The sequence below is a fragment of the Rana temporaria genome, chromosome 12 (genome assembly GCF_905171775.1).
Source record: "Rana temporaria chromosome 12, aRanTem1.1, whole genome shotgun sequence".
Classification (NCBI taxonomy): Eukaryota; Metazoa; Chordata; class Amphibia; order Anura; family Ranidae; genus Rana; species Rana temporaria.
Window position 1 is genome coordinate 123775737 of NC_053500.1, and position 288358 is coordinate 124064094.

At 44.9% G+C, this 288358-nt stretch overlaps 2 protein-coding genes across 10 annotated transcripts; both read left to right on the forward strand.

Moving 5' to 3' along the window:
- Positions 1-45784: 45784 nt before the first annotated feature.
- EPB41L1 (erythrocyte membrane protein band 4.1 like 1) lies at positions 45785-211103 on the forward strand. 9 transcript variants are annotated; one of them, XM_040330500.1, is made up of 27 exons: positions 45785-46154; positions 46251-46355; positions 120932-120964; positions 148400-148585; positions 154188-154328; positions 156832-156936; positions 157254-157296; positions 160094-160169; positions 160956-161174; positions 165776-165863; positions 169086-169238; positions 170495-170592; positions 171980-172155; positions 174729-174889; positions 177103-177135; positions 179854-180012; positions 187707-187808; positions 190451-191662; positions 194602-194712; positions 196146-196466; positions 197000-197104; positions 201571-201636; positions 204454-204558; positions 204692-204751; positions 208312-208392; positions 209983-210099; positions 210187-211103. In XM_040330500.1, exons 4-27 carry the CDS (start codon positions 148424-148426, stop codon positions 210193-210195), a joined length of 3903 nt encoding a protein of 1300 aa, XP_040186434.1. In that variant the 5' UTR covers positions 45785-46154; positions 46251-46355; positions 120932-120964; positions 148400-148423; the 3' UTR covers positions 210196-211103. The 9 variants fall into 9 exon arrangements, with proteins under 9 accessions (XP_040186434.1, XP_040186435.1, XP_040186433.1 ...); XM_040330501.1 differs by lacking the exon at positions 46251-46355; XM_040330499.1 differs by lacking the exons at positions 45785-46154; positions 46251-46355 and adding an exon at positions 120695-120845.
- A 14478-nt stretch (positions 211104-225581) lies between these two features.
- AAR2 (AAR2 splicing factor) lies at positions 225582-239103 on the forward strand. Its single transcript, XM_040330509.1, has 5 exons — positions 225582-225731; positions 229370-229913; positions 231299-231516; positions 236275-236504; positions 238247-239103. The coding sequence occupies exons 1-5, from the start codon at positions 225692-225694 to the stop codon at positions 238466-238468; spliced, it is 1254 nt and encodes a 417-aa protein (XP_040186443.1). The 5' UTR covers positions 225582-225691; the 3' UTR covers positions 238469-239103.
- The last annotated feature ends 49255 nt before the right edge of the window (positions 239104-288358 follow it).

The following is a 288358-nucleotide window of genomic DNA, read 5'->3' on the forward strand; positions in this document are numbered from 1 at the left end:
ATTTTTGGGTGAAGGTTCGCTTTAGACAACATCAGCACAGTCAGAAGACATCACCTTAGCACATCACCTACATTTTCCAGCAATCTAATAAAGGCTTCTCGCCACCTTGTGTTTATTGCAGAGAATGTTGGTAGTTGTAATTGTGTACATGACTCAAATTTCAGGAGCCCGCACTCCTACACACTCCGCAACATAGAAAACCCAGCATGAAACCAGAGCAAAAACTGAGACGCATTCATATACACTGTGACTCTTTATTGATTATATGTTGTTTGTACAGCAATCAGGCTTACTTTGAAATCCAGTATTCTGCATTGCAAGTTCTGCTACCTTTTACATATATAAGCACCTCCATCCTAAGCTTGTATAACAGTGTAAATTTGTTGTCCCCTCAAAATAACTCAACACACAGCCATTAATGTCTAAACTGCTGGCAACAAAAGTGAGTACACCCCTAAATGAAAATGTCCAAATTGGGCCCAAAGTGTCAATATTTTGGTCCATTCTCGGTAAACCAGAGAGATGGTTGTGTGTGAAAATCTTAGTAGATCGGCAGTTTTTGAAATACTCAGACCAGCCCTTCTGGCACCAACAACTATGCCACGTTCAAAGTCACTTAAATCTCCTTTCTTCCCTATTCTAATGATCAGTTTGAACTTAAAATCATCTTCACCACATCTAGATGCCTAAATTAATGGAGTTGCTGCCATGTGATTGGCTGATTAGCAATTTGGGTTATCAAGCAATTAAACAGGTGTACCTAATAAAGTGGGCAGGGATTGGTGATTGTTTACTGTTTACTTGCTTTTTTTTTCATTCAAGTTTAAGTTTATTTTTAAGATAAGAAGAAAATACAATAAAATACAAATATCGGGTGATATATCGAAGACATATATAATGGATTTGTAATTCTATACAATCAGTCCTATAATTTGCAAAAATCACTACACAAACTTGACACGCTTAGGGGTGTATTTAAAAATGAAAATTTAGGAGGTTTTCATCCTGTGAAACATATACATTTATATGTTCTGTGACAATGGGAGGAAAAACAAATATTATTATGCCATTTTCTCTTCGATGTCGATGTCCATGATGTTAGTCTTCATACAAAATAGAGTGAATCAGTTAAATACTGCATTATGGCCACTAGATGGAGCCGATGATAAAAACTTTTTTTTTTACAATTATCAGCGCCATCTACTGGCCATAATGTAGTATTTTTTAAATTCAATACATTCTGTATAAAGAATAACATTCCACCAGGAGAGAAAAACACCTAATAACATTGGTTTTTGCTCCCATTCCTACAAAACAAATGTACACAAAGTTTCATAGGATGACTAGTTCTGCAAATGTTTTATAATAAATATTTTATTAAATCTGCAGTTTTCCTTAAAATAATATCTGGTGATCCTGCTTTGAAGATCCTTGTCTATAGAATCTGGGGCAGATCCACAAAGGAAGTACGCCGGCGTATCTAGTGATACGCTGGCGTATTTTCAAATTTCCCGCGTCGTATCTTTGTTTTGAATCCTCAAAACAAGATACGACGGCATCTGGGTTCGATCTTCATACGCCTTCGGATCTTAGATGCAATTCTTCGGCGTCCGCTGGGTGGCGTTCTCGTCGTAATCTGCATCGAGTATGCAAATTAGCTATTTCCGACGATCCACGAACGTACTTGCGGCCGTCGCATTCTTTTACGTCATTTCCGTTCGGCTTTTTACGGCGTAAAGTTAAAGCTGCTATTTGGTGGCGTACGCAATGTTAAGTATGGCCGTCGTTCCCGCGTCGAATTTGATTTTTTTTTATTTCGTTTGCGTAAGCCGTCCGTGAATCGGGCTGGACGTAATTTACGTCCACGTCAAAACAGTGACGTCCTTGCGACGTCATTTAGCGCAATGCACGGCGGGAAATTTAGGGACGGCGCATGCGCCGATTTGAATTACGCGCCGTTACGCCGCGAGAGATACACTATGCCACCGTAACTTACGGCGCAAATTCTTTCTGGATTCAAAGCTTTTAAAAGTAAAATACAGCGGCGTAGCGTATCTCACATACGCTGCGCCCATGCAAATGTACGTGAATCTGCCCCTCTATCTATGTATCTATATCTATTCTATGTATAGAACGAGCACATAACAAGAAGTGGCTGCAGAGAAGATGCAGGAGATCAGCAGCGCTTAGATGCAACAAAAGGATAAGTGTTTTTTTTTTTTTTCTAAAAGAATAAAATGGCAGAATTATAATATACAGCAGCTTTAGAAAATAAATGTCACCATATTAAGGTTTAGATCGCCTTTAATTTGTGATCCAGCATTTTGGTTTCTTATACAATTTCTCTATCTCTGGCTTGCTAACCGCACAGTAATTCTGTATCACCACCTCAGTCCAATTAGCAGGGAGAGGATTCAGAACGCAGTAAAGCTGAACCAGGAAAAATAGGGAGTGATCTTCCTGGTTGTGTAAATCATAGGACTGGATGCACGGAATATTTTTTTTATTTTTGCATTTTCCTGCCTGGAGTCCCAGTATGATAGAATATGTTTACCTTAGGTGTGCACAGCGCCTATTGCATACCTCCCAACTGTCCCTTATTTCGAGGGACTGTCCCTGATTTGGAGCAATGTCCCTCTGTCCCTCATCCTCCTCATTTGTTCCTCATTTTGGTCTGATCTATATAGTTGTATATAAAATGCACTTGTTATCTATCAAAAAGTGTTTTCCAGTGCTAAACTTTTCATCTGATTTCTAAATTGCTGGATTTGTAAATTTTAAAAGCCAACATAGAGGAATAGTAGTGGTAAAAAGGTACTTGTGGGTTTAACCAAGCTTGTTTTTTTTGTACAATTCTCCTTTAAGGGGGCGTGGCAAGAGGAGTGTCCTATGCCTGCATACTTTTGCTGATAGGTGTCCCTCATTACCATCTCAAAACGTTGGGAGGTATGCTATTGTATTAGGGTGTGCACCCCAAAGCTCAAACACTACCTATGGATTGCTCACTATCTATCATTCAGAAAGGTAAGGGGCCAATAAATAACATATTTACCGGCCCCTTCCCCCATTCAACCTAAAACATCCCTGCAACAACAGCCAGCAGGAAAGGAGAGAAACCGGCAGTGGTGCAGGGGGTAGAGGGAGGAGCTATGGCAGTAGGGAGAATCTATGCTGCACAGGGTGATTAGGGTGTGCCTGGGCACACCTGGCACTCCATGTGCGCATGCCTATGATGTTTACTAAAGTATTTACTCTGTAGAGAGATTTAAATACTGATGGAGCCAAGCAGCAGTCAAAAAGTCAGTTTTTCTGAAGGCTCCTTTTACACTTGCCACGGTGGAGAGGTGCGATGCGATTGAGCCATGTTTTTACAGCGCCGCAACCGATCTCCCTTAAGTTGCAAAGGTAGTGGATCGAATGTATACAGGGTGCTGTGCATTGCAGCATGCCAAAAGTGACCCCCTGACCCTCCTGGTACTGCCAAATGCGACCCATTCAACGGAGTGGGCCCCAACCCCCCCCCCCCCCCCCCCCACACACACAACCACCTTGCAACGGCCCACACTGCATATAGTGGCAGAGCGGTGTTGCAGGTTTTGGAGTCAAAATAGACAGGGAGGAGGCAACATAACGCCTCCGCACCACCTGTCAAATGCCTTCCTTAAAGCGTTCTGCTCCAGATCGCTCTTCAGAGGGAAAACTTTGGGTAAATGAGCATAAAGGGAACAGATCACATTTTCTTATGCTGGCTTCCCATCTATGGATCCAAACAGAAAAAGGGAGTGAGGGAAGATAAATACTTGGTACCAGCCTCTTGAGAGCTACTGCATAACACAGAGCTCTCAATTGGAGAGTGTGAAACAACACACAGAGATAAACAGTTTTACTGCAATGCTGAAAAACAACATGCCGAGTCAGAATGACAGAGAGATGAGCTCATCAGTCTTCTGCTTCTCCTTTTATTGTCCAGTCACAGGCTGGGGAAGGGGCAAGACCTATAATGCTGGTTATACATAGATTGAAATTTGGCTGGGACAGCAGGACCCGGCCGAGAGTAGATGTATGGGCAGGCTAATTGTACCCAAGTCAGTCCATCGATTGACTTGTGTACAACCAGGCCGCTGGACTTTTCTACATGGGATTACTGCCAGCGGCTATAGACACTAGAAGTAATCATTGTATTCTGCCAGCCGTAAAGGATCCTGGCACCCACCAAGAGAACTCAATGGCACCACGGATGGCCTTCCCTTATCAATGCTAATTGTGTTGATGGGGGTATCTAACAATTTTTTTCCTTCCACCCATGACGGAAAGAAAATCAAATCATCTATGGGTTGCTTAAAGTAAAATGAAAGGATTAATTTCAGATAACATACCTGTCATACTTACCTGCTCGGTACAGTGGTTTTGCACAGAATATCCCTAATCCTACTCTTCTCGGGTCCCCTGCTTCTGGCTCCTCCCTCCCGCTGAGTGCCCCTAGAGCAAGCAGCTTGCAATGGGGGCACCCAATCAGGCTCGTTTCCTACTATTCACACACAAAGCTGTGGCTCGGCCCCGCCCCGTTTCTCCTCATTGGCTCACTGGCTGTGATTGACAGCAGCGGGAACAATAGGCTCTTCGGCAATGGGGAGGGGGAGACGGGGTTCTCGTGTACATCGCTGGCTTGAGATGGGACTCAGGTAATTATCGGAGGGAAGGCTGCATGAGAAGGTTTTTAAACGTCGTGCATTGGAAAAAAACACAGGTCTCCTGCCCTGCCAGAAAGGGCTTTTCTGTGTGGCAGAGTTGTGTAAAACTCAGGACCGGATGGACAAACATACAAATCCTTTGGCTGGTAAAACAGCTCCCATATATGTATTTCAGATATTATTAGCTGTTTGCAGGAGTTTAGCTTTAAGTAAACTTGCTGCTTTACCCTCATGGGTACAGGTTCACTTTAGGACATGGAAAAATAGGAGATATTTATGGACTTGTATTTTTTTTTTTTTTAGAGGGACATTTTTAGCATTTAGCTAAGGAAAGCAGGAGAGCATTTTTAACATCTGGGTATATGCGCTCAGTGTCTTTTTTTTATAAGTTTTAGAGACCGATAGAAAATAAAACACCACCAAATAAGGCTCCATTCACACCTTTGCATGTTGCTTTTGAGCATTTTTGCAGTGCTTTTTTTTTTTTTACTGTGATTTGCATTTTGGGTTTTGTTATGCTTTTTTTTTTTAGGCATTTGTTATTGGGCGGATTTAAAAATGGCAACATCGCAAATCTTTGTAAAATTGTAGGAAAAAAAGCACTACATGCTTTTCTGCAGCTTCTCCATTAAAGTCTATTGAACCAAAATGGCAAAAAAAGAGTGTTTTGCATTTTAAAAAGTCCCAGACCCTTTCCAAAAAAGCAGAGGCACAAAAGAGAGCAAAGGCACAACCAGTAATGCCCCGTACACACAGTCGGAATTTCAGTCGGGATAAACTCCGACGGATTTTTCTGACGGAAATCCAATCAAGCTTTCTTGCATACACACTGTCACACCAAATTCCGACCGTCTAAAACGTACAACACTACGATAAACCGAGAAAAATGAAGTTCAATGCTTCCGAGCATGCGTCGACTTGATTCTAAGCATGCATGTTTTTTTCTCCGTCGGAGTTCCATAACATTCTGAATTTCCGGTATAAATTTTTTTCATTTGGAAAAAAAGAGAACATATTCTCTTTCTAAGTCCGTCGGAATTTCTGATGGGGCATACACACGGTCGGAATATCCAATGAAAAAATTCCATCTGACTTTTTCCATCAGAAATTCCGATCGTGTCTACGAGGCACAAGGCTTGGTTCACACCTATGCAGTTTACTTTTGATCCGTTTCAGCAGTGCTTTTTGTGGTGCCTTTTGTGTTTTTGCACACGCATTTTTCACAAATTTTTGTATATATATATATAGGTTTTACATTTTTTATGCTTTTTTTATTTATTTTTTGGGCCAATTTGATGTTGGTTGGATTAACCACTTGCTGACTGGGCCGTCTTTTGAGGGTGCAAAAATGGTGTTCCTGTGCGAATCGCCGTAGCTGTACGGAGGGCACTTTAAGGAGTATAGGGGGCCGCATGCACCAGCCGTGTGACATAGGAGCCAATGAACCTGGCCGGTGGCATGGGGGGCGGCACTCGCTTGTTTTTTCTTTTTACATTCCGCTGTCAGCTGACAGCTGTTGACTCATTAGTTGCTAAGGAAGCGATGGCTGACCCACTGCTTAGCAACCAACTATATACAGTGAATGTAAAAGAAAATATTGCGGGAAAAATCACGGTAAAAACAGGGCCAGATTCACAGAACAGATACACCGTCGTATCTGTTGTTCTATCTATGCGGCTGATTCATAGAATCAGTTCCGCATAGATAGCCCTTAGATCCGACAGGTGTAATTGACTTACACTGTCGGATCTTAGGATGCAGTACCTCGGCCGCCGCTGGGTGGAGTTTGCGTCGTATTCCAGCGTCGGGTATGCAAATTAGCAGTTACGCCGATCCACAAAGGTTTTTCCCGTCGTTACGTCAGCGCAAGTCTTAGTTTCCCGTCGCAAAGTTAGGGGTACTTTAACATGGTGAAAAATTACTCCACCATGTTAAAGTATGCCCGTCGTTCCCGCGTCGCTTTTGAATTTTTTTTCCCTGGCCTAAGTACGTTACGCACGTCGCGATTCACAAACACGTCGCGCCGCCGTAATTTCGCGCAAAGCACGTCGGGAAAAATGCGAACGGAGCATGCGCAGTGTGTCCGGCGCGGGAGCGCGCCTAATTTAAATGGTGCCTGCCCCATTTGAATTGGGCGGGCTTGCGCCGGACGTGTTTACGATACACCGCCGCAAGTTTACAGGTAAGTGCTTTGTGGATCGGGCATTAACTCTGAAAACCTGCGGCGGTGTAACGTAAACTGGTTACGTTACACGGCCGCAATTATATGTGAATCTGGCCCACAGTACTTGCTTTTGGATGCGGGTCCATTGAAATCTATTACATGCAAAACGCTGCATTTGAAGGGGGGGGGGGGGTTCCAGACCCTTTCCAAAAATGCAGAGGCACAAAAATGCCTTGATGTGAACGAGTTCCATAGGAACCCATGTTACAAGAATTCCCATAATTTCTGTGAATCAAGCTTAAAATTTCCAAAAGTACTATTATATTACATTAATAATATTAACATGTTAAATTTTGGTGGTTGGATTTACATTACTTTAATGTGAAATTTAGAGTCTCTGAAGACTCCTCTGTGACAGTGACCTTGACCTGTAAAACACATTTTATGAACATATCCTGTATGGCACAACGCGGAGCATTATATGATGTAATTCCCAAAGCTATTTAGCCTTTCTGCACTTTGACTTACTGCCTATTGATCAGAGGGCAGACCATCCCATCTCTATTATATAGTGCTAATGCTTTTCCTTCAGCGAATGAATTCCCGTGTGTAGAGTACATGTGATATACTCCAGACTCCATACACAGTAATCCTAAAAACGAGTCGTATTATAAACAAAATATCTTCATTTCAGAGTTCAGCTCAGGCCAGTCCTTGTAAGGTTGTTTCACTTTTGAAATGCGAATAGGTTCACATCTATGCGGCTGCGCTTGATGCATTTTTCAGGCACATTTTTCAGTGCATTTTGCATTTTTAAACCAGCGTTTTTGCATGCAGTTTTCATGCATTTTGCGTTTTACGTTTTTTTTTTCTCTCTTTTTTTCTCTTGTGTTTTTAATACATTTCACTGCTTTTTTCGTGACTGGGTAGGGGTAAGTTGTACCCAATACCTATTTACATAGGGGGTGGGGGCCAGGATCTGGGGGCTCTCTTCTTAAAGGGGGACTTCCAGATTCCGATAAGCCCCCTGCCCGCAAACCCCGACAACCACCGGCTAGGGTTGTCGGGAAGAGGCCCTCTTCCTCATCCACATAGGGGCAAGGTGCTTTGGGGTGGGGGGCGCAGAGCACCCCCCCATGTTGAGGGCATACAGCCTGGTATGGTTCAGGAGGAGGGGGTGCTCCCTTTCCTGACCTGCCGGGCGGCATGCATTTTAAAACATTTTTGTGTGGAGGGGGGTTTTCTCCAAATCCATACTAGACCTAATGGGCCTGGTAGAGATCTGAGGGGGAACCCTACGTCGTTTTTATTTATTTTTTGTCAGCAATTTTTTTTTTTTTTTTACATTCAGTTTTCAGAGAGAAACCCAGCTGACAGCTGATGACTTTACGGTTGTTAAGGATGCAGTGGTCGGCTTCCTGGCCCCCTGCTTAGCAGTCAGCTATATACAATGGTAAAATAAGAACCGCAAAAATCGCATCAAAATGCACCACTTGGCTTCTGGTGCAGCTCCTTTGAAGTCTATTACGTGCAAAACGCAAACTGCAGTGGGGAAATAAGTCCCCCGACCCTTTCCAAAAAACGCAATGCCGCAAAACGTACAGATGGGAACTAGTACAATAGAAAACTATGTAAAATGGACTGTAGTGCAAAAATGCACTAAAAAACGCATAGGTGTGAGCGTAGGGTTAGACCTATGTGCGGGAATGATTATTAAGTATTTAGATTGCGCAGCATTATTAAAGCCCAATTTAACCTTCAGTTTAAATCCGCTAAATACATTCCAGGAGCATCAAAACAAAGGATGTGCAGTTTGTTTTAGGCCACAATCTGAATAAAAAATCCTATCCCTTGCCATCATGAAAAGAAGTAATGATCTCTCTGAAGAGGTCCAACGTGCCTCCTTCTCAGTCAGAACTATAGTGGATTTTGGGCCGAAGGGGCGTTGGGCGTGAACTTGTTCTGCACACACACGGCAGGACATTTTCAGACAACGTTCACCAAATCACATAATTTTCAGCTCTTTACCGCAACCCTGTGGGCAACTTCTGCTATTGTTGTCTGATCTTTAGGCTTGGTTCTGAGCATGCGTGTTTGTACTTTGGACTTTAGTCCGATGGACTTGTGTACACACAATCAGATTAGCCGACGTAGGACATTTGTTGCCAAAAAGTTTGAGAGCATTCACAGCGAACATTTGTCTGATGAAAAAGCGAAAACATTTGTCCGATGGAGTGTACACACGGTCGGATTGTCCGATCAAAGTCCGTCGGACCGTTGTTGTCAAAAAGTCTATGGGCCTTGACGGTACACAATTGTCAGGCACTACCCGGAAGCCGGCTAAGAAAAAAGCTATACGAGGTACCGTATTTATCGGCGTATACCGCGCACTTTTTTGCCCTGAAAATCAGGGCAAAATCGTGGGTGCGCGGTATACGCCGATACCCGCGCCGAGTTTGAATACTGCGCCGACATATACCGAGCACAGTACACTCGTGTATTGTCGGGCAGTCTCGGCTCCTCCCGCGCTGACGTCCTGGACGTACAGGACGTCAGCGCAGGTAGCCGAGCATTGCCGACAATACACGAGTGTACTGCGCTCTGTATATGTCGGCGCCGCAGAAGGACGCCGGACCCGACGAAGAGGACACCCGAAGCCGCAGACGGACGCCGGACCCGACGAAGAGGACACCCGAAGCCGCAGAAGGACGCCAGACCCGACGAAGAGGACACCCGAAGCCGCAGAAGGACGCCGGACCCGACGAAGAGGACACCCGAAGCCGCAGACGGACGCCGGACCCGACGAGGCCGCCGATGGACGCCGCACAAGACACCAAAACTGTAAGTACAAAAAAAACTTTTTTTCCACAGGATTCGGGGCAACTTTAGGGGTGCGCGGTATACGCGGGAGCGCGTTATACCGCGATAAATACGGTATGTACAGCAAAAAAAAAACATCGGCATACTGTCAATGTCGAGACTGTTAGAAAATTGTTTTTATGGTGAACCCCCGCTTTAAGTGGGTTAAAGTGCCCAGTGGTCAAGTGGTTAAATAGCAATAATTCCACTATTCTGTACCTTTTTTTGCAAATGTATTCCCCCCACGACATGCTGAAATAGTGTGTGTGCCCCAGCTATACGCCGTATTAATAACTAACGCAATGTCATTTCTCTCTATCAGACAGCATGATAAAGCCACTTTATCTTTTGCTCAATAACTACCTTTCATTCTACTTTTTCATTCCAGCGCCATTTATCATTAGAACAGATCACCTTATTTCAGCAAATCTTATTTCAATCTGCCTTTATTTTATTTTGTTTCACTTCGCTCTCAGCTACTTCAATGTTATCTTTCTTGTTTAAATGTCTCTTTGTGTCAGAATGTTTCTTTCTCTGACTCTCAAATCATAGCTGTCCTGACTTGATCATACAATATACAATTTTCTTATTCAATTTCCTTTGGATTTACCTTCAACTGCGCAGTGCAAGGGCCTGCCTGATTGCATACAAATTGAAAGTGTTTAGGTTTGGCCTCATATTATATGGTTTTGGTAAATCTGAAGGAAAATTTTAAAAGAAAATTGTATACTGCATTGCCAAGCCAAGGTTCACACTACTTGGATCAGATTTTGATTCAATTTTCAGTGCGCTTATGTATTGCGACTTGGTTGGGTTTTGGACTTGGTTTGCATATTCTATGGGGCCAAAATCACACTGGAATCACATCAAAGTAGTACTGGACAAATATTCTTATCTCCAGTACAAATGATTGTTACACCCAGGGCTCAAGTCCTGCGGGAACGCGTGGGAACGGAGTTCCTGCACTTTTTTCACAGCAGGAACTCAGTTCCCTTTGCAGGACTAGAGCAGCCGAGCCGCCCGAGCCAACCCTTCACTAAGTGGCGATGCCCGGCTCGAGTCACTGTCAGGGGCAGGCGAACCTTAGTAATCCTTTATGTTACTGGCCGCTTCCTGTATATGGATTCATCAGGTAGTGTGCGGGTATTCCGTCACTTCCTCGATCGAGGCCGCATATGCAGGAAGCGGCCAGTAACATAAAGGATTACTAAGGTATAATGGATCGAAAAAACAAACAAAAAACATGCGGTTTAGTAATTATGCATATGAGCGTATAATTTTTTTTTTTTTGGTGGGGGAGTGGATCTTGGGTGGGAATTCCCACACTTTTTTCCCCAGGACTTGACCCCTGGTTACACCCCCCCTTCCCCCATTATGCCCCTAGTACAGGCATGTCATCCTTCCTTCCAGGCTTCTCCTCATCCTCATCCTGACACATCAAAGTTGAGAAGGAGTCTAAGGCCCCTTTCACACGGGGCGGATCAGTAATGATCCGCCTCCGTATGCTCAGCGGGGATCGCTCCGTTGATCACGGCTGAGCCGGCGGATGACAGGGCGGTCCCCGCACACTGTGCAGGGACCGCCCTGTCTTTTCTCCGCTCTCCCCTATGGGGGGATCGGACGAATACGGACTGTATGTCCGTGTTCATCCGATCCGCAGACGGAAGGAAAAATTGTGTTTTTCTCCGTCTGCAGAATCTGATCATTGCGGAGGCGGACGAGATCAGGTGTCAGCGGATGTTCATCCGCTGACACCCGCAATCTCATAGGGACCAATGTATGTCCCTTTTTTATCCACAAACGGATGGATGAAAAAGCGGACATACGGTTCGCACGTGTGAAAGGGGTATAAGGTAAGCTTCTCTTGGCTCTGACTTTTACTACTTTTGACAGACAGCATGCAGGGAGAGATGCTGGATGCTGTAGTGGTGGGGGATCATGGCGTAGGGGACCTGGTGCATAGCATACTAGCTCATTATGTAATACTCACCTCAGATAGAAGCCCCCGCCGTCCTTATACACCACTTGGGCAGCCGACAGGGGTTACTTCCGGGTATCGCGGCTTCGGTGCTGTGATTGGCTGATGATGACAGCCTCCTTTAGGACCAGCACGATTGCCGTTTCTAAAGTGCGCCTGCGCCGTTGGTTACAGCGCATGCGCCGTAGACATCGGCACCCGTCAGTTTTGTAAATATCTTTAATTTGAGTAGTTAGGTTATGTGTTAGCTGGTTAGCTTGAAAGCATAATGTAATAAATATATACATTGCATATTATATATACAGTATCTCACAAAAGTGAGTACACCCCTCACATTTTTGAAAATATTTTATTATATCTTCTCATGTGACAACACTGAAGAAATTACACTTTGCTACAATGTAAAGTAGTGAGTGTACAGCTTGTATAACAGTGTAAATTTGCTGTCCCCTCAAAAGTGAGTACACCCCAGTGGCAATGCATGAATCTATCTATTGGTGATAGAGCAGTGCAGGAGAGAGGGGGTGGCGCTCCTGCACCCTCTATGGGCGCACCGCCACTGGGGTGTATTCACTTTTGTTGCCAGTGGTTTAGACATTAATGGCTGTGTGTTGAGTTTTTTTTGAGGGGACAGCAAATTTACACTGTTATACAAGCTGTATACTCACTACTTTACATTTCTTCAGTGTTGTCACATGAAAAGATATAATAAAATATTTACAAATATGTGAGGGGAGATACTGTATATTCACTGAGAGAAGTAGAGAACGTTTACAGTGGAAAGTCAATGTTCACTTACAAAACAAGGTGAAGCTGTGTTTAACCGGAACACCATTACACATAAGTTAAATAAATTAAAAAACAACAGGAAATGATTGCACTGTGCCTCAAGCACACCCAGTTGTGTGACAATATAAAATTAATATTTGCTATTGTCTTACTGCTTCTCCTCCCTGGCAATCGGGAAGCGGGAGAAGCGCGATTAGCCAAGAGGAGAAGCGATCTTATTGGCCGGGTAGCAGGAAGGATGTACAGGAAGACCCGGGACTCTGAGATGGCTGCCCAGAGCGATCTCTCAGTGCTCTGCATCAGCGACGATTCAGAGCCTGACTGCCTGAGTACCACCCGCAGGGTTTGTTTGCCGCCCCCCACCCCCGGCTGGAGCACCAGCCGCCACAGGTTCCTAAACATTACGATTCACGGCAGAACAGGCGAACTGTCAAAAAATTGTTGCGAACACCGTTAAAGTCTATGGGACCCGAACGTGAAAAATCAAAAAGGGGGCATGTATCAATGCAAAAAAAAAGTTTTAAAAACGTTAGTTTTTTTCTGGAGCAGTGATTTTAATGATGATTAAAGTGAAACAATAAAAGTTAAATATTCCTTTAAATATCATGCCTGGGTGGGGGCTATAGTCTCCAATTTACAAGCCGACCTCAATGCTCTGTCTAATTGGGTGACTAAGTGGCAGATGAGGTTTAATGTAGATAAATGTAAAGTTATGCACTTGGGGGCTAAGAATATGCATGCATCATACATACATACTAGGGGGAGTACAACTGGGGGGATCTGTAGTGGAGAAGGATCTGGGGGTTTTGGTAGATCATAAGCTCAATAATGGCATACAATTCCAAGCTGCGGTTTCCAAAGCGAGCAAAGTCCTTTCTTGTATTGAGAGGTATGGACTCCAGAGACAGAGATATAATTTTGCCCCCCTGTACAAATCATTAGTAAGACCTCATCTGGAATATGCAGTTCAGTTTTGGGCACCAGTTCTCAAAAAGGATATCGGGGAACTGGAGAAAGTGCAGAGAAGGGCAACCAAACTGATAAGAGGCATGGAGGAGCTCAGCTATGAGGAAAGATTAGAAGAACTAAATTTATTCACTCTTGAGAAGAGGAGAATAAGGGGGGATATGATCAACATGTACAAATATATAAGAGGTCCATACAGTGAACTTGGTGTTGAGTTATTCACTTTACGGTCAACACTGAGGACAAGTGGGCACTCTTTACGTCTAGAGGAAAAGAGATTTCACCTCCAAATACGGAAAGGTTTTTTCACAGTAAGAGCTGTGAAAATGTGGAACAGACTCCCTCCAGAGGTGGTTCTGGCCAGCTCAGATTGCTTTAAGAAAGGCCTGGATACTTTCCTAAATGTACATAATATAACTGAGTACTAAGATTTGTAGGTAAAGTTGATCCAGGGTAAATGCGATTGCCTCTCGGGGGATCAGGAAGGAATTTTTTCCCCTACTGTAGCAAATTGGATCATGCTCTGCTGGGGTTTTTTGCCTTCCTCTGGATCAATTGTGGGTATGGAGTTGGGTGTATGGGATTGTACTGTGTTTTTTTTTTTTTTTTTGTGGTTGAACTGGATGGACTTGTGTCTTTTTTCAACCTGACTAACTATGTAACTAACTATGTAACTATGTATAGTAGGCCTGTAAAATGGTGCATTTTCCCATGTTTAGAACAGTCCCTGCAACAAAATTACATTTCTAAAGGAATACAAGTCATTTAAAACTGCTTGCGGTCAAGCAATCCCAGGCAAATCATCATACAGCAATGCACTGCGATCTCACAGTGCATTATGGGGCATTACGCGGCGCTCGAATTTGCCACGAACGCCCCATAATGTTTGTTTTTTAACGAACCGGCGAACACCTCATGTTCGACCCGAACATAAAGCTCATCCCTACTAAACAGTGAATCTGCATCCCTGGTATAAGATTTTATGCTAGGATTTTCAGAGGGTTGCAGGGCACCCTTATTTTTTCCATGTACCCAAGCAATCAACATTTTTTTATCAGTTTTATGTACTGTATAATTGTTTGTTAGATCAACCATTTTCAACTATAGCTCTAAAGATATGTTGTACTATAAAACTGGCGTAAGGAGGCGTATAATTAAAATCCAGCCATAGTGTTTGGTCTGCACAGCCGGAGAGGTTAAAGGGATGTTCTACTTTACTCAGTGACTAATCAAATCCTCCTTTAGCTTTATAACAGGTAAGAAATAAAAGTAGAACATTTTGCTGAATTTAATTTATATTTTCATGTTATCACTCACACTGACTGAGGGCCTCTCCATTTATTTAAAGTAGAGATGGGCTTGGACGTGTTTGGGTTCTTAGTCCCAACCCACCTGCCTGATCCCGCCAGGAAGCTGACACTGCACACCGCTAATCACAGGCAGTAAGGCATTTCCCGATCTGTGCAGCTGCAGACTGGCATTTTAATGTGAATACGGTTATTTTATTTATGATCACCTTACTGCCCCCGCTCACACTGTTGCACTGTGTTACTTTTTGTGAAGCAGCACACTACAACGCATAGTAGTATGTAACCATGGGTTGTGGTGCGCTGCAATGCAACTGTTCACATGTGCTTTCAGGGCTGGGGCTCCCACTAGGTGAACTAGGCAGCCGCCTAGGGCGCACTGCTGCCTAGCAGGCGCAGCCATAGCCTGGCCGGGAAACAAGAGACGGAGTAGGGGAGGTGAAGGAGGCGGGTATGAGGTTAGCAGAGGAGGCGGGCACAGCTGAGGAGGCGGGCATGAGGTCAGCGGAGGAGGCAGGCATGAGGCCAGCGGAGGAGGCGGGCATGAGGCCAGCGGAGGAGTAGGGCATGAGGTCGGAGGAGGCGGGTATGGCTGGGGAGGTGGAGGAGGCAGGTATGAGGTCAGCAGAGGAGGCAGGCACAGCTGGGAAAGGCGGAGGAGGCGTGCATCAGGTCAACTGGGGAGGCGGGCATGAGATCAGCAGAGAAGGCGGGCACAGCTGAGGAGGTGGGCATGAGATCAGCAGAGGAGGTGGGCATGAGGTCGGCGGAGGAGGTGGGCATGAAGTCGGCGGAGGAGGTGGGCATAAAGTTGGCGGAGGAGGCAGTCACATCTGGGGAGGTGAAGGAGGCAGGCATAAGGTCAGCTGAGGAGGCGGGCATCAAGTCGGCGGAAAAGGCGGGCATGAGGTTCCTAGAGGAGGCGAGCACAGCTGGGGAGGTGGAAGAGATGGGCATGAGGTCAGCTGAGGAGGTGGACATGAGATCGGCCGAGGAGGCATGCACAGCTGAGGAGATGGAAGAAGTGGGCATGAGGTTGGACTCTGAAAGTAGCTGCTGAGTCTGCTCTCTGATCCTGTCACCTGGGCGGCCCAAGTCAAGACTAACGACACCCCCGTTATTATTATTTTTTTTCCCTTTTAAGAATTATTGATTAATGATTTTATTTTATGCATTTCAGTTGGTGCTTGCTTATTTTGTTAAAAATATTAACTGTGATTTGAGTTCATCCATGTACACCTTCCTGTTTTATTTTATAGTTAAACAGCCACAAATAGCGGTACACATCATATCTGTCTATACGGGTGAATTGGGGGTCATCATGCGGTGCTGATCATGTGACCACGCTTCTGGCTAGAGACTGACATCTCTGAAAGCCCATCCTCAGATGACGATGTCACATTGGCTGTGACTAGCTGCCACATCTACTTCATGCCTTTCAGTCGTGGTGTACAATGGCGTCATCTTAAATAAGCCTCACCCATCAATTCTACGTCGCCAGCTTTGCTGTACATTCCATCTGTCTGTAGTTCTTTATTCATTTTCTTCTACCATGCAGACTACTTCACCTCGAATCCTGTCTTCTTTTGTAGCCGATTATCACTTCACAATTCTGTACACATCCGGGAATTCCTGTGGCTTCTGGGGGGGGGGGGGGGGGGTCACCAGCCCCTATGACAATGCAGTTACAATAAAACCACTTCATCATTTGGATTCAATTATCCATGAAAAAGCAACCCCAGGCAATAAATAAGATCAGTCAGTGACACTGGCTATCCAGGAACTAACTATGCAGAAAGTCCACTCGGCTCCGAGCATCTTCCAAGTGAGACTGCACTTAAAAACATTTTATTTACTGTCATTGTTATTGCTGCCTCAAACCTCACGGCGAAGATTGTGGCTTTCTTGCATTTTGTTACACAAAAATATAGGTGGAATAATTTTCAGCATGGAGCCTTTAGCGTGTTAAAGCTGAACCAAAGGAAAACAGATCATAATAAACCTATTGGGGAACGGTTTTACTTGCCAAAACAGCTGTACTTTTGTCCATCCAGACTTGGGATTTACCGTATATACTCGAGTATAAGCCGACCCGAGTATAAGCCGAGGCACTAGTTTTACCACAAAAAAAAAAATGGGAAAACGTATTGACTCGAGTATAAGCCTAGGGTGAGAATGCAGCAGCTACTGTAAGCGGAAAAGAGGGTCAAAAATGCTCATTTGCAGCTTCATTGTGCCCATTTGCAACCTTACTGTGCCCATTCTGACTGTGCCCATTGTAGCCTTACTGTGCCCATTGCAGCCTTACTGTGCTCATTCTTACTGTGCCCATTTCAGCCTTACTGTGTCCACTGCAGCCTTACTGTGCATATTCTCACTGTGCCCATTGCAGCCTTACTGTGCCCATTCTCACTGTGCCCATTGCAGCCTTACTGTGCCCATTGCAGCATTACTGTGCCTATTCTCACTGTGCCCATTGCAGCCTTACTGTGCCCATTGCAGCCTTACTGTGCTCATTCTGACTGTGCCCATTGCAGCCTTACTGTGCCCATTGCAGCCTTACTGTGCCCATTGCAGCCTTACTGTGCCCATTCTCACTGTGCCCATTGCAGCCTTACTGTGCCCATTGCAGCCTTACTGTGCTCATTCTCACTGTGCCCATTGCAGCCTTACTGTGCCCATTCTCACTGTGCCCATTGCAGCCTTACTGTGCCCATTCTCACTGTGCCCATTGCAGCCTTACTGTGCCCATTCTCACTGTGCCCATTGCAGCCTTACTGTGCCCATTGCAGCCTTACTGTGCCCATTGCAGCCTTAGGCCCCATACACACGACCGAGTTTCTCGGCAGAATTCAGCCAGAAACTCGGTCGGAGCTGTATTCTGCCGAGAAACTCGGTCGTGTGTACACTTTTCAGCGAGGAAGCCGACGAGGAACTCGTCGGGCCGAAAAGAGAACATGTTCTCTATTTCCTCGTTGTTCAATGAGGAAAGTCGGCCCGCCGAGCTCCTCGGCGGCTTCCACACTGAACTCGACGAGGAACTCGATGTGTTTGGCACGTCGAGTTCCTCGGACGTGTGTACGGGGCCTCACTGTGCCTATTCTCACTTTGCCCATTGTAGCCTTACTGTGCCCATTGCAGCCTTACTGTGCCCATTCTCACTGAAAAAAAGCATGACACGACCTCCTAAATATGAGATCTGGGGTCAAAAGGACCTCAGATCTCATATTTACACTAAAATGCAATAGAATAAAAAAAATGAAATGTCATTAGAATATTTTTTTAAAAATGTCTCTTTAAGAGCTATGGGCGGAAGTGACATTTTTACGTCACTTCTGCCCTGCAATGGTATGGAGACCGGTTGGGGCCAATACTAAAAACACAGAAGAGGACCCGATCACCTCCGCCGCTACCAACGGCTCCGGTAATAGGCCTATACCATCATGCTAATATACGTATATTTGTTATGTACCTATGGATCTTTTTAACCACTTCAGCCCCGGACCATTTCGCTGCCCAAAGACCAGAGCACGTTTTGCTATTCGGCACTGCGTCGCTTTAACTGACAATCGTGCGACGTGGCTCCCAAACAAAATCGATGTCTTTTTTTCCCCACAAATAGAGCTTTTTAGTGGTATTTGATCACCTCTGCGTTTTTTTTTTTTGCGCTATAAACAAAAATAGAGCGACAATTTTGAAAAAGCAATATATTTTACCTTTTGCTATAATAAAACCCCCCCAAAAAATCTATAAAAAAATGTTTTTGTTCAGTTTAGGCCGATACGTATTCTTCTACATATTTTTGGTAAAAAAAAAATTGCAATAAGCGTATATTGGTTTGCGCAAAAGTTATAGCGTCTACAAAATAGGGGATAGTTTAGTGGCATTTTTATTCATATCTTTTTTTTATTACTAGTAATAGCGGCGATCTGCGATTTTTATCGTGACTTTATGTCGGACACAATGCCGATTCTTAAAGGGGACGTATATATACGTCCTTCTGCCTACCCGTGCCATTCTGCCAACGTATATCGGCGTGCGATAGTCGGGAAGCAGTTAATTGCACGCCAGTCTTTTCTTGTTGTATGTCAGTTATTTTTTTTAATGTAATAATACTCTGGGAGGTTGGAAACACTGCTCTGTTTTTTCTTGGGGATCTGGCCAGTAACATACCTCCTATATTATACCCTCTGGGTGAATGAGCACAGGGGCACCTTTAAGCCTCGGACACACGACCAAGTTTCTCTGCAAAAACCAGCAAGAAACTTGCTGTTTTTTTTTTTTTTTGCCGAGGAAACTGGTCGTGTGTACATTTTTCGACGAGGAAACTGTCGAGAAACTCGACGAGCCAAAAAGAGAGCAAGTTCTCTATTTCCTCGACGGGAATGGAGAAAATTGGCTTGTCGAGTTCCTCGACAGCCTAACAAGGAACTCTATGAGGAAAACGATGTGTTTCGCCCGTCGAGTTCCTCGGTCGTGTGTACGAGGCCTTAGACACCAGCATTGTCAGTCTGGGGGGAGGTATGTGTTAGATGTACAAACAGATTTAAATACACTAGCAAATTGAAGCCAAAGTTCAGCGAATTCTTTATAAACAGTTACAGCAAACAGTTTTTTCCTTTTGGAATAAAGGGTTTACATACTGGCCCAGATTCAAGAAGCAATTGCGTCTGCGTAACCATAGTTATGCAGCGCAATTGCTTACTTGCGCCGGCGTTTCGAATCCTCCTGATTCAGGAACCTCGTTACGCCGACGGCAGCCTAAGATATGACTAGCATAAGGCTCTTATGCCAGTCATATCGTAGGCTACATTCTTACGTTGGCCGCTAGGGGGCGTTCCCGTAGTGGTCAGCGTATATTATGCAAATTGCATACTAACGCCGATTCACAACGTTACGTGAGCCCTGCGTACGCAATTTACGTTGTTTCCGTCCATCGGGTTTCGCGTAAGGCTGCTCCTGCTAATAGCAGGGGCAGCCAATGTTACGTATACCCGTCGTTCCCGCGTCGCAAAGTTTAAATTTTACGTCGTTTGCGTAAGTGAATCGTAAATGGCGCTGGACGCCATTCACTTTGAAGCAAATGACGTCCTTACGACGTCATTTACCACAATGCACGTCGGGAAAGTTTCCCGACGGAGCATGCGCCCTATGCTCGGCGCGGGAACGCGCCTAATTTAAATGATTCCCGCCCCCTACGGGATCATTTACATTAGGCGCCCTTACGCCGGGCATTTTTGAGGAGCGCCCACGCAAATTACGTGGCTACTGCTTCATGAATGAAGCGTAGCGCAGTAAATTTGCGGGGGCGCAGGGCAAAAACGGGACGCTGCGCCTCTGTAAGGAGTGCGCAGCGGTACCTGTATCTACCCCACTGTCAATAAAAACTGATCATTGTAGGTTACTCTGCTAGTGTAAACAGTTTGTCTCATCTCTAACTGATGCTGGAAAGTTTGGTCTTTTTCAAAACAACAGGCTTATTGGCCAGATCACCAGATGAAAAGAGAAGAAAGCCTAAAGAAGAAAACAAATGCAGCCGTCACGTCTAAAGAAATGGTAAGCTGCAAAATAATAAATGTTTGCGTTTGGGTATGATATTACTTTATAGCAGGATAAATTGACAATGCAAACAAAATAGTAAAGAGGTATGCATTAAGCATAGAACACATAAAAAATAGCAATGCAACTGTTGTAGTAACAGTGGCAGCCTAGGAGTGTTTCCTACTAAAGGTGCTAGGAGGCAGCACAGTACAGAATTTGTATTATGGGAGAATCACTGTGGCTTAAATAGTACAGTAAAGGTCACTCACTCCAGTACAAATGCAGTTACTTGTGATTCCCTGGAAGTACCAAACCTCCCAACATTTTGAGATGGGAATGAGGGACACCTACTAGCAAATGTATGTAGGCATAGGACACGCCCCCTGCCACACCCCCTTAAAGAAGAATTAACCAAAAAAATTTTTTCTGAATACGGAACTTGCGCCCTAAATTACGTTACGCCCGCAGATAGATAGACAATTCTATCTGAATCCGGGCCTGTGTTTTCCACGTCCCTGCTCTGTCACTGCCAATCGCAGGTACCTGGCGGACATCGCGGCCACCAGGCACGAGCGCACCCCCCAGTGGCCGGAGGACCCAGAGGCCGTAAAAAGACGGCCTTCCGGCATTTTAGAGCCACCTTGTGGCCGTCTTTTTACTATGGCTCTGGTCTGAAGAGGTTAACCTTTCCTTTTGCAAATTATAATTGAATTGAATTGAAAAAAAAAAAAAAAAAAAAGAACAGGCGTGCTGCATTTTTGGATGCCTTAGTCAAGGGATTCTATTTATATCAAATAGGATCCTTTCAAAATGTAGCATTGTACAGCTGAAAAATGATAGAAATGCACATTAACGCAACAAACAACGCTGCACGTGTTATGGTGCGGACAAGCCCTCGGACTCTGCTACGTCCTCAAGCACTCAACTGTCAGCTTTGTTTTTAAGTGTACTTACAAAAAACAACAATGGTTTAAAACGAAATTAAAAACTCATTTCACACGCCCAAATTCTACAGTTTGTCACATAACAAAAGAATTGTCATAACAACCCATGAAACAAAATTAGTCATAGATCCGTCTCTTATCCCACACAAATTTTTTGCTATTTTAAAAAAATAAAAGAAAAATAAATGCATTCTCAACACCCATGTGACTGATTCTTTGAAATGACCCCCTATTGTGCCTTGCAAGTCACCACAGCAACACAATGTTTGTCATAAGAGGGAGATAAGTGGAACATAATGATGAAGTTTCAGTTTTTCATATCATGACTACCAATGAGGTTGATTGTTTTGCAGCCCAGCTACATAAAATTCAGGGCATGTGTACACAAGATTGCGAGCAACTTCTGCTATGGGGGGGCAGTTGTGTCATCCACCCTCCTTGGGCCTATTCAATAAAACAAAGCAAAGAGCGATAAGTATGTGAAAAATGTAGTAACCATAGATCAATGAAAAATAAATTCTAATAGAGTGATTTACAGATTAGTTTGCTGCACTAAATTTGTTCCACAGCAGAAAAACAGTAGTATTCAGTCTTTAACCACTTGCTTACTGGGCACATAAACCCCCTTCGTTCCCAGGCGAAATTTCAGCTTCCGGCACTGCGTCGCTTTAACTGACATTTGCACGGTCGTGCAACGTGGCTCCCGAACAAAATTGACGTCCTTTTTTCCCCACAAATAGAGCTTTATTTTGGTGGTATTTGATCACCTCGGCGGTTTTTATTTTTTGCGCTATAAACAAAAAAAGAGCGACAATTTAAAAAAAATATATATATTTTTTACTTGTTGCTATAATAAATATCCAATTTTGTTTTAAAAAAAAAAATATTTGTTCAGTTAATCACTTAAGCCCCGGACCAAAATGCTGCCTAAAGACCCAAGGGCCCAGATTCAGGTACGACTTGCGCGGGAGCAAGTGTGATTTGCACGGCGCAAGTACGGATTTGCTCCCAGGCAAATTTGCGGGTGACCCAGAAAGCAAGCTAAGCCTGAAATGTGCCATTTTTGCACGGAGGCAGATTCTCTGCCCCGGCGCAATTAAGGGGCAATTTTGCTCAGGGAGCAACTTGCGCTCTCATGGTTTTCCCTCAGCAAATATGCAAATGAGGAACTGCCACTGATTCATAAACTTGCGCGTGTGAGGAGCATTTTGCTCCCAAAGCGCGCAAGCTGTTTGGCCGGGGCAAATTTGCACTTTATAAAAGCAGGGGCAAGTTAGCAACAGATGGCCACAGGTCAGCTGGAGAGCAACTACAGCACTCCTCACCGTGTGTAGGGACTACAAACAAAAAATATCCCCCCCCCAAAAAAATATAAGCATAATCAAAATAAATAGAAAAAGCTCATTTTATGAGCAGCAAGGGATAGGTAAAAAATACAAAAAATAAAAGGAAAATATATATTTTTTTTGACATCCTTGTGCCAATTTTCCCCCGGCTCTGGCTCCTCAGTCTGCGTGGTTGAGCCTGTGGTGGGGATGGAGCCTGTGGTGGGGATGGAGCATGGGGTGGGGATGGAGGGGGGGAGGAGCATCAACCCCTACTTCCTCACTCCTGGCAGGTGGTGCCTGCATGCCCTCCATGGCGTTGGCCAGGCGGGTGAGCACGCTGTTGGTTTATGCCAACATCCGCATCTGCCGGGTGGTATTGGTCCTCTGCTGCCGCCGGGTTAATCTCCCCTCCTCCCGCACAGCAGCAGTGTTGGCCTCCACCGCACCTGCCAACCTGCTCACCTCCGCTGTTAGCAAATCGATGGCGCCCTGCTGCTCGACCATGCAGGTGACCATGGCTCCACAGTTGGCACTGACTTCCTCCAAGCTCTCAGTATCTCGTATCCCCCGGTCAGCATGCAGGGTGAGGGCCTGCTGCAGAGAGGAGGAGGAGGATGCCAGGCTGTCCGCCACCCGCCTCAAGTCTCCCACCATGTCCCCTATATGGCGGGTCTGCCGGGCCTGCTCCTCCTGCAGACCTTCACAGAGGCTGGAGGGTACACCCCTCGTTTTACATAGAGCCTTCCTTGGAGGAGAGGCTGGGGCACGAACTGAGGGAGAAGAAGGGGAGTGGGCCACACTGGAGGGAGGGACACTGGAGGGGGGGACACTGGAGGGGCTTGCCCTGGAGGGGGATGACGTTATGGTCGGGGGGGGTGGTGGGGAGGTCAGGGATAATGGGATCCTCCTGGAGGTACACAGATTCATCCAGGTTGAGGATAACGGCCTCCTCCACCACTTCCTCCTCCCTAGATGGACTCTGGCCGATATCCTCCTCCACCAACATGCCCAGTATCTGCAGGGGGCCTGACTGGACCCCATGATGTTCTGGGGATGGCGTGGGTCGCCCTACAGCCGACGATGGCCCAGCCTCATCATCAACATCTGTGGATGACACAAAAAAAATATGTTGCTGGAGCAACACACTTATCACATGTTCCCTTCTACCCCCTCCCATGATACACAGCAAATATGAGAAATAAAATCTTTTTACATCTTCCCTTCTACCCCCTCATATGTTCCCTTCTACCCCCTCCCATGATACACAGCAGATATGAAAAATAAAAACTTTTTACATCTTCCCTTCTACCCCCTCATATGTTCCCTTCTACCCCCTCCCATGATACACAGCAAATATGAAAAACAAAAAACTTGTTACATGTTCCCTTCTACCCCCTCATATGTTCACTTCTACCCCCTCCCATGATACACAGCAAATATGAAAACAAAAAACTTACCAGTCCCCAAGTCCCCAACAGTGGAGTCGTAGCCTGGGACTCCCTCCACCTGCTCCAGCGCTAGACTTTGCGCGATCACCTCCTCATCAGGATTTAGACGGATCTTGCAGGGTGGTCCTCCTCCCGTGCCACTCGTATGCTTACGGAAAAGCACAAGCTTATCCCGGACCCTACGCCGCATGTCATTCAACTTTTTTTGAATGTCCTCCCACGTCCTTTCTTCATTACCCAGGGCATTTATGTCCAGGGTAATGCCATCATAGATAGCCCTCCTTTGGGCTACAGTGGAGTGCTGCCGCTGGGCACCATACAGCACATCACTATGGCGAGTGAGTGCCACAAGAAGTATCTCCATCTCTGAAGCTATAAAATTAGCTTTTCTTTTTTTTTTTTTTCATGAGGAGGTGCCATATCAGCAAAAAGGGCAAAATTACCTTGCTCAGGGGGGGGGGGGGGTGGCAAAAGCAGGATGTAATTTTGCACAGGACCTGCGCAGGTCTGCCCCTATTTATTTGCTCAGTGCAAGCAGGTGGGCAAAATTTGCCCTGAAAATAGGAGCAAACCACTGCTGAGTGGAAAAAAGATCATTTGCATGGGGCACACCCACTTTCACTTGCGCTGCCTTACGCCCTGATTTTTGCCTTACAAAGGAGCAAGTTAGCAGACAAAAGGAATCCTGAATCAGGTGGCAATCTTTCCAATTTGCCCCAGCGCAGAGCAAATCAGCTGCTCTTCACATGTGCAACTAATGGGCAAATCTACCTGAATCTGGGCCAAGGTGTTTTTACAGTTCGGGACTGCGTCGCTTTAACAGACAATTGCGCGGTCATGCGACGTGGCCCCCAAACAAAATTGGCGTCCTTTTTTTCCCCACAAATAGAGCTTTCTTTTGGTGGTATTTGATCACCTCTGCGGTTTTTATTTTTTGCGCTATAAACAAAAATAAAGCGACAATTTTGAAAAAAATGCAATATTTTTTACTTTTTGCTATAATAGATATCCCCCAAAAATATATAAAAAAACGTTTTTTTCCCTCAGTTTAGGCCGATACGTATTCTCCACATATTTTTGGTAAAAGCGTTTATCGGTTGGTTTGCGCAAAATTTATAGCGTTTACAAAATAGGGGATAGTTTTATTGCATTTTTATTAATTTAATTTTTTTACTACTAATGGCGGCGATCAGCGATTTTTTTTGTGACTGCGACATTATGGCGGACACTTCGGACAATTTTTACACATTTTTGGGACCATTGTCATTTTCACAGCAAAAAATGCATTTAAATTGCATTGTTTATTGTGAAAATGACAGTTGCAGTTTGGGAGTTAACAACAGGGGGCGCTGAAAGAGTTATGTTTCAGAAACGAATAGCCGCCCCCTCATCCTGGATCGCTCCCCTACTATTTCAGACCGCCGCATGTACCGGGGGGGGGGGGTTCCCCGACCCACGTCTGCCATTTTGCCGACGTATATGTACATGCGGCGGCCGTTAAGCGGTTAAAGAATTCAGCCAAGTCATCACTGTTTGCATCTGTAGCACCCTGATGTTTAGGCAGGGTTGCTAGTAAATTTACCTGCCAGGTATAGTTGCCTTGGCCAATTAATAGGAGATCAATTGATTCCACCCCAATTCTGGAATTGCTGCACTTCTCTCTTCTGTCACTAGATGGTTGGGTATCTGGTGACATTAGATAGGACAAGGACACTTTAAGGACAGATTAGGAATAGATGGGGTGTCTCAGCCAATGTGCAGGGCTCTTCTTGGGTCCCTTGGCCTGCTGGGAGAGCCTATTTATTTGGGTGATATCGGGTGATCGGGGTTCTGTGCCACCTGGACGGCTGTCTGGGTGGACGTGTGTTGTATTGCCCCGGACTGCTAGGCCAGAGCCTGAGGCCTATCCCAGAGACATCTGTCTGCTAGGCTGTCTGAGGGCCTATCCAGAAGCAGGACAGCAGCGTAGGGTTGGGACTGCGGCTTGCAGTTCAACCAAAAGTGTCGATTCTGCCAGCCGGAGAACCTGTCATGGTCGGAGGTAGAGGGGAAGCTGTTTCCACCAAGGGACCATCCACCTTGTTACCAGGGACCATTGTGAATAGCTGAAGCAAGTACCAGAGCAGTATTCTCATCCAACTGGGGGATGGTGAAGAATTGGGAAACTTTAGCCGGTGTCAAGCCAGGGACCCAGCCAGCGGTGGTGATGCTTGCAGAGCAGCTTGTGTGTCAAGCCAGGGACCGAGCAGGCCAGTGGGGTGATGCTTGAGAAGCATCTTCGATGCCAAGCTAGGGACCCAGCAGGGAAGCGGGGGGTGACGCTTGAGGAAGATACTGAGCAAGAAGGTTGGAAGAGCTTAGGAGATCCAGTGGCAGTGAATCAGCAAGTCGAGAGACTGGGAGCTCAACTGAATGAAGATCTACAAGAGGAGATTGTAGAGGACGTGAAAGAGTTCATTGTAACCTTTGTTAGAAACTGTTCAAGATTGTTGCCATGGGAGACATCATGTCTACACATGCAGATGTGGTGTCCGGCTGGGTGCCATTCCCTGCATGGCTGTTTACTAGGGTGACCACGTGTCCCGGATTGCCCGGGACAGTCCCGAATTTTGCAGGTCTGTCCCGGGTACCTTTATGCCAGGACAATACAGTGTCCCGGAATGAAACTGACACAGCCACCCCCAGGGCCAATCTGATGCCCTCAAAAAACGCAGCCACGTCACCGCTTTACACACTGACAGTACTTGCCCTGGCCGGGAATGCCTGGAGGAGCGCAATCCCGCCCCCTGCTTGTGATTGGAGAAATCATAAATCCCACCTCTTGTGTCCAATCACTGTGCTGTGATTTGTTACATCACAAGCTCATTTTTGGGAAGGGGGGGGGGTGTCCCTGAATGGTAGTTTGCAAATGTGGTCACCCTACTGTTTACCTATAGAAGTCTCTGAGTCTGCCAATTAACATTGCAACCACTTAAGGGTGTCCTGGCCCCAGACCCTCTCTCCCATAGTTCTGTTTAAGAGACAATAAATCTCTTTGCAGTCAAGAAGCGTCTGGCGCCCATGCCCATTGCATTACACCCCCCATGCCTAGTAACCCACTCTACATAGAATGATGTAAGCTATCCCTAACTCTGGAGGTTCTCATTAGACCAAAGGGACCCAGGACTTGGCTACACATCCAAACAAACTATTTATCATAAGCCTAAATTAAAAGAAAATAAATATTTTTTAAAGTATATATAAGCCAAAACATTTATTTTTAGTCGTGGATAAAAAAAAATGAAATTCCTCTTTTTTTTTTTTACGTATATTTTAGAGCACTCCGGGAATATAATCCAACTCTACGAAAGCTGCTGCAAATTGATAACATATCCCCCTCTGGCATTCTATTTTCAGTTATATAAAATATCAGCAGCACCCAACGGTTCAAACTAAATTACAAAAACACATTTGATTTGTAATTTGGAGAAATAAAACAAATAATGATAGCAAACTTTCATGTCTGGTGGCAATCCTCCAATGTAGGTAGTAAAAGCCGTATATTCAGGAATAGGATGCTGTATTCAATGGCTGGATATATATGCTAAACCCAGGACCCTGCATTTACTATATCTGGTCTCCCACAGTACACAGAACATGGACATGCAATAGTTTTATAGCCAGATTCAGGTAGAGTTACGACGGCGTATCAGTAGATACGCCTTCGTAACTCTGAATCTGCGCTGTCGTATATTTAAGTGTATTCTCAAATTGAGATACACTTAAATCTAGCTTTGATACGACCGCCGGCGCCGGCGTATCTTAGCTGTCTATTTAGGCTGGCCGCTAGGGGCGTGTACGCTGATTTACGCCTAGAATGCGTAAATCAGCGAGATACGCCTATTCACGAACCTACGCTTGCCCGTCGCAGTAAAGATACGCCATTTACGTAAGGCGTTTTCAGGCCTAAAGATATTCCACCAAAAAGATGGCGCAGCCAATGTTAAGTATGGACGTCGGAACCACGTTGAATTTTAAAATTTTTACGTTGTTTGCGTAAGTCGTCCGTGAATGGGGCTGGGCGTAATTTACGTTCACGTCGAAACCAATAAGTCTTTGCGGCGTAATTTGGAGCATGCGCACTGGGATATGTCCACGGACGGCGCATGCGCCGTTCGTTAAAAACGTCAATCACGTCGGGTCACGATTCATTAGCATAAAACACGCCCACCTCTTCACAATTTGAATTAGCCTCGCTTAGGCCGGCACATTTACGCTACGACGCCGTAACTTAGGATGCAAGTGCTTTGTGAATACAGCACTTGCCTCTCTAACTTACGGCGGCGTAGCGTATATGAGATTCGCTACGCCTGCCTAACGTTAGGCACGGATACCTGAATCCAGCTATCAGTGAATATAAACACTAATGCCACACGATCGGACATTCCGACAACAAAACCGTGGATTTTTTTCCGACGGAATGTTGGCTCAAACTTGTGTTGCATACACACGGTCACACAAATGTTGTCGGAAATTCCGATCGGCAAGAACGCGGTCACGTACAACACTACGACGAGCCGAGAAAAATGAAGTTTAATGATTCCGAGCATGCGTCAAATTGATTCCGAGCATGTGTAGGATTTCTGTGCGTTGGAATTGCATACAGACGATCGGAATTTCCGACAAGAACTTTTGTTGTCGGAAAAATTGAGAACCAGCTCTCAAACATTTGTTGTCGGAAATTCCAACAGCAAATGTCCGATGGAGCCTACACACAGTCATATTTTTCGACAACAAGCTCACATCGAACATTTGTTGTCGGAAATTCTAAAGCCTCGTACACACGACCGAGTTTCTCGGCAAAAACCAGCAAGAAACTTGCTGGGATTTTTTTTTTGCCGAGGAAACCGGTCGTGTGTACATTTTTCGACGAGGAAACTGTCGAGGATTCCGTCGAGCCAAAAAGAGAGCATGTCTTCTTTTTCCTCGACGGGAATGGAGAAACTTGCCTTGTCGAGTTCCTCGACAGCCTAACAAGGAACTCGACGAGGAAAACGACGTGTTTCGCCTGTCGAGTTCCTCGGTCGTGTGTACGAGGCTTGACTGTGTGTACGCGGCATAAATACCTTTTTTCATCAGCAGTATATAGCAGTCTTGTGACTTCTATCAGTGTTTGCTTAAGCTTATAGGAGGAGTTTTCATTCTCCCCTGACCCTCTATCTGAACAGTGCTGATTGGCCCTGTGCTCACCACATGCACTCTCCCAAGAAAAAAAAAATCTCTCTAGCAATCTGCACCAAACTGAGCATGTGCAGCTTGACTCCTAAGGCTCTGTTCTATCAAGAGATGCGTTGTAGTCAGTTAAAGAAAAAGAGGATCATAGAAGACAGGATCAACCACCTTTTTACACAATAAAGAAGGTTAAAGGGGTTGTAAAGGTTTGTTTTTTATTTTCTAAATAGGTTTATTTAGGCTAGTGCATTGTTGGTTCACTTACCTTTTCCTTCCATTTCCCTTCTAAATGTCAGTAAACTTTCCACCATCATCTGAGCCGTTCTGGCTGGGGGTTAGTCAGCGTGCTCGCCCCCTCCCTTGGGACTACATCCCTGCGGGGAGACGCTGTGAAAGTTTTGGTCTGATCTATATAGATGTATATAAAATGTACTTTTTATCTATCAAAAAGTGTTTTCCAGCCCTAAACCTTTCATCTGATTTGTAAATTGCTGCATTTATAAATTCCAAAAGCCAATATAAAGGAAAAGAGGTGGCAAAAAATCACGTCTGGGTTTAACCAATCTTGTTTTTTTGTACAATTCTCCTTTAAGGGGGCATGGCTGGGGGTGTGTCCTATACTTGCATACTTTTGCTGATAGGTGTCCCTCAGTCCCATCTCAAAAAGTTGGGAGGTATGAAATAGCATGACATTAAACCTTAATTTTTCTCTAAATAAAAATAACATAACATATTCTTACCTGTTCTGTGCAATGGTTTTGAACAGAGCAGTCCCGTTCCTCCTTTTCTCGGGTCCTCCGCCGACGCTCCAGGCCCCATCTCTTCAATGAGTGCCCCATTAAAAGCCACTTTTTATTGGGGCACCCGTGTGGGCTTACTCCTGAGCCATCCAGTCTGCATCTATTGACATAGACTGTGTGACTTTGCCCCACCCCCTGCTCCCTTATCTTAGCATTTGATTGACAGCAGCGGGAGCCAATGGCTGCTTCTGCTATCAATCTACCCAATAAGGAGGGAGACAGCGGCGAGAGCCGCTGCTCTTGTGCATGTTGCTGAATCAGATTGGGCTCAGGTAAGAATAAGGGGGAGGGCTCCTGCAGCACAAAAGTTTTTTAACCTTAATGCATAGACATACCTGCCAGGTATAGATGCCATGGCCAATTGTTAGGGATCAATTGATTGCACCCTAAGTCTGGAATTGCTGCACTTCTCTCTTTTGTTGCTGGGTGGATGGGTACCTGGTGGCATTAGACAAGACAAGGGCGATGCAAGGACAGATTAGGAGTATATAAGGTGTCTCAGCCAATGGGCAGAGGCTAGGCTGGAGTTTGGGCCTATCCCGGGTACATCTGGCTGCTAGGCTGTATGAAGGCCTATCCAGAAGCAGGAGAGTAACGTAGGGTTGGGAGGTAGAGGGGAAGCTGTTGCCATGAAGGGATCAACCACCTTATTACCAGGGACCACAGTGAGTAGCTGAAGGAAGTACAGGAGCAATATTCTTATCCAACCGGGGGCGCTGAAGAAACTTATTTGGTCGACCATGGCAGCTTTATGGTCTTGGCCACTATGCTACAGCTCAGTTTCAGGGTCTTGGAAATCTTCCTATAGCCTAGGCCAGTGATGGCGAAACTTGGCACCCCAGATGTTTTGGAACTACATTTCCCATGATGCTCCAGTACACAGCAGAGTGCACAGACATCATGGGAAATGTAGTTCCAAAACACCTGGGGTGCCAAGGTTCGCCATCACTGGCCTAGGCCATCTTTATGTAGAGCAACAATTCTTTTTTTTCAGATCCTCTGAGTTTTTTGCCATGAGGTGCCATGTTGAACTTCCAGGAGAGCAATAACACCAAATTTAACACACCTGCATCCCATTCACATCTGAGACCTTGTAACACTAGCGAGTCACATGACACTGGGGAGGGAAAATGGCTAATTGGGCTCAATTTGGACATTTTTCACTTATGGGTGTACTCACTTTTGTTGCCAGCGGTTTAGACATTAATGGCTGTGTTGAGTTATTTTGAGGGGACAGCAAATTTACACTGTTATACAAGCTGTACACTCACTACTTACATTGTAGCAAAGTGTCATTTCTTCAGTGTTGTCCCATGAAAAGATATAATAAAATATTCACAAAAATGTGAGGGGTGTACTCACTTTTGTGAGATATTATATATATATATATATATATATATATATATATATATATATATATATATATATATATATATACGGTTTCTACCAGTTTTGTCACATGAGAAGTTGTCTTTCTTCTTTATTGACCAACAGGTGATATCCAAGTGCACGACTAGTAGAGAATAATATAGAGGGGATGTACTTTAATGAAGAGAATACCCTGGAGAAATAAAAAGACTGTCGATAAGAGATGGTAAATAGAGTGCAGGGCAGCAAATTCTTCAACAGGAGTATCTGATATAACTCCAAACCACACAAAGTTATAATAAACTCAGATAGATACTCATTTCTAAAGTCACATACAAATAAAGGAGAAATGTACCCTGTCTGTCCCAGATGGAAAAAGAGAATGGGCTAGATTCAGAGAGAGTATACGCCGTCGTTACTCTGAGTCTACGCCGTCGTAAATTTAAGCGTATTCTGGAAACCAGATACGCTTAAATTAGGCTAATATACGAGTGGCGTAAGTCTCTTACGCCGTCGTATCTTAGTTGCATATTTACACTGGCCGCTAGGTGGCGCTTCCGTCGTTTTCAGCGTAGAATATGTAAATGACCTAGATACGCCGATTCACAAATGTACGTACGCCCGGCGCTATTTTTTTACGTCGTTTACGTTAGGCTTTTTCGGCGTAAGGTTGCTCCTGCTCTTATGAGGCATACGCAATGTTAAGTATGGACGTCGTTCCCGCTTCGAATTTTTTACGTCGTTTGCGTAAGTCGTTTGCGAATAGGGCTGGACGTAATTTACGTTCACGTCGAAAGCAATGATGTCCTTGCGACGTACTTTGGAGCAATGCACACTGTGAAATTCCACGGACGGCGCATGCGCCGTTCGTGAAAAACGTCAATCACGTCGGGTCACCAATAATTAACATAAAACATGCCCCCCTCATCCTCATTTGAATTACGTGCGCTTACGCCGGCCCCATTTACGCTACGCCGCCGTAACTTAGGAGGCAAGTGCTTTGTGAATACAGCACTTGCCTCACTGACTTACGGCGGCGTAGCGTAAATACGATACGCTGCGCCGCCGTAAAAATGCGCGGATGTACCTGAATCCAGCCCAAACAGTATAGTGGTCTTTGATACAAAAAGCACAGGTTTCTGTCCCATCTACACAGAAGTGTAATGTAAAGAAGTAATGTTCTCCTTATGAGCAACCCCCAGATGTTATTCTGACAGCCGGGAATTGCCAACGAGGGGGAGAGGCTGAAGGGTCAAAAGACTGGACTTACTGCACGTGCCCTGTTCACTTTAATGACGTTTTCCATCTGGCTCCTGCACTTCGGTGACTGCCTCCTGGTTAGGAAGAGGAGCCTTGGAGAGAGGTTGTTTTAAAGCGTAGACTACACAGGAAATAGAGCAATTTACTCTCTACAGCTGCAGTCATTTTTTCTGTTCCACTTGGATATCTCCAGCAGAGAGGAAGGAAGCACAGATTGCCGCTAAGGATTATCTGGATGTGTGACTAGACCCTTTGGGGTCTATCTTGGAGGTGAGAGGCTAGAACACACGGGGTGTGGATTGTAAGAGTGATCTACAAGCTTTCATCACATTATATTCTTTCTACACACTTGTAGCCAGATTCACAAAAGAGATACGCCATCGTATCTCTGTTTTAGGGTCTTCCTAACTATGCGACTGATTCATAGAATCAGTTACGCATAGTTAGCCCTAAGATCCGACAGGTGTAATTGAATTACACTGTCGGATCTTAGGATGCAATACCTCGGCCGCCGCTGGGGGGAGTTTGCGTCGTAAACCAGTGTCGGGTATGCAAATTAGTAGTTACGGCAATCCACGACGGTTTTTCGCGTTCGCTACGTCGCTGCTAGTCTAGTTTCCCGTCGCAAAGTTAGTTGTCGTTTTTGCTGCCCTAACTTTACACAGCCCACGTATGTGCTGTATAAAGTATGGCCGTCGTTCCCGCGTCGAAATTTGAAATTTTTTTGTTCTTGCATAAGGCGTCCGGGAATACGAAAGTACGCTACGCACGTCGCCGTTCGAAAAAATGACGTCACTTCGCGCAAAGCACGGCGGGAATTTCAAAACGGAGCATGCGCAGTAGGTCTGGCGCGGGAGCGCGCCTAATTTAAATGGCACATGCCCCTTTGAATTACGCGGGCTTACGCCGGAGGCCGCCAGCGTAAGTTTTCATGCAAGTGCTTTGAGAATCAGGCACTTGCGATGAAAACTTGCGGCGGTGTAACGTATCTACGATACGTTACGCTGCCGCGATTCTACGTGAATCTGGGCCTTGGACACATTCCCCCCCCATTTTGCACTAATTTGCACAGTTGAAGAGACTAATAATTATTTGTAAACATTTTCACAAATGTTTAAACATTTTTGACTATAAGACTGCATTCACACCTGAACGCGGCGTATTTTACCGCGATTTGCCGCGACAAATTGCGGCGTTTTGTCCCGCGACAAAACGCGGTAAAATACGCCACGGTAACATACACAGGAGGGGTGATCAACATTGTCGGCTATGGGCGAACGCCGAAAGCCGCCTGAAAAAAAGGTCCGGGACTTGTTTTGAGCTTCAGACGTTTCGGCGTGGAGATGTGAACCATCTCCATAGCCGACAATGTAAAATCACCCCTCCAGCGTATTGCAGGCTGTAATAGCGTCGCGCTACAGGCGTACTAGGCGTACTAGGTGTGAATGCAGCCTTAGGCCTCGTACACGCGACCAAGTAACTCGACAGAATCCATCAAGAAACTTGGTGGGAGAGCTTTTTTGCCGAGGAAACCGGTCGTGTGTACGCTTTTCATCGAGGAAACTGTCGTGGAACTCGACGAGCAAAAAAGAGAACAAGTTTTCTATTTCCTCAATGGGAGTCTCAATTTCCTCGTCGGGCTGGTTTTCGACGAGAAACTCAAGCGTGTGTATGCTAAGAAAACCACGCTTTCTCAGAATAAAGTATGAGGCGGGAGTAAAAGTAGGGGGAAACCAGATATCAGGCTGGTAAAAAGCAATGATAATAGATAATATGAATAAAAGCAACTTCAGTCCAATAAAAAGTTTGTAGCAGCACCACCATGTGTCAGCAAAACTTCAGTGTGAACACACCACCACCAAACTGAAAGCCGCTTACCAGAACCACCCAAACATTAGGCATGTAGACAGATTCTATTCAATGGGCTCCACATCAGATTAGCATCAGACTGGGGAGGGATCCAGGGAGCAGATCTCAAACTGCACCACATCGATGATTGAACATATCCTCGGTATATAAATAAAAACGGACCATAGCGTGATACCGTACAAAATATTTAATAAAAATGCATAAGACATGTACTTACAAACATCTCATGATTAAAAGCGTGTATGTATGCCGGCAATAGGAGCCCTTCCTCCTTCAGATGGAACGTGGTGACGTCAGTGTGCGCCCTCCCAGACGACGTTTCGTCATTAACAGACGTTCTCAATGGGGAGTAAAAAACGACGTTTTTGAAACTTCAATTTTCAAAAACGACGTTGCCTACACACCATTGTTTTTTCACAATGCTCTAGCAAAGCGAGGTTACGTTCACCACTTTTTTCCATTGAAGCTAGCTTCATAACTAGCTTCTGGGCATGCGCAGGTTTAAAAACGTTGTTTTTTGCTACACACGGTCAATTTCTGTGAAGTAAAAAACGACGTTTTGAAAAACGACACATAGAATTGAAGCATGCTTCAATTTTTTTTTGTCGTTTTTCACAAAGACGTAAAACAACGTTTTCCCCCACACACAGTCATAAAATTGACGTTTTTAAAAACAATGTTTTTTTTCATCACATAATGGTGTGTATGCGGCATTAGGAATAACTCACTTAAATCTGTCCAAACAAGAGTCTAATAGGCATCCCGGGTATGATAAAGTTTGAAACACAAAATCATAAATTATAATATAATAAATAACTATAAATAATTATAACAAATATTAATATAATAACAAAAATTATTCAATAATGTAATCAAATAAAAAAAAAAACTGAAATTTGCTCAGTTGCAGAATTGTCGCTGTCATTACTTGTTTGATGACGAATTTCCCCACAAATCGCTATCGCACAATTCTGCAAGTGATTCTAATTTATTATCGCTGTTTTCTAGCTGCTCTAAAACCATTTTTGACATAAATGGACACTTTTTGGTTGCTATGGACAATCTACAGTTTCCAGGCAGAAAAAACTGTGGGCCAGATTCAAGAAGCAATTGCGCCTGTGTAACCATAGGTTACACAGCGCAATTGCTTACTTGCTCCGGCGTAGCGAATGCTCCTGATTCAGGAACATCGCTACGCCGACTGCAGCCTAAAATCTGCGTGGCATAAGGCTCTTATGCCACGCAGATTTTAGGCTGCATTCTTGCGTTGGCCGCTAGGGGGCGCTCCCATTGTGATCTGTGTATAGTATGCAAATTGCATACTAACACCGATTCACAACGTTGCGCGAGCCCTGCGTACGCAAATTACGTAGTTTGCGTACATCGGGTTTCGCGTAAGGTTACACATCCTAATAGCAGGCGCAGCCAATGCTATAGGATACCCACGTTCCCGCGTCGCGATATTTAAAATCTATGTCGTTTGCGTAAGTGAATCGTGAATGGCGCTGGACGCCATTCACGTTCACTTTGAAGCAAATGACGTCCTTGCGACGTCATTTGCCGCAATGCACGTCGGGAAAGTTTTCCGACGGAGCATGCGCTCTACGCTCGGCGCGGGAGCGCGCCTAATTTAAATGATTCCCGCCCCCGGCGGGATCATTTTAGATTGCGCGCGCTTACGCCGGGCAATTTTGCCGGCGCGCCCTCGCAATTTACGGAGCTACTGCTCCGTGAATCGAGGGCAGCGCAAAATATTTGCGGGGGCGCAGGGCAAAATCGTTGCCCTGTGCCTCCGCAAATAAAGCGCAAATGTACCTGAATCTGGGCCAGTATGTATAATATAAAAATGCATGCAGGTCACTGGACAGACCACTAGGGACAAATGGGATGTGTAATTATTTTATACAGTACTGTAATCTGTAATACTGTATGTGTACTGTGTTTTTAAGTTTTTGAATTTGGCGCCGATCTCCGCCCCCGTACGTCGCAACGCTGCAGGGAACGGAGCTTGGCGGCACTGTGTGAATCGAGCGAGGAGGACACAGCGGGGAGACATCGCAGGATCCAGGGGACAAGGTAAGTAACTCTGCCTGGACACTGCGATGCGATCCCGAGCCTGGCTTGGGGTTACCGCTATTAGTACTGAAATTTCACCCCAAGGCAGACTCGGGAATACCGCCAGGGAGGTTAATAAACTAAAAATTGGGTGGAATTCCACTTTTTTTCTGTTTATTATTGCGCTTGCACTTTGATCGAACAATTTTTTATTTTTTTTTGCACATTGTAGTGTGAAATTTTTTGAAGATCGCACTTTATTGAATAGTCACAAGAGTACATATATAGCGCTGCTTCACTTGATCGCTATTATAAGACACCGATTGTTAGGCGTGGTACTTGGTATAGGTGACAGGTCCTTCGGTACAAGGGGGTCGATGTCTGGTTCCCTCCCTAGCCAATGCTTTATCCTGGCCTAGGCCAACAAGGCCCAGGCCTAGGGCAGCACTTTGCAGGGGGGCAGCACGGAAAGAGTCCCCGCCGGCTTCAAGCTAATAGGGTGTGCAGTACCGCATTTGGCCAAAGGTGCGGGGGCACCGATGACACTCGGAACGGTTCATAAATATTCTGAATCGCTCGGAAATACTCTGTTCCCGAGTGTTTCCGAACCTTTGCGAGATCAGCCGAGCTGTTCCCAAGGCTCTCTGGTGCCACCCACCTCTGGCCACATGCGGTATTGCATGCAATAGAAGTCAATGCGGAACAAATTATCTTTGTTTCCATTGACTTCTATGGGGAAACTCGCTTTGATATGCGAGTACTTTGAATTACAAGCATTCTCCTGGAATGGATTATGCTCGTAATCCAAGGTTCCACTGTATAGGTAACACTTTTTTTTTTAATTTTGGATAGAGTAAGGGAGGGTTATAGCCCCAGTCAGTTTATTGATTACCATCCCTGACCCATTGCAGAGATTTCCCTTCACTTCCTGCCCCATAACCAAACAGGAAGTGAGAGGAAATCTATGCAAATTAAGGGAATCTATTGCTCCCCCAGGCCTAGTGTCCCCACTTGAAAATTTCAGGGTGGGACTTAAACAGAAAGGGGTGGGTCATATTTAAATTAGGGGTGCACGAGTTTAGTCAGGCCTAGGGCAGCACAAAACCCAAATACACCACTGTCCCTAGCGATCCGTTTCCAGTAGCAACCGGATACTGAATCTGTGTTACGGAGACCCATGTGGCCTGATCACGAGGTATGGGAAGTAAGGAGTTAACAAGTGCATGCATGTGCTTGGTGGGACCCTATTCTGTTGCTGGGAGTGAAGTAACAGATGTAGTCTAGACTGGTGGAGTGGGCACGGGCATTGATGAGCACGCTCAAAAGGTTCCCACGTGTTCAGGGCCCACATGCTTTAGGCTAAGGGAAGCGGGAACTCAGAGAAGGCAGGAGACAGATATGAGTTAGCCGTCTGTCATGTCAAAAAAGGCCCAGAGTGGAGTTTCTGTACCTGCATGTAGCAGTGCTAGAGCTGTAATTTGAGTTGCCTGATAGTACTTCATGAAACATGGGACTGTCTGTGAGGACGCCAATTTTCTTCTCTGCTCTATAAATGTCCAGTCAGCAGGCTGGGGCGTTGCAGACAGTAAGGCCGCCATACATTGTGCAATTTTCTTTCCTTCAACCACGGGTGAAAATTGCTCATTTCCCCCCCATCAACATAGTCAGTGTGGATGGGGCAATCCCTCCTGCTGTGCTATTGTATTCTGACAGTGGGAGGTTTCCCAGCCATCAGAATACAATAATCACTGCTGGCAGATATAGCTGAGGGCAGTGACTGAATAAAAAAAAAACCTGACAGCCCGGTTGTACAGAAGTCGACCAATAGATTGACTTCAGTGCAACCAGCTTGCCCATAGATGGACTGAAATTCATCTGGTTCCTGTTGAACCGTCTGAATTTTGATCCATCTATGGCCGGTGTTCTGTCGGATAGTGCCCGCTATCGAGAAGTACCCACGAGTGCCGCCCAACAGTGCCCACGAGTGCCGCCCAACAGTGCTCACCAGTGCTGCCTATCAGTGCTCATCAGTGCCACATATCGGTGCCCATCAGTGTGGCATATTAGTGCCGCCTCATCAGTGCCACCTAATCAGTGCCCTTCAGTGCCGCCTCATCAGAAAAACTTTAGTAAAGAAAAACTCCAGCAGTGATTAAATACCACAAAAGAAAGCTCTATTTGTGTGAAATAAACGATAAAAATGTAATAGGTCAATGGTAATGGTTTGGTGTGGCATGACCGCGCAGAATTGTCATTCAAAGTGTGTGAGCGCTGAACGCTGAAAACTGGCCAGGGCAGGAACGGGGTGAAAGTGCCCAGTAGGCAAGTGGTTAAAATCACTGCGTCTGTAAAAATTATCTTTTTTATAAAAAAAAAAATTACATTGATACATGTCCGCCAGGGCACTACCCGGGCCCCCATACACTTTTCATGACCAATTACTGCATATAAGCCTTCAAAATTAGGACTTTTGATTTTTCTAATTCAGGTCCCATAGAATAGACTTTAATAGGGTTTGCCGTTCGTGTCGGAACTTTTTTTCTGTTTGGGAAATCTGGTGCGAATCGTACGGGGGGGGGGGGGGGGGGGGCGGCTTCGCCCCATCTCTACTGGTGACTTGTCATTTGTCCTCATTCAAAGTTCATTTACTGCCTGATAATAAAATGTAAATATCTATCTAAATGTCCATTTTCTAGCCACAGTCTAAGCAAATAGAAAGCAAATGAGTTTAGGAAGGAAACTGGACAAAAAGGACAGATAGCAGAGTCAATATTATCAATAGGTAGGATTTCCTCCAAAGATGGCGGCAGCAATGCTTACTCTCTGGTCACCCTTTACCCCATACCCCCCTTAATATCGTAGTTCTATGATTCCCTTAGTTGGATTCTGGGGCCCGGATTCACGTAGATGCACGTAACTTTGTGCGGGCGTAACGTATCCTATTTACGCTATGCCTCCGCAACTTTTACAGGCAAGTGCCGTATTCTCAAAAGAAAGTTGCGGCGGCGTAGCGTAACAAGGCCGGCCTAAGCCCGCCTAATTCAAATTGTGAAGAGGTGGGCGTGTGTTATATAAATTAACCATGACCCGACGTGATTGTCGTTTTTAACGAACGGCGCAATATGCTGCTAAATGACCCAAGGGGTTTTTACAATTCGGCACTGCGTCGCTTTAACAGACAATTGCGCGGTCGTACGACGTGGCTCCCAAACAAAATTGGCGTCCTTTTTTCCCCACAAATAGAGCTTTCTTTTGGTGATATTTGATCACCTCTGCGTTTTTTATTTTTTGCGCTATAAACAAAAATAGAGCGACAATTTTGAAAAAAATGCAATATTTTTTACTTTTTGCTATAATAAATATCCCCAAAAACATATATAACATTTTTTTTTTCCTCAGTTTAGGCCGATACGTATTCTTCTACCTATTTTTGGTAAAAAAAATCGCAATAAGCGTTTATCGATTGGTTTGCGCAAAATTTATAGAGTTTACAAAATAGGGGATAGTTTTATTTTTTTTAATTTTTTTTACTACTAATGGCGGCGATCAGCGATTTTTTTCGTGACTGCGGCATTATGGCGGACACTTCGGACAATTTTGACACATTTTTGGGACCATTGTCATTTTCACAGCAAAAAATGCATTTAAATTGCATTGTTTATTGTGAAAATGACAGTTGCAGTTTGGGAGTTAACCACAGGGGGTGCTGTAGGAGTTAGGGTTCACCTAGTGTGTGTTTACAACTGTAGGGGGTGTGGCTGTAGGACTGACATCATCGATCTAGTCTCCCTATAAAAGGGATCACTCGATCGATGCAGCCGCCACAGTGAAGCACGGGGAAGCCGTGTTTACATACGGCTCTCCCTGTTCTTCAGCTCCGGGGAGCGATCGCGATGGAGTGGCTATAAACGAATAGCCGCGCCGTCGTCCCGGATCGCTCCCCGCGGGAATCCGACCGCCGCATGTAGCGGAGGGGGTCCCGATCGGACCCCCGACCCAAGTCTAGGCAGGGACGTACAGGTACGCCAATGTGCCTGTACGTGCCATTCTGCCGACGTATATGTACATGAAGCGGTCGGGAAGTGGTTAAAATTCGACGCGGGAACGACGTCCATACTTAACATTGGTACGCCGCATGTACGCCTCATATAGCAGGGGTAACTTTACGCCTGGGAAAAGCCTAACGTAAACGGCGTATCTGTACTGCGCCGGCCAGGCGTACGTTCGTGAATTTGCGTATCTAGCTGATTTACATATTTCTAGGCGTAAATCAGCGTACACGCCCCTAGCGGCCAGCGTAAATATGCAGTTAAGATACGACGGCGTAACAGACTTACGCCGGTCGGATCTAATAGAAATCTATGCGTAACTGATTCTAAGAATCAGGCGCATAGATACGACGGCTCAGACTCAGAGATACGACGGCGTATCTGGAGATACGCCGTCGTATCTCCTTTGATAATCTGGGCCTGGGTCTTTTTTCCCCATTTGTTTATTATATGCTAAATACTGGTAGTAGAGTTGTAGTAAGTGTCGTCTGTCCGCATTTTTCACATTGCTTACTTGAAAAAAATGTTGGGAAGCCACCGCTGTGCCCAGCTGACACACATACTTTTCAGTGCGCACAACACTAACACACAGGCTGCTGATAGAGTCACAAGGCAGGAAATGAATATATGCAGTTCAGAGCCATCCCTGTTTGTAGAAGGAAATGTGTGATTCACTCAGTGAGAGTTCTGTGTATACAGATTAGTGCAGGGCATGCCACGGGCTACTTGAATACACAATGTTTTTTTTTTTTTAAACAAATATTTAGACATTTAAAGTTGTTCTAAAGGCAAATTTTGTTTTTATTTGTATTTATTTTTACCTTTAAAAGCGCTAGTAAACTCAGACCAATTTTCAGCTTTCAGCGTTGACGCATTTTGAATGACAATTGCGCGGTCATACAACACTGTACCCAAATTATGGTCCAGATTCACAAAAGAGATACGACGGCGTATCTCCTGATACGCCGTCGTATCTCTGAGATACGATTGTCGTATCTATGCGCCTGATTCATAGAATCAGTTACGCATAGATAGCCCTAAGATCCGACAGGTGTAATTGTGTTACACCGTCGGATCTTAGGCTGCAATTCTAGGCCGGCCGCTAGGTGGCGATTCCATTGCGGTCGGCGTAGAATATGCAAATGACTAGTTACGCCGATTCACGAACGTACGCTTTGCCCGTCGATCTAAATTTACGTCGTTTCCGTAGAGATGCGTCGCCTAAAACTAAGCATGCCCTCTAGGTGGTGTAACCAATGTTAAGTATGGCCGTCGTTCCCGCGTCGAAACTTTTAATTTCACGTAGTTTGCGTAAGTCGTCCGTAAATGGCGCTGGACGCCATTTACGTTAACGTCGAAACCAATGACTTCATTGCGACGTCATTTAGCGCATTGCACGTCGGGTAATTTTACAGAAGGAGCATGCGCAGTACGTTTGGCGCGGGAACGCGCCTAATTTAAATGGTGCCCGCCCCATTTGAATTAGGCGGGCTTGCGCCGAGCGGATTTACGCTACGCCGCCGCAAGTTTACAGGTAAGTGCTTTGTGAATAAGGCACTTACGCTGTAAACTTGCCACCACCCTTTGGGCAACTTCTGCTATTGTCTGATTTCATACTGAAAGTCAAGATCAAGCGAGCCTTGTGGCTTCACTTCCTGGTTCCCTACTGCACATGCACGAGTCGCGCCGCGCGATCCCACTGGTCCCTGCTGTCTTCTGGGACCTGTGTCTCTCCCAGAAGATGGTGGGCGGGACGGAGTAGGAGCCGGACGTGGTGTAGGTTGCCGTGGCGATTCTTACCCGGAAGTGGGAGCAAACACCTGGATTACACAGGTATGCTCCCTCCTCCACCCTGAAACGTGCCAAATGTGACACCGGGGGGGGGGGGGGAATCCGAAAAGTGGAAGTGCCATTTTTGGGCGGAACTCCATTTTAAGTGGAAGTGGGAGTGGAAGCACTGGCTGTTGTATGGAACTTGAAATGTTACCAGTTCATAAAAAAATTTTCTTACAAAATCTGCAGGGGGTCAAATAATTATGTTCCCCACTGTAATAATCGATCTCCCGATCTTCGATTAAAATCCAGAATAAGTGGGTAACCTAAAATGGGGACGAAAATAACAGAATTTAGTAAATGTCATTAAAGTGGTGGTAAAGGTACACTTTATTTTCCTAAATAGCTTCCTTTACTTTAGTGCAGTCCTCCTCCTTGGGCCCCCCCCTGGCCTGACCACCAACATTCCCAAGGGCCCTTCCACTGGCCATTCCACCAAATCTGCCCACTAGCCATCCCACTTTTATTTTAATACTCTATCAACTTTAAAGGGGTTGTAAAGGTAAAAAAATGTTTTCCTAAATAGCTTCCTTTACCTCAGTGCAGTCCTCCTTCACTTACCTCATCCTTCCATTTTGCTTTTAAATGTCCTTATTTCTTCTGAGAAATCCTCACTTCCTGTTCTTCTGTCTGTAACTCCACACAGTAATGCGAAGCTTTCTCCCTGGTGTGGAGTGTCGTGCTCGCCCCCTCCCTTGGACTACAGGCAGGGGAGGGCTGGCAGCCTTAGGCCTGGGGGGCAAGTCCAGTCAAGTGGCCCATAGAGCGTGGAAAAGTGATGGATAGAGGAAAACAGTCTAATGCCGCTTACACACGAGTCTGATGAAAACGATCTGATGGACCGTTTTCATCAGGCGAACCGATTGTGTGTGGGCCCTATCGGTTTTTTTTCCCCATCGGTGAAAAAACGTAGAACCTGTTTTAAAATTATCTGATGGTTAAAAAAAACGATAGAAAAAAACGATCGTCTGTGGGGAAATCCATCAGTTAAAAATCAACGCATGCTCAGAATCAAGTCGACGCATGCTCAGAAGCATTGAACTTCATTTTTCTCAGCATGTTGTGTTTTACATCACCGCGTTCTGACACAATCGTTTTTTTAATTGATGGTGTGTAGGCACGACTGATGAAAGTCAGCTTCATCGGATATCTGATGAAAAAATCCATCAGACCGTTTTCACAAGAGTCCGAACAGAGGCTCCCCTTACATCAGAGTCCTCACAGAGGCCCCCCTTACATCAGAGTCCTCACAGAGGCCCCCCTTACATCAGAGTCCGCACAGAGGCCCCCCCTTACATCAGAGTCCGCACAGAGGCCCCCCCTTACATCAGAGTCCACACAGAGGCCCCCCTTACATCAGAGTCAGCACAGAGGCCCCCCTTACATCAGAGTCCGCACAGAGGCCCCCCCTTACATAAGAGTCCTCACAGAGGCCCCCCTTACATCAGAGTCCGCACAGAGACCCCCCTTACATCAGAGTCCTCACAGAGGCCCCCCTTACATCAGAGTCCGCACAGAGGCCCCCCTTACATTAGAGTCCACACAAAGGCCCCCCTTACATCAGAGTCCACACAGAGGACCCCCTTACATCAGAGTCCGCACAGAGCCTCCCCTTACATCAGAGTCCACACAGAGCCTCCCCTTACATCAGAGTCCACACAGAGCCTCCCCTTACATCAGAGAGAAACTTGATTTAAGGGTGCATGCTGTAGACTATTGTGTAAAGAGGGTCTCTGCTCACCAAAGCCTGCCCCCCCCTCCTCTTTAACAAAGTCCACGGAGCACCCCTTTTTATACACTGGGAGGCAGGAGAGACTAGAGAGGGTGAGCTTACCAGGATGGAGGCTGAGGCGCAGGCCGGCTGTCTGATGCTTTTTTGGGTTCAAACTTCCTGTCCAGTGCCCACACATGCCCGGGGAGTGTGGGCAGGGCAGACTCAGAAGGAGGACGCTCTCTACGTTGCAGATAGAGAAAGGAGCTGTGTGTTAGTGGGCGTCCTGACTCTCCTGTAATCCAAGGGAGGGGGCGAGAACGACACTCCACACCAGGAAGAAAGCCTTGCATTACTGTGTGGAGTTACAGACAAAAGAACAGGAAGTGAGGATTTCTCAGAAGAAATAAGGACATTTAAAAGCAAAATGGAAGGATGAGGTAAGTGAAGGAGGACTGCACTAAGGTAAAGGAAGCTATTTAGGAAGAAAAAAAATTACCTTTACAACCCCTTTAAAGCGGGAGTTCACACAATTATGTTTTTTTTTCTCTTTTCCCCTTAGATGGATGCTCGTGTTGTCTAGGGGAATTGGCTATTTGTTTTAAAATATGAGCAGTACTTACCCGTTTTCGAGATGCATCTCCTCCGTCGCTTCCGGGTATGGGTCTTCGGGACTGGGCGTTTCTTCTTGATTGACAGTCTTCCGAGAGGCTTCCGACGGTCGCATCCATCGCGTCACTAGTAGCCGAAAGAAGCCGAACGTCGGTGCGGCTCTATACTGCGCCTGCGCACCGACGTTCGGCTTCTTTCGGAAAATTGTGACGCGATGGATGCGACCGTCGGAAGCCCCTCGGAAGACTGTCAATCAAAATAGGAACGCCCAGTCCCGCAGCCCATACCCAGAAGCGGCGGAGAAGATGCATCTCGTAAACGGTAAGTACGGATCATATTTTAAAACAACTAGCCGATTCCCCTAGACAAAACGAGCATCCATCTAAGGGGAAAAAGTGTTATGTACGGGTGAACCCCCGCTTTAAGTGGAAGTGGGGGTGGAAGCGGTGGCTAATGTATGGAACCTGAAATGTTTTACCAGGCCCAATAACAGTTCTTTAATTCTAAGTACAAACCCTACATACGGCATGCTGATCAGCGATCAATGACTCAATAGAGGACTCTAGCGTGCCTTTTGCGGAGAGCGTACCACAAGAATGTAAGATCGCATACAGAGGCGGGTGCCTCACACATGTCAGATCTTTGCAGCATTGCTGCACGCCGAGTGATCGGAGGCTTAGCATGCCAGCAGATCAGCTGCAGAGCCCATTAGCTTGATTGCAGTCATTGTGAGTCCCTGCAATCCAGATGAGGCTATTAACCCATTCCAGGCCTGCTGGTGTTAAGCAGCTGGATGCAATAGCAGGGGACAGGCAATCTCTGGAATAAACACTAATCCCATACACACACTAGGTGGGGCATCCTCTGTTTCTATTGCACTGGAACACACATCACACACACAGAGCATAAAAAAAAAAAAGAAAAAAATATTTTTCCATCTCAGGAGGCTGGATCTCTCTCTCCTGTGCCCAGCCTCCTGTCTCCCTCCCTCTCTCTCTCTCTCTCTCACCCTCCCTCTCTCCTTTCTCTTTCTCTCTCTCTCCCTCTCCCTCTCTCTCTCTGCTCCAGCCTCCTTGTTTTCCTGCACAGCCCAGCCTCTTCTGCAAGCATTACCTTTGCAGTGTCTCCCTGTGCTGCATTACAGCCTCATCTGTATTCACTTATAACTAAGAAAGGTCTAAGGGAACCCTTGGAGGCATTTTCTGCAATCCCCTCGCCTGATCCCTACGCTTTCTCCCATTTCTCCACTCTGCGGTTGCTGCTCTTTCTGCAATGGGGAGTATGCATCTGAAGATCTCTATGGCTCGCTGAAGAGTAGCCCACCCATAGCCCCCTCTCTCTCTCTCGCTCTCTCTCGCTCTACGCTGACAGGTAAGTGGCTGTTTAATCTGTTACCGGCGAATTAATCATTAAGCGTTGCCATCGATTATTGCCATTTTCATCAGCTTTTAACCCTTTCGCTTGCAGGGGCCTCCTCGGTTAAGGGGAGCGGTGTCTGGGTTCCACCGGTAGATCCCCCTTTAAATCCCACCCTCCTTCGCCACCCTATTCTGCACATTGCAAGCTGTCAAGGTAATCCAGCACACATCTGCCTGTGGCTGCAGTACACACTCTCTGTCATCTTTGCTATTTCACCTTATTACAGCAGACTCCTTGCTGGGCTCTTACTGTATTCTTAGCAGCTGTGCTGTCTCATTTCGAATTTGCTCCTGCCATTTTATCGTGTCCCCAGGCGTTCCGCCTTGTCACATTGTACCGTGCTCATCTGAGTACACACACACCTTACATGCATGTACACATACGTGCGTGTACACACCCACTTAAAATTACACCCACACAAAAGGTAGATCCTCTTGATCGCGCCACTTCAAAATTGGCTAAGACGTCTATACTGTCGTTTTGCGAAAGCCGGGGAAGTCGTGGCGTCTGTGTCAACGAGCGATTTATTTTATTTTTTTGACGATTTGCGATTGCAAAATTTGATACTTTTTCTGTACATCTAATAAAAAAACTGTAAATGTGTATTGAATAAATACTGCATGTATTTGAGAATTCCTCTAATGACAGCTTCAGATTTAAATTTAGGTCCCCCCGCGATTAGCGATCAATCATCAATACAAATCTGCAGTTTTTGTTTTTAAATTGAATCCTTAGAAAAATCAAAATGCCAAACACCACCTATATTAGATAATTCCTCTAATGACAGCTTCAGATTTAAATTTAGGTCCCTCTGCGATTAGCAAACCATCATAAATGCATATCTGAATATTTTTTTTTTTTTTAATTAAATCCTTAAAAAAAAATCAAATGCCAAACACCACCTATATTTGAAAATTCCTCTAATGACAGCTTCAGATTTAAATTTAGGTCCCTCCGCGATTAGCGATCAATCATAAATGCATATCTGAATATTCTTTATATTAAATCCTTAAAAAAAATCTACCGCCAAACGCCACCTATAAAGAAATAAATACAGCTTAGGTAGCCATGATCAATTTTTTTTTTTATATTAAATCCTTAAAAAATCAAATACCACCTATAAAGAAATAAATACAGCTTAGGTAGCCATTATCAATTTTATTTATATTAAATCCTTAAAAAATCAAATACCACCTATAAAGAAATAAATACAGCCTAGGTAGCCATAATCAATCTATTTATTTTTCCTATTAAATCCTTAAAAAATCAAAAGCCACCTATAAAGAAATAAATACAGCTTAGGTAGCCATGATCAATTTTTTTTCTATTAAATCCTTAAAAAATCAAACGCCACCTATAAAGAAATAAATACAGCTTAGGCTGCCATGATCAATTTATTTATTTTTTCTATTAAATCGTTAAAAAATCAAATGCCACCTATAAAGAAATAAATACAGCTTAGGTAGCCATGATCAATTTATTTATTTTTTCTATTAAATCATTAAAAAATCAAACGCCACCTATAAAGAAATAAATACAGCCTAGGTAGCCATGATCATTTTTTTATATTAAATCCGTAAAAAAATCAAATACCACCTATAAATAAATAAATAAATACAGTCTAGGTAGCCATGATCAATTTATTTATTTTTTCTATTACATGCTTAAAAAATCAAATGCCACCTATAAAGAAATAAATACAGCTTAGGTAGCCATGATCGATATGCACACCTTTATCCAGTCACTGGATTACACACGCGTGTGTGCGGACCTTCACACCCAAACACGCATGCCTCCCTAATGCAATCCCGATACACACCTGTACACAGAGACTCAAGCGTGTCTTACTGTACAAGCAGCAAACACATAGACACACATTTTTTAATCTCGCCACCACTCCCTGTGCAATCTAGAGAGACTTCTTTTGTATACACTGGGTGTGACACATTGAAAATTATTTTCTTGCATAACACAACACTGTCTTTTTTTTTTTTTTTCTGTAATATGCCTTTCCTCATAATAATTAATCATTCTGTCCTGTCATCCCCCGTGTCATTAGCGCTCGTCTAAAAAAAAAGTATATAATTTTAATGATGGTCATCCACCATTCAGTGCTCAGCAATAATCCTAAAGCTTGTCATGTAAAATAGAATCATCAATATCGGCACTGTTAAATGAATAATAATAATGAGATCAATAATACTCTTTAATATTACAGCATTTGAAAATCGAATTGTCCTTTTATATTCATCATGCTGGCAAAACGAACGTCTATGATCGATATTCTGTATTTAGAATCTTGATGTCATTCCAATGTGAATGGCTGGCTCGGAACCTGATTGCACTGTCATTTTAATAGCATTAGCAATCATTCACTGTCTGATGCAAGGTCCCTTTTTCCATTATAGGACGTGGGATTTCAGTCAAAGTATGTGGGGAAATGTATGTTTCACATAGCAACCAATCGGAGCCCCGGCTTTCTACCGCCGGCTCCAGGTTACGGAATGACAAGAATGGGGAATCTGGTTGCTATGGGCAAGAAAGACTGTTCTTACAGATCCTTTTATAAATCTGCGCGGATTCGTTTTTTTTTGTATTTTTGATATTGTTTTTTTTTTTCATTCAGTCGTTTTTTATTGCAATAAAGGTACCATAGAGGAAAGAGTAAGATGTCACATTTTCCATATGATTGGATACAGTGCAATACAACGGGATGGGCATATATTCATATATTTATATTTTTTTATGTATTTTGTCTATTATGTACATATTTACATTTTTGTTCCATTTTTTTTTTTTTTATAAAGTCTCAAGACAGGTCCGATTTTAATAGTAATCCAGTAGTTGTTTTATAGTCTAAGGCCGCGTACACACGGTCGGTCAAAACCGATGGAAACAGACTGAAGGACCGTTTCATTGGTCCAAACCGATGGTGTGTGGGCCCCATCGGTCAGTTATCCTTCGGTCAAAAATGTTAGAACTTGCTTTAAAATTTAACCAATGGACGCCTAACCAATAGGTCAAAACCGACGGTTAGTATGCAAAAGCATCGTTTAAAAACCTGCGCATGCTCAGAATCAAGTTGGCGCATGCTTGGAAGCATTGAACTTCATTTTCCTCAGCACGTCGTTGTGTTTTACGTCACCGCGTTGGATTCGATCGTTTTTTTAACTGATGGTGTGTAGGCACGTCAGACCATCAGTCAGCTTCATGGGTTAACCGATGAAGCTGGTCCTTCGGACCATTCTCATCGGATGGACTGATCGTGTGTACATGGCCTAAGGGCTCTTTCACACGGGCTGACCGTATATCCGCTTTTTCATCCATCAGTGTACAGATAAAAAAGGGACATACATTGGTCCCTATGAGATCGCGGGTGTCAGCGGATGAACATCTGCTGACACCCCATCTCACCCGGCTCCGCAATCCTCCGATTCTGCAGACGGAGGAAAACCCTATTTTTCCATCAGTCTGCGGATCGGATGAACACGGACAGACGGTCCATGTTCATCGGATCCCCCCCAAAGAGGAGAGCGGAGAAAAGACAGGGCGGTCTCTGCACAGTGTGCGGGGACCGCCCTGTCATCCCCTGGCTCAGCGGGGATCAGCGGAGCGATCTCCGCTGAGCAAGCGGAGGTTCACAGGCGGATCATCACTGAGGCCTTAGGGCTTATTCACACGTGTGCAGAGGGCCGTACACCATAGAAAACAAGCATATTTGTAAAGCACTGCGTAAACTGACAGCGCTACAATATATAAGTACCTGAAATTAATTAAATATTTCTGCGCCTGCGAGTCACAAGTGTTTGCATACAGCCGGCTGGACACAACAATGAAAGGCTTTGGCTGTAAGCTGCTAACCGCACATCCAAGTTTTTAGACTACATACATAGGGGTATAGATTAGGGATATTGTTTTTTCGGTGCTGATAAGATACCGATATTTCGGCGACCGCTCAGGCCGATAGCCGATATTCTGTACATTAAGTAGTGACAGGTACTCCTCTATGGAGGAATCGAGGGTCAAGATCTGCCTTTTTAATACCGTATATACCCGAGTATAAGCCGAGTTTTTCAGCCCTTTTTTTGGGCTGAAAGTGACCCACTCGGCTTATACTCAAGTCAGTGTACCATGACATGCAGACGACGGCCGGGCAGTGTTAAAAAGTCGCGCTCCTCCATGTCCTGTTCCGGGATAGGCGGAACACTCAGTTTCCCAGCAGACACTGTGTTCAGTGTTCCGCCTATCATGGACGCCGTGATACACGAGAGGGCATCCGTGATAGGCGGAACACTGAACACAGTGTCTGCTGGGAAACTGAGTGTTCCGCCTATCACGGAACAGGACATGGAGGAACGCGACTTTTTAACACTGCCTGGCCGCCGTCTGAATCTGCATGTCACGGACTCAGGTACACGGCAAAGTGATTCTGCAATAGGCACAGCGAAGTCTGGCTGCAATGGGCACGGTGAGGTCTGGCTGCAATGGGCACGGTGAGGTCTGGCTGCAATGGGCACGGTGAGGTCTGGCTGCAATGGGCACGGTGAGGTCTGGCTGCAATGGGCACGGTGAGGTCTGGCTGCAATGGGCACGGTGAGGTCTGGCTGCAATGGGCACAGTGAGGTCTGGCTGCAATGGGCACAGTAAGGTCTGGCTGCAATGGGCACAGTGAGGTCTGGCTGCAATGGGCACAGTGAGGAGTGCAAATGGGCATTGTTGACCCTCTTTTACACTTACAGTAGTTGCTGCATTCTCACCCTAGGCTTATACTCGAGTCAGTAAGTTTTTCCATTTTTTTGTGGTAAAAGTAGGTGCCTCGGCTTATAGTCAGGTTGGCTTATACTCGAGTATATACGGTACTTTCTATTTTTAAAAACTGGCACCTTTAAGATGCCAGTAATCCAGGAAGTGATGTCATGACATCGCTCCCGGGTTACTAGATCTGAGACCCGAATGAAGCATCCGCTTTGTTCGGGTCTTCTGCCAGCCGGCGGACGTGCCAACTGGTTGCTCGGGCCTCAGGTGGGATGGGAGAGCCCGGGCGAGTGGCGGAAGTTGGCGGGAGGGAGGATGTCCCCTCCCGCTGTTTGTAATAACAGTCGAGCGGCTGCTGAGCTGCATCGGTTGTTATTGCAATAAAGCCGACCATTTGCTCCAAAGAACGGTACCGGGGTGATGCCTGCAGCTGCAGACATCACCCCGGTAAAACCCCCTGACGCCATATCGGTAATATCGGTCAAGTTTGCGACCAATACCGATATCGGCCTGCAATAATCGGCCTTACTGATAATCGGTCGATCCCTAGTATGGATGAATGATCCTGGGTGCAGTTTACATCCACATCCGCACATCTGTTCTTGTATGTGTGTAACAGATTTACCAGCGTATGGGCACAGCCTGTCATTGATCTGTACAGGCGGCTGTGTGAAAACACCTGTGACTCCTGGGTACAGAATTAGTCTTGTTTTTTTTTTTTTACAGTGAATTAGTCATAAAGATTGTGATTACCTAGGTGGATGTAGCATATATCCCCTGTCGGCTCTAACACTGAGAACTGAGTGATCAAAGACCGCCAATTGCTCGGTTATGAGGGCTCTCATGCTCACTGGAGCGCTGGAATGTGGAGAGGGCGGGAGCAGCTGGCTCAGGCTCTCAGCGGCTCGCTGACAGGCTAGGCCTGGTGCTGGTCCAGGGATCTGGGCGGATCTTGACCCCATGGTTGTGATGACGCAGAGCCTGGACCGACTTCTGTGACGTCAGCAGAGAGCGGGCTTAAGCCAGCTGTCTGCTGAAAAGGTCACAGGAGTGCAGAACGAACTGGATTCCTGGAAGCCACAGAAGAAGTACAGTCAAATGAGCTTTAGCTGTACTTCTCCTTTAAAGCAGAACTCCAGGAATTATTTGTATTGCATAGTTACATTGGTCCAGCTTGGCACCATGTAGGTATGCATTACTCATATCTAAAGTACCACTAGGGACACTGGAAATCACTGTAATAGTTGGCGCTACTACAGTTTTCTAAGACCCGGTTCACACTGGGGCGACACGACAGGCGGCTCAGCCGCCTGACGTGTCGCGTCCCATTCAATGCTATGGAACCGTTGTAATAGGAGCGACGCAAGTCGCTCCGACTTAGAAAAAAGGTTCCTGTACTACTTCGGGGGCGGCTCGGGGCGACCTGCATTGACTTCTATGCAGAAGTCGTTATGCAAATCGTCTCTGAAGTTGTCCAAAGGAAGACTTGCAGAGTCGCCCCCGAAGTCGTGCCGCTGCTATGTGAACCGACTCTAAGGGAGATCTTTTGGGTCTTGCTCAGGTTCTATGTGAGCGGCTGCCCCACTGCACAGTGACCACAAGAGGGTTGCCTGTGTGGCACCAACACCGTTCATAGAACACCCTATATTTTTTTCAATGTTTGATTGGATGAGGTAGAGAGGAGGGATGGTGAGGTCACCATCATTGACAAAAACACAGCGTAGCGGTGGTGACCCCCTGTGCTCAGTGTGCAGTGGGGCAACTGCTCACATAGAACCTGAGCATAACCCAGCAGTTTGTGGCTATAACTGTTGGCTACATTCAGGCGGCCAGAGAAGGCCAGTAGATTTTTGCCAGCAGTTGTAAACACTGCCTGAACACACCGTGTGCGAACAGCGGTAGCTGTCAAGTTTGTACTGTAACCGCTCATCTGAGTGGTTGCATGTGAATTGAGCCTCCGACCAACCCTAGATGCATCTAGTGTAAGCCCCCAAGGTTGGCTTATCTGCTAAATTTTGGCTGCACTCAAACTGGCCGCAGCTAAATCAGTGACGGTTGCTTTGTCCAGAGGAGGGGTTTAGCCATATCCAACTATCTGCTGATATTCTTACCCCATTTCCTCATCCAGCCATTTAAGGTGGATGGAGAAATCCTCCTTGCTGATCTATTGTATTCTGACAGCAGGGAGACCTCCCCACCATCAGAATACACTGATCAGGGTTGCAGGCTATAGACAGCAGCCGATTTAGACCTTGGGGGGGCCTGGGACTTTAGTTTCTTGGGGGCTTCTTCGATTCCTTTAACACCAGCAGACTGATCGGGTCCACCTGTCCGTTTTTCAGGTGGGCCTGATTGGACCACTCATTGTTCTCTATGGGAAGGCAGATGTAAACGGACATGTGTCTGTTTTAGCCTAGGTTCACACTGCTGCGAATTCAAAATCGCGGTAAAATGCACGATTTTACCGCGATTTCGCGGCTGCGATTTTGCCGCGATTTTGCCGCGATTTCGGCCGCAATTTAATGTAAATCGCGGCCCGAAATCGCAAAAAGTAGTACAGGAACTACTTTTTGAAATCGCAGATGCGGCGTCGCACTGATTAGGACAGTGCCATTGCCGACAATTGCCGCCGATTTGAGATGCGATTTGACATGTCAAATCACATCTCAAATCGTTCCAAATCGTACCCAGTGTGAACCAGGGCTAAACCGTCTGCATCCGATCCAGGCCATCAAAAACAAACAGATGGGGATCCAATGTTCCCCTATTGTCCAGCGGATTGGATGACAGTCGGATGGAAACAGACAGGTGGTCCATTTCCATCTGACCGCCCCATAGAGAATAGCGTCTGTGTCCGTGTCCATTGTGCATAGTGAAGTGGACACGGACCTGTCATCTGCCTCCTCAGCAGGGGGCTTTAGCCCTGGTTCACACTGGTGCGTTTTGACATGCAATTTGACATGTCAAATCGGCGGCATTTGCCGGCAATGGCACCGTCCTAATCGGTGTGACGCCGCTTCTGCGGCGCTGCACCGATTTCAAAAGGTAGTTTCTGCACTACTTTTTGCGCTTTTGGCCCACGATTTACATTGACATCTGTGCAGAAACCTGCACAGATGTCTCTGTATCGCGGCCGAAATCGGGACTGATAAGCCGGAGTGAAGCCGTGCGAGTTCAGCTGAACTCGCACGGCTTCATTCCCGCAGCCCAGTGTGAACCTGGCATTATACTTAGAGTTGGTTTATAATCTCAATGACAGTCACTTATTTTTCAAATGCATGACACAACGTCATTCCGTCAAACCCGACATGGTCGTTGTCGATCAGTAGATTGACTTTTGAACAACCAGCCTGCCCATACCTAAAGCTAAATATGAACGATTTTCTGTTGAACCGGACGATTTTCGATCCATGGCCAGCTTAAAACTGAGTTCCACTGATTTTTTTATTTATTTTTATTTATTTTTTAAAAGTCAGCAGCTACAAATACTGCAGCTGCTAACTTTTAAAATAAGGACACTTACCTGTCTAAGGCGTCTGCGATGTCGACACCTGAAGCTGATCTATCCCTTGGCTCTCAGGTGCTGCCGCTGCCATCTTCGGTAAGGGGGTCAGGCCTTGCGGCTTCACTTCCTGGTTCCCTACTGCGCATGCACGAGCCGCGCTGAGTGATTCCGTTGGTCCCTGCTGTCTTCTGTGGGGGGACGGAGGAGGCGCCGGACGTGGCGTAGATAGCCGCGGGTGGCTCGGCTATCTATGCCCAGAAGTGGGAGCAAATACCTGGATTATACAGGACTCTGAAAAGCTTTTTTTGGGTGGAACTCCGCTTTAATCCATACTTACATTGTGCCAAGCTGGCCCAACATGAGCCTGCAATGCAGACCATTCATTGAGTTCAGCTTTAAAGGGGTTGTAAAGGTAAAACAATGTTTCCCTAAATATCTTCCTTTACCTTAGCGCAGTCCTCCTTCACTTACCTCATCCTTCCATTTTGCTTTTAAATGTCCTTATTTCTTCTGAGAAATCCTCACTTCCTGTTCTACTGTCTGTAACTCCACACAGCAATGCAAGGCTTTCTCCCTGGTGTGGAGTGTCGTGCTCGCCCCCTCCCTTGGACGACAGGAGAGTCAGGACGCTCTCTACATTGCAGATAGAGAAAGGATCTGTGTGTTAGTGGGCGTCCTGACTCTCCTGTAGTCCAAGGGAGGGGGCGAGCACGACACTCCACACCAGGGAGAAAGCCTCGCATTACTGTGTGGAGTTACAGACAGAAGAACAGGAAGTGAGGATTTCTCAGAAGAATTAAGGACATTTAAAAGCAAAATGGAAGGATGAGGTAAGTGAAGGAGGACTGCACTGAGGTAAAGGAAGCTATTTAGGAAAAAAATGTTTTACCTTTACAGCCCCTTTAAAGGAGAAGTCCAGCCTGAGCTTTTTAGGTCGGGCTTCTCCTCTGGGTCACAGGAGTGCAATTCGTTTTGCACTCCTGTGACCTGGTTTCCGCTCTCCGCTGACGTCACCAGGATCAGTCGAGGCAGCCCGTCATCCTGACTTAGGAAGTCTGGATCTGCCAGCTGGCAGTCTCTGCGAGCCACTGAGACGGACGCTCCCTGCCCCTCCACAGCTCAGTGCTCCAATGAGTGTGGAGGATTAGAGCAGGAGAGATGCTGACTGGTAGGCAGCAGCTCTCTGCTCGGGGAGAGAACTGAGCCATCGGCAATGTTCGGTGGCTGGGTCCTCAGTGCAGAGACGTCGGGGGACAGATGCAGCATCGGTCTGATGCTGCATCCACCTAGGTAAGTATGATTATGCGGAAAAAAAACATTTTTGCAAAACAATCTACAAATTGTAACAGTGTATAGTTTGCAAGAAGAATTGGTACACTCTGTACTGTATATCATTATCCATTTTGTGATTTTGTTTCCCTGTCTGTGAAGCTACCAGTCAGAAACATGTCAGAGGTTAGCCTAACATCTGCTGTTTGATCTTATTCTGCTATGCAGGCCCAGTAGCCCGCAGCTGAGGTCACAAAGACGGAGCACAATGAGAGCCATATTTAAATATCTCCTCCAGCATAAAAAAAAAAAAAGCAATCCACTGTTAATATGACGCTGTCATCCTGACAGCAAAAGGCGACATGACAGTTCAAAGTCGCATGACACCCCATTTGCGGCAATGAAACCATTCAAGTCACAGCGACTTTGGAAAAGGTTCCTGCGCTATTTCTGTGAAATTATAGTGCGACTTGCATTGACGTGGATCGGGGGCCACTCTGTGCAAAACGAACTGCACAGTGGAGGTAAGTATAACATGTTTTTTTTTTAACTACTTGCCGACCTGCCGCCTTCATTCTACGGCGGCAGGTTGGCTCTCCTGCGCGAGAGCCCGTAGCTCTACGTCGACTCTCTCGCAGGCCACTAGGGGCGCGCGCCCCCCGCTCGCCCCCGACTCCCGTGCCCGGCGGGCACGATCGCCGCCGGGCACACGCAATCGCTCGTTACAGAGCGGGGACCTGGAGCTGTGTGTGTAAACACACAGCTCCCGGTCCTGTCAGGGGGGAAATGCTAATCCTCTGTTCATATAATGCAGGGATATGCAATTAGCGGACCTCCAGCTGTTGCAAAACTACAATTCCCATCATGCCTCTGACTCTGGTGTCATGCTTGTGGCTGTCAGAGTCTTGCTATGCCTCATGGGAATTGTAGTTCTGCAACAGCTGGAGGTCCGCTAATTGAATATCTCCGATATAATGTATGAACAGAAGATCAGTGATTTCCCCTAGTGAGGCCACTCCCCCCACAGTAAGAACACACCCAGGGAACATACTTAACCCCTTCCCCGCCCCCTAGTGTTAACCCCTTCCCTGCCAGTGGCATTTTTATAGTAATCCAATGCATTTTTATAGCACTGATCGCTATAAAAATGCCAATGGTCCCAAAAATGTGTCCGAAGTGTCCGCCATAATGTCGCAGTACCGAAAAAAATCGCTGATTGCCGCCATTACTAGTAAAAAAAAAAATATTAATAAAAATGCCATAAAAATACTCCCTATTTTGTAAACGCTATAACTTTTGCGCAAACCAATCAATAAACGCTTATTGTGATTTTTTTTTTTTACGAAAAATATGTAGAAGAATACGTATCGGCCTAAACTGAGGGAAAAAAAATGTTTTTTATATATTTTTTTTATATATTTATTAAAAAAAGTAAAAAATATAATTTTTTTTCAAAATTGTCGCTTTATTTTTGTTTATAGCGCAAAAACTAAAAACCGCAGAGGTGATCAAATACCACCAAAAGAAAGCTCTATTTGTGGGAAAAAAAGGACGCCAATTTTGTTTGGGAGCCACGTCGCACGACCGCGCAATTGTCAGTTAAAGCGACGCAGTGCCGAATCGCAAAAAGTGCTCTGGTCTTTGGGCAGCAATATGGTCCGGGGGTTAAGTGGTTAAATCCAATTGAGAATCTGTAGCAAGATTTTAAAATTGCTGTTCACAGACGCTCTCAATCCAATCTGACAGAGCTTGAGATATTTTGTAAAGAAACTTTTCAGGCTGTAGATGTGCAAAGCTGGTAGAGACCTTCCCAAAAGACTTTCAGCTGTAATTGCAGTGAAAGGAGGTTCTACAAAGTATTGACTCAGGGGGGCACTATACAAATGTACCCCACACTTTTCACATATTTATTTGTAAAATATTTGGAAAACTGTTTATCATTTTACTTACACTTCACAATTATGTGGTACTTTGTGTTGGTCTAACACATAAATCCCCCCCCCCCCAAAAAAAAATATGCAATTTTGCTTGTAACAGGACAACATTTGGAAACTTTCAAGGAGTATGAATACTTTTTCAAGGAACTGTATCTCTAGTGTTTCTAGCCCTAAGTCCTGTGTCTTTCTGCTATTTCGTTTCTCTGTTATTAGCATTATAACTTCTGACAAGTTCTCCGATAACTGAGATAAAACCAGCCTGAAATTTGTGTGGGGGTGGGTGCTATAAATAGATAAACAGAGAGCTTGTCTTGTCACAGCACAGCTCTGCACATTCCTTTCTTCCTCTACCAATGTGGAGTGGGAGTGTGTGCTTTTCCTCCAATCAGCTGTCACACAGTGTATTCCAAGAATCCACTCCTACTGCTGAATGAGGAAGTCAAAATTCCAACACGATGTTAGAATTTTAAAGAATATAGCAAGCTGAACACCGCAGATATGCATGTAAAACTTATGTAGGGAGATTTGTTTAATTTCTGTGTATCATCTGAGACAGTTCACTTCACCGGGTATAGAAGAGGGTTTACATCCACTTTATATCCCCTTTCTTTCCCATTCTGATGCACGGTATGAACTTCAGCAGTCATCTTCGCCGGGTCTAGATGCCTAAATGCATTGAGTTGCTGCCATGCGATTGGCTGATTAGCAATTTGCATTACCAGGCAATTGAACAGGTGTACCTAATAAAGTGGTCGGTGAGTGTATGTTGCAGGTCTACACTGGTGTTCAAAGGATGGAATGAGTTCCCCTCCACACTTCCATTTACAGGTTAAGGGCTCTTTCACAAGGGCCCGTTCAGGTCCTCCAGCCAGTTTTTTAGGCGCTCCGTGCTCCTCTATGAAGCCATGGATGTCAGCGGTGACATGCCCGCCGACATCCGACCCGCTCCCATCCGATCCGCCAAAGTGTGACGGAGGAAAAACCTACTTTTTCATCCGTCTGGCGGATCGGATCGGGTGAACACGGACAGACGGTCCGTGTTCATCCGATCCCCCCATAGAGGAGAGCGGAGAAAAGACAGGGCGGTCCCTGCACAGTGTGCGGGGACCGCCCTGTCATCCGCCGGCTCAGCGGGGATCCACAGAGCGATCCCCGCTGAGCAAGCAGAGGTTCACGGGGTGGATCATTACTGATCCGCTCCGTGTGAAAGGAGCCTCAAAGAGAACCTGTAACCAAGTTGCAGGTAAAGGCAGAGAAAAATCAAGTGTTATCAATGCCATTTTCAATGTTCTCCTTTCCATTAATTATTTTTTTAAATTCAATTACGATGTGCCTTTGAACCTACTAGAAAATAAGACTACTTCAGGAAAAGTCAATTTCCTAGCGCAGTCCCCACGTATTTCATGTCATAACCCTCTCCTCTTTAAACCAGATGACATTTGGTCAGTACAGCAGCCGGTCCATCAAACAGGCATGCTGAATAGATCAACATCCAATCAGCGCTGTGAGCGACAGTCAGTGTGTTCAGGCGGGGGTGTCCTCCTGTCAGAACACAATAGCTCAGCGGGGGAGATCGCTGCACTAACATCTCTAACCTAGCATAATGGGGTCTAATTTCTGTCTGTGCTGGACCTGCTCCTCTGCCCCTTCCTGAAAGGGAATACTATGGAGTGTTACCTGAGTGACAGCTTTGAGCCTCCTGGGGTTGCTGACATCACATCCAAGATGGTGGTGCCCAGCAGCAGTCGCAGGATTTTTGGATGCACATATAATCTTATGGGAATTGTTTTTTTAAATGAAGGCGACAGGTGCTCTCTAACCTCTTCCCGCGCCATATAACAGAATGACGTGCGCAAAGTTATCCTGACTGGACGTCGTATGACGTCGAGCAGGATAAGCCGGGGGCGCTCAGCGCGGCAATCACTGGTGTGGTGTGTACCTCTAACACAACGCAACTCCGATCGTGATAAAAAGTCTATGGCGTAGACTCTTTACCACGTGATCAGCTATGACTGATTACAGCGTGTAACCAGGAAGTGCCGGTAATCGGTTTTCCTTGGTTTGCGCTGACAGGAGAGCCGATCGGCGGCTCTCCTGTCAGAGGAGGGTCTGGGCTGATAATCAGCGCATTGATTATGAGCTTAGCCCCCCTCAGACGTGCCCACCACATCTGCCAATCACTGCCCATCAGTTACCAGTTAGTGCCCACCAAGGTGCTAATTAGTGCCCATCAGTAACGCCTGTCAGTGCCCTTCCAGATGCCAATCAGTGCCCATCAGTAATGACTATCAGTATCTCATCATCAGTGCCACCTGACAGTGCTTATCAGTGCCGCCGGTCAGTGCTCATCAGTACCGCCTATTAGTGCCCATCAATTCTATATATCAGTGCCTCCTCATCAGTACCACCTTATAAGTGCCAACTCATCAGTGCCCATCAGTGCAGCCTAATCAGTGCCCGTCAGTGAAGGAGAAAAACAACATTTTATAACAGAAATTAAGGAAAACTTTTACTTTTTTTCAATATTTATTTAAAAAAAAAAATTCAGTTTGTTTAGCAAAAAATAAAAACCCCAGTGGTGATCAAATTACACCAAAAGAAATCTCTATTTGTGGGAAGAAAATGATAAAATTGTAGTTTGGATACAGTGTTGCATGACCGCGCAATTGTCATTCAAATTGTGACAGCGCTGAAAGCCGAAAACTGTCCTGGGCAGGAAGAGGGGAAAGTGCCCGGTATTGAAGTGGTTAAGGGAATCTATGGTGAATTTCCTATTAAAGAGTATTTCCTGGACTCGAATTAGAGCCAAAGTTTGTAACAGTGTTGAGGGACAATATCCTTTAGAGTGATAGACGCACCACTGCCTTGGCTGGTGCACAAAGCAGACGTGGCCTGGAGCAGAAAGCTGCAGCTGTACTGCTGGCCGATATAGAATTATATTAGTGACTAATAAATTCATCATTTTAATGTACAGGTGCAAAGAAAGGTTTAAAAAGGGACATAGGACCCTATTCTGCCGATATAAAGTTATATGAGAAACAAAATAGTTTCCTTTGCAAAAGAGTTTCCCCCTTAATGACCAGGCCATCATTTTTTGCGATACGACACTGCGTCGCTTTAACTGACAATTGCGCGGTGTTGCGACGATGAACCCAAACAAAATTTACGTCCCTTTTTCCCACAAATGGAGCTTTCTTTTGATGGTATTTGATCACCTCTGCGGTTTTTAGCCCTGGTTCACACTGGGCTGCAGGAATGAAGCCATGCGAGTTCAGCCTGTCAGTCCCGATTTAGGCCACGATTACGGAGACATCTGTGGAGGTTTCTGCACAGATGTCAATGTAAATCGCAGGCCCAAAAATATATATAAAAAAAATATTTTTTTCCTCAGTTTAGGCCGATACGTATTCTTCTACATATTTTTCATTAAAAAAAAGTAGTACAGTAACGAGTAGGGTTGTCCAGATACCGATACCAGTATCGGTATCGGTACCGATACCGAGTATTTGCGGGAGTACTCGTACTCGCGCAAATACCCCCGATACCTAAATAGAATACTTCCCCCCCCCCGCCGCATCGAAAGCCGCCGCATCGCACCGCCACATCGAAAGCCGTCGCATGGGTTAAACGCTGTGCGGGAACATCACAGCTTTCATTTGAATAGCTGTAGTGTTCCCGCGCGTATAGACACTCCCCCTTGCTCGGGATTGGATGGGTGATCGTGATCTGTCCAATCCCGAGCAAGGGGGAGTGTCTATACACGCGGGCAAAACAGCTATTCAAATGAATGCTGTGATTTTCTCCATGCGGCGGCTTTCGGCGGCAAAGGTATGGAGGGACATGGCTGGAGGGACATGGCTGCATATGTGAGGGACATGGCTGCATTTGGGGACACATTTAAAAAAAGTATCGGTACTTGTACTCGGTCCTAAAAAAGTGGTATCGGGACAACCCTAGTAACGACTTTTTGAAATCGGTGCAGCGCCGCCGATGCGGCGTCGCACAGATTAGGACGTGCCATTGCCAGCAAATGCCACCAATTTGACATGCGATTTGACATGTCAAATCACATATCAAAATGCACCAGTGTGAACCAGGGCTTCTTTTTTGTGTTATAAAAAAAAAAAGACGACAATTTAGAAAAAAATGTATATATTTTTGCTATAATAAATTTTTCCCAAAAATGTAAAAATAATAATTTATTCATTAGTTTAGTTTAAGATGATATATGTATTCTATTTCTTCTACAATAGAACAGCAGGGGGGAGATCACTGTACTAACATCGGATGCTTAGTACAGCGGATCTGACTTGAGCTGTCAGTTTTTTTTTGTTTTTCGTTCAACCCAAAAAAAAAAGTAGTGAAGATTGCTGCTTGTTAGGATTTGAACTGAGCAGTTCAGGTGTGATTGACATTGGTCAACTTACAACCAGCGATGACTGGGAGGGGGGCCTGCATGGCACAGCTGCCGTCTTTGCCTAGTCTTAGATCATGTCGCCGATGTCTCAATACAGAACATATGGTGCACTTAGCAAAGTCAAGCTTGCTCTTTGACACCATCACCTTTCATCACAGTTGTCACTATTACTGTGCTAATGTAAAAACAACAAAATCATAGACTATTATTTAAAGACGCAATCGCCTTTTATCAAAATTGTCACTATGGGTTATTTATTGTGCCAATGTTTATCAAATAAAAAAAAAACATTAAAATTGATTTTTAAAGCAGGAACACCACTGGCAGCCAATCAGGCTTTACTACGCCGCACACAGGGAGAGAATACAGGGTTACCCATCCTCAGATTGTCATGAAATACAGTTGGATCCCCACAATAAATGATAAAACAGATTGTCATGAAATACAGTTGGATCCCCACAATAAATGCTAAAACAGCACGTGCCATTTATATAATACAAATCACAACTAGGAAATTTGAGTTGTCAGTATTGTTATATATATATTGCAATATCCAGTAATTTATCTAAAACCATATATATTGGCCCAGATTCAAGTAGAATCGCGCAATATTTGCGTGGGCAAAGAGCAAATTTTTTTTCTCTGCGCCCACGCAAATATTGCGCTTTGCCCGCGATTCACGGAGCAGTTGCTCCGTAAATTGTGCGGGCAATATGCTAAGCAGCCGGGCGCAAGGCTGCCTAATGTAAATGATCCCGCCGGGGGCGGGAATCATTTAAATTAGGCGCGCTCCCGCGCCGAGCGAACAGCGCATGCTCCGTCGGGAAACTTTCCCGACGTGCATTGCGGCAAATGACGTCGCAAGGACGTCATTTGCTTGTAAGTGAACGTGAATGGCGTCCAGCGCCATTCACGGTTCACTTACGTAAACGACGTGAAATTTGAACGTCGCGAGCGGGAGGCGCAGCTATACTTTAGCATTGGTTGCGCCTGCTATTAGCAGGAGCAACCTTATGCTAAAGGCGCCGTACGGAAACTCCGTACCTTGCGTACGCAGGGCCCGCGCAACTTTTGTGAATCGGTGGTAGTATGCAATTTGCATACTACACGCCGATCACAAAGGCCGCGCCCCCTAGCGGCCAACGCAAGAATGCAGCCTAGGATGTGAAGGCATAAGGAGGCTTATGTTTGTCACATCCTAGGCTGCATTTGGTGTAACAAGGTTCCTGAATCAGGAGCACTCGTTACACCGGAGCAAGTAAGCACTTGCGCCGCGCAACTATGGTTGCGCGGGCGCAAGTGCTTCTTGAATCTGGGCCATTTTATTTATAATGTTCCCACAAAATCCATTCATAAAATTACTTTTAAAGGATAAGTGTGTGTGTGAATAAAAAAACACCAAGGGCCAGATTCAGAAAGATTCAGAAAGATCAGCAGATCTTTCTGCTGGCGTAACGTAACTCATGTACGTTACGCCGCCGCAAGTTTTTCAGGCAAGTGCTGTATTCACAAAGCACTTGCCTGCAAAGTTGCGGCGGCGTAGCGTAAATTACCCGGCAGAATTCAAATTCGGCGGGTAGGGGGTGTGTATCATTTAAATGATGCGCGTGCCCGCGCCGAACGAACTGCGCATGCGCCGGCCGTGACTGAATCCCAGTGCGCATGCTCCAAATGACGTCGGCAATTTGTCATGCTTTCGACGTTTACGCAAATTACGTCCATCCGTATTCGCGAACGACTTCCGCAAACTACGTAAAAAAATTAAAATTTCGTCGCGGAAACGACGGCCATACTTAACATTGGCTGCGCCTCATAGACCCAGGGGTAACTATACGCCGGAAAAAGCCGAACGCAAAGAACGTTAAAAAAAAATGCGCCGGGCGGTCGTTCGTTTCTGAATTCGGCGTAACTCCTCTTAGGGATATCTATGCGTAACTGATTCTATGAATCAGTCGCATAGATGCGACCGTCGGAACTCAGAGATACGACGGCGTATCAGGAGATACGCCATCGTATCTCTTTCTGAATCTGGCCCCAAACATCTATACTCGCCCCCACCCCCCCCCCCCGCGGCGCAAGCATCATCAAGAACTGAGTGATCACATGCCTGCCAATTGCTCAGTTCTTGGTTTGCTCTGAGCAGAGAGGTGTCAGTCAGTCACTGCTCTCTGCTATGCCCCTCCAGTGCTCACTGGCTGCACAGGTCTGGTAAGGGGTTGGATGGGAGTGGCTGATCCAGCTGCCAATCGGGCATCTGGGTGCATCCCGACATTATTGTCAGGATCCTTCCAAAGCCTGAAACGGCTCGGTGCCATCAACCGAAAAGTGGATTGTCAGCTGACTCTGTGTAGGTTTAGGAGATATTTGTTGCACCTACAGGTAAGCCTTAGGCCTCGTACACACGACCGAACATGTCCGCTGAAACTGGTCTGGCGGACCAGTTTCCGCGGACATGTTCGGTTGTCTGTACGGCTGCCAGCGTTTTCATCGGACATGTCCCGTCGTGTGTACGAGGCCTTAATCTAGACTTGCCTGTAGGTTAAAGTGGTCTGTGAGGCCCCGTACACACGGCCGAGGAACTCGACGTGCCAAACACATCGGCGGGCCGAGTTCTCCCATAGAACAACGAGGAAATAGAGAACATGTATGTAAAGATCTGTGTTTTTTTTACATCTGTCCCTGAAATGTCCCTTACCGACATCCTTTTGGTCTAAAAATCCCAAGATTATAGCTGCCCTGCCTCTCCAGTACCTTCTCAGTGTGTGTGTGTGTGTGTATGTATATGGTGTGTGTATACGGTGTATGTATACTGTATGTGTGTGTGTATACAGTACTGTGTGGCCCTATAATCTATTGCCTGGGGGCCCCATAATCTCCTATTGCCTAAGAGCCCCGTTATCTACTATTGCCGGGGGGCCCAATCATTTCCTATTGCCCGGGGGCCCCATAATCTCCTATTGGCCGAGGGCCCCATGAGTTGTCAGTCCGCCCCTGAGTAAGAAATAGACTTCCAGTAATCTTCTCCTGTTTTGTCTTTCATTTGAGTTTTCTTGCGTTATTTAGTGCCTTTTTCAGTGTGTATTTTGCACATGGGTAGATGCATGTTTTTTAAATAAATTTGGTCAATAAAAAATGATTTAGGTTGGTTTCAAGGTGCTGAAAATGTGTGCAAAACACATCATACAAGTGTTTTCATGTGTTACTATTGACTTTGATGGGTCCATAAAATGCATGAAAGTGAACAAAAAAATTGACCTGAGATATTTTTGAAAACGTGAACAAGCTCAGTCTAGAACACAGGTGTCAAACACAAGGCCCGCGGGCCGAATTCGGCCCTCCAGGCCATTTCATGTGGCCCTCGCACCTCTTCTGCAGCTTCCGGAGTACTCCAGCCCTCCTCTGGTCCTACTCCAGACCCTTACGTTCTACTTTCAAGCAATGCATCCAGCTTCTTCTCAGCAGCAGCATAAGGAAAGGGGGTGCACTGTGATGTAAGGGAGAGTGGGGGACTAAACTTCTAATGGTGCAGTGGCTCTTGACTTCTAATGTAAAGGGGAGGGGATGCGCTGGACATCTAATCTTCCAGATACAACCGGCCCTTTTGAGGGCAATCATAATGCTGATGAGGCCCACGATGAAATTGAGTTTGACACCTTTGGACTAGATACAGGGATCTCCAAACTACGGCCCTCCAGGTGTTCAGAAACTACAATTCCCATCATGCTGAGTCATGTCTGTGAATGTCAGAGTATTACAATGCATCATGGGAAGTGTAGTTCCCAGCTGGGGGGCCGTAGTTTGGAGATCCCTGGTCTAGAACAGGGGTCTCCAAACTGCGGCCCGAGGGCCAGATGTGGCCCTTTGCTAGCCTTTATGCGGCCCTTTGGGGCACTATTCTTCCAACTGATATGAGGCACTATTCCTTCCACTGACACCAACAAGGGGGCACTATTTCTTTCTCTGATACCAATGATGGGATACTATTCCTCCTACTAATAGGGGCTCTACTCCTCCTCCTACTGACCACCAACCCTGAGGCCACATTTATTCTTACTATTCTTACTTTGAAAGTCAACAACTCCACGGACGGACGGACGGGGGGGGGGGGGGGTTTGGTTTGATCGGCATTGGTATTTATTTGTGTGGTGGTTGCACAGACCGGAGGGTGGGGTGGGGTGAGGTAGGGGTTGGGGTTTAGTGGTTCATTGTGTGATAGTTTAATGGGGGTTGGTGGCGCCTTTCACTTGGGGTGGGGGGGTGGGGGTGTATTGCAGTTTATCACCTTGGGGGTGCAGCTTGGGTCTCACCAGTGCTGTGAGATCCTGTCCTCCCTCCTCCTTCTCTTTCTTCGTAACTACAGAGAGGGAAGGGAGTAGCGGTGCTAGGAGAAGGGGAGTGGGTGCCCTCTGGTGGTCGGAGGGTGCCAGTGCAGGTTATTTGGCGGCTTGCTCTGCCCGCTGTAAACCCGTGCCACTCGGCCTGGCTTCCAGCTGCCTCAGATGACACGTGTTTTAGCCCATTTCAACTCGCAAATGTGTGAATGGGGCTATTTACACAGTCATTATGTGTTGGTACACTGTATAATTTTTATTGTATATGTTTTCCTCTGTTGTCGCAACTACTTTGCATTGCCCATAGCAAACAATTATCTGTACCTTTCATTTTAAAGTCACATTTAGTGTTGCAACCAATTAAATATGCCTTTTCCTCTCCCGAAACATTACTATCCTCTAACTGCTATACACAACACAGACAATTCTGCTTTCAGCCACATTTGATCATGAGTCTCATTATTTTTCGAGCAGGTTTAAAATAAAAGTCACGGCTGAAGGCCAGTACATGACAACCCACGTACTTCCAGGAATAGCAGGCTTCAGTCCTGATTATAGAGCTCCGGGAAGAGATTTTAGTCTGCTTCCGTACAGTTGCTTTTTTCAAGTTATAATTCAGTTACCTTTTTCGAGTCTATTCATTATGATAGTCGGATCGTAGTAGCTGAAAACATTCTCTTGCCTCCAGGCACCAGCGTTCCTAGTCCTGCACTCTCCGGTCATTGGAAAATGTATACACAAATCTCCAGCTGTCTCCTTTTGCAGGATTGGTCCCAACTACAATAGTCAAAACAAGTTTATAGCACTCTGGGCTTGGAATAAATATTTAATCGTTAACCCAGCCAAAACTGGCATTAAAGGAAAAATTTGCTCCTGGCTCCGTCCAATATGAGGTGGCTTCATTTTCACAGCAGTTATTGTCCATTTTTTTGCATTATAAAATCTGCAGCAGATAAGGTGGGACTTCATTGTTTGGGTTCATAATGAGTAAAGTGGGGAGCAGCCAGGGCCTCCCCTGGAATTTCACATAGTGCAGTCAACAGGAAGTGGTGGCTAGAATATCAGGCAGTATCGACTAGGGGTGCAACTTAGCCGCAATGCGTACTTAGCCGCAATGCGCCCTGGGAAATGTAGGCGCCCGGCGCATGCGCAGTAAGAGAAAACGTCAAAAAACGTGAGGTCAAGCCTCATTAGCATAAAACACGCCCCCCCAACCCATTTGAATTAGGCGCCCTTACGCCCGCCGTGTTTACACTACGCCTCCCTAAGTAAGGAGGTAAGTGCTTACTGAATCATGTATTTTCCTCTCTTACTTAAGGCGGCGTAGTGTAAACACGCTAGGCTACGCCGACCTAATTTTAGGCGCCCCTACCTGAATCTACCTAAAAAAAAATTCTTTATTTTCATGACTCTGAAAATTGTAGATTCACACTGAAGGCATCAAAACTATGAATTAACACATGTGGAAATATACATAACAAAAAAGTGTGAAACTACTGAAAATATATTTCATATTCTAGGTTCTTCCACCTTTTGCAGCAGACACATCTCTAGAACTGGTAAGAGGAGACTGTGTGAATCAGGCCTTCATGGTAGAATATCTGCTAGGAAACCACTGCTAAAGAAAGGCAACAAGCAGAAGAGACTTGTTTGGGCTAAATAACACAAGGAATGGACATTAGACCAGTGGAAATTTGTGCTTTGGTCTGATGAGTCCAAACTTGAGATCTTTGGTTCCAACCCCCGTGTCTTTGTGCGACGCAGAAAAGGTGAACGGATGGACTCTACATGCCTGGTTCCCACCGTGAAGCATGGAGGAGGAGGTGTGATGGTGTGGGGGTGCTTTGCTGGTGACACTGTTGGGGATTTAATCAAAATTGAAGGCATACTGAACCAGCATGGCTACCACAGCATCTTGCAGCAGCATGCTATTCCATCCGGTTTGCGTTTAGTTGGACCATCATTTATTTTTCAGGACAATGACCCCAAACACACCTCCAGGCTGTGTAAGGGCTATTTGACCAAGAAGGAGAGTGATGGGGTGCTGCGCCAGGTGACTACCTCTTGAAGCTCATCAAGAGAATGCCAAGAGTGTGCCAAGCAGTAATCAAAGCAAAAGGTGGCTACTTTGAAGAACCTAGAATATGAAATATATTTTATTTATTTTTATATTTAGTTTTGATGCCTTCAGTGTGAATCTACAATTTTCATAGTCATGAAAATAAAGAAAACTCTTTGAATGAGAAGGTGTGTCCAAACATTTGATCTGTACTGTGTATATATATCTCGGGATAGCTATTTAAATTGAGTAAGATCTGTTTATTTCGCTATTATTCTTTATTTTTAGCATGAGCCACACCTGTAAAGTTTTAATGGGTTTGGATTTTGCACTGTCAACATACCTTGGGTGAAGTATTAAGGCACATACACACGATCAGATATTCCGACAACAATTGTCCGATGGACGTGATTTGTCGGATAATCCGACTGTCTGACGGAATTTCCGATAACAAATGTTGAATAGCCATGCTCTCAAACTGTCCGACAACAAATGTGTTCCGTCGGATTATCCGATCGTCTGTACACAAATCCAAATTGCAAACACGCATGCTCCAAAACAATGCTAACCATAAGACAACATTAACAGAAGTTGCCCAAAGTGTGGCGCTAAAGAGCAGAAAAACAACGTTGCTTTGTGTATGTTGGCTGAAAAAGTTCTGCCGTCTGTATGCAGAATAAGTTCATGGCCAAAGCCCTTTGGACAAAATTCCACGGATTTGTCCGATCCTGTGTACGAGGCTTTACTCTTGACCCCTGCGCAGGCTAGTCTGTCTGTCTGTTTTTGTGGCGTTTTGTACTTTTGTAAAACACTAATAAACAGAATAAAAAGAGGCTAAAGATCAGCAGCATTGAGATGCAAAGGATGAAAAAAAGCAAAAACAGTATTTTATAGTCAAATAACAAAAAACTATTGTTTATGATATACAGTGCCTTAGCAAAATAAATATCAATCTAGTTAAGGTTGAGTATTTTATCTTCAGATTGTGCAAACTGAAATGTCAGTATAGTTAGGGTTTGCGTCTACCTAAATTTGCTTCTACCTACATTTTCCCCTCTTTTGCTTCCTCCACTTGCTGTTCCAAAATTACGTGTAACTTTTTTCTAGTAAAACTCTCACTTCCTGTTTCCTCACCAAGGTGAGGATTACATAGGATTACAGTGTCCGTGGCCTCCTAGGAGATCAGGTGACACATCCCAGGAGACCTCAGGACAATCTTCCTGCAGGCTGCTGATCTTGTACTCACACCGTGGTAATTTAGCTGGGAACAGCTGTGAATGATCAGGACTGGTGACAGTAGGCTCCCAAATCCAAGATGGTGGCACAAAAGAAAGGCAACATTGCAAAGACTTGCTGTCAGTTTCTAAGGTGGACCTGATCGGAAGGTCCATTAACTTCATGAGTCAGCGGATGTAAACAGTCTTGTGTCCGTTTACACCCACCCACTATACCTCTGATTTGATCCACTAAAAACAAGTGGAAGGGGATCCATCCTTCGTGTAGGTCAGGGGTGCCCAACACTTTGAAGGCCGAGGGTCACTTATGTGACTTGGTAACCAGTCGTGGGCCACAATGAGCGGAGTGGGCAGATGACAGGTCTGTGTCCAGTCTGCATATGTAAAGCAGACACAGCCCAATCTACTCTACGGGCCCTCCGATCCAATCAGATTGAAGGGGGCAGATCCACTTCTGCAAATCGCTGGACCGCAGGACAGGTGAGTGTCTGTTTATTAAAAGTCAGCAGCTACACTTTTAATAAACGAAAAAACAAATGGAACTCCGCTTTAATAAAACGTACCTTTCCTTTTCAATCTGCAGCACTGTAATTTTCTGTAAAATGCAATGCAAAATGGCTACCTGGAGGAGTTCTGTACACAGAATGCCCCCAGAAACATAATTTCCTGCTTGTGTGATTGGCTCACTGATTTTGCCAGAAGTCTGCACTAAGATACAAGTCAGATTTCAGGCATCCCCTGCAACAAAAATGTCATTCTTGGTGAGATACTTCAAATCTCTAGGACAGTGGACATCAACCCTGTCCTCAGGACCCACTAACAGGCCAGGTTCTATGTATTACCTTGGGGAAATGCAGACTAGAATACTGCAATCACTGAGCAGCAAATGATATCACCTGTGATGTATTTCAGTTATCTTGAAAACCTGGCCTGTTAGTGGGCCCTGAGGGTTGATAACCACTGCTCTAGGATACTAGGAAATTACGTGTAAAGGGACGTGAACCCTGCAATTTCCTCATTAGAGCCCTGCAGGTGCAGCAGCTGATTTATAATTATGAAACCACTCCCATACAGATTCGGTCAGCGCATGCACACAGACAAACACACATGGATTTCTTCAGAATAACAAAAGATGGGAATCTGCAACAAGGTTTGTTAAAATCCTTGTAATGTACATAGATCATCCAGAGGGGAATGTTTTTTTTTTTTCTCAACAAAAGTGGAGTTATTCTTTTAGGATAAAATGTACACGTATATGCTTGCTTGGACTGTACCTTTCATTTCTACATGTAATCATCTGGCATTTGCTCCAGTGGACATGTCACAGCGTTATGACTTGGAAGCCAATGACCTGCAGACACACAGGTCCTTTCATGCAGACAAACCTTACATTAATATTCTGTGATCATGGTATGAAGTAGGACTGTGACTGTGGATTCTCAGTATCAGCCCAGGTGTAGCCCCAGGCTGCTCCTGCCTGTAGATGTGCTAATGAATAGTCATTTGTACGCTCTATTAAATAGAGTTGATGGCGGCAACTTGCTGCTATGGAGTCATTTATGGAGGTGGCTGCCTCCCACCTCTCATATTGTCTCACTTCTTCATTCCTCTAGGCAGGTGTTCATCATGATGTAGTTAGGAACCCCATCTGTTGCTTTGTAGACTGCATTGGTATGGGTAATCAATGGAACACTTTTCTCGTTGCATAATTAAAGTCATAGTAAACGGCAGTTAAAGAACAAAAAATTTGCCTGCAAGGCAATGTCATAATGTGCTAGTATGCATCGCATACTGGCACATTATGAGAGACTTGCCTTAAAATGAAGCCCTCTAGCAGCCCGCTGTCACTGCTTAGGGCAGGGGTGCCCAACCAGTGGCCCGCGGTGCCCTCTGATGTGGCCCACGACCTCCTGCTCTGGAAGTGCACCACACCTGCAGGATATATAATAGAAGTCTATGGCAAAGTGCAGCTAAACCGCAGGAAAGCCACAGGTGCACTGCGTTACATCCTCGGTGTAGGTATACTGCAGCGCATCAGTGTGAAAGCAGCCTTAGGCCCCCTTGACACGATCAGTCTGACCCAATTGGACCCTTCATTCACCTCTATTGAGCCACAGATGTAAACCAACTTGTGGCCGTTTTATACGCACCGACCTCTAATTCGAGCCACAAAAAAAAACAGAAGGGGGGGAGATTTGTCCCCCTCCATCTGGGAAGATCGGATTGGAGGGCCAAAAGAGTAGAGTGGGCTGTGCCCCTGTCTGCTCTGCATATGCGGAGTGGACATGGGCCTGTCATCTACCCGCTCCGCTCATTGTGGCCCGCGACCGGTTGACAAGTCGCTTACGTGGCCTTCGCTCTTCAACAGGTTGGGCACCCCTGGCTTAGGGTTTCCATCTTCATCCAGTCTTCCTTTGGGGGTAGCGGCCTCTGTCTACATGAGTGGCAGGGGGGGGGGCACAATGACATCACTCTTGTGCATGCGCGTGGGAGCCGCCTTTTACAGCACAGGCTCTGAAGGTGCGGCATAACGGTATGCCCTTCAGAGCGCATGTGCCGATGACGTCACTGGCTGCATGCACTCTGAATATCTCCTCAACAGTGCAAGTTTAGGAGATATTCACATTACCTACAGGAAAGCCCTATCATAGGCTGAGGCCACGTACACACGGCCGAGTTTCTCGGCAAAAACCAGCAAGAAGCTTGCTGGGTTTTTTTTTTGCCGAGGAAACCGGTCGTGTGTACACTTTTCAACAAGGAAACCGCCGAGGATCTCGTCGGGCCAAAAAGAGAACATGTTCTCTATTTCCTTGACGGCAATGGGAAAATTTGGCTCGCCGAGATCCTCGGCGGCTTCACAAGGAACCCGACGAGCAAAACGATGTGTTTTGCCCGTCGAGTTTCTCGGCCGTGTGTACGAGGCCTTACTTGTAGGTACAAGTGGTAAAACTGAGTTTACTAGCACTTTAATCTGGTTGAAAAAAGACACAAGTCCATCTAGTTCAACCAATAGAAAAAAAACACACACACAAATAGAAAACCTCCATCTATACTACCCTATACCCATACGTAGTTGATGCCAAAGGAAGGCAAAAAACAATATTCCAAAAAAAGATGATCCAATTTTCCCCAGCAAGGGGTAAAAGGTCCTTCCCAAATCTCCAGAAAGCAATATATTCCCTGGATCAACTACTATCAATTAAAACCCATACTTGTCTTTTAATTATTTTTTTATGAATACATTCTTAGACTAAATGATGTTTTTCAGATATTTGCCTGGGGTGGTCCCACTATATGTGTTGGATTTTTTATGAAGGTCTCAGCACGAAGTTCGAATACCCCAGGGTGAACTGGAATGCCAAAAAACTCCAAGGTTGGCAGAACAGAGCCAGGAGCTATGGCAGAAAGATGCTGCCCCTAGAGTACCCAAGATGTATAAAAAGACAGCAAGAAGTTTGAGGCCAGCAGACCACCTATAAATAAAATATCACTGTTATTTAAGCAGAACAGAAACAACCAATGGACCACAATGAAAACATAGCACAGAGAAATGTATTTACTATACGGCACGTGTGTGTCAGAGAGCAGCATAAAACACAGTCTTTATGGCCAATCATACCAGGTGCATTGGGTTGTTATGGGCAGCCTTTACTGGTGCAGCGCTAATGCATATGTAGCGGGCAGCTGTTTTTCTCTGCTGACCCTACTTTAAATTCAGAAGGTAGTCAGAGGATTAGTTATCTCTGACTGATTTGTTTTCAAATTCGGACATCTGTTCCAGCCATGGCTGTTCTGCAGATGACCACTATTGTTGTCTGGGGTGTCTGGGGTGTCGGTTCCACCCTAGGCCAAGGGTGGCAGCGTATTGGGTGTTTTTCCTCAGCAGCCAATCAGTGGGGGTTGGTCGCCCCACTGTGCATGCTGGGGGAGAGTACTTAAGGGACAGACGTCATTAGTTCTGGGTCGTCGTCGTCCGCCCTGGGCAGTCGTCCCACCACCCCTGTGTGTGGCCCTCATGGCCGGGGTTGTGTGTCCAAGAGTTCCTGGCTCCGGGGCCGTGTTGGTCTGGAATCGTGATTTATCAGATAGGCCCAGTCGTCAGACTGGGTCTACATCAACAGAGTGGTCCTGCGCTGTCCGTCCTGAGGGAGGAAGCCGCGGAATGAAGTACCTGTTCTGGAGAGCACAGAGCACGAGGCTGCTATCTCAGGGGAGGCTTGAATTTCATTGAAGGACACACTAATACTGAAAGGCTGAGCAGTGGTCGCCTCACCGTTCCTGAATTCACAAGTAGTTACCTCGAAAGGGGACCCGGGTGCTTAATCCTAAAGTGAAAGGATTCTGGACCGAATGTATCTCCACCTTTGGGATGGTCGGTGGCAGAGACTTTACCAAAGTTCCATGTGACGCCCTGGCTGCTAAGACTAGTGAGGGGCCTATCCAGGGGCACACTACCCACTCTGGCTAGAGTGGCGACGAAAGTTTATGACTGGAAGCATGAGTGTTTCTGACTACGTTTTACACCTGAACCCACTACTATTACCCTTTTCCACCAACAGCCTAAAGCCTCATACACACAATCGGACTTCCATCAGACTTTTCCGTGGATTTTGGTCCAAATGGTCATTGGCTGTGAATCTTTTCAGCCAACTTTCACCAAACCATGTGGTTTTTCAGCTCTTTACTGCCACCATTTGGGCAACTTCAGCTACTGTTGTCTGATCTTTAGCATTGGTTCTGAGCATGCTCATTTGAACTTTGTATTTTAGTCCGATGTACACACAATCGGATTATCCTCCATGGGACATTTGTTGCCAGAAAGTTTGAGAGCACTCACAGCGAACATTTGTCCGTTGAAAAAACGAAAACATTTGTCCGATTGAGCATACACACGGTCGGATTGACAGATAAAACACGTCTGTCGGACTTTTGTTGTCAAAAAGTCCTATCGTGCGTATGGGCCTTTAGTATGCATAGCCCCCAATACAGCCTTGTTGAGCCTACAGAGTTTTTTACATCATTCCTCAGAAATATTCTAAGGAATAGAGGCCCAGATCCACAAAGAACTTACGCCGGCGTATCTATTGATACGCCGCGTAAGTTCTAAGATGCCCCGTCGTACCTTTGTTTTGTATCCACAAAACAAGATACGACTGAATGTGGGCTCGATCCGACTGACGTACGCCTTAGTACGCCGTCAAAACTTAGGTGCATATTTTCGCTGGCGCTTCCGTTGATTTCCGCGTAGAGTATGCAAATTAGCTAGATACGCCGATCCTCAAACGTACGTCCGCCCGGTGAATTTTTTTACGTCGTTTACGTAAGGCTTTTTTTGGCGTAACGTTACCCCTGGGTCTATGAGGCATACGCAATGTTAAGTATGGACGACGGGACAGCGTCAAATTTTTCGTCGTTTGCGTAAAACGTTCGCAAATAGGGCTTTGCGTAAATTACGTTCACATCAAAAGCATTGACTAGTTGCGACGTGATTGCGAGCATGCGCACTGGGATACGCCTACAAACGGCGCATGCGCCGTTAAAAAAAAAACGTATTTTACGTGGGGTCAAGTTGAATTAACATAAAACACGCCCACATGTTAGTCATTTGAATTGCGCGGCCTTACGCCGACACATTTACACTACGCCGCCGTAACTTACGACGCAAATTCTTTCTGGATACGGAAAGTACGCTGTAAGTTACTGCGGCGTAGTGTATCTGAGATACGCTACTCCTGCCTAAAGATAGGCAGATCTTTGTAAATCTGGGCCAGAATGTGCATTTTATTATATCGGAAACCATAGCTCAAAAACAAAAGCTTTTCTCTGAGTACTAATATGCTTTTTTTATAGCTTTATAGACTCCTTGTCCTTCCGAAAAACTGCTTAGCCTAGAAGACGGCAATAAAGTGATGACAGCATAACTATCCTTACAGGCCTAATAAAACGGTGAAGAAATGTGTTATGTCAGATATGACAGTTTAGCTATTTTATGGAAGTGGCTATGATTTCTTTTATTTCATAGCCGGCGTGACAACAGTGACAGCTTGAAGTTCATTGGTTGATATACACAACACTTTCACTCTCCTTCCCCATACACAGCAGTCTTATTATGTATTTTTGATGATGAAAAAATGGCTAAAAATGGTAAAAAAAAAAAAAAAGTATCTCCAAAATTCATTGTTGCTCTCGATTCTTGCTGCAGGTTATCACACGATCAAACAAAGGCTTAGGAAAAACCATTTGGGTGACCAAAGGCTGGAAAATGGTCAACTGATTTTTTGCCTTGTTAGCTAGCCTGATAACCACAGTAAGCCAACGACAAGCTTATACCGCAGTCCCTTCCTAGTGTCTGCTCACAAAATTTGTGTATTTCCAGTATGGCCTTTGTGTTCCATAAATAATGCAAATTTTTAATGCAAGCAGCAACTAGACTTTTGCCGTTGCCATGCAGCATGCCCCTTTCTGCTTCCCTCACTCTATATTGGTTGGGGGCACCCGTGTCAAACACAAGGTCCATGGGCTGAATCTAGTGCCCCAGGCCATTTTATGTGGCCCTCACACCCAGGCCTTTTTTGCAGCTGTAACTTGGTTCTGCCAGCTCCGCCTGTCCCCCTCCACTCCTTTGTAAACACAGGAGCCTTCTGTGGATCAAGGCAGATGTGGGTGCAGTGTAGAATGAGGCATCACGTGGTAAGCTGCACTGTGATCCTCACATGCACAGAGGTTGACCAATGATCTGCCAAAAAACAGAGACACCTACACTGCTGGGAGGTACTAGAGCCGGGCCAGGTAGGTGATGTAACGGTATAGCCCGTGGGACCCAGAAGGTTGTGGAGTACTCCTGTTTCAGCTTTACCAATGACTCTTGTGTCTAGGGTCATCCTATGTCCACTAGGGGCATAGGATGACTAAGAAATTATATCTTGAATTACATGAGATGGGACAGTAAAGATAATTCACAATGTATTGCAGGATATCTTGAAATATTACAGGTGGTTAATTCTGAACCCCAGGTCAATAGGACAGTGATTCATTCAATGTGGGGACACATATTGTTAAGGTGTTAATTAAGTTTGGCTCCTAAGATATTTAATTGTGCTATGCTAATTGACACTGTATTGTGTGAAAGTCTATTGATGATATTATGTGTTGTGAGTTAGCACACTCTAAAGGTCAGACGTCTGACTTATGTTTACTAAAGGAATGTGGATTGAATAGCAGGTGAGATAAGCTGAAGTCATAACGTCTGCCTTGTCAGCTATAGTAATTAACTCATGTAGATTCGGAGCCAGAAAGTCTACCCAAGAAATGTTTATTGGAGGCTTGTTAGCACCCATTGTATGATGTTGTGGGTGGAGTGTGTCATTGTCCCTTTGATTACTGCAGCATGCTTTCAACTGTATAAAAAGAGCCTAAGTTTACCATTAAAGTGTCATTCTATTTGGAACCAGAGAACAGAGCTTTGTGTGTCTCGTTCTTTTGGGCGAAATCCAATGGGTCCTGTCTGCTGGATTGTGGAGTGTCAGAAGCTGTCTTGGGTTGGTGGAATGGAATATCGTAACGGCGTTAGGAAAAAGTGGGGTTGGGACTTTATATGAGGCATGTGGTTTGCACCACCACAGGCCTCCATCCCTGAAAGGGTTTAAAAAAATGGAAGGTTGGGACTTTAAATGAGGTGCGATTAGCAAAATGCGATTAAATATACATATGGAAAATACAAAAATTCTTACCATAATAGCCAGGCTCAAAAATACCAAACCAAAGAAGCACAAAACCAAATTAATCTGTCTAACTGTATGTAATTAAAACAGAGGTTTAGTTGCAGTCATTTGCAAATGTCTGGGAAGCTGCAGGCCATGTCACGGCACTCTATGTAACTGCAGTCCTAACTGTGAATTTAAAGGCCTCCAAAGGAGGAACCCAGGTGTGCTAATTAATAGACAGGGAGCAGAAGGCAACCTAGAACCGCCCCCATCTATGGTTGGTCTGGCAAATGAGAGCACTGAAAAGACAAAAAACAGGGGTGAAACCAAAAACTTGCCTACCAAACTAAAATACCACCAAACTGGATGCGGACCACATCAAACTGGGTCAGCTAGTCAAAAAATGACAATGCATGAATTAACTTGTTGGTGGCAGATCTGTGAAGGCAATTATGTAACACTCCTGAAATCGCATCTCCATCCCTATATTATAGGAAAAAGTGGGGTTGGGACTTTATATGAGGCATGTGGTTTGCACCACCACAGGCCTCCATCCCTGAACCCCTGACCGTTACAGGTGATATGAAGCTTTTTTGGGGGGGGGGGGGGTGCAGAGGTGGGCAGAGTGGTACAGAGGTCAGAGCCAAGGAGGAGTGGAAGTGAGATGTGGACTGCCTGTGAAAGAGAGCAGAACCCTGCACACTGTACATAGCACACCCCTAATCCCTGCAATCTATATGTAGAATAGTCATCAACTATGCAATCTGTACACAGTGCACCCCTGAACTCTGCACTCTGTGCATAGGGCACCCCTGAAACTGCACTGTGTACAAAGCACACCCCTCAACCCTGCACTCAGTACATAGCACACCTCTGAACTATGTACGTAGCACACCCCTGAGCTATATAAGAATATCCATATGATCAAGTTTCTAAAGGTTCATGGAATTATTTTGGTTTGGAGTTGAATCATCTGTTGGGCCAAACACTGAGAACGAGACCTATCAGATCTTTTGTAGCACTTGGCAAACATTTGGATGATTATGGCCATTATTAGTATTTGAGAGCCTTTCCCTTTTCCTAAATCAATTATGATACAATTCAGTGGGCAGGAAAGTTATTACCGTAGTGCGGGGAGCCACCCCTGGAGTGGTGGAAGGGTGTGTATTAGGTTTACGGAGTGCAGATTTAGGTGTATCCCATGACTGGTACCAGGTGTGCTCTTCATGTTTCAACCTGAGTAATGAGGGCGTCAAGGGGGCATTTCAGGGTGTGTGAAAAGTTCAGTCCTGTGAATTCTTTTTTATTATTATTATTATATAAAGAGCAATATACCTTCAGGCTTGTGAATTCTTTGTTATTATATAAAGTTCAATATAACTGCATTAGGCAAAAAGCATCAAATTAAATTGTACTCCGAGGAGCTCGTGCTACAGACCCTGTCAGTATGAGGCTGCATTAAGTATAATGAAATGTTATGGGGCTTATTTGATACCTTTTTTATAAAGAGCAACAGTATGTAGTAACCATGGCAACCATCTAAAATTGGGCTTTTGCAGGTTTTAGCAGGCAGATTAGGAAAGCCGATTTCCGACGTGTGGCAATGGGTTACTGCACTTTGCTGCAATCGTTTCATTGTAGATAAGCCAAAATTTGTAACTGCAGGGGTGGAAACAAATTAAAGGATTAATCCAGCCAATGATGCTGACCTAGGACCAGGCTTCCCAAGGCATTGAGAACAAACTTTTCATTCTGCGTGGAGACAGGGGTATTCTCCACATGTGCACTCGGAAAGGTTGCATTGACCATATTATTTGGTAAATTACAACACATTTTCTATGTTAACTACTTGGGACCTGAGCCATAGACGAATTACGTCCACAAGGTGGCTCTACAGATCCGGGAGGCCGTCAATAAACGTCCTCGGGCCTCCGGCCGCTGGGGGTCGCACGCGCGCCGCGTCACTGAGGTGCCGATGCGCGTGCCTGGAGGCTGCTTTGTCCGCTAGGTACCCCCGATCGGCAGTCACAGAGCCAGGGATTTTTTTTTTCTTAGCCAGATTCAGAGATGTTTACACCGGCGTATCGGTAGATACGCCGTCGTAACTCTAAATCTGCGCCATCGTACATTTAAGTGTATTCTCAAATTGAGATACACTTAAATGTAGCTAAGATACGACTGCGGGCGCCGTCGTATCTTAGCTGACTATTCACGAACGTACGCTTGCCCATTGCAGTGAAGATACGCCATTTACGTAAGGCGTTTTCAGGCGTAAAGTTAGTCCAACAAAAAGCTGGCCTAGCCAATGTTAAGTATGAACGTCGGTCCCGTGTCGAATTTTGAAATGATTACGTCGTTTGCGTAAGTCGTCCGTGAATGGGGCTGGGCGTAATTTACGTTCACGTCGAAACCAATAAGTCTTTGCGGCGTAATTTGGAGCATGCGCACTGGGATATGTCCACAGACGGCGCATGCGCCGTTCGTAAAAAACGTCAATCACGTCGGGTCACGATTCATTTGCATAAAACACGCCCACCTCTTCACAATTTGAATTAGGCGCGCTTAGGCCGGCACATTTACGCTACGCCGCCGTAACTTAGGACGCAAGTGCTTTGTGAATACAGCACTTGCCTCTCTAACTTACGGCGGCGTAGTGTAAATACGATAAGCTACGCCGGCTCAAATATACGCCGCCCTACGTGAATCTAGCTATCTGTGTGTAAACACAGAGATCCACGTCCTGTCAGGGAGAGGAGACCGATGGTGTGTCCCTTGTACATAGGGACACCCATCGGTCACCTCCCCCAGTCACTCCCCTCCCCCCACAGTAAGAATCACCTAGTAGGGAACACATTAACCCCTTGATCGCCCCCTAGTGTTAACCCCTTCCCTGCCAGTCACATTTATACAGTAATCAGTGCAGTTTTATAGCACTGTTCGCTGTATAAATGTGAAAGGTCCCAAAAATGTGTCAAAAGCGTCCGATGTGTCCTCCGTAATATCGCAGTCCTGACAAAAATCGCAGATAACCGACATTACTAGTAAAAAAAAAAAAAAAAAAAAAAAAAATCATAATTCTTTCCCCTATTTTGTAGGTGCTAGAACTTTTGCGCAAACCAATCACTATACGCTTATTGCGATTTTTTTTTTTTTTACCAAAAATATGTAGAAGAATACGTATTGGCCTAAACTGCTCTTTCCTCATTGGCTCACTGGCTGTGATTGACAGTACCGGGAGCCAATGAGGAGGCCACTGCTCTCATGCACATTGCTGGATAGAGATGGGGCTCAGGTAAGTATTGGTGGGGCTGCTGCACACACAAGGCTTTTTACCTTCCTGCATAAAATGCAGGAAGGTAAAAAACCCTGAGCCTTTACAACCACTTTCAACAATACCGTCTACCTACTACACCGTTTGGGTGCTCCTGCCTCACCTTTTGTGTTTCCTTTATTCGGTGGATACATTGGAGCCTTTTTTTTTTTCACCCGCACAGCTTTCAGGAATACCACCCCAAGAAAATGTGGGGTTGTCACCAGAAAAGGAATAGAGGGGAAATCTACATGGGGGACATTTTAGTTCTGGTGACCTTGGTGACTACCAAGGTTTCCCTCACTTTGGAGGGATTTCCTCTCATTTCCATCTTTGGCTATGGGACAGGAAGTGAAGGGAAATCTCCCCAATGGCACACAGATGGTAAAAATAAAATTAACAGGGGTTATAACCCTCTGTTAAGCCTAGAACACATAGGCAGAATGTCGGGCGACATCGGCCGGTTCAATAAAAAACAGTGGCCCAGATTCAGGTACATTTGCGCGATATTTGCGGGGGAGCAGGGCAACGATTTTGCCCTGCGCCCCCGCAAATATTTTGCGCTGCCCTCAAATCACGGAGCAGTAGCTCCGTAAATTGCGAGGGCGCGCCGGCAAAATTGCCCGGCGTAAGCGCGCGCAATGTAAATAATCCCGCCGGGGGCGGGAATCATTTAAATTAGGCGCGCCCCAGCGCCGAGCTAACAGTGCATGCTCCGTCGGGAAAGTTTCCCGACGTGCATTGCGGCAAATGACATCACAAGGACGTCATTTGCTTCAAAGTGAACGTGAATGGCGTCCAGCGCCATTCACGAATCACTTACGCAAACGACGTGAAATTCAAATTTCACGTCGCGGGAGCGGCGGCTATACTTTAGCATTGGCTGACCCTACTATTAGAAGGGGCAGCCTTGCGCTAAAGTTGCCGTACGGAAACTCCGTACCTGGCTTGCGCAGGGCCCGCACAAGTTTGTGAATCAGTGGTAGTATGCAATTTGCATACTACACGCTGATCACAATGGGAGCGCCCCCTAGCGGCCCCCGCAAGAATGCAGCCTAAAATCTGCGTGGCATAAGAGCCTTATGCCGCGCAGATTTTAGGCTGCAGTCGGTGTAACGAGGTTCCTGAATCAGGAGCACTCGTTACACCGGAGCAAGTAAGCAATTGCGCCGTGTAACCTATGGTTACACGGGCGCAATTGCTTCTTGAATCTGGGCCAGTGTGTATATATAATGTGCCATAAAGAGCCCTGCTAACGCTCTTGTATCAAATTGTATTGTAACTGTCCTGGCTCCCTTCATAATGTAAAGCGCTGTGCAAACTGTTGGCACAATATAAATCCTGTATTATAATAATAAAAAAGGGTTGTGCGTGTACTACCAATGAATATACTATACACACCAGATTTCAGATATTCACCCTCCATGTTCTCAAGGCCAGTGACCTCTTGTTGGAGATAGAAGCTCTGTGCCTGTTTTTTTTAGTGTTTGCTGTGTCATTCATACAGTGATTGTAATCAGTTTATGGCTTTCTGAAACTGATATATTTTGTACTTTATAATTGGTTACATGTTCCTGCTTCTGCTTTCACTACAACATACAGTAGATGACTTCTGGCATTAAAAAAATAAAATGTAAAATCTATATACTCTGTATAGCAATGGTTCTCAACTCCTGTCCTCAAGACCCACTAACATGCCAGATTTTAAGTATTATGGCCCGTACACACGATCCGAATATCGTACGACGAATCGTACGACTTTTTTCGCTTAATAGTCGCAAGTAAAATTAAATAGGTTATTAAAGTCCCGAAAATTCTCGTACGACCGAAAAAAATAATCGGAAGTGATGTCATGTGTTGTAATGAATTTGTATTGTATTGTCGGACGACAACTGTACTGACTAAACGAAAATCGTACGATCTTACATCGTACGAGAAAAATTTTCGTGCATGTCCGATCGAAAAATATCGGATGAACGGTCGTGATCGGCTCTCGAAAGTAGTGTACACACGATCCGAAAATCGTACGATTCTTCATCGGACGATCGTTTTCGTCCGATATTCGGATCGTGTGTACAGGCCATTACCTTGGGGAGATGCAGACTAAAATACTTCAATCACTGATCAGCAAATGATATCACCTGTGATGTATTTCAGTTATCTTGCAAACCTGGCCTGTTATACCCCTTTCACACTGAGGAGTTTTTCAGGCGGTATAGCACCAAAAATAGCGCCTAAATACCGCCTGAAAAACTCCTGCCCAGCATTCTCAATGTGAAAGCCGGAGTACGTCACCACGTTCTTGACGTTCGGAATTTTCGACATTTGTGTGACCGTGTGTATGCAAGACAAGTTTGAGCCAACATTCCTACGGAAAAAAATCCACGGTTTTGTTGTCAGAATGTCCGATCGTCTGTACGCGGCATATGTGTTGCGGTGGTGTGTTTGCCAGTGTGCAATGAAAAAAAAAGTAATGCGTGCAGGGCTTTTGGCTTAGCACAGGGCAGTGCCGTGCAAAACAATCCACTGGCTTGCACCACTTGGCAGCGGATCCCACTATTGCGGATCCCACAGCTCTCAGAATATGTAAACAGTGGGGTAGATTCAGGTAGCTTTGCGCTTTTCTTACGGAGGCGCAGCGTACCGTTTTGCCGCTGCGCCTCCGTAAATTACCTGCGCTACGCTTGATTCACGGAGCAGTAGCTCCGGAATTTGCGTGAGCGCCCCGGAAAACTGCCCGGCGTAAGCGTGCGTAATTTAAATGATCCCATAGGGGGCGTGGATCATTTAAATTAGGCGCGTTTCCGCGCTGAGCGTAGTGCGCATGCTCCGTCAGGAAACTTTCCCGACGTGCATTGCGGCAAATGACGTCGCAAGGACGTCATTTGCTTCAAAGTGAACGTAAATGGCGTCCAGCGCCATTCACAATTCACTAACGCAAACAACGTTAAATCTTTAATTCGCGACGCGGGAATGACGGGTATACGTAGCATTGGCTGCCCCTGCTAATAGCATGGGCAGCCTTACGCGGAACCCGACGAACGGAAACGACGTAAACTGCGTACGCAGGGCTCGCGTAGGGTGGTGAATCGGCGTTAGTATGCAATTTGCATACTATACGCTGACCACTACGGGAACGCCACCTAGCGGCCAGCGTAAGAATGCAGCCTACGATACGATGGCATAAGAGCCTTATGCCAGTCATATTTTAGGCTGCAGTCGGCGTATCGAGGTTCCTGAATCAGGAGCATTCGAGACGCCGGCGCAAGTAAGCAATTGCGCTGCGTAACTATGGTTACGCAGACGCAATTGCTACCTGAATCTACCCCAGTGACTGCATTTGATTGGCTGTGGTCACTGGAGGAGAATCTCCCACCCAGATCCTTCCATTTCAGACCCGAATTTCGTGGGGCCGGATGGTGTTGATGTGCCGAATTTTAGTCGATTCAGCAGAAATCGGCCAAAATTCATGCTGTGTATGGCCAGCAAAGGCTAGCCTGTTGATTGGGTTAGGAGCTGGGGAGAAGAAGCTGGTTGGCTTATGGATCAGGAAGCGTACAGCTGACCTCGAATAAGTGTTTTTGTTGCATCTCCATTACAAAATGTATTTGACTTTATGAGAAGACTACGGGAGGTAGTCAGAGCATTACTAGAGATCAGGAATGCTTACATTTTTCCTAACATTCTATTAATATCTGCGTATAAAGCAGGGATAAATAGAGATAATCTGGTGTTCTAAATGACTACTACATATGCTGTAATGGAGAGATCACTCGGCATTTACGGAACGGTGAACATGCCAACTTCCCCTCCCCCCATGGATCAGGTGACCGGCGGCACTCTTCTGGACAGAACCAAACTGCTCATTGAATGAGCTGCACAATGATGATAATTACTATAATTTGTGTTACGGTTACCATTGATACTGAAAGGCACATATCATTGTAGCTTGTCCTGGCTATGTCGGCTTTGCAAACCAGCCAAGTCCATCTCTACCACTAGAAAATAAGAGAAGGCTGGCATCTACTAAAGAGTCAATGGAGCCGTGCTGTTTGGCATGAAAATAGAAGGGTTTGATAACAAAGAAATACCATAGGAGGGGGACGAGGAATTAGGTGCTTTGAATGAGATAGGAATTTTTAATGGTATGGTGGATAAGCTATGAGGTAGAGTTAAAGGTATTGAGCCATAGAAATCAGAGCATTAATGTGTAAAGACTATGGGCCAGATTCATCTAGGGAGCGCGTATTTGTGTGCGGGCGTAGCGTATCATATTTACGCTACGCCTCCGCAACTTTGACAGGCAAGTGCAGTATTTACAAAGCACTTGCTCCGTAAGTTGCGGCGGCGTAGCGTAAATAGGCCGGCGTAAGCCCGCCTAATTCAAATGTGGAAGATGTGGGCGTGTTTTATGTAAATTTATTGTGACCCCACGTAAATGACGCTTTTTCTGAACAGCGCATGCGCCGTCCGTGAAAGTATCCCAGTGCGCATGCTCCAAATGACGACGCAATGACTCATTGATTTCGACGTGAATGTAACTTACGCCCAGCCCCATTCACGGACGACTTGCGCAAACAACGTAAAACGTGAAAAATTTTACGCGGTCCCGACGTCCATACTTAACATTGGCTGCGCCTCCTATAGCAGGGGTAACTATAGGCCGGAAAAAGCCTAACGTAAACGACGTAAAAAAATGCGGCGGGCAAACGTACGTTTCTGAATTGGTGTATCTATCTAATTTGCATATTCAACACGTAAATATACGGAAGCGCCACCTAGCGGGCAGCGTAAAATTGCAACTAAGATACGACAGCGTAAGAGACTTACGCCAGTCGGATCTTGGTCAAATCTATGCGTAACTGATTCTAAGAATCAGGCGCATAGATACAACGTCGCACACTCAGAGATACGATGGCGTATCTGGAGATACGCCGTCGTATCTCCTACCTGAATCTGGCCCTATGGAGATACATGTGTTAAATGAAAAAAAAAAGGAAAATGGTAAAATCCAATCAATGGAATGAATACACATACTGCAGCTGCTGGCTTTTAAAGTGGTTTTAAACCCTTATGCCGCGTACACACCATCACTTTATGTAATGAAAAAAAAATACGTTTTTAAAAACGTCAATTAAAATGACCGTGTGTGGGGAAAACGTTGTTTTATGTCTTGTGAAAAACAACAAAAAAAATATTGAAACAACGTTTTTAAACCCGCGCATGCTCAGAAGCAAGTTAGGACGCGAGTTTGAATGGAACAGAGTGCCGCCGTACGTGCTGAACGTAACTGCGCTTTGCTAGAGCTTTTGGAAAAAACAATGGTGTGTATGCTACATCGTTTTTGAAAATGAAGTTTGAAAAACGTTGTTTTTTTTCATCACATAAAACGTAGTTTTTTTCTATCACAAAAAACGACTGTCTGTACGCGGCATTACAGACCATTTTTTCCTACAGCTAAGCCTAGATTAATACCTGTAGGTGCAAGAAATATCTCCTAAACCTACACGGTTTAGGAGTCTTGCGCAGGCGCACCTTAGAAACGGCATTGTGCAGTTTCTAAAAGAGGATGTGTCCTGACTGGCGGCTCCCGCACGCATGCGCGGGAGTGACGTCATCATGGCTCTGGCAAATCACAGCGCCGGAGCCGCGATACGGAATCCGTACATGTGAAAGGACTCTTAAGAGGTGATTCATTTCAAACACTTTGTTGGCTGGGTAGTTTAATGTGTTGTCTATGTTATATGTAGGTTCAGGGCGCTACTGAGGTTTTGTCCAGGTAAGCTGCATTTTATGTTTTCCATTTTAATTTTAGCTATCCTTTAAAGCAGTTATCTCCAAACTATGGTATGTGGGCAGGATGTGGCCCTTTGCTTGCTTGTATCTGGCACTTGGGGCGCCATTTCTCTCACTGATACCAGGCGCTATTCTTTCCACTGGTGCTGACAATGGGGAATAATTCCTCCTATTGACACCAACAACGGGGCACTATTCCTCCTATGGATACCAATGATGAGGCACTATTCCTCCTAATGAAGCCAATGATGTGGCACTATTGCTCCTATGGATACCACTGATGTGGCACTATTCCTCCTACTGATACCACTGATGGGGCACTATTCCTCCTACTGAAACCTATGATTGGGCACTATTCCTCCTACTGATGCCAATGACGGAGCACTATTCCTCCTACTGAAAACAATGATGGGACACTATTCCTCCTGCTAATACCAATGATAGGGCACTGTTCCTCCCACTGATAACATTATGGGGTACTATTCCTCCTACTGAAACCAATGATGGGGCACTGATGGGGCACTGTCCACCTACTAAAACCAATGATGAGGCACTATTCCTCCTCCTACTGACCATAGGCGCTATATACTTTTACTCCCAACACCACCAAGCCTCCCACTGGCAACAATCCAATTATGTTAAAATTTGAGGACGACTGCTTTAAAGCAAACCTTTCCCTCCCCCATTCCACAATGCATTGGAAAGTAACGCGCTGCCCCATACCCAGAAGTAATGAGCTTGCCACTGTACCCGCTATCCTCGAAATCTGTTACTTTGCTGCAAATATGCAAAGCACGTGGTCATTTTCCGATCATGGCTAAATCGAGAAAAGTATCTACAACCCTTTACACAATCTGCTTATGGTCTCTTGGAATGTTTTTGTGCCATCAGTGGCCTCAGTATATAAATATAATAATAAACTGGTCAAGTTAATATCCAGACAAGGACCTCTGGCTATAAAACATATTAAATTATGATTATGGTCTGGGTTTGCTCAGATGAGAAGGCCACAAGCTCTGGGGAAAGTTGTTGGTGATAGAACACGGGTATCTCTAACGGAGGTTCTAACCCTTTTCTGTTCTGTCTGAAATATTTTGGCCAGAGTTCCACTCTAAGCACCAAGCAGAGAGAAGACTTATGTCTTCTTGGCTGTGCCTTTAGGGACACTGACCTAATTCATTACATTTTCTTCAGCGTTTAAGGTTCATGTACAAGTCACATTCCAAGTAAAGACATATGTAAATATGAAGTCTCATCAAGGGATGTTCCTTTATACAACATTTTCTTAAAGGGAACCAAAAAAATATGGGCCAGATTCTTGTAGAATCTGCGGCGGCGTAGCGTAAGCCATTTACACTACGCCGCCGCAACTTACTGGAGTAAGTGCCGTATTCTCCAAGCACTTGCTCCGTAATTTGCGTCGGCGTAGTGTAATTGGCCCGGCGTAAGGCCGCGTAATTCAAAGGGGGCGGCTTGTATTTAAATTAAGCGCGCCCCCGCGTCGATCGAACTGCGCATGCGCCGGGCTTAAAATAGCCCAGTGCGCATGCTCCAGTCGGAAAACGTCAATGACGCCGACGTGGGCGTCATTGACGTAAAGTCGTATTCGCGGACGACTTAGGAAAACGACGTAACCGACGGAACAAGCAGACGCTGACCCGACGCCATACTGAACATGGCATACGACGGACCTGCGTAAACTTGCCCCTCATATTAGCAGGGGCAAGTTTACGCTTACATAAACGTCGTAAATTCTCTGCGTCGTTCGCGCGTACGTTCTGGAATCGGCGTAAATTGCTAATTTACATAAGCGACGGGGAAAACGACGTCGGCGACACCTAGCGGCGGGGAAAAAAAAATGCATTTAAGATCTGACAGCGTAAGAGCCTTATGCTTGTCAGATCTAAGGGATATCTATGCGTAACTGATTCTAAGAATCAGTCGCATAGATAGGCCGGGCCAGATTAGGACTTACGACAGGGCGCAAATGGCTTTGCGCCGTCGTAACGCCTTTGAGAATCTGGCCCTATATGCGTGTGTATATACTGTATATATTTAGCTTATTAAACAGTATTCAAGTTTTAAAAACCTTTTGTCTACAGTATATTTAGGAGGACTCCTATCACTTGTATATCAGCTTCCAAAAACCACCACCAACCAATTCAGCTCTCCTAGTATACCTGTATACTAGGGTGACCAGACGGTCCCCGGATTGTCAGTGTTGATTTGGGGAACCTTCCCACTGAGCTAGTGTATTCTGAAAGTGGAAGGTATCCCGCCGCCAGAGTTATCGCACAAAAAAAAACCCCGACAGGCTGGTTGTTCTGAAGTCCATCATGTGAATGACCTCCGTAAAAACAGCTTGCACACAGATGGATTGAAATTCTTCCGGCTCTGCTGAATTTGGATCTGTCTATGGCCAACTTTATTCAAGCAGCGGGCTGGCTCTTGAGAAAAGTTACCCAAATATTAAAACGCGTTGATGTGCAGGTTCCAGTCTGGAGGAGTGGATGTTCTGTAGGCAGCCGTATTTGCATGGTAAAGACCACATGTAACGCTAAGCTTCCATTGTTGCAAAAACTAAAATCCAATCTGAGAAAAGGGGCAGGTCAAGAACCGTAAGGCTGGAGAGGAAAGCATTCGATCAGTGATTCTCAACCAGGGTTTAGTTTAACCCTAGGGTTCCTCTAGAGCTGGGGTCTCCAAACTGCGGCCCAAGGGCCGGATGTGGCCCTTTGCTAGCCTTCATCCGGCCCTTGGGGCAGTATTGCTCCCAATGATATGAGGCACTATTCCTCCCAATGGCACCAACAATGGGGCATTATTTCTTAGACTAATAGCAATGATGGAGCACTATTCCTCTTCCTAATGCCCACCAACACTGGGGCCATGTTTATTCTTACTGATGCTCGGCCCTGGGGCATTTTCTACCCCAACTGGTCAGAATCCGGCCCCCCTGAAGTCGGAAAGACCGTAAACTGGCCCTTTGCTTTAAAAGTATGGAGACCCCTGCTCTAGAGGTTGCTAGGGGTTCCTTCAGCATTGGGCAATTTCGGCCTCTCAGATAAGTTTCCACTAACACCATTGATCTATTTAGCTATCTGTAAGGAGATAATTCTTCACCCAATGACAACAAGTGTAAGTGTGATGGAGGTGAACCTCAAAGGGGTTCAGATGGATTTCTGCTGCTGTTCCGAATTGTAAAGTGTAGAGAAGCGTGCACGCTGGGACTAACACACTGACACATCTGTTCAGTCCAACTACTTCCTTATCTCTGATTTATTACAGGCAGTGCCAAGCTCTTTTACACACAGCACGATAAAGCATACGTCATTATTATGTAAATGTTATCAGTCTAAAAGGTACAAGTACTCCCGCAAATACTCGTAATCGGTCCCGATACCGATACTAGTATCGGTATCGGGACAACCCTAGTTATGTACATACAAAAACAATATAGACTTTATAGTATAGAGAAGATGCATAGAAACATGTATACACATAGGAAAATAGGCATTTTCTAGTTATCATTATGCTCATCACATTCCTTCACATAAGGACCATTCTTCCCACTGGCCATCACACTGATGAGTTGTAGATTTCAAATTTTTAGCAGGGGTTCCCAGAGACCGTTGAACTATTTCAAGGGTTCCTCTGTGTTGAAAAGTTTGAGAAAAGCTGCATTAGATGATGCTGGTCGTCCTCCAGCCAGGAAACGAGGCGGGCTCTATTCGACTTTCTGCAGCTTTTATTGCATACTGTCAGAATTTTACAGTGTGCAATAGGCATGTGCAAAAGGGAAAAATTTGTTTCGTTTCGTTTTAATTCGTTATTTAATTAATTTCGTTAAGTTAGATTCGTTACATGTGTTAAATGCGCTTTCGGAATTCGTTCGTTTTCGATCGAATTTCGAAAAATCCGGTCGGATTCGAAAATATTTCGACCGGATTCGAAAACAAATTCTATTCGAATCGAATTCGAAAACAATTCGAATGAAAATTGAAAGCAAATTTGAATCAAAATCTAAAAAATATAAATCGATTTCTAAAAAAGAATACAATAAAATAGAATATAAAATAATAAAACAATAGAATGAAAATCAAAGAATAGTAAAGAACAGAATAGAATTTAATAGAATGTAATCAAATACAATAGAATATGACCTGGCTTCTTCGATCTATCTTCTATCTATCTTCCATTTTCTGAAATTCGAAATTCATATAGAATGAACTCAAATTCGAATAGAAAAATATTAAAAGAGTAGAATAATAAAATATATATACATATTTTTTTTTCTGCTCTATTCTAATATTTTTCTATTCGAATTTGAGTTCATTCTATATGAATTTCGAATTTCAGAAAATGGAAGATAGATAGAAGATAGATCGAAGAAGCCAGGTCATATTCTATTGTATTTGATTACATTCTATTAAATTCCATTCTGTTCTTTACTATTCTTTGATTTTCATTCTATTGTTTTATTATTTTATATTCTATTTTATTGCATTCTTTTTTAGAAACCGATTTATATTTTTTAGATTTTGATTTAAATTTGCTTTCAATTTTCATTCGAATTTGTTTTTGAATCGAATTGTTTTCGAATTCGAGTCGAATAGAATTTGTTTTCAAATTTGATCGAATTTCGTCCGCGGGTTTTCGATTCGAAAACGTTCGTTACGATTCGGTTAAATTCGTTATATTACAATTCGGGAATTCGTATGCATCCGAATGTCCGAATAATGAAAAATGTGTCCGAATTTTGATTCGGAACGAAACGGAATGCACATGCCTAGTGTGCAACAGAAATCAAAGCAAGCATATTCAGTACAGCCTGTACAATACTGAAGGTAAGGCTGGAGTTCAGCAATAATCTAGGTACAGTATGTATGTGAAATGTTTAGTGAGGTGGACTCTGCCCTACTGACATGCAGCCCTGACAGAATGGAAAATAATAGCTAAATATATATTACTATAAGGATTTATGGATCTGTGAAGGAAATGAGAACAACGTCTGTGAATGAATATTTTCCATCCATTTATTTTACATTGGTCACTCAGCAAGCAGATAAGCTTGGATAGCATGTGACATGGATGGTTTGCCCTCATGATTAGTTATTAGCAGTTATAAACATCCGGTTGTAGGAAAATGCTGCACATGTGATTTTTCACGCTGTAGATTCCTGCGTGCTCTGAGCTCTTTTATCCTGTTTTAGCTTTAGAAATATGTTTATTTTAAAAGCATGAAAAAGGCTGTAACGTGCTTGACTAATGCAATGTAAAGTCACACGCAATGGCTAAATTGTTCAGCTGGGCCTAATGTGGCCATGCACACTCTAATTTTGGTCATTTCAACCAACGTTCAACTGTGAAGACCATCACATGGAACGTGCAACCTACCACTATCTCTTCCGTATTAATTCTCACATATCTATTTGTTAGTGGAAGGCTTCATTCATCCACTTGGTCACTTCTGCCTTTGAAAAAAAGTTGAATTTGTGAGAAAGTTTCCATGTGCAGGGCCAGCAAGAGCGTCATTGTAGGACTATAGGCAAAACATTTTTTTTCTCCGTAGAGTAAGGGAGGGTTATAACCCCTGTAATGTTTATTTCCTGCCGCCAACATGGCAGCATACATATGATATAGCTCCGCCCCTATATCTACCCACAGGACTTGTTTAGCTCTATAAAGGTCTGACTGAGATCTACCTCCCATACTCCTTTTTATCCTCAAAGATCAACATCTACAGGCAAACAGATCATCCACGAGTGGGGGTGTCCGCAACTGGATCTTTTTTCCTCATCAACCAACTGCAAGGTGAGCCGGTTCCTCTCGTGCCACCTACATTCATTAGCGAAGGGAACGGACGCCTTGACCCATTCCTTGGGTTGCGCGACTGGCCTATGCCTTCCCTCCACTCTCTTTAATCCTGAAATTCCTGAGGAGATTGTTGACAGTCATGACAGTATTACCTTATTGGCCTTGCACACCATGGTTCTCTCTGGCAATGGATCTCGGCGTGTGCCAAGCGATCACTCTGCCGGTGACTCCTCATCTCCTGTCGCAAGGAGATATCCTACATCTGCAACCATCACGACTAGCCTTAGCGGCCTGGAGATTGAAAGGCTGGGGTTACAAGAGTTATGCCGCGTACCCACGACCGTTTTTCATGACGTGAAAAATGCAATTTTTTTAATTGGTCATTAAAAACGAACGTGTGTGGGCTCCAGAGCATTTTTCTTGACATGAAAAATGGCCATTATAAATTTAGAATTTGCTCTAATTTTTCTTGTCGTTTTTCACAACGTCGTTTTTCACGGGTCGTGTGTAGGCTTTAATGATGGGGGGAAAAAAACGTGCATGCTCAGAAGCAAGTTATGAGACGGGAGCACTCGTTCTGGTAAAACTAGCATTTGTAATGGAGATATCACATCCGTCACGCTGTAACAGACTGAAAAGCACGAAGACTGAAAAGCACGAATCGTCTCTCACCAAACTTTTACTAACACGAAATCAGCAAAAGCAGCCCCAAGGGTGGCACCATCCGAATGGAACTTCCCGTTTATACTGCCGTCGTACGTGTTGTACGTCACCGCGCTTTGCTCGAGCATTTTTTTTTTCACGATCGTGTGTATGCAAGGCAGGCTTGACAAGAATCACGTCGAGAAACACTTTGTTTTTCCCATGACATGAAAAATAGTCGTCTGTACGCGGCTTTAGGATGTTCTCCAGAGGTTATTAGAACTTTACAGAGTTCCAGAAAGGGGTCAACCAACGCCATCTACTCCAGAATATGGAATAGGTTCACAAGTTTTGCAACAAATGTTTATTGGGATTTTTTTTTTTTACCAAAAACATGTACCAGAATACATATTGGCCTAAATTGATAAAGAAATTCGATTTTAACTTTTTTTTATTGGATGGAAGTTTTCTAGCAGAAATTCAAAAAAATATATATATATTTTTTTAATTTTCAGTCTTTTTTTGGTTATAGCGCAAAGAGAAAAAAAAACGCAGAGGTGATCCTGTATTGATTTGTATTGTTGTATTGTAAAACTGCGGCGGATGGTCGGCAAGTGGTTAAAAAGCAAGTACTTACCAGTGCCTGGGGTCCAGAGTGGTCTTCCTGCAGCTGGTCCTTTTTACTGCTGCGGGTGGCCGGAACCACCATCTTGATTAAGGGAGCAGATGTTCTGTCAGAAAGCCACTACCCATCAGAATATGTAACGGAAGTGACGTTCTGGCATGGCTATCTTGGTACACCCGCACCAGTCAGAAGGTGGCAAGCGAACATCTTTTTACACCCACTGAAGTCTTGCATTTCACACTTAGTTTTACCGGTAAACTGCGCTTTAGTCAAATATGGTATTTAGAAGTCCGTATGACTGTTTTGATGTTGAATTTTAAAAGCATCGGCAAGCCTGCTGATCTCACAGGTTTACTAATCTGACAGAACAGGGCTGCTTTTAAAATTCAAAATCAAAACAGTCTGACAGATTTCAAAATACTGTATTTTATTATATAAGCTCAGTTTACTGGTAAAAATAAGTGTGAAATGCAAGACTCCGGTGGGTGTAAAAAGATGTCTGCTTGGCGACTTCAGACTATTGGCTTACTGCGGGTGTACCAAGACGGCCATGATTGAACGTCACTAAGGTTGCATTTTCTGATGGGTAGCGGCTTTCTAATAGAACACCGTCTGTGGCTTTCTTGAGGACCCACAGCTGGCTTCCCACTGCACATGCGCGACCTCATGCAGCCTAAAATTGCTGCTGTTACCTTCTGAAATGCCTTCAATTTCAACCTGTGAAAAGGCAAGCTAGTCTATTTTTAGCAGAGGCTTTTATTGCCATCTCTGTCCATACTGGGAAGATTTTTTCCTCACTTCCTATCTTGGAGAGAGCAGGGAAATTCCACTTTTGACAGTTACCTCCTGTCAGGTCACCCGTGGCCAGGTGACAAGTGCACCCCGTTGGGGTCAGGGATGCACCACAGGGTAGTGAACCCTATAGCCGACTGCTGCTACAGAGAGGAAGCGTGAACCCAAGATCACCCAGGGCGCGGAGTCTAAGACCCAGTTTTGTGTTAACCAGAGCCTCTAGTGGTGAGGATGGCCTTGGCCGCAACTGGATCCAGGTCGCCAACCCCGAGATCCCTTAGGTCACACTCCGCAGGGATAGAGGGGAAGCAGCCAGCAGGACAAATGGTGGTGATGGGTAGGCCGAGGTCAGGGAAACAGGCAGACAAGGGTAACCAAGGGCAGGCAAATGGTCAGGGGCACAGGCAAACAGAAGAAGTCAGGGACAAGCCAAAAACGGTACACAGGAAGATGATCGTAGAACACTTGCAGACAGGAACTTAGCAAATTACACTGTTGAACAGCACTGCAGACCTGTAGTGCAACAGTTAATATAGACTTCCTGGGATGGCCTGGGTGGGGCCATACAGGAAGAGGAAGTGATAAAAAGGGAACCAGAACAGAGTCAGGCCTCTAATGAACAGATGGAAAACACAGGTAAGCTGCCAGGCAATTGCATATCCATGACGCCTCCATTGGGAGATTTCCCCTCTAATCTCATCCCAGTGATGAATTTTAGATATGTTGAAATGTGATTGGCTGCTGTGTATCACTGCATTCATCACATCATTGTTCTGCACCGCTTTCAGTGATTAATCCCTGTTAATGTCCATTTCTTCAGCGGAGTATTTCGCCTTTTGATCATATCGTGGCCATTAGGCAGAATATTTCCAATCACTGAATATCATCTCTTTAATTCCCCCCAGACAAAAAGCAGCGAGGTTGCTGGAGTGACCTTTCCTTCACAAAACGCACAGTAGCTTTCTTAATTAATGTGGAACTCTTTAATGTGTTACTGTACCTTGTAAGTAGAAAGCCATTTGTTGAAGTACAGTGTTCCATTGCTGGAAGTTGGTTTAAATAAAGAAGACCATTTAATGACCTGTCACTCTTACAAACCTGTAAAGCCAACCTGGGTTCAAATCAGGCAGCCAGAAGTATCTGCTTAAAACTTTTCTGCTAAAAGCCACAAAAATGAAACTTTTAGCTCCAAATAGGATGTTCTGTCATTGTGCACCCCTCAATGCCATATGGGTGCCATATTTCCCTATGGAGAGTTTTATGTAAATTGCATTCACCTATATTTGCATACATATGGTCCAAAGTTTGGGCCTTTCTTTACCTGCCTCTTTTCACAGTGCAAGCGGCGACTGCGGTTTGTGTTAACCCTGTCCAGACCACGTTTGCGGCTTACCTCCCACTGTGTGGCCCGGTCATCAACAGGCCAAGGATTGGTATTGGTCTACGGCCCGGGGGGTTGAGGACCACTGCATTAGCCAGCTCTGTGGCCCCTGGCCAGGGTTGCCAACCAACTACAGCATTTTTTTTACTGACAAAACGTGGAAAATTTACTGGCGGAGCACATTTTTTGCTGGCAACCTGAGAAATTACAGAGCTATTGAAAACTAACATAGTGAATATTTGAACAGTATAAACATGATATGGAAACACTGACAATGCCTATAACAAAGTAATTTGCTTGATTTAAACTTAAAAAGTCAACACAGCATGAAATTATCAGCTACTGATATTTACTGGCAGCTGTAAAAAAATCACAGATTTTCACAAACTGTCAGTAAATTTACTGGCAGTTGGCAACCCTGCCCACCAGGTAAATGCTTGGTGTGCCCGATGGCCAGTCCGGGCCTGTTTACAACCACTTTAACTTATTTACTAAGCTATCCCTTAGATTAAATGATTTAAAAAAAAGTTTTTTTTTTAATAAGGCTGATATCTTATTTCAACAGTTGCTAAGCAAAGAAGCCAGTGACTGATCGCGGCCACTCGCTTATAATAGTTTAACGGTAACATGCAAGTGATTGGCCCTGGACGCAGCAATAACGTGCGAGTTGCGAGATAATAAATCTGCAGGAGCCAGCAGTCTTCCATTGCTGTCAATGGGGCTAACTAATTGCTGGGGTTCTCACATGTAGTCAGAGTTGGGTTCCTTCGCAGGTGTGAATGGCACCCGATTTTATGGCAATTGGCATAAAAATATATAAAAAACAAAACATAAATGTAAAGTCTTATAGCGTGCTAAAGATGGACGATGCTGAATGTCCCAAATTTGCGTGAAGTGGAGCGATCAGATTGCCACTAACAAAGAAAAAACACATTGTGCACCGGCATAGTGCAGAGTTTCCTTTAACAAAAGCAAAGTTTAAAGAAAAAATATTACACTCCACAGATAAAATGCTAAACGATAAAAAGCATTCTAGTGTTCGGAATGCAATGACCACCCTACTGTCCTGGCTACCTGCTAGTGTAAGACCATAAGCCCCGCCAACCACTGGATACATGACTTGGAACCACTGGATACATGACTTGGAACCACTGGATACATGACTTGGAACCATTGTTAGGGGCACGTTTTGGGGACCTTCCCCATCACCAGCCTACGCTTGATGCAAAGACCATCATTATCCGTGTGAGTGCAATATTTTACGTTTTAATTTCTTACTTTAAAGAAAACTCTGTACTATGCCTGGGCATCTTGTGGGGGGAGTTTACTGGAGCAGCCAGAATCTGTAGTATGCATGGAAACCAACCAACAGACACCTAGTGCATTACCTTTTTCATGAGGGAATCACAAGCATATAAAATCACAACTCCAACATGGTAGATCCCAGGACGCTGTGTTAGGAAAGCTGACGTGTTTCGGGAGTCAATCTCCCTTCCTCAGGGCTTGTGCTTTGAAGTTTCCCCAGTCGAGGAGAGCAGCATCGCCTGAGATACCCGTTTTGTACAGTTGGATGTGAGATGGGATGAGCGCTGACTCTTGACTGATTTGCAGATTGAGGGGGGTATACACAGTACATGCTGCAGCAAAAATTATCCCGATGTCCCCAACTAAATGGGGCAGTACCTCAACTGCTCTGCAACTATGTGCGGTGTGTTGGTGCAGGCTTTGATGGGTCAAAAAACAAGTGATGAGGAGGAGACCTATCATCTTCTCACCACCTGTCAAATGTCTTCTGAAAAGGGATCCATCGCACATCACTCTTCAGAGGGCTACCACAAGTGAAAACGATCCCTAACGGAACAAACTGGAGTTAAGCCCCATACACACTATGATGCCTCGTACACACGACCAGTTTCCTATGTGAAAACTGCCATGAGAGCTTTTGGCCGGGAAAACTGGCTGTGTGTATGCTCCATCGCAGTTTTCCCGACAGGAAAACTGGGAAAAATAACAGAACTAGCTCTCTTTTTTCCCACCAGGATTCCTAGGGGGTCTTTTTCCCGGCAGTTTTCCTATGTGAAAAACTGTGATGGACATACACATTCCTGTTGGGAAAACCTCTGTAGGGGGAGAAACTTACCGAGCAGGTTTTCGGTTTTCCCCTCGAGATTCCCGGCAAACTTTTTCCCGCCGGGAATCCTGTACGTGAGTACTAGGCATTAGATTTTCTGCAGATTTTTGTGTTCAGATTTACCGAAACCATATAATATGTGGTCAAACCTTAAAGTTGATGTAAACCCTCCATACACCCAGTGAAGTGAACAGCCTCAGATGATACACAGAGATTAATCAAATCTCCCTACATAGGTTTTATATGTATATCTGCTGTGTTCACATTTATATACTGTTTAGAAAGTTGAGCTCGTGTTAGGAGATTTTCTCTTCCTGGGCATACAGCCAAGATAAAAAACCAAAGGGTGCAATGAGCGCAAAAAATATTAATAATAAACCTCCCCCCTCACAATTGCAAGCTGAACACTGACAGGACAATCACAAAATCCAAAAAGTGCAAAATATATGAGAAAATAGTGCAGCGCAATAAAATTAAATTAAAGTGCAATAAACACAGTAGTTATAACGATAACAAATTAGTGATAATAATAATGCATAAATAATGCAAAAATATTGCAAAAATATATAAAGTCCAGAAAGTGAAAAAATTCCAAAGGAACAGTGTGACAACCACTCCAAATATTCACCGGTGACTTTAACTTCAAATACAGTGATCCCTCCACCAATAAGAATGGCTACTCTCACCTTAGGGTATGGACCCCTGTAGTACCAGGCAGTCATACCAGCAGAAATCAATATACAGATTGGTGCGATGTGTGAATGGCAAACTTCTTAAGCTCAGCAGCATTGGGATCATAGATAAGAGAAAAAACAGATCTAAGTGCTCTGTGTTTTAAAAGCGGCTTAAATTTATTAAAAAGGCATAACAGGCTACTCACATTAGCCCAAATGGCAGAAAGGAAATACACACAGCGTGTGTTTTCACAGAGATGGCAGCGAGCGACTTCAGGCCAAGATAGTTAATATTGCTGATTGGAGGAAAGGCACACACCCCCTCTCATCATAGGCAGAAACTCTCAGAGCTGTTTTGTAATAGGAGCTGCTCTCTGCTACTCTATTTTAGCAACCTCCTTTGACAAAAGATTCTGGCTGTTTTTGTCTAAAAAGTCAAAAAATATGTCAGGAGTTCTCAGGCTGATAACAGAGGAACCGTTCAGAAGAGAGCTATTAGACTTAACAAAACATTGCAGATATATGTGCCCAGCTCAAATGTCATGAAATGGGTTTACATCCACTTTACGAGTTTCAATTAGTATGCAATCAGACAGGCCCTTGCTCTACATGGTTTTGGTAAATCTGAAGACAGAAATCTAATAGCGTGTATGGGGGTCTTAGAAGCTAATTGGTTACTGTGAACAGCTGCTCCAGTTTTAGTAAATGCCTCCCCTTTGTTATAAAATAAAATATTGAATTGCAGAACTTCTAAAGAATATTCAGATAGCATATTATCTATTATGCTATACAATTATATTATCATACAATTATACTTTCTATTGCATGCACTTCTATTAGAAATGTATAATGCCACCTCCAGCATAGCAACAACTACCAACAAAATGATGGCTGTGCAATAGCCTGGTCATACTAAAGCAAACATAAGGCCATATTCACATTTTGCTGCTTTTGTTTGCTATGAAGCAACATCAATACTTGCATAGGAATAACACATCAAAGCAAAGCCTAATTGCACATTCTGACCTCCTCCCAATTACATGAACTTTGAAGAATTATGTCAATATAGTGATTATTCCAAACATACAATGCACCCTTTTTATAGAAGGAGAATCAAGGCTCCATTACATTTACTCCTTATTAATAACTGTTTACTATAAAGCTATTGCATAAATGAAACTCGGAAATATGGAAACGTCTTCTAGTTGAAAGACGACTATAGGGCATGAAGGACAGTTCATACACTTTCACTGCTGTGTTTAAAAGTAATTAAAGGATCACTAAAGCCATTTTTTTTTTTTAATAACAAACATGTTATACTTACCTCCACTGTGCAGCTCGTTTTGCACAGAGTGGCCCCAATCCTGGTCTTTTGGGGTCCCTCGGCGGCTGTCTCAGCCCCCCCCCGCAAGAAGTCAACACCTTTATGCGAAGGAGCTTGCATGGTGTTGAGTTCTTGCGGGCATGCTCCCATGATAGAGCCGGCGGTCCCGCCCCCCCCCCCAGCACGCCGCATCATTGGATGTGATTGACAGCAGCGCAAGCCAATGGCTTCGCTGCTTTAAATCAACCAATGAATGAGCCGGAAAGATGGCCGAGAAGCCTCCGCGTTTATGGCGCAGGACTTTCGAGGGGTCAGGTAAGTAAATGGTGGGGGCTGGGGGGCCGCTAATGCATTAAGGTGATGTTTTTTCACCTTAATGCATAGAATGTCTCCATCCATGAGAATAAATATGGCCTCAGGGTTGGTGGTCAATTGGTATCGGAAGAAATAGTGCCCTATTGTTGATTTCAGTGGGAGGAATAGTGACCCAAGGGCCAGGTAAAGGCTAGCAAAGGGCCACATCTTGCCCTGGGGTCGCAGTTTGGAGACCCCTGCCCTAGACAAAAACGAGCAGTTGACCCATGCAGTGCGGACACAGGCATGGGGAAATACAAATTTTGCCCAGAATTCTTCTTTAAGGCCAGCAAGGGGCTATCTTATAGTAGCTGTGTAGTCTCTCTGATGTGAACGAAGTGTTATAGAAAAGTCACATGGCTGTGTTAGTGGGAGTCTGGTGTATTGTAAAACTGGGACAGAAGATATGAACTAATAAATGTCCACATAAAGAGACACAGAATAAAGACAGAAATACATTTACAGTCTCGCTGTGTAACTATAACGGGAGCCTTTCCCAGAGATAACGTTGTATGGAGACCACCGAGGCCAGAACAGAAATGTCGAAGAATATTTTTCTTTTCCATTGATTATTAAATAATTCATTTAACTCTGTGCTGGCTACACATATCTTCATCTGATTGTTGGATGAACAAATCATTTCAATATTAATTTAGCCTTTTTCGTAACCATTTTGACCATCTCTGGAGGATCGATTGAAGATGAAAGGGACTGGATGGGTTGGAAAATGTTGTATAGAGCAATTGGGGGGTGTCAACAGTGGCCATGAATAGATTCATGCTATGCATAAATCTATCCATTGGTCATAGAGGGGGTGGCTGGAGAAAGGGGGCGGCGCCCGTACACCCTTATGGACGCACCGCCACTGCCTTTAACCCTTTCACAGCCAAGGGGGGGTTTTATGCAGCCAGTGGGAGAATGTGTATATCTGACAAGCCGGTGGTAGAAGAAATATTGCGCTCATTCAAAAAGTGACCAGCAAGCAGCTAAAATTGTTATATTACACCAAAACCAAATACAAAATCAAAGTAGCTGCGCTAATAAATTGAAAATTAATATAAAGATGCCTCTATATAAATAAAAATAAATAAATGTATGAATATTACTATAACGTGAACCAGTCTCTCTAAATAAACGGAGAGTGACTAAAAGTAATATTATAATACATGAAATAACCCAGTGATAGGTGTAATCATTCAGAGTCCAAGTATTGAACAATCCATGTAAGTGTAATCCCAATACAGGTGTTTAAATGTTGATTTTCCAGTGCAAAAAGCTGCCAACATCCAGAAAACGTGAGGATTGGAAAGCCTCCACCATAGGTAATTGCTGCCTCTTACCAGCTACAATTGATCTCTGATTAAGGGGATCGCAATCGCATAAAGGCTGGTACTTCCAGACGGCTCTCCACCAGGGAAATCCTCAATGCAGGTATGTAACGATGTGCCATGAAAAGAAAACTCGCATAGTATAAAATCCAGGGTATATTAATTATAAAATATAAAATGCGCACTTACAATACTGTTGATTGTTAGAAGCATGTAGTAAAATCGAGCCGGCCGGCTCCTCGATGTGCCTGCCCGTGTCTTCCGAGTACGGCTGGTAACGCAGTGACGTCAGAACGTCACCTGCCCAACGTTTCGTCGCAAAGAGGATGTTGGATGTTGGCAGCTTTTTGCACTGGAAAATCAATGTTTAAACACCTGTATTGGGATTACACTTACATGGATTGTTCAATACTTGGACTCTGAATGATTACACCTATCATTGGGTTATTTCATGTATTATAATAATACTTTTAGTTACTCTCCGTTTATTTAGAGAGTCTGGTTCAAATTATAGTAATATTCATACATTTATTTATTTTTATTCATATAGAGGCATCTTTATATTAATTTTCAATTTATTAGCGCAGTTCTTTGATTTTATATCTGACAAGGCAACTGCTGGCTGTCAGATAGAAATGATCCGGCCACTATGCAGCCACCCGATTGCCTCCAAAGCTTTGCCATGTATCCCAGGCTGCGGGTGCCCATTGGTGCACCCGGGACCAGCATGGCAAGTGCCGCCAAGTAGATGGTAGGGAGAAGAGGCAGACGCGTGTATGTTCTCCTCTCTTTCTTCTTCATGACCAGTATGGCTGCGGAAAAATCTTCTGCGGGGCATTGGATTCATTGGAGGACAGGAGAGACATTAGGGGTCTTTTAGACCTGGCTGATATTTATCACTTTCACACTGAAGCGTTTTTCAGGTGCTTTAGCGCTAAAAAACGACGCCTGTAAAGCGCCTGAAAACTTTCTCACCTGCAGCCCCAGTGTAGGAGCCCCAAATGCTTTCACACTGGGGCGGTGCGCTTGCAGGACGTGAAACAAAGTCCTGCGAACAGCATCTTTGGGGCGGTGCGGGAGTGGTGTATACACCGCTCCTGCTCATTGAAAGCAATGGGCAGCAATGCCGAAGCGCCTGCAAAGTGCTTCGGCAGCAGCATTTTGTGGGCGCTTTAACCCCCTTTTTAACCCATTCGGGGGGTTAAAAGCGCGCCGCTAGTGGCGGCAAAGCGCCACTTAAACTGCAGTAAAGAGCCGCTAAAACTAGCAGTGTTTTGCCCCTACCGCCTCAGTGTGAAAGTGTCCTTACAAAATTGTCACTCATGGTCATTTGTATTATTAATGTCTTTGTAATAAATGATTTAAATGTTCAGCTTTTCTATTAACATATTTTAGTGGGCTTTTTGAGGACAAGACTACTTGGTATTGGTGTCCACTTCCACCTTCATCAACTCTTATCAGCCAGATTATTTAGTCTGTTACAGACATTAACTTCAATCTCCCAAAACACGTCAAAATAAAGTCAAGGTCGTATTTTGCTTTTCAACACTTTGTATGCAATAAAAATGAGCACAGAGCAGTATAAATAGGAAGCCTGCATACCGGTTTTGTCATGATTGGACTCTGTCCATCTTTTGAAATGTTATTGGATTGGATATGCAGGTAGCTCAATGGAAGTTGGATTGCTTTGCTGTTTTTGTCATTTGTGATTAGCAAATGTTATTTTGTAGCAGCGACATTTTCAATATTTTTGCAAAGGGCTTGTCCACACCAGCCTGCATGCTAAGGCCTAATGCACACTGGACGTTTATAAAAAAGGCCAACAGCTGCGTTTTTCAGTGGAGCATTTTTTCAGATGAAAAACTCCTCTTAAGCCTAGGTGCACACTGCTGCAAATTCAAAATCGTGGTAAAATGCGCCATTTTACCGCGATTTCGCGGCTGCGATTTTGCCGCGATTTCGGCCCGAAATCGCAAAAAGTAGTACAGGAACTACTTTTTGAAATCGCAGATGCGGCGTCGCACTGATTAGGACAGTGCCATTGCCGACAATTGCCGCCGATTTGAGATGCGATTTGACATGTCAAATCGCATCTCAAATCGTTCCAAATCGTACCCAGTGTGAACCAGGGCTAAAACCCACTTGGTACCTTCAGCCTGCCCATTAGCGGTTCGAATCTCAGCTGTGTATGGCTGGTCTTATGGGCCGTACACTCTATCCTAAAATCAGACGACAGATCGTCCTTTTTTTTTTTGCATGCTAGTCACATATTGAAAATGGAGAGGTTACTAAAGTTACGAAAAATTCTTGTATGACAGAATAAAAAATAGGAAGTGATGTCGTGTTGTAGTGCATTTCTATTGTATTTTCAGATGAACTGTCGTGATCGGTTGTTGAAAGCTCTGTGCTAACTATACGATTATTGTACGCAGGGCCACTGATAGGGGAGGACCACCAGTCCTACTGTAGGGGCCCCGGGCACACAGGGGGGCCCAAACACCAGAGGGAAGGAGGGGCAATTACAGGATTCCCTGTGCGGCTCTCGGCAGCAGCTGAAAACCCTCCCGCCGACTTTTAGCTGTTGCAGGGAGAGACACAGACACAATTGCCAGCTTCCTTTTCCTGTTAAAAAAAAATTATAATATTTAACCCTGTATTGTTTTAATACCTTGTAAAAAAAAAAATTAAATTGTGTAAAAATTGTAAAATAAAATAATTTATTTATTTAAAAAGAAATTATAAAATGTTTTTGGTCAAAAATTTTGAAAACTATTTAAAAATTTAAAAAGGGCCAATTCACACAGCTTCTCTGTCATCTGTGTGTCCGCTAAGAATTATTTTAGTATATTTATTGGGAAAATGTTTTTTTATATATATATTTGAGGGGGGACCCTGTCAGGTAGGCCGTGATTTCTAACAGCAGCCCTGATTGTACGATCGCTTCGAAAGCGGTAGTTTTCATCAGATTTTCGGATTGTGTGTGTGTACGAGCCATTAGCAAAGATTATTATTGTAAATAATCCTCTTGTATCCTTATAGGGGAGATTTGCTAAAGCTGGATCACACAGAATCTGGTGCAGCTCTGCGTGGTAGCCAATCAGCTTCTAACTTCAGCTTGTTCAATTAAGCTTTGGCAATAAAACCTGAAAGCTGATTGGTTTAAATGCAGAGCTGCACCAGGTTTTTCTCTCTTCAGTTATTGGGCCAGATCCACATAGCGAGTACGCCGGAGTATCTACTGATACGCCGGCGTACTTTCAAATTTCCCGTGTCGTATCTTTAGTTTGAATCCTCAAACCAAGATACGACGGCTTCTGGGTTCGATCCGACAGGGGTACGGGTTCGTACGCCTTTGGATCGTAGGTGCAATACTTCGGCGCCCGCTGGGTGGAGTTTGCGTCGTTTTCCGCGTCGGGTATGCAAATTAGCGATTTACGACGATCCACGAACGTACGCGCGGCCGTCGCATTTTCTAACGTCGTCTGTAGTCGGCTTTTTGCGGCGTATAGATAGACTTGCCATGTTAAATATGGCTGTCGTTCCCGCGTCGAAATTAAATTTTTTAATTTTTTTGCGTAAGTCGTCCGTGAATAGGGATGGACGTAACTCACGTCTAAGTTAAAAAAATGACATCCTAGCGACGTCATTTAGCGCAATGCACGGCGGGAAATTTCAGAACGACGCATGCGCAGTTCATTCGGCGCGGGGACGCACTTCATTTAAATGAATCACGCCCCCTACCGGCCGATTTGAATTCCGCCGCCAGAAATACACTACGCCGCCGTAACTTAAGGCGCAAATTCTTTGAGGATTCGAAGATGCGCCAGGTAAGGTACGGCGGCGTAGCGTATCTCTGATACGCTGCACCCATCTAATTATCTGTGGATCTGGCCCTTAGTAAATAACCCCCCCAATGTCATGTCTGTTCACAATGGAGGCAAGCTGCTGAATTTGCACTTTGTAGATGAACCAGGCTTTTCCTCTTTGGTTTCTGACCGGATTTACACTAAACATATTTTCTAAAATAAACCCTTCATTAAAATTTTGGCTGGCACGACCGCCGGCCTATGTGTCTGACATGCGAGGCTGATTTCCATTTTTTCTAATTACTCTGCAGCATCAAATGAAATAATAAGGTACGTCTTGCTGTCGCTGTGATTTGTCAGACAGCTGAGTTTTTCTACACTTGTATTACGCTGATGGCCGGGCGACACAGATTATTATTTCGTTGACAGAAATAGGCAGCGCTTATAAGAGCTTGTGCTGTTCTATAGAATGACATATTAATTACATCCGAAAAGTTGGATGAACATGCAGCGCAAGCAGAAATCATGTATACAGTGCTGTGCAGCCTAGAATTACAAATCAAAGACACACTGCAGTCGGACATGGAAAGTTTGCTTTAACCACTTCAATACCAGGCACTTCCCTCCTTCCTGCCCAGGACTAGTTTCAGCTTCCCGCGCTGTCGCACTTTGGATGACAATTGCGCGGTCATACAACACTGTACACAAACACATTTTTATCATGTTCTTCCCACAAATAGAGCTTTCTTTTGGTGGTATTTGATCACTTCTGGGGTTCTAAACAAAGGGCCAGTTTACTACTGTTCTTCAAACTTTAGGGGGCCAGTCTGTGGCCAGCAGAAGTAGAAAATGTCATGTGTCAGTAAACAGTGTCCCCTCTTTGCTATTAGGGGGAGGAATAGAGACCCATCATTAGTGTCAGTTGGGAGGATTAGTGTCGCATCATTGGTGTTAGCAGGAGGAATAGTGCCCCATTGTTGGTATCAGTGGGAGGAATAGTGTCCCATCATTGGTGTCAGTGGGAGGATGTTAGATTTTTAAATTATTACTATTTTATGTGATAAAAAGTTTTTTGAATCACTGGTTAAACATGTTAATTTTGAGGTTTGCTGAGGACAGAGAAATGCCATCTGTTGTAGGCTACATGTATTTTTGGAGTTCTATGTCAAGACAATGGGTGGAGATATGTTACTTAAATATACACAAGTGGGTGTTACGTTTGACAGGAGCATCACCACCTTTCTTGGAGCTAGTCTAAATGTAAATATGCTTAGCTTGGCTTTTAAAACAGTATGGGCCAGATTCTCAGAGGAGATACGACGGTGTATCTCCAGATACGCCGTCGTATCTCTGAGTCCGGCCGGTCGTATCTATGCGCCTGATTCTTAGAATCAGTTACGCATAGATATCTATTAGATCCGACAGGCATAAGTCTCTTACGCCGTCGGATCGTAACTACATTATTACGCTGGCCGCTAGGGGCGTGTACGCTGATTTACGCGTTGAAATATGTAAATCAGCTAGATACGCAAATTCACGAACGTACGCCCGGCCGACGCAGTACAGCTACGCCATTTACGTTAGGCTTTTCTCGGCGTATAGTTACCCCTGCTATATGGTGGCGTAAGTGCGGCGTACCAATGTTAAGTATGGCCGTCGTTCCCGCGTCGAAATTTGAAAAAGTTACGTCGTTTGCGTAAGTCGTCCGTGAATGGGACTGGACGTCATTTACGTTCACGTCGAAACCAATGATGTCCTTGCGGCGTACTTTGGAGCAATGCACACTGGGAAATTCCACGGACGGCGCATGCGCCATTCGGGAAAAACGTCAATCACGTCGGGTCAAGCCTGATTTACATAACACACGCCCACTTCTTCACAATTTGAATTAGGCGGGCTTACACCGGCCTATTTACGCTACGCCGCGGCAATTTTTGAGAATACGGCACTTGCCTGTAAAAGTTACGGAGGCGTAACGTAAATAGGATATGTTACGCCCGCACAAAGTTACGCCATTCTACCTAAATCCGGCCCTATAAGTATATATGTGGTTTGAGTAGCTAGTTAGGACCTCAGGGTCACCGACCCTACAGGGAGATGGGGGTAGGAAGCCCCACCCAGCAGGAAGCTTTCTCTATGGAAGCCGAGCAGAAAGACGTACCATCATACCATCATTACATCTATTTCCTCCTTCTGAAACCTTTCTGAAATTATCATCTTGCCATGTGTTATCAGCTGTCATTATGTAAGCATTGACTGTTTGCTTGTCCTGTCTTGGAGAATAAACCTCGTACTTTGGAAGAAAATCTGAGTCTTGAATATTGGGAACAAAGTGCCTGGGAAGGAGACTATTGACATAACATATGACATGTGTTAAAAATGTCCCCTCTTTCTCCCACATTCAATGTCCCATCATTGGTGTCAGTGGGAGGAATAATGTCCCATCATTGGTGTCCCATCATTGGTGTCCCATCATTGGTGTCAGTGGGAGGAATAGTGCCCCATCATTGGTGTCAGTGGGATGAAAAGTGCCCTATCATTGGTGTCAGTGGGAGGAAAAGTGCCCCATTGTCAGTGTCTGTGGCAGGAAATATGTCAATGCTTTCCAGACTCTTGCAGGAAAAAAATAATAAATGTACATATTTTTTTTCAGAATAAAAAGTGCATTTTTTTTTCCTGGGAAGGTGAACTTTAACACTTGTTTCACAGAAAACAAATTGCCATAGTTCTTATTTGTAGCTGTTCTTATTATCAGTGACAGCTCAGAGCCAGATTCAAAAAGCTGCTCAGACACTCTTATTATTAAGAAATGTGGAGTCTGATAAGACAACATAGAGCTTGTGTTATCACAGCCACACATACTGATTTATTATAGTAATAACAAAGTGAATGTTGAACGTGCATATGTACAGGATGGTTTTTACTAATGTCTTTTTAATAATAATTAGCCTGACACCTATTATGAAAACACATTTTTATTGATATTCTACATTTTTTTTCATATAATTTTGATTATTGGAATTCATTTTAGTTTTCCAGAAAATACAAATTATAAACTAGTTATGTAAAAGGACTATTTTTCCAGCAGATATTTTAATTTGGTGTTTGACACAAGTGGTGTTTGTACCGAGTTTTCCCCGCAGCGTTTTATTTCAGAGCTTTACAAAGAAGTCTTATGAAATTATGAGAGAGGGTGCTTACTGACATAAAATGGAAAAAAAATATATTTTTCATAAATAGAGTTCCTAGCATTTAGTGAATGTTTAAAGTCCAGACACATTTTTCTTCATTTTTTTGGACCGAGAAGGGAAGGGTTAGAACCCCTGCTATCTCAGGCTCTGTCAGAGAGATTTATCCTCCCATCCTTTCTTACTGACATTTCAGCAGACAGGATGTGAGAGTCGATTCCCAACAGAAATACATATTTTTTTGTTTTAGTATAGTAGGGGATTTTATTTTTGCCTCACTGTCCTCACTTCCTGTCTGCTAAAACCATTGTTAGGGGGACAGGAAATGAGGGGAAATCTCTTTAGGGGAGCCCCGGATAAGAGGGAGCCCTGGATAGTTGCGACAATGGCATGGCACAGTGGCGACAATTGATGAGCACAGTGGCGACAATTGATGGCACATTGGCTGCGTTTGGCATGGCACAGTGGCGACAATTGATGGCACAGTGGCTGAATTTGGCATGGCACAGTCGCGACAATTGATCGGCACAGTGGCGACAATGGCATGGCACAGTGGCTGCGTTTGGCATGGCATGGCGACAATTGATGGCACAGTGGCGAAAATCAATGGGCACAGTTGCGACAATGGCATGGCACAGTGGCAACAATTGATGGCATGGCACAGTGGCTGCGTTTGGCATGGTCAGTGGCGACAATTGATGGCATAGTGGCTGCATTTGGCATGGCACAGTGGTGACAATTGATGGGCACAGCTGCGACAATGGCATGGCACAGTGGCCACAATTTTTGGCATGGCACAGTGGCGACAATTGATGGGCACAGTGGCGACAATTGAGGGGCACAGTGGCGACAATTGTATGGCACAGTGGCGACAATTGTATGGCACAGTGGCTGCGTTTGATGGGCACAGTGGCTGCGTTTGATGGGCACAGTGGCGGCAATTGATGGGCACAGTGAGGCTGCAATTGATGTTTTTTTTTTGTTTGTTTGTTTGCGCCCCCCCAAAAATTTTGAGCACCAGCCGCCACTGCTCTTTACCCTTCGGGACAGGAATGTAGTATTTCCTATTCCCACATTATCTCCTCTGTCTGTTGGTGTACTATGATACTCATACCTTTGATCCTTAACGCTTTAAGATTTTATGATAACTTACTGTATATGTAGATGATACACAAATCTATTTTTCAGCAGTCAGTCTCACTTCCTTTTTTATCATTGTGTCCCTGACTGTCCAACGGTTGACTGGACTGTCCAATCGTTCCAGCCCTTTCACTTCCTTAAACCCGATCTGGATAATTCAGAAGATGTCAGTTGCTTCCCTGCCTGAAATAACAAAGACCATTGATAACGCACCAATAACTCTAGTTCACAAAGCTTCTTTCTTACTGGTAATATTTGAATCTGATCTTTTCATTTAGTCTTTTTTTTTTAAGCAGAACTTTACCCATGACAACTTGATAAAAAAAAAAGAATGTTCTTTAGCAAGAAACATACATTCCACATTAATAATTATGCTACCTAAATAAGCGTGTGCAGTAAATTGCCTCCAGCATTGTTCCTGTTTCTTCTTGTTGTAGACTACCATTTTGCTGAAGCCCAGAGCCCCTGAACAGCAATAAATCTTTAGGCTGACAGCAGATTGTCCTCTAAAAATTTAGCACAGTGCCTAAAAATGGAGAGCAATTAAGCATGTGCAGAGCAGGGTGATACAAGGTATTACTGGATTTTACACAGTATAGTTAATATTTTACATCGCTGCATAAGGGGCAAATCTGAAGTGATCTAGCAGGACTTAATTTTCCAGGAGTAATGTTCCACTTTACGTTAAGGAGAAATTACATAGATACATTGAAAAAAATATAGGGCTAGATTCAGGTAGGGCGGCGCATTTGTACGGCGGCGTAGCGTATCGTATTTACGCTACGCCGCCGTAAATCAGAGAGGCAAGTGCTGTATTCACAAAGCACTTGCCTCCTAAGTTACGGCGGCGTAGCGTAAATGGGGCCGGCGTAAGCGTGCCTAATTCAAATAAGTATGAGGGGGGCGTGTTTTATGTAAATGGGTGGTGACCCGACGTGATTGACGTTTTTTTACTAACGGCGCATGCGCCGTCCGTGTACATATCCCAGTGTGCATTGCTCCAAAGTACGCCGCAAGGACGTATTGGTTTCGACATGAACGTAAATTACGTCCAGCCCCATTCGAAAAATGTCCGCTCGGGCCTACACACGACCGGATTTGTCTGCTGGAACTGATCCACGGATCAATCCCAGCGGATAAATCCGGTCGTGTGTACGAGGCCTAAAGGGAAAGTTCCATTAGATTGGCGACACCCTTTGGGCTGATTATTCAAATTTCCCTTCTCATAACTTGCTTCTGAGCATGCACGTTTTTTTCTCTGTCGTTAAAGCCTCCACATGACCGTTTTTCACGACGTGAAAAACGACGAAAAAAAATAGAGCAGGTTCTAAATTTTTAATGCCCATTTTTCACGTCGAGAAAAATGCTCTGGAGCCCACACACAATCTGCTGATCTGAGAACTGTAGTGGGGACTTCTAATGGCAACTCTAATCACAAGTAGTGTTACTCACTGTGTCTCCAGCTCTGTGGTGTCTCACAGCAGTGACACCTTTGCCGAAATCTGGAGATGGGGTCTCCTCCAGCCCCTCCCACTTCACATTCCTCACCAGTCAGCTGACCTCTAGTCTCCGCTCCCCAGCCATGCCGTGATCGGAAGGAGGGGCTGCGAAGAGGCTGGGAACGGCCTGGGATTTCGTGACCCCTGGCAAATCGTCATTTGGCAGAGCATTCTTCCTGATTAAACCGTGCGCGAGGCTTTGAGGTTTCTTGACGGGAAAACCACCCAGAATCTCGACAATAGAGAAGAAAAATAGAGATCCTGCTCTCTATTTTCTCGTCTTGATTCTCGGCAGTGTTTTCCTGCTGAGAAACCCGAGCGTGTGTATTCCCACCTGCCTCCATGGAAACCCACACATGCTCGAAATGACTTTGACGTACGCAAGGTAGCTTCCAAGGCATAGGTAGGGTGAAGCAAGACGGCGGCGACGGCATCAAATGTGACCAGCGCATGCTCATCGTCAATGACATCACCGCGTTCGTGCCATTCAAAAGAACGGCGGTTCTTTTGAGTTGTACGTGTATACACTCGGCCGGCAAGAAAATCTTCGTTTTTTTCCTGACGAGAATCCTGGCCGTGTGTACAGGGCTTAAGACTCTTGCCTTCAAGACTCAATATAAGCCTCTCCCATGCTTCAGATCTCTCTTACACAGGGCTTTTTTTCAGCGGGAATGCAGGGGAACGCAGTTCCGGCACCTCCTGTACTGAATGTATGTAATGGAAAGAGGTTCTGGGATGTGCTGGATGATCTGTCTATTGATGCTGGCTGCTGGGGGATCTATTGTTGCTGGAGGGGATCTCTTTTGCAAAGGAAGAGGGTCTATTGTTACTGGGGAGTTCTTCTGTTGCTCTCTGGGAATTTATTGTTGCTGGGGGGTCAGTCATTGCAAGGAGGGATGTACTGTTGAGAGAGGGATCTTTGTTGCTTGTTGCTGGAGGGTCTATTGATGCTGGCTACTGGGGAATCTATTGTTGCTGGAGGGGATCTATTTTTGCAGTGGAGTCTATTGTTGCAGGTGGGGTAGCTATTGTTGCTGTGGGTGGGTCTTATGTTGCAGGGGGGTCAATTGTTGCTGGGAGGGATCTGCTGGCTGCTGGAGGGTCTATTAATGCTGGCTACTGGGGAAGCTATTGTTGCTGGAGGGGATCTATCAGTGCAGGGGGGTCTATTGTTGCTGGGGGTGGGTCTTATGTTGCAGGGGGTCAATCGTTGCTGGGAGGGATATGCTGGCTGCTGAAGGGTCTATTGATGCTGGCTGTTGGGTGTCCATTGTTGCTGGGGTGTATCTATTGTCGCTGGGGTGTACATTGTTGCTAGATCCATTTTACTTTCTTCTTGTTTTCATTAAAGCGGTTGTAAACCTTAAATTTGCACTTTTACCTACAGGTAAGCCTATAACAAGGCTTACCTGTAGGTAAAAAGAATATCTCCTAAACCTGTACGGTTTAGGAGATATTCCCCTCGCAATGCGGGCGGCGCATGCGCAGGGGGGATCCACGGCGGAAGATCCGGCAGCCGCCGGACCTTGCCGATTTTTAAATCTCCCGCGCGCATGCGCGGGAGTGACGTCATCGCCGCTCCAGCCAATCACAGCGCTGGAGCGGCGCCGCTCCAGCCAATCACAGCGCTGGAGCGGCGATACCCGGAAGACACGCCGGAGCAAGATGACATCTCGCTCGGCGTGAACCAGGTAAGTGTTGTTCACCTCGTTTTTAGGTAAGTATTTCATAATCAGCTATTATGCGGTGCATACTAGCTGATTATGCATTTTGCCTTGCAGGTAAAAAAAAAAAAAAAAATTATATATGCGGTTTACAACCGCTTTAACAAATTCTATACAAAATACTTAGCACCACAAAATAATACTTGTTTCTGCATTCTCTAAAATGGGTGGTACTGGGGAGGTGGGTAAGGGGTGGAACCAAGGAACGGTGCTCAGAGGTGAGTAGGGGGTGGAGTCAAGGGTGACTTGGAAGGGAGGAGTTCCTGCACCTATTCTCTGAGAAAAAAAGCCCTGCTCGTACACATTACATTTGGCCTTCAACAACCCTCCACTCCCTGTGGCTTTGGCCCCGAGTTTTATTTTTATTTTTTAGCCAAGGCACCCTTTAAAATGATGCACACTCTAAAAGCACCCTATTCTAAAATGTAAAAACGAAACAGTATCCCATATCACAGCAGCATCCACACATGGAGGCCACCCAGCATTAGAGATGATTTTTTTTTCCACCTTTTGCAAACCGGTACTGACTTACTATTCCAGTGGTTCTGCTCTCCCTAATTTTCTCTCCTCTCTCCGCCAACCCGAGTGCTGAGGAGCAGGGGAGGGGTAAACAAGCATACTGTTAAGATGCCCGACATCCTGCTTATCAAATGTTGACGTCATTGATTGTTAGGATGCCAGTGGTTGGCCTGCGTGGTGCCCAAGATGGAAATCACGCACAATAAAAATCTGTTGATTTTTTGTAACAAAAAGGCAGAATTGATGCACTTGCTGGCTTGTTGACAATTTTTGGGGAATTTTTTAGGTATTTTGCCAAGGCACTACTGGTTGAAAAACCTTGATCTAAGCCCAGAACAAAAATGTGGTTCTTTTCAGCTTATTTGTCTGTGGGTGTGTTGGCTGCATTCATTTGTTTTTAGGCTTTTTTTTTATTTCATTTTATTTTCACTTGTTTTTTCTGCCAGTAACACTTCCTTTCCAACAATAATGATTTACTAAAATTCTAGGGTTAGGAAAACATAATCAGTTTTACTAAAAAAATTTCGGCTGTGATATGTCTCTTTCAGAAAGACACTAGAACAATGTTATTGCACAAAGTAGTTTCTCTTAAATTTGGCACTACAAGTGCGAACAAATGCAAATTTAACCACTTGCTTACTGGGCACCTAAATCCCCCTCCTGCCCAGACCAATTTTCAGCTTTCAGCGCTGTCACACTTTGAATGACAATTGTGCGGTCGTACAACACTGTACCCAAATGAATTTTTTATAGTTTTTTTCCCCACAAATAGAGCTTTCTTTTGGTGGTATTTGATCACCTCTGGGGTGTTTATTTTTTGTTAAAAAAAATGTAAAAGACAGATTTAAAAAAAAACAAAATTTTTGTTTTTATATTTCGTTATAAAATTTGGCAAACGGGTAATTTTTCTCATTTTCTCTTGATGTACGCTGATGAGGCTGCACTGATGGGCACCGATGGGCTGCATTGATGGGCACCGATAAGGCGGCACTGATGGGCACTGAGGGGTGGCACTGAAGGGCATTGATAGGTGGCACTGGTGGCACTAATAGTTGGCATTGATAGGTGGCAGTGATGGGCACTGATAGGTAACTGTGATGGGCACTGATGAGTAGCAATAATGGGCACTGATAGGCAGCATTCCTAGGTGGCACTGATTGGCATCACAGGTGGGCATTGGTAGGTGGCACTTGTGGGTATTGATAGGTAGCACTGTGGCAGGTGGCACTGGCAGGCGGTATTTATGGGCACAGTGGAGGCAGATGTGCCTCTTTCCTCTTCGGGACTGATGTCCCTTGTGAACAAGCCAGTGATCGTTTACCGATCCTTTGTTTACATCATGTGATCAGCTGTCATTGGCTGACAGCTGATCACGTGGTAAGGGGCTGGGACTGGCCCCTTACACAGATCTGTGATCCACCGAGTCTCAGTGACTCGGTGATCACAGCGCGCGCAAAGGGGAGGACGTCTATTGACGGCCTCCCGGATTTTCAGGCCCGCGCTGTAGCCGTCATTTGAATATAGCGTGGGCCTCAAGCGGTTAAGAGACATTTGGCAATTCTTCTCTTCTTGATCACACTGGCGTGCATTTAGTTTTGCAGTCCTGTAACCTTGAGGCTGGGTTCACACATGCAAATTGGAAGCGGCGTACACCGAATCCAATTCGCACAACATTGGAAAATATGTTATTTTCAATGGGTCTGGTTCACATATGTGCGGTGCATCCGCACTCCGCATTGAACAAAAAACCTGTGCGTTTTCTAGGCATTGCGGAGCGAATTGCAGGCAACAGATCTTCATTGGGAACGCATCTGATTCGTAGATGTGTTCCGTTGTGAACAGAAATTCTCTCCCCCTCCTCCTACACCTCCCCCCTCTCCCTGGTCAGCTGATCCCCAGCTACAACGGAAGGGAACCGCTGAATGAATCATTTTTATCTTCATTGGGAAACCAGAGCTGCAATTCGCACCGGACTAATGTGAACCCAGCCTAAGGCTGGCCATACACGGGTCGAATTTCTAAAGAATTTTTTCGCACCATTAGTGGGCTGCAGCAACCGCAGATTTTCGTGCGGCCATCAAATTTGAGTAATCGGGCATGTTGAAAATTTTTGGAGAAACAAACAATTTTCTAAGCAATGATGGGAGAATCGTGCGAGAAATGTAATAGACTAGGAATGCACGAGTGCAGGAAAAGAAAATTCCATAAAAAGAAAAGAAGATTCCCAGCCACGAAAATTATTTTCTGTAGGAACATGAGGTGAAATTGAAAGCTTGGTTGGTCGAATTTCGAAAATCAATGGTGGCGCCATCGGATCACAAAACGCACAAAATTTCAGATTTTGAAAAGGAAATTTGTTAGAATATCGAGCATGTATGACCTGCCTTAGTCAGCTAATAGCGGGCTATTGCCCATTATCAGGTGCATCACAGAGCTGCTCCAGGCTCTGGAAGGATCCCGACAGTGGCCCAGATTCAAGAAGCAATTGCGCCCGTGTAACCATAAGTTACACGGCGCAATTGCTTACTTGCTCCGGTGTAATGAGTGCTCCTGATTCAGGAACCTCGTTACACCGACTGCAGGCTAAAATCTGCGCGGCATAAGGCTCTTATGCCACGCAGATTTTAGGCTGCATTCTTGCGTGGGCCGCTAGGGGGCGCTCCCATTGTGATCAGCGTGTAGTATGCAAATTGCATACTACCACTGATTCACAAACTTGCGCGGGCCCTGCGCAAGCCAGGTACGGAGTTTCCGTACGGCAACTTTAGCGCAAGGCTGCCCCTTCTAATAGTAGGGGCAGCCAATGCTAAAGTATAGCCGCCGCTCCCGCGACGTGAAATTTGAATTTCACGTCGTTTGCGTAAGTGATTCGTGAATAGCGCTGGACGCCATTCACGTTCACTTTGAAGCAAATGACGTCCTTGCGACGTCATTTGCCGCAATGCACGTCGGGAAAGTTTCCCGACGGAGCATGCGCTGTACGCTCGGCGCGGGAGCGTGCCTAATTTAAATGATTCCCGCCCCCGGCGGGATCATTTACATTGCGCGCGCTTACGCCGGGCAATTTTGCCAGCGCGCCCTCGCAATTTACGGAGCTACTGCTCCGTGAATCGAGGGCAGCGCAAAATATTTGCAGGGGCGCAGGGCAAAATCGTTGCCCTGCTCCCCCGCAAATATCGCGCAAATGTAGCTGAATCTGGGCCAGTATTGTCAGGATCCACTCAGCTGCCTGATTGACAGCTGGCTTCGGCTCTTAGCAAGTGTTTAATAGCCAAAGCCAGCTGTACCTGCCCCCTCTCCTGCCCCAGCGAGCAGACAGAGAACTGAGCGATCAGGTGATTGACACAGAGGTGAGTATGAAGGTTTGTTTTCTTATGTACCCCATACATCTCCTTTAACCGCTTGCCGACCGCTGCACGCCGATGTATGTCAGCAGAATGGCACAGCTGCGCATATTGGCGTACAGGTACATTCCCTTTTAATATGCACAGCCGTGGCACTTGCGACCTGGTCGGGTACTCCGTGACCGTGCCCGCGGGACCTGCGGACCCGATGGCCGCCGGTGTCCCACGATCGGGTCACAGAGCTAAAGAACGGGGAGAGGTAAGTGTAAACAAACCTCTCCCCATGCTTCCTAGTCAGACTGTCACTGATCGTCTGTTCCCTGTCATAGGGAACGATGATCAGTGACGTGACACGCTAAGCCACGCCCCCCTACAGTAGGAATCACTCCCTTAGGGCACACTTAACCCCTTCAGCGCCCCCTACAGGTTAACCCCTTCACTACCAGTGTCATTTTCACATTTATCAGTGCATTTTTATAGCACTGATCGCTGTAAAAATGACAATGGTCCCAAAATAGTGTCAAAAGTGTCCGATGTGTCCGCCATAATGTCGCAGTCACGATAAAAATCACCGATCGCCGCCATTATAAAAATCACTGATCGCCGCCATTACTAGTAAAAAAAAAAAAATAATAAAAATGCCATAAAACTATTCCCTATTTTGTAGACGCTATAACTTTTGCGCAAACCAATCAATAAACGCTTATTGCGGTTTTTGTTTTTTTTACCAAAAATAGGTAGAAGAATACGTATCGGCCTAAACTGAGGGAAAAAAATGTGGGTTTTTTTATACATTTTTGGGGGATATTTATTATAGTAAAAAGTAAAAAATACAGTTTTTTTTCAAAATTGTCGCTCTATTTTAGTTTATAGCGCAAAAAATAAAAAACGCAGAGGTGATCGAATACCACCAAAAGAAAGCTCTATTTGTGGGGAAAAAGGGACGTCAATTTTGTTTGGGAGCCACGTCGCACGAGCGCGCAATTGTCAGTTAAAGCGACGCAGTGCCGAATCGCAAAAAGGGGCCTGGTCCTTTAGCAACAAAATGGTCCGGGGCTTAAGTGGTTAAAAATGTTATATTCAAACCATAAAAAGGGCTAAAAGTTTGTTTAAAAAAATAATAAAATGTATACTTAAAAGTAAATCATGAATGAAAGCTACAATAGTAGTTTTCATTCTTAAGGAAGAACTTCACCCCACCTACCCCCCCCCCCCCCCCCAACAAAAAAAACACTTATCCCTGTATGCAAATAAAACGTACATACTAGTTCATGGAATCCAGCACTCATTTCTTACTGTCAAAGTTCCCCTTGCGTCACTCATCTCCAGCTCTGCAATCTTGAAATGAGATCTGGCACATGCGTAGACATGCTGTGAGTCTTTGCCAGGTCTATGACACCTTAGAGTTGGCACAGACCCATAGCGCGCCTGCGCATGCGAGGGATCTGGTGCGCTGCCTCCTGGGATGTGTGACAGAGAAAGGTGGGAGGATGTTATTGAAATTGGTGAAGATCTGCTTCAAAGTATAACTAAAGACCAAACTTTTTTGTTTTGTTTTGGAGAGTGGAGAGGGCTTAGAACCCCTGTCAGTTTTTATGGGACCCCCCAGGCAATAGGAGATTATGGGGCCCCCAGGCAATAGGAGATTATGGGGCCCCCAGGCAATAGGAGATTATGGGACCCCCAGGCAATAGGAGATTATGGGACCCCCAGGCAATAGGAGATTATGGGACCCCCAGGCAATAAGAGCTTATGGGGCCCCCAGGCAATAGGAGATTATGGGGCCCCCAGGCAATAGGAGATTATGGGACCCCCAGGCAATAGGAGATTATGGGACCCCCAGGCAATAAGAGCTTATGGGGCCCCCAGGCAATAGGAGATTATGGGGCCCCCAGGCAATAGGAGATTATGGGGCCCCCAGGCAATAGGAGATTATGGGGCCCCCAGGCAATAGGAGATTATGGGACCCCCGGGCAATAGGAGATCATGGGACCCCCGGGCAATAGGAGATCATGGGACCCCGGGCAATAAGAGTTTATGGGGCCCCCAGGCAATAGGAGATTATGGGACCCCCGGGCAATAGGAGATCATGGGACCCCCGGGCAATAGGAGTTAATGGGACCCCTGGGCAATAAGAGCTTATGGGGCTCCCAGGCAATAGGAGATTATGGGACCCCCAGGCAATAGGAGATTATAGGACCCCCGGGCAATAGGAGATCATGGGACCCCCGGGCAATAGGAGATCATGGGACCCCTGGGCAATAAGATCTTATGGGGCCCCCAGGCAATAGGAGATTATGGGACCCCCGGGCAATAGGAGATCATGGGACCCCCGAGCAATAGGAGATCATGGGACCCCTGGGCAATAGGAGATCATGGGACCCCCAGGCAATAGGAGATTATGGGGCCACACAGTATACACACACACACACACATACATAAAGTATACATACACAGTATACATACACACAAAGTATACACACACACAGACACACAAAGTATACACACACAATATACATACACACAGAATACACACATTGAAAATGTACTGGGGAAGCTATAATCTTGGGATTTAAAAAAAAAAAGATTTTTACATACTGTCCCTGGTTTTACTGAGGCTGGCAACCCTGATGGGGCCCCCTAGTGGCATGGGGCCCTCGGGCAGTGCCCAAGTGGCCAAATGGTCAGTCCGCCCTGTCCCTGACCCTTTCCAAAAATGCAGAGGCACAAAAATGTCCTGCATTTCTGCAAAAAGCATGAAAATACACATTGCTGTGAATGGAGCCTAAATATTCTACGCTTTGAACAGATGTAAAAAAAAAAGAGAAGACTGCTGATAAACAGGTACAACCTATGTAGGGAGATTAGTTTCATCCGTGTGTATCCCCTGGTGCCCGTCACTTCAATGGGTATATGTAAGGCCCCGTACACAAGACCGAACATGTCTGTTTCAGCAGACATGTTCGGTCGTGTGTACGGCCGATCGGACAGGATTCCAGCGTACATTTGCCCGCCAGACCATTTTCGAGCGGGCAAATGTTTCTAAACTTGTTTAGAAACATGCCCGCTGGAATCCTGTCCATCGGACATGTTCGGTCGTCTGTACAGACTTACCGTACATTACCGAGCGGCCGCCATCCCTCGCATTCGTCGAATGACTTTGACGCATGCGTGAAAGCATTGACCTTTCAACGTCGCGGCGACGGCGCGAACACGTCACCGCGCTGTCTGTCCGCGCGGATTGACTCTCATTTCTGTATGATGGTGTGTACAGCCATCATACAGAAATCTCCGGGCGGGCATGTCCGCTGAAAACGGTCCGGCGGACCGTTTTCATCGTACATGTTTGCCCGTGTGTACGAGGCCTCAGGCTTCACAACCATGTTAACAAAACAAAACCGCGCAAATAAGAGAAGCGCGTTGTTGCAGTTTACATCTATTGTTCAGCTGTTTCTGATCTTCCAAGGACAGTCCTTGATTTTAAAGCGCTGCCCTTGCAAGTGTCACTAGCTGCCAATAAAGACTTTTATTGTAAATCCCATTTTTTTTTTTCTGCATTTCGTTCAGCTTTTATCATTCAGTCGGATTCATTTAGCTGGAGGCTCAGCAGTAGTAACCTTGTAAATGATTTTACAATGTGGGCAGTTTACATGCCTGCGCCGTCCTTGTGTCATACAGAAGCAGTGGCGGCGTGACTCAATGGTGTGCCTAGAAGTCAGGCTGTGTTGTGTCGCAGACAAGGGATTGTTGTGCGGTTGTGTTTGTCACTGGTATGTGAAGGTCGCTGTAGGGGGTGGGGTCGGGAGGTAATACAGGTAAGATTTCGGCAAGTCCGGGTGGTGCTGACTTCTTACTGTCAGCAGCACCGCCCTCCAGAACCTGTTTCAGGATCACTATTATCTAGTTCCTGTACACTCCCCCCTTGGCTTTTTGCTGTGACAGTGCTTACACCTCCAGTGCCAAGGGTGCCCCCTTGTAGGCACTGAGGTCTGCTATATGATCCCTACCTGCATGAGAAGTGATCACCTGCCGGGAATGGTAAGGAAGCAGACACGCGAATGTCTTTGTATTAACAGGGAAGTATTAACTGGTAACTAATGATTTGTCCTGTGTTTTCTCTGCAGCCCCAGAGACGAGCCCTGTGCAGTGCTGGAGCTGTAAGTATATGACGAGTACACTGACAGCTATGTGTGTCTTCTTCTTATCTCCTACATAACAATGCAATTCATATCACTTTACTAAAACCGAAGAGTGCAAAATCTGGTACAGCTGTGCATAGAAACCAATCAGCTTTCAGGTTTTATTGTCTAAGCTTTGTTTAACAAGCTGAAGATAGATGATAATTGGTTACTGTGCACAGCTGCTCCAGTTTTAGTAAATCTCCCCCACACTGTGACAGATGACATGACCACCACCTGCAACCCCCATTGACATGACCACCACCTACAACCCCCTTTGACATGACCACCACCTGCAACCCCCTTTGACATGAACGCCACCTACAACCCCCATTGACATGACCACCACCCGCAACCCCCTTTGACATGACCACTACCTGCAACCCCCATTGACATGACCGCCACCTACAACCCCCTTTGACATGACCACCACCTACAACCCCCTTTGACATGACCGCCACCTACAACCCCCTTTGACATGACCGCCACCTACAACCCCCTTTGACATGACCGCCGCCTACAACCCCCGTTGACATGACCGCCGCCTACAACCCCCTTTGACATGACCACCACCCGCAACCTCCTTTGACATGACCAGCACCCGCAACCTCATTTGACATGACCACCACCCGCAACCTCATTTGACATGACTGCCACCCGCAACCCCCTTTGACATGACTGCCACCTGCAACCCCCTTTGGCATGACCACCACCTACAACCCCCTTTGACATGACCGCCACCTGCAACCCCCTTTGACATGACCACCACCTACAACCCCCTTTGACATGACCACCACCTACAACCCCCTTAGACATGACCACCACCTACAACCCCCTTTGACATGACCGCCACCTACAACCCCCTTTGACATGACTGCCACCTACAACCCCCTTTGACATGACCGCCACCTACAACCCCCTTTGACATGACTGCCACCTACAACCCCCATTTGACATGACCGCCACCTGCAACCCCCTTTTAAATGACCACCACCTACAACCCCCTTTGACATGACCACCACCTACAACCCCCTTTTGACATGACAGCCACCTGCAACCCCCTTTTAAATGACCACCACCTACAACCCCCTTTGACATGACCGCCACCTACAACCCCCTTTGACATGACCACCACCTACAACCCCCTTTGACGTGACCACCACCTACAACCCCCTTTGACATGACCACCACCTACAACCCCCTTTGACGTGACCACCACCTGCAACCCCCTTTGACATGACCACCACCTGCAACCCCCTTTGACATGACCACCACCTGCAACCCCCTTTGACATGACCACCACCTGCAACCCCCATTGACATGACCACCACCTGCAACCCCCATTGACATGACCGCCACCCTACAACCCCCTTTGACGTGACCACCACCTGCAACCCCCTTTGACATGACCGCCACCTACAACCCCCTTTGACATGACCACCACCCGCAACCTCCTTTGACATGACCACCACCTTCAACCCCCATTGACATGACCGTCACCCACAACCTCCTTTGACATGACCACCACCTACAACCCCCTTTGACATGACCACCACCTACAACCCCCTTTGACATGACAACCACCTACAACCCCCTTTGACATGACTGCCACCTACAACCCCCTTTGACATGACCACTACCTACAACCCCCTTTGACATGACCGCCATCTACAACCCCCTTTGACATGACCGCCACCTACAACCCCCTTTGACATGACCACCATCTACAACCCCCTTCTGATTTGTTTTAGATGACCTTACTAGTCCTACCTTTCTCTGTGTAAACTCTCCTGTGTTTTCTGGATAAAAGGATCCATTTAAACACTTTTAATTTATTCCTATCTATCTACATCTTGTCTCTGATAAGTTTGCAGCAGAACACATTTACATAAATGTCAAAGATCTCTGTACAGAATTGGTGAAAACTGTTGAAAACAAAGTTGTAGTAGCTTGATTTTTATAATCCTTTATGATGTTTTGGGAAAGAGGTTTACTGGTCCTCGAAGCCCCGCCCACATGACATTTGAATCTTAGAAAATTATACAGTATTGTCGTTTGAAAATATGGAAGGAAGATATTTTCTCTTATCATGTTTCAATTATGTAACCTTTCATAAAGATCACTATTTTCCTAACCATGCCCAAGGGCTTGTTTACACTAGCGGCAAAAGGACTGCCATTCCTCTGAAAAGCAATCTGAGTTGGGATCGATTTTCAGAGGTGTTTTAACCCCCTAAATGCTGCACCACGTGCATTGTGCATGGTTGTGGGATAGTAGCAGTGCAGCCTCAGTCACTTAAATGGCTCATGTTCAGCGGCAGTATTGAACAAATGTGTCAAGGGGTATGATTGCTGCTGCAGTTGCAAAGCCTTGCAGCCAGGGCATATGTACACCCCTGTCCTCTGCAGCTAATGGGGGGGGGGGGGTTTGCGGTAAAAATGCAGTTCAACCATTCAACCACATGGTTTTATTTTAGCCCCGAACCCCCCCCCCCCCCCAACCGCTAGTGTAAACAAGCCCCAAGTGTTTGTTGGTGTATCTATTTCTTTCTTTTTAGAGCTTGCTTAGGCTGGCTTCACACTGAAGCGTCAGCCGCGGTGACGGTATAGCCGCGCTATTTGTAGCGCGGCTATACCATCGTGTTTACCGCAATATTCGGCCGCTAGCGGTGAGGTTTTAACCCCCGCTAGCGGCCGAAAAAGGGTTAATACCGCCCGCGTTGCGGCGGTATTACCGCGCTTTCCCATTGATTTCAATGGGAAGGCGCGGTATAGGAGCGGTGAACACACCGCTCCTATACCGCGGTAAATATGCGGCTAGCAGGACTTTTGGAGCGTTCCTGCTAGCGCATCGCTTCAATGTGAAAGCCTTCGGGCTTTCACATTGAAGAGTACAGGGCATGATTTTTCATGCGGTATAGCAGCGCTATTTTTAGCGCTGTACCGCATGAAAAACGTCCCAATGTGAAAGGGGCCTTAGGGCATTTTTTTTTAGGATCAGTTCTTCTCCATGGCGGCTTTCAGCTCCTCCCCTCCTTCTCCTAGGCGTCCAATAGAATCACCTGTCCTTTCAGCCAATCGGGTGACCAATGTCAAAACCCGCTTCCTGATTGGCCGGGAGAAGAGGATCAGTGTTACAACAATTCGCTGTTGTAACATACCGGGGTGGTATCGGAGTGCACTCTCTGCAACATAGCCACCCTATATTGAAGCCTATTAGAGCGTCTGGCTCTAATCGGTGCTTCAAAAAAACAGCACCCGCCCCTGCATTGGAATCTATGCACCGGTGTCCGGAAAGGGTCCAGATGCATGCATAGGGGGAGTGCGATGGACAAGGGGGGGGGGGCAGCGCCTTTAATGGACGGGCTGCCCCTGCATCAGAACATGGTATGGGAAACCTGTGCTTCATGCTAAATTCCTGCACTGCGTTTAAAATGCACTGTACTTGTGATCTACAGCGCATGTCAGTGTTAACTTAGTGGTAATAAAGTTTTGGCTTTAAAAAGAAAAAAAAAATGTACTTGCCTGCCCTGTGCAGTGGCGATCCTCCTCTTTTCGGGACTCCCGCTGATGCTCCTAGCTCCTCCCCCTTGACCAGTGCCCCAATAACAAGCCGCTTGCTATGGGGGCACTGGTGCATGCTCATTCCCGGGCTCTGCTCGAGGGATGAGCTCCGGTGTGTTCGCACACTCCACATGCTAATCATAGGCAGGAAGACATTTCCTGATCTCTGCAGCCGAGCATGTCTCCCTGCCTGTGATTAGCGCAGCACCGTGCTAACTTCCTGGCGGGCTCTGCACGTGGAGAGTGCCAACACGCCGGAGCTCATCCCTACTCTGCTCTATACTTCCATAAGACACATAGAGCCGCACCTTGGCCCCACCCCCACTCTCTCTCCTTATTATCTCACTGACTGTGATTTACAGCAATGGGAGCTAATGGCTCATGGTACTGTCTCAGCCAATGAGTCCCGGGACAGCCGAGGCTCTTGTGCACGTCACTGGATCGAGAGGGGGGCTCCAGTGAGTATTAGGGTGCTGTACTAACATCAGGCCTGCTTAACACTGATATTTTGGATCTGGGTGGATTGCAAGGGGTTGTATTACCCATTGGGTTCCTATGAGAATCAACCAGCAAAACTTCCTATTGGAATTCTTGTGTCTGTCCCCCATCATACAGTCTCTATCTTCTTTCTGCATTCTCTAAGCCTTGTTGCTCTGTATGGAATCCCCATTATACGTCTAATGGTTATTTTTTAATTATTTACTTTTACGGGAGTTAAAAGAAAGGTGGAATTTGTTTCTGAGAATGAAGTATGTTAAAGTCAGAGGTCATGTGTTAGACCTGAAGGGAGAATGTTTCAGGATTATTATTCATGAGTGAAACTTTCAAGAGGAATTCCAGGTATGGATATCCTATACATAATGACATTGGTTCAGCTTGCACCTATGGAACTATGTACAGTATACATCATACCTGGCCGATGCCCCTGGAAGCTGAAGATCAATGTAGGCAGTGTCTGCAGGAGCCTGACCCTGCACCCGGGATCCACTGATTGTGGGAGCAATGCTCAGTACGTTCCTTTGAAGAAAAAAAAATGCACACATTTTTTTCTCTGCAAAAACGTGCATTTTTTATTATTATTATTATTATTATTATTATTATTATTATATATACACCGGTATATATATATATATATATATATTTTTACGGAGGTGAACTTACCCTTTAAAATATGTCCATGAAGTTTCTCCTTTACCCAGCTCATTGTGTAGCTAGCAGTAGTTTAGTCACTTGACTTTTCACCACTCAACCAAGTAGCTTCCTTAACCACTTAAGACCCGGACCAATATGCAGGTAAAGGACTGGACCCCTTTTTGCGATTCGGCACTGCGCCGCTTTAACTGACAATCGTCGTGCGGCGTGCCTCCAAAAAAAATTTACATCCTTTTATTTCCCACAAATAGAGCTTTCTTTTGGTGGTATTTGATCACCTCTGCAGTTTTTATCTTTCTAAACAAAAATAGAGCAACAAATTAAAAAAAAATGCAATATTTTTTACTTTTTGCTATAATAAATATCCCCCAAAAAATATATAAAGAACCTTTTTTTCCCTCAGTTTAGGCCGATACGTATTCTTCTACATATTTTTGGTAAAAGCGTTTATTGATTGGTTTGCGCAAAATTTATAGCGTTTACAAAATAGGGGATAGTTTTATGGAATTTTTATTAATATTTTTTTTTTACTACTAATGGCGGCGTTCAGCGTTTTTTTTCGTGACTGCGACATTATGGCAGACACATTGGACACTTTTGACACATTTTTGGGACCATTGTAATTTTCACAGCGAAAAGTGCTAAAAAAAATGCACTGATAACTGTGAAAATGACACTGGCAGTTAAGGGGTTAACCAGGAGGGGGCGCTGTAGGGGTTAAGTGTGTACTAAGGGAGTTATTGTTACTGTGGGGGGGGGGGGCATGGCTGTGCATGTGATGTCACTGATCGTTGTTCCCTAACACAGGGAACAGACGATCACTGATAGCCACACTAGGAAGAATGGGGAAGGTTTGTTTACACTTACCTCTCCTCGTTCTTCCTCTCTGTGACCCGATCGCGGGACACCGGCGGCAATCGGTTCCGCCGGTCTCGCAGGCGCGGTCACCAAGGACAGGACAGGAGGACAGGACTGGGTCGTGAGTGCACCACCGCCGGCGTGCTCGTGACCCACGGCTGGGCATCTTAAAGGGGACGTACCTGTACGTCCATGTGCCCAGCCGTGCCATTCTGCCGACGTAAATAGTCGTGCGGCGGTCCTTAACCGGTTAAACTGATTATAAAGTAAAAAATCTCTCTACTTACCTGCTCTGTGCAATGGAATTGCACAGAGCGGCCCGAACCTCCTCTTCTCGGGTCCCCCAACAGCACTCCTGGCCCAGACTCTCTGTCTAGTGCCCCCATGGAAAGCTGCTTCCCATGGGAGGCACTTGTGCGAGCTCGCTCCCAAGCCCCGCTGTTTGTGTCAATGGACTCAGCCCCGCTCCCCGTTTCCGAGACATTGGCTTTGATTGACAGCAGTGGGAGCCAATGGCCAGTGCCCCAGCAAAGCCAGTGAGACCCAGATGCAAAGGGAAAGAAGAGCTGCAGACATGCACAGTGCTGGATCGAAGGAGGGCTCTGGCTATGGTAAAAATGTTTAGGCTTTAGATCACTTTAAGCTGGCCATACACTATACAATCTGATTGTGCAATCTCACTTAGATCTACTGACAATGATTTAGTGCAAATGCCTGCTTGACTCGGTACAAATTGAATGGACTACATAGTTTTGGTAAATACGAAGAAATTGTACAATCAGATTGCATAGCGTATGGTGAGCTTTAAAGCGGTTCTCCACCCTAAAGTGGAGTCCCGCTGATCGGAAACCCTCCCCCCTGAAAGGTGTCCCCCCTAAAGACAGGTATTTGCACCCACTTCCGGCCCGGCATTCACGGGCAAAAGACGGGCATTCCGTCACATCCCGTCGCCCCCCCGTTGTGTGCTGGGAACACTCGGCTCCCAGCACACAGCGGGAGCCAATCGGCGGGCGCGGCGCGACTCGCGCATGCGCCGTAGGGAACCGGGCAGTGAAGCCGCAGCGCTTCACTTCCTGGTTCCCTCAGCGTGGATGGCGGGGGGAGCAGCAGAGAGACGAGCGATCGCTCGTCCTCTGCTGCGATTGGCGCTGGACTCCAGGACAGGTAAGTGTCCTAATATTAAAAGTCAGCAGCTGCAGTATTTGTAGCTGCTGGCTTTTAATATTTTTTTTCCCCATGGCACATCCGCTTTAAGCCTGGTATACACCATTATGCCGCGTACACACGACCGTTTTTCATGACGAGAAAAATTGAATTTTTTTAATTGGACGTGAAAAACGGTCGTGTGTACGCTTTATCGAGGGGGAAAAAAACGTGCATGCTCAGAAGCAAGTTCTGAGACGGGGAAATTAGCAAAAGCAGCCTAAAGTGTGGCGCCATTCGAATGGAACTTCCCCTTTAAAGTGCCGTTGTACGTCACCACGCTTTGCTTAAGCATTTTTTTCACGAACGTGTGTATGCAAGGCAGGCTTGAGAGGAATCACGACAAATCACGTCAAGAAAAACGGCGTTTTTTTCATGACATAAATAACGGTCGTGTGTACGCGGCATAAAAAATACTCCCCTCCTCATTCCAGCGATGCTAGGGTTAAATCCTTCACCAGCCGCTGTCACCTTCTCCCTGGCTATTCAGCCTCTTGCTTGTCCAGTCGATGAATGATGTCATCCTGTGCATGGGAGTCTGTCATTCCAGCACAGCCAACGTGTGCATTCAATAGAAGACTGGCAAAGCACGTCTGCAATAAAGAGCTGCCTGCCCGCAGTTTTTTTTAACCACTTGAGACCCGCACTATTGACAAAAGACGTCAACAGCGCGGCTCTCAGGTGCCAACTGGACGTCTTTGGACGTCATTTAAAAGCATTACCCGCGTGCGCCTCTGGGGGGCACGCAGCAGGTAAACACTGTCCCGGCACATCGCTGGGAAGCCGATGCGTGTACCTGGCGGCCGCGATGTCCGCCGGGTACACGCGATCGTCGGTAAGACAGCAGAGACGTGGAGCTCTGTGTGTAAACACTGAGCTCCACGTGCTGTCTCTGGAGAGGAGACCGATCTGTGTCCCTTGTACATAGGGACACAGCATCGGTCACCTCCCCCAGTCACCCCCCTCCCCCCACACAGTTAGAACACACCCAGGATACACATTTAACCCCTTCCTCACCCCCTAGTGTTAACCCCTTCACTGCCAGTCACATTTATACAGTAATTAGTGCACTTTTATAGCACTGATCGCTGTATAAATGTGAATGGCGCCAAATTTGTGTCAAAAGTGTCCGATACGTCCGTCGCAATATCCCAGCCCTAATAAAAATTGCAAATCGCTGCCATTACTAGTAAAAAAAAAAAATAATAAAAAAAAAAACATAATTCTGTCCCCTATTTTGTAGGCGCTATAACTTTTGCGCAAACCAGTCGCTTATTGCGATTTTTTTTTTTTTTTTACAAAAATACGTAGAAAAATACATATTGGCCTAAACTGAGAAAAGAAATATTTATTTTTAAAAAAAAAATTGGGATATTTATTATAGCAACAAGTAAAAAATATATATATATTTTAAAAAATTGTCGCTCTTATTTTGTTTATAGCGCAAAAAATAAAAACCGCAGAGGTGATCAAATACCACCAAAAGAAAGCTCTATTTGTCGGGAAAAAAAGGACGTCAATTTTGTTTGGGAGCCACGTCGCACGACCGCGCAAATGTCAGTTAAAGCGACGCAGTGCCGTAAGCTGAAATTTCGCCTGGGAACGAAGGGGGTTTATGTGCCCAGTAAGCAAGTGGTTAATAAAGTTTAGTTCTGTTTTAGGCTGCGTTCACTCTTCATTCGGCTGACAGCAGGGGTCTGGTGCGTCCCTGTTCTCCATTTCAGGGATGAATCATTGCCTGAATTTTTGCCTGAATTTGGACCTGAAACGGAGCCAAAGGCGCGCGGGACCCCTGTGCAATTGACTCCGCAGACGCCATGGAGATGTGTGAAGTGGGTCACACTCGCATTCAAATCGCACAAGTGTGAACCCAGCCTAAAGATCCTGGAGAGCAAAGGAAAGTAAATACAGTGGAACTTCGGATTGCGAGTAACGCGGTTAACGAACATTGTGGCTTTACGGAGGCGCGCACGTCGGGACCAGGGGCGCGCGCGATCACCGCCGGGCACCCGCGATCGCTCGTTACAGAGCGAAAACTGGGAGCTGTGTGTGTGTGTAAAATCAGTCCCACCCCCCCTTCAGTTAGAACACACACAGGGAAAATGATTAACCCCTTCCTCGCCCCCTAGTGTTAACCCCTTCCCTGCCAGTGGCATCTTTATAGTAATCAATGCATTTTTATAGCACTGATCGCTATAAAAATGAGAATGGTCCCAAAAATGTGTCAAAAGTGTCCGCCATAAGGTCACAGTACCGATAAAAATCACTGATCGCCGCCATTACTAGTAAAAAAAAAATATTAATAAAAATGCCATAAAACTATGCCCTATTTTGTAGACGCTATAACTTTTGCGTAAACCAATCAATAAACGCTTATTGCGGGTTTTTTTACGAAAAATATGTAGAAGAATACTTTACGGCCTAAACTGAGGAAAAAATTGTTTTTTTTTATATATTTTTGGGGATATTTATTATAGCAAAAAGTTAAAAATATTCATTTTTTTTCAAAATTGTCGCTCTATTTTTGTTTATAGCGCAAAAAATAAAAACCGCAGAGGTGATCAAATACCTCCAAAAGAAAGCTCTTTTTGTGGGGAAAAAAGGACGCCAATTTTGTTTGGGAGCCACGTCCCACGACCGCGCAATTGTCAGTTAAAGCGACGCAGTGCCGAATTGCAAAAAGTGGCCCGGTCATTGACCAGCAATATGGTCCGGGGGGGGGGGGGGAAGTGGTTAAAAACAAAGCCCTCCAGCGGCGCGCTGTCAGCGGCTTCCATTTTCATGGAGTCTTCCTTCCGGGTTCGCGGGTTGCAGCTGCTTGACTGGCCGAGCTGTGATGACGTCACCCCTGCACATGCGTGCGGGAGCCACGTCTGCGGCACGGAGCTCTGAAGAACGACATGTATATGCCATTCCTTCAGAGTGCATGCACCTAAGGTGACCAGATTTTTTAAATGAACTCTGGGGACATATTTTTTTTTATTACTAGTAATAGCGGCAATCAACGACTCTGCCCATCGCCACCCGCCTCACAACCTGTCAAGTCTTATAGGTAGATTCAGGTAGGGGCGCCTAAACTTAAGGACGGCGTATCCTAGCGTGTTTACACTACGCCGCCTTAAGTAAGAGAGGAAAGTACATGATTCAGAAAGCACTTACCTCCTTACTTAGGGCGGTGTAGTGTAAACACGGCGGGCGTAAGGGCGCCTAATTCAAATTGCTTGGAGGGGGACGTGTTGTATGGAAATGAGGCTTGACCTCACGTTTTTTGACTTTTTTTACACTGCGCATGCGCCGGGCGCCTACATTTCCCAGGGCGCATTGCGGCTAAGTACGCCGTACGGGCCTATTGATTTCGATGCGGACATAAACGACGTAACTCCCGATTTGCGGACGACTTGCGCAAACAACGTAAAAAATTCTAACCTCGCGGCGGGAACGGCGGCCATACTTAACATTGGCTAGGCCACTAGAGCATAGCTCTAACTTTAGGCCGCCTAAGGCCTTACAGAAACGACGTTAATCGACTGCGGCGGGCTGGCGTTCGGGAATCGTCGTAAAAGCTCATTTACATAATCTACGCCGGCCGCAATGGAAGCGCCACCTAGCGGTCAGCCAAAACATTGCAATCTAAGATAGGACGGCGCAAGCCGTCCTATCTTAGATATGTTTAAGTGTATCTCCGTTAGAGAATACACTTAAACATAGGGCGGCGTAGATTAAGAGTTAGGTCGGCTTATCTGTAGATAAGCCGGCCTAACTCTTTCTGAATCTACCTATTCGTCTCCGGGGCTTGGCTACTACTGGGTGGGGAGCAGAGGAATATCACTCCACCAGGGAAGCCAAGGAGATAACCCGGGACTTGAGCCAAGGCAGAAGAACTTGCGAGCGGAGCTGAATGGGCATGCACCCGAAACTGAAGAAATATTCCCTCCGCTCTGACCAGCACATGATCATCGGAAAGGGGCAGAGATAATGGGAAAAAATACAGTACACCACGCTAAGCTAGTAGGAGCAGAAGAGCAGGGGTGTGTATTCTGCACTGACAATCTTTGAAATTGCCCCAGCCCCTGTTCAAATCCAATCCGGGGACAGACTTGGTCCAGGGACAGTGTGCTCAATCCGTGGACTGTCCCCGGAAACTGGGAACGTCTGGTTACCCTATCTGTGACGTCACAGGCTGCAGCTCACTAGTATATCTCCTATATATAGGAACGATTGAGCAAAGATTTACCAACATGCCGATACATCAACTTCTCAGGAATGGCCATAAATGGATCAGAATTCATCCAGTTCCTGCGGAACAGGCCAAATTTTGATCCATGTATGGCTAGCTTTATCTATACTCCTATCTATCTATCTATCTATCTATCTATCTATCTATCTATCTATCTATCTATCTATCTATCTATCTATCTATCTATATATCTATATATCTATCTATCCACACACACAGTACAGATCAAAAGTTTGGACACACCTTCTCATTCAAAGAGTTTTCTTTATTTTCATGACTATGAAAATTGTAGATTCACACTGAAGGCATCAAAACTAAATATAAAAATAAATAAAATATATTTCATATTCTAGGTTCTTGAAAGTAGCCACCTTTTGCTTTGATTACTGCTTGGCACACTATTGGCATTCTCTTGATGAGCTTCAAGAGGTAGTCACCTGGCGCAGCACCCCATCACTCTCCTTCTTGGTCAAATAGCCCTTACACAGCCTGGAGGTGTGTTTGGGGTCATTGTCCTGTTGAAAAATAAATGATGGTCCAACTAAACACAAACCGGATGGAATAGCATGCCGCTGCAAGATGCTGTGGTAGCCATGCTGGTTCAGTATGCCTTCAATTTTAGATAAATCCCCAACAGTGTCACCAGCAAAGCACCCCCACACCATCACACCTCCTCCTCCATGCTTCACAGTGGGAACCAGGCATGTAGAGTCCATTCGTTCACCTTTTCTGCGTCGTACAAAGACACGGGGGTTGGAACCAAAGATCTCAAGTTTGTACTCATCAGACCAAAGCACAGATTTCCACTGGTCTAATGTCCATTCCTTGTGTTCTTTAGCCCAAACAAGTCTCTTCTGCTTGTTGCCTTTCTTTAGCAGTGGTTTCCTAGCAGATCTTCTACCATGAAGGCCTGATTCACACAGTCTCCTCTTACCAGTTCTAGAGATGTGTCTGCTGCAAAAGGTGGCTACTTTGAAGAACCTAGAATATGAAATATATTTTCAGTTGTTTCACACTTTTTTGTTATGTATAATTCCACATGTGTTACTTCATAGTTTTGATGCCTTCAGTGTGAATCTACAATTTTCATAGTCATGAAAATAAAGAAAACTCTTTGAATGAGAAGGTGTGTCCAAACTTTTGGTCTGTACTGTATATATCCTACACTTTAAGAATTTAGCAAACTTTATCACGCATTCTTTTTTTTTTTTTTTGTTTCTGTTCTTGGGAAACTAATGTAGGGCTTACCATATCCGTTCATTTTAACCTCCTACTCTGATGTATTAAGAAAAGCAATGTTCTCTGAATTTCTTTAGCTTGAGGGCTCTTTGAAGATATGCACCAAAATGAAACTGCTATTGCCGGGAATGCCTTCAATTTCATATTCGCTCTGTTTAGACTTCGTGAGAAGAAGGGGAAAGATTTCAGAGAGAATTCTGTAAACAAACAGTATGTAGATTGCCTTCAGGTTGGCATGGTTCCAGGAAGCAATTGTACTGTAAAATGGAAAAGTAAATTTTAACTTAATTATATGAAGCTACAGCATTGTTTAGCAATCGTATGGGTTATATTAATTGTTTAAGAAAGTGTTTCAAAAACTCCAAGCCAAACGACCTCACTGGAGACCCAGGAAGATCGCTACCTCCTGGTTCAGCTTTTGGGGTGCCTGCCTGCTTGCTGCAACTCTTTCATGCCCATAGTCTCTGACCATCTCTTGTATCATGCCCATAGTCTGACCATCTCTTGTATCATGCCCATAGTCTGACCATCTTTTGTATCATGCCCATAGTCTCTGAACTTCTCTTGTATCATGCCCATAGTCTCTGACCATCGTCTCTGATCATCTCTTGTATCATGCCCATAGTCTCTGATCATCTCTTGTATCATGTCCATAGTCCCTGACCATCTCTTGTATCATGCCCATAGTCTCTGACCATCTCTTGTATCATGCCCATAGTCTCTGACCATCTCTTGTATCATGCCCATAGTCTCTGACCATCTCTTGTATCATGCCCATAGTCTCTGATCATCTCTTGTATCATGCCCATAGTCTCTGACCATCTCTTGTATCGTGCCCATAGTCTCTGACCATCTCTTGTATCGTGCCCATAGTCTCTGACCATCTCTTGTATCGTGCCCATAGTCTCTGATCATCTCTTGTATCATGTCCATAGTCCCTGACCATCTCTGGTATCATGCCCATAGTCTCTGACCATCTCTTGTATCATGCCCATAGTTACTGACCATCTCTTGTATCAGTCTCTTACGATATTTTTTATCATGCCCGCAGTCTGACCATTTCTTGCTTTATGCCCACAGTCTGTCTCTGATCATTTCCTGCTTCATGTTCACAGTCTCTGACCATCTCTTGCATTATGTCAGCAGTCTCTGACTATCTCTTGTATCATTCCAGCAGTCTCTGACCATCTCTTGTATCATGTCAGCAGTCTCCTAACTATCTTTTGCATCATGCCCAAGGTCCCTGACCATTTCGTGCTTCGTGCCCACAGTCTCTAATCATCCCTTGCATCATGTCTGCAGTCTGTGATCATCTCTTGTATCATGTCTGCAGTCTCTAACCATCTCTTGTATCATATCTGCAGTCTCTAACCATCTCTTGCATCATGTCTGCAGTCTCTGACCATCTCTTGTAACATGCCCTGTTGTGTGCCTGCTGTCTTTGAGAGTGACCATTCACTCAATTTAATGTGCAGCCCTTTGGTGATGCTGGGGCTGCACTTGAGGCCCCCCATATCAAGAAAGTTGAAGCCACTGCTCTACACCATGGCCTGTATTTTATGAATGGGAAATAAAATACAGTGAGGAGTAATACTGCGGAGTATACGCATAAGGAATCCTCTTCCCACTATAAATAGGCCCCTTAGAAGCAGTTTATACATTTATTCAGGGAAATGTCTGTATGACATTACCATTATGATTATGCAATCCAATATTTCCCTTGCAGTTCAGCACTGTATTGCACTGGATACAGAGCTAACCTTTTTATAGGAAACATGATATGACAATCTGATGAACAGTAAAATGAATGTCTAACAAATCCGACAGAATACTTTGGTAAACACGTACTGAACCACAGCAGAGCAGAATACTTAACCCGTTCATGTTATAATTCTCAACAATTGTCTGCACAATACCAAGGAAATTCAATTTCAATTATTTAATATATCGGTTTCATGCTCTCAATTACATATAATTAACATTGTATCTAATGTTTATTATTTATGCAAAATACTTGTAATTGCGCTGTAATTGATTATTTTATTGCTATCCAATTAATCTTAAATTAAGTTGGGAGGCTCTGTTGATGAAAAAAATATGCAGCTTCAGGGGAGAGGAAGGAGTGTCACCAACGGACACCTTGTGTGCTGCACCCAATGAGACATACGTGTAGGTACGGGTGTAAGTCTCCAAACTCACACAGTAAACCTGTTAGGGACTAGTGTTGCTCACGAATATTCGTATTGCGAATATTCGGCTCGAATATGGCATATTCGAGTATTCGCGAATATTTCGAATTTCGCGGTCAATATTTGCTATTCCGAATATTCGGATTTTTTCAATTTTATTTTTAGAACAGATCACATCCTAGAGATCTCCATCGACGTCTAAAAGCATTGCTGGTATGATTAGAGACCTTGGGCCGAGTAGCTGAAGCGATCATTTTATATTGCCGAAAAATCGCAATGCGATTATTCGGCAATAGGAATATCGCGCGATTATTTTCTTCGCCCTTCTTCTGCATCAGAGCCAATCAGAGTGCTCCTACAGCATTTGTCGAAATTCCGCAATAAATATCGCATTCGCATTTTGCGAAATTTCAATAAAATATCACGAATATTCTGAGCCAATCAGAGTGCTCCTACAGCATTTGTCGAAATTCCGCAATAAATATCGCATTCGCATTTTGCGAAATTTCGATAAAATATCACGAATATTCTGAGCCAATCAGAGTGCTCCTACAGCATTTGTCGAAATTCCGCAATAAATATCGCATTCGCATTTTGCGAAATTTCGATGAAATATCACAAATATTCTGAGCCAATCAGAGTGCTCCTACAGCATTTGTCGAAATTCCGCAAAAAAATATCGCATTCGCATTTTGCGAAATTTCGATAAAATATCACGAATATTCTGAGCCAATCAGAGTGCTCCTACAGCATTTGTCGAAATTCCGCAATAAATATCGCATTCGCATTTTGCGAAATTTCGATGAAATATCACGAATATTCTGAGCCAATCAGAGTGCTCCTACAGCATTTGTCGAAATTCCGCAATAAATATCGCATTCGCATTTTGCGAAATTTCGATAAAATATCACGAATATTCTGAGCCAATCAGAGTGCTCCTACAGCATTTGTCGAGATTCCGCAATAAATATCGCATTCGCATTTTGTGAAAATTCGATAAAATATCACGAATATTCTGAGCCAATCAGAGTGCTCCTACAGCATTTGTCGAAATTCCGCAATAAATATCGCATTCGCATTTTGCGAAATTTCAATAAAATATCACGAATATTCTGAGCCAATCAGAGTGCTCCTACAGCATTTGTCGAAATTCCGCAATAAATATCGCATTCGCATTTTGCGAAATTTCAATAAAATATCACGAATATTCTGAGCCAATCAGAGTGCTCCTACAGCATTTGTCGAAATTCCGCAATAAATATCGCATTCGCATTTTGCGAAATTTCGATAAAATATCACGAATATTCTGAGCCAATCAGAGTGCTCCTACCGAAATGTCGCAATTATGTTCGCATTCGCAATAGCGAAATTTCGCAATCATTTCATTTCGATAAAATATCACGAATATTCGAATTTAGCGAATATTTCTCGAATATTCGGCTATATATTCGTGATATATCGCGAAATCGAATATGGCGTATTCTGCTCAACACTACAAGCACACAAACTAATGTCAAATTGTGAATAGTGGCTGTGTCCATGTAGCTGCTTTGTCCCAACAGACATCAATAGGACTGCCTGCACAGGGATGCATGAAACACCTGTGCATCCCCGCACGGGTAAACCCAGCCCTGCACAGGGGGGGGTGCTGTAGTATGCCCTGTGTAAATGAGGCTTAAAGCCAGCCAAACATTGACTGAAATTTGGCCAGTTCAGCAAGGACCGGACAAATTTTCATCCATGTATGGGCACTGAAGTTGTTCAGAAGTTAATCTAACAATTGACTTGTCCTGCCAGGTTTTCACTACTTGATCCATGCTGCAGGCTATAGCCAGAAGCGCTAATTAATGTATTCTGATGGTGGGAAAGTCTTCCTGCTGTCAGAATACAGTAGCTCAGTGGGAGATTCCCCCATCCCAAACAAAACCAAAGAAAATTCCCAGCTCAACTTACCAACCAGCCTGCAACCAAAGAAAATTCCCAGCTCAACTTACCAACCAGCCTGCAACCAAAGAAAATTCCCAGCTCAACTTACCAAACAGCCTGAAACCAAAGAAAAATTCCCAGCTCAACCTACCAAACAGCCTGCAACCAAAGAAAAATTCCCAGCTCAACTTGCCAACCAGCCTGGATCCAAAGAAAATTCCCAGCTCAACTTAACAAAATGCCTGCAACCAAAGAAAAATTCCCAGCTCAACTTACCAACCAGCCTGCATCCAAAGAAAATTCCCAGCTCAACTTAACAAAATGCCTGCAACCAAAGAAAAAGTCCCAGCTCAACTTACCAACCAGCCTGCAACCAAAGAAAATTCCCAGCGCAACTTACCAACCAGCCTGCAACCAAAGAAAATTCCCAGCTCAACTTACCAAACAGCCTGCAACCAAAGAAAAATTCCCAGCTCAACCTACCAACCAGCCTGCATCCAAAGAAAATTCCCAGCTCAACTTACCAAAATGCCTGCAACCAAAGAAAAATTCCCAGCTCAACTTACCAACCAGCCTGCAACCAAAGAAAAATTCCCAGCTCAACTTACCAACCAGCCAGCAACCACAGGAAATTCCCAGCTCAACTTACCAACCAGCCTGTAACCAAAGGAAATTCCCAGCTCAACTTGCCAACCAGCCTGCAACCACAGGAAATTCCCAGCTCAACTTACCAACCAGCCTGGAACCAAAGAAAAATTCTCAGCTCAACTTACCATACAGCCTGCATCCAAAGAAAATTCCCAGCTCAACTTAACAAAATGCCTGCAACCAAAGAAAAATTCCCAGCTCAACTTACCAACCAGCCTGCAACCACAGGAAATTCCCAGCTCAACTTACCAACCAGCCTGCAACCAAAGAAAATTCCCAGTGCAACTTACCAACCAGCCTGCAACCAAAGAAAATTCCCAGCTCAACTTACCAAACAGCCTGCAACCAAAGAAAAATTCCCAGCTCAACTTACCAACCAGCCCGCATCCAAAGAAAATTCCCAGCTCAACTTACCAAACAGCCTGCAACCAAAGAAAAATTCCTAGCTCAACTTACCAACCAGCCTGCAACCACAGGAAATTCCCAGCTCAACTTACCAATCAGCCTGCATCCAAAGAAAATTCCCAGCTCAACTTAACAAAATGCCTGCAACCAAAGAAAAATACCCAGCTCAACTTACCAACCAGCCTGCAACCAAAGAAAAATTCCCAACTCAACTTACCAACCAGCCTGCATCCAAAGAAAATTCCCAGCTCAACTTAACAAAATGCCTGCAACCAAAGAAAAATTCCCAGCTCAACTTACCAACCAGCCTGCAACCAAAGAAAATTCCCAGCGCAACTTACCAACCAGCCTGCAACCAAAGAAAATTCCCAGCTCAACTTACCAAACAGCCTGCAACCAAAGAAAAATTCCCAGCTCAACTTGCCAACCAGCCTGCAACCAAAGGAAATTCCCAGCTCAACTTACCAACCAGCCTGCAACCACAAGAAATTCCCAGCTCAACTTACCAACCAGCCTGCATCCAAAGAAAATTCCCAGCTCAACTTACCAAAATGCCTGCAACCAAAGAAAAATTCCCAGCTCAACTTACCAACCAGCCTGCAACCACAGGAAATTCCCAGCCCAACTTACCAACCAGCCTGCAACCACAGGAAATTCCCAGCTCAACTTACCAACCAGCCCAGAGCGGGCGGATGACCGTTCCGTGACAAAGCCTGCTCTGTTCTATGAATGGCTGTAAGTAAACAAACTTCACTGTCTACTTCCACCTGACTACCCTCCGATCCACCTAAATGCAAGAGGACGGATCCCCTTCCATTTTTTTAGTGGACCGGATCAGACTTGGAGGTAGGCGGTGTAAATGGATGCAAGTCCATAGGAATGCATGGACCTTCCAATCAGGACTGCCTGAAAAACTGACAGGTGAACCTGCTCAGATTGCCTGTATGAAAGGGGCCTAACAGACTGCAGTGAGCCTAATGCCTTGTACACACGGTCGGACTTTTGACCGTGCTAAAGTCCGCTGTGAGTCCATCGGATGTCCGACGTAAAGAAAGCGAACAAGTTCTCTATCTAAAGCCTCGTACACACGCTCGGTTTTCTCGGCAAGAACCAGCAAGAAAACTGCCGAGTATACCGAGCGTGTGTACGAGGCTTCTCGTCTGGAAATCTGCCCAGAATCTCGACGAGAAAAATGCTCTCTATTTACTCGTCGAGATTCTTGTCTGCCTGTTTCCTGACGAGAAATGAGTGAGTGAGTAACTTGTATAGCGCTGACAAATGCAAACCGAATCGCCTCAAGGTGCTTGTATCCAGAGTCGTGCTGACCCTTCAGAAGAGATGGGTCTTCAGTTTTTTCCTAAAAGCCCGATGGTTTTCTTCCATGCGAATGGTTGTGGGTAGAGCATTCCAAAGCCGAGGTCCTTGGACTGAAAATCTACGTTTTCCCTTAGATTTGTAGCGGGCTGTGGGGATTTCGAGAAGGTTTTGGTTAGTTGATCGTAGCACCCGATTGGTGACGTAGGGTTTTATTTTCTTGTTTAAGTATTGCGGAGCGCTTCCTTGTGCGCATTTGTGGGTGAGGCAGAGTGTCTTGAATGTGATCCGATCCTTTACGGCTAGCCAGTGGAGGGACCTCAAGACCGGGGTGATAGATTCCCACGTTTTTTTACCTGTTACCAGTCTGGCTGCCGTGTTCTGGATGACTTGTAGACGTGAAATCTGGTATTTGGGTAGTCCTAAGTAGAGGGAGTTTGCGTAGTCGAGTCGGGAATTGATGATTGTACCAACCACTACTGCTTTATCCTCTTCCCGGGATGAAGGGGATGAGTCTACGTAGCATGCAGAGAAAGTAGTGAGAATCATCTGTATACTTACCTGTCACCGTAGAAACCCGCGCATGCTCGAAATGACGCATGTGCGGTAGCTTCCTAGGCATAGGTAGGGTGCAGCAAGATGGCGGCGACGGTATCGAATGTGACGAGTGCATGCTCGTCGTACGCGATGATGTCACTGCGTTCTTGCCTTTCAAGAGAACCGCAGTTCTTTTGAAAGGAGAGTCTGTACACTCGGGCGGCAAGAGATTCTTTCCAAGAATCTCGTCAGAAAAAAATATGTTTTTTCCCTGACGAGATTCTGGCCCGTGTGTACGAGGCTTTAGGTCCGACAAAAAAAGTCTGATGGAGGCTACACATGGCCAGACTTTACTAGAAAAAAAGCCAGTCTGACTTTTTTTTTCTCGGAATGTCCGGCCGCGTGTACGAGGCATTATGGGCCAGATTCACAGAAGAAATACGCCGGAGTATCTACTGGCGTATTTTCAAATTTGCCGCGTTGTATCTTAATTTGTGATTCACAAAGATACGACGGCATTTGGCTAAGATCCGACAGGCTTACGGCTTCGTACGCCTTCGGATCTTAGGCTGCAAAACTTCAGCCGTCGCTGGGTGGAGTTCGCGTCGTTTTCCAGCGTTGGGTATGCAAATTAGCTTTTACGGTGATCCACGAAGGTACTCGCGTGCGTTACGTCGTCGTAAGTCGTTTTTTCCAGTCGCAAAGTTAAGCCTGCTTTTTTCATGGCTTAACTTTACACCAGCCATGTTAAAGTATGGCCGTCGTTCCCGCGTCGAATTATTTTATTTTTTTTTTGGCGTAAGTACGTTACGCACGTCGCCATTCACAAACACGTTGGGGAGCCGTAATTTCGCGCAAAACACGGCCGGAAATTTCCAAACGGAGCATGCGTAGAACGTTCGGCGCGGGAACGCGCCTAATTTAAATGGTACACGCCCCATTTGAATTAGGCGGGCTTGCGCCGGACGGCTTTAAGCTACGCCGCCGAAAGTTTACACGCAAGTGCTTGGTGAATCAGGCACTTGCGCTGAAAACTTGCGGCGGTGTAACGTAAAGACGATACGTTACGCCGCCGCATTTGTACCTGAATCTGGCCCTATGTTACCAATTAAACAAACCCTATATAGTACAGTTGTGCTGGGAAATGAGAATCGGCAAAGCAAAAAAAAGGTATCTAATGAGCAAACATGGCTGCACCCGTGTACGTTAATAGTTACACATAAACTAGGATTTTTAAATGTTAACATGCGGTCAGAAGATGATTTACTTTAAGCTGATCTCTTTTACATATATATATCTAAAAAACTCTAAATATGAGTACAAAAGCAAATCTGTCCTTTCATGTAGTTTTTTTTTTTAATCTCTAAGGCCCCGTACACACGACCAGTTTCCTCGGCAGAATTCAGCTTCCGACCGAGTTTCTGGCTGAATTCTGCCGAGGAAACTGGCCGTGTGTACACTTTCGGCCGAGGAAGCCGACGAGGACCTCGGCGAGGAAATAGAGAACATGTTCTCTATTTCCTCGTTGTTCTATGGGAGCTCTCCTCCCGCCGAGGTCCTCGGCGGCTTCAGGGCTGAACTGGCCGAGGAACTCGACGTGTTTGGCACGTCGAGTTCCTCGGCCGTGTGTACGAGGCCTAAGACCTCTGAAGGATTGTGTAATGCCACATTCAGTAGGGTATCCACATCTACTTCTTAATTACTTCGTTTGAACTTAATGCAAAAGGCAATTAAAGCAGACTAATCAAGTAGGACACCTCCTGCTTCTCCGCCAATCCAGCTTCCTAAAATCAAAAAGGCTAACAGAAGCCACGACTAATGCTGCGTACACCTGATCGGTCCATCCAATGAGAACGGACCGATGGACCGTTTTCATCGGTTAACCGATGAAGCTGACTGATGGTCCGTCGTGCCTACACACCATGGGTTAAAAAAACGATCGTGTCAGAACGCAGTGATGTAAAACACAACGACGTGCTGAAAAAAACGAAGTTTAATGCTTCCAAGCATGCGTCGACTTGATTCTGAGCATGCGTGGATTTGTAATCAATGGTCGTGCCTACTAACGATCGGTTAGGAATCCATCGGTTACATTTAAAACAAGTTGGCTTTTTTTTAACCGATGGTTAAATAACCTATTGGTCCCACACACGATCGGTTTTGACCGATGAAAACGGTCCATCAGACCGTTGTCCTCTGTTTAACCTATCGTGTGTACGAGGCCTTACTATTACTGCAGAGGCTGCAGCTCTGTGATGTCATAAGTCAGTTGTGTCACCAAATAGCTGGGGACATTTGGTCAGATGATATCTGCTAAGGCCCCTTTCGCACTTGTGTGACTTGTCAAGGAAATTGCTCAAAGAACCCCTAGCAACCTCTGGAGGAAAGCTAGGGTTTTATGGAACCCTGGTTGAGAAGCCCCACATGTAAGATCAAGCCAAACATCTATGAAAAAATGTGGTCACAAATCAGGCCCGACGGTGCCTACCCTCCCTATGTAAACCCAAAAATGTACTGTACAGTCCTTGCTCAATGGTTACAGATCGGCAGGGCCTCGCCCCACAAAACATCATTAAGGCGGTGCCATTCGCCATTCTTGACTGGTGGCAAAAAAACGACCTTGGCCCAGATCCACGTAGCGCGGCGCATTTGTAAGTCCGGCGTAGTGTATCTCAGATACACTACGCCGCCGTAACTTACAGCGTATTTCCCGTATCCACAAAGAATTTGCGCCGTAAGTTACGGCGGCGTAGTGTAAATGTGTCGGCGTAAGGGCGCGCAACTCAAATCACTAAGTTGTGGGCGTGTTTTATGTTAATACGTCTTGACCCCACGTAAATTGGGTCCGTGGGGGTATCCCAGTGCGCATGCTCCAAATTAACCCGCAACAAGCCAATGCTTTCGACGTGAACGTAATTCTACGCAAAGCCCTATTCGCGAATGTTTTACGCAAACGACGGAAAATTCAACGCTGGCCCGACGTCCATACTTAACATTGGCTACGCCTCATATAGCAAGGGTAACTTTACGCCGGAAAAAGCCTTTATGGAAACGACGTAAAAAAATGCGCCGGCCGGACGTACGTTTGTGGATTGGCGTATCTAGCTAATTTGCATACTCGACGCGGAAATCGACACCTAGCGGCCAGCGTAAATATGCACCTTAGATCCGACGGCGTACTAAGACGTACGCCAGTCGGATCTAGCCTAGCTTTAGGCGTATCTTGTTTTGTGGATACAAAACAAAGATACGCCGGAGCAACCTAGAAGTTACGCGGCGTATCAATAGATACGCCAGCGTAACTGCTTTGTGGATCTGGCCCCCTTGTGTTGAATTACAAAAAATAGTTCACGCACCTTTTTCTGGTAAGTGTTGGTGCCTCAACAGTGGTATTTCATGCCATCTGTTGGTGTTTTTTATTTTCAGGTGAAGGAATGAGAAGGATAGCCATAATGTCAAATGTTTAGAAATACGGTTTTGGGCATGGGCGTCCGCTCCAAAGGGCAAGGGGGGGTCGTTTGCCCCCCCTGAGGGAGCGCCAGGAGCAGGGCCGGACTGGCCCTGGGGCCGATTCAAGCGGTGACTGCAGCACTTCCCTCCCCTCTAGTTGTCCCTTATTTAGAGTGCCTGTCCCTCTTCTGGAATCAAATCCATTTGTCCCTCATTCCAAAAGGTTCCTCTTTTAGACCTGAAATAAATATACTGTCAATATAGTGTAGTGTTTCAGTCAAGGGAAAGGGGTGCTGTGTAATGTAAAGGGGTCCAGTGGTACAGGGTGCTGTGTAATGTAAAATGGTCCAGTGGTACAGGGTGCTGTGTAATGTAAAGGGGGCCAGTGATGCAGGGTGCTGTGTAATGTAAAGGGGTCCAGAGCTGTGAGGTGCTGTGTAATGTAAAGGGGTCCAGAGCTGTGGGGTGCTGTGTAATGTAAAGGGGTCCAGAGCTGTGAGGTGCTGTGTAATGTAAAGGGATCCAGAGCTGTGAGGTGCTGTGTAATGTAAAGGGGTCCAGAGCGATGAGGTGCTGTGTAATGTAAAGGGGTCCAGGGCTGTGGGGTGCTGTGTAATGTAAAGGGGTGCCGAGGTGCAGTTGTGGAGAGGGGGTACACAGTAGTGACAAAGATATTAAAAGATGCAGGGGGCATAGTGGGGTGTTTTTACATTTTAACATGGGGGGGGCGCTTTTAAGCCCCGCTAGCGGTCGAAGAAAGGGTAAAATGCGACTGTGTATCACCGCTGCCGAAGCGCCCCCCTCTGAAAAAATTTCAGCGGATGCCCATGGTTTTGGGTAATATATAGCCTTCTCAATATTTGAAAGCGACCAGCTAGAACTATGCGGAGCGATGAGGGTTAATCCTTGTGTGGTGACGCAAACCTCTCTTTTCCCCAGCTGTGGCAGCATTACATTTACAGGAGATCTGCAAGGATTTATTTTATTAGACTGTTGTCACAGTAATTCCTCTCCCCTTCGCAACAGCCTCAACACCGGTCTGATCTGCGTTCTGTTATTACGAATGTTCATACACTCGCTGCAAGCTGCCTAGAAGTCCATATTCATCTTACGCCAGGAAAACAGAGAGGCAAAGGTGTAGTAAGCCAAGACGTGGAAAAAAAAGCAAAGAAAGGAGAGGAAAGGGAAGAAGGGGGCTGGGGCGCCTGATAAGAAGGAGAGAAGTGAATGGAAAAAGGGTGGGTATTGTGAAGATGATGGAGTTCGGAGGAGCCTGAGACACACAACAGCTAAAACAGGAGATAACAATTTGAGGGTGGGGGAAGCAGAAAGAGCTAATACAACAAGAAAGGGTGGTACACGGGCTGAGAGACTGTTCTGTATATATATATAGGAGGTGTCAGGCCTAACAGCCTATGATGCTCTAACTGCAGCATGCATTAATCAGACCTTGAAAGGGAGGGGGTCCTCTCTATTCACACCCCCAGCCAGCCAAGCAGAGACATCTGTGTGGGTGTAGAGACATTTTTTTTTCTCTCTGCAAACTGGAGGTATGAGACAGCATAGGACAGACTCAGAGCATGAGAATTAGGACATTTCCGCCCAAATCCATCCTCTAGGGATAACCTGCTACTAAGGATGCTCGCGTGACGTCATCTAAGTAGTCCTTGAGGACCTGCTTTGAAAAAGCTTTCAGGGATGAGTCATTCTCATTGCAGAAGACCGGCATATGCATCTACAATGTTGGATTTTTATGCAATGTCCAAAGAAGTGCTAACTGTGGAATATTAATACAGGATGCTGTGCCTAGAACGTTTCGTCACTGATATCTTGACCAGCTGGGGTACTCATGAACCAGGACTTCTCTTGCTTACAAGGTAGGGCATGAGGGGCTAGTCTATTTTAGCCGAAATGGTTAAACTGCTTCACACACAAGGGGAAAAACCCCTAGGAACCATAACAAGCACTGCTGGTCCTTGCAGATTGCTTCATCACTTGGGTTTTACACTATCTAATGATTAACCTGCAAGCATTGCTTGTGAATATTAGACATGTGCACACTGAAATATTCCTTTTCGGAATTTTGTTTTCGTCCGAAAAATACATTTATTTAGTTACTGACGAAATTCGTTTTTATTTGTTTAGTTTAGTTAAAAAATGCATTTGTTCGAAAATCCGAATTAAAGGGGTTGTAAAGGTTAGTTTTTTGATTTCTAAATACCGTATTAAACTCTAATATTAACCAAGTTTTTCCAACACATTTTTTGTGCTGAAAATACCCCCTTCGGCTTATACTCGAGTCACCTTTTTGCACCTGATCTCCCGGACATTGGGGACCCAGTACCCGCCAGCCATAGGTCCCCATGGACCCCAATCTTGGCACACATGTAGCCCAACTCTTCCTCTAAAAGTGTGCAAAGTTTGTTGTCCGGGAGACCTATGGCTGGGGAGCACCGATTTTTCAAAGCCGGGCACCCCTTCCATAGACTCCCATGTTAAACGGTAATTTCTCCAGTGACTTTGGGGACCCGGTATCGGCCGGTCGTAGGTCCCCTGGACCCGGAACTTAGCATAGACTCCCATGTTAAAAGTCAGTCTAGTCATGGGCACAGTGAGGCATGGGCACAGTGAGACATGGCACAGTGAGGCATGGGCACAGTGAGGCATGGGCACAGTGAGGCATGAGCACAGTGAGGCATGCAGATGGACACCCTAGGCTTATACATGAGTCAATACGTTTTCCCAGTTTTTTGTGGTAAAATTAGGTGCTTTGGCTTATATTCGGGTCGGCTTATACTCGAGGATATACGGTAGGTTCCTTTAAGCTAGTGCATTGTTGGTTCACTTACCTTTTCCTTTGATTTCCCTTCTAAATGTTTTTTTTCTTTGTCTGAGATTCTCACCTCCTCAGTAAGCTGTTCTTGCTGACTAACCCCCAGCCAGAACGGCTCAGATGATGGGGGCAAGCTTACTGAGGAGGAACAGGAAGTGAGAAATTCAGACAAAGAAAAAAAACATTTAGGCCCCTTTCACATGTGTGGACCATATGTCCGCATTTTCATCCTTCCGTTGCGGATGAAAATGGGACATACATTGGTCCCTATGTGATTGCGGTTGTCAGCGGATGAACATCCGCTGACACCCGTAATCACCCGCCTCCACAAAGATCCGATTTTTGCAGACGGAAGAAAATCCTATTTTTTCTTCCGTCATCGGATCGGATGAACACCTACACACGGTCCATGTTCATCCGATCCCCCCATAGGGGAGAGCGGAGAAAAGACAGGGCAGTCCCTGCACAGTGTGCGGGGACCGCCCTGTCAGCCGACGGCTCAGCGGGGATTTTACGGAGGATGCCCGCTGAGCTGACGGACACACGGAGGCGGATCATTACTGATCCGCCCCGTGTGAAAGGGCCCTTAGAAGGGAAATCAAAGAAAAATTAAGTGAACCAATAATGCACTAGCTTAAAGGAACCCATTTAGAAAATAAAAAACAAACCTTTCCAACCCCTTTAATTAAGGTCAAATCTTTCATTGAAGGCTTATGGTGTCCGTCGAATGTTCTAAGAAGATTCGACGAAGCAGCTAAACTGTTCTGCCCACAAGCTATAGTAGAATTCTAATGTTGTATGACTAGTAATAATTATATTTATTAATTATTATTACCAGTCAACCTACATAAGAAATCTTCTATAGCCTATGGGCGGAGCATTTGACCATAAATGTCCCATCCAGGCGATCGTATGCTTTTAGTTGCTTCGTCGAATCCTCATGTCTCTATAATATCGAATCTTCATGTCTCTGTAATATCGAATCTTCAAGTCTCTATAATATTGAATCTTCATGTCTCTATAATATCGAATCTTCATGTCTCTATAATATCGAATCTTCATGTCTCTATAATATTGAATCTTCATGTCTCTATAATATCGAATCTTCATGTCTCTATAATATCAAATCTTCGTGTCTCTATAATGTCGAATCTTTCCTCTCTATGTCGAATAGTCTTGGACTAATAGAGTTAGGTTAGGCACATTCAACCGCAGGTTCGATAGACACAGATCGCTATTGTCACCGTCATGTCGAATCTTCTATCTGTATCGAACTGTTGTCGCAACAAAACCGAAAATCAAGCATTTTTTTATGTCGGATCTTTCGGATTCTGCGTGTTCGTTGGCGTTTGTTAAAACGGACGCGAAAATCCCTGAAATCCGGACGAAAATGCATTCGGACGAAAACGAATGCACATGTCTAGTGAATATTGGCTTTCCATAGGTTACTTAACTTGATCCCTTGGACAGTATCTTACAGTTGAAGGTTTTAAATGGTTTTCCATTATGTCAGAGCAGACTCTGCAGATTTTTTATAAGATCGTGTTATCACTGCATTGTGCATTAAAAGGACTAGATCAGACTGGGCTTGACTCCAATAGTCATCTTCTCACTTAATTAGGGCATGATCAGGCAGTTTTGAGCTTGGGTATAGTCAAGTAAACTCCCAGCTGTAGCCTGGACCTGAAGATGCTATTCGTTTTATACGGTGACCAATGATGGCTTACTACATGATGTCCACTGATAAGAATGTATATGTCTGGAAATCATTAGGCAATGCTATTTTTCTTTCTTATAAGAATGACGCAGCACTGAACTCAAATGATATCATTGATAAGTTTACCATCTGTTTTCTTTCAGCCTACACAAACCTGAGGAGTTATAATGACCACGGAGGTGGGCTCTGACACTGAACTTACTCCCGGGACCGACGGGCCTGCTCAGGATGGGGTACATAATCCTGCTTTGGTCCCACACGACACCCCGCAAACGCCGGCAAATAACGTAGACAGGCCGGGAGCCAGCGACGGCTCGCGAAGATCAGAAGTGAGTATAAAGGTTGAGTTCTGCTGAAAAGATGATACCCATGGTGTGATACAATTGAATGGATATTACTTGATAAGATCATTATATATATTACACGGGTTAATAATAGACGTGTTATGAGCTATATATAAATGTACAGTTATTAAAGGTTTATATTTACAGATGCTGGATTCAGGGGCATATCCCGTGGCTAGCGGTTTGGCCTTGTGTTTTCCTCCGATGCTTTATGTTTTTCCGGCAAAGGAATATAAATGAACAATACTGCAGTGTCAGATGCTGCAGTATGCCTTCTTCATTGCGCTGGGCACTCTGTGGCTGTGCCAAGTGCTTGTGTGTACTATACTATCTCGCCTAAATGTTTAATAGATTTTTATGTTTTCTTAGATATATGGCTACTAGAGGTAAGCTGGATGTGAAATGGTCTTATCAGTGTATAGGGGGGGTGCAGCGGCAATAATTCACACAGACAGGTCCAGTGGAAAACCTGTATTGAAATCTTACGGCAAGAGTCCGAACAAACCCAATGTGAAGGCTTCCCAAACGGGCGCTGTAACGGTCACCACCGTTTACGATATTGCCATTCCATCGCCCCATGACAGCTTATCCGACAATCTACAATGCAGCAGACACGATTCATCTCATTTCCCCAGAATAAACGAGACATACGCTCTGTTCTCTGGTTTCAAAATGTATGAATGAATGAATCTTTAATGGTATCTTAGCTTTCTTATATACAGTACAAGCATGTTACAGTTAATCACAGGGACAAAGAAACTCTCCACCCACACATCACACAATGGGGCTTCAATCACATTATTTTAGATAATGACATTCAGAGGAGTTAATTATCCCCCAGACGTTCCGTCTCCGACAATAAGTGATTCACCTGCATAATACACATTCCTTTACTAAACATAATTGACATGCTAATTCCCTACCCCTGAAAGGAGACATCTGACCTTTAGACTGCTAACTCACAACACCATCACTTACTGTACAGGGCTGCCAGAAAAGTGTCTTGCTCTCTTGGTTTCTTCCCATGTATTGAGAGTCATTTTTGCAGGAATTAGCTTTGTCCATAACAAATAAGCACAGCAGTAGCATAACTGGGCCTGGTTAGGTCAGTTTCTCAGAAACAAATAGCTGGATTCAAGTATCCCGCCGCATCTTTGCGGCGGTGTAGCATATCGTATTTACACTACGCCGCCGTAAGTTAGCTAGGCAAGTACTGTATTCACAAAGTACTTGCCTGCTAAGTTACGGTGGCGTAGCGTAAATGCGGCGGGCGTAAGCACGCCTAATTCAAATTAGACTGAGGGGGCGTGTTTTAAGTTAATGGGGGTGACCTGACGTGATTGAAGTTTTTTACGAACGGCGCATGCGCCGTCCGTGTACATATCCCAGTGTGCATTGCGGCAAAGTACGCCGCAAGGACGTATTGGTTTCGACGTGGACGTAAATTACGTCCAGCGCTATTCACGGACGACTTACGCAAACAACGTAAAATTTTCAAATTTCGACGAGGGAACGACGGCCATACTTAACATTACTAGTCCAGCTATTTCATGGAATAACTTTACGCCTGAAAATGCCTTACGTAAACGGCGATTCTTTACTGCGACGGGCGGACGTACGTTCGTGAATCCGTGTTATCTAGTGATTTACATATTCTACGCCAAACTCAATGAAAGCGCCACCTAGTGGCCAGCCTAAATATTGCACCCTAAGATAGGACGGCGCAAGCCGTCGTATCTTAGATAGGTTTAAGTGTATCTCTGTTTGAGAATACACTTAAACTTAGGACGGCGCAGATTCCGAGTTAGGTCGGCGTATCTACTGATACGCCGGCCTAACTCTTACTGAATCCAGCTAAATATCCTTTTAAAGCTAAACTGGCTTTCCCAATGATCCTCACACACTCTGGGCTAGATTCAGGTAGGGAGCACGTATTTGTGTGCGGGCGTAGCGTATCCTATTTACGCTACGCCTCCGCAACTTTGACAGGCAAGTGCAGTATTCATAAAGCACTTGCTCCGTAAGTTGCCGCGGCGTAGCATAAATTGTCCGGCGTAAGCCCGCCTAATTCAAATGTGGAAGATATGGGAGTGTTTTATGTAAATTTATTGTGACCCCACGTAAATTACGCTTTTTCCGAACGGCGCATGCGCCGTCCGTTAAGTATCCCAGTGCGCATGCTCCAAATTAACCCGCAAATAGTCAATTGCTTTCGACGTGAACGTAAATTACGCACAGCCCTATTCGCGAACGACTTATGCAAACGACGTAAAACGTGAAAAATTTGACGCGGCCCCGACATCCATATTTAACATTGGCTGCGCCTCCTATAGCAGGGGTAACTATACGCCTGAAAACGGTTTACATAAACGGCGTATCTTTACTGCGACGGCCGGGCGTACGTTCGTGAATAGGCGTATATCGCTGATTTACATATTCTAGGCGTAAATCAGCGTACACGCCCCTAGCGGCCAGCGTAAATATGCAGTTAAGATACGACGGCATAGGAGACTTACGCCAGTCGTATCTTAGCAACATTTAAGCGTATCTCAGTTTGAGCATACGCTTAAAGTTGCGACGGTGCGGATTCGGACTTACGACGGCGTATCTACTGATACGCCCGTCGTAAGTCTTTCTGAATCCGGGCCTGTGTATTTTTTTTAATGAATATGGGGGTTTACATTATCTCATTACACATGCAGGTAATGCGTCTCGATTTGCAGAGCTACATAATGGTTTTGCTTTTCAGCTTCTTCTTACAATGGAAATCTATGGCAATTATTCATGAAGCTAATGTACAACCGCACTTAAAGCACCCTAAAGTCAACATCATCTCAGTCAATAATACCACATGCCATTTTTACGTGTCTTGAGTGCGATTTAGCATGACATTTGTTGTAAACCTTCTACCCACTGATCAGGTGATACATAGAGATGAAACAAATCGTCTTACATAAGTTGTATCTGTTTATCTGCAGCCTTCTTTCTTCTATTGCCTCCTAAAGTATACATTTTGCACAACATTTCTGAACTCCAGCAGACACAGGGCGAGGATCTGATGTCACACACTGCACAGCATAGAGCAGGGAACCAAGTGTAATCTGAAACCTGAGTGGACACCCCCACTACACAGTCTCATAGAGACATATACACAGCTGAGGCTGTTAATCATCTGTTCTGTGCTGGAGGGGGCGCACCCCTACAACCACTGGGCCAGGGTTGTTGGGAAGAGTCCCTTGCCCTCAGCAAAATGGGGACAAGAGACTTTATCAGAGGGGGCACCCCCCAGCAAAGCATGTTGAGGGCATGTTACTGGGTATGGATCACCTGGGCAAAGTAATGCTCTGGGACCCCTACAATGGAGAACATTTGGGGGCATCATGCCAGCTGCCCTGGGGAAAGTTCAGGGGGCCCCCCATGCAGCTGGGGCCCCTGGACAGTGCCCAGGTGTGCCCTCACTTTAAGACAGCCATGATGGATCAGGAGGGGGCCACTAGCTTGCCCCCCCGCCCCTTTCCAGGCCTGCCAAGCTGCATGCTCAAGTAAGGGTCTGGTATGGATTTTGGGGGATTCCCCCCCAAAATCCATACCAGACTGACGAGCCTGCTTTTGTTTTACATTCTGTCAGTGGGGAATCTTCCTGCACTCAGGTAACTGCCTGCCCATACGAGGTATGGGCAGACAGCTATCCTGAGGGTCTACAGAAGCCTGAGTCTGCCGTGGGTGCAATGCTCCTTAGAAAAAATTTAAATAAATGAACATTTTTTTTACCTGCAAAAAAATTTGCATTTATCTTATTTTTTTTAAAAGGTGAACTTATCTTTTAAGGACGCTGGCGGGTGCCGCTCCTTAACAACCAGCTATTCCCTGGTTGTTAAGGACGCTAACGGATGCCGGCTCCCTAAAACCTGCAGCCCTGAGCTGAACTGTCACATTAAACAATGGTAGGACAACCACTGCTAAATGATTCAGTTTCCACTGCAGCCGGTCTGCAATCAAATGCCATGCAAAAGCATACATTAACCACTTAAGGACCGCCTAACGCCGATATACGTCGGCAGAATGGCACGGCTGGGCACAATCACGTACCTGTATGTGATTGTATAATGCCCAGCCGCGACCCGGTCCGAAGCTCTGTGACCGCTGCTGCGGGACTCGCGGACCCGATCGCTGCTGGAGTCCCGCAATCGGTCCCCGGAGCTGAAGAACGGGGAGAGCTGTATGTAAACAGGGAATATAGGGAATCACAATCGATGACGTCACACCTACAGCCACACCCCCTACAGTTAGAAACACAAATGAGGTCACACATAACCCCATCAGCGCCCCCTAGTGGTTAACTCCCAAACTGCAATTGTCATTTTCACAGTAAACATTGCATTTTAAATGCATTTTTTGCTGGGAAAATGACAATGGTCTCAAAAATGTGTCAAAATTGTCCGAAGTGTCCGCCATAATGTCGCAGTCACGAAAAAAATCGTTGATCGCCGCCATTAGTAGTAAAAAAAAAAAAGAATTAATAAAAATGCAATAAAACTATCCCCTATTTTGTAAACGCTATAAATTTTGCGCAAACCAATCAATAAACGCTTATTGCGATTTTTTTTACCAAAAATAGGTAGAAGAATACATATCGGCCTAAACTGAGGAAAAAAAAATGTTTTTTATATATTTTTGGGGGATATTTATTATAGCAACAAGTAAAAAATATTGAATTTTTTTCAAAATTGTCGCTCTATTTTTGTTTATAGCGCAAAAAATAAAAACCGCAGAGGTGATCAAATACCACAAGTAAAAAATATTGAATTTTTTTCAAAATTGTCGCTCTATTTTTGTTTATAGCGCAAAAAATAAAAACCGCAGAGGTGATCAAATACCACCTATACATATATGCGCTATAAACAAAAAACAAACAAACAAACAAAAAACAAAAAAGAAAGCTCTATTTGTGGGAAAAAAAGGACACCAATTTTGTTTGGGAGCCACGTTAGTTAAAGTGACGCAGTGCCAAATCGCAAAAAAAGGACCTGGTCCTTTAGCTGCCTAAAGGTCCGGGTCTTAAGTGGTTAAAAAACGCAAAATATTTTTTTTTAACTCCATGCAGTATTTAAACATATGTTTTTTTAGTTAAATACCGCATGAGTTATTTTAACTAAAATATTCATGTGTTTTTTTTAGCTCTTAGTGAATTAACCCCATTAGCATCTACTGCCTTCTAAACGTCAGTAGAAAAAGTTTGGTTTATTAGTCCTCGATTTGGCATGTGATTTGACATGTCAAATCAGTGGCTATTTCCGGCAATGGCACCGTCTGAATCGTTGCCGGCCAGGACCGATTCCCAAAAGCAGTTCCTGTACTACTTTTGGTGACTTCAGGGGGCAATTTGAATAGACAGTAAAATCGCCCCCGAAGTCGGACTGCATTGCCGGTTTGAAACTGTGCGAGTTCAGATGAATTTGTACAATTTCTAACCCACAGCAATGTGAACCTGGGCTAAAGGGAGGGATTATCCAATGTTTTAATATGTGTACTTTGTATATGAATGGCAGTATTATTTAAGTGTTGTCTTCCCTTACGTGAATAACAGAGTGAAGAGATGTTTGATTCAGAAGACAGAACAACGCCCTCCCACACTCAACGATCGCCACAAAAAGTGAATAGGAAACCGAAGAATGCACTCTGCAGGGTGACGCTTCTGGACTCCAACCACTATGAGTGTGAGGTGGAGGTAAGAACTATGGAAGGATGCATTAAAGCGCCAAAAAAAATATATATATATTAAAAGTCAGCAGCTACAAATACTGCAGCTGCTGACTTTTAATGTAAGGACACTTACCTGTCCTGGGTGCCCGCGATGTCGGGTCCTGAAGCCGGTTTGTCTCTCGGCTCTCGGGTGCTGCCGCCGCCATCTTCGGCAAGGGAATTACTTCCTGGTTCCCTACTGCGCATATGCGAATCGCGATCCCATTGGTCCCTGCTGTCTTCTGGGACCTGTCTGTCTCCTAGAAGACAGTGGGGGGGGGGGGACAACGTAGGCGCTGGACGTGGCGTAGGTCACCGAGGTGATCTATACCCGGAAATGGGAGCAAATACCTGTATTATCCCTCCTCCCCCCTGAAAGGTGCCAAATTTTACACTGGAGGGGGGAAGGATTCCAAAAAGTGGAAGTTCCATTTTTGGGTGGAACTACTCTTTAACACAGGTATATGCAACATATGGAGAGGAAATGGGAATTTTTCATTGCAATACACTTTCATTGCCAATGTAGAGAATCACTAACATCAAAGCACTAAAATAGGAATTACAAAGAAATTATAAGTACCGTATTTGCCGGCGTATAAGACGACCCCCTATTTTTCCCAGAAAAATTTTGGTTTTGGGATATACTCGCCATATAAGACGACCCCCTTCCTACTAGTCTTTCTGGAAGCTGAGGGGTAGCCAGAACCGCTGACAGAAACAAACGCTGACAGGAACAACCGCTGACAGAAACAGGCTTTTTTCAAATCTCACTGTGCCATTCCATTACATGCCTCCACTGTGCCATCACTTGCCTCCACTGTGCCATCACTTTCCCCCACTGTGCCATCATTTGCCCCCACTGTGCCATCATTTGCCCCCACTGTGCCATCATTTGCCCCCACTGTGCCATCACTTGCCCCCACTGTGCCATCACTTGCCCCCACTGGCACAGTTGGCACAGTGGCGACAATTGATGGCATGGCACAGTGGTGCGAATTGATGGCACAGTGGCTGCGTTTGATGGCATGGCATAGTGACTGCATTTGATGGCATGGCACAGTGGTGCGAATTGATGGCACAGTGGCTGCGTTTGATGGCATGGAACAGTGGTGACAATTGATGTCACAGCCGCTGGCTCTCATAGGCACTTCCGTACAGCCAACCAGCTGCCGTTATTCAGATGGTCGGCGCTCATGTCCGGCCATCTGAATAGAACATCGGCAGCGGCGACAATAACATAGATTCCTGCAATGCATTAATCTATGTTATTAGACTCAGTGGCGGTGAGAACCAGAGGGGGCGGCGCTCCAGCGCCCTCTATGGACGAACCGCCACTGTAGAGGATTTACAGGAGACTGGTACTAGGTCCAATTCAAATATTTAAAGATGAAGTTTCGTTTTTTTTTGCATAGTCACATTGGTTTGGCTTTGTCCAGTGTAAGTACGCATGTGCACACCTGGTCAATTTCTGTGGAATCTGGAAATCACTTTAGTAGGTGATCATTACTAGATTCTGGGTTCTGATTTCTCACTTGCTTCTGCGTTTCCGATTTCTCAGTGAATATAAGGATTCCTCTGACTAGACAAGGTGGAAAGGCAGGGGTGGTCACGTCACATTCTCCATTCTGTCCAATGTGAATATGCTTTGCATTCATTGAGGAAATGCAAAGTCCTTTTTAAATGGCACCTGCAATGAGTGAGAGCCTCTCTGTGTTCACAGTACAGTAGGGCAGCCATCTGACACGGGATTAAGAAGCTAGCTGATCATTGTAGTAGCAGTACCTACTACAGTGATTTCCAGCTTCCACAGGGATTGGTTGGACTGATGCAAATAGAGAGCCATACCTAAACTTCAGCTTTAAACTACAGTTGAACCTCGGATTACGAGCATAATCAGTTCCAGGAGTATGCTCGTAATCCAAAGTACTTGCATATCAAAGCGAGTTTTCCCATTGAAATCAATTGAAACTAAAATAATTTGTTCCGCATTGACTTCAATGGGATGCAATACCAAATGCGGCCAGAGGTGGGGGGCACCAGAGAGTGCCGAACAGGCCGAGGACACTTCGGCTTGTTTCCTGTGCCCCCGTATCTCAGGCCAAATGAGGTACTGCAGGCCAATGTTCGGCTTTTCTCGGCTTCTGCGCCCCCGTACCTCAGGCCAAATGAGGTACTGCAGGCCTATTTAGCTTGAATTCTGCTCGTCTTGTAAATCAACACCCGCAAACCGAGTCAGAATTAAAAAAAAAAAAAAGTTGCTCGCAAATCAAAAAGCTCTCAAACCAAGTTACTCTTAAACCGAGGTTCCACTGTAGTTGCATTTTATGGAATAAAAATAAATGCATTACCTAGTGTAGTATAGTTTAGGTTGAATTTCAGAGAAACCACCATCGCAATTACAGCATTACTGACCATTCCCCTTTCAGAAGACTGACTATGTGGTAATGTATATGACCTAACTTTCGTTTCCTGACTTTTCTGTGTTACAGAAACATGCGCGGGGCCAGGTCCTGTTTGATACTGTCTGTGGACACCTCAACCTCTTGGAGAAGGACTATTTTGGGTTGACATTCTGTGACACTGACAGCCAGAAGGTGAAGCAGCCGCTCTCATACTTGGTTTGCCGTTATGCTTTTACTGCCCATTTTGTTGATTTTAGGACCTCTCATTTGTAGAAATGTTGCAAATCTAAGGTTTATCCATGCAGATAATCCCAGAATTAATCCATCTACATCATGTATGAAGATTTTTAATAGAGTCATCAATCTGGCCATCAACATTCCTTTCATTGTAAGGCTGTTTATATCAAGATAACACGCTTCTATTGATAACCACATGGCATGGAAGTAACACCAAAGTGCAAGTAGCTTTGCCACTCTTCTGCCCTAAACTTGTCACTTTCGTCTTTCAGAATTGGCTGGATCCTTCCAAAGAGATAAAAAAACAGATCAGAAGTGAGTGTGGAAAATTGTCTCTGTCTACATCTTTGTTTCTTTTTGGTCATTCATTTTCTTTTTCTCTATCAGTCCCATTAACATTTTTAATGAGGTGATAGAAAGTTTTACATTTTACAAATTCAAATGGGGTTTATTCAAGGGAATGTAAAGCAAAACCTCCACTGATATCATTGTTCATGTTGCCTTCTGTCTTAATAAACCTTCTTTTCTTGCCTTCCTTCCTTCCTCTCTTTCCTTCTCTTCCAGTATCCCTTTCTCTCTCTCTTCTTTCTTTACCTTCATGTTCTCATATTCTCTTCCTACCTCCCTTTTCTCCCTTCTCTGCCTTCCTTTTCTCCCTTCAATTCATTCCAGTGGCGGCTGGTGCTCAACATTTTGGGGGGTGCGGCCAACAAACCGCGGGATGGACGGGAAGGCAGCGATCGTACAGGAAGGCTCTTCGCTCCAGCTTGCACAGGCTTTGCTTCTCCTCCTGGCTGAACAGGAAGTGGGCACTAAGACCCGATTGGCCGGGAGTTCTAAGACTCGCTGGGCAATCAGGTTTCAGGACCGCTTCTTGATTCGCCGGGAGAAGAAGCAGGAAGACATTAGCAAATATTAATTCACTAATGTCTCACAACTGAGTGGGCTCAGGGCGCAGTGCTCTGCGCCCCGTGCCCACCCGTTTTTTAGGCCAATTAGAGCCTTAAGCTTTAATCATGTGCTTCAAAAAATTGAAATCCATGCATCCAGCGCCCTCTATGTAGATTAGGAGCCGGCCCATGGATTAGGGGGGCAGCGCTCCCCCAATGGAGTGGCCTATTTGTTTACTGCCTTCTTTTTCTCCCTCTCATTGCTTTTCATTCCTCAACTTCTTATCTCGATTTCAGCATTCTTCTTTCACTTCCATTTTTCATGTTTCCTTTCTGCCTCCATAATCTTTCTTTAGGGGTTGATTTACTAAAGGCAAATAGACTGTGCAATTGCTCCAGAGCTTAGTAAATAAGCGGAAGCTTTGCTGACTTCCATCATCCAATCATGTTCAAGCAAAAATGCTGTTTGTATTTTCTTTGCATGTGATTGGGTACGTGATTGCAAAGTGAAGCTTTACCTAATTTTCTAAGCTCTGGAGTAACTGCACTTTGAAAAGTGCACAGCCTATTTGTTTTTAGTAAATCAACCCCTAATTATCTCTCCCCATTCATCTCCCCCTTCCCTTTTTGTCTTTGCCTGCTTTTTTTCCTGCCCCTTACATCTTTTTTTGTCCTCTCCTTCCCTTACCATCTCTTTCCATTGACCTTCCCCATTTATTTTCTGTCCTACTCTCTTTTCGGCCTTTTCCTCCTTCACTGCATTTCTTCTTATCCATTTTGTTCCTTCTGGTGGTTATGACTAAGCAGTGCCGGCCCAAGACATTGTGCTGCCTGGGACCAAGAATGAAATGCTGCCCCCCCCCCCCAGAAAAAAAATCACGCCAACCAAAAGGCCCCCACATTCATTATTTTATATCATGATAACTAAAGGGGACCTGTCATGGCTCTATACATGTATAAAGGAGTATAAAGAGGACCTGTCATTGCTCTATACATGTATAGGAATATAAAGAGGACCTGTCATGGCTCTATACATGTATAGGAGTATAAAGAGGACCTGTCATGGCTCTATACATGTATATAGAGGACCTGTCATTACACTTTACATGTAAAGGAATATCAAGAGGACCTGTCATGGCTCTATAAATGTATATAGGACTATAAAGAGTACTTGACATGGCTCTATACATGTATAAAGGAGTATAAAGAGAACCTGTCATGGCTCTATACATGTATAAAGAAGTATAAAGAGGACCTGTCATGGCTCTATATGTGTATATAGAGGACCTGTCGAGACTCTTTACATGTAAAGGAATATAAAGAGGACCTGCCATGGCTCTATAAATGTATATAGGAGTATAAAGAGGACCTGTCATGGCTCTATAAATGTATATAGGAGTATAAAGAGGACCTGTCATGGCTCTATAAATGTATATAGGAGTATAAAGAGGACCTGTCATGGCTCTATACATGTATAAAGGAGTATAACAAGGGCCTGTCATGGCTCTATAGATGTATAAAGAGGGCCTGTCATGGCTCTATACATGCATATAGGCGTATAAAAGGACCTGCCATGGCTCTATACATGTATCCAGGAGTATAAAGGGACCTGTGAATTGCCGGCGGCCACAATGTCTTTTGCGCAAACTAATCAATGTACGCTAATTGTGTTTTTTTTTTTGGTACCAAAAATATGTAGAAGAATACATATTGGCCTTAACTGAAGAAAATCTTTAATTTTTCTAAATTTTGGGGATATTTATTATAGCAAAAAGTTAAAAAATATATATATTTATAGCACAAAAAATAAAAACCGCAGAGGTGATCAAATATCACCAAAAGAAAGCTCTATTTGTGGGAAAAAAAGGACATCAATTTTATTTGGGTAGCGGAGCTGGCGGAACGGGCTGGTGGGCATCAGTATGCTGCCCCCCTAAAAGTGCTGCCTGGTACCCATGGTACCACCCGGTCCCATCATAGGGCCGGCCCTGTGACTAAGGCCTTATAGGCTGAAACGCGTCAACCTTTCCTATTTGCGTTTGTCTACTGTGACTTGTCAATAAATACGTCAATTGTTTAAGAGCAACGACCGTATCATCTTTTCCTCATTTTGTTCCTTCTCTATCCCTTCACTTCCTTTTCTGCCTTCTCTCCTCTCCACCCTTCTTTCCAATAACCATTTTCTGCCTAATCATTTCAGTCTTGTCTCTCTATCTCCTCAGGTAGCCCCTGGTCATTTGGTTTCACAGTGAAATTTTACCCTCCTGACCCAGCGCAGCTCACAGAGGACATTACAAGGTATGAGGAACATAGTGATATGACTGTAATATGACGGGGTGTACTTTTGGACTAGTCACTGCCCCCCCACCAGAACGCACTAAATAGCGCTCCCACCCTTGGCTGCCAGCGCTGATCATATTTGAGTTGAATGCTGGTTTTCCAGGATGCCCGTTCGACAGAAGGCGGTCGTTGGACCGGCTTCAGTAGAACAGACAGCTGTACACATTGGCCAAAATGTCATTTCAGCCCGTGTATACAAGGCTTTAGACTTGCTGGCCATCATAAAACTGGGAGCGATTCTGAAACAATAAAAGTACTTGTCAAAAAGAATAGCTTTTTTTTCATCATTTCAATTTAAGTAAAAAAATGAAAATTTTAAATAAATTAAATAGAGCATCGCTATAAAGCCTTTTGGGCCGGCCATGCCATTCAGCAGGAACTGGCCAACTGTTATTGGGCAGGCTGAATGTACCAATTTGATTGATCAACTTGGGTACCATCAGCCTGCCAGATTCTCTTGTGATTATCGCTACCGGCTGCTATAGCCACTAGCGATAATCACTGTCTTATCCCAGTGGAGACAGCTTCTCCTGCCCTCCCCGTCGGGTTAAGACAATAGCCAAGCAGGAGGTATTTCCGTATCAGCACTGTCTGTTGCTCCGTGTATGGCCGACCTAACAGTGGCTTTTTGCAGAAGATAATTAGAGATAGGATGGGGATTGTACAATGGAAGTGAGATGATGTAAACTGATTACATTTAAATGTATGGTTCTTTTTCTAATGGCGTTATTCTGTACACCCCAGGTATTATCTGTGCCTGCAGCTGCGTGCTGACATCATCAGTGGGCGTCTGCCATGTTCCTTTGTTACACATGCCCTACTGGGGTCATATACCGTACAGGCTGAGCTTGGTGATTATGACCCTGAGGAGCATCATGAGAATTACGTGAGTGAGCTCCGGTTCTCACCCAATCAGACGAGGGAGCTGGAGGAGAGAGTGATGGAGCTGCACAAGACATACAGGTAAGATTAGAAGGGTTGGGTTTCTGATGAGCAGTCTGCAATGTTGGACTGAAAGCGCCCACATGCTGGGCTTGGATAAGTCTATGCCAGGCTCTCTATTAGAGCCTGGCATAGCACACTATGTATATCATTTAAAAAAAATGAGCAGTGTAAATAACATTTTTTTTTCAGCTGTCTTTAGGCCAGTCACATGACTTGCGGCTGCTTTCCTGCTCCGATGCATTGCTTCTGCGTTAGGAGCCGTAAACTCCCTCTGATGCCAACCATGAAGATCGCGTGGGTGCTCGGCTTCTCCCGCAGAAGCTCTGTCTCGTAGCTGTAAAGCGGCCTCGAGTCACGTGATCGGCCTGAAGACAGCTGAAAATTGGTATTTACACTGCTCGTTTTTTTTTTTTTTTAATGATTTACACAGTGTGGTATGCCAGCCTCTAATAGAGGGGCTGGCAGTGACAATTGTATTTTAATTTTTTTCTATAATAGCGGCGGCGTGGCTGAGCGGCGACAGAGAGAGGGAGATGCCAGGCAGGAAGAATAGGATGAGGGGGGAGAGGAGAAGAGCTAAGAGCAGGGCTGCGTATGATGGAGGGACACACTCTGACCATGGTGGTCATGGCTCAGCAGCCATGATTTTCGTGGTTAGTATAGAGAGGGCATACAGGAAGTGGCAGGTTCAGGGAGGTTTTTTTTAACAGTTTAATGAGGGGCACAAGCATTGTGCTGTTTAATCGGCTTTAAAGTGGTTGTAAACCCTGCAAAAAAAAAACCTGCAAGACAAAGGCATAATGATCTAGTATGCATATATATTACATATATATTTAGCGCAAAAAAAATAATCAAATACCACAAAAAAAAAAGCTCTATTTGTGGGGAAAAAAAGGACATACATTTTATTTGGGTGCAGCGTTGCACGACCGAGCAATTGTCAGTTAAAGTAACGCAGCGCCGTATCGCAAAAAATGGCCTGGTGAGTAAGGGGGTAAATCTTCTGGAGGTCAACTGGTTTAAGCTTTCTAAATGGAGACCAATCAAGGGCAAGCAGGGCAGATAAAAAATGTGAAGTACAGAGTCCTCCCAACATCCCTAACCATTTGATCCCCAACAACAGCCCTCGGACAATGGTACTGATGGTTAAAACAATCAAAAGTGTGGGGTGAGGGTTTGCAAATGAAGGGTTCTACCCTCACTGCTGCCCATATAAGTGCCCCTTATCATCCCTGTAATTGTGGTGGGCCTGATATACATTTTTGTACAGCTACACAGGCAGTATGCCCAAGGCAATCTGCAATCTGTGCCACAGATACCTGAAATAAACATGATGATGACATAAGCGTGTGGGTGCTGTGCAATTTCTGAGAAATAGCAAGCAGAGATCTTTACCCCAGGGGTGCAAAACGACTATTTATCACTGCAACTGAGCATATGGTTATTTAAATGTGAATCAAACATGGCATTGCTGTTTTTATTAATCTGAAAAAGTCACAGGTTCATCAAGTTTAATTCTTTACAAATTTAAGGAGCGTTGGTCCAAAGGAAGATAAATAATTATGGTAAAATCTGCCATCATTGGAAATACATTTTTTTTTTTTTAAATAAATCCTTAGATAATAAAAAATTATTCCCATGTCATTGTTAAATTACAGCTATAAATAATAGTAGATGTTAACATCTATGAATGTTTTCTAGGTGTAGCAACTATAAATTAGGACCCCCTTACTGTACTTCTCCAAGCTGCACACCCCCAACACAGACAGTACACCTTCTATGTTTATGGTGAGATCATTAATGAGAGAGATGCACTGGGAAGTACAAGGCCCAGAGCAGAGATAGTTTTTTCCCTGGGGAGTGGAGAGGAGGGATTACAATATGTAGAAATAAATTATTTAAAGTGCGTTTTAGTGGTTTAATGCTAAAATCTGGGATAAGCAAATATTGTCCAAATAAAAGATGCATATGGTATGTACAACCCCAATTCCAATCTACATAAAAAAGAATGCAATGATTTGTAAATCTCATAATCCCATATTTTATTCACAACAGAATATATAAAACATATCAAATGTTTAAACAGAGAAAACATACCATTTTAAGAAAAAAAATAAGGTCATTTTGAAATTGATTGTAGCAACATGTCTCAAAAAAGTTGGGACAGGGCAACAAAAAGTTGGCAAGGTAAGAAGCACTAACAAAGAAGAGCTGGGAGAAAAAATTTCAGCTAATTAGGTTAATTGGCAACAGGTCAGTAACATGATTGGCTATAAAAAGTGCATCTTATAGAGTCAGAGGCCCGGATTCACAGACACTGGCGCACATTTATGCCGCCGTAGGGTATCTCCTTTACGCTACGCCGACGCAGCGCAGAGAGGCAAGCATGGAATTCACAAAGCACTTCCTCCCAAAACTGCGCTGGGTTTCCAAGGCGTAAGTGGAAGTGGGCGTGAGCCATGCTAATGAGGCGTGACCCCATGCAAATGATGAGCCGAGCGCCAGACAGATACGTATCGCCAACTGCGCATGCACCGTCCTGTGGACGCATCCCAGTGCGCATGCTCACAAATACGTCGGAACAACTGCCTAAAATACGCCGGATCACTGCCTATGGCGTGAACGTAACCTACGCCTAGTCATATTCACGTCCTACGTAAAATACGTTGGCTTGTGTTCCCTGGTGCAGCCCTTTGAATGGATGCTGCTGAGTTACACCTCCTTTGTGGGGCATAACACTGCGTCGGACGGACGTACGTTCGTGAATCGGCGTATCTCCCTCATTTGCATATGTGAATAGAAAATCAATGGGAGCGCCAAATACGTCCAGCGTAAATATACTCTACGCCGGCGTAGGCAAGTTACGTTGGTCGGATGAAGCCTATTTTCAGGCGTATCTTAGTTTCTGAGTCTGGCGCATAGATACGACGGCGCATATTTGCACTTACGCGGCGTATCTTGAGATACGTCGGCGCAAGTGCTTTGTGAATCCGGGCTAGAGTGTCTCAGAAGTAAAGATGGGCAGAGATTCACCAATCCGTGAAAAGCAGCATCTAAAAATTGTGGAAAAATTTCAGAACAATGTTTCTCAATGTAAAATTGCAAAGACTTAATTATCATCATCTACAGTACGAAATATCATCAAAAGATTCGGAGAATCGGGAAAAATCCATGCAAGGGAAAAGGTGGATTCGCAATATTAGGTGCCCATTATCTTGGGCCTTCAGGCGGCACTGCATTAAAAACAGGCATTATTCTTCGATGGATATCACAACATAGGCTCAGATATACTTCCAAAAATCACTTTTCGCTGTGCCATTCAAAAATGCACGGTAAATTTTTATCATGCAAATAAAAGCCATATCCGAACATGATCCAAAAATGACACCCTTTTCTCTGGGCCAAAGCTCATTCAAAATGGTCTGTTGCAAAGTGGAAAACTGTTTTGTGTCAGACAAATCAAAATTTTACATTTTTTTTTGGCAACCATGGGCCCAGTGTCCTCTGGACTTAAGTGAAGAGGGATATCCAGGCTTGTTATCAGTGCTCAGTTCAAAAGCATCTCTGATAGTACACACCCACACCTCATATATATATATATATCTTTTTTTTATTTTTGATTTCACACTTGATGTATAACCGTAAAATCTATTTGCATATTTCTACTACAATAGATACAGCAACAGGTTATTATATTGTGGTGGGATAGAGAGCGTAAATTAATTGTATATTACAACATTGTTACTATTTACTTTAGTTAGGGCTCTTTCACATGGGCGGCCCATTCAGGACCGCCTGCCAGTTTTTTTTGGCGGACCTGAACGGGCGCTCTGTGCTCCTCTATGGAGCCGCGGATGTCAGCGGTGACATGCCCGCTGACATCCGACCCACTCCGATCCGCCAAAGTGTGACGGAAAAAAAAACTACTTTTCCATCCGTCTGGCGGATCGGATCGGGTGAACACGGACAGACGGTCCGTGTTCATCCAATCCCCCCATAGGGGAAAGCGGAGAAAAGACAGGGCGGTCCCTGCACAGTGTGCGGGGACCGCCCTGTCATCTGCCGGCTCAGCGGGGATCAAGCGAAGGTTCACGGGGTGGATCAGTAATGAAAGGGGCCTTACTCTACTTCAAGGATATCAAAACTACGGCCTTCCAGAACTACACGTCCCGTGAGGCATTGTAAAAACACTGACATTCACAGAAATTACTAGGCATGATGGGAATTGTAGTTCCTGAACAACTGGAGGGCCATAGTTTGGAGAACCCTGCGGCTTGTCCTCTTCCTTTAGAAAGTGAAACAAGAATATTAAAACTCCTTGCCATAGCTCTGGATTCACTTTCCCATTAGACTCTTGTGTGTACTTGCCCACCTTCAGGTGTTCCCATCCCCTACCTCGCAGTTTTTATAGTATATAATAAATAAATAAAAATTAAAACATGGAAAATGTCCTCCCTGCCCGACATGGTTTTGGGTCTGTGAGATCATAACAACTCCTATGGCAAGACCTTGACATTCAAATTCTTCAAAGGTTTTCCTTTCTGGAGAGACCATTGGGTTTAGGTCACATTGACCTGGGCTAAAGCTCATAATATCTATGTATGTTTTTTTCAAAACAGGGGAATGACGCCAGCTGAAGCAGAAATACATTTTCTAGAAAATGCCAAAAAACTATCAATGTATGGAGTGGATCTGCACCATGCTAAGGTAAATACCATTAGGAAGACTTGGAAGGGGGAGAGGGGTTGAGACAATCTCAAAGTGTACATGAAACTTAAGCCTCGTACACAGTAGTTTTTTCCCGTTCAAGCCACAAAAAAAAAAAAAAGACAGATCAGGAGGAGCCACTGTACTAACTATTCGATGTTAGTACATGGGTCTCCCCTGCTGTGCTATTGTGTTCTGACAGGGTGACACCCCCCCCCCCGGACATAACTCAGGAGCCAATTGGCAGACCTTTTTCGGTCATACCCCATCGACCGAAGCCAGCCGAATGGTACACGTGGGCTGAATGTCACCTGGTTTCTATTGCACCGGCCGATGCCACCCGACATTCGCCCTGTGTGTACTAGGTTTTAGAATCCGTATATAACTTTAGCTGCCTGGTGATTGGCCGCTAAGGTACTACCTTGTAGGAGGCAGTAGTGCGCCCAAAGCAAAAACATGCTAGGCTTTTCATTGAGCGTTGGTGATCACTTTGTAGAGGAGGGCTAACATATTGTAGAAGTAGGATCCTTATGGTGCAATGTTACTTTAATATACAGTAAAACCTTAGATTGCGAGCATAATTCGTTACAGAAACATGCTTGTAATCCAAAGCACTCGTATATCAAAGCGAATTTCCCCATAAGAAATAATGGAAACTCAAATGATTTGTTCCACAACCATTTATTCAGAGGTCTTTCAGTTTATAGTCCATATAAAAAGATTATAGCAATGTGATAGGTTGTGTAACCATAAAATTTCCATCCACAAATGGAAGCCTCCACAAGAGGATTAGAAGCAAAATCCAGCAGGAGCTCCAGAGTATTAAAGAGAAGAGAGGCGCCTCTAAGGCCGGGTACTAACGAGCAAACATGTACGACGGACCGGTTTCACCGTACATGTCTGCCAGAGGGCTTCTGTACGATGGTTGTACTAACCATCGTACAGAAGTCCGCGCGTAAACATTACGCGGGGCGTGTCCGCGTCGTCGCCGCGATGATGACGCGGCGATGACGCGGCGACGTGGGCGGGCCTGCCATTTAAAGGCTTCCACGCATGCGTCGAAGTCATTAGACGCATGCGAGGGATGGCGGGCGCTCGGACATGTACGGTAGGTCTGTACTGACGACCGTACATGTCCGAGCGGGCAGGATTCCAGCGGACGGTTTTAAAACACGTCCAGGAATATTTGTCTGCTGGGAAAAGGCCCGGCGGGCAAATGTTTGCTGGAATTCGGCCCGCTCGCGCCTACACACGACCGAACATGTATGCTGAAACTGGCCCGCGGACCAGTTTCAGCATACATGTTTAGTCGTGTGTACGGGGCCTTAGTGTAGCAATATGGTTACATTTAATGAAGGTACAACATTTAGCAACTCACATGGTTGATGATTAAAACAGACACATCAAAGTATGCAGGCATCCGGGGTAAAGCTGTCCACATAGACCAGGGGTGCCCAACCTTTTGAAGAGCGAGGGCCACTTAAGCAACTTGGTAACCATTCAAGGGCCACAATGAGCGGAGCGTGCGGATGACAGGTCACGGCTAATCTATTGGCCCTCCGATCTGCCCAGATGAAAGGGGAAAAATTCCCTTCTGTTTTTCGGATTGGAGGTAGGCGGGCGTAAACAGGCATCTGTCGCTCTATAGAGGTGAATTAAGGGTCCCATTTGGTTGGGCTGATCATGTGAAAAGGGCCTAAAACTGGTTTCACACTGATGTGCTGCGAATTACCCACACCGCGGGTGCAGCATAGTGTGCCTGTGTCTATCCTGCGGGTTAGCTGAACTTTGCCATAGACTCCACCTGTGGCAAAAGCCGATGCTGTAGAGGACGCATCGGTTTATGGGTCTCTGCTCCGCAGCCGCTTTCTTCCTCTACCACCATCCACCAGCTTTATTCACAACACTGATGCTGTGGTATGGCGGGTCGCAACCTGCGATCTGGGCTTGCCAACTCACCATTCCAGAGCAAGAGGTCGCGGGCCACATTAGAGGGCTCCGCGAGCCACTGGTTGGCCACCCCTGACATAGACCGTCCTCCGCAGTCTGCAATCATGACCGGGAAGACTACCCTGCAGTAGAGCTATCTGAAAGCGAGGCTTGAACCGCTCGTGGAGCGCAGCGTATAAGGGATGACGTTGATGGTGGTGAGGAGGATGGTCTATGTGGACAACTTTACCCCAGATGCGCCTGTTTTAATCATTAACCATGTGAGCTGTTAAATGTTGTACCATCATTAAATGTAACCATATTGCTACACTAATGCCGCGTACACACCATCACTTTATGTGATGAAAAAAAATGACGTTTTTAAAAACGTCACTTTAATTGACTGTGTGTGGGGGAAAACGTCGTTTTATGTCTTGTAAAAAACGACCAAAAAAAATTGAAGCATGCTTCAATTTTATGTGTCGTTTTTCAAAAGTGCACTTTTTACTTCACAGAAATTGACCGTGTGTAGCAAAAAACGTCGTTTTCTAAGACGTTTTTTTCATCCACGCATGCCCAGAAGCTACTTATGAAGCAAGCTTCAATGGTAAAACGTGGTGGAACGTAACCTCGCTTTGCTAGAACATTGTGAGAAAACGATGGTGTGTAGGCAACTTCGTCTTTGAAAATTGAAGTTTCAAAAACGTCATTTTTTACTTCACAGAAAGTGTCGTTTTTTTTCATCACATAAAGTGATGGTGTGTACGCGGCATTAGAGTCGCCTCTCTTCTCTTTTACACTCAGTTGTGACATGACGCTAATCTTATATCAAGACATCGCTTGTATATCAAGTCAAGATTTATGAAAAAAAATTTGCTTGTCTTGTAAAAATGCTCTCGAACCAAGTTACTCTAAAATCAAGATTTTATTGTATTTATATAAGCTATTATGCAATTGTTGCATATAGTTGTACTGACTTCTCCACTGCACCTCCGTACTTGTATTTTCAAACCTTTAATCCAAAAATATTGAAAGTAAACTTTTTCATGGAGATCCTTACATACTGGTTCTGTCCTGCATTTGAAGAAATTGACTGGTGATTGTTTCAAGAACTGCAGGATTCCTAAACATACTACAGGGTGCTGAGCATGGGGTTAATCACTAAAACATTGGCTTTGTAATGGCTCGCACTAAATGTGTATTTTTGTGGCAAATAATGTATATTCAGGCTTGGTACTATATCTGAAATAATTATTCACTGTATTTTTACACTATGTTTCCCCCCCCTCCCAGGATTCTGAAGGTATCGATATAATGCTAGGCGTCTGTGCCAATGGGCTTCTGATATACAGAGACCGTCTGAGAATAAACAGATTCGCCTGGCCCAAAATCTTAAAGATTTCTTACAAGAGGAGTAACTTCTATATCAAGATCCGGCCGGGCGAGGTAAGTGGTGTAAAAAGTACAATAGAGATTGCAAAAATAGAAATAGTTTTTCTTTACTGGAATTAATAAAGATGATGCATGAATACTGGAGGAAAAGAAAATAATGCTGTTGTCCAATTGGATTTCGTCAGTCATTTCCAGTTGGTTACACCCAATTTATCCTTTAGTTAAAGAGAAGTAGCTGTAAAAAGCTGCTGACTTTTAATAATCGGACACTCACCTGTCCCACTAATGATTCGGGCGAATAAAGCCCCGCTCCTCTTCTCTGCGCCAGCATTTTGACTGTGGGCACCCGGCTGTGGCTTCACAGCCAGGCATGCACTGCACATGTGCGAGCCGCGCAGCACGCTGCAATTGGCCAGGCAATCTTCTAGGACCTGTGACATGTCCCAGAAGATTGCACGGAGGGAGGGGGGAGAGGTGAAGTTCCTTCCGGTGCCGCAGAGCCCCAGGAGGAAGTGGGAGCTGGATGGCCCTTAAAAGAGGGTATCTGCTCCCCCCCCCCCAAAAAAAATGACATACCAAATGTGGCATATGCAGTAGTGTATTTAGGTTTTGTGCTGCCCTAGGCCTGACTAAACTTGTGCACCCCCTAATTTAAATATGACCCACCCCTTCCTGTCAAGGCCACACCCCTTTCTGTTTAAGATCTGCCCTGAAATTTTCGAGTGGGGACACTGGTTCTTAGGGCCAGGGGGCATTGGATTCCCTTAATTTGCATAGATTTCCTCTCACTTCCTGTTTGGCTATAGGGCAAGAAGTGAAGGAAAATCTGGGGACAGGGATGGTAAAAAATAAACTGACGGGCTAAAACCCTCCCTTACTCTATCCAAAATGAAAAGAAAAAAAAAAAAGTGTTGCCTATAGTTCTACTTCATGCACAAATTTCTGATAATTTTATGGAGAGGTCTAAGAAAATATAACCATGCCAATGGTGCAGCAGAAAACATAGCACAGTGAGGAAGGTTTGTGGTCCAGATGATAGGACAGTCAAAATTAGAAGCAACTTGCGTTACACTAACAGTGTAGTGCAAGCTGGCGGGGACTCTTTCCGTGCTGCCCCCCTTGCAAAGTGCTGCCTTAGGCCTGGGCCAGGATACAGCATTGGGCATATGTCAGGGGGTCACGGTAACTTAAAGCGGAAGTTCAATTTTTGGGTGGAACTCCGCTTTAAGATTTCATAAAACGGCTGCATTATAATGGAACTTTTACAATATAAGGCATCTGATTGGTATCCTACTTGTTCTTTGTTCTAGTATGAGCAGTTTGAGAGCACCATCGGGTTCAAGCTACCGAATCATCGAGCCGCAAAACGCCTCTGGAAGGTTTGCATAGAACATCACACATTCTTTAGGTGAGTTTATAGGATTTCACGAAAATCAGTTCAGACAGTATTATTATTTGTTTTACTAGATTTATACAGTACTATACTTTACAACAGACCACACCTACCTAATTCCAGAAAAAGATTATGAGACTTTGGAACATAAAGTGTTACTTCACCTTCACCTGCAATGTGAATGATAATACTGTTAATAGTCTAGAGTGCACTCTAGGAGAATGGATAGGGCATAGTGCAATGTCCCCTGAGGTGTGCCTCTTGGCATAAGCAATAGATTAGGATCTCTGTGTAACAGCTGAAAATGGACAGTCTTTATTCCTAACTCTTCCGCCAGCTAGTGTTGGGGCCCCAGTTGTATCATTGGTGCATGTGAGAATAGTACTAGTCAAGCCTGTAGGCAGCAATAAGGCTACTAGATGGCTGTATTGTCAGTTCCTAAAGGGCTCAGTCTCTCTAACAGCAGACAGTAAATCCCCACAACAGCAGCTCACCAGTCCCAGTGATAATGCAGCTCACCATCTGGTCACACACATTGATTAGTCCACTCTCTGCTCTGCACCCAGATGACTTTGGCTGTTGGCACATCTAGACTCAGCGCTCCATATGCAGCCATCATTATGCAGCAGTGGTGGTGCACAATGGACAGCAATGTGCACTCTCCAGGCTCCCTCATGGCAAGAGGAAGCTATGTCATGTACAGCCTGAAAAAATGAAGCTCTTTCCCTTCCTCCTGGCAATCTCCCTCTGGGAAATGCAGTTTAAAAGCTCTTGATTACAGTAGAATCTCTTCTGGACTACAGTTCCCACAGTGCAGTGCTGCCTGACTCAGTCTATTGAACTCTTTCTGCTCAGCAGCTCCCTCCTCTTGTTGATATAGCCATTAATCAGTTTAGCACCGCAGGGCTCATTGTTCCTTGCTTTGTGCACTGGTCCAAATCATTTGGTGGAGGGGGATTATGGTGTGGGATTGTTTTTCAGGGGTTGGGCTTTGGCCCCTTAGTTCCAGTGAAGGGATCTCTTAAGGCATCAGCATACCAAGATATTTTGGACAATTTCATGCTCCAATGAATAATCTGGGGATGGCCCCTTCCTGTTCCAACATGGTAGAGAATTTGCAGTCAGAGTTTCTCTAACTCTCCATTCTTAGCCAAGCACCTGGCTACACAGAGACATGGCTGTCTTGTGTAATACTAGCATGTTTACAACACAATGAACAGGCTCTGTAATGCACAAATCATGTCTAAGGTCAGACAATAACACCATAACAAACCAGATTACAGTGTCAAAGTTGGTTCTGCAGTGTCCTTTGCTTTAATCATAAAACTACTGCTGCGTAAAAAAAAAAAAAAAAATGCTGCTTACACAAAGCAAAGATTAACCCCTTCTATCTCATACCCAGGCTGGTCTCTCCAGAGCCTGCCCCAAAGGGCTTCCTAGTGATGGGCTCCAAATTCCGATACAGCGGGCGTACGCAGGCGCAGACCCAGCAAGCAAGTGCTCTGATAGACCGGCCGGCTCCTAACTTCAAGAGATCTGCCAGCAAGCGATATACCCTGTCTCAGAGTGCCGAAGGGGGTACGTGTAACATGTACATGTATGCAACATTTACAAATAAAGCGGTTCCTCGAAAAGGGCACAGCAAACCTAAGTTCCTTCTTTGAGGTTGAGGTTAAAGAGAAGTTGTAGTTATTTTCACCCTAAAGACACACTCCAGGAAAAATTGAGCATTAAGGTGACACTAAACTCAGGATCACAGTAGACATAAAGCCTTTTTGGGCACTTGTACCTGCAGGTAAGCCTATAACAAAGCTTACCTGTAGGTACAGTGAATATCTCCTAAATCTGTACGGTTTAGAAGATATTCACACTGCATGCAGCCGGTGATGTCACCGGCATATACGCTCTGAAGGGCCATCCCTCCAGAGCTCTGCGTGGGAGTCACATCCTCGCAGCACGGCCAATCAGACCTCTGGAGGACGCAAACCCGGAAAGAAGAACAGGTGAAGATGGATGCGCCTGTCAGCAGTGACAGCCTGGCGCTGGGAGGGTTCGTTTTAGGGCAAGTATTACATAATTTGTGGTGACCTGACACAGATTAAAACCTGCTTTGAAAGTTTAAATGTCACTGATGATGCAGGTAGAAAACAAAAATGAGAGAATTACATAGCACAGGCTATTGCCATTCTACTGATCTTATTAAGCGCTGCGTGGGCTTGACACCCACTATGTAATACCTGACACCTCAGAAAAGAATCTATTAATATAAATGGCTCAATACACAGAAGCCTTCAGGAAATGGGTAAAGTCACCTTGCAATTCATGTCACTGAAATGAATGTAGATTACAACTCTCAAGGTATGCAGTCCTTTGTTCTCCTGGAGGACCCTTCCGTAGGTGGTTTAAGAAACATGTACTAAGGAAGTATTGGAAGCTGCCACTAAATACCTCCTCTATGGAAACTACCATCTTCCTAGCTGCCATATTGATCCAATCCTTTGCTGACCTGGCTTTCCTGATTTGCATGTTCTGGGTTAATGCATCAGAAAGTATCGAGGCCACAGACAGCCAGACATCTAACATTTCTTGACGTAGATCAGTAGTGGCAACCATCATATTTCTCTCAGTACAGGTTTTCTTCCAAACATGCCCACCGGGTGTGATATTTGTGTGGTATGCCTTAAACAGCCATGGTCATTTACATATACAGGGCAAAATGACAGTGTCTGATAACAGCCCATAGGCGTGCGAAAGGGGTGTGCCTGGGCACACCCTAATCCTGGGGTTGGCAACCTGTCAATGGTGGGCAGGTGACAGGTAAACCGCAATCCTTCCTTTCCGGTCCTAAGAACCTGGACAGGAGAGGCGTCGGGGGTGGCATTTGTGTTTCATATAATAATCTGCGTTGATTAACAAAATCTGGCATATGATTGGCTGCTATGGTCAATAAATACTTATTTTTTTCCTCCTGTTTGAGTTCTTTTATATACTTCTCAGGTATTTCATTGTATATTACTGTAGGTTTTACTGTAGAATGGTACTCCTTATAAATAAAACCCATAGAAATAATTACAACTAGGGTTGTCCCGATACCGATACCAGTATCGGTATCGGGACCGATACCGAGTATTTGCGGGAGTACTTGTACTCCCGCAAATGCCCCCGATGTCTCATCCGATACTCGCCCCCCGCCGCCGCCGCAACGAATGCCGCAGCCGCCGCGGCATACCGCAACAACGCCGCCGCCGCCTGGTTAAACAGCGTGCGGGGAACATTACAGCTTTCATTTGAATAGCTGTAGTGTTTCCCGCCGCACCGCGTATAGACACGCCCCCTTGCTCGGGATTGGACGGGTGATCTGTCCAATCCCCAGCAAGGGGGAGTGTCTATACGCGGCGCAGCGGGGAACACTACAGCTATTCAAATGAAAGCTGTGATGTTCCCCGCATGCTGTTTAACCAGGCGGCGGCATCTAGTTATGGGGGAACATGGCTGGATATATGGGGACACGGCTGCATATATGGGGGACATGGCTGGATATATGGGGGACATGGCTAGATATATGGGGGACATGGCTGGATATAGGGGGGACATGGCTGGATATAGGGGGGACAAGGCTGGATATAGGGGGGACAAGGCTGGATATAGGGGGGACATGGTTAGATATAGGGGGGACATGGCTGGATATAGGGGGGACATGGCTGGATATATGGGGGACATGGCTGCATATATGGGGGACATGGCTGCATATGTGGGGGACATGGCTGGATATATAGGGGGACATGGCTGCATATATGGGGGACATGGCTGCATATATGGGGGACATTGCTGCATATGTGGGGGAACATGGCTGCATATGTGGGGGACATGGCTGCATATGTGGGGGACATGGCTGCATATGTGGGGGGACATGGCTGCATATGTGGGGGGACATGGCTGCATTCGTGGACACATTTAAAAAAAAGTATCGGTATTCGGTATCGGCGAGTACATGAAAAAAGTATCGGTACTTGTACTCGGTCCTAAAAAAGTGGTATCGGGACAACCCTAATTACAACTATGAAAACCATTACTAACACATCTGCAATATCATTTTATATTTATATCTTCTTGCCTCATATTCATATACACCCACTCACTGCTCTTTAAAGGAATTTCTAAACAGAGTGCTCTGAATGAGAATCATGAATCCACCCCAGAGAAAAATCACAAGGCAACTTCAGGAGGAGAAGAAGAAGACGAAGACGAAGAAGAAGAAGAAGGAGGAGGAGAGGAAGAAGTGACCACTCCAACCAAAATCAAAGAGCTTAAGGTAAGATGACTTTCATACTTCCATGTTTAAAGCATGCATCTCTTTATATGTCTGTCAATTGCAAGTGTTTGAGAGCCAAAGCTTGCCAAGAAAGATAGGTTTAGATCCACCTTGTTATCTGCCCAGCTCCAACATACAAGGCTAATAGATACTTGCTTAGTTACTAAAGGGCTTGGGTGCAGGATGTGCATGTACAATTGCTTTATTTTTGCATGTTCTTGTAGTGGCTGCTTCTGGGCATGCTGGACATGACTTTAGTGTTCAGTCATTACTGATGCCCATATCTACTGTAGATCAGCCAACTACATCAGGTTTAGATAGATTAATCTGCTTATGTACTTAAAACCCAATGAAAGTGTTCAGAAGTCGGTCCATTGGCAATAGGCATTGACGCCTACTTTTACCATAATGTTAAAATATCTCCAACTAGCTCATATTCAGAACTCAGTAAAGGAGAAACACTCAAAAGAAGCGACCAGATCAGCTAACCCAGGTGCCTTGTCAAGGAACACTCTGGCCACTTAAGGTCCCATTGACACCTAATGCATTCTGGTAACGTTAACCAGGTAATGTGTGATGTTCACGAGTTACATTCCGTTAAGGTAGGAAAGAAAGGGGGTGACCCACAGGTCGGACTTTAAAAGGCACGATGAACAATGGAAAGTATACAAAAATATTACAATATTTATTAAAGGTAGTACATGGTACACGATTAAAAAAGCACATATATAAAATACATGATAGGGAATGAGCCCCTGTGCGTCAACATGTTTCGCTGTCTAGCTTCGTCAGGACACATTCAAGGATGTGATGAGCATGTTTCTTTTCTCCTGGGAGTATACCGGATTTTTTGCCAGTCCCAATAGCCCTAAGGGTTTAGACCCTACTGGACTTTACTTTGCCTCTCTACCTGGATGCAGTATGCCTTTGTTCCAGTGGTTATATGTATGGATTTGACCTAAGGGTGGTAGACTTGGTTCAAAGGAGATATATAATGAATAAATACTTATTCGCTGTCATGTATTTTATATATGAGCTTTTTTAATTCTCTTTAATGTTTTTTTGTGTACCATGTAATATTTTTGTATAGTTTCTATTGTTTATTGTGCCTTTAAAGTCCGACCTGTGGTTCACCATTTGGTGCTGCCCCCCCCCCCCCTTTATCTTTCCATATATTTAACCTTCTATGGATGTGGCCATGTGAGCTCTTTCCTTTAATTTCCATTCCGTTAAGGTAGTTTAATAATTTTGAATAGGCTGCCATGGACCTCATTCCACTGAAAGTTGGAAATGCTTTTTTTTTCTTAATGCAGCATGCCTTAGAGATGGTTTCCATCTGTATGCCATGCAACCTAGAAGCATTGGACTTCCATTCAAAGTACTGTAAATCACAAAGCACTGCAATGCTGTCAGGCTTTGCCATGCTTTGTGGTCAGCGCAATGCGGTGTGAAAGGGCCCTTAAAATATCTGCTGGCTCATAGACCTCACTAATTGGGTCCTGAGTTTCACATTAATTAGTCCATCCCTGAAATAACTCTTTTGACAGTTAACTGTAACAATGATAGTAACCCATTCTAACCAGGTTGCTCTCTCGCTAGCCAATGTAGGCAGAATTCATTTGTCATGCTACATGTTTTAAATAATGTATTTGTTTGGATGATTCCAAACCATCATAGTCATGCCACCCTGATCTTGTGATCATGTCACCCTGAAAATATGTTTCCAGGCAAGGATGGCAGATTACAATAGTTCAATGTTCTTACAAGGAGTATATGAGCTCTCACATCAACCTCCATTTGGGAGTACCCATGTACAGTGCCCAAGCTACTTATTTAAGCATTTTGTCACGTTGGCAACAGTTTCAGTGCGCCAGTTTCTATTGTGCTAGAGCCTGCAGTAGTTGTGGCTCAGACTTCCTGATAGTAATGGGTTTGTAATTTACAGTATGTCTGCAAGTCTGTTTGTCTTGTGTCCACGTGTTTAAATAAAGTTTGTTGCTAATTAATTTGGCTTTCCCCATATATTTTGTAGCCTTTGTTGTATTTAATTTTGTCTACCACCAGGTTTGTTAACCATGCTTTAAATTCTGTCCTCGGATAAAAGTTCCCATGCTATGGGCATTGATCTTCAATTCCATGTAGCCATATGTGTTTGTACTGCTTTGTTTCTCACACTCACTCGCTTGCTTCTGTTTCTCGCCTATTGCTACCAGTCGGAGCAAGAGAGCACTCCCCGGCACAAGGAGGTACCCACTTATAACCAAACATCCATTTACCTATCCTGGCTCCCATCCTTCTATCCTATAACCCAACATCCAGCTAGCTCCCTTTGGTCTACCCCAATACCAACCTCTTTTCTTCATAGACGCCATTACCCTTGTCTTATAAGTTATTCTATACTCTGTTTACCTGTTACCCCTCCTCCCAACCACACATATATAACTTCATCTAGAGTCACAGCAACCTAATAAAGAACCAGGTAATTAAAAACCAAGCATGACATCTGAATATCATTATTGTAATGACCCCATTTGCCATTGGACTCTGAAAACCATCCAGAGGAGGTGTATTGTTGTAAGTTGAGCTCTTTACATGCCTTACAAAAAGGATGCTCATTCTGTGGCCCACAACCTCAAACCAGGGAAGCATTTGCCTAGGATTGACAACCCATTGATTGCTATCTAGGCTTTCAGTGAGTTGGAGCAGGAGCCACATAAGCCGATGGCAAAAATTTGGACATGAAACGGTGAATGAGGACATTCACCGGACCCCCTGCTGTGCCCCGTGCTGAACATAGTGTAAACCTAGCCTTAAACACATGCACTGGGTATAATAGCTTCGGCAATGGGCATATTAGCACCTATAAAAGGGTTAACAACTAGTAGGCTGTTGTCACACTGATCCGCGGGTGCAGAGCAGTACACCTGCGGCTTTCCTGTGGGCTAGCTGCACTGAGCCATAGACTTCCATTATATTCTGCGGGTTTGGTGCACTTTTTGAACGGGCACCAAAACTCCTGATTGCAGGAGTTTTAATGCTCTTTCAGAAAGTGCACCAAACCCGCAAGATGAAATAATGGTCTATGGAAAAGCGCAGCTAACCCGCGAGCAAACTGCAGCGCATCAGTGTGAATGCGGACTTGTAGGGGCCTCAGGACAGTAAGGGCTCATTTGTGGTTTGGGGGACAGTAAAACCCCATTGTTCATTGAGGCCCATGACTGGTAACCAAATTACTTAAGTGGTCCTCGCTCGTCTTCAAAAGGTTGAGCACCCCTGCCTTAGAAGACAAAGACATAAAATAAACCAGTTCTGAAGATACATGTAAGCTGCCATTAATCTCTCAGAAAATTCAATTTTCCTGGCCTTCATGACATTCCATGAGCCAGATACTGAGCCAGAACAAATATGTAGATCAGGGGGTCCAAGCTAGTGTGACCCTGAAAGTACTTAAATCAGAAAACAGTCATGCAGCTGTTATTTTCAGAAGAAGGTTAGTAATGACAGCTATCATACAGGTTATCTTTGTATGGTAAATCCACCCATAGCTAACATTTCTTATGTATGGACACCAAAGCCCCATACACACGATCGAACCTTTGTCCGACCAAAATCACATCGGAATTCCGACGGAATTCCATCGGAGTAAAAGAGAACGTGTTCTCTATCTACGCTCCGATGGAATTCATCGGAATTTCCAATGGGGCATACACACTTGAGCTTGAGCTGGTCTTTTGCAATTGCAGCTATTCAGACTTAAACCTAGCTTTGGAGTGCTGTACCAAAACCCATTGTGGGTGCAAGTGAGCTTCAGGCACTAGGTTTTGTGTTAGGTGCTTTCCACATCCCGCTCTGGTAGCAAATTGACTTCAGAGCACTTTCCGGATCCAGAGCCATTGGAATTACCGCAGTGTTTGCCCTGCCTCTAAAGACACTCTGTAAGTAGGCCGGTCAGGTTGAGCACCAGGAGCTACCTCATTAATTGGACAGCTGGATGCCTTTGAAATCCCCACTTTCCATCGGTCTTACTGAATAAAGGGTTACCTTTATGGGGCTAATCGCTGATGTCATCCGCTGAATGGTATGTTGTACACTGCATGCATTACATTATTATTTGGCCTGATGGCCACTGACAGGAAGCATAGGAAAATCCACAAGTTCCCTCACTATTGTGTCTACAGGATAGGAAGTGATGGGGGTTTTAGCACTTCCCCACTTTATCGAGAAAATATAGCCTTTAGATATAGTTCAACCTGATTACTACATACCCTCCATGATTACCTGCCCACCCCAGCATGTTCTCATACAAAACTTCCTAACAACTCTTTCCCTACCACCTAGACACCTTCCTTCCCACCTCTCCTACCTATCTGCACGTACTTTCTCATCCCAATACATCTTAAAATGAACCTGTACTCTACTTTAAAAATGTAAAAGTAGATGTCATGACAAAGAACATACACCCCACGATGTTCCTCTTCTCTTATCTAGCTGCACTTTGTTACTGGACCATGACTTTGAAGACTTTACAGCTAAGCTCCACCAGTGCTCTGTCCAATGACCCAGCCAATGAGACTGTGTCATTGGACAGTGGAATGGCAGGTAGCCGTGCTTAGTCATGAGGTAAGGGTAAGTCTCGTCCCACTAATGAAGTGAAAATATATCAGAGAGGTGGGCTGAATGCCCATTTTTGGCTAATAAAAAAAACAAATGGACATCTTGTGGTGTCTGCTCTTGAGCTGGAATTTTCCTTTATCCTAATATGGAATACAGGTCCACTTTAAAGAGCCTGCTGTTACACCTGAACGTCAGACCTTCCAGAACCCTGCACCTAGCTTATTCATTTTCAAACGACAGGTTTTCAGAATTACTGGAACCCCTTCACTGCCAGAGAGGTATGGTTCATGTGGTAGAGTGAAGGGGTTGCAACAGGCTATTAACTTGTGTTTGTTATATCCCTCACGTAGTTCCTGGACAAGTCACAAGATGTCCTACTGAAGCACCAGGCCAGTATTAATGAGCTGAAAAGAACCTTGAAACAGCCAAACAGCAAACTTGTTCACAGAGAACGTGGGCGAGAAAAGAGGCTGCCGTCTTCACCTACCTCCTCATCCCCCAAACTGGAGGTAAGTTTACTTTCACAGAGGACCAGTCCATATAAATGTTCTGTATATATGAAGTCAATACACTGGCCTATCCTCCCCACTGTAGGACACTGAGGCTTACTGTTACACTGAAGCCTTGTACACACGATCAGACTTACATCGGACAAATCCGTGGATTTTTGTCCGAAGGGCGTTGTCCGTGAAATTGTTCTGCATAAAGACGGCTGACCATTTTCAGCCAACATACACCAAACTACGTGGTGTTTCAGCTCTTTACCGCCATCCTTTGGGCAACTTCTGCTATTGTTGTCTGATTGGTTCGGAGCATGCGTGTTTGTACTTTGGATTTTAGTCACACATTTTTTAATTCCTTTTGAAAAATAGCAGTGTACTTTCCGTGCCTTGGCACTCTTGTTCTGTAACCTCATATCTGTATATCTGCAATGTAAGATCATTATAAATGCTTCTGACTGCTAATCTCACCAGATCTGGGGTGAGATTTGGTGATGTCCATACTGTGCTGCTCACATTGTTTGTTGGAGAGAAATCTGCATTATAGGATTTCCCTGAATTTTCGTTTAGTCATTCTAAGGGTATTTACTTTCTGCAATACTCCTGCTGCTTCTTGAATAGGCAGTGATCAATCATCAGATCTCCTGTCATCAGGAAGCAGCTCTGACATGAGGAAGCAAATTCCTGCTCATCTACCAGGATAGCCGCAACCGCACAAATAAACAATGCAGAACAAGACATGGTATGTAAGTTATAGGGGAAAGATCAGCTGCAGGGAGTTTACAATCAATACTGGGGACTAGACCTTTGTCCTCTGATTGCCCTTTTCTGTAGAGCATCTACAATCAGTTGCTCTTTAATACACCTGTAGGCAGGTGCCTACTAGGGGCACTAATGCTGTAGGTAGTTACTGGGCTGCCCAGGTGGGGAAGGGTTAACACAGTTTTTGCATTTCCCGGGCTTTTTGGGTTCTGTCCTCCACCTTGTTCTGCATAAAAAAAATGGGAAAGGGACTGCATGGGGAAGAAGTGAAAAGTCAGTCTAAGAAGATGTAACCTCCCGCAACCCACAAACTGCCTGCATGGGAATCCACCTCACCAAGGACTACCTGGAATTATGTACTACTAATACTAATACTACTACTACCCAAAGGTATTTATGGGCAGCCTGAAATTAATCAGTTTTTGAAAAACTATATTCTGCACTATGAAGCCTCGTACACACGACCGAGAAACTCGACGGGCAAAACACATCGTTTTGCTCGTCGAGTTCATTGTTAGGCTGTCGAGGATCTCGGCGAGCCAAATTTCTCCATTGCCGTCGAGGAAAAATAAGACATGCTCTCTTTTTGGCTCGACGAGATCCTCGACAGTTTCCTCGTCGAAAAGTGTACACACGACCGGTTTCCTTGGCAAAAAAAACAGCAAGTTTCTTGCTGGTTTTTGCCGAGAAAATCGGTCGTGTGTACGAGGCCTGAGACTGTAATGCTGCAAAAGTTTCAGTAAAGTGCTTTAACTGTTCTAAGCCTGGTCTGAAGTTATTTAAAGGAGTGCATGAAGGTACATGGTGTATCTTGAAGAACAGGGCCTGTAAAGCACAGATGGGGTCCTCCAGCAGCAATGGGGTTGGTGTTCTGTTTCCCTCCCTAGCAATCGGTTCCCCAAAAGTAGTTGGGACAAAACCCAAGGGTAAAGAGACCCCAGATACCTGGCCGGATGATATGGGAGAGCTGAAGGAGTTGAAGTTAACAAAATGCACACATGAGGTCAATGCTAGAGTACGGCGGGCCCAAATTTTTTGCCACAGGGAGTGAGGTGGCAGAGGTATGCTGGACTGGTGGAGTAGAGCACAGGCTCAGCGGTGTCCTCCCTAAATGTTACATTCGGAAAGCTAAGGTGTGCAGTGGCATGGGAAAGGACGTTTTACAGAGGAACTGTGTATGTTACACCGCTGCAGACAGTGTACGGCTCGCCTCCAAGCCAGGGTTCCGCCTTAAAGTTGACTTCCACATTACGGCCCTGCCTGGTCCTGGGCATTGGTGAGCACTTACACAAGAAGAGGTACCCCCACGTGCAGGGTGAGGAGTCCCTGTGGAAGCTCGGCTGCCCATCTCAGACTGTGCAACTGGTGGATACCATGGTTGGACCGCCGCTCCCTCTGGCAGTGTCTGACAATCAAGATAGTTCATTGAAACTAACAGCGATTAGCTGGGGCTCTCACACGCCTTAAATGTTAATCTGTAACATGAACGCCCTGTTATTTATTACTTCTAAACTCCAGGTTTTTTAAAAAGTGTTAATATGCCAAATTATGTTTCCTTATGCATGTCCAAAATACTAAAATAATCACTGTAGTTAGTTATCATTCCAGGTAGAAACATCACAGCAAAAGCGCCATTAATCGTGAATCCCAGAGAGACTTTTATTCTGAAGGTTCTGTCTGGAACATCTTAATTTGGCTTGATCAGATTTCTGCTTCTCTTAAGTCTCCCCATAGATTTATCAAAGAGATTACCTGGGGGCTGAAACACTTGTGAAGGTCTGAGCAGCCTCTTCCTGTGTCCTGATTAGACCAAAGCAGTATACATTTTTTATTTTTTTTATTTTTCCTGCGTTCATTTCAGTCTGCTTTATTCTTAAGATATCACGCCTGATAATTTCTAGCTCCTGTTAGTGTCTACCAAGCTTTAATGATGTCTGCAGCTCAGATCTTTCTTCTCTAGGGATGCTCTCCATCTGCCTTCATCCTTGGATTGGCTGATTTTATCAGACCTCGTCTCTTCAGTCTAACACCAGCTATTAAATTGTGTTTATCCATTAACTTTTTTATTTTATGCACATCAGAAGTCATTCTGGGCTGGCATTCTTTTCTCCTTAAAGCAGTATTAGGCCTCGTACACACGACCGAACATGTCTGCTGAAACTGGTCCGCAGACCAGTTTCAGCGGACATGTTCGGTCGTCTGTACGTCCGACCGGACAATTTTCCGGCGGATCGGACAGGTTTCCAGCGGACAAATGTTTCTTAGCATGCTAAGAAACATGTCCGCTGGAAGCCTGTCCGTCGGACATGTTCGGTCGTCTGTACGACTTACCGGACATGTCCGCTCGGCCGAAAGCCCTCGCATGCGTCGAAGTGATTCGACGCATGCGTGGAAGCATTGACCTTCCAGGGTCGCGCACGTCGCGGCAAAGGCGCGCCCACGTCACCGCGTATCCTGTACGCGGGGATTTTGGTTTGATGGTGTGTACACACATCAGACCAAAATCCGGCAGCGGACATGTCCGATGAAAACGGTCCGGCGGACCGTTTTCATCGGACAGTCCGTCCGTGTGTACGAGTCCTTAGACAAAAAAAAAAAATATGTAACTCCTTCATGACAAAGGTAAAACAAATCCTAATGCCTGAACACAATTTTGCAACTTTGACCTGCGTTTGTTAAAGCAGAGTTCAACCCAAAAATGGAACCTCCGCTTTTCGGATTCCTCCCCCCCTCCCGTGTCACATTTGACACCTTTCAGGGGAGAGGAGGGAACAGATATCTGTGTAAACCAGGTATTTGCTCCCACTTCCGGGCATAGGTCGCTGTGGCGACCTACGCCACATCCGGAACCTTCTCCGTCCCCCTTACTGACTTCTGGGAGACACACAGATCCCAGAAGACAGCAGGGACCAGTGGGATCACGCCAGCGCAGTAGGGAACCACAAGGCTTCACTTCCTGATTCCCTTACCGAAGATAATAATATAAAGTGTGGTAGCTGTGCTGTGGGGGAGGGAATTGGAAGGGAAAGTGAAAGGGAAGGAGGAGTAAAAGAGATTGTGGGTGAACTAAACAGTGAAAGAAAAAAAGGTATCTTAATGATACTAAAATGGACAATACAGATAAAAGTGAACAAACACCTATAATCCTGTAATGATTAGCAGTGAAAATACATAGTATAATTGCTACTACATATACGAACTTGCAAAAAATAAGTAGAAAAAAAAGTGCAAAAATATCAAAATCACACCTGTGATAAAGTCCTGTCCATACATAAAGACCAGATCTAAAAGTCCAGTAATTCCTCCACGGAGCAGTGTCTAGATGAAACACCTCCACCCAAGATGCAGCATGCATAAATTAAATCTTCAGTGATGACACCTCTGAGTGTGCTAGCAGCTCACCTCAAGGCTGTTTGTTCAAACAGCTAAATGGGACACTGATTGCAGCTGGATGAATAGGCTGATAAAACACCTCCTCCTGATTCCTAGCATCCAATGTGTGTCTCAGCAGCCAATGTGTGTCATGGAAAAGAGAAGATATATGCAATGCATATAGCGTGACACTGAGGGTACCTCAAAAGGGTAAAGACTTGAGAAAATGCACTCACATGAATGAAAAGACAGCGGGCATAAATCCACGAGTGCCGAACTGGTATCCCCCTCAGAGTGTCAGCTATACAGGTGGCAGGGAGTCGATGTGACTAAGAGAGTGGGTGGACTGTAATGAAAATGGGGTCAGAGGGAGGTTTTGTGATTGTGGGACCTTGTCAATGTTACCACTAGCTTCCTCCAGAGGTCTATTGTGCTCAGCAGACTCCTGACTCAAGGAGCCTTTCCTCTAGATCCAGGTGCTGCTGATCCCACTTTTCACACAGAATAGCAGCAGCAAATCTACTACCCTCTCCTGCAGTAATTAGTGCTTCTTGAGCCAGCTGCATGGGACCCCATACAGAATGATAGGGCCCCCTCAGGTCATTGTCCTGTGGCTCCCCTCTGCTTTGGTTAGCTATGGTGTGTGTATATATATATAGCTATGGTTGGGGGGGGTTCATTAAAGCCATGGACCGAAATTTGGCCAATTCAGCAGGGACGGGGCAAATTATATTCATGTACAGGCTAGCTTGTTGTATACAAGTTGATCTATCGATCATCTTGTGTGCAAACAGCCTGACAGGTTTTTCCCAAATGACCAGTACCGCCAGCTATAGACGGCAGCACTGATGTAGTCTGATGGCAGGGAAGGCTCCCTGCCAGCAGAAAATAAAAGCACAGCAGAAGTGATTGTGTGGATGGGAGTATCAGCTCTTTTTTTTTTCATTTAACAGGTTGGTTGAATGAAAAAAAAAAAAGAGTAATGTCTGGCCTGCCTTACATTCGCTCTAAAGATCAGCAATTCATTGGGAAGGAGGAAACTTTGGCCCGAATTCTCAAAGACTTACAACGGCGTATCAGTAGATACGCCGTCGTAAGTCCGAATGTGGCACCGTCAATTCTCAATCTGAGATACGCTTATCTGTTGCTAAGATACGACCGGCGTAAGTCTCCTACGCCGTCGTATCTTAGCTGCATATTTACGCTGGCCGCTAGGGGCGTGTACGTTGATTTCCGCCTAGAATATGCGAATGCCGTAGATACGCCGATTCACGAACGTACGTACGTAAAGATAAAGCTGCTCTCTAGGTGGCGCAGCCCATGCAAGGTATGGACGTTGGAACAAGCGTATCTTTTTACGTCGTTTACGTAAGTCGTACGTCACAGGCATTGAGCCGGCGTATCTTAGGGCGTAAATTCGACGTGATACTGAGCATGCGCCGTTCATTCGGCCATGCATCTACATGGGGTCAAGCTTAATTTAAATACAACGCGTCTACTTTGAAATACGCGCGCTTACGCTGGCCCATTTACGATACGCCGCCGTAACTTAGGACGCAAGTGCTTTGTGAATACTGCACTTGCCTAAGTTGCGGCGGCGTAGCGTAAATAAGATACGCTACGCCCACACAAAGTTACGCCGCCCTACGTGAATCTGGGCCTTTGTCTTTAACACAGCTGCAAGCACTTGGGGTCCGTTCACACCAGTGGGCGTGGGTTATGGTCCATTTAATGCGTGCCCTCTGTTGTGTGGAAGTGGTAAAATATTTTGCATTGTTGAATTTTTCCTTTTTAGCCAAAATTGATGAAAGACAATTCATTGCACTTTATGTGCTGTCGTGACATGCGTTGTGCTGCAATAAAAATGGAGACATGCTGTATTTTTACACAACACGCCACAGCTCATACATGGTGTGAACAGAGCACATACAGAGTACCGTAATTGTTTTCTCTCTGTACCAAGTGCGAGTTCACACCAGACGCAGTTCCGTTCAGTTCCATTCGTGTTTTTCTGCACAAAAAGAATGCACAGTGTTTTCCATCTATTCCAATGGCTCTAGTTCACACCATGCAGTCAGTTTCCGGTCAGTTTCTGCACTGTAAACTGATCGGAAACTGACTGCATGGTATGAACTAGAGCCATTAGAATGCATGGAAAATGCTGTGTATGCAGAATTGAATGAAACTGCATCTGGTGTAAACTGTACAAAGCTTGCTAATATAGTAAGGGAGGAGTGCACTTAAAATTAGCTGGAAGATGTTCAGATGTCATGATTTTTTTTCTCATATCTTTACTATGGTAATCATTCATTCTTGCTGCTGTCACCTTTTCAGCTAGAAGATGTTTTCACAAAAAAAATAATTACTTTGCAGTTTGGGAAAGTAACAACAATCAGCATTTGTGGCTCACCATCAATTACTGTAGAATGCTCTTGCTCATAGAACAGATAGATCTGTTGATTGCATGAGAAGTAGACTGGGCACTGCACCCTCTTCCCTCACTTATGGGGAGCTGCTTTGCTTATGCCGGACATTCTCTCCCATACGCACTGCTGAGATACAGGGGGCGGAGCTAGTGTAATTCACTGATGGTACCCTCGGCCAATCAGAGTGTATGGATCCTTTCTCACACTCCCTCCACCAACAAAAGACAAGCGTGGGTGCCCAGCAAGAAAGACTGTCACTGTATGGGCGGGAGTTAGGAGGAAATGGGCGTTTCGTGAAATCTGTGGGGAAGGAACTCCATGTTGTGCTACACTACACTGTGTAGAACTCGGCATAGCGCCCCGAGATTATGATTACCAATACCGCCTGCCGACCACGATGTACATATCAATCCCGCCGGAAGACCACAATTTACCTATCAATACAGCCCACAATTTACATATCAATTGTGTATACACACACACACACACAGAGCAAACCGCATTAATGACTCACTGGGCTGGGCCTATTTCAAGGTAGGGGCCTGGAGCTATAGGTCCAATAGCCATATGTTAAACCGGCCTGGCCGGGCACCTCTGTGATAGCTGCATTTGTTTATTTTTCTTTAAACATTTTACCTCTATTTTCACCTGGTGAAAGTAGTAACATTGCCAAATCTTACTCCAAATCTCTTAAGATAGGTAGTCAGAGGCAGCAGTACCTTAGGTTGATATACAGCTATGAGGCTCAATGCACAGGAAGCACACTGCTATTTTTCTTAAGAAATTCTAAATCTTTTGGGTTACTTCTTAGTTGAAATTAACATTTGAGGATCTTCCATATACGATAGTAAATCTTGACCTTTTGAGTTCAGGTGCACTTTAATAGTATTGGAAGGACTGATATATTTACCTATTCTGTAGAAAATGTTACTCCAGGCTTCCCACTTGTAAATAGTGTTATGATGACAATAAAGTACAGGTGAACTATAAAGGGGGGTCTTAGGCCCCAAAAATATAATACATGGTTTTGCTTGTAAAACCAAACCTATATTTTAACTATAATTGTACAGTCGTATTAAAATGCAACTATTCTGATTTGATCCCTTCTCTAAATGACCCACTTTGTTTGAATTCTGTACAAAGCAGGAGGCAGAAGGTACCGGGAAAGAAGAGGACGAGACAGATGCTGGTGCTGCCCAGGATTCTGAGGTCTTCATTGAGAAAAGCTTGGCTTCATCCCCAGAGGTGCCTCCACTTTCCTATTTTCCTGTGCATTCAATTCTCTCAGACCATCATCTTTTAGAAAGCCTGTTAAAAGTAGAAATTAAATCAATAACTCTGTCAAATCATGCTCCCATATTGGTTGTCTTAGGTTTGAAGGCTCTCCCAGTGAGACAGATAATCTGGAGGCTAGATAAGTCTCTTTTACATGATCATAGGGTGGCCAAAGATCTAGAGTTAGGCTTGGACCTCTTTTTTTTGGGAAGCACACAAGGCTTACATGAGAGGAAAATGAATAGCAGAGAGGGTTAAAAATTAAGAAAGCATGGCGAGCCTAGTTGAAACTCCTTCTTCGTGAGATCCAAAGATTAGAGCAAATACATAAAGAAACAAATAAAAATCAAACCGTGGTGAGACTAGCAGATAAAAGGAAGGCCTTAAAAGCTTTGGTGGAACAAGATACTACGCGGGCATTTATTGGAATAGCAAAACGCAATTTTGAGATGAGAAATAAACCAACAAAACTGCTGGAAGGAATATTTCGGGCAAGGAATACAGTTATATAGCTAAAATCAAGGATAGGAAACGAGAGTTGAAATATTCCACATGTGATATCATTAGGGGGACTTCCAATATCTGAATTACTCTTTAAACACCTCCATGTGATCTGGCCGATGAGAATTGAGAAGAAAGCACTAAGCCCACCTATGCTTTAGTTGGGTGTGTAGGGCAATACACAGGCAAAGAATGTTTTCATCTATTTGTAAAGTTACATAAGAGCAGAACATTTTATTATCTGTTTCACATATTAATACATATAAAAATTCATTTTAAACAAACCTGTCAAACAAATGGCACACAGGTGCCATCTTAGACCTTCCTAAATTGCTTTTAATGGATAAGTGGATGTCTGTACTGCATTTTAACATCTTCCATCCAAAGAAAGTCTTGTAAAGTTGAATAAACGATTAGGAGAACTGTAGACTACTGATGGAATAAAAGTTGCCTTTCTTTAGAAGGTCAGTCCAAGCAAAAGTGTTCAGCTAAACGTGAAGCCCGATGCAGGATTTTTATACCTCTTGAGATCTTTGGCGGTACAATCTTCCTGCCATGCCTACTGGCTTTTTTCCTGCCTAGATTGAAGCACTCACTATTTCTACTCACTTTCTGTATGCTCCTGTTGATTTTCATTGGTATCAAAGCATTGCGGCTATGGCAAAAATTTAATTCCATGGAAAGCAACCTATTCAACTGACTGGGGCCCTCAGGAACCACTCTGTAATTGCGTGCAATGCATGTGATTATGGTGGTGCAGTCTTAAGGGTTAGAACAGGCAGTGAGGAGACCACATATCTATCGCCTCCTAGCCTCCTGTCAACCATGTTTCAAAAGGGCAGCAAGGGGCTGTTTTTACTACATATATTCAGTCTACCATGAGTCTACCATGAGTACTGTGGTGACAGGGTCTCCTAAACTGAATTCCACCCTAACTGAATGTGGAGAATGGTGGTTACCGTTAAGTTCAGCTGATGATCTCCTCTTGCTGCTTATGCGATTGCTGTCGGCTATAACTATGCGCCAGCCCTCCTCCATAGGGAATCTTGTCACACTCACAAGGACAATAAAGGGTAGACTTTTAGGATCTAATCTCCAGAGCTAAGTATAATTTTTCACACAAGTGTCCCTAATCAGCCTGTACTCAAAATCAGTATATTTGTTGTTCTACAATATCATGAAAATGGCAGTCCATGTACATTACATGTGTTTTTTAAACACTGTACTTTACATTTGATTAGTAAAAGTGTACTTCCAGCCCAAAACTTTCTCTTTAGATTTAAGTATACTGGGACAGTGGTCACCAACCCTGTCCTCAGGGCCCACTAACAGGCCAGATTTTATATATTACCTTGGGGAGATGCAGACTAGAATACTGCAATTACTGAGCAGCAAATTATATCATCTGTGATGTATTTCAGTTATATTGCAAACCTGGCCTGTTAGTGGGCTCTGAGGACAGGGTTGATGACCACTGTACTAGGGAATGGTTAAAACCCTTCTCAGTTTTCTTTTTTTTGTCTGTGCCCCAAGCAAGAGCTTTCCCTTCACAATTTGTTAGACCTAACAGGATGTGAAAGGAAATCTTTCTAAAGTGAGGGATAATCCCCCTGGACAGCACCAGAACAGGCACCCCATTGGAAGATTTTCCTTCATCTGTGGTGACAATTGTAATTTTTTATATTTCTTAACACTCTTGATTTCAGGGACAAAGGTCACCGTTCTGGTGGTAACAGGTTACTGTTTTCGTGGCAACTCAAAATGTTGCATATTTCTTCACTTTCAGTAGTGGTGACATAAGTAATTAAAGACAAATAGAGAAGTTGAATCTCTCCAGAGGGGATTCACAAAGCAAATGAAACTTGACAGGGGTACTAATCCTTCCCTACGCTATTCAAAATTGACATTTGTGCCAAAAACAAATGCAAGTGATAATTATAGACGTTTTCACTTTCATAAACAGAAATTAAAAACCTAATCTTTGAAATAGTGATCCAGATTGTAGAAGAGAAATCTAGGGAAAACACTTGAGTAAAGCAATTATTGTAAAAACTATATTTGCTGTCGTCGTAAGTTTACAGCTAACCCCTTTTGCTCTGGTCACCATGCAGGGCATGGAGCATTGGGTTTTTATAGAAAGGCCAACAGAAAAGTCTCCTACACCACTTGAAGAGGTTCAAAAAATGCAGTCTGTCCAGATTCCTGGACAAGAGTTGTCCTCCAATAGGGAAGAACACCCCCAGAAAGACCACCCTCACAAGGATAGGGAGGAACGAGAAATGGTGCATCTACCTGAGGAGAAATCAGTATCTATGATGAAGGGAGTTGAAAGAAGAAAGAGGCTACCACGGAGAGAAGAGCGCCTAGTGATGGTCACTAGTGAATGGGATATCATAGAAAGCAAAGCAAGAACAGCACCTGATGGTGCCCCTGCGGAAGATGGTAGGGAATGGGCGCTCAGGTTGGAAAATGGCAAAGCAACGTCCTGGGGAAAAGGTGAACCATCAGATTTGAGAGGGAAAAATGGAGTGGACAGAGAAGAGACCAGCACAAGAAGGATAGGGAGAGGATTCGTGGGATCAGCAGAAGGACACCAAGAAATGGGTAGAACGATTGTTGAGCTTGGGGAAAGCAGACGCGTCATTTTGTGCGAAGATGAAGCTGATGACAGTGCTGAAGAGGGAGAATGGCACAATGTGGCCCACTGGGAGGACCAACCAAAATCTTTGATATGGTGTGAGAGTGCAGGATACCAAAATAAAAAAGAAAACCTGGAGAACATGGACATTTATGCATCACCAAACAAACTTGGGAAGCATTTTGTTGTCTTGGATGACCAAAAGGAAAAAAGTCAGCTAGAGGAGACAATGTCAAAACTGTCTAGAGAGTACATCACTACTGACATTCTTATTCCAGATGATCATAATGAAGATTTAATAGAAGAGGAACATGGTAGGACCATTATCAGTACAGAAGAGGCAGGACCTTCGGGTCTGGTAAATGAACAGTTGTCCTCAACTGTACAAATGACAACTGAGAGGAGCACGGAGGACTTACCACTGGAAGACTGGGGTCCACCAGTGCTTCATTTTATGTTGCCAACCATTATTCCACTACCAGTGGCTGCTCCCAGGGAGAGAGTTCACCAAGAATTAGCCACAGATAGTAATCCAACTGAAAGAATTCTTCTACAGCCAAATCACAGCCATCACGATGCCTATTATTATGAAGGAAATGCAAGCCCTGCTGAATCCACAACTGGCACGCCTGGAGACCTCTCCTCTCCAGATTCGGGCTGTGAAATAATGCTCACAGATGCGGTGGTAACTCCTGATCAGCATGTTTGTAGGGGGGAGGGAAAAGGCACCAAACCTGCTTTTTGTGGGCCCATTGTGATTTGCCTAGCACGCCAGACCCCTGTTTGAGCCAACTGAGGGGGCATGATGTCGTAGTGGGATCTGTCTGCCTGTCTGTACCAAAATCCTCCCAACATTCGCTTCTGGCTGAAGTATCGTCTGGCTTAAAATACCCCGCACCCCCCAAATATCAGGCTGAAAAGCATGGAAGCTAAAGAGGAGACGGGAGGGAGTTGCTGGAGGAGGGCTAAATGAGGGGGTGCAGCCACGGCTAAACTGGTAGTATCAGTAAAAATGCATCTCCTGCACTCCAGGAATGAGCGCTTCCAGTGACACTACTGTGAATCATTGGCTCTGACAGCTAGTTCTTATTCATCTGGGAAAACCAATACTTGGCAGATATTCTGCAGTTCATGCCCCATGTTAAATACATGAGTGGACTGAAAAAATATGTCTTGCGCTTTGCACCTCTATGGAAAAGAAAAGGTTACTAATCTCCATCCCACCTCCTCCCTACTCACTGCACTGAGGCTGCTGTGATCCTGCTTTTGTGCTCTGCATATGGACACCGATTCACTAGGCTGCATTAAAACTTGAAAGAGCTTGTACCATGTTTGGTGTCAAGACCAAGATGAACTACTTGAAGAAACATGTAGCTATATTCAGCTCTATTTCCAAAGATATCCAATTTTTTTTTTTAACTCTTATTTCCTTCTACTTACCGTTATACCCCTATCTCTTTCTGTTAGAAACGTTTGCCTAAAAACCATAGCCATAGCATCTAGGTTGATTCCAGCTTGCATTTTGTAACCTAAACCATATGGACACCTGTCCATCACACCTACGTTATGGCCAAGGTATGTGGACATCTCTCTAACTTAGTTCAGGTGTGTCTAGGGAAAGGTACTATTATGGATACAGCACATAAAGACATGTTAAGCAATTGTGCACTTCCAGCCCAGTGGCAACAGTATGGGGAAGGCCATTTTCTGTTCCAGCATGACTGTCCTTGTACACAAACACAGGTGTGTAAGCACATGGTTTCAACATGAGTCTCGTGTGTAGGACTGTGAGTGGCCTGCACAGAGCCCCAAACATAACCCTATCAAACTCTTTTGGGATAAACTGAAACAACAATTGCGAACCAGGTTTTCTTGTAAAACATTAGGCTTTGACTTTACAAATTCTCTTTTGATTAAATGGGCACACATTGACAATGACACACTCCTAAATCTTGTGAAAAACCTTCCCAGAAGAGTGGAGGTCTCTATAGCCCCAACAGGGTTGGGGGAAACTTAGGCCCAGATTCTCAAAGGAAATACGATGGCGTATCTCCAGATACGCCGTCGTATCTCTAGTCTGAGCCACCGTATCTATGCGCCTGATTCTTACAATCAGTTACGCATAGATTTGTATTAGATCCGACCGGCGTAAGTCTCTTACGCTGTCGGATCTTAACTGCATATTTACGCTGGGGGCGTGTACGCTGATTTACGCCTAGAAATATGTAAATCAGCTAGATACGCGAATTCACGAACGTAGAGATACGCCGTTTACGTTAGGCTTTTTTCCGGCGTAAAGTTACCCCTGCTATATGAGGCATACATGCGGCGTAACAATGTTAAGTATGGACGTCGTTACCCACGTCAAATTTTGAAAATTTTACGTCGTTTGCGTAACTCGTCCGTGAATGGGGCTGGACGTAATTTACGTTCACGTCGAAACCAATACGTCCTTGCGGCGTACTTTAGAGCAATGCCCACTGGGATATGTCCACGGACGGCGCATGCGCCATTCGTAAAAAGCGTCATTTACGTGGGGTCACATAACATTTACATAACACACGCCCACATCTTCCAAATTTGAATTAGGCGGGCTTACGCCGGCCTATTTACGCTACGCCCCAGCAACTTACGGAGCAAGTGCTTTGAGAATACTGCACTTGCCTGTCTAAGTTGCGGAGGCATAACGTAAATGGGATACGTTACACCGCACAAAGATACGCCGCTGTACGTGAATCTGGGCCTTCATATTTATGCCCATGATTTTGGAACAGAATGTTCAACAAGCTCATATACTATAGGTGTGATGGTCAAGTATCCACAAACCTTTGACCATAGAGTGTAGGTTTTTTTTAACATTAGATTGATGCTCATTTTGTCAAGGGGAATCGGGTAGTTTTTTTAAAATCGAAGCAGTACTTACCGTTTTAGAGAGCGATCTTCTCCGCTGCTTCCGGGTATGGTCTTCGGGACTGGGCGTTCCTATTTGATTGACAGGCTTCCGACGGTCGCATACATCGCGTCACGAGTAGCCGAAAAAACCCTAACGTCGGTGCGGCTCTATACGGCGCCTGCACACCGCCGTTCGGCTACTTTTGGAAAATCGTGACGCGATGTATGCGACCGTCGGAAGCCTGTCAATCAAATAGGAACACCCAGTCCCGCAGCCCATACCCGGAAGCGGCGGAGAAGATCGCTCTCTAAAACAGTAAGTACTGCTTCGATTTTAAAAAAACTACCCGATTCCCCTTGACAAAATGAGCCTCAATCTAATGTTAAAAATTAACTTTTTTGGTGAACCTCCACTTTAAAGACAGCTGAAACCTCACTGGCTGTGCTAGAAAACAACTCTGCAACCTTTCATACAAGAGCTCCTTTGTCTCTTTTTCTTTCTTTTCTGCACATCCCGTATTATTTTTATTTTTTTCTCCAACTGTGACCAGAAAGTAGAATACACATTTCGCTGTTGCATCTCATAATAATTTAATACAGCCTAGTGAATCTGAGTCCACCTTTGCCTCGCTTGATGCTGTAGTGCCCAGCATCAGTCTCATGCATCGTGCTGCGGGTCTTGCTGTTTTCTCCTTGGGAATCCTTTACTCTAACCCTTCTCTCCTGCTCTAGAGTCAACCTCTTGAACCAACATCCTGGGAGGAAAGGGATATCCCATGTGCCCTCAGAGAGGTCTCCCTGCCGGACCAGGGGTATAGGAAATCCGGGATTGTCCATTTTCAGGTCAGGGCCATGAACGCCCTGATTTTGCCCTCTCAATTCCACTACTGTCTTGCAAAGAAATTCATGTCTGTGCATATTTATTTTGATATAATACATGTTATATACAAATGATCTTCAGATAGTCACAGATTTATAGGTTTTTACGGCATCACTTCTATGGATGGTTGTACATTGGACTTCTTTATAAAAAAATTGAGAGGAAGAAAAGTGTCTTTGATCATAGCAGCCAATAAGTATTCAGTTAACATTCGATCAAGGAAAAGCCACTCCAGGTAGGTCCATTCATACACATACCCCACACATCTTCCAATTGGTTGTTGACTTAGCTTGCAAGCTGTACAAAAAGCAACAAATGCCTCATTTCCACTGAGCGGATCGGTTCGGTTCGGTACGCTTTTTTGGGTGTTTCCATTATGAAAGCGTGCCATAAAAGCGAACCGTACCGGACCATTCTGGGTCCTGCTTCAGATGTGGGGCCATAGAGAATGGAACGGTTCCATTAGGGCGGACCTACAAATACATCTCACTGATTGGTGGACGTGCTAGGCTTTTTTTCTAAACCTTGCATGGTCCCGGATGGTCCGATTTGCAGTGGAAATGCTCTGCAGAATAGACTGGACCATTCTAACCCGTTCCATTCTAAGCGACCCGAACCGATCCGCTCAGTGGAAACGAGGCAAAAGAACATCCGGATAGCCGTACTCCAATGCAATCCACTTTATTGCAGAAATAGAGACATGTACATTAGGCTTTTATTGACACAGAGGGGGACAAGAAGGTCGACATTGTTCGCGCTATCTGCACTTAGTCATATCCAGTTGACATTAGTTTGAAAGTCAAAACTTGGGTATGAATTGGTTGCTATGACCAACATAGCTGCTTTTCTTTTGTCCAAAGCTAGATTTGTGTTGTCTGCACATCTGATGATTTCAAAGGTTTGCCCCAATGTGCATAAAGCAATATAAACTAGATTTAAAAATCCTAGATGTACTGTAGTTCCTTATCTCTTTTGCTAATATAAGATTTTAAATGTAATTGTTATTCTAATTACCCTAGACATAAATCTGTTAATTTTGTATATAGATATTGGAATGTTGACATTGATCAAGTGGTGATGAGCTGAGAATAAGTTCCATATATAAGTTTCTTCATTCTCAAATGGACTATTTCTAAAAAAGCAAATAATAAGATGAGAGGGGTGTTCTCAGCAACCTCAGTATAATTAAACCAGTACATGTTTAGTTTTTCTACTTGTACTGTATGTATTTTCACAGAATATAATTCGTTTTCTAATTCGTAATTTTAAAATTGTATTCAAAACGCTTATGGAAGGGCAAAATCACGCATCTGTCTGAACTCATCTGAATTCACCTCTTCACCAACCACTTATTTCACTGTGACTTTCCCCATCATGGCTTTTTGAATTCCCCCAGAGAGTGAGCAGCAGGGAGGCAGAGGAAGGGCGAACAGCAGGTGACGAGGAACAAGGAGCTGGCCTTCTAAAAGAAAATCAACTAGGCATTGAGAGGAAGTGTTCAAGCATAACCGTCAGCTCTACATCCAGTCTGGAAGCCGAGGTGGACTTCACAGTGATTGGAGATTACCACTCCAATGTAGGCTTCGAGGATTTCACCCGCAGCCTCCCTGAACTGCATCGAGACCAGGGTGATGGGGCCGGTGGCACAGAGAATAACCTTGCAACAGCTCAGCAGGAAGTACCTGATGAAGACAAGCAGGAGGAGGGAATAACAGAGGTACAACGCTACGGCTCTGGAAACCGCCACTTATCAATGTTGTAATCCTGAATACCACAACTTGGCTTCTCCGGTTTTCCATCCATCCCTAAGTGTTTAACTGCATGGAATGTATTAAAAAGTGCATGAAATCGCCAAGCACACTGGTCCATATTCCCCGTTCCACATTTGTTCTTGACCATCGTGTTTGTATTATACCATAACTATGCTGTGACCTCTGTTTGCATGCCCCTGTATTATCTGTTACCTTTGACTTGCATGCAGTTGACAGCCAACCACCGAGCCAGGTAATATATTGAATGTCATCTGCTTAGTCACATGGCATCATGAGTATATGTATTTTGTATGCATATATGTCTTCATTTTATTAATTGTTATCCCATGCATGTTTCTAATTCACATTGTGCGTGGCCTTAAAATGTTCTATGTATCATACAGATAGTACCCATAGCAGTCTGCTGTAATGTCCTCTCATGGTAATGGACAGCACTCAATTTTCTCTCTCATGGTAATGAATTTATTTGTTCCCACAGTCACACTGGACAGAGAAACATGTCATCAGCAGTGTGAGTACAGTTAGCAGCACAGATGGGGAGAAAATCACAAATATACAGATTACTTCCATGCAAACCACTCAGGTAAGCATATGCAATACAATCTATTAAGGTACACAAGTTCATTCTGGTAAAAACAGAAGCACATAAGCTTCCAGATGGTGCCCTCTGTATGCTATATAGGAATGCATTTCTACCCCCCTCCCCATTTTACGTTCTCTACAGTCTCAGTACACATGGAGAAAGATGTATACTGAGGGCCAGATCCACAAAGGAGTTACGCTGGCGTATCTATTGATACGCCGCGTAACTTCTAGTTTGCTCCGGCGTATCTTTGTTTTGTATCCACAAAACAAGATACGCCTAAAGCTGGGCTAGATCTGACTGGCATACGTCTTAGTACGCCGTCGGATCTAAGGTGCATATTTACGCTGGCCGCTAGGTGGCGTTTCTGTCGATTTCCGCGTCAAGTATGCAAATTAGCTAGATGCGGCGATCCACGAACGTATGCCCGGCCGGCAATTTTTTTTACTTTGTTTCTGTAAGGCTTTTTTCGGTGTATAGTTACCCCTGCTATATGAGTATGGCCGTCGTTCCCGCGTCAAATTTTTAAATTTTTACGTCATTTGCGTAAGTCGTTCGCGAATAGGGCTTTGCGTAGAATGACGTTCACGTCGTAAGCATTGGCTTGTTGCGGGTTAATTTTGAGCATGCGCACTGGGATACCCCCACGGATGGCGCATGCGCCGTTCAAAAAAAAGGTCATTTATGTCGGGTCAAGATGTATTAACATAAAACACGCCCCCATCACATACATTTGAATTGCGCGCCCCTACGCCGGGAGATTTACGCTACCCTGCCGTAACTTTAGAGGCAAGTGCTTTGTGAATACAGCACTTGCCTCTCAAAGTTGTGGTGGCGTAGCGTTACGACGGTACGCTACGCCGGAATAAAATGATGATCCGCTACGTGGATCTGGCCCTGAGTATATAAATCTTGCATGTATGTGGGGTGGGGGTGGGGGGTGGCTGGGGTGTTGGTGAAACATTTAAATTTCAATTATTATATACAGTATGTGCCACCAATGCAGGGCTCCTAAGCAGGGCATGTGCACTCAAGCAGCCCAACTTGTATAAAGACTGGCTTGCATAAATGGTTACAGAACATATCTTTATTCATATTAGAAACTATTTGCATTTAAAGCAGAACTAAACTCACGGCAGGTCTGCAAAGCAATTGCCATAACGCCACTGTCATCTTCTGGGTTTTATTTTGGCCCAACGTCTTCTCTCTTCAAATATTGACCGACTACAAATGAGCATTTTTTTTTTTTTAGCAGTCAATGGGCTTTTAGTTTACTGTAGTGAGAGCAGAAAATAACTAGGTCCCTTCCCTCTGCACCTTTTTGTTTGCCCTTTTTAAGACAAACCCGTAATTTGGTCATTCCTAATAAAGTGTTGACGTTATTAGAGGGTATTTTCTATGCACCCCCCTGCCGTTCTATTTGGTGAACCAAAACCTTGCAATATCATTTTGTACGTTTTCATAGAATAAGATCATAGAATTATGATCCACTATAGATATGATTCACTATGTGCCTACCTTTGTAAATTCTCACAGTAGCATTACTTTTTTTTTAATAATATATTTATATATATCCTATAGATATATATATAAGGATGTGTTCGGTTTTGAAGAAGGGCGTTATTAATATAGCCCGAAACTGTTAGCTTTCAACACTATTGAACTTTTTGTATTGTCGTAAAAAAAAAATTTTATGCAGTAAAAGTAAATTTTATATGCAGTAATCCTTCTGTGTTTTTTATATATATATATTCACTTGACCTCCGGAAGATGTATCCCCCTTCATGACCAGGTCATTTTTTGCAATACGTCACTGCGCTACTTTAAAGGGTCACTAAAGGATTTTTTTTTAGCTAAATAGCTTCCTTTACCTTACTGCAGTCCTGGTTTCATGTACTCATTGCTCGTTTTTGCTTTGATGTTGCTGTAATACTGCTCTGTTCTGGACACTTCCTGGTTGTCTGGCTCCTTATAAAAAAAGTAATGGGAGAGTTTAGTTTCGTTTTCCTAGCCATGACTCTCTATGGCACTGTCCAGCACAGAGGCATAAAATAACATGCAAAGACTAAACTAGTTTCAGTTTCGTTTTTGCATCTAAGAGGCATAATATATGATTGATTTTTATCTATTTTTAATCGTTTTTAAAAGGAAACAGTTAACTATTATGTCTCTATACCCTGTAAACAGTCATTTCAGCAAAAAAAAAAAAAATTTCCTTTAGTGATCCTTTAAGTGCCGGTTCACACAGGGGCAACCCGACTTACAGTGCGACTTTGCAAGGCAACTTCAGCACGACTTTATAGGTAAAGTTGATCAAGGGTAAATCCAATTGCCTCTCGGGGGATCAGGAAGGAATCTTTTCCCCTGCTGTAGCAAATTGGATCATGCTCTGCTGGGGTTTTTTGCCTTGCTCTGGGTCAACTGTGGGTTTAGAATTGGGTATATGGGATTGTACGATATTTTTTTTTAATGGTTGAACTGGATGGACTTGTGTCTTTTTTTAACCTGACTAACTATGTAACTATGTGACTTCAGCGCGACTTGGAGCAACTTACAACAAGACTTAAAGTTGCCTCCAGGACAGGCGACCTTGGCTGTGGCCAATCACAGAATAATCAGTTCTGTAAACTATTTTCTCTTCCTGTAAAGTTGCTTCAGTTAAGACAGAGATCCAACTTTGGAGGCGACTTCCATTGAAATCAATGGGTACAAGTTGCCTACAAGTTGTCTAGAAGTTGCCTTGAAGTAGTACAGGAACCTTTTCTGAAGTCGGAGCGACTTCAGTTGTGTACATTAAGACGGCTCTCATTAATTTCAATGGAATTGCTCATGTCGCGCGACTTGGGGCGACACAAGTCGCTGTAGTGTGAACCGGCAATAACTGAAAATCGTGTGATCATGCAACGCTGTGCCCAAATAAAATTGATGTTCATTTTTACCACAAATGGCTCTCTTTTGGTGGTATTTGATCACCACAGCGTTTTTTATTTGCGCTATAAACAAAAGAAGAATAAATATTTTGAAAAAAATTTAATAAAAAAATAAAATGAAATTTCTTTATAAATTTAGGGCAATATGTATTCTGGTAAAAAAAAATCCCAATAAGCGTAAATTGATTGGTTTGCGCAAAAGTTGGTTGATTTACTAAAGGCAAATAGACTGTGCATTTCGCAAAGAACAGTTGCTCCAGAGCTTAATAGATGAGGTAAACCTTCACTTTGAAAAGAATACCCAATCATGTGAAAGGAAAGTAAAAAAAAACAGGATTTTTCCTTGCTTGTGATTGGGTACTCTTTGCAATGTGAAGTCTTACCTCATTTACTAAGCTCTGGAGCAACTGCTCTTGCAGGGTGCAACTGCATTTTGCAAAGTACAAAGTCCATTTGCCTTTAGTAAATCAATCCCATAGTGTCTACAAATTATGGTATATAGCAGGGATATGCAATTAGCAAACCGCCAGCTACAAGTCCCATGAGGCATAGCAAGAATCTGACAGCCACTGGCATGACACCCAAAGGCAGAGGCATGATGAGACTTGTAGTTTTGCAACAGCTGGAGGTCCGCTAATTGCATATCCCTGGTATATAGTATACTGGAACTTTTATTCATGATTTTTTTTATACTAGTGATGGCAGTGATCAGCAATGTTATAGCGGGACTGCGATATTGCAGCGGCCAATCGGACACTAACTGACACTTTAGACACTTTGTGGGAACCAGTAACACCAATTCAGGGATCAGTTTTAAAATATGCACTGTCACTGTACTAATGACACTGGCAGGGAAGGGGTTAAACATTGGGGGCGATCAAAGGGATAACTGTGTTCCTAGCCAGTGTTTATGTGTGTACTGTGTTCGGTTCTTTTACTAAGGGAAGTGATGATATTTATTTCCTGCTACACAGGGAAACAAAATCTGCCACATCCCCCCTGTCTTAGTTTACATAGGTAGAGCTCCATTCTGTGTCTCTGACAATCGGTGGGTGCCGGCGGACATCTAGTGCCTGGCACCAGCAGATCGGCTTCTTCACAGCAGAAGTGAACTGCCGGAGGCGTGTGTATGCGCTCCCTAGGCGAAAGTGCAGAATCACGCATATATACACGTGATTCTGTGTAGGAGGGCCACCCTGTAGCAGTATATCTGCTATAGGGTGGTCCTTAAGTGGACATAATATATATAATATACTGTATACATAATATAAGATATATAGATTTTTTTTTTTTTTGCAAAAGAGAATAAGCCAAGGCATTGTTATATGTAAATCTCTACTTTTCATGCAAAGCCTTATGACTCCTGAACCTTCAAATTGGTCCTTTAATTTGATTGATGGGCTCAGGAGGCATATTCTCCAAAGAAAAACTTCCCTTCTGTGTTTGTCTGGATTTCCTCATACTGGTGTTATTCATCCAAAGTTTGGCAATATTTCTATCCCTTTCTTATTTTAACAATTCTTTATATTTTGGCAGGTGGATGAGAAGGAGCCTGTAGTCAGCAGTCATACTGTCACTTCACATACTGTACACCCAACACTGGTAAGATCTTACTCTGTAACACCAATGACTAGAACAACCCTTTACAATAAAACCTACCTGGTGTTCTCAAACAGCCAGTAACCATTGTGCATCAGGTGGCATAGTTATGCTAGTACATGCAAATGACATAGTCCCCTGTCCAGACTGAATATTGAGCCGTTTAAAATTCAGGAGATGCGACCTACCTGCGCAAGCGTTACAGAAAACATCCATAAGCTCACATCATGAAACCGACCCGTGTGCATGAAGTGAGATGAATGGCAGCCTCAGCCCAGACTCCAGCCAGGCCACGCCCCCCACACATTTCGCTCCACCCCTTGGAGCTTTAAAGGGGTTGTAAAGATTTGCTTTTTATTTTCTAAATGGGTTCCTTTAAGCTAGTGCATCGTTGGTTAACTTACCTTTTCCCAAGGGAGGGGGCGAGCACGCTGACTAACCCCCAGCCAAAACGGCTCGGATGATGGGGGCAAGCTTACTGAGGAGGAACAGGAAGTGAGAAATTCAGACAAAAGAAAAAATATTTAGAAGGGAAATCGAAGTAAAAGGTAAGTGAACCAACAATGCACTAGCTTAAAGGAACCTATTTAGAAAATAAAAAACAAACCTTTACAACCCCTTTAATCATGGAGAATAATTAAGCTCCAAGGTGCTGAGCGAAATGCATCGGGGACGTGGCCTGGCTGGAGTTCGGGCTGAGGCTGCCATTCATCTCACTTCATGCACACGGGTCTGCTTCATGACGTGCGGCTAATGGATCTTTTCCTTTGCGATTGCTGCAGCCTGGACAAACTCCCCATCCCTGCCGGCACTCACAGCAGTCTAGTTGGACTTCTTCTCTCTTCCTGAGCAGCACCTAAATTTTGTCTTCTTTTGGGCCACAATGAACATCTGTAAACCACATCCTAAATCTTCATTAACGCTATAGGTTTTTAGGCTGCTTTAAAATTTAACGCAAGTGTGAAAGAGCCCTAACAGCTTCCCCAGCTATCTTCTGTTAGCTACATAATCCACCTCTTTGTAATAGAGGTGAGAAGTGGGAAAGCAGCCTAGGAAAACAAAGCTGCTCCTCCGCAGATAAACTACAGAAAGTAAGCATTTTAACCCTAACACAGAATGTGTATTTCTGGAAAGATCATCATGTAAAAATAAAATAGGCCATTTAAAAAGAAAACAAATGCAGCCACCACTTTTAAAAACTGTGGGCCAGATTCAAGAAGCAATTGCGCCTGTGTAACCATAGGTTACACAGCGCAATTGCTTACATGCTCCGGCGTAGCGAATGCTCCTGATTCAGGAACATCGCTACGCCGACTGCAGCCTAAAATCTGCGTGGCATAAGGCTCTTATGCCACGCAGATTTTAGGCTGCATTCTTGCATTGGCCGCTAGGGGGCGCTCCCATTGTGATCTGTGTATAGTATGCAAATTGCATACTAACACCGATTCACAACGTTGCGCGAGCCCTGCGTACGCAAATTACATAGTTTGCGTACGTCGGGTTTCGCGTAAGGTTACACATCCTAATAGCAGGCGCAGCCAATGCTATAGGATACCCACGTTCCCGCGTCGCGATATTTAAAATCTACGTCGTTTGCGTAAGTGAATCGTGAATGGCGATGGACGCCATTCACGTTCACTTTGAAGCAAATGACGTCCTTGCGACGTCATTTGCCGCAATGCAAGTCGGGAAAGTTTCCCGACGGAGCATGCGCTCTACGCTCGGCGCGGGAGCGCGCCTAATTTAAATGATTCATTTACATTGCGCGCGCTTATGCCAAGCCTTTACAACCACTTTTACCTACAGGTAAGCCTAGATTAAGGCTCACTTGTAGGTGCTGGAAATATCTCCTAAACCTCCACGGTTTAGGAGATATTTACAGAAATGACGGGTGCCGATGTCTATGGCGCAGGCGCACTTTAGCAACAGCGATCGCGCCGTTCCTAAAGGAGCCCGTGCCGTGACTGGCGGCTCCTGCGCTCATGCCAATCACAGTGATGTCAACGCGGCTTCAGCCAATCACAGCGCCGGAGCCGTGATACCCGGAAGTAGCCCCCGGGAAAGATGACGGCCGCCCGAACGGTGTACAAGAATGGCTGCAGGGGGCTTCGATCGGAGGTGAGTATTACATAATGAGCTAATGAGTGCCGGAGCCCTCGAACTCGGGAATAACTCCTGGAGACATGTTGCCGTTTACAGCAGTGTACGGGGACAACTGCAACAGCTTCATTCTAAGGCCCCTTTCACACTGGGGCGGGAGGTACGGTGGCGGTGGATTTGCGGCGGTATTTGGTGGCTAGCGGTACAGTTTTAACCCCCGCTAGCGGCAGAAAAAGGGGCGGTATAGCCGCAGTTTCCCATTGCTTTCAATGGGAATGAGCGGTAAACACACCGCTCCTCTTACCACTCCAAAGATGCTGCTAGCGCACCGCTCCAGTGTGATCCGCTGTTTAGGGTCGGTTTGCAGACGCTATTTTTTGCACAATCGCGCCTGCAAACCGCCCCAGTGTGAAAGAGGCCTAAGGGAAGTATTCCATAATGAGCTAGTATGCATCGCATACTAGCTCATTATGCCTATGTCTTGCAGGTTATTTTTTTGAGAGAGTTTACAACCACTTTAAGTGCAGTTTGATGGATCAGGGTCATTGTTCTGGTTTTACAGTCTACAAGATTTCCTTTTTTTCAGCCATAAAATCCCTTATCCTGTCTGTGAACATTTACCCAGCCAATACTGTAGAGAGGTTTCATGCTGTCACCTGTAAAATTTGCAGAATGTTTTTCAAGAGTCGAGTCTTAGTGAATGCGTCCTTTGTATTTCAGGCTGAGGACAGTAGGACAGAAGCAGCTGTCGCAGACACAACACGAGCAGCAGCATCTGCTGAAAGCTCCCAGGCACTGCAAGCAGATGTCACTCGCACCCATCATGTAAGTGTTACCCAAGAATTACATTGCTATAAAAGATTTAGCGCCAATGAATCATTCACTTCACAGGTTATTTGCAGGCTGCTGCCTGTTTCACCAGATAAAATTTGCCAAAAATGTTATTTCAATCCTTCAGGTTTCCCATACGGCCACCGCAGAAACATTGTCCTCCTCGACAACCACCCATGTGACTAAGGTGAGACTATGCGGTTTTTTCAGGGTCAGGGTTTTGTGCAGGCCACTCCAGACTCCTCAAACCGTCTTTATATAGCTGGTCTTGGGCAGAGGGGCACAGTCAGGCTGGAACAGAAATGTGCCTACCCTAAACTATCGATACAAGGTTGACAGTACATGACCAAGGCAAAACGAATGTCCTCAGTCACTCACCATAAGGACCACTGTGCCCCCCTCACACTTCCTACCCATTCTATCTAAAATGATAAAAAAATGTGGCCATAGCAGCCATTTATTAACCCCCCTGGCGGTATTCCCGAGTCTGGCTTGGGGTAAGATTTTTATACCAATAGCGGTATCCCCGAGCCAGACTCGGGCTCGCCTCGCTGCAGCCAGAGACAAAGTTACTTACCTTGTCCCTGGATCCAGCGGGTCCTAGCTCGATTCACACAGTGTCCCTGTGTGCCGCCGAACTCCGTTCCCTGCGACGTTACGACGCACGGGGGGGCCTGAGAACGGCGCCAAATTCAAAAAAGTAAACAAACACATTACATACAGTATACTGTAATCTTATAGATTACAGTGCTGTATGTAAAAAAAACACCCCCCCCCCCCTTTGTCCCTAGTGGTCTGCCCAGTGTCCTGCATGCACTTTTATATAATAAAAATTGTTCTTTCTGTCTGCAAACTGTAGATTGTCCATAGCAACCAAAAGCGACAATTTGCGGGAGCCTTTAACCCTTTTTTGGCCGCTAGCGGGCGTTAAAAGCATCCCGCTCGTGACTAAAAAGTGCCTCTAAAGGGACAGTAAAGCGCCGCTTTACTGCTGCCGCCCCAGCACCTCAGTGTGTGAAAGGGCCCTCAAGGTTGCCGATCTTTGGAGGCACAATAGAGCAAACAGCAGGTTTGTATCTGTGTGACCACCTAAGACCCCTTTCACACTGAAGCGCTGCTAAAACAGCCACAAAAGAGCCAGTCGTTTGCTTTTTTTAAGGTCATGTGACAAAAAAACAAAAAAGCCCCTTTTTGCGGCCCTTTCGAGACGCTTTGGAAGCGCTGCCTATTCATTTTTTGATGGGCAGGGGCGTTTTTGGAGCACTTTTTACAGATGCTGCTTGCAAGACTTTTTCTACCGCCCTGCAAGCGTACCACCCCAGTGTGAAAACACCCATTCAAGTGAATGGGAGGCAGTAATCGAGTGCTATTTTTAGTGCTAAAACGCCTGAAAACTGCCTCGGTGTGAAAGGCGTCTAAAGGTCCCCAGCCGCACCACACTGGCTCAGGGACAATCCCAACTCCCCACAGATACCTCCATGTTCCAACTTCCTAGTTAACCCATCATTAACCTCCCTGGCGGTCTTCCCGAGACTGACACGGGGTTAGATTTTCTTGCTACTATCGGTAACCCCGAGTCAGTCTCGGGCTTGCCTCGCTAGATCCACAGGCACTTTTTACTTACCTTGTCCCTGGATCCAGCGATGCCACCGCGCTGTGTGAGCGAGCGGGACCTCGCTCGATTCACATAGTGCCTCCGTGTGACGCCGATCTCCGTTCCCTGCGACGTTACGACGCACGGGGACGGAGAACGGCGCCAAATTCAAAAACGTAAACAAACACTATACACACAGTATACTGTAATCTTATAGATTACAGTACTGTATGTAAAAAAAACACACCCCCCCTGTCCCTAGTGGTCTGCCCAGTGTCCTGCATGTCATTTTATATAATAAAAACCTTTTTTTCTCCCTGCAAACTGTAGATTGTCCATAGCAACCAAAAGTGTCCCTTTATGTCAAAAATAGTTTTAGATCAGCTAAAAAACAGCGATAATAAATTATAATCACTTGCAGAATTGTGCGATAGCGATTTGTGGGGAAATTCGTCATAAAAAAATAAAAGTAATGACAGCGACAATTCTGCAACTGAGCAAATTTCAGTGATTTTGATTTGATTACATTATTGAATAATTTTTATTATAATTATATTATTATTTGTTATAATTATTTATAATTATTTATTATATTATAATTTATAATTTTGTTTTTAAAAAAATGTAATACACGGGATGCCTATTAGAATCTTGTTTGGTCAGATTTAAGTGAGTTATTTCTAAAAATTACAGACCTACAATATAAAACGCCAAATTTCCTTGCAAATAATGGTACCGCTTTTAGCATGTTTTTTCTGAAAGAATCATACCGCCAGGGAGGTTAACTGGTGTTCAACAGAGGACTCCATACCTTAGATGGGTCCCCAATATGAGATTTCACAGTCAATTTTTGAACACCTCCAAAGACCCCAACCCGCTGGCCACAACGACCAGCAAATAGAACTGATCCAAAGCAAAACGGGAATTTTCTTCCTTGTCCGTTGCTTCCAACTACTAAAAGACTTTTCAAATCACTCCTTGAAGATGCCCCACAGCCCCTCCTCTATCTACAAACTAGCCAATCCTGGTAAGTAACCTCATATCTCCTGGTTCTAAAAGTTAGCCTTATATCTCCTGGATTCCCCTGTTCCCCTAGTCATGTTTGCCCTTTTGGCTATTTCTTTTTTTTGCTTTGGTCGTCTAAAATGTTTGAGCCCCCATTCCCACCGGTGCAGCTTTGAAATCGTGCTACTTCGATTTGCACTGCCGTTTTCATTGTGGCTTTGCGGCTTCATACAAAAAAAGTCTATGCAGGTCGCAATGAAATCGTCAAAAGGTAGTTCAGGAACTTTTTTCAAAGTCGCTGCAACATGAGTTGTGGCAATTTGAATAGTTCCATTGCCGACAATGGGGCGTGGAATTGTCAAATCACACTGGTGTGAATAGGGGTTGAATGCTGTAGCACTACCACAATTATTTAGTCTGCTTTCACATTGGGCAGTGGAGGTGCGGTGACGGTATAGCCGCGCTATTATTAGCGCCGCTATACCGTCGTATTTACCGCAATATTCGGGCGCTAGCGGTGAGGTTTTAACCCCCGCTAGCAGCCGAAAAAGGGTTAATACTGCCCGCAATGTGCCTCTGCAGAGGCGCATTGCGGGCGGTATTACCGCGGTTTCCTATTGATTTCAATGGGAAGGCGCGGTATAGGAGCGGTAAACACCCCGCTCCTATACCGCTCCAAAGATGCGGCTAGCAGGACTTTTGGAGCGGTCCTGCTACCGCACCGCTTCAGTGTGAAAGCCTTCGGGCTTTCACTTTGAAGCCTGCAGGGCAAGATTTTTTCATGCGGTATAGCAGCGCTATTTTTAGCGCTGTACCGCATGAAAAACGCCTCAATGTGAAAGGGGCCTTAATGAAAACACTGGAACTTAATATTTTGGAAGGGTGTCCACATTCCTTTTTCCATATTGGTATATGTGATGGTGAGGAGTCCACAAATGTTTGGCCATATAGTGCATACCTCATTTATAAAGGAAAAATATCAACATCAAAAACATGACAACAAAAATGTAAATAACTTGGTATAACTATATAATGACTACTGTTTACAATACAGCATTATATATTCTACTTACGGTAACTTCTTTCCACTCACTTTTCATTCCTTCATTCTTGTAACTGCAATCTAATTTCATCTTATGTATGTGCAGACTGTAAAGGGTGGATTCTCTGAGACAAGGATAGAGAAGAGGATAGTTATTACAGGGGATGAAGATGTGGATCAAGAGCAGGTAATGCATACCAACTAACATAAAATAATTGCAGATGTTAAAAAGCCAAAGGGTGTTTTTCTTTTTTACTTTTTGTTAAAAATAACATGTTATACTTACCTGCTCTGTGCAGTTGTTTTGCACAGAGCAACCCAGATCCTCCTCTTCTCGGGTCTAGTGACTTCTTCCTCCTGCCAAGTGCCCCCACAGCAAGCAGCTTGCTACGGGGGCAGCCGTGCCGCAGCTCCCTGTGTCCATTCAGACATGGAGCCGCGGCCCTGTCCTGCCCCTTTCTCTCTCCTCATTGGCTCGCTGACTTTGACAGCAGCGGGAGCCAATGGCGCTTTGCTGCCGTCTCAGCCAATGAGGCGTCCCTGTCAGCCCAGTCTCTCGTGCAGCATCGCTTGATCAAGATGAAGCTCAGGTAAGTATTAGGTAAGCTGCTACATACAGAAATCCATTAAGATAAAAAACCTTGTGCCTTTAGAACCACTTTAACCACTAGCCTACTGGTCACGTTCATCTCCTTGCTGCCCAGGCCAATTTTCAGCGTTCAGCGCTGTCGGGCTTTGAATGACAATTGCGCGGTCATGCAACACTGTACCCATCTGAGATTTTTATGATTTTTGTGAGAAAGATAGAGCTTTTTTTTGGTGGTATTTAATCACCGCTGGGTTTTTTATTTTATTGCTAAACAAATGAAAAAATACAAAAAAAAGTTTCTTAGGGCCCGATTCACAAAAGGGATACGCAGGCGTATCTACTGATACGCCGTCGTATCCCTGTTTCTATCTATGCGACTGATTCATAGAATCAGTTACGCATAGATATCCCTAAGATCCGACAGGTGTAATAGTTTTACACTGTCGGATCCTAGGATGAAGTACCGCGGCCGCCGCTGGGGGGATTTCGCGTCGTAAACCAGCGTCAGGTATGCAAATTAGCAGTTACGGCGATCCACTAAATTTTTTCCCGTCGTTACGTCGCCGCAAGTGTTAGTTTGCCGTCGCAAATATAGGGCACCTTTTACAAAGTGTAAACTTAGTACACCATGTAAAAGTATACCCGTCTTTCCCGCGTCGCTTTCGATTTTTTTTTAAATGTTTTATTTTTCCCGGCGCAAGTCTTTTTTACCCGTCGCGATTCACAAAACGTTGGCGCATCGTAACTTTGCGCAAAGCACGTCGGGAAATTTGCGACGGGAGCATGCGTAGTACGTCCGGCGCGGGAGCGCGCCTAATTTAAATGGGACTCGCCCCATTCGATTGGGCCCGCCTTGCGCCGGACGGATTTAGGATACACCGCCGCAAATTTCCAGGTAAGTGCTTTGTGGATCGGGCACTTAGCCAGAAAATTTGCGGCAGTGTAACCTAAATCGGTTACGTTACGCTGCGCCGCCTGGCTGTGAATCTGGCCCTTAGTTTCTGCTATAAAGTGTTGTAAATAAGTAACGTTTCTCCTTCACTGATATGCGCCGATGAGACTGCGCTGATGTGAACTAATAGGCTGCAGTAATGAAAAATTTCAAGGGGTGTGAATACTTTTTCAAGGCACTGTATACGACAATACCTTTTTTTTTTTCCGCTTCACCCAACCTCTTATTCCCCCTAGGCTCTGGCCATGGCTATAAAAGAGGCTAAGTTACAACACCCGGATATGCTGGTCACGAAAGCAGTGGTGTATTGTGAGACAGATCCCTCCCCTGAGGAGCCTGAAGAGAAACAACAGGTACTGTAACTTTTGTCACAGTGAACTCCTTGTATATTTTCTTTGTCAATTTATTTTTTTACACTCTTGTTTATTCCTCTTTTCTAGCAATCTTGACCTTGGATGTTGGATGTAAATTGTCCCTTTCATCTCCCTCTCTCTGTCCCTCCATCAAAAAAATAAAGACTGTCCCTCCCTTCCCCCAAACCTACACCTCATGCCAGCTGCAAAATCTCCAAACCGGCAGGGGACATCCATGCAATCAGCAAATCCATGGCAGAGAGAGAGAGAGAAACTGGTCATCCACCCCGGAGCTGATATGCCACCTCCTAAGAGTGAAGGAGGCACTGAGACACTCATTCTTCTGCATCTCCCCTTTGCTCGCTCCTCTTCTGAGAAGCATGCCTAGCAATGCGTGACTGCATGTGGCATCAGCAGGGCTAACCGGATCAGGACCGTTAGGGGAATTTCAGCTCCGTGTAACCGAACGTCTTCTGAAGTATATCCTAAAACTTTGTTTCGGGTACTCCTGCAACAAAGGGGTTAATGATCAAAGCCTCCGCCTTCTTTATATAGAAAGCTAGTTACGTCTTCTTCTTCTTCTTCAATATCTTACAGCCAGATAATCACTGATATAGATGCGTAGTGTTGTCTGAACCTGTCCTGTTTAATCTCAGTCATAAACTGTTACCTTCCGCCAGGTAGAGTTCCAGCAGGGCTCACCTTCTGAATTCCTGTCCTGCAGCATAAGCACTATGGGAAAACTAAAGTCGGCAAGCGGGTCTGGGCTCTGCCGGCTGAAAGTTCTACGGCAAAAAAATAATTAACCCGTTTGTTGCCAGCTGTGGAGCTAGAAGATGTCCCTGCTAGTTGGGGGGGATAGGCTGAGCCATTTGTGTGAAAGGGTTAACTCCGCCCAGGGGGAGGCCTGACCTACTGCAATGCTGTGCTCTCCCCCTGTCCCTACTCCTCCCTGTGCACCGTGATCACTGCTCTATAGCCAATAAAAAACAAAGTCAGTGTGATACGTTTCTTTACTTATTGTGCATGTAATTCTAGATACAGTTTCCCTAATACTGAAATTTAATTATGATAAATGATTTCCTGTATTAATAGGTGTCAATGTATTGCACAACATTTTACAGAGTGCACAGAACCATTTGCATCGGTTCCCTCCCCAGAGGAGCTTCCAATATGACATCACTAGATCACGATCAATCATACAAGCACACATACCTACAGTGCCTTGAAAAGGTATTCATACCCCCTGACATTTTCCACATTTTATAGAAAGATAATTCAGCGCTGGAAAAAATGTTTAACCACTTAACCCCCGGACCATATTGCTGGTCAAAGACCAGAGTACTTTTTGCGATTCGGCACTGCGTCGCTTTAACTGACAATTGCGCGGTCGTGCGACGTGGCTCCCAAACAAAATTGGCGTCCTTTTTTCCCACAAATAGAGCTTTCTTTTGGTGGTATTTGATCACCTCTGCGGTTTTTAGTTTTTGCGCTATAAACAAAAATAGAGCGACAATTTTGAAGAAAATTCATATTTTTTACTTTTTGCTGTAATAAATATCCCCCAAAAATATATAAAAAAAGTATTTTTTCCTCAGTTTAGGCCGATACGTATTCTTCTACATATTTTTCGTTAAAAAAAATCGCAATAAGCGTTTATTGATTGGTTTGGGCAAAAGTTATAGCGTTTACAAAATAGGGGGTATTTTTATGGCATTTTTATTAATATTTTTTTTTTACTAGTAATGGCGGCGATCAGCGATTTTTTTCGGTACTGCGACATTATGGCGGACACATCGGACACTTTTAACACATTTTTGGGACCATTGGCATTTTTATAGCGATCAGTGCTAAAAAAAATGCATAGGATTACTATAAAAATGTCACTGGCAGTGAAGGGGTTAACGCTAGGGGCGGGGAAGGGGTTAAGTATGTCCCTGGGTGTGTTCTTACTGTGGGGGGGGGGGGTGGCCTCACTAGGGGAAATCACTAATCTTCTGTTCATACATTGTATGAACAGAGGATTAGCATTTCCCCCCCTGACAGGACCGGGAGCTGTGTGTTTACACACACAGCTCCCGGTCCCCGCTCTGTAACAAGCGATCGCGTGTGCCCGGCGGCAGTCGCGCCCGCCAGGCACACGCACGGGAGCAGGTCGGCAAGTAGTTAAAAGTAAAATATGGTTGCAAGCCGGCACTCAAGGTAAATTCATATACAATCCCTCAAGAAAAACAACAATAAAACCGTGCAGCGCAACCTGAATACAAACACTATTAACCTCCCTGGCGCTATGATTATTTCAGATTTTAGGTGCTGAAAGCGGTTCCATTATTTTGCAAGGAAATTTGGCGTTTTACATTGTAGGCCTGTAATCCTTAGGAATAACTCACTTAAATCTGTCCAAACAAGAGTCTAGTAGGCATCCCGGGTATGAAAAAGTTTGAAAAACAAAATCATAAATTATACTATAACAAATAATTACCGTATTTATCGGCGTATACCGCGCACTTTTTTGCCATTAAAATCAGGGCAAAATCGTGGGTGCGCGATATACGCCGATACACGCGCCGTGTTTGAACCACTGCGCCGACAGATAATGAGCGCAGTACACTCGGGTATACTCGGGCAGGCTCGGCTCCTCTCGCGGTCACGTCATGTGCGTCCTGTACGTCCTTTACGCGAGAGGAGCCGAGCCTGCCCGACTATACCCGAGTGTACTGCGCTCGGTATATGTCCGCGGAGTGGTTCAAACACAGCGCGGGAAGCGGGGATTCGACTCGGAGACAGCGCGGGAGGACACTACGGACACCACGATGGCCGCAGAAGGACGCTGGACCGAACGCCCTTGCAAGACACCAAAACTGTAAGTATAAAACATTTTTTTTCCAGGAATTTCAGGGCTACATTAGGGGTGCGCGCTATACACCGAAGCGCGTAATAGGGAGATAAATACAGTATAAATAATTATAACAAATAATAATATAATAAAAATTATTCAATAATGTAATCAACTCAAAATCACTGAAATTTGCTCAGTTGCAGAATTGTCGCTGTCATTACTTTTATTTTTTGAGGACGAATTTCCCCACAAATCGCTATCGCTCAATTCTGCAAGTGATTATAATTTATTATCGCTGTTTTTTAGCTGCTCTAAAACCATTTTTGACATAAAGGGACACTTTTGGTTGCTATGGACAATCTACAGTTTGCAGGCAGAAAGAAATTATTTTTTTATAAAAAAAGAACATGTAGGGCACTGGGCAGACCACTAGGGACAAGGGGGGTGTGTTTTTTTTACATACAGTACTGTAATCTATAAGATTACAGTATACTGTATGTATTGTGTTTATTTACTTTTTTAAATTTGGTGCCGTTCTCCGCCCCCGTGCATTGTAACGTCGCAGGGAACGGAGATCTGCGGCACACAGGGACACTGTGTGAATTGAGCGAGGACCCGCTCGCTCACACAGGGGGGAGGCATCGCAGGATCCAGGGACAAGGTAAGTAACTTTGTATGTGGCTGCTGCGAGGCGAGCCCGAGTCTGCCTCAGGGATACCGCTTTTGGTACAGAAATCTTACCCCGAGCCAGACTCGGGAATTCCGCCAAGGAGGTTAAATAATAATGTCCATAGGCAAAATGAGAAGAAAGAGTCCATGAGTGCATGTGAGAAGGCACAATATCACTAGCAGCATGCAATGTGGATCAAACGCGGTCAGAAATCCCTCCACCGCACACAGAGTGGCCGCTCACCTCACTAATTCGACCAATAAAACGTCACAAAACATGTAAGGCCCCGTACACACGACCGAGTTTCTCGGCAGAATTCAGCCAGAAACTCGGTCGGAGCTGGATTCTGCCGAGAAACTCGGTCGTGTGTACACTTTTCAGCGAGGAACCCGTCGAGGATCTCGTCGGGCCGAAAAGAGAACATGTTCTCTTTTTCCTCGTTGTTCAATGAGGAAAGTCGGCCCGCCGAGATCCTCGGCGGCTTCCACACTGAACTCGCCGAGGAATTCAATGTGTTTGACACGTCGAGTTCCTCGGACGTGTGTACGGGGCCTAACTCATTTCCAGAGTGGTAACCGATTGAACCATCTGATCGATCAGCAAAGCAATCCAAAGATCAAAATCCAGGTCCTGAGCTTGTCTCCAACGTGCATGTAGAAAGGCAAAAATGAAGACAATCTAGTGCTCTCTGATTGAAGACAATCTAGTGCTCTCTGATTGCACAAAGCTACTCACATAACCAACACTCGGAAGAGAGTGCCTGCAAACAGCATGAGAAACAACAGCGGTGGCTGTGGGTGACGTCCCGAGGGGGAGGAGTCACGTTAGACGTCACCCACAGCCACCGCTGTTGTTTCTCATGCTGTTTGCAGGCACTCTCTTCCGAGTGTTGGTTATGTGAGTAGCTTTGTTTATGTTTTTTTTTTTTTATTAAATGCTCTTCAATCAGAGAGCACTAGATTGTCTTCATTTTTGCCTTTAGGCCCCTTTCACGCAGGAGTTTTTCAGGCGGTTTAGAACTAAAAAATAGCGCCTAAATACCGCCTGAAAAACTCCTTCCCAGTGTTCTCAGTGTGCAAGCAGCAGCTTTGGAGCGGTGTGTTTACCGCTCCTTCCCATTTAAAACAATGGAAAACCGCGGAAATACCTCTGCAGAGGCGCATTGCGGGCGGTATTAACCCCCTTTTCGGCCGCTTGCGAGGGTTAAAACCGCACCGCTAGTGGCCGAATACCGCAGCAATTCCGACGGTATAGCGCCGCTATTTTTAGGGATTTCTGGCCACGTTTGATCCACATTGCATGCTGCTAGTGATATTGTGACTTCTCACATGCACTCATGGACTCTTTCTTCTAATTTTGCCTATGGACATTATTATTTAATAGTGTTTGTATTCAGGTTGCGTGAGAATGCCCCCTTACAGAGAACTATGAAGATCATTGGTGTCATACCACTGGCTCCTCCAAGTGGAATTGGCTCAGAACTATGTAGGCACCATCAAACAGGAGGTAAATCAGCCACAGCTCAAGGAACCCCTAGCCACCTCTGGAGGAACCCTAGGGTTCCACGGAACCCTGGTTGAGAATGGCTGGTTTAGATCAAAGCAAATTCATGTGTTAGCATGGCCCAGTCAAAGTCCAGACCTAAATCCAATTGAGACTCTGTGGCAAGACTTGAAAATTGCTGTTCGCGGACATTCCATCAAAAAAATGTCACTTTCTAGATGTGGAAAGCTGGTAGAGACATCCCCAAAAAGACTTACAGCTGTAATTGCAGTGAAAGGGAGTTCTACAAAGTATTGACTCAGGGGGGCGCTATACAAATGCACCCCACACTTTTTATTGGTAAAAAATATTGAAAACCATTCATCTATTTTTTCTTCCACTTCACAATTATGTGAAAAAAATCCCAATAAAATACATTTACATTTTTAGTTGTAACATAACAAAATGTGGAAAATTGTAAGGTGCATGAATACTTTAAGGCACTGTATATACTCTTTGGACAACCAGTATGTTATAAATTAAACCTGTCATTTAAATCTGTGGAGCCATTAGATGCCTGGAGTTACATTTAAAGGGAACATATGATGTATTTTCAGTTATTATTGCTTCAAGTCATTTTTATGTAAATTTCTTATTTTTTTTCCTCTATATTTTTATTGTATCAAAAGCCCAACTCCACCATGGATGTAAAATAATAAAAAATAAAAATAAAAAAAAACAGTGCTCACGCATGTGTTAGAATTAAAAAAGCAGCTTTTGCTGCAATACAAATCTCCTCACTGGTGCTACCCCCACAGACTCCTAGGCCCAGATTCACAAAGGACTTACGACGGCGTATCTCCACGTACGGCGTCGTAAGTCCGAATGTGCGCCGTCGTATCTACGTGCCTGATTCTTAGGCCTTGTACACACGACGGGACATGTCCGCTGAAAACGGTCCACGGACCGTTTTCATCGGACATGTCCACTGGCGGATTTTGGTCTGATGGCTGTACACACCATCAGACCAAATTTCCCGCAGACAGCGAACGCGGTGACGTGGCCGCGCCGTCGCCGCCACGATGATGCGGCGACGTGCACGACCCTGGAAGGTCAATGCTTCCACGCATGCGTCGAATCACTTCGACGCATGCGAGGGCTTTCGGCCGAGCGGACATGTCCGGTGAGTCGTACAGACGACCGAACATGTCCGACGGACAGGCTTCCAGCGGACATGTTTCTTAGCATGCTAAGAAACATTTGTCCGCTGGAAACCTGTCCGATCTGCCGGAAAATTGTCCGGTCAGCCGTACAGACGACCGAACATGTCTGCGGAAACTGGTCCGCCGGAGAAAATTTGACGTGATACTGCGCATGCGCCGTTCGTTAGGTGCGTGATTTACGTGGGGTCATGATTCATTACCATACAACACGCCCCCTACCAGCCTACTTTGAATTTGGCGGGCTTACGCCTGCCCATTTACGCTACGCCGCCGTAACTTAGGGCGCAAGTTCTTTGTGAATACGGTACTTGCCTCTCTAAGTTGCGGCGGCGTAGCGTATATGAGATACGCTACACCCGCCTAAAGTTAAGCCAATCTTTGTGAATCTGGGCCCTAGTCTCTATTCTGCCATCCAGCAACTTTTCTTTCTGGGTTATTTGATACCAAGGGGTGATTTACTAAAACTGGAGCATGCAAAATCTAGTGCAGCTTTGCAAAGAAACCAATCAGCTTCCAGGTTTTAGCCCAAGTTCACACTGGGCTGTGGGAGTGAAGCTGGAGGGAAGTGATTCTAAGAATCAGTCGCATAGATACGACGGCCCAGATTAGGATTTACGACGGCGTACATTGCGTTGCGCCGTCGTAAGCCCTTTGAGAATCTGGGCCTGAGGCTCCATGCACACGGTAAGCTAAAAAACAAATGCCAGAAAAACACTGGATGAAAAATGCTGATAATGGCATTTTTGTGCCAGCTTCTAGTAGCATGTTAGTAGCTTTTAGAACAAAAAAACACCTTGTGCATAAAGCACGGTAAAACCCCTCATTGAGTTTTGACAGGCAGACCAATTTGTAGGCAAAAAATATATATATTTTTTAGAACAACATGATAAAATAATACAAACCAAGGATGAACATCATATAGTAGAAGACCCCTTTCACACTGAGGCGCTTTGCAGGCGCTATAACGCTAAAAATAGCGCCCTGAATGAGCCTCTCTTCACACTCCGAGGGCTTTCACACTGGAGTGGTGTGCTGGCAGGACGCTAAAAAAAAAGTCCTGCTAGCAGCATCTTTGGAGCGGTGAAGGAGTGGTGTGTATATCAATGGGCAGCGTGGCCGTACCGCCGACAGCAGCGACAGTGCTAGCGGGGGTTAAAAGCGCCCTGATAGCGGCCCAACAGCGTCGCAAAATTGATGGTAAAGCGCCGCTAAAAATAGCGGCGCTTTACTGCCGACGCACCCATCGCCCCAGTGTGAAAGGGGCCTTAAAGGGGTTTTAAAGGTACAATTTTTTTCCCTAAATAGTTTCCTTTACCTTAGTGCAGTCCTCCTTCACTTACCTCATCCTTCCATTTTGCTTTTAAATGTCCTTATTTCTTCTGAGAAATCCTCACTTCCTGTTCTTCTGTCTGTAACTCCACACAGTAATGCAAGGCTTTCTCCCTGGTGTGGAGTGTCGTGCTCGCCCCCTCCCTTGGACTACAGGAGAGTCAGGGCGCTCTCTACGTTGCAGATAGAGAAAGGAGCTGTGTGTTAGTGGGCGTCCTGACTCTCCTGTAGTCCAAGGGAGGGGGCGAGCACGACACTCCACACCAGGGAGAAAGCCTCGCATTACTGTGTGTAGTTACAGACAGAAGAACAGGAAGTGAGGATTTCTCAGAAGAAATAAGGACATTTAAGAGCAAAATGGAAGGATGAGGTAAGTGAAGGAGGACTGCACTAAGGTAAAGGAAGATATTTAGGGATAAAAAAAAATGTACCTTTACAACCCCTTTAATGCAATTGTGAGTATAAGATCATAATGCCCAAAATATTGCATTCTGTATGTCTGGCACTGGTGGGCTAGCTGTTGTACATACTGGCGTAGACACCTTACATGTTTTAGACTAATTATAGTCCTCCTTCAGAGGTTTAATGTCAAATGGGTAGTAGTAGTTCTACAATATAAATATATCATATTAGTAACACAGTAATATAGAAATGCATATACAGTTGAACCTCGGATTACGAGTATAATCCGTTCCAGGAGAATGCTCGTAATCCAAAGTACTCGCATATCAAAGCCAGTTTTCCTATTGAAGTCAATGGAAACGAAAATAATTTGTTCCGCTTTGACTTCAATGGGATGCAATACCGAATACGGCCAGATGTGGGTGGGGGGCGCCGAAAACGTCTGAAAAAAGGCCAGAGGACACTTCGGCTTGTTTCTTGCGCCCCCGTACCTCAGGCCAAATGAGGTACTGCAGGCCAATGTTAGGCTTTTCTCAGCTCCTGCGCCCCCGTACCTTAGGCCAAATGAGGTACTGCAGGCCAATTTTAGGCCTTTCTCGGCTCCTGCGCCCCCGTACCTTAGGCCAAATAAGGTACTGCAGGCCAATGTTAGGCTTTTCTCGGCTCCTGCGCCCCCGTACATCAGGCCAAATGAGGTACTGCAGGCCTATTTAGCTTGAATTCTGCTCGTCTTGCGAGTCAACACAAACTGAGTCAGAATAAAAAAAAAAAAGGTTGCTCACAAATCAAAACGCTCTCAAACCAAATTACTCTTAAACCGAGGTTCCACTGTAGAGCAAAGTGCATTCATGTATCTATAGATATGGCATAAACAGATCATATGTCATACTTACAGAATTATAAAAAAAAACAGATATTGCATATAACTGATGAGTAAGTGATCAGTTGTTTCCCAGAGAGGGCAGCGCAGACATGCACCAGATGGAACCACGAGGACCGCAAGGAAATGAGCCCAAAATTGCACATACAGGGACCCCAGGTAATGGAGCAAAGGCTCCCACCATGTATGGCCAAACAGCCAGTTAGTAATCGGTCACTGGAAAGTTTATTATGATGCTTCTCTGTATGGATAAGCAGATATAAAGAGTTGTTAATATAATGTACAGATATGCAGGGACCCAGAGACATTTAGATTGTAATATAGTCATAAGCAAAGTACTTAGAGATTAACCACTTAAGGACCGGACCAATATGCTGCTAAATGACCCAAGGGGTTTTTACAATTCGGTACTGCGTCGCTTCAACAGACAATTGCGCGGTCGTGCGACTTGGCTCCCAAACAAAATTGGCGTCCTTTTTTCCCCACAAATAGAGCTTTCTTTTGGTGGTATTTGATCACCTCTACGGTCTTTATTTTTTGCGCTATAAACAAAAATAGAGCGACAATTTTGAAAAAAATGCAATATTTTTTACTTTTTGCTATAATAAATATCCCCCAAAAACATATCTAAAAATTTTTTTTTTCCGATACGTATTTGTCTACCTATTTTTGGTAAAAAAAAATCGCAATAAGCGTTTATCGATTGGTTTGCGCAAAATGTATAGCTTTTACAAAATAGGGGATAGTTTTATTATTATTTTTTTTTTTTTACTAGTAATGGCGGCGATCAGCGATTTTTTTCATGACTGCGGCATTATGGCGGACACTTTGGACAATTTTGACACATTTTTGGGACCATTGTCATTTTCACAGCAAAAAATGCATTTAAATTGCATTGTTTATTGTGAAAATGACAGTTGCAGTTTGGGAGTTAACCACACGGGGCGCTGTAGGAGTTAGGGTTCACCTAGTGTGTGTTTACAACTGTAGGGGGGTGTGGCTGTAGGACTGACGTCATCGATCGAGTCTCCCTATAAAGGGGATGACACGATCGATGCAGCCGCCACAGTGAAGCACGGGGAAGCCGTGTTTACATACGGCTCTCCCCGTTCTTCAGCTCCGGGGAGCGATCGCGCCGGAGCGGCTATAAACGAATAGCCGCGCCGTCGTCCCGGATCGCTCCTGAAGCCACGGGGACCGCCGCAAGTACCGGGGGGGGTCCCGATCGGACCCCCGACCCACGTCTAGGCAGGCACGTACAGGTACGTGGATGTGCCTGTCCGTGCCATTCTGCCGACATATATGTACATGCGGCGGTCCGGAAGTGGTTAAATCTATCTAGTATCCAGTTACATATCTCATGACTGAAAGCAAAACGATCTGCCTCATAGTTCAGCATACCTAAAGCCTCGTACACATGTTATGATTGGCCAACCGAGTGTCTGATTTTTGTCAAAAGAGCGTGTGCCAGGATCTTGTCTTGCATACTAACGTTACACAATTGTCGTGCCACAAACACGAACGTAGTGACATTCTACGAGGAATTTCAGCTCTTGAGCGCCACCCATTGGGCCCCTTCTGCAAATTTCGTGTTTGAGCATTGATTCCGAGCATGCGTGTTTGTACTTTCGACTTCTGTGTACTGACCATACGAAAATCAGACTTCAAGCCATTGTCCGCCGAAAATTTACTAGCCTGTCATCCATTTGTTGGCCGAAAGTTGGACCACAATTGTCAAAAGGAGCGTGCTAATGGTCAGATTTTAGGACAACAGTCTGTCAACAGACCTGCCAACAATCGAACCAAGCGTGTGTATGAAGCTTAAGTCTCCACAGTCAGCTCCAATGCAACCTACTCCCAGTTGTGTGCTGCAGGAAGGAGCAGATATACCCAGCTGAAGGGTTTGATGATTCAATCCCCAATTGAATAATAAGAGACAGCTGCTAAGGCAAGATGGAAACCCTGGTGCCTGAATCTGGGCATCCGGTGTCCATCATGGATCCCTCAGCATCAGTGTGTGTGGCGCGGCCCCCCCCCCCAAAAAAAGGGGCTAGAGGAGCTGCGTCATCACGCCACCGACATGCGTGTGGCCGCCCTACCATGTTTCATGGTGGAACGCAAGCAGGAAGGGAACTGGCAAGGACCCTGCGATTTCCTAAGAGCCAGAAAGGAAGTCCATCCATGGCGGGGGCGTGAGTTAGACCCATGCGCCGCCGGCAGTGCAAAGAAGGCCCAAGACTCCGGGGGAAAAAAGAGTGTCTGCGCATGCACAGTCCAGGCACATGGAATCACACACTACACATAGACATTGCACAGCATATGCAGAGGGTTGACCCCTAGTGGTGGTAACAGCTATGACATTTATACACACTACATTTATTTTACACTATTTTGGGACCATTGTCAATTATACAGCAATCAGTGCTAAAAATAGCCACGGATTACTGTAATGTCACTGGCAGGGAAGGGGTTAAGACTAGGGGGCGATCAAGGGGTTAACTGTGTTCCCTCAGCGTGTTCTAACTGTAGGGGTGAATGTGGCTGACTAGAGGAGGAGAGAGATCATTGTTCCTACTTAGTAGGAACACATGATCTCTCTCCTCTCCCCTGACAGAATCGGGATTTGTGTGTTAACACACACAGATCCCGGTTCTCGCTCTGTCACGAGCGATCGCGTGTGCCCGGCAGTCATCGTGCCCACTGAGCACGCGCATCGGCTCCGGGGACATGCTTTGGACACACACGTGCGCGCACCTGCTACAGCGTCTTAAAGAGCCGATGTACAGCTACAACGGCTCGTGCAGCTGTGCCAACCTGCTAACTGTGTTCTCTAGGTGTGTTCTAACTGTGAGGGAGATGGGACTGACTAGGGGAGGAGAGAGATCGCTGTTCATACTTAGTATGAACACACGATCTATCTCCTCTCCCCTGAGAGAACTGGGATTTGTGTGTTTACCCGGCGGTCATGGCTCGCCTGCTGTGACTTAAAGGAGTGACATACAGCTACAGCGATTTGCGCAGCTATGCCAACCTGCCACAGTATAACTGAGGCAGCTGGTCGGCTAGTGGTCTAGTCAGCCACATTCCCCCCTTTATAAACTGTATGTAGCCCCAGCTACAGGTACATACAATATATAGCACACCTGAGTTCCAGCAATGGGGTGGGAATTTTCATCCCACTCCCGGAACAAAATCAGACTGAGCGCTGTTCAGCTGTAAATGATCCTATGAATGTTTACAAAGCTTCCTCTGATTGGCTAAAGCGGAGATGCAGGTGGACAAGGTCGCAATATGCAAATGAGTTATTGTTAGTTCACATACTGATAGTGCTAAATTTGACCTCTGGTCACTAAGACCACTTTCACACTGAAGACGTTTTTCAGGCGTTTGAAATTACGCCTGAAAAACGCCTCCAATGCCACCCCAGTGTGAAGGCCTAAGTGCTTTCACACTGGGGTGGTGCGTTTGCGCTCCCAAAACGCCCTGCTCGCCAGCGTTGCAAACCCTTTAAAGCGCCACTAAAGCGCAGCTAAAACTAGCAGCGTTTTACCGCTAATGCGGCTAACAGAGCATCTCTGATCCTCCTCTTTTTGGGTTCCCCCGTTGGCGTTCTGGGCCTCTCCCCCTTGCCGAGTGCCCCCATAGCAAGCCGCTTTCTGTGGGGGCACTCATGCGTGCTCGCTCCCGAGCCGGCTCTCTGTGTCCATAAGACACAAAGAGCGCGGTTTAGCCCCACCCTCCGCCTCAATGGCTGTGATTGACAGCAGCTAGACCCAATGGCTCCTGCATCTCAGCCAATCAGGAGGGAGTGACTTGGGAGAGCCTTGGGTCTCATGCACATAACTGGATTGAGATCGGGCTTAGGTAAGTTTTGGGGGGGCTGAGAGGGGAGCTGCACACTAAAGGTGTTTTACCTTCATGCATAGAATTCATGAAGTTAAAACCTTCAGCCTTTAGTTTACAACCACGTTAAAGCGGAATTCCACACAAAAGTGGCACCTTTCGGGGGGGGGGGGGGGGGTACCTGTTTTAAACAGGTATTCTTCCCCACTTTTGGGAGACGGCACCGCGGTTCCGTCCCTCGGACGTTCGGCCCCCCTCCTCCTCCACCGCCTGGCCAGTTAGAAAGCGTAATGAGCTTTGCACATGCGCAGTAGGGAACCGGCTGTGAAGCCAAAAGGCTTCATTGTCGGTTACCCTTACCATCAATGGCGGCGGCAGCACCTGAGAGCTGATCTGAAGATCAGCTGGGGTGCTGATATTGCGGGAACCCTGGACAGGTAAGTGTCCTAATATTAAAAATCACCAGCCACGGTATTTGTAGCTGCTGACTTTGAATTTTTTCATTGGGGGGGGGGGGGGCGGAACTCCTCTTTAAGGATCTATTTATGATTTTTTTGAACCAATAATGATGACATTTTCAGTTTGTCATTTCTGATTAGTATTCAATATATTTATACTGTTTTGGAGTATTTATATGGTCCCATATAGCATGGTTACACTTTATAATGTACGTTAGTGATGGGCTCGGGCGTGTTTGGATCAAACCCGCCAGGAAGCCATTACTGCACACCGTCAATCATAGGCGGTGAGGCATTTTCCGACCGGCAGCTGCCTATGATTGGTGGCGTGCAGTGCTGGCTCCCTGGAACATTTGATCCGAACACGCCCGAGCCAATTACTATTGTACATACAATGCACAGCTGCACCAGATTCTGAGTGCTCTAGTTTTAGTAAATCCCCCCCCCCCCCCCAATAGTCCAATGTATGGACTATTATTGAACTTAAAGGGGTTGTAAAGGTTTGTTTTTTATTTTCTAAATAGGTTCTTTAAGCTAGTGGTTGGTTTACTTACCTTTTCCTTCAATTTCCCTTCTAAATGTTTTTTTTCTTTGTCTGAATTTCTCACTTCCTGTTCCTCCTAAGAGCCGGTTCATACAGGGGCAACTCAGCCGCCTGACAAGTCGCCCTCCGCTCTGTTCAATGGAACCGTTCTAATAGGAGCGACTCAAGTCGCTCCGACTTAGAAAAAGCTTCTTGCATGACTTTGGGGGCAACTCGGGGCGCCTTGCATTGACTTCTATACAGAAGTCTTTTTGCAAGTCGCCTCTGAAGTCGCCTTGCCGAGTCGCCCCCAAAGTCGTGCCGCCCCTGTGTGAAACTGGGTCTGAGTAAGCTGTTCTGGCTGACTAACCCCCATGGATGATGCGGGCAAGTTTACCGAGGAGAAACAGGAAGTGAGAAATTCAGACAAATAAAAAAAATGTTTTGAAGGGAAATCGAAGGAAAAGGTAAGTGAACCAACAAGGCACTAGCTTAAAGAGGAAGTAAACCCTGATGGGTGTTACTTCCTCTTTGTTTCCCTGCAAAGGTAAAGCATAATGGATTACTGTGCATGGCATAGTAGCCCATTATGTGACACTTACCTGCAGAAGAAGCCCGCAATGTCCCCTTCTTCCTCGAGAGTAGCGAGCGTCTATTCTTCACCCCTCTTCCTTCCGGGGGCCGCAAACCCCCGGCTCTGTGACTGGCCGGAGTCACGCGACGCCACGCATTCGCCTTTAACGTCATGACCCGAGATAGAAACGGCATAGCGCGCCCTTTCTAAATCTGGTGCATGTGCAGAAAAAATCGCCCTACGGCGGGCTGCAAATATCTCCTAGATCGTGCAGGTCTGGGAGATATTTCAAGCACCTACAGGTAAGTAGGGTTGAGCTCTTGCGTGTTCGCACACTCCACGTGCAGAGCCCGCCAGGAAGTCGGCATGGCGCTGCGCTAATCACAGGCAGGGAGACATTATCCCTATGCTCGGCTGCAGAGATCGGGACAATGTCTTCCTGCCTGTGATTAGCGCAGCGCGGCGCCCACTTCATGGCGGGCTCTGCATGTGGAGTGTGCGAACACACCGGAGCTCATTCCTACAGGTAAGCCTACATTACGTTAAATGGTTGTAAAGGGTTTACAACCACTTTAAAGGAACCTATTTAGAAAATAAAAAACAAACCTTTACAACCCCTTTAAAGCGGGGGTTCACCCGAAAAACAAATATTTAACATTAGATTGTGGCTAATTACGGGAAGCACAATCGGGTGTTTTTTTTTTTAAATCAATGCTTACCGTTTTAGAGATGGATGTTCTCCGCCGCTTCCGGGTATGGTCTGCGGGACTGGGCGTTCCTATTTGATTGACAGCCTTTCCGACCGTTGCATACAGCGCGTCACGAGTTGCCGAACGTCGGTGTGCAGTCGCCGTATAGAGCCGCACTGACGTTTGGCTTCTTTCGGCAAGCTCGTGACGCGCTGTATGCGATGGTCGGAAGCCTGTCAATCAAATAGGAACGCCCAGTCCCAAAGACCATACCCGGAAGCGGCGGAGAACATCTATCTCTAAAACGGTAAGTACTGCATTGATTAAAAAAAAAAACACCCAATTCATTTTTTTTTTAGATTGTTGACGTATTTTAGTATTCATCACAGCCATTTTGTATTTGATACATAGCAACTAGCATCAGCACTTTATAATTTATTGTGGTTTGGAGCGCAACACCATTTATTGACTTTTTATATTTATTTCCTTTGGGTAGTGTTTGACCCACACGGTGTCTACTTAACAGAGACCCTCCTTACTCTAATCTCCTATTAGCGCGGGAAATACTTACTACTACAGGCTTTTATCTCTGACTGACTTCCCTCACCAACACACAGCTACGAGCCACAGAGGAGAGGCGGAACCCGGGGATTGCGTGCTCTGTTTCTAGGGGAAGGGTTATGCAGGACACAGGAAGTGCTTCTGCAGCTGCAGACACAGGTGAGTGCTGTGTGTATAAACAGCATGTGTGTTAGGGGGGTGATCTTCAACCAGGTACAGAGGGGCAGGGTTCAGGCAGCAGACTATCCTCTGAGTGTTCTGTATTAGTTGTAGAGAGAGGGAGCACTTCTCCAATGTCTGCTGTGTGTGATTGCTGTGGGGTGTTGTGTTCTCTGCCATCCAATAGGCTCCATTCACAAAGATTTATGATCAGCCTAAATCTGGTCATAGAGTTTTTTTTTTTTTTTAATCATTCTACCAGCGGTTTAAAAAAAAAAAAAGACCTGATTTCCCCATCCGTACACTTAAAGCGAAGCTCCACCCAAAAGGGCAAGTTCCGCTTTAACCATTTATGCCCCGGACCATTTTGTTGCTAAAAGACCATGCCCTTTTAGCGATTCTGCACTGCGTCGCTTTAACTGACAATTGCGTGGTCATGCGACGTGGCTCCCAAACAAAATTTACGTCTTTTTTTTTCTTCACAAATAGAGCTTTCTTTTGGGGGTATTTGATCCCCTATGCGGTTTTTATTTGTTGCGCTACAAAAAAAATATAGAGCGACAATTTTTAAAAAAATTCTATATTTTTTTTACTTTTGCTATAACAAATATCCCACCCCAAAAAAAAAAAAATATATATATATATATATATATATATATATATATATATATAATCCTCAATCGCCAATAAGTGTATATTGATTGATTTGCACAAAAGTTATAGCGTCTACAAAATAGGGGATAGTTTTATGGCATTTATATTCATTTATTTATTTATTTATTTTTTTTCTAATGGTGTCGATCAGCGATCTTCTTTTTTTTTTTTTTTTTTATCGTGACTGCGACATTATATCGGACACTATTTTGGGACCATTGTCATTTTACAGCGAACAGTGCTATACGAATGTACAGTTTACTGTGAAAATTACACTGGTAGTGAAGGGGTTAACCTGTAGGGGGCGCTGAAGGGGTTAAGTGTGCCCTGATGAGTGATCCTTACTGTAGGGGGGCGTGGCTTGGCATGTCACGTCACTGATCGTCGTTCCCTATAACAGGGAACAGACGATCAGTGACAGTCTGACTAGTAAGGATGAGCTCTGGCGTGTTCGCATGGAACGCGTGCAGAGCCCGCCAGGAAGTGTGCACGGCGCTGCGCTAATAACAGCCAGGGAGACATTTCACGATCCCTGCAGCCGAGCATCGGGACAATGTCTCCCTGGCTGTGATTAGCACAGCGCTGTGCACACTTCCTGGCGGGCTCTGCACGTGGAGTGTGCGAACACGCCGTAGCTCATCATTACTGACTAGGAAGCACGGGGAGAGGTTCGTTTACACTTGCTTCTCCCCGTTCTTCAGCTCTGTGACCCGATCGCGAGACACCGGCGGCGATCGGGTCCGCGGTCACGGAGTACCTGACCGGGTTGCGAGTATGCCGCCGGCGGCTGTGCATATTAAAGCTGACATACATGTACGCCAATATGCGCAGCCATGACATTCTGCCGGCGTGCGGCGGTCGGCAAACAGTTAAAGAGGAAGTAAACCTGGATTGGTTTTTACTTCCTCATAATTCCCCTGCAAAATAAAAGCATAATGGGCTAGTATGCATCACATACTAGCCCATTATGTGCCACTTACCTGCCAACGAAGCCCGCGCTGTCCCCGCATCCATCTTTGCCCCCTCTTCCTTCCGGGGCCATGGACTCCGGTTCTGTCTGGAGCCACGTGAGATCACTAACCACGCGCCACAGCACTTGCTAGTGAAGAAAGGTCGCGGGGATCGGTTTCCTCACAGTGCATGCGCAGGTGAAATCTGCGCACTACAAAGGTAAATGTCTCCTAAGCGGCGCATGTTTAGGAGATATTTACCGTACCTATAGGGAATCCTATAATAAGGTTTCCTTATAGGTACAACTTCCGCATTGAAGGTATACAACCACTTTAAAGCGGAGGTCCACCCGAATAATTTTTTTTAAAAGCCAGTAGTTACAAATACTGCAGCTGCTGACTTAAAAAAAATGGACACTTACCTGTCCAGCGCACCCGTGATGTCGGCAGCCGAGGCCGAGCAATCATTCGTTTCTCGGCTGCACCCGCCGCCATCCTCGGTGAGAGAATCGGCAAGTGAATCGTTGCGGCATCACTGCCTGGTTCCCTACTGCGGGAGCGGTGCGGCACGTCCTCACTGGTCCCTGCTGGCTCCTGGGACCAGTGGGTTTCCCATAACACAGCGGGGGGGGGCGTGACTATTATACAGGTATCTGCACCCCCCCTGAAAGGTGCCAAATGTGACACCGGAGGGGGGAGGGTTCCGAAAAACATAGGTTCGCTGTAGGTGCAAGAAATATCTCCTAAACCTGCACGGATTAGGAGATATTTACAGTAATGACGGGCGCCGATGTCTATCTTTTTTTGTTTTCCTGGGGCGGGGGGTTTACTTCCTCTTTTAACACAGAGCTCTGTACAGAGGGAATGATCCCTCTGTTTCTTATCCCTGCACAGCAGGGATAAGAAACGAAGGTCTTCAGTAAAAATCGGCACACATTTCACATATTACGCATTGTCAAGCACATATTTAACTCCTTGAATACCCCAGATATTAACCCCTTCCCAGCCAGTGTCGTTACAGTGACAGTGTATAGTATAAGCACTGTATTTGTATCACTGGTTAGTTAGTGTCAGATTGTCTGCTGCACTATTGCAGTCACATTATAAGTCGCTGATCACCGCTATTAGTAGTATATAATAAAAATTCCAATGTGTATACCATAGTTTGTAGACAAATGGGTAGCAATTGTATCATGGGAGCGTTGGCTGCTCCGTCCCTAGTAAACCATTGGAAAGATATCTCTCATGGGACTTTGTTGCAGCAATAGAAATCACACAATTGATATATAAAAAACGAAAACTCTTTATTGAGCAATGTTAAAATATAGCTGGTCTATACAATTAACATCCAAATCTGTAAAATGTTCGTGCTGAACATACAGAGAGCAGGGATGCAAAGTGTGACATTTAAAATAAATTGCATATCCACCAAATCAACCCATTGATTTGGTGGATATGCAATTTATTTAAATTTCATATTTTGTATTCCTGCTCTCATCTTGTATTTTAATTGAATACAAGATAGTTAGTTTGGTGTCCATGATGCTGCACTTTGCTGCTTGCACTTTTTTAATTACCGTATATACTCGAGTACAAGCCGAGGCACCTAATTTTACCACCAAAAAACTGGGAAAACTTATTGATTTGAGTCTTCAGCAGAGGCGCATTGTGGGCGGTATTGCCGCGGTTCCCTTTGTTTTAAATGGGAAGGAGCGGTATACACGCCGCTTCTCTCACCGCTCCAAAGATGCTGCTGACAGGAGATTTTTTTTTTTGTCTCCCGCCAGCGCATCGCCTCAGTGTGAAAGCCCTCCGGCTTCCACATTGAGGTTGCTGGGCAGGAGTTTTTCAGGCGGTATAGCGGCGTATTTTTAGCACTGTACCGCCTGAAAAACTCCTCAGTGTGAAAGGGGTCTTAAGGAAAAAAAATATATGAAAATCTGCTCTGTTTATTGAACCTTAAACTAGAAGATCTTGACTCGCACGACCTTGTCTTGCAAAGTAATTGACTTAATACTTTTTGTTATTTTGAAGAAATGGCAAACTCGTCTACAGAAATGGATCCTGATTTGGCCCGGCAGCTGTTCTTTGAAGGGGCCACACTTGTGATTTTGAGTGTTCCAGAAGGCACAGAATTCGGTATAGACTTAAACAGCTGGGAAGTTGGCCCTCGTTTCCGAGGGGTGAAGATGGTGCCTCCAGGACTTCACTTTATCCACTATAGTGTGAAGAGGCTGAGGGGAGCTGCTGGGGAAACTGGGCCACGTTCTGGCATTTTCTTCTTCCTGGAGCAGAGAGCAATCCACCTCCTGCAATTCGATGCTCAAAGAGAGGAGATGGTTGCTACCTCCCAAGAGGAGGCTAACAATCTACGGGAACAGCTTCCTTCCATGGATCCATTCCTGGGGCCGTACCCCTATGACAGCCTCCGTAACTGGGTATCCTTAACGAGTCACATTACTAAAGAGGCCATGCTAAAATTGCAGCCTGCCTGTGGGACAATATGCTCTTTCCCAGAGGTCCTTCCTACTGAAAAGATGACCCTTACAGAGGATCGGGCTAAACACAACTTGCCCAGGTAAATATGAACGCATGGAAGGTTATGGAGCTTGGCCTAGCTGGGTCCAATGTCTGTTTTTTCATGCTTAACTAAGTAATCCGATTTTGCTTTTAAATCTGAATACTGTTAGATATAGACCCCTTGATCTTAACCTCTTTAGTTAGTGGCGGTGCGTCCATAAGGCCGTACAGGAGCTGCCCCCTCTCTCCTGCCACCTCTATATCACCAATATACAGGTTACGATGTTTCAGTTATATGAATGGACAGAGTCAGTGATGACTGACTCTTTTCATTTGGAAAAGGTTTACTGGCTCCTACCTCCGCTCTCCATCCTGACAGATCGAGGACAGAGGGGATGGAGGGAGACGGCAGCAGAACGGAGGGGGACACGGAGCGAGGAGGGGTAGAGCAGCAGAGCGGATGGGGGGGGGAGCAGCAGAACGGAGGGGGGACACGGAGCGCGGAGTGGTAGAGCAGCAGAGCAGAGGGGGACTCGGAGCGCGGAGGGGGAGAGCAGCAGAATGGAAGGGGGACACGAAGCGCGGAGGGGGAGAGCAGCAGAACGGAGGGGGGACACAGAGCGTGGAGGGGGACAGCAGCAGAGGGGGGACAGCAGCAGAGCGGAGGGGGGACAGCAGCAGAATGGAGGGGGGACACGGAGTGCGGAGGGAGATAGCAGCAGCAGCAGCATGGAGGGGGGACTGGAGGAGGATACAGGGACAGTCCGGGATGATCGGTGCGACTTTGGGGGAGTTACAAGCACCAATTACCGCTGTATAGATTTCACTAAAGCAGCTGAAAAGGGGGAGCGTCCTTTTTTTTTTTTTCTACTAGTAAGGTCGGCAATCTGCGTTTTTTTTTTTATCGTGGCTACCAGATTATGGCGGACACTTATGATGGTATTTTGGGACCATTGCAATTTATACAGCGATCAGTGCTATAAAAATGCACTGATTACTGTGTAAATGACACTTGCAGGGAAGGGGTTACCCACTGGTGGGCAATGAAGGGGTTAAGTGTGTCCTAGGGAGTGAGTGTGGGGGGGCTGGGCTACAAGTGACACGACACTGATCACTGCTCACGATGACAGGGAACAGTAGATCACTGTCCTGTCACTAGGCAGAATAGGGAAAGGCCGTGTTTATATCGACATCTCCCCGTTCTGCTGCTCCGTGGCGCGATCGGGGGCACCTTTTAACTTTTTTGAAATGTGTTTTTTCTGGATATTTTTGTTGTTCTGTCTCTCACTGTTAAAATAACCCTACCAATAAAATTATAGACCGATCATTACTTTGTCAGTGGGCAAATGTACAAAATCAGCAGGAGATCAAATATTTTTTTTCCCCTCGCTGTATAGGATCATGTGATATATTCTTGCACTGATATATTTGCAAAATTTTTAGATATGACACGATTTGTCAGAACTATAAGGAGGGCTTGTCAAGACTTCCACAGATGAAACAAAAAGAAGGAACAGAGATCCGCTTTAGCACTCTTCCAGAGAAAATGTACCCAGAGAATGCTACTCCGGCTCAAGTCACACAGCACAGCATTGACCTGTCCTACGCTCTAGGCCAGCTGATGGATGAACACTACCCAGAAAAGCCTTCGGACATACTAGGTCAGTGAAAATGTTTTATGTGTGTCTGCAGAGTTTGCGCTTTACACCCTTGCCCATTAGGTGTGTTGTTCGTGTCTCTTTTATTCACAGACTTGCATACATTGGGCCGTTTAATTGCTGGCAAACCTGTTAAATCTAATGGCCTGCCATGCAGCCCGCAGCTCAAGGGAATGCTTTTTTATAGATTGAAAAAGTCCATCAAATAAAAAATAAAAAAAAATACTTGCATCCACTGAAACCTGAACCTACAGTTCAAGTGGAACTTCCGCTTTAAGCACTCCTCGCCCCCTGGCATACCACATTTGGCATGTCATTTTTTTGGGGGGGGGGGTGGGGAGTGTGTACCCTCTTTTTAGTGGCACTTCCTGTCCTACTTCCTTCTTATTTTTTTCGGCTGTCTAGGCGACTCCTTTCGCTTTAGGCGGCCCCTCCCTGCCAGCGATATTCTGGGACACAACTCGGGTCTCAGAAGATCGGCTGGCCAATAGGAGAGTGCAGTGCGCGCCTGGCTGTGAAGCTGTAAGCTATCACGGCCGGGTGCCCACAGTTACGATGACAGCGCCAAGGAGAGGAGGGGGAGAAGAGGGAGCCTCCGGAAGGGCAGGTAAGTGTCGGTTTATTAAAAGTCAGCTGCTGACTTTTTAATAAACTAAAACGGAGAAAGGCAAAAAAAAAACATAACGCATGGTCTGGTTTTCTCTAACAGGGAAAACTCATTCCTTTTCCTCCAAAGGCAATTAAATAACTCTCAGGCCCCGTACTCACGACCAAACATGTCTGCTGAAACTGGTCCGCAGACCAGTTTCAGCAGACATGTTTGGCCCGTGTGTAGGCCCGAGCGGACCATTTTCGGGCGGATCGGACAGGTTTCCAGCGGACAACTGTTTCCTGGACTTGCTTTAAAACAGTCCGCTGGAAACCTGTCCGCCCGGACATGTACGGTCGTCTGTACAGACCTACTGTACATGTCCTGCCGCCCGCCATCCCTCACATGCGTCGAATGACTTCGACGCATGCGTGGAAGCATTTTAAAGGCGGGCCGCCCACGTCGCCGCGTCATTGTCGCGGCGACACCGCGTCATCGACGCGGCGACACCGCGGACACGCCCCGCGTATTGTTTACGCGCGGACCTCTGTTCGATGGTGTGTATAGCCATTGAACAGAAGTCCCCGGCCAGACATGTCCGATGGAAACGGTCTGCAGACCGTTTTCATCGGACATGTCCTGCCGTGAGTACTAGGCCTTAGAATCAATATTCTTTGATAGCCCTTATAAATAGTAAGACGTTTGGCCCCCTTCACTCAGACTGCAAAGGGGTGGTAAAGATAGGTAGTTGGTCTGCGTTTTTACCAGCCACACACCTAAAACTTGCATTGATGGCCAAAGGGGATGATACACATGCACATTTCAGCGCAGTAATGCTTTGTAGCTGGGGCAAATTTAACTCTGTTTGACAAATGACATCACCTGTCAAACTCAGTCATTGAGGTAAATGGGTCTGCGCCACATCTGCCATCCAAATATTTTGTACATGGTAATTCAATACGAAATCCCCCTTGGGTTCGAAAAAAAAAAAAAAAAAGAGCAGCCTAAAGAAACACATTCAGGAAGTGGTCTCCTAAGGACCCATTTGCATTTTTGTTTTTCTTGAAATCGCAGTTCTGTCCGCGATTCCCAAGCAAGTGGCAGTCGGTGCAAAGTTTGGGTGTTATTCATTTTAAAAGGCACTTCAAACACGGTGCGATTTTTGCCATGATTGCAGCAAAACATGACTTTAAAAAAAATTGCGTCAAGCTTGTCGCCCCCAAAAAGGAACAGGGGCTTCTTTTGGGTGGCAAACCGGCATATGGAAGCCCATTGAAGTGAATGAGCTGCCCTATGCATGACACATGGTAACACGTGAAAATCACCCACACATAATTGCGAGTTGGAACATGAGCTCCCCCCTACCCAAAGTGTGAATGGGGCCTGTATGACTGGTAGTCACTGCTCTTGACACCCTCTGAAAACCAGTGCACCGTAGATTGCTTCACAGAGGGCAGACTGCTGCTCATGTGAAAGGGGCACATATTAATATATATACATATATATATATATATATATATATATATAATAATTATTATTATTATTATTATTATTTTTCACAGCTCTTGCAGCAAATATATGAGCTTTTGCCCCTTCTTTCAGATTTTCGTGGCCTTTCCTTCTTTTGAAGCCCCACTGATCAGTTTCTGCATTGCTATTTACTCTTTAAGCCCAGTGAAATATGACTTTTAGAAATCCAGTACTCTGAAGCAGCATGGCTAATCAGTGTTGTGGTGAGAAAAGCCAGGCCATGAGGGGCGAGGATGAGTTTACTCCTAAACTTCAAAGGCGGAAAACCTTCTTCTGTATTGGTAATAAAGCATAAGTGTAGTGATGCGTATCAAGCAGTCTGATTTCTACTCTCACACTTCTACAACCATCTGAGCAATTAAAGGTGATTGACTGGTTGCTATGGTTTACTGCACTTTGCATATCGCCTCAATACACCTAAAGTCCTGTTAGATTCAAAAGACAGAAATGATTGCTCTGTATGTGTTATATATTATTATAAGGCTAGTAGTAGTTTGTCACATTTAGCTGCACTTGTTCTGTAATGCTAAAGAAGATTCATAGCTTCTGTAAGATAAATGTCCTCTATATTGCAGAACAATTCCTGTTAAATGTGACCAACTACTAATAACTGTACCATGATCAGGGGTGTCAAATAGGGATGCACCGATGTATCCGCCGCCGAAAATTATTAGCCGAAAAGAGGGTTATCCAGTGTTTTGCCAATAGAAAAAAGGGTGCTGATAATGGCCACCGGAAAAACTTGCACGTGTTTCCCCTGCGTTTTTCACAGGTCATTTGAGTCAAAAACCACATCAAAGACGCAACACGGGTACATTTTTGATGAATTTTTTCCACCTTTTCTATGCATTTGAATAGGAAGGGTGCATTTTTATAAACTGACCAAATATGCACCAAAATTGCGGCAAGCAGGATCTTAAGACTAGGTTCACATCTGTGTGGGTGGTGCAGCTGCAGGACCTGCACAAATACCGGCAGCCACAACCACCCACACAGAGTCCTAATGGCATACCGCTCGCACTGAAAATTGCACCCGCACTGAGAATCTGAGTTCCCTTGTGGACTGCGATTTGAAAAATGAATGGGCGGTCATGCCTACACAAACCATGGCCTGAACCGATGCACAGGATTGAACCTAGCCTTAACACCACAGCGGAAGTGCAAGGAACCAGTTTGTGCATTTCTCTTGAGCTTTTCATTTATTTATTTTTTTTAATGCAAAAGCTTTTCAAAAACTGCTCGGTGTAAAAGCAGCCCATCAGCCGAAAAGTTACTGATAATTAGGGGTGTCAATATTAATCGATGCATCGGGATTCGGACGTCCAAGATGCTACAGCTTTAAGAAATCGATTAATGATGACGTCATCCCCACGCTGTGCCACCTCGCCGTGCCCTGCCTCCGAGTGGAGCCGAAAACAGCCAAAGTTTTCGCGCTGTTTTTCCCCGCTGACATCATCCCCACCCGCCCTGTGGAGAAGTTCAGGAGGAGACATGTGTTCTCCGACTCCGGTGCCCAGAGCTTACGCTCATTTGTCCTCCTCGGCCAGTGGCAGTCACAGACTCGCAGCACTGGCAGTCACTGCTGTATCGCTGTGTGCACTGCTGCACACTTGCCAGGGGAGACCGTCCACTGCCCATCACCCAACTCATGAAAAGCCACACGCAGCAGCTGCAGGATTCAGGGCTGGGAGAGAGACCCGAGCGCGCCAGGCTTGTCTGCAGTGTCCTCATTACACAGGCAGAAGGAGAGGAGACAGTCGTCGTCATTATCAGCACAGGTACACATACAAGAGAAGAGACACTGACTGTCTGTCACACACACAATATTACTGTAAGCTGAGAATCCGTTAATTTGCTCCAGTTATTAAGCTCACAAGCACATCAGGGTTAAAGATTTATAAAAGCAGAGCAGCAGTGAGTCAACTTTAAAAAGAGAAACTACAAGTGTGTGTGTATATAAATTATTTACGTATTTATTGGCGTATAACACACACCTTCACTTTTAAGCGGGAAGTTTCAGGAAAAAAAACGTAAATTTGAAATAAGGGATGTTGAAGAAAAATAAGTGTCAGTGCCGATATGCAGTCTGATCAATGCCTATCTGCAGCCCCAAAGGTGCCATCAATGCAGCAGTCTCACCATTGCCATCATTGAAGCAGCCTCAACGATGCCCAACTGTAGCCTTGGAGGGGGGCGGGACAAACGCTCACAGATTACATACAGTGAGAATCTCCTATGATGGACAGAACAGTGGTCCAATGGCAGCCCAGGAGACAGGACTTCCTATTACAGAGGCCGCCAAGTAAACAGGAGATTCTCGCTGTATGTGATCTGACGGTGATCGTCCTATCCCCTCCGAGGCAGCTAAAATCGAAGTATCGACTTATAACACGCATGCGCTATTTGCACCTGCATTTTCAGGGTGAAAAAGTGAGTGTTAAAAGTCAATAAATACAGTGTGTGTGTGTGTGTGTATGTGTGTGTGTATATGTATATATGTATGTATGTATGTGTGTGTGTGTGTATGTATGTGTATATATATATATATATATATATATATATATATATATATATATATATATATATATATATATATCTATCTCTCATCATAAAATAATGTTCTGTTTTTATTTTTTCCTCAGCTGAACTGCAGTTTGCCTTTGTGTGTTTCCTCCTGGGGAATGTATATGAAGGGTTCGAGCAATGGAAGAGTTTGCTGAACCTTCTGTGTCGAGCGGAGACCTACGCTCTACAGCACCCCGATCTGTACAGTGAGCTCATCTCTATCCTGTATCACCAGTTGGCCCAGGTGCCCACAGACTTCTTCATAGACATTGTGTCCCAGGACAACTTCCTGACCAGCACTTTGCAGGTAAATGTGAACTTTATTATGGTATACCTGAAGGTGAAAGGCTGTCATTACTGAAAACCTTCTGAACTGCCAAATACTTGGATGCTTCAGTAGTGGCTTACATTTAAGATTGCAATGCCAATTCTAAGCCTTTTTCTGACACTTTTGTTAGAAAATTAGTTAGTCCCCCAAACATTATATACCTCTGCCAACCACATAACATCTTGCCTGCATTGATAAAAAATACAAGGCTCTTCTTGAATGGCTGACATGCCTTAGGACCAAATCTGTTTTTTTCTCAGACACCGAAGAGAAGTCCCAGGAAGACAGAATTGCTTACTTTATGTAGCACAAGCTTCTGCAGTTTGTCACAGCCTCCACAGCGGCTGGACTGTTCTGTAGCAGTAAGCATTCTTTTAAACCCAATAAAATTTGAAAGTGATGGGAAAGATGGAATTCTGGTTTAAAGGATAAATTCACTTTTACAAAAAAAAAAAAATTAACATTATTTTGCAGGTTAAAATATGTGCATTTATTAAAAAAAAAATTTTGGAGCCTGTAGGTATTGCACTGACGATCAGCAGATTGTGGGTGTAATGCCAGCTCCTGCAGACTGACTGTTTAGCTGTCTGCCCGTACCTCCAATACGGGCCTGCAGTTACTGAATGACAGGAAGCTTAAAGGGGTTGTAAAGACAAAAATATTTCCCTCTTAAATTAAAGTCTGACAGTAGCTGATAAAGTAAAAAGTAATGTTTTGCATTCTAACTAGTTTGATACCTGTTGAAATCGAACTGTTTTATTCACCTCCGTCACTCCTGAATCATTATTCTCACTGACTTCCTGGTTTGCGGTGCGCATTCATTCTTGCTACATCATGGCCTAATGGGAACTACAGTTCCCATTAGGCTTAGCCTCCATGCCTGTGAGGGATAAGAGAGCATCTTCACGCAGGCCTGTAGTCATAGGGAGGGGGTGAGCACATTCTGCTTTCCATCATGCAAAACGGCTCAGATGCTGGTGGAAAGCAAGAAGAGGAGTGACAGGAAATGGCATTTTCAAACCTGGATTACTGTATTTTGGAGGTCAAAAGGAAAAACGAGGTAAGTGATATTTAAAATGCTCTAGCTTACAGCAATCAATTGATCTAATAAAAAACGAACCTTTAGTGTTCCTTTAAAGCAGAGGTCTACCCGAATAATTTTTTTAAGAGCCAGCAGCTAAAAATATTGCAGCTGCTGACTTTGAAAAAATGGACACTTGCCTGTCCAGCGCGCCCGCGGTGATGGAATCGGTTAGTGAAGCGTTGCGGCTTTAATGCCTGGTTCCCTACTGCGCGAGCCGCGCGGCCCGTCCTTACTGGTCCCTGCTCTCTCCTGGAAACAGTGTGTTTCCCAGGAGACAGGGGGGGGGGGGAGTGGTGTGACTTGGAAGTGGTGCAAATACCTGACCTGTAGTGCTCATTAGCGTCAAGTCTACAGCCGCAAAGGCTGTCGGTACTTGTTGTTCAGTGATTCACAGGGATCTAGGAATTCGATGATACGGCAGAGACCTGCACGCTTGAATTGTGATGGCTCCCTGTCACAAGGGGGGGGGGGTCAGATGCTGAACATGTTACAGCCTAAATATGTTCAGAAAGGTGATCTTATCCCTTTAACAATGACTTGGTATAGCATATGGGCCATCACACGTAGGGCAGCAATGCTGAACACGGAGCTTCTCTTTTTAAAGTAATAATTTCCTATGGTTTGTGCCTCTTTCCAGGTTCTTTTCTCATTCCTGTGTTCTCAGTCTACGAATAAAGACCTGAAGCGGAGAGCCATCCGATTCCGAGCGCATTTGACCAAGAAATTTCAGTGGGACTTTGAAGAGGATCCTCTGGACTGCGCTCCGGTTGTTGTCCAGCTCCCCGAGGATTGGGAAAGTGAGAATAAAGTACAAAATGCAACCTCGGAGGGAAACAAGGAGACCGCCCTCCCTTCATAGCCTGTAATACAGCAAACATGACTTGTTGTAAAGGTTCTCTGCAGTAAAGCAATATGTGGCTTCTGCTTAAATGTACAGGAGAGACGGCCTACATAGAAACTGGTCAGAGCGGTAGACTGGGATCTTTAACATGTGACTGGGGCCCCAAAATCTGCTGTTATGGTTCCTAGTCAAAGTGGCATTACTGTATATTGGATACCACTGGGGATTGCTGGAAAATGGCACACTGACTTTTGATTAACCCTTATTTGATGACTTTTATTGAATGATATGTCCATTCTGTTCTTTATCTTGTGGCTAAACTTTTGCATCCTGTCTAAACTATTCTTAAAAGTCTGAAAATACTGCACTTAATATCAAGCCGTGCAGCTTTCCCATATCCTGTAATACACACACAGGTGAGTGCACTTACCTGCAGTCATTAAAATATATGTAAAAAACCCACGCTCTCTTCATGGTAATGTAATAAAAATAAAATAAAAAAAGTAATATGTCTTTAAATATGCAGCTTTTATTAAAATAATATCTGTTGATTCTGCCATGAAAGGAGTAAAAGGCATTCGGAGGAGAAAATCAAACACCCCATGTGTATGAGGCCATCGTGTGCTCGCTGAATTTTACCCTGTGGGCGTTTTCAACACATTATGCAGGTATGGTCCACTGTTGCCATCAGGAAACCGACCTTTAGAAATGCCATGCAGCCATTACTGCAACAGATGAAAAAAGGTGAAAATCGTGTTTTTTATTAACCACCTAACGCCCGCCGCACGACTATTTACGTCCGCAAAATGGCACGGACAGGCAGATGGGAGTATATATACGTCCCCGCCTTTCCGTGGGTCGGGGGTCCGATCGGGACCCCCTCCACTGCGTGCGGCGGGTGGCTTACCTCGGGGAGCGATCCAGGACGACGGCGCGGCTATTCGTTTATAGCCGCTCCGTCGTGATCGCTCCCCGGAGCTGGAGAACGGGGAGAGCCGTATGTAAACACGGCTTCCCCGTGCTTCACTGTGGCGGCTGCATCGATCGAGTGATCCCTTTTATAGGGAGACTCGATCGATGACGTCAGACCTACAGCCACACCCCCTACAGTTGTAAACACACACTAGGTGAACCCTAACTCCTACAGCGCCCCCTGTGGTTAACTCCAAAACTGCAACTGTCATTTTCACAATAAACAATGCAATTTAAATGCATTTTTTGCTGTGAAAATGACAATGGTCCCAAAAATTGTCCGAAGTGTCCGCCATAATGTCGCAGTCATGAAAAAAAAATCGCTGATCGCCGCCAATAGTAGTAAAAAAAAAAATAATTAATAAAAATGCAAAAAAACTATCCCCTATTTTGTAAACGCTATAAATTTTGCGCAAACCAATCGATAAACACTTATTGCGATTTTTTTTTTTTTTTTTACCAAAAATAGGTAGAAGAATACGTATCGGCCTAAACTGAGGAAAAAAATCAATTTTATATATGTTTTTGGGGGATATTTATACAGCAAAAAGTAAAAAATATTGCATTTTTTTTCAAAATTGTCGCTCTATTTTTGTTTATAGTGCAAAAAAAAAAAACGCAGAGGTGATCAAATACCACCAAAAGAAATCTCTATTTGTGGGGAAAAAAGGACGCCAATTTTGTTTGGGAGCCACGTCGCACGACCGCGCAATTGTCTGTTAAAGCGACGCAGTGCCGAATCGCAAAACCTGGCCTGGGCATTTAGCAACAAAATGGTCCGGGGCTTAAGTGGTTAAACAAAATGGTAATGATGGTACATCATGCTTTAGCGCACTAAATGTCATTCAGTTGGAGGTTACATCTAATTTAACTGCATGTAACATATACATTGAATCCGGAAAGTATTTACATTGCTTCACTTTTTCCACATTTTGTTATGTTACAGCCTTCTAATATGGATTCAATTCATTATTTTTTTTTCAAAATTCTACAAACAATACCCCATAAAGACAACGTGAAAGAAGTTTGTTTGAAATCTTTATTAAAAAAAATCACATGTACAGTCACTTTGCTCAATACTTTGAAGCACCTTTGGCACCAATTACAGCCTCAAGTCTTTTTGAGTATGATGCTACAAGCTTGGCACACCTATTTTTGGACAGTTTCTCAAGTGGTTCTTTGCAGGACCTCTCAAGCGCCATCAGGTTGGATGGGGGGCGTCAGTGCACAGCCATTTTCAGATCTCTACAGAGATGTTCAATCGGGTTTAAGTCTGGGTTCTGGCTGGACCACTCAAGGACATTCTCGTAGCCACTCCTTTGTTATCTTGGCTGTGTGCTTAGGGTCCTTGTTCTGTTGGAAGATTAAACTTTCCCCCAGTCTGAGGTCAGGGGCGGCTCTAGACAATTTTTTTTGGGGGGTGCTGTGAGAAAAAGTGGTGGAGCTAATGCGGCCCACGCAGTGCATCACGGTCTCGTGGGTGTGGCCAAAGGTAGGCATGGCTGAAAATTTTTCTTTCTTCCCAGCCCTTCCCCTTTATTTAAATAGGGCCTTTGGACACACATAATTAATTGTTGGAGTAAAACAAGCCCAAATGGGAATAACAATGATAACCCCCAGCAAGTGTCGAGGTCGGCAATGGCTCCCCAGCAAGTGTCGAGGTCGGCAATGGCTCCCCAGCAAGGGTCAAGGTCCGCAATGGCTCCCCAGCAAGTGTCAATGTCCGCAATGGCTCCCCAGCAAGTGTCAAGGTCCGCAATGGCTCCCCAGCAAGTGTCAAGGTCCGCAATGGCTCCCCAGCAAGTGTCAATGTCCGCAATGGCTCCCCAGCAAGTGTCAAGGTCCGCAATGGCTCCCCAGCAAGTGTCAAGGTCCGCAATGGCTCCCCAGCAAGTGTCAAGGTCCGCAATGGCTCCCCAGCAAGTGTCAAGGTCCGCAATGGCTCCCCAGCAAGTGTCAAGGTCCGCAATGGCTCCCCAGCAAGTGTCAAGGTCCGCAATAGCTCCCCAGCAAGTGTAATGCCGTGTACACACGACCATTTTTAATGGTCTAGAAAAAAGGTTTTTTTTCAGCCCGATTAAAGCCTGCCTTGCCTACACACGATTGTGGAAAAAAAAAAATGCTCTAGCAAAGCGCGGTGATGTACGACGGCACTATAAAGGGGAAGTTCCATGCGGATGGCGCCACCCTTTGGGCTGCTTTTGCTGATTTTGTGTTTGTAAAAGACGATTCGCGCTTTTCAGTCTGTTACAGCGTGATGAATGTGCTTACTCCATTACGAACGGTAGTTTTACCAGAACGAGCGCTCCCGTCTCATAACTTGCTTCTGAGCATGCGCGTTATTTACACGTCGTTAAAGCCCACACACGACCATTTTATACGCGGAAATTTCGAGCATGTTCTAAACTTTTAATGGCCATTTTTAACGTCGCAAAAACTGCTCTGGAGCCCACACATAATCGTTTTTAATGACATAAAAAAATGTAATTTTTCACATTGTGAAAAACGGTCGTGTATACACGGCATTAGGGCCAGATAATCTCCAGTACATGTCAGGGCCAGCCATAACAACCAGCAAAACATAATAACTAACCCCCAGCACAGGACAAAAATAAACCCCCAGTGTACCCAGAGCAGGAGAGTGAATCCCCCCAGAGTACCCGGAGCAGGAGAGTGACCCCCTCGGTGTACCCGGAGCAGGAGAGTGACCCCCCTCAGTGTACCCGGAGCAGGAGAGTGACCCCCCTCAGTGTACCCGGAGCAGGAGAGTGACCCCCCTCAGTGTACCCGGAGCATGAGAGTGACCCTCTTAATGTACCCAGAGCAGGAAAGTGACTCCCTCAGAGTTCTCAGAGCAGGAGAATGACTCCTTAAGTGTTTCCAGAGCAGGAGAGTGACCCCCTCAGTGTACCCGGAGCAGGAGAGTGACCCCCTCAGTGTACCCGGAGCAGGAGAGTGACCCCCCTCAGTGTACCCGGAGCAGGAGAGTGACCCCCCTCAGTGTACCCGGAGCAGGAGAGTGACCCCCCTCAGTGTACCCGGAGCATGAGAGTGACCCTCTTAATGTACCCAGAGCAGGAAAGTGACTCCCTCAGAGTTCTCAGAGCAGGAGAATGACTCCTTAAGTGTTTCCAGAGCAGGAGAGTGACCCCCTAAATGTCCAATAGCCAAAGCAGGAAGTTGAAGGAAATCCCTGCAAATCAGGCAAATCCATCGGGGGCCCCCAGGTCACCAGAACTAGTATCCCCTTTGGAAGATATCCCCTCTAGTACTGATCTGGGGACAACCCGTGTTATGGTCAACCTAGGGCAATCTTACTCCTGCTGTTTTGGGTTTTCTATTTCTATTTCTATTAATTTATGAAAAATACAGCAGATAAAAAAAGACGTTAAAGTGGTTGTAAAGGTAAAAAAAAAAAAAAATCCTAAATAGCTTCCTTTACCTTAGTGCAGTCCTCCTTCACTTACCTCATCCTTCCATTTTGCTTTTAAATGTCCTTATTTCTTCTGAGAAATCCTCACTTCCTGTTCTTCTGTCTGTAACTCCACACAGTAATGCGAGGCTTTCTCCCTGGTGTGGAGAAAGCCTCTTGAGGGGGAGGGGGCGAGCAGGAGAGTCAGGACGCTCTCTACATCGCAGATAGAGAAAGGAGCTGTGTGTTAGTGGGCGGTCCTGACTCTCCCGTAGTCCAAGGGAGGGGGCGAGCACGACACTCCACACCAGGGAGAAAGCCTTGCATTACTGTGGTGAGTTACAGACAGAAGAACAGGAAGTGAGGATTTCTCAGAAGAAATAAGGATATTTAAAAGCAAAATGGAAGGATGAGGTAAGTGAAGGAGGACTGCACTAAGGTAAAGGAAGCTATTTAGGGAAAAAAATGTATTCCCTTTACAACCCCTTTAAACTTTTCTTTGTATTGGCTACAGCAGGGGGTGGAGCTAAAAAAAAAACAAATGACTACACCTTGCCTTTAGAACATTTGCGTTATACCTCCTCACTATTTTCCTACCTGTTTCTGTCTCATTCCCCAACAGCGCTCAAATCTCTCTGAGGTGATGATAAAGTAGATCCAAAAACAAAAATGTAATCTATTGCAACTTACCGGCCCTTAGATTTGGTAGCTGCATTTGTTTTCTTTTTCAGCTTCTTACCTGGTGATCCTTCCTGTCCCAAGATGACAACACTCACCGTACTGTACAATATCTGAAGGAGCAGCGTTATCACCCTAGGACAGAACTACAGAACACCTTGACCTTTCCTCATCAGAGGGGCGGGGTTCTGTAGTCCTCAAATGGAACTGGGAATAATACTGACACCAGTCTTCTCAGGCAGCGAGCACAGAAAGTTAAAAGCTCGCTGGATTTCTGACAGGAGCAACAGGTATTTTCTTGCATTGATCTAACAGAAATAAAATACTTTCAATGGGAAATTTAGCAGACCAAATAAGAGAGGTTCATTGTTAAAGTTTACATACACTTTAACCCCTTCCCTACCGACGCATTGTCAAATGACGTCGGCAGGAACCCTCCCTCGATCCGGGTGGACGCCATACGACGTCCTGTATTCCCGGCTTTCTAGGGCACGCGCGCGCCGCTCGTGACCCGGCGTGCGTGCCCGGCGGCCATGATTGCCGGTGATCACGGCAGGAGTGTGGATCTGTGTGTGTTCCCAGTACAGAGGAACACACATTGGTCTCCTACCCTTGTGCGTCCCCTCCCCCCTACAGTTAGAACACACCTTAGGGAACATTTTAACCCCTTCAGCGCCCCCTAGTGGTTAACCCCTTCCCTGCCAGTCACATTTACACAGTAATCAGTGCATATTTATAGCATTAATCGCTGTATAAATGTGAATGGTCCCAAAAACGTGTCCGATGTGTTCGCCGCAATGTCACGGTCACAATAAAAAAAATCGCAGATCGCCGCCATTACTAGTAAAAAAATTGATAAAATAAAAATGCCATAAATCTATCACCTATTTTGTCGACGATATAACTTTTGCGCAAACCAATCAATATACGACTATTGTGATTTTTTTTTTTTTTTTACCAAAAATATGTAGAAGAATACGTATCGGCCTAAACTGAGGAAATTTTTTTTTTTTTTTTTTTAAAAATGTGATATTTATTAAATAAAAAAGTAAAAAATTGTGTTTTTTTTTAAAAAAATCGCTCTTCTTTTGTTTATAGCGCAAAAAATAAAAACCGCAGAGATAATCAAATACCACCAAACGAAAGCTCTATTTATGGGGGGAAAGAAACATAAAGATTTCATTTGGGTACAGGGTTGCATGACCGCGCAATTGTCATTCAAAGTGCAACAGCGCTGAAAACTAAAAATTGGTCTGGGCAGGAAGGGGGCGAAAATGTCCTGTATGGAAGGGGTTAAGGACCTCAATGACGTGAAGAGCCATCTCCTGCTTATTGCAGGCTTCATTCTCACCGGAGCTGTTGTCATTTTGCATACAAATATCAGTTTCGGTAAAAACTAACCTTGTAATGAATATCTGTAAATTGTACCGGAAAGACATTGTAAGGAATGCAATTTACATAATTGCTCTAAGGCTGCATTCACATCTAGACGGACAAAATCGCGGCGTTTTGTCGCCGCAAATCGCAGTAAAAATAGCGGCGTTTTGTACCGCGATTTGCGGCGACAAAACACGGGTATTGTCCGCCTAGATGTGCCCCAAGATGACCCCCTCTATGGAGATGATTGCCATCTCCTAGCCGAACGCTCGAAGACGCCTGAAAAAAAGGTCCGGGACCTTTTTTCACGCCGCAGGCGACAGGCGTCCGGCGTTCGGCGTGGAGATGTGAACCATCTCCATAGAGGGACATGTATTTCCAGCCCTCTGGTGGCAGAGGCGTAGCGCTACAGGCGTAAAAACGCCTAGATGTGAATGGGGTCTAAAGGTCAGGACTAAAAAAAAATTTGAAATATCATATTACTATTATGTAGTTTTGTATCCAGCCAGCAGGTGGAGCTCTGCTGTTCATATGGCCATCTATTTTGGTTCTGTTGGAAGACGTCAGTTGTTTATTGCCAGCCAAATGAGTGGGAGGGTTGAGGCATCCTTTATCAGACAGCTTAATACAAGGTTTCAACCAGACAAATCCTGCTTTTGTTGTGCTCTCGTCAGCTAATCCACAGTGCTCTGGGAATTCTTTATCCTGTATAAAATGGTTATTTGTAAACCAGATGTTTAACTCCAGCAAAGCGTCTGTTTTGTTTTGGAAGAAAAACTGCGACACAGACAAAAACATTTATTTTTCTAGTAGGCTAATGCCCGGTACACACTATTGGTTTTTTGATTTTTTTTGTCCAACTCAGAGGGTTAAAACGGAAAACAAAACTGTCAGCTTCAGTAGGAGCCGATGTACTAACGATCCGACGTTAGAGCAGCGATTTCCCCCCCCTACTGACATAGGTGTATGCCCCAACACATATGCGTGTGTGACATATTTACCGGCGTCTTCCCCACTTTCCCTCCTGAAACAATAGGGGGAGCATACAGGGGGACCCAGGCAGCAGAAAGAAGAGAGAAATGGACAGGAGGGGTGGCATATATTGCTATCGATCACCTGTATTTTCTTCCGGTGGCAGCTGAATGTCGGCAAGAGGGAGAGGAGGAGAAGCCTACTTTCAGTTGCTGCAGGAGGAAAATACAGATCGGTTCCACTCAATTCCACCTCCGCCACCTCTCCTATCCAGGTTCTGGGGGTTGACAAGGAAGGATCATGGTTTACCTGTCACCTGCCCATGATTGACAGTTTGCGATTGACAGGTTGCCAACCCTAGAATTGGGGTGTGCCCAGGCACACCCCTTGCGCACGCCTATGCCTACTGAGCTGTTGTGCTCCACTGACAGGAATACTCCAATCAACTGATCGGGAGCCAGTTGGGCGCTGGTTTTCCAGCATGGTCGTCTGACAGAAGCCGGCCATTTGAACCGCGTCGGCTGGCATTCGGCCCGTGTGTATGGGGCTTGAGCCTACGTTCACAATGGCGATTTAGGGCTGTGCGGATTGTAGGGGCAGGAATCTTCTGATTTCTGCTTTTGTGAGTGACTAGGTTCAGCCACCCACCACATTCACTATAATGACAAGTTGCCGGCCAGCCAGAAGTTAACCTGTGGTGATCGCTGCTGGATGCAAACAAAGTATGTCCAGCAGCAATCACGGCAGATAATCGCTGGCTCTGCGGCCGCTGGTGACCTGTCACTATAATGAATGGGTCCGGCGGCTTCACCTAGCAGCAGGAATCAGAGCAGTAAATACAAATTATATAAAGAGTACCAGCACATGTCTAGCCATTCCCCTGACTACGTCATTGATGACGAAACGCGCAGGGAGGAGTTGTAGATGTGTGACGCGACTCGTTTGACGGGGCGCAGTGGCCATTTTGTGGGTTTGAAATGACGGACGATTCTCAAATGCGACTTTACCTACTTGTGAATGTGAGTGCAATCATTTGGATTTTAAACAATAAATTATCTTTTCGAGGAGTCTTTTATCTTTTCGCTGAGATTACGGATGCAGAGGTGACGTTGCAGATTACATCCCCTTGTTGCTGGAGTCGTCCTCTGGTTGATTCCTATGCCTGTAACAGTTTGTCTGATGTGGTAAGGGGCAGTGTGTTTGGGTGATATTGGCGGTCTCTTCATACATTGACGTCTGAATCCAACTCCAGCACAATTCATCTTTATTAATATGCACTATCCCTATGGATTTTTAGTTAGCGCTGCACCTTTTCCCCCATACAGCAGTAAATACTGACAGAGGTTCTTACCCTTCGCAGTGTATCCCAAATGAAAGCAAAGGGCTAGATTCAGCATTGATTTACGCCGGCGTATCTATAGATACGCCGCGTAAATTCAAAGCTGCGCCGGCGTATCTTCTTTCTGTATTCAGAAAGCAAGATACGCCGAAATTAGCCTAAGATCCGACTGGCGTAAGTGTCTTACACCGTCGTATCTTAGGGTGCATATTTACGCTGGCCGCTAGGTGGCGCTTCCGTCTTTTCGGCGTAGAATATGCAAATGACCTAGATACGCCGATTCACAAACGTACGTGCGCCCGGCGGAATTTTTTTATGTCGTTTGGCTTTTCCGGCGTAACGTTGCTCCTGCTTCTATGAGGCGTACGCAATGTTAAGTATGGACATCGTTCCCGCGTCGAATTTTTAATTTTTTACGTTGTTTGCGTAAGTCGTTCGCAAATAGGGCTAGACGTAATTTACGTTCACGTCGAAACCAATACGTCCTTGCAGCGTACTTTGGAGCAATGCACACTGGGATATGTACACGGACGGCGCATGCGCCGTTCGTAAAAAAAAACGTCAATCACGTCGGGTCACCACCCATTTACATAAAACACGCCCCCCTCATACTCATTTGAATTAGGCGCGCTTACGCCGGACCCATTTACGCTATGCCGCCGTAACTTATGAGGCAAGTGCTTTGTGAATACAGCACTTGCCTCTCTGATTTACGGTGGTGTAGCGTAAATACGTTATGCTACGTCGCCGTAACAATGCGCCCGGCTACCTGAATCTAGCCCATAAAGTTTTGGCTTGTGATACATAAAAAAAAATAACTAAAATAAAATTGGCACATAAGCAGTATAGTTTTCTTTTTAGGCTATTGCCCTCTTACCACAATTTGTATAGCTGACATTATGTTTTATAACAAGAGCATAATCCTATCATGTAGTGACCTTCATTCTGCCAGAGAATGTGCTCCAGAAATTCTTAATCCTTGCTCCTGAATTATATATAGTCTGGAAAAAAAATACATGTTTTTTCTTTACCGATTCACCAGAGGGCGCTGGTGTGCCTAGAAAGTGAAAGCCTTTCTCATGACCTGAATAATGGAGCTGAAACATATCTACCCTATTTACAAAATAAAGTGGCATAATGTAACCCATTGTGTATTTAGGCCCCATAGCATAGGATAACACGGAAAAAGACAGGCAGTTTTCAGTGCAGTAGCAGTATGGTAACAAGTATGCTTAGAGGGCATTGATCACTAAGTGCCCACTAGGCTGCATTTTTTTTAAGCAAGAGAACCATATTTTATCATGATGAGCTGTTTTTTTATGCTTTTTTTTTATCAACTTAAAGTGGTAGTAAACCCTTCCATATACCCAGTGACATGATTGGTCTCAGGTGATACACAGAGATGAAACAAATCATCCTACATAAGTTGTACCTGTCTATCTGCGGTCTTTTCTTCTCTACATCTGTTCAAAGTGCTGAATTTATAAAGCTTGTCTGAGCGCTCACACAGCACGCAGGAACAGAACTGAGGCTGGCAATCAGCTAAAGCTCCCTCCCTGTCTCCTTTTTTTCTCTTGGTGTCAGGAAAACTTGTCAGAAGTGATTCATACTGATAGCAGAGGAATGGGATAGCTGACAAATATGACACTTTGGGGGTTATTTACAAACGGCGAAGCCACTTTGCACTACAAGTGCAAACTACAAGTGTAAAGGGCAGTCGCTGTAGATCTGAAATGAGGGGAAGCTCTGCTGATTTTATCATCCAATCATGTGCAAGCTAAAATGATGTTTTTTTTATCCTTGCATGTCCCCCTCAGATCTGCAGCGACTGCACTTCCAGGTGCACTTTCAGTGCAATTTCAAGTGCACTTTGCACTTGTAATTTGCACTTGTAGTGCAAAGTGGATTTACCTTTAGTAAATAACCCCCTTTGTGCTCTAAATTGAGACAAGTACACACTATGGAGCAGGGGTGTCCAAACTTTTTTCAAAGAGGGCCAGAATTGATGAAGTGATCTGACATTCTTTGAACCATAAAAATATGGTCTGAGGCCCCGTACACACGGCCGAGGAACTCGACGTGCCAAGCACGTCGAGTTCTGGGATGAAGCCGCCGAGGAGCTCGGCGGGCCGCCTTCTCCCATAGAACAACGAGAAAATAGAGAACATGTTCTCTATTTTCTCGTCGAGCTCCTCGGCGGCTCCATCGAGCCAAAACTGTACAGACGACAGAGTTTCTCGGCAGAATCCGGGTTTTGACCGAGTTTCTCGGTGAATTCTGCCGAGAAACTCTGTCGTGTGTACGGGGCCTAAGTGTTCGTCCAAACAAGAATTCTCTTGCCTTTGTGGCTGTGTGTGAGTAAAGAGATGAGCTAGGGCATTCTATTTGGATATACTGTATTTATTGGCGTATAACACGCACCTTCACTTTAAGAGCAAAGTTTTAGGATTTTTATTTTAAATAAAGAACTGTGAAGCAAAATAAGGAATGCCCCCACCATTGCTAGGAATACACTCACCATTGCCAGGAATGCACTCACCGTTGTCAGGAATGTCCCCACCATTGCCAGGAATAGGGAGAAAAGATTCGACATTATAGTGAGAAAAGATTCGACATTATAGAGAGAAAAGATTCAACATTATAGTGAGTAAATATTCGACATTATAGTGAGAAAAGATTCGACATTATAGAGAGAAAAGATTCGATATTATAAAGAGAAAAGATTCGACATTATAGAGAGAAAAGATTCGACATTTTAGAGAGAAAAGATTCGATATTATAGAGAGAAAAGATTCGACATTATAGAGAGAAAAGATTCGACATTATAGAGAGGAAAGAGTCGACATTATAGAGAGAAAAGATTCGACATTATAGAGAGGAAAGATTCGACATTATAGGGAGAAAAGATTCGACATTATAGAGAGGAAAGATTCGACATTATAGAGAGAAAAGATTCGACATTATAGGGAGAAAAGATTCGACATTATAGAGAGAAAAGATTCGACATTATAGAGAGAAAAGATTCGACATTATAGAGAGGAAAGATTCGACATTATAGAGAGAAAAGATTCGACATTATAGAGAGGAAAGAGTCGACATTATAGAGAGAAAAGATTCGACATTATAGAGAGAAAAGATTCGACATTATAGAGAGAAAAGATTCGACATTATAGGGAGAAAAGTTTTGACATTATAGAGAGAAAAGTTTTGACATTATAGAGAGAAAAGATTTGACATTATAGGGAGAAAAGATTCGACATTATAGAGAGAAAAGATTCGACATTATAGGGAGAAAAGATTCGACATTATAGAGAGAAAAGATTCAACATTATAGAGAGAAAAGATTCGACATTATAGAGAGAAAAGATTCGACATTATAGAGAGAAAAGATTCAACATTATAGAGAGAAAAGATTCGACATTATAGAGAGAAAAGATTCAACATTATAGAGAGAAAAGATTTGACATTATAGGGAGAAAAGATTCGACATTATAGGGAGAAAATATTCGACATTATAGAGAGAAAAGATTCGACATTATAGAGAGGAAAGAGTCGACATTATAGAAAGAAGATTCGACATTATAGAGAGGAAAGTTTTGACATTATAGAGAGAAAAGATTTGACATTATAGGGAGAAAAGATTCGACATTATAGGGAGAAAAGATTCGACATTATAGAGAGAAAAGATTTGACATTATAGGGAGAAAAGATTCGACATTATAGGGAGAAAAGATTTGACATTATAGGGAGAAAAGATTCGACATTATAGAGAGAAAAGATTCGACATTATAGAGAGAAAAGATTTGACATTATAGGGAGAAAAGATTCGACATTATAGAGAGAAAAGATTCGACATTATAGGGAGAAAAGATTTGACATTATAGGGAGAAAAGATTCGACATTATAGGGAGAAAATATTCGACATTATAGAGAGAAAAGATTTGACATTATAGGGAGAAAAGATTCGACATTATAGAGAGAAAAGATTCAACATTATAGAGAGAAAAGATTTGACATTATAGGGAGAAAAGATTCGACATTATAGGGAGAAAATATTCGACATTATAGAGAGAAAAGATTCGACATTATAGAGAGGAAAGAGTCGACATTATAGAAAGAAGATTCGACATTATAGAGAGGAAAGTTTTGACATTATAGAGAGAAAAGATTTGACATTATAGGGAGAAAAGATTCGACATTATAGGGAGAAAAGATTCGACATTATAGAGAGAAAAGATTTGACATTATAGGGAGAAAAGATTCGACATTATAGGGAGAAAAGATTCGACATTATAGAGAGAAAAGATTTGACATTATAGGGAGAAAAGATTCGACATTATAGAGAGAAAAGATTCGACATTATAGGGAGAAAAGATTCAACATTATAGAGAGGAAAGATTCGACATTATAGGGAGAAAAGATTCGACATTATAGAGAGGAAAGATTCGACATTATAGAGACAGTGTTGGGGGAGACCATTCGACATGAACGACGAAGATGTGACAAAGCAGCGAAAAACATACAAATGTCAAATCTGTCATTGAAGGCTTAGGGCCCTTTCACACGGGGCTTTCCGTGTGCGGGCTCTGCTTTGCTCAGCAGGGATTGCTCCATCGAAAAAAAATCCTTTTTAAAAAAAAAAAAATGGGGATATTTATTATAGCAAAAAGTACAAAATACTGTGTTTTTGTTTGTTTTTTTTCAAAATTGCCGCTCTTTTTTTGTTTATAGCGCAAATACGACCAAAAGAAATCTCTATTTGTAGGAAAAAGAGGATGCCAATTTTGTTTGGGTACAACATCGCACGACCGCGCAATTGTCAGTTAAAGTGATGCAGTGCGGCGTCGCAAAAAATGGCCCGGTCATTGGGCAGCCACATCTTCCGTGGCTGAAGTGGTTAAACTATTTTGCCAACTAACATCAACAATGGGGCACCATTTCTCCTACTGACACCAAACAATGGGGCACTATTCCTCCCAATAATACCAACAATGGGGCACCATTCTTCCCCCTCTAAAAACAAATGTGGTGATGTTTTCTCCCACTGATGTCAGGAAAAATTCAAATCCTGTTGGCCACAGTCTGGCCCCCCTAAAACCTGAAGGACAATAAAGTGGCCCTTTGTTTAGAAAGTTTGAAGACCCCCTGGTCTAATGTGTACTTACAGTTAAAGTGGAGTTCCACCCATAAATATAACATTACATCAGTAGTTTTAAAAAATGTCATTAATCCTTTAAGAAAAATTTTTTTTTTTTTTAGATGCCTTCAAAGTGTTGTTGCTAGGCAGAATAGTTAATCTTCCCTCTTCCTGCACCTAGGTGCTTAAGCTTCCTAACCTACACCGCACAGACTCCTGGGAATGTAGTGGGTGTAACTTTCCAGGAGTCTGTGCACTCCCCAGTCTCGAAGAATCATGTGACTTGGACAGTACAGGTGCTGAAACCTGATCTGAAACCTATTACACTGCTTGTGCAGCACTGAGCATGTGCGAGATCTGCAAGGCTGAAATCCAGGAAGTCATACAGTCTGGCGTCATGATGCCCACACTTAAGATGGCCCCAGTCAATTTCTATTTTATAAAGTGTCTAAATGCTGTAACAACCTAACAAAACGGACCTTAGTTTACAGACTAACTTTACTAGAATACATTAAGCTTGTGTATTACAGGGGTATTTATATTTAAAAAGTGAAATTGTGGCCGGAACTCCGCTTTAACTCAGTCTGGTTTTGTATGTCTAAGATAGAGCAGACGGGTACATTTCCCTTGCTCTTCTGGTCATTAGTTCTAGGAGTAGTGATGCAGAATAGGCAGACTGTCTCTTTCAGCCTTGGCCTGCATTGTGTGGCTATGGTGTCTGGTCTTGTTAGTGTGACGCAGAGATATCACTGAGAGTAAATGATGTGAAGTTGCCATATTATGCATCTTTTTTCCCTCTCCCTTCTTCATTTCGCTCTGATGCTCTGTCTCGCATTTCACAGCAGTTTTTCAGGAGTATAGTAGCACAGACACAGCTAGCCCATTATGGAGGGGGGGCACTTTTAAATTCTATTTTTCAGACTGAGAGTGATATGCTGCCCGTGTTGGTACTAGTTAGGCCCCACTGGGGGTTTAGACACTAGCGAATTAGGTGTGGGCAGAACGCACAGCCCCAAGGCCGATGGCTTACAAAACTCTATGAGAGGCTGACAGCTGCTGTGGCTGCAGTGCTACTAATGTTTAGGACAGTATGCACCCAGCAATGCAAGCATTAAGCATTTGCCCTGGCACATACTGTTCTAAACAGTAGAAAAACTTGGGGCCATGTTTAGACGCAACATCTGTCAGCAGGGCTGGACTGGGACAAAAATTTGGCCCTGGACTTCATCCAGACCGGCCCACTTTAATTCAATAAAATGCTGCCCCCACCCCCCCCCCGAAAAATCACGCCCACCAAAAGGCCCCTACATCCATTATTGTATATCATGAGAGGGTGAGAGAGAGGGGAATGAGAGAGAGAGGGAGGGTTGAGGGAAAGGGGGTGAGAGGGGGTGGGTGAGAGAGGGGGGTGAGTGTAAAAAAAGAGAGTGAGTGCAAAAGAGAGGGGGTGAGTGTAGGACCCCTTTTTACAATGAGGCATTTTTTAGGTGCTTTTGGGCTAAAAATAGCGCCTGTAAAGCGACTGAAAAACGCTTCCGCTGCAGTCCCAGTGTGAAAGCCTGAGTGCTTTCACACTGGGGCACTGCCAGGGCGTTAGAAAAAGTCCTCCAAGCAGCATCTCTGTTTTAAAAAACGGCCCACTGAGCCATCAGCCCACCAGGAAACTCCCTGTAGTCCCTATGGCCAGTCCATCCCTGTCTGTCAGCCTCTCATACATATTTACAGGCTGTCAGCAGTGGGGCTGGACAGAGCGCCCGTCCCTTCCACCAGGGACTCACGCAGCGGAGCGAAGTGCTCAGTGTGAATGAGGCCTTAGGCCTCGTACACACGACCGAACATGTCTGCTGAAACTGGTCCGCGGACATGTCCGACCGTGTGTACGGCCTAGTGGACAGGTTTCCTGGCCTAGCGGACAGGTTTCCAGCGGACATAAGTTTCTTAGCATGCTAAGAAACTTGTCCGCTGGAACCATGTTCGTCGGACATGTCCGATGGTTAGTATGACTCATCGGACATGTCCGCTGGTTATGACGTATAACCAGCGGCCCGAAATCCCGCGCATGCGTCAAATTGATTCGACGCATGCGTGGAAGCATTGACCTTCCGTGTCAGAGAACGTCGGTGTCGTCTACGTCACCGCGTTCTCTGTCCGCTGGGATTTTGGTCTGATGGTGTGTACACACATCAGACCAAAACCTCCCAGCAGACATGTCCGATGAAAACGGTCCGCGGACCGTTTTCATCGGACATGTCTGCTCGTCTGTACAAGGCCTTAGAGCTGCGTTTCTTAGCTTTTTTTTCGACTACCCTTTAAAAGTATGCAAAATCTCAAGGTGAATAATACCGTATTTCTTTAATTGGTGGTAATGTTAATGTATATTGCCTGAATTTTTTTTTTATTACCGTATATATACTTGAGTATAAGCCGAGGCACCTAAATTTCACTCCGATCCGCCATGGACGGATGGGGACGTATCGCCATCCTTCTGATTTTAGCGGATTGGATCGGGTCGGATGTCAGCGGACATGTCTCCGCTGACATCCGATGCTCCATAGAGATGTATGGAGTAGCCGCTCAGGTCCGCCGACAAATATGACAGGCAGACCTGAACGGTCCGACCGTGTGAAAGGGGCCTTAGAAATCTAGTAAACAAAATGTTACCAAAAACAAACTGGATGAATATTTTTATTTATTTTAAAAGTAGAAGAGATTGTGTGGAAATCGGTGAGACCCCCTGACGGGGTATTGGCAATCCATGCACACACTATAGGGGAACTTATTATTTGTTGTAATAAGGGGTACATGCTGTAATAAAGTTGAGAAATAATGATGTAATATGTCCACCCAGCTCTCCGGCTTGATCTCATCTAATTTTAATATGTCAATCTGTCTAATCTAATTTTAAACAGGCTATCTGTCTTCAAGGCTTAACCAACAAGCATTATGTTTCTCTTGGGAGAGTTTGAAATTGGCAAGTGAAAATCCCTTTAGAAGAGGCTGTCTCCACAATGCCATGCAGTATACTGGAAAGTGCTCTGTGCTGAAAACTTGTAATGTAAATGAATCCTAAAATATAACAACGCCATTCTGGTGAGTTGGATTACAAAGGGCGGGGCAGTCAAAAATCACAGCCAGTTTAGTATTTATTACAGTATATTTGACGGTAAAACTTTATTTTTCAGTTTTGGACAGTGTAGGGAATGGTTGAAACACCAGGGAATTTTTTTGTATGCTATTGGGAAGATTTTGCTTCATTTCCTGTCTGAAGATAAAACAGGAAATGAGAGAAAATCTCTCCTACAAAAGGCAAAATCCCTCAGACAGTTGTTACTGTATAGGTGTTCCTTATGAAATACTTCCCCTCTATTCCTGTTCAAGTGGCAACTCAAAATGTAGGACTTTTACAGCCAATGTCGGTGGTGATGACCACAACCTGGCCATTGGGGTAACCCTGGAATTGTTCTGTACAGAGAGTATGTACTGACCACTCCCCAGAAACATAATTTCCTGCTTGTGTGATTGGCTCACCAATTTTCCCAGAAGTCTGCCTAAGATACTGTCATGGACATGCAATAATGTCTGGCAGCTTACCTTCTCCTCATGTGTCCATTAGAGGCCTGACTCTCTTCTGGCTGCCTTTTTATCATCTCTCCTCCCTGTATGGCCCCACCCCAGGCGATCCCAGGAAGTCTATATTAACTGTTGCACTGCAGGTCTGCTTTGCTGTTCAACTTTGTTTGTTAGCTTGTTCCTGTCTGCCGTGTGCTACGTTTACCTTTCTGTGTACCGATTTTGGCTTGTCTCTGACTACTCCTGTTTGCCTGTGACCCTGACCTTTTGGCCTGTCCCTTGGTTACCCTTGTCTGCCTGTTGCCCCGACCTCGGCTTACCCATCACCATCCCTTGTGTCCTCAGTGACTGCTTCCCCTCTCTCCCTATGGAGCGTGACCTGGGGGACCCCAGGGGCCGCGACCTGGGTTCAGTTGCAGCGAAGGCCATCCTCACCACTAGAGGCTCTGGTGAACACCTGCTGGACCTTAGACTTTGCGCCCTGGGGAATCTTGGGTTCACGTTTCCTGTCCATCCGCAGCAGTCTGCTATTGGGTTCACTACCTTGCGGTGCACCCCTGTCTCCATCAGGGTGCATTTGTCACCTGGCCACAGGTGACCTGACAGATACAAGTCAGATTTCAGGCTCCCCCGCAACAAAAATGTAATTTTTGGAGAAAAACGTTCAATGGGAACACGTCTAAAGGGATGCAAACCCAGGACATTTTCTCAATAGTGCCCTGCAGCTGCATACATGACAGTTAATTATGAAACCACTCCCATCAGACCCATTCAGAACAGAGGCACAGAGAAACACAGAGGGATTTCTTCAGAATAACAAAAGGTAGGAATTTGCACTTTCCTAGATCACTTGCGGATTTGACCTTAAGGACATACCCTGAGGTAGCAGCCCAGGCCCCAATAGGGCCCACCACCACCTCCTTTCAAATTATGCACAAATCTTTGGATGGGAATTCTCCCTACCACCCACATCTTCATCTGCTTACAAACAGTGACTAATAGAGTCAGTCCAGTGCAATCTCCACCCCCAATCATCCAGTAGATTGCAGTGTTTATAAGTCTGTAGCTGTATCTATGGTTATGTTTTTCCTTTAAAATAAAAGTTCCTGTTTCCTGTCTGCAGTTAAGCAGTAAAGCCAAAGTAAAGTATGCACTCTCTGTCTGTTCTGTGGAGCTATATACAGAATTTTTAACAGGTTATGGGCCCAGGCATAGCCCAGACACCCAGCTATTTTCCAAGTCAGAGCCAGATTCATGGGATGAGATGCAAAGACTTCCAACTCATGAGAAACAAAAGTGGATTAGAGCTACTAATGAAGATTGCAGATATTTTGACAAAACCACTCTCTAGTAACAGAATTATAGAACTGAGATCTGAAATGGGACTAGTGCCTCGTACACATGATCAGAACAGTTCATCAACAATATCCGGAGGGACAAGCACAAAAACTGCAACCATGGCTGAGAGAGCCAGAATAGCCGATGGTCTGGGAGACCAAAGAGAGCAGCGGGGCTGCTGACAAGAGAGCCAGATGGCTTGCTATTTTCAGTTGATCATTTTACTATGGGAAGACAATTCCCCTACGTGGGCAACCGTTGTGTAAGGACTGTGCTATTCGTTTAAATAAAAGGAGTCTGACAAGCCTTTAAAACACAGTTCAGACCGGTATGGACTATACATCTACCACTGAACTAAGCAACCCCCATATCACAGTAGACATTCCTTCACTTCCTCTCTAATGGGTTTCAGAGAGAACATGATATGGGGAGAAATCTCCAATAATGAGGACACATTCAACAATAAAAATACCCTCCCTACTGTATCCAAAACGGAAAAGTAATTTTGACGTTGGGCTTTTACAGAATATTCCTATATTATTCCTTTTTACATAGCCACCATTCAGAAATACAATCTCACCTGGAAAATGACATCTGGAATGTGACAGATGAAAACTGATTGATGGAAATGAGAAAAGACAACGGCTCTTTGTCCTTGGTGGCACTAAAACACGAGATCTCAAATGTATGTGCTCCTCCCAGTTTTAAAACTGGGGGTACAGTGTTGGGCAGAACTACAGAAGAAAAAGATATGGGGGTGCCTTTTTCAGATGATTTCAAAAGGAGCAGAGTGTGGTCAGGCAAGCAAATAACATTTTAGAGTGCATTACTAGAGTAATCACCAGTAGGGGAAGGAGGCCCCAATTCCATTATATAGCGCTCTAGTTAGACACCATTCTATTACAGTATTATATAATGTACAATGTGTGTGTTTCTGTAATATAATTGTGGCAAATACCTTCGTTATAGCGCCGCTCTGCGCTTCTGTGACCTGCCGGAGCTTTCTTCCTGGCAATTATATTACAGAATGGAGTGGATTATACAAGCATTTTAAACTAGGGCTTATTTTTGGGGTAGGGCTTATATTGCAGTCCTCCTGGAAATTAATGATAGGTCTTATTTCGGGGTAGGTCTTACATTCGAGGAAACATGGTAGGGATTAGGGTGTGCCCAGGCTCATTTGACACACCCCTGCACACGCCTATGCCTGCACCTATTCTCCGGGGGGGGAAAAAAAACAGTTACAAGCATGACTCCTAAAGGCATGATTGGACTTGTAGTTCAATGTGTGAAGAGCCACATGTTGAGCACACATGCTGTACAGTACTGCTTTAGTTCAGTGTAGTCTGCAGACAGCTCCAGAAGGTCTAACCGGGGTTGTCCGGATCAAAAGGATTGGCAATCTTCTGACAGGCAAAACAATACTTGATGTGATAGATGCATGCAGATCAGGAAAGTCTGAGTAAGGTTAGGACTTATTTTTATACTTATTCTGGGTCGGTGACTCCAAGTAATAAAGCCAGAGGGCCAGCATGATATCCGGGTCACTAGGCCTAGAACAGCAGGTCAGCAATGGCAGCCTATGGGTATTTCTCATGCAAGGCTTCCTATAGCAAAATCAGGCTTACCCAATATGACAGAGAAGCATTGCTCTTTTCATTAGTATATTAAGTCACGCTTGCATTGGTAGCCTGTATGTTTTATGAATCATTCTAGTACGTAGTATTTGCCAGTTCCCTTTTATAAACACGGCGCTGTGTCCAATATAGTAATTTGGATGATGGCAGGAAGAGGCACACGCTATTTTCAGCCTCTGCCTTAAAAATAGGAAGCGTCTATTGTACATCGGCCAAACAGACTCATACATTGAATGTACATTGAATTTACGGAGACATTGTAGACCTGCACACTCACTTCCCTCCCCCGGCTGTCCAGCTGAGAGCTGCCTTGAGGATGATTAATGTCCCGGTCACCTCCCACTCCTCCCCCATGCTTGCTTCTACATTCTGCCAAACAAACCTGTGACATCACTGGGAGCAGCTCTGTGACATCACACAGAGAAAATATCTGCCTTGATATATGGGTGACGTGCTCATTTGTGCCTACGTCTCGCTTATGATTCTGCCAACTAATAATGAATGAGTGAAAATACCAATAAATACATAAAGCAATGGGAATAATGCAGTACAGTTAGTCAATAATGACAAATAGGATCATTTTCAGGCATAAATCATTACATCTTGGGACTGTTTGTAACAATAATGATATTGGGATTTATTCATTAAAGAAGGGAAAAAAAGCAGTGATTAGGTACAAATAGGTAGATTCTGGTAGAATGGAATAAAGTTACGGCGGCGTAGCTTAGCGTGTTTAGGCTACGCCACCGTAAGTTAGCTAGGAAAGTAATGATTCTCAATGTACTTGCCTGCTAATATACGGCGGCGTAGCCTAAAGCGGGCGGGCGTAAGGGCGCCGAATTCAAATCTGTGTTAGGGGGGCGTGTTTAATGGCAATAAGGCTTGACCTTACGTTTTTGACGTTTCTTTGCTACTGCGCATGCGCCGGGCGCCTACATTTCCCAGTGTGCATTGCGGCTAAGTACGCCGCACGGGCCTATTGATTTTGACGTGGACGTAAACGACGTAAATCCCGATTCACGGACGACTTACGCAAACGACGTAAAAAATTCGAATTTCGACACGGGAACGGTGGCCATACTTGACATTACTATTCCACTAGGGCCTAGCTCTAACTTTACGCGGCCTATCTCTTACGTAAACGGCGTTTAAAGTACTGCGTCGGCCGGGCGTACGTTTGTGAATCGCCGTATCTCCTCATTTACATATTCTTCGCCGACCGCAATGGAAGCGCCATCTAGCGGCCATCCAAAATATTGCAATCTAAGATAGGACGGCGCAAGCCGTCCTATCTTAGATAAGTTTAAGTGTATCTCTGTTTCGGCGTAGATTCTGAGTTAGGTCGACTTATCTACTGATAAGCCGGCCTAACTCTTTATGAATCTACCTAATTGTGCAGCCAATCAAAATGCACATCCTGTCATTTTATAATGATGGAAGATGATTGCTGATTGGCAATCATCAAAGCTCCCATTTTGTTTCTCTTACAAAGGGCATTTACTAACTTCAGATTGGAACAATAGTGCATTATCCAGATGTACACATTAGATCTAATCATGGGATATTTGTTTGGTAAAGAGGGACAAGGGAGGGTGTTTGCTGAGTAAAGATGGCCGTAGATGACATTGTTTTTTTTTTTCGATCAGCCAGTAGGCTGATAAAAAAAAAGCAGAGGAGATGAAGAAAAGTGTGTTAGTCGCTGCACACCTCACCCAGTCGTATAGTTATCAGATAAAAACAGCCTCAACTCACTCCATCAAGGCCAGTAGACATGTGCCCTGCCGAAAAATTCATTCATTTTAGTTTTCGTTTCATTTGTTTTGTTTTTTTCTAAAATTCGGAAATCCGAAAATTAGAAAATCCGAAAATAAAAAAGGAAAATCCAACACTTATAGGTAGATTCAGAGAGAGTTAGGCCGGCGTATCAGTAGATAAGCCGACCTAACTCGGAATCTGCACCGTCCTAAGTTTTAGGCCCCATACTCACGAGCAAACATGTCTGCTGAAACTGGCCCGCAGGCCAGTTTCAGCAGACATGTTTGGTCGTGTGTGGGCGCGAGCGGGCCGAATTCCAGCAAACATTTGCCCGCCGGGCCTTTTCCCAGCAGACAAATATTCCTGGACTTGTTTTAAAACAGTCCGCTGGAATTCAGCCCGCTCGGACATGTACGGTCGTCAGTACAGACCTACCGTACATGTCCAGGCGCCCGCCGTCCCTCGCATGCGTCGAATGACTTCGACGCATGCGTGGAAGCATTTTAAAGGCGGGCCGCGCACGTCGCCGCGTCATTGTAGCGGCGACACCGCGTCATCGACGCGGCGACACCGCGGACACGCCCCGCGTATTGTTTACGCGCGGACTTCTGTACGATGGTGTGTACAACCATCGTACAGAAGCCCTCTGGCAGACATGTATGGTGAAAACGGTCCGACGGACCGCTTTCACCATACATGTTTGTCCGTGTGTACCCGGCCTAAGTGTATTCTCAAACAGATATACGCTTAAACCTAGCTAAGATACGACAGCCTGCGCCGTCGTATCTTAGGGTGCAATATTTAGTCTGGCCGCTAGGTGGCGCTTCCATTGAGTTTGGCGTAGAATATGTAAATCACTAGATACGCCTATTCACGAACGTACGTGCGCCCGTCGCAGTAAAGATACGCCGTTTCCGTAAGAGATACGCCGCCTAAAGATAAAGCTGCCCCCTGGGTGGCGTAGCCAGTATGGCCGTCGTTCCCGCGTCGAAATTTGAAGATTTTACGTCGTTTGCGTAAGTCGTCCGTGAATAGGGCTGGACGCAATTTACGTCCACGTCGAAACCAATACGTCCTTGCGGCGTACTTTGCCGCAATGCACACTGGGATATGTACACGGACGGCGCATGCGCCATTCGTAAAAAACGTCACAGTTAATATGCATAAAACACGCCCCCCACATCCTCATTTGAATTAGGCGCGCTTACGCCGGCCTATTCACGCTACGCCGCCGTAACTTAGGAGGCAAGTGCTTTGTGAATACAGTACTTGCCTTTCTGACTTAAACTAGAGTTAAGTGTAGAAAAATATAAATTAAAGGGGTTGTAAAGGTAAATATTTTTTTCCCTAAATAGCTTCCTTTACCTTAGTGCAGTCCTCCTTCACTTACCTCATCCTTCCATTTTGCTTTTAAATGTCCTTATTTCTTCTGAGAAATCCTCACTTCCTGTTCTTCTGTCTGTAACTCCACACAGTAATGCAAGGCTTTCTCCCTGGTGTGGAGAAAGCCTCTTGAGGGGGGAGGGGGCGAACAGGCAAGTCAGGACACTCTCTACTTTGCAGATAGAGAAAGGATCTGCGTGTTAGTGGGCATCCTGACACTCCTGCTTGCCCTCTCAAGAGGCTTTCTCCACAACACCTTTAAGTTATATTAATACAGAATCAATAAAAAAACTTTACGGAATAATATACAGATTAAAAGCATAATGGTAATCCATACATATCACCAATATAGAGGTTAATTGTATAGCTCTCTGATTAAATTGTCAATCAATTTACAGATATTCTCCTGACAAAGCGGCAATAGACCGCGAAACTAGTTGAGATGCCTTTCGTGACCCATAATCCCATTGTATTTCTCCCCCTCAGGGGACCTCTATATTGGTGATATGTATGGATTACCATGCTTTTAATCTGTATATGATTCTGTGACTTTTTTTATTGATTCTGTATTAATAAAACTTAATTTATATTTTTCTATATATGTGTTTCCACACTTGGCTTTAAAATCTGTAACGGAGATAGCTCAGCTGCCCCCGCCCTTCGGATTTTTGGTTTGGGGACCAAATACGATTTCTATATTTCTAATGTTTTGTATGATGGTACTACGTACTGATCTATAACAACATGTCATTCATTTACCTCCTAGAGGCTTCAATGCAATTCCGAGTACAGAAAATAGTTAAAGCAGTATAAAACCCAAAACCAAACATATATAGCTAGATTCAGAGAGACTTAAATTAGCGCCGACTTAAATTAGCGCCGACGCAAATTCAGACTTAGGCTGGCGTATCTACTGATACGCCAGCCTAAGTCTGAATTTGCGTCGGCGCTAATTTAAGCGTATTCTGGTAACCAGATACGCTTAAATTAGGCTCAGATACGAGCGGCGTAAGTGTCTTACACCGTCGTATCCTAAAGTGTAATTTTTAGACTGACCGCTAGGTGGCGCTTCCATTGCGGTCGGCGTAGAATATGTAAATCACTAGATACGCCTATTCACGAACATACGCCCGGCCGACGCAGTACAGATACGCCGTTTACGTAACGCATTATCAGGCCTAAAGTTATTCCATCAAATAGCTGGAATAGTAATGTTAAGTATGGCCGCCGTTCCCGCGTCGAAATTTTAAAATTTTACGTCGTTTGCGTAAGTCGTCCGTGAATAGGGTTTTACGTCATTTACATCCACGTCAAAATCAATAGGACCGTGCGGCGTACTTTGCCGCAATGCACACTGGGATATGTAGGCGGACGGCGCATGCGCCGTTCGTAAAATACGTCAATCACGTCAGGTCAAGCACCATTAACATAAAACACGCCCCCTTAGCTCAATTTGAATTAGGCGCCATTACGTCCGCCCGATTTACGCTACGCCGCCGTAACTTAGCAGGCAAGTACTTTGTGAATCATGTACTTGCCTCGCTAACTTACGGCGGCGTAGTGTAAACACGATACGCTACGCCGCCGCAAAGTTAGGATGCCCTCTCTGAATCTAGCTAATAATATATTGCAGTTTGCCAATCTCTAGTAGTGGTGGCTGCATCAGTTTTCTTTTCTTTGGCTTTTTCTCTTAGTATTAGTGAAAGGGGGCGTTAAATATATTGCAGATTTAAATATATTAATAAATTGAAGCCAAACTCCAGCTAAAACTTTATAATCAGTTACAGCTAACCATTGTTTTCCTTTTGAGATAAAGGTTGTGCATGAATAAAAAATGTTTTTTTAATAATTTTAACCACTTGAGGATTTGCCCCCTTAATAAACAAGACATTTTTTTGCGATACGAAACTGCAACGTTTTAACTGACAATTGCACGGTCGTGGGACACTGTACCCAAACTGCGTCCCTTTCCCCCCAAAATAGAGCTTTCTTTTGGTGGTATTTGATCACCTCTGCGGTTTTTATTTTTTGTGCTGTAAACAAAAAAAGCCCGACAATTTTGAAAATAAATAAATATTTAAAAAATGTTCCTATAATAAATATGCCCCTACAAAAAAAAAAACGAATTTCTTCCTCAGTTTAGGTCAATATGTATTCTACATATTTTTGGTATACAAAAAAAAAAAATCGCAATAAGCGTATATTGATTGGTTTGCACAAAAGTTATAGGCCCAGATTCTCGTAGGGCGGCGTAAATGTAAGCGGGCGTAGCGTATCGTAGTTACGCTACGCCGCCGCAACTTAGAGAGGCAAGTGCTGTATTCACAAAGCACTTGCGTCCAAAGTTACGTCGGTGTAGCGTAAATGTGCCGGCGTAAGCGCGCCTAAATCAAATGAGGAACAGGGGGGAGTGTTTTATGTAAACTATTCATGACCCCACGCAAATGACGTTTTTTCCGAACGGCGCATGCTCAGTATCACGTCGAATTTTCAAATTAAATTACGCCCGCTCAATGCCTAGTCGACGTGAACGTAACTTACGTCCAGCCCCATTCACGGACAACTTACGCAAACGATGTAAAATACGACGCTGTTCGTACGTTTCCGACGTCCATACCTAACCTGCTTTATGAGGGGTAACTTTACGCCGGCGTATGTCTTACGTAAACAACGTATCTTGATACGCCGGGGGCACCTGGTTGGCTGAAACGACAGGCGCTGTGATTGGACGCCCGGCATCCAATCATAGCAGAGGATGGAAAGAGAGAACGGGAGAAGACATCAAGGAGCGTTGAGGACACCGCCGTGACCTGCTGCCCCACCTAGACAGGTAAATGGGGCGAGCGGGCGGGGGATGCACACTGGCAGCATTTGATGGGCACAGTAGCGGCAATTGATGGGCACACTGGCAGCAATTGATGGGCACACTGGCAGCAATTGATGGGTACAGTAGCTACATTTGATGGCACAGTGGTGGCAATTGATTGGTACAGTGGCTGCAATTGATGGCACAGTGGCGGCAATTGATGGGCACAGTGGCTGCATGTGATGTCACAGTGGCAGCGTTTGATGGGCACAGTGGTGACAATTGATGGGCACAGTGGAGGCAATTGATGGGCATAGTGGCTGCGCTTGAAGGCACAGTGGCTGCGTTTGATGGGCACAGTGACTGTGTTTGATGGGCACAGTGGCGGAAATTGATGAGCACAGTAGCTGGGTTTGATGGGCACAGTGGCTGCAATTGATTTTTTTTTTCAGTTTGTTTGCACCCCCCCCCCCATCCCCCCCCCCAAATTTTGAGCACCAGCGGCCACTGGCGCCTGCTGTATGGAATCAGGTTCTCTGCTAATCTGGATTTTCAATTCTTTAATGGGAAATCCAAACCTCAGTAACATTTGTATGTGAAAAGCTGATCTAGTGTTAGACATTTACTATTTGAACGTAATGAAATATTGATTTTATCAGTGATTCTATATTGATTCCTACAGAATACCTGCTGTGTGTTCTCTCATATTCTCACCACTGCAAATGGGATGGGAATAGGATTTTGCTCTTCCCCCTGCCTGTTCACATATCCTGTACAGGAACACAACAAACCAACATCAGAATAAGGCCCTGATTACAATTCCTGCAATTTTTCCAAGTCAGTGGGGTAGATTCAGATTACACCGCCGTAATTTAGGGCGCAAGTTCTGTATTCAGAAAGAACTTGCGCCCTTAGTTACGGCGGCGTAACGTATCTGTGTCGGCGTAAGCCCGCATTATTCAAATGTGGATGATGTGGGCGTGTTTTCTGTATATTAACTGTGACCCCGCGTATTTGAAGTTTTTTATGAACGGCGCATGCGCCGTTCGTGAAAAAATCCCAGTGCGCATGCTCGAAATTATGCCGCAAATCGACATTGCTTTCGACGTGAACGTAAATTACGTCTAGCCCTATTCGCGAACGACTTACGCAAACAACGTAAAATTTTCAAAGCTCGACGCGGGAACGACGTCCATACTTAACATAGGATACGCCTCATATAGCAGGGGTAACTATACGCCGAAAAAAGCCTAACGTAAACTACGTAAGAAAATGCGCCGGCCGGACGTACGTTTCTGAATCGGCGTATCTAGCTCATTTGCATATTCCTTGCGTAAATCTATGGAAGCGCCACCTAGCGGCCAGCGTAAATATGCAGCCTAAGATACGACGGTGTAAAACACTTACGCCGGTCGGATCTTAGGGAAATCTATGCGTAACTGATTCTATGAATCAGGCGCATAGATACGACCGGCCGGACTCAGAGATACGACGGCGTATCCGGAGATACGCCGTCGTATCTTCTATCTGAATCTACCCCATCGACTCAAAATAGTTCCAAAACCAAAGCAATACCATCAGGGCCGGGACAGGGAGTGGGCAGGAGGATCGGCTGCCCTGGACACTGTGGCATCATGTGAAGTGGAAGGCACCATATGGAGATGGGGGGGGGGGGTTGTGTTTGAAAGGGGGCAGCAGGGGGTAATTATTGTTCTAGGAGGTGAAATGGGGGGGGGGGTGATAAGAGTGATGATTTAGGGGGATTTGTGTTGGAAGGGGGGGGGAATGGGGGAATAACATTTGTACTATCAGTGAGGATTTGGGGGGAACTTGTACTAGGAGGGGAAATTTTAAGGGTTTAGGATTTGTGCTAGGAGAGGTGATTTTTTTTGGGGTGGGGGGGGGACATTTGATCTGGGGGATTCAGGGGATGGGGGGGGGGCAAAGATTTGTGCTGAGAGGGGGGGATTTCAGCAGGGATGCAGATTTGTACTGGGAGGAGGGGGAATTTATGCTTAGAGGGTAAGCATGCAAATTAGTGCTCAGTGTTTTTGTGGGGGGATATTTGCTGACACACGATGCTCATACATACATACAGCTTTGGATGACCTTGTCCGGACACTGAATACAATGGCAGGCAGGTGAGTAGCAATTTTAGAAGGAAAGGTCAGGAACAGCCTATATGTTTCTCTCCATAGTGATATCAGAGAATAGGGGAGAGTGGGGGCAAAGGAATAGTAGCTGAGGCTAGACCTAGAGCTGCCCACTCAATTGGTTTGGGGGGGGGGGGGGGACTATCTCGGTACTGATGAAAATGCAATAAAAATAATGGTATAAAAAGTTTATTAGTATAAAAGCAAAACAAGCAATTGTACAGTTCAAAGATTGGTCAACGTCGACTAGTTTCGCGGGGTTTCCGCTTCGTCAGGACAGCCAATCTAAAGAATAATGCAATAAGAGCATGTAACAAAAATCAGCAATACAGTATACAAACAATAAAAGAACAATGTTAATCGCTTACCCAATGAGTCAATTGATAATGCGCGGAGACCGGAACGCCCCAGAAGATTTGGCTGCTCAATGACCAGGCCGTTCTTTTCAATACGGCACTGCGTCGCTTTAACTGACAATTGCACGTCGTGGGACATTGCACCCAAACAAAATTGACGTCCTTTTTATCCCACAAATAGAGCTTTCTTTTGGTGGAATTTGATCACCTCTGCGGTTTGTTTGTTGTGCTTTAAACAAAAAAATAGCAAACATTTTGAAAAAAACACAATATTTTGTACTTTTTGCGATAATAAATATCCCCCTTTTTTTAAAAGGTAATTTTTTCCTCAGTTTAGGCCGATATGTATTCTTCTACATATTTTTGGTAATAAAAATCGCAATAAGCGTTTATTGATTGGTTTGCACAAGTTATAGCGTCTACAAAATAGGGGAAAGATTTATGGCATTTTTATTATTATTTTATTTTTTACTAGTAATGGCTATGATTTTTATCGGGACTGCAACATTATGGCGGACAGATCGGACACTTTTGACACATTTTTAGGACCACTGCCAATTATGCAGCGATCAGTGCTATAAAAATGCACTGATTACTATGTAAATGTCAGGCCTCGTACACACCACCGGATCTATCCGCTGGGATTTATCCGCGGATCAGTTCCAGCGGATAGATCCGGTGGTGTGTACGTCCAAGCGGACATTTATCGGCGGAAAAAATTCCAGCCGACGGATTTCCAGCGGATAAAAATTTCTTAGCATGCTAAGAAATCTATCCGCTGGAATCCTGTCCAGCGGATTGATCCGGTGGTCTGTACAGACTCACCGGATCAATCCGTCTGCTCCCCTCCCTCGCATGCGTCGTAATGATTCGACGCATGCGTGGAAGACTTTATCTTCCAGCGTCGCGCACGTTGCCGCGTCATCATCGCGGCGACGGCGTGACACGTCACCGCGGATGGATTCCGCTCGGATTTCGATCTGATGGTTAGTACAACCATCAGATCAAAATCCGCCGGAGGATTTATCCGCTGGAACGGTCCGGAGGACCGGTTCCAGCGGATAATCCTCTCGTGTGTTAACACTAGGGGGCAATCAAGGGATTAACTGTGTTCCCTAGTGTGTGTTCTAACTGTAAGTGGATGGGACTGACTAGAGGAGATGACAGATCATTGTTCCCTGCTAGTAGGAACACACGATCTGCCTCTCCTCTCCTCACAGAACAGGGATTTGTGTGTTTACACACACACACGTCCTTGTTCTGGCTCTCGTTCCCGTGATTGCGCCATAGCCGGCGGTCATCGCGACCGCCAGCCACGCGCATTGGCACCCCCGCAGTGCAGCAGGCATTTGCTATCCCGCTTAAAGGGATGACTTGCAGCTACAACGGTTGGCGGGATAGTGCCCACCTGCCGCAGTATAATGAGGACGGCTGGTCGGCAAGTGGTTAAAATCCACCTTTGCATTTGGCATTTCCACCTATTACAATATAAACAACAAAAATGAGACAACATCGGGGAATGACTGGCAAATGTAGGCCCCACAAATACGTCTACATTTCTTATCAATGCCCCCTTTAACTACTTGCCGACCACCCGCCGTCATTCTACGGCAGCAGGTCGGCTCTTTTGGGCGAGAGCCCGTCATATTACGTCGGCTCTCTTTGCGCCCACCCGCGATTGCTCGTTACAGATCGGGGACCGGGAGCTGTGTGTGTAAACACACAGCTCTCGGTCCTGTCGGGGGAAATGCTGATCCTCTGTTCATACAATGTATGAACAGAAGATCAGTGATTTCCCCTAGTGAGGCCACTCCCCGACAGTTAGAACACACCCAGGGACATACTTAACCCCTTCCCCGCCCCCTAGTGTTAACCCCTTCACTGCCAGTGGCATTTTTATAGTAATCCAATGCATTTTTATAGCACTGATCGCTATAAAAATGCCAATGGTCCCAAAAATGTGTCAAAAGTGTCCAAAGTGTCCGCCATAATGTCGCAGTACCCAAAAAAAATCGCTGATCGCCGCCATTACTAGTAAAAAAAATATAGTAATAAAAATGCCATAAAAATACCCCCTATTTTGTAAACGCTATAACTTTTGCGCAAACCAATCAATAAATGCTTATTGCGATTTTTTTTTTTTACGAAAAATATGTAGAAGAATACGTATCGGCCTAAACTGAGGAAAAAATATGTTTTTTATATATTTTTGTGGGATATTTATTATAGCAAAAAGTAAAAAATATAATTTTTTTTCAAAATTGTCGCTCTATTTTTGTTTATAGCGCAAAAAATAAAAACCGCAGAGGTGATCAAATACCACCAAAAGAAAGCTCTATTTGTGGGGAAAAAAGGACGCCAATTTTGTTTGGGAGCCACGTCGCACGACCGCGCAATTGTCAGTTAAAGCGACGCAGTCCCGAATCGCAAAAAGTGCTCTGGTCTTTGGGCAGCAATATGGTCCGGGGGTTAAGTGGTTAATAAAGAATTGGTCATCTGTACTGCAGCACTGTCTGCTTCATGCAGATTACAAGCCATTTTATTGTATGCTCATAGCGGCTCTATGTGTGTACAGATCACCAAAGGCAACCAGCAATATTTAGCAAAGTTGGCAGGGCTTGAAAGACGCCCCAAAGTAACGGATTACGAGAAAAAGATGAGAAATGCTACAAATTCTTTGCATTTAATGAATGCATGAGCAGACAAAAAGAAACAGCCAATTACATTTTCAATGATTTCTATGTCTGTTTTCGTTGCTTTTAATGTGTGTACGTCTCGTGTCTAATCGCATTGCGTGTATTAGGTCTTCTTATGCATGGCGCTTCCTTTTTTTGTGCTACTTTGATTACAATTGGCAGCGGCTACCAGCACAAGTTAATTAGCGGATAATTATTAATCAGGGTCTTGCTAGCTGGAAGGGATGATTAATCCAGTGGGCAGGCGGCTAAACAGTGTAGAAAGTGACACCGGCTATTCCTCAGGGATGAGACCTATTGGTCGAAACGTGTACAGTACAAGAGGAGCTCAGTAATCCATAGTCAACCATTGTAGACTTCCTGCCATTATATACAGATGGCACACAACAGGCATTACACTGTGCTCAGTAGGAAGACGGCAGTGTCTACCAGTATGTATTGTAGAGGCCAGTGTCCCATCTATTGTAAGGATTAGCATTTGTTTATGCAGCACTCTTGGCTGGGGGGTTATACATTTGTGTTGAATAAAATAATATGTTTGATCGTGTACTAAGGCCTCGTACAGACGGACGGACTGTCCGCTGAAAACGGTCCGCCGGACCGTTTTCAGAGGACATCTCCACCCGGAGATTTCTGTCTGATGGTTGTACACACCATCAGACAGAAATCCGCACGTACACGATACGCGGTGATGAGGCCGCGCCGTCGCGGCGACGTGCGCGGCCCTGGAAGTTCAATGCTTCCACGCATGCATCGAAGTGATTCGACGCATGCGAGGGATGGCGGCCAATCGGACATGTCCAGTGAGTCGGTACAGACGACCGAACATGTCTGACGGACAGGCTTCCAGCGGACATGTTTCTTAGCATTCTAAGAAACATTTGTCCGCTGCAAGACGGTCGGCTGGACAAATGTCCGCTGGAAACCTGTCCGGTCGGCCGTTTCAGCAGACATGTTCAGTCGTGTGTACGGGGCCTGACAGGTGCTTTTGAGGTTGTGGTCAACGAGGAGATGAACTGCACACATGGTGGTCCTGCCCCCCCCAAGTTAGATTTTGGTCAAGGGTCTTTGGCCTATTATCCTCCCTATTTCATGTCCCCTTCCGTAAGGATGCCAAATATGCATTACTCCATTGCCCAATCCCGGGCCTCTTCTCTCATCAGCAGAAATTAACCACATATCTATTTATCTACATACATACAAAACAAAGCCGCGCCAAAGAGATTCTAAACAGATAGAATTACATTCAGCGTATGGTGTAAATCGAGTCCATAGAATGCAATAATCAGCATATGTCTCCAATGACAATAAAGTTCATGCAGATACAGGGTCCTGGAGGCTCACACCACCAAAAGTGACAGGTATTGTATTACTAGAGTGATCCCTTCACCAGAAACGTAAGGCCGCTTACCAGAGGGCAAGCTTTCTATGCAGTCGGCTATAGCCCAGCCGCGGCCTTTGTGGACTCACAGGAATACAGGGGGAGACAGGTCCCAAGGAAATCACCAGGCACGATCTCAGGCTCATCCGATGGTAAGAATGAAAAAGAAGGTGCACCATAGCATAATTCCGTAAAAAAGATTGGCATTTATTTAAAAAACGTAAGCGTACTTACAAACATCGAATTTAAAACAGCATGTAAACGAAAGTGCCGGCTGGCAAACTTTAGGAGCCCTTCCTCCTTAGCGTGGTGACATCACTGCACGTCCTCCCAGACGCGTTTCGTCATCAATTGGACGCTCTCAATGGTCTAGGTGCCAAGCGAACAATAGTGAGGGCCTGGAAAATACCTTCTGTCTCATTCACAGAGGTCAAGAATACCCTGACGACCCTTATGATTCATGAAAAGATGTCTAGCGTCCTCCACGACTCCCATGCTAAACTCCTTAAGGTATGGGCCCCGTGGTGGTCCTATACACTCCCTAGTCTGCACCATTTCTAGTCTAGGGCTCTAAATTTAGTCTGACCTCACTTCCAGCCTGAGGGTCCTTCCTTTCTCCTTCTTTGCTTCTGGGCTTTTTGCTCATTGTTCTGCTCTATTCCTCCCCTCTTTCCCCCTCTGTTGTGCGTGTTTTTATGTTTGTTTCTTTTTTATAACCATTTTTTTCTCCCCCGTTTTGCGGATAACTCCGCCTACCTTGGCCTCTGGGTCTCAAGGCTCAGGCATAATGCACTGCCCCCCGGCCCCCCGGCCCCGTCTTGAGAGACGGTGGTAATTTATAATTAGTTCCCTTATAGTATACTATATATTACATTATGTGCTTTTCACGTGTACTTTTATGTTTTATGTCCATATCTCCTGTGTGGGAACTTGTTGTCTGTTTTCCCCTTTTTTTATATTTCAATAAAAAAATTGTACCAGAAAATAATATGTTTGATCATTACAGTGTATGTATGTGATGGAATGTAGGAACTAACTAGATTTCTGGTAGAATCAACAGGTATTTTTCTGTTCTTATATTGTTTTAAAGAAGCAAAACATAGAGGGGGCCTGCTCTAATGGAGGGGGGTGGTCTGCACTGATAGAGAGGGGTTCTGCACTGATAGAGAGGGGTTCTGCACTGATAGAGAGGGGTTCTGCACTGATAGAGGGGGTTCTGCACTGATAGAGGGGGTTCTGCGCTGATAGAGAGGGGTTCTGCACTGATAGAGGGGGTTCTGCGCTGATAGAGAGGGGTTCTGCACTGATAGAGAGGGGTTCTGCACTGGTAGAGGGGGTTTTGCACTGATAGAGGGGGTTCTGCACTGATGAAGGAGGGGCTGCACTGATGGAGGGTGTGGTCTGCAGTGAGGGGGGTCAGTATGGAGGTGTGTGGACCCTTCTCCAATTTTAAATCAAAGAGTGACCACACTCCACCTTTTCCCCAGGGTAGCCATATTCAACGGTTTGTCAAATTGGTTGAAAGCGACTTGAATGCCTTGTGGGAGAAAAGACGGAGAAGAGGTAAATCATTCAATCTATCATATGCTGAGTGGAAAGCCCTGGAAGAGTTGCGTAATAACAAAGAATTGATTATTAAATCAGCAGATAAAGGAGGGAATATTGTTATAATGGATAGAGCATTCTTTGTTAAAATGTGCTACTATAATATTCTCAGTACTGAGGAGAACTATGAAGTATTAGATAGCGATCCAACGTATAAATACTTGAATGATCTGAGAGTAATACTTAAGAGAGGTATCGAAATAAACAATACTCTATTTTTGTTACAGTATTATATTCAATCATTAATCTAGGCAGGTATCACGGGTTATTATATTTCTTTGTCCATATAAGCCAGTTTCTATCAAATACTTTACAATGCATAAAATTTATTGCTATAAGGCGTTCAAAGGTGTAGTTTCGGTGAACTGCTTTTACTACGTCAGAGAGGTTTATAGAAGGGTTGTCTTTCCAGTTGTAGTAAGTAGTAAGATACCCTGTCCCTCAAAAGCTGTCCAGCTTCCACACTGTTCCCTTAACAACTCTCCTGCCTTTACACTCTGCACCCTGACAACTCTTTGGCCTCCACTCTCTTTTACATCAGACCTCTTCAGACTCCACGTTGTTCCACCCAACAACTCTTCATCCTACTCACTTAGCTTTCTAGCATTTCGCTAGCCTCCACTCTCTGCCCCCTAACAACTCTTCAGATTTCACACTCTTCCCCCAAACAACTCTTTAGCCTCCAAACTTTGCTATCCTAAAAATTCTCTAGCCTCCATATTCTGCCCGACAACAACTTGCAAGCCTCCATACTCTTCCCTCAAACAGCCCTACATCTTCCACACTGTTCCCCCCAGTAAATTCCCAGCCTTCACACTCTGCCTCTCTGGAACCCCTGACAAATTTTTAGCCTCCACACTCTTTCCTCTCAGATCTCTTCTCTCAACTTTCCATCCTCAACACTTATCTTTCTAACATTTATCCAGTCTCCACAATCTGCCCCAGCTTTCAGGCCTCGTACACATGACCGAGTTTCTCGGCAAAAACCAGCAAGAAACTTGCTGTTTTTTTTTTTTTGCCGAGGAAACCGGTCATGTGTACACTTTTCGACGAGGAAACTGTCGAGGATCTCGTCGAGCCAAAAAGAGAGCATGTCTTCTTTTTCCTCGACGGGAATGGGGAAATTTTGGCTAGCCGAGATCCTCGACAGCCTAACAAGGAACTCGACGAGCAAAACGATGTGTTTCGCCCGTCGAGTTTCTCGGTCGTGTGTACGAGGCTTCACAGTGTTTCCCTCAACTCTCCATCCTCAACAACTTTACCATCCAGACTTTACCATCCTAAAAAACACTGTAGCCTCCATATTTTCTCCCCCAACCACTTCAAAGCTTCCATACTATTCCCTCCAACAGCTCTCCATCTTCCACACTGCCCCCCCCCCATCCCTCCAGCAACCCCCCACCTTTCACACTCTTAAAGGGGTTGTAAAGGTTCATGTTTTTTTCACCTTATTCCTATGCATTAAGGTGAAAAAACATCCAACGATTCCAAGCCCCACAGTTTACTTACCTGAGCCCTCGAAAGTCCCGCGTCGAGAACGCGTTTGATCTCGGCCTGGTCTTCTCGGCTCTTCAATGGATAGATTGATAGCAGCGCAGCCATTGGCTCGCGCTACTGTCAATCAACTCCAATGACACTAGGGCCGGGGGCAGGGCCCAATCCTGTAGTCGGCGGCTATGGACGCCGGATACAGGACTCGAGAGCGCGCCCCCAAGGTAACCTCCTTGGGAAAGCCCTTCTCAGGGGGGTTAGCTGATGCAGGGAGGAGCCGAGACAGACGCCGAAGGACTCAAGAAGACTAGGATCGGGGTAATCTGTGCAAAACGAGGTAAGTATAACATGTTTGTTATTTTAAAAAAAAGCTTTACAATCACTTTAACAACTCGTAAGCCTTTAGACTCTTTCCTCTCAGACCACTTCAGACTCCAACCAACAACTTTCCATCTTCAATGTTTCTCCAGTTTCCACACTCACCTAACAGCTTTTACAGTCTTCCCATCAACAACCCTCCAGCCTCCACTCTCTTTCCACCAACAATTCTACTGCCTTCATATACCCCTTCCAACAACGCCCCATCCTCAACACTTATCTTTCTAATATTTTTCCAGACTCCAAACTCTGCCCCCTAACAACTCTTCAGCCTTCACAGTCTTCCCCTCGAACAACTCCCCATCATCAACACTATTTCCCCAACAACTCTTCAGCAGGGATGGACTGGCCATTGGGACTACAGGGAGTTTCCCGGTGGGCCGATGGCTCAGTGGGCTGGCTTCAGTGACAGCAGAGGGGGGCGGCCCCCTCTGCTCCTCTGTCTCTCCCTTCCCGCAGCGCCCACCTGGGGGGAACAGAGAAGCAGGGGGAGGACCAGAGGAGCACCAGAGGAGCAGGGGGGACGACAGAGGAGCAAGGGGGAGGGGACAGACAGCTGACTCAACAGCTATGGCCTGGGAGTTTCTCACTTCTGCCTAATCTTGTCCCATAAGGGGGGCACGGAACAGATTCTTTCCCCTGGGTGAAATAATGTCTAGCTTCCCCATTGGTACTGCCTATACCTGGTACCAGTACCAGCCGTTCTACTCTAATAAAGTAGAACGGCTAGTGGCTAGTGAAGGGGAAGAGGGGGCTTGGGTGGCCGGGGGGGGGGGGCTGGGGGAGTTGCCCGGCCGCCATGGGTGAGACCTGTCAAAGTGGGCCATTCTGGATGAAGTCTAGGGCCAAATTTCTGTCCCAGTCCAGCCCTGGATTCACACTTTGCCATCCCAATACCCCTCCAGCCTCCATAATTCTCCAGGTTGACCTACTGTTCTTTATCTTCACATTGTTTATCCAAATATATCTTTAAATCAGAAATTCAGAGTAAACGCACCAGTTCTCACTTGACTCCTTGTTTCAGGTGAGTGACTCAAAGTATTGAAGGCATTGGGGGGTCAGCATGACATCTAGGCAATTAGCGGTTGTGCAAGCAGAGCTCAGCAATGGCAGCCTCCGTACTGCTCTCAGGCCTGGTTTCTTTTATTATGCGGTCTGAGGAAGGAGTTTATAATGGGCAGGTTTGAGCAGCAGAGGGCAATTTGTGACTCATGCTGTGAACTCCTAGCAAACCTTTCTCATCATGTGGTTCCTGTTTCACGCCACCTTACTGTTGGCTAAATTGGTAAATCTCCCCTGTGTCTTTTTTTTTCATCAGAACAGGTAAATATTGACTTGTTTTTAAAAAACGGAAAAGGTACATTTCCAAACCTAATAAAGAAGCCGGAATAAGCGACTGATTTCATCGCAGGACAAAGGGCAGCTAATACTGCGAACAGGGTAATTAAATATGCTGCATCTCGCTCATGCTAATAGTATTTCTTAGTTTCCCTTTGGGTGATGCCAACAGATGTGTTTGACTGAGTCAGCTTTCCTTTATGATTTTTTAACTGCTTGCCGACCGCCCACCGTAGTTTTACGGCGGCAGGTCGTCTCGGCTGCGCAAAATCACGTAATATGTGATTTCGCATTTCAGCCACTAGGGGCGCGCACGCAAGCACGCCCCCTGCTCACCCCTGGTGCCGACGCGCATGCCCGGCGGGCGCGATCACCCACGATCGCTCGTTGCAGAGCGAGAACCGAGAGCTATGTGTGTAAACACACAGCTTCCGGTCCTGTCAGGGTGAGAAATGACTGATCGCATGTTCATACAATGTATGAACAGCGATCTGTCATTTCCCCTAGTCAGTCCCACCCCTCCCCTTCAGTTAGAACACAATGAGGGAACATAATTAACCCCTTCCTCGCCCCCTAGTGTCAACCCCTTCCCTGCCAGTGACATTTTTACAGTAATCCAATGCATTTTTATAGCACTGATCGCTAAAAAAATGCCAATGGTCCCAAAAATGTGTCAAAAGTGTCCAAAGTGTCTGCCATAAGGTCGCAGTACCGATAAAAATCGCAGATCGCTGCCATTACTAGTAATAAAAAAATATATTAATAAAAATGCTATAAAACGATTCCCTATTTTGTAGACGCTATAACTTTTGCGCAAACCAATCAATAAACGCTTATTGCGATTTTTTTATGAAAAATATGTAGAAGAATACGTATCGGCCTAAACTGAGGAAAAATATAGTTTTTTTATATATTTTTTGGTGATATTTATTACAGCAAAAAGTAAAAAATATTCTATTCTATTTATAGCAAAAAAATACTCTAGTTGTGGGGGAAAAAGGACGCCAATTTTGTTTGAGAGCAACGCCACACGACCGCGCAATTGTCAGTTAAAGCGACGCAGTGCCGAATCGCAAAAAGTGGCCCAGTCATTGACCAGCAAAATGGCATGGGGCTGAAATGGTTAAAGAGGAGGTTCCATAAAAAAAAAAAAAATTTAAGTCAGCAGCTACTAACACTGTAGCTGCTGACTTTTAATGAGGACACTTACCTGTCCTAGCCGGCAGCGATGCCCGCCGAGGCCGATCCTCGATCCTGGCAGCTCCAAGCGCCGCCATCCACAGAAAGGGAAACAGGCAGTGAAGCCGTACGGCTTCACTGCCCGTTTCCTACTGCGCATGCGCGAGCAGCGCGGCGCTTTGTGAATGGGCCGGCTGCTTTCTGGGACACACACAGTTCCCAGAATGCAGAGCGCCCCATTCACAAGAAGACACCCAGTGTAGGAGGAGGAAGAGAATCCACCGTGGACGATGAAGAGGCAGATTCGGCACTTCCGCATAGCAACAGCTATTTAGGGTGAGTAAAAAAATTTATTTTTTTTCATTTTTTGAGATTTTTGGTGAAATATTTTTTTTTTGGTGAAGTATGTTTTTTTTGGGTGGAACTTCCACTTTAAAGGGGACCTTCAGTAATTTTTTCAACTTTCCATCTATTACATTTTCTGCCTTTATTGTTTTATCTTTGTATAGTAAAGCCCCATGTACACAGGACGCTGTTAAACGTAAGTTCAGAGGCAGTGGGACGCTTTTTTTAACTGCCTCTGAACTCATTCAATGTTATCTTATGTGACCATGTACACAGTCTCGTTTATTGTCGTTTTTAGGCAGTTGCGTTTTAACAGTGTTTCTTTGAAAGCAAAAAAAAAATGGCTTTAGATGCTGAAGATTTCCACATTTCAGACGCCAAACGCGACTAAACGCAGCTAAATGCGGTAACCTGCGTTTAGCAGCGTTTAGTTTATAGGTGTTTTTTGGCCGTTTAAAAAAATAAAAGCTTCTAACACATTTGGGGTACGTGCCCACGTGTTACCCCCTTTTGTGACAGTGCTGAAAGCTGAAAATTGTCCAGGGCAGGAAGGGGGTGAAAATGCCCGGTATTGAAGTGGTTAAACAGGTAAAAAATTAAATATACAGTCTATATTTTCACTCCTCTTCTGCCTCCTGCACAAATCTTGCTTGCAGAAACACTCGGGCCCAGTTGGAACACTGTTTGGGGGATCTAACAAGATACGCAGCCAGACCTGGTTATTATAAAATTAAGCTGCTCTAAATTTAAGTGTATTACATATAGTGAGTAACATTGAAGAATGAAGTATTATGGAGGAAACTCCTTCAGATTTACACAAGATATAGTCCCAAATAAAAGATGCACTTACATTTATGCAGAATAAAATCGGCTATAAAAAATACCGAGCCGACTGGCTCTCGAATGCAGCCCGTCACTAGATTTACGTGGTGATGTCAGCACGTCGCTCCTCTCTACGCGTTTTGTCACACCTGACGTCATCCTGGGAGACATGCAACCTGGTAACAGCCCTTTTCAATTAAAAATAAATAACAATTCTATTATGTATCCCATAGTTTGTAGACTCTATAACCTTTGTGCAAACCATGCAATATCCACTAAAGCCTAGTACACACGATCGGATATCTGATGGAATCTAATCTGATGGATTTTTTTCGTCGGATATCCGATGAAGCTGACTTTCATCAGTCTTCCCTACACACCATCAGTCAAAAATCCGACCGTGCCAAAACGCGGTGACGTAAAACACTACGACGTGCTGAAAAAAAAATGAAGTTCAATGCTTCCGAGTATGCGTCGACTTGATTCTGAGCATGCGTGGATTTTTGACCGATGGACTTCCACACAGACGATCGTTTTTTTCTATCGTTTTTTTTATCCATAGGAAAAATTTAAAACATGTTCTATTTTTTTTTCACCGATGGAAAACAAACCGATGGGGCCCACACACGATCGGTTTGTCCGATGAGAACAGTCCATCGATCTGTTTTCATCAGACAAACCGATTGTGTGTACAGGACTTTTTTGGGATTTTTTTTTTCACAAAAAATATGTACCAGAATACATATTGGCCTTAATTTATGAAGAAATTCGATTTTTAAATTTTTTTTTATTAGATATGTTTTATAGCAGAAAGTAAAAAAAAAAATATATATATATATATTATTTTTTTTAAATTGTTGGTCTTTTTTTGTTTATAGGGAAAAAATAAAAATAAAAACCCAGTGGTGATCAAATACCACCCAGAACAAGCTCTATTTGTAGGGGGAAAAAAAGGACATAAATTTCATTTATGTACAGAATCGCATGATTGCGCAATTGTCAGTTAAAGCGGAGTTCCACCTAAAAATGGAACTTCCGCTTAACCCACTCCTCGCCCCCTGGCATGTAATTTTTTTTTGGGGGGGGGGGGCTTCAGGAGAAGGGGACTTCCTGTCCCACTTCCTCCTTCCGCCGAGGGGTCTTATTGCAGCCCCTCCCTGTAGGCGAGCGCCTGTCCAATCGGACGGCGCCGCGCCACTCGCGCATGCGCAGTGCCGCTCGCGCATGCGCAGTGGGTGCCCGGCCGTGAAGCCGAAAGCTGTCACTGCCGGGTGCCCACACTAGGAATGAAGACGCCGGCGAGGGGGGGCGAGGAGCGGAGCCCCGGCCGGCGAGGAGCTGGAACCGTGGAGCAGGTAAATGTATGTTTATTAAAAGCCAGCAGCTACACTTTTTGTAGCTGCTGACTTTTAATAAACTTAAAAAAAGGCTGGAACACCCCTTTAAAGTAACACAGCGCCGTATAGTAAATAAAAATTGCCTGCTCATGAAGGGGGGGGGGTAAATTTTCCAGAGGTCAAGTGGTTAATACATCCAGGTTTTTATTACCTCTCATAGGCTGCAGCCTCTCACCTTGTGACTTGCTACACAATTATAATATGGAGTCTAATCACAGGACATCCCAGGGATTCAGTGCAAACATCATCCCAGCTTAGACAAAGTCACCTTTTATGGAGCTAAAGGACAGCTTTTTAACGATTAGAAGTAAAGCTTTTTGAAAAATGATACTATTGCTGCATATTGTCATGTCAGGATTCGGAATGTATTCATGCAGAGCTGCAAACTTACGGAAAGGTCTACGTTTAAATTACTGTGTTGTGTTACTTTGATTGCAATGTCTGAAAAGGGCGTCAGTATTCACAGTTTTAGCTAAACCGACTTTTTAAATGATATATTCATTGACAATTGGTAAGGATTTGGGTTATTGCAGAAATCCACTAAGCACTGAAATAAACGCATAAGATATCTTCATTATTATTTTATATAAAGATGAACAAAAGATTACAAAAATAATGCGCTTTCCTTTTTTTTTGATTTATCTGTTTTTTATTTTTTATGTGTATATGGATGCGTGTATGTATGCGTATATTTGGAAGTATATACTGTATAAGTAGATATACTGTATGGGCCAGATTCACAGTCAGCGGTGTAAATGTAGGCGGGCGTAGCGTATCGTAGTGACGCTACGCCGCCGCAACTTAGAGAGGCAAGTGCTGTATTCACAAAGCACTTGCGTCTAAAGTTACGGCGGTGTAGCGTAATTTTGCCGGCGTAAGCGCGCCTAAATCAAATGAGGAACAGGGGGGCGTGTTTTATGTAAACTAATCATGACCCCACGTAAATGACGCTTTTTCCGAACGGCGCATGCGCGCACATGCTCAGTATCACGTCAAATTTTCAAATTAAATTACACCTGCTCAATGCCTAGTCGACGTGAACGTAACTTGCGTCCAGCCCCATTCACGGACGACTTACGCAAATGACGTAAAACACGACGCTGTTCCGACGTCCATGCGTAACATGACTTACCCCTGCTTTATGAGGGGTAACTTTACGCCGGCGTATGTCTTACGTAAACTATGTATCTTGTTACGCCAGGTGCACGTACGTTCGTGAATCGGCGTATCTAGCTCATTAGCATATTCAACGCGGAAATCTACGGAAGCGTCACCTAGCGGCCAGCGTAAATATGCACCCTAAGATACGACGGTGTAAGAGACTTACGCCGCTCGTATCTTAGCCGAATTTATTCGTAACTGATTCTAAGAATCAGCCGCATAGATACGACGGCTCTCATTCGGACTTACGACGGCGTACATGGCGCTACGCCGTCGTAAGTCCTTTGAGAATCTGGGCCTATATATTTATTGTATATACAGTGTGTTGGTGTACACATACTTTTATGAATATGTTTATATAATTTAAATATTTGGTATACATTTTTGCAAAATAACTCAACACACGGCCATTAAAGGGGTTGTAAAGGTTTGTTTTTTATTTTCTAAATAGGTTCCTTTAAGCTAGTGCATTGTTGGTTCACTTACCTTTTCCTTCCATTTCCATTCTAAATGTTTTTTTTCTTTGTCGGAATTTCTCACCTCCTGTTTCTCCTCAGTAAGCTTGCCCCCCATCATCCATGGGGGTTAGTCAGCCAGAACAGCTTACTGAGGAGGAACAGGAAGTGAGAAATTCAGACAAAGAAAACAAAGAGAAAAAACATTTAGAAGGGAAATCAAAGGAAAAGGTAAGTGAACCAACAATGCACTAGCTTAAAGGAACCTATTTAGAAAATAAAAAACAAACCTTTACAACCCCTTTAATGTCTAAACCGCTGGCAACAAAAGTGAGTAAACCCCTAAGTGAAAATGTCCAAATTGGGCCCAAAGTGTCAATATATTGTGTGGCCACCATTATTTTACAGCTCTGCCTCAACCCTCTTGGGCATGGAGTTCACCAGAGCTTCACAGATTGCCACTGGAGTCCTCTTGCACTCCTCCATGATGACATCACGGAGCTGGTGGATAGACAAGTCTGATCATTGGAGGAGAAGAGAGCAGGCTGAGTTCCCAGCAGGGGCAGCCTGTCCTTATCCATGCATCTGGCCCCTTGCAGGACACCAGATGCATGAATTCCATGGGGGGGGGGATGTGTTTTTAAGAGGCTCTAATAGGCTATAAAATAGGGTGGGCTCGGGGTGAAGAGCACTGCGAACCAAGCCCACCCAGTTGCTTGACAGTAGCGATTGAATATTCGCTATTTTCAGACTAAATCTCCTCCCCGTCAATCAAAAAGCGGTTCTGAAACCCGTTTCCTGGTTGGGGGGAGGAGGAGGGATGAGATAGAAGCCACCGGAAGCCGCTGAGCAGGGGAGGGGGAAGCCGATGTGTCCATGATGTCCACGGAGGAGAGAAGGGGAAGCTGCCCATGATGCCCGCCACCCGTGATGCCTGCGGAGGAGAGAAGGGCAAGCCCCTGTAATGCCTGCCGCCCGTGATGTCCGCCACCGATGTCGCCATAGATGGGGCAAGTGCTCCAGACCGGACCAGACCGACCAGACGGGGGGGGGGGGGGTGTCTGTAGGTGTACTGTTTACCGCCCCCCTAAAAAAATGACCACCAGCCGCCACTGGTCCTCAGCACTACTGGATATCAGACTACGGTGTGTTCTCAATGAGGTAGAGAAGAACCCATGAGTACCAGCTAAACACAAACATCCCTGTTAATGAGTCTTTGAACTGCCAGGGGGTCCATGGCAGAACACCATGGAGGAAGCTGCTGCTCTCCAAAAAAACATTGCTGCTATCTCAGTATGCATCATCTCAGGGAAACTACTAAAAGCAAGTTTGAAATAAATATATTTTAACTGTCTTACTTGCAGTGATGCCTTCAAGCCTTTAGCTGGTACTCATGGGTTTTTCTCTACCTCATTAAGGATTCTTCTGCGTTGTGCCTTGGGAGTCATCTTGGCTGAATGTCCACTTCTAGGAAGAGTAGCCGCCATCTCCATTTATAGTCAATTTGTTTAACTCTTGACTGATGGATACCTAAATACTTTGAGATTGCTTTGTATCCCTTTCCAGCCTTATGCATATCAAGTACCTTTGATTGTATGTGTCTGGAGCGTCTAGCTCTCCTGCGCCACATTCCAGCATCCTGTTTGTTTTTTTAAAAGGTTTTTATTAGCCGTAAACACATTCACAGGAAACGACAGCAGCACCCTGTTTTTTGCATTATCCTTGTCTGTCTGTCCACCTGCAAGGTGATTAATGTGGCCAGTCTCTGGGTGGAGACCAAACCTGATTTAAGCCAGCCGAACCTTCAGTGTCATGCTTGTTATAATGTGTGTAAATACCTGATCAAGCCCCCTATCTGTCTGCCCTGCTCTGCTAGATTGGACTTCCCTGTGTATGACCTTGGTTCGGATAACGACTATTCTCGGAACTCTGCCTGTCTTTTACCTGGAGTGTCATCAAACCACTCTGCCTGTCTGCCAACCACAAATACTTGTTTGTTTTGCTCAGTTCGTGCCTGCCCTGGCATGGTTGCCAGGCACTATAGCATTGTGTATAAGTCCTGGGGCAACTGAGAACCGGTAGGCCTTCTTGCTTTATGGGAAAGGGGGCTGCTAAAAGAACACAGTAGCCAGATATAGTGTATGACCACCTGCGTTACAGTATGTCTTCAGAGAGCTCCTTTTTGCCAGGCATGGTTCACCGTCAGCTGGAGCTACCTACTTATGAACAGCAATCTTAAAATGTGAGAGTGACTTTTATCTATTTAGCTCTAAACACACTTCAAAACTCATTTCATTAACTGAACTATAAGTATACAAACTACTGACTCCAATTAACTGTTGTTAAAGTAATTAGTCTATAGGTTCACTTAATTTTTATTCCAGCAGGACCAGCACTATTAGGCCCGGATTCATGTACGAGTTACGCCGGCGTATCTCCAGATACGCCGTCGTATCTCTGAGTCTGAGCCGTCGTATCTATGAGCCTGATTCTTAGAATCAGTTACGCATAGATTTGTATTAGATCCGACCGGCGTAAGTCTCTTACGCCGTCGTATCTTAACTGCATATTTACGCTGGCCGCTAGGGGCGTGTACGCCGATTTACGCCTAGAAATATGTAAATCAGCTAGATACGCCAATTCACGAACGTACGCCCCGGCCGACGCAGTACAGATACGCCGTTTATGTTAGGCTATTCCCGGCGTAAAGTTACCCCTGCTATATGAGGCGTAGATGAGGCGTACCAATGTTAAGTATGGACGTCGTTCCCGCGTTGAATTTTGAAAATTTTACATTGTTTGCGTAAGTCGTTCGCAAATAGGGCTGGGCGTCGAAAGCATTGGCTTCTTGCGGGTTAATTTGGAGCATGCGCACTGGGATACTTTCACGGACGGCGCATGCGCCGTTCGTAAAAAGCGTAATTTACGTAGGGTCACATTAAATTCACATAACACACGCCCACATCTACCACATTTGAATTAGGCGGGCTTACGCCGGCCTATTTACGCTACGCCGCCGCAACTTTGGTTTGAGAATACGGCACTTGCCTGTCAAAGTTGCGGAGGCGTAACGTAAATAGGATACGTTACGCCCGCACAAAGATACGCGATTCTACGTGAATCCGGGCCTTAATGTTTAATTGGTGTGTTCAATAAAGACACAAGAAATTTGAATTGTTTGTGTTAAGCACATCGTGGTTGTCAAATGTTGTCACTTAGAAGAGGATCAGATCACATTTTAAGGCAAATTACTGCAAAAAAAAAAAAACAGTCAATTCCAAAAGGTTCACATACTTTTTCTTGCGCTGTACATATTTATCTCAAATAAGAAAGTTGAGGCATTCACAGGTCTTGAAGCAGAAGAATATGTTCAAAAATAACTGTTCATTGTGTCTGACATTTTGACAGGGCTCAGCCAATCTTCCTCAAGGCCTTGAGCCATGTTGCAACATTGGGCACAATCAATTGTTATTTTTGAACACATTCCCTGCTTCCTGACCTGTGAGAACCTCAACTTTAGCTTGTTGTTCTATTGATGCTTTGGACTTATCTTATCACAACTGATGTGTGCAATGACTTCTACTGGAATTTTTTTTTACATAAATATATATACAGAGAGGCAGTGGAGAGCAATATGATATTCACATATATAGGTGTGGATATCGCAGTCTAGGGTGACCAGACATCCCCGGTTTCAGGGGACAGTCCCCAGATTGAGGACACAGGCATACCAAAACGTTTGACAACATAGTGTATATATACAGTGGGGAGAACAAGCATTTGATACACTGCCGATTTTGCAGGTTTTCCTACTTACAAAGCATGTAGAGGTCTGTAATTTGTATTATAGGTACTCTTCAACTGTGAGAGATGGAAAAAATCCAGAAAATCACAAAAAAGAAGAACTTAATATTTGGTACAGAAACGTTTGTTTGCAATTACAGAGATCATACGTTTCCTGTTGTTCTAGACTAGGTTTGCACACACTGCAGCAGGGATTATGTCCCACTCCTCCATACAGAGCTTCTCCAGATCCTTCAGGTTTCGGGGTTGTCGCTGGGCAATACGGACTTTCAGCTCCCTCCAAAGATTTTCTATTGGGTTCAGGTCTGGAGACTGGCTAGGCCACCCCAGGACCTTGAGATGCTTCTTACAGAGCCACTCCTTATTTGCCCTGGGTGTGTGTTTCGGGTCGTTGTCATGCTAGAAGACCTAGCCACGACCCATCTTCAATGCTCTTACTGAGGGAAGGAGGTTGATGGCCAAGATCTTGCGATACATGACCGGGCCCCATCCATCCTCCCCTCAATACAGTGCAGTCGTCCTGTCCCCTTTGCAGAAAAGCATCCTCAAAGAATGATGTTTCCACCTTAATGCTTCATGGTGGGTATGCCCACTGCGATCGAGTCCGCGGGACCCGCGGGCGCACTCACGGAGATTGCGGCGCTCACGCGTCCGCAACAACTGCTTCTTAAAGAGGACGTACAGGTACGTCCTTTTGCCTGCCCGTGCCATGCTGCAGACATATATCTCTGTACGGCGGGCGGCAAGCGGTTAAAGAAAAAAAATAAGAGGTCTGTGAGAGCCGGAATTCTTACTGGTTGGTAGGTGATCAAATACCGTATTTATCTTGCTATAACGCGCCCCGGTGTATAGCGCGCACCTCCGAACTTGAAGGAAAATTCCTGGGAAAAAAAAATACTTACACTTTGGATGCCCCTCGTCGGTGTCTTGCCCGTCGTCCATCGCGTCCTGCCCGTCATCCATAGCGTCCATCTGCGGCCTCGTCCGGTCCGGCGTCCTTCATCGTGGTGTCCTCCCCGCTCGATCCCCGCTTTCCGCGCTGTGTTTGAACCACTGCGCCGACATATACCGAGCGCAGTACACTCGGGTATAGTCGGGCAGGCTCGTCTCCTCTCGCGTAAAGGACGCACAGGACGCACAGGACGTGACCGCGAGAGGAGACGAGCCTGCCCGACTATACCCGAGTGTACTGCGCTCGGTATATGTCGGCTCAGTGGTTCAAACACAGCGCGGGTATCGGCGTATATCGCGCACCCACGATTTTGCCCTAATTTTCAGGGCAAAAAAGTGTGCGGTATACGCCGATAAATACGGTACTTATGTCATGCAATAAAATGCAAATTAAGTATTTAAAAATCGTACAATGTGATTTTCTGGATTTTTGTTTTGGATTCCGTCTCTCGCAGTTGAAGAGTGCCTATGATAAAAATGACAGACCTGCAAAATCGGCAGTGTATCAAATACTTGTTCTTCCCACTGTATATATATCAGCTATGCATACACTAAGGCCAGTTTTTAAAACGCATTGATTGTGACATTCATCAAAAATTCACTGCAGCTGAATCTTCCTGGTGCATGTGTTTAATATTACTGGGATTGATTACCCACTTATGAATATTCGATGAATGTCACATTCGCTGCTTTATAAATATGCCCCAAAGTGTTCCTCAGAGCTGGATCGCCATAAGAATTATACTTATTAATAGTATTAATTAGCTTTAGCATATAAGATCCTTTTTATAATTATGGGAAATGATAGCACAGTCGTGGCCAGGTAGAGATTTACATCTCTCTGAGTTAATTTCCTACCCAGAATCCCTTCTTTCCGCTTGTTCTGCCACTTACGATTCCCTAAATACTTTTAAATCTCTTCATCAAGAACGATTCTCCTATACTGAAGGAAAAAAAAGAGGATTATAGATTCCTTTGGGCATTTTTTGTCATAGGCAGCCGAGTCGTATCAGATATTCTTTGCATACAGCTTAAAAAGTTATTCGCTATTATTTTCTGGCTAGCATAAAATATGACATCATCAAACTGAATCTTTTCAGCCAAAGTAACACTTGCGAATGCCACTGCGATTAAGTGATAGTAGACACCATTTAGCCTCTCATGTGCCTTAAACTCCGGTAAACACGATTCTTGCCTGTGTGTCAGGGCTGATCCTAGGCAGGTGCGTGGGGTGCAGTGCACCCAGGCGCCACAGAGGTGGGGGCACTGGAGAGCCAGAGTGCTCCCCTCCCTCCTCCTCTCCTTGTCTGTGTCCAGAGGCGTCTCTCTCCGCCGGTCACCGCCACCGCCACTGTGTTTCCTGCCCAAGCCCGTCCCCCATCTCTCCTCCTGTCAAAGGAGGAGAGCGAAACAGCGGCTGTCTCTGTGTGGAGAGAGACCAGCCGGTGGTAAGATGACCACGCCCATGTGGGGGCGTCAGAAATATTTCTGCACCCAGGCGTCTGTGACCCTAGGATCGGTCATGCTGTGTGTACCAGGCTTTAGACCCCTTTCACACTGGGTCGCTTTGCAGGCGATAGAATGCTAAAAATAGCGCCTGCAAAGCGACCTGAAACAGTCCTGCTAGCAGCATCTTTGGAGCGGTGTGCATTTTTTGTGCAGTGCTGAGAAAAGCATATCTTGCATTTTTGCGCAGCACTTTAAAAAAAGTACATGTTGCATTTTTGCGCAGCACTGATAAAAAAAGACATGTTGCATTTTTGTGGAGTACATGTCGCATTTTTTTTGCACACACTAAAAAAACAAATGTTCTTTTTTTTGTGCATATCTGAAAAAAAAAAAAAAAATTTTGTGCAGTGTTGGAAAAAAAAGGATGCTGCACCCTCTTTTTAGGCTGCTACAGTAGTCAGGTTTTCTGTAGTGTAGGTAAATTTCAGGTTTGGCTGGCAGCCATGCCTGTTTGTTTGATCTGGGTTGGGAGTGACTCAGGCAGAGCTGGGTGACTCACAGGCAGTATCAC

What these genes read in the sequence shown, in the direction of transcription:
- EPB41L1 (XM_040330500.1), top strand. Translation starts at nt 148,424, where the DNA reads ATGACCACGGAGGTGGGCTCTGACACTGAACTTACTCCCGGGACCGAC. An exon ending in TGGATCTGCACCATGCTAAG is followed by an intron (nt 165,864 to 169,085) that starts GTAAATACCATT and finishes CCCCCCTCCCAG; the next exon opens with GATTCTGAAGGTATCGATAT. An exon ending in TAATGCTCACAGATGCGGTG is followed by an intron (nt 191,663 to 194,601) that starts GTAACTCCTGAT and finishes CTCCTGCTCTAG; the next exon opens with AGTCAACCTCTTGAACCAAC.
- AAR2 (XM_040330509.1), top strand. Translation starts at nt 225,692, where the DNA reads ATGCAGGACACAGGAAGTGCTTCTGCAGCTGCAGACACAG. An exon ending in GCTAAACACAACTTGCCCAG is followed by an intron (nt 229,914 to 231,298) that starts GTAAATATGAAC and finishes CAAAATTTTTAG; the next exon opens with ATATGACACGATTTGTCAGA. An exon ending in AAAGCCTTCGGACATACTAG is followed by an intron (nt 231,517 to 236,274) that starts GTCAGTGAAAAT and finishes TTTTTTCCTCAG; the next exon opens with CTGAACTGCAGTTTGCCTTT.